Source organism: Plodia interpunctella, chromosome 21 (genome assembly GCF_027563975.2).
Source record: "Plodia interpunctella isolate USDA-ARS_2022_Savannah chromosome 21, ilPloInte3.2, whole genome shotgun sequence".
Classification (NCBI taxonomy): Eukaryota; Metazoa; Arthropoda; class Insecta; order Lepidoptera; family Pyralidae; genus Plodia; species Plodia interpunctella.
The window spans coordinates 7,515,120-7,803,477 of record NC_071314.1 but is presented as its reverse complement, the minus strand read 5'-3'; the positions used below and the strand labels follow the sequence as shown (position 1 = coordinate 7,803,477).

The following is a 288,358-nucleotide window of genomic DNA, read 5'->3' as shown; positions in this document are numbered from 1 at the left end:
ACCCTAGCGGATGTCAACCTTGGGAATGTTATTGTTCCCTATCAGCTGCCTAATGCTATGTCCCTTAGTCGCTTCGTACGACATCCATGAGAGGATATATATGGTTCATGAGTGGTTCTAAGTATTCTTGAGCGGAAACAAGTCGAATGAACGCAATCAAACGACGAAGTTTATCTAGGTACTTAGGGTGGGTGCATTTAAGAACATTAACAATATGACTGGCGCTTTTATTATTAAACTTTATTGTCCCACCGCTGCGCTGGGCAAAGGTTTCCCCAATATTTCTTCCAAATTTATCCTCCAACCTCTTTGGTGCTAATTCGCTAAAAAACTTTTGTTCGAGCACGTAGCACGTATCTTTGGCCGATACATTTTACTGGCTAAAATTATCTTCGCGTCATGTAAATAATATATTGATTTCTGCGCACATCGGTATAACTTAGAAGAGTGGTATAGAGAGTAGTAGTATAGTACTTTTCTTTCCTTTTTCAGACGCCCTACCCCCTGGGCAGCCATGGCGGGATCTCCAACGTGCTGCAAGCCAGCGAGACCCAGTACTTGCCGTGGCAGCGGTGGACGTGAGCGGACATCACCACCAAAATACCTTGAAGTGTTACCTTTATGAACCGTTACCAGAAAAATATTGTCACAGCACGAATATACAAAGTTGTAAGAAACTAAGGCTGTCATATAGAATAGGTTTCATTGTACAAAATATAGGGTACCTACTCGGAATTGCTCATCCATGACACTGAAAAAAATTGATTTTAGATTACTATCTATTAAAGTAAGATCCGCTGATCGCATATTTGTATAGAAAATGTAGATGTTTGTTTTTCTGATAAAAATGACCCTTATAGTTGGAAACTTCGAAAAAGTCCAAGCCCCTTGCATATTCATTAAACACATTACACATACGACGTTCAATTAAATCATTTTGACGTTATCGGGTTACCATAGCAGGAAAAAATAAAATCTTCCTATCTTACAATATCTATAAATATCTACATAATTTGTACCTGTTGCAGTATTTTTAGTTAGTTTTAAAATGTAGCTAAATCACAATTCTGAATGTGCAATGTTTAACTGAGGCACTAGTGTCTATCGTACAAATTAGTATTTATTAGTATCTTTAATACTCTATTTTGATATTTAGTTTGAATGGGAGGACACTATTTTGAGGAAGAATTTAGGATATTAATAAAGCTAATAGTTCACTTTGTGTAAGTTTTAGAATAAACATCTTTTTTCCGTTCCTTTAATTATACATAGTTTGGTTACTATACCAAGTATTATATAATCTGTTGTTTTAACCATTTCAGACCAACCGACACACCTGACAATACCCGCCATCTTTTATACATAGGTTTATGGTTTTTAAAACTATAGGGCTTCGCCTAAAAACTTGCCAGTTTACAAAATAACTAATTTTCCCTTGTTACTCACATTGACATACTATTCGTTCTATTGTGCCATTCCCTTGTTTAGAAATGTTTTGTTATTATTAATTTCAATATTCACACGATTCTAAAAAAACATAACAGCAATATTGTTTTTAATTTTTATATTTCTCTAACCTGCACTGTTTTTCATAAAATGTATAAAAACCATCTTTTTTACGTTTGACAGCTCATCAGATAAATCCTTTGTTTATGCAATATTTGAACGAAAGATTATGAAATTTCACTTTGTTTTCAACAGCTATTGTAGATATGATAGCAATACCTACAATAGCGGTTATATGCTTACCCTGTTATTCACAAAGTTAAAGCGTATGTACGTCTTAGCTAAAGGATGTTTTGTCTCTTTCTGTAAATATCTAATGTTATAAAGTGCGATAGTAACAAAACATCATCATCAGCCTTCCGTTATCCCACTTTTCTGTGGTCGGTAGGTCAGTCTCCACTTCTCCCTGTCTGATGACCGATCCGTTACTTCTTCTTTACCCACATCCTGCTTTAACGAACTTCGTCCACCTCTTCTTCGGCTCCCCTACTTCTTTTCCCAATCAATTTAAAATCCGTAACTCTTCTTACAATATAGTGACAAAATATTTTAGCTTTAACTTTTTTATGAATAACGGCATAAGTCTTTTTATCTGAAAGCAAGTTAAACCATAGTTTCTCAAATTAACTTTCAAACTAACCTTGCCTATTAAGTTTTAAGTTCGCTATATTTTTAAGATGTTGAGAATCATATTACGGCTACATGTGTGCCCGGAAACTAGAATAAGTTTACGGTTTATTTATAAATAAAACTAGTTTGAATACCTTGACAACTTTTATTTCCCGGCATAAATATGGTAAAACATTTTCGTCATACAAAAGTTATTCCCTTAACATATAATAATGAAAATAGCTATCTAAATCTAGGCAAAAAATAATATATGTCTATCGCGTTTTGCTGCCTAGCGCCTGTCCTACGTGAGCTGCGAAACGCTTCGTGACGCGACGCGACGCTGAGCTTGTATGAATCAGGCGCAGAACACACCCTCAAAAAGGTTGTAATCACAGCCACAGAAAATAATTTAAATTCAAGGGTGTATTTCCTTTGCGCAAACACGTTAAAAATTTCATAAGGGACGCGCAAGACAGGACGCCCTAGAGGCAGTCTAATGACATAGGTCTGTTCAACACATTGATTGACACAAGAAAATAATGAATAGGCCCCGCCACGAAAAGCTAAGGTGTTTCACAATAATTGGATAAAATAAAAAATACGAAATAAAACTTTTCTAAATTAAGTATTTTTAAAAACATATATCTCCACGGTCGGGTAATTAAATGTGCAAAATAAAATTAAATAAAATTACGTATATCTAAAAGATCAAAACCATATGATCGAATTTAGTAAACTAGTACTTTGTTGATGTACTTCATTAATCTTTTCGTGACGGGGCTTTTGAACAAATGCATTTAGATCATAAATAATACAAAAAACAACAGCATATGATAATCAAAGATCGGATAAGCTGTTGATTATTTATCTAAAGCAAAGGTGTTGCCTTGCACGGAGCCAAGTAATACGATAATGAAAAAGTAACAGCTTAAAAACTCAGCACATACATTAATGATAATTCGGTGTATACCTTTTAAGCTACTTACATACATAATATAATTATAATAAAATATTTTACTTTGACGCTTCGAAAATAACTCACGTTGTGGGTTTCGAATAAAATTTCATATTTCAAAAATTACTGACACACAATGGCCCAAATACTACAATGCACCATACATTTTTAATTATGCCAAAAAATATTAAAGACCCTATTAATACATGTGAGTCATCAAAATTTAGGTTTGCGTTTATCCCAAAATATCAATGAATTTACGGACGTAGTTTAAACTCAAATTATTCCAATTCATAGTTTATCGTGTTCTCTCGCTCTCGCGTGCAATGACCCTGGCATAGGCAAAAAATAAATAAAAAAAATTATCAATGAAAATAGACTTTGTGTGAACCGCTGTACTGAACCTACCTTGACTATGAAGCGAAGACTACGAACTCAGGTGGCACACTCCAAGTATTATAACCAATGATTACTGATTTTTTGGATTTCGATTTTTATGCACATATTATCAGTAATAGGTACTGATAGCCCCATTTATTTTATGGAATAATTAAAAATTTACGGTGTATAATACCTTTCGTCAATCTAGATTTAATTTAAGCTAAAAAATTTGTCGAAAATTCACTACATATTACATTGTCGACAATGATAAATTAAATATTCTACAGACTTAAAAAAGTTCATTTATATGGATCTCTTTTTAGCATTAACTTATATACCTACATATATATATAGCAAGTACATCGATTAATGTCATTTTGCTATAAAAATAAGTAATGATCAACAGCTACAAAATACTATATCAATGACAGTATATTCATAATTGTTGTACTGCATGTATTATGTCGGATCTGACGCGTATTTGTGCTCTTCGCAAAATGAACACACATTTTTTGCATGTGCGTTGCGCAAAATGTTAACATCTTTAGTGTCATATTTTAGCTAAATACGTATTAAGGAAATATCATACCGTCTCTATCGCACCACCGCCAACTCTCTATTGCATATGAACCAACAATTAAATAGGAGCGTATGAAATTTTCATTACATTTTACTCAATTGTGGCGTAGTAATCTCACGCGAGGGTTAAGGTTAATAAGATATATTTTTTAAAGTTTTTTTTTTTTACATTTTGCAAAACGCATTGTTGCGAAATCCTTATTGGCGATAATTCAGCACTAGATACATGAAGCCTAAGTAATGTCTGCCCTCGCCTGCTATATGATTTTCATAGGTTATATGTCTAATGACGTAAATTGTTAAATCCCAACTAGACATGAGACTAAACATTATTACTATATTATTATTAGGATGGTTTTTGTTATACAATGAATCTAAATTTAATATTATCTAAATGTAAATTTTTAAATGTTCGGTTACATCACATTGATAATATGTATTGATAAAAAATATATTTTTTTAAATAATCACTGGGTATTGCCAAATTTGTATTAATCAATGTCTCCATGTTAGGCAATATAGTTTAAACTTTTGCGTAATATTTTATAAATAATAATTAACCTACTATATTCAGACAAATATTCAGTCATTCGTTTATTTTCATTCACCGGTTCTTATATAGTGCGTAATCTAAGACATAACTACTTCTCACACTATAAAAAAATTTTGTTGACTCATTTTTGTGTTGATTTAGACATCCAATTGAAGATTCTTACGAGAGATAGCTTAGTGTGGGTCTGCAATTCACATCACACTATCGATCTCAGCTAACCAATCACATCGTAGTGTGGTTGTCGTCGCGTCACAATACTGCGATTGGTTATCTGTCTCACTACTGGCATGATAGGGATCAACACTGTTCAAATGAGTTTCTTTCGGCATTTCTTCTCAGCAGTGGTCGTTCCGAAATTCCAGTACTTTGTAGCATGTGAGAAATTACTATTTAAATTAAAAATTGACGTGAAAAAGTGCCTGAGAAGGTATAAATTCTGAATAAATTATTAAATTTTGAATTTGAACTTCGATAATGAGATGTGATCATGCTGATCGCTCTGTCGGTGGTCTCAGGTCCCCCATAGTGCTGGATGTGAGGCAGTAGGGACATGACAACAGGTCGCATATTGGTCGAACGCCGTCTGAATAGCAATTCCGACTCGATTAAAAAAAGTGAGATGTGAATTGCAGATCCACATTAAGCGCTAAATTAATTAAATATCCATCTCAATAATCACTTCGAACGGCTCTGAACTTCCGAAGTTGCTAAAGCAAAATTACATATTGCTTTTGTCCACTCTTTGACGCGTAGACAGAACTATACACTATAACTATATTTGCTTGCCATAATGCACAAAAGTACTTATTTGCTTGTCTCGAGTCCTACAAATAACAAAATAGATAAGTATTATCTTATAGTAAACTTACGTTAATGACGATTTCACAAACAAACCTACTCGGTTGGACTTCATGGTCTCGACAGCTGTGGTTACGAGCACTGTGCCCAGCGCGGCTGCTATTTACATCTAACCATCGAGTCGATTCGAAGTGAGAGACAGCGAACCAATCACATCGCGCCATTGTGCAACGAAATGTAATTGGTTCACTGCGTCTCATTTTGAATCGACTCGATAGTGAGAAGTGAAACACAAACCCGCACTAAGACCTCTGAAACTGTTTACTTTGACCGTAAATACTATTATAAAGTTTTGTAATACTTAACATCTATACAACATATTTCAGCCCAAATATTATAAATATTTTATATATCGCTATTATTTTGATAAGTGCAAAAACTTGTACGCCATTCGTTTCCATATTAGTTTCATTTATTATTTACACACACACTACATCCTAAGAGAGATGCCACATTGCTCGAAAATGCTCCATTATTTTCTATTGGTTTTGACACTGAAGTAAGTCGACAGTCCAATATACAATGTTTACGTCCTGCGTTGATCCGTCAACGAACGCAACCGAGCATGGCTCTCCTAATATGATACAATTGTTGCCATCAAACCAAATCAAAACAAAACAGATACTTTTTATCAAGTGTCAATAACAAAATTATATGAGGCATGACATCACAAGAGACGTCAAAAAGCGTTTTAATTACACTTTAATGAGAACAAACACATATCTACCAAATGTTACTATAAATAAACTTGACCAATGAAAGTGACGTTTGATTATAGTGATTCATTATGTGAATTTATACATTTCATTTTATACACAAGCAACTATCCTATATCCTGACGCCATCTAGTGAGAGCTTCGCGCAATATTCCCTACGCGCCATCGAACACTTAAATCTTATATCTAAATTTTGTTGTCGATCGAGTGAATTGATTACAAGACGTATTATTAAAGTTCGCATTTATAAAATTATACCAACATTGATTAAGCACCGAATTTTTGTTTGATAAGATGTTAGCATTCCATAGCTTAAAGGTCCCTTGCTTATTATCGCTATAACATATTATACCTAAACTCTCTTTAGAAATTAATAATTTAGCTATGTTAAATTTAAGTTTCAAGATATCTAATAATGTGGTTTCAAGTTACTTCTATCACATGTTACAATTTAATACAGCTTTTTTCGCCGTTTTGTATCAATCAATCAATCAATCAATCAATCAATCAATCAATCAATCAATCAATCAATCAATCAATCAATCAATCAATCAATCAATCAATCATTGTATTTATTTATGAACGTTGTTTAGAGAAATTCTATATTTTATATAAAATAACTTAAGGGATATTATTAAGTATCATCCACAAATTATGCCACACTTAAAGAGGGAGAGAATCAAGAGTAACATTGATAAGAAGCTAGGATGGGTCTTAAAGTTCGTGACGTCACATTTTAAATAAAATAAAAACTAGTTGAAAATATGTGATGTCACACTCTGAGTCTCACAAATATGACCAGCTGTGAGGAGTGAAAAAGTAATACAATTCGTGTGACGTAATTTAAAGATGGCCTTTTAGGGCCCAGGCCCATTGCTCCATTACGCTCCGTTGCGTCGACGCAGAGCATTGTCGCTTTATAGTTTCACATATGTTTTCACATTGACGTGCGTTGTCATTCGTCAGTCGTCGACGTTAAGCAACGGAGGATGACGGAGAGCAATGAGACTGGATTCTTAGTGCAAATTACACTCTAGACTAGACAGCTTCGTACACGCGTATGTACTATGAGGACTAAAGGTCATAGCACACTTCTACCGCTCCACTCCTATACGGCAAGATGACGTTCATTGAAAAGTGAGCTTTAATTCGTCTCTTTTAGACATACTTTACATTGACAACATATAAGCGGCTTGTTAGCTGTCAAAGAGTTGACAGCTAACAAGCCGCTTATACATTAACAAGATGAGAGCATCTTGTTAATGTAAATTATGTCTTAAAAGGACGATGTAAAGCTCACATTTCAATGAAGGTCATATTGCCGGAGCGTAATTTTACTAATATCTTAAACGGACTTCGTGTTAAGACGCTACAAAACATACATATTTTCACATATATAAAATATATTACTGCTTTATATTTTCTATGAAATAATTCAACTTAACGCATTTTCGTACTCTACATAAAGCTCATAATTTACATAATTCACAGATCATAGATAAATAGATAATAATCTAGACATAGATAAACAAAATTAGTTATAGCATATTGTTATAGAGTTAAAAAGAGATAGAAATACATTCGTTGGCCTACAGTGCACACGGCTTTAACTTGATCCGCTTTGAATATAACGTTCTATTTTTAAAACATTTTATTGAAGCGGTGCCGGCGTCGCTGCTGTTGACAAGACAGATGATGGGAAAAAATATATTTCAAATTGAATTTTGTCAGTTTCCATCATGAAGATCATACTGCAGCCCGCACTCCTAAGAACCTTTTGATGAAAGATTTCAAGAAGACAAATCGCTGTGGTTTGATCGCAATATACATTTCCCCGCGCAAGATGGAACGATTGGGCAACAGATGAAAGAGATAGCCATATATGTACTTTACGTCAAAAAGTTATTTGTTCTGTTTAGTAGTATTTAGTTAATTAGGTTTTAAGTAACATCTATGTTCATTGTATATACAAATTCTGAATACTATTTTCACGTACAAAGGCGACATCTAGTCGAAACCGTGCGCAACTTAAAGTCCATGACAAGAAAAACTTCCCGCATAGGTGACGCCACAGTCGCTGATAACAACAACATGGCCGATATATTATTTATAGTTCCACAAATCGCCACGGGACTCATTGTTCTATGCCACAGGTAGCCGAACAAATATCACTATTAACTTAGTAAATATAGATCAAATTACTTATATCCTAATTGATGCAAGTTTTATCACTTATTGAAGACCTAAGTATGTACTTACAAGCTAAGTTTTTTTTTTATCAAAGCAGTTTTTTTTATTAATAATTATGAGAATACTACGGTCCAATATGTACGTCATGGACCAAGTACTTAATAGGGCACTTTTAAAAATACCCACGTAGTTTTAGTTACAATCTAATAAATAATAGAAAATAATTGTGGTCGCTATCTTGTTCTTGTGAGTGTTCAGCCAGTCTTGACCATTACATTTGGTATTGCAACAAAAAAATACACAAAAATATAAGTTCGTTTAATTTCTCTACTCTTTATAGGGAGACTGTATGTCCATAATGAGATAATAACTATAATATAATTATCCGGGTATTGTTATAATATTTATGAGTCAAAGTCGGCTTATAGAGGCGCTCAGCCTGTGGGCCGTTACAAAACCAGATTTGAAAATCGGTTGAATCATTTTTAGTAATCGTAAAAGTAGTAGTGAAGTCAGGTAGGTTGAGGAGCAAAGCGACGAGCTAACAAGAACCGATACAAAACTACCAATAACATTTATACATAATTTCGAGACAATAAATTAATAAGTTGTTAATTCTTTTTTTCTTTCCTGATGTAATTTGTGGGCATTGAGAAAATATCCCTATTTGTTACTCGGTCCATAACATACACAAGGATATTCAAAAGACTTACTAATGTGGAAAATATCGTTCGTTCATCCCAATCACATTACATTTTTACATTATGACTATTTACGGGAAGTGTTAAAGTATATACATCACTAATAAGACCATGCTTCTAAATAAAAAGAATCTAATAACACATGATAACATCAAAACTTGGTAGTTATATCGCCAGTGAACTGTAGCAGCCATACGTACAACATTCACTCGCAACCTAACGCCTTTTGTCACAGCTCCACGTTGTTGAGATTCGACCCCGAGTGTGTTGGGAGATCATCTTTGACCACTAGAGTCCCTATAGGCACCACCGCTTCGTCCCTCTCCCGAAGCTTCCTCATCTCGTGTCGTAGTTTCTCCAAAACTGCATAGTTGGGTTCGTTGTGACGGGCCTTGTCTTGTAAAAGAGTGATCTGCTGCTCTTCCAGCTTCTTCTCTTTGCAGCTCTTTACAGAGCGGGAGCCGTAAAGGCGGAGCAAGGAGCCCCAGGAGCGCACGTGCGGGTGGAGAGCCTACAATTTTGTTTAAATTTTTTATCCCGGATGAAATTACGCTTTTTAAGTACCAGGATTGCATAATATATAAAGAGATAATATGAGCAAACTGGGAACAGAAACTATGACATCTTAGGTTCATCAAAATGTCGATACAAAAATATTAATGATGGCATCAAAGTACCAGACCTATAAAATGATGAGAATAAGCTTAGAGAAACATATCAATCACTCTTTGTTTCAATTAAGGACTGTTCAAGTACCAGGACACCATGATATATAAAGAGGCTACTGCATTACAAACGAAGTTACCTGCAGTATGGCCTGCGAAGCGCGTTGTTTGGCAGTCTTCTTGTTCTTGCACACCACAGTGGCCGTATGCTTCCCCACTTTCATCGTCAGCTCGATGTTCTGGAACTCGAGCTTCTTCATCTGTCACAAAATAAAAGGTACATTAAATAAAGACAATTTGGAAATATTTTATACTTATTCGAAATATTCGTAATCCAATGGACTAGATGGAAAGATTTTGTGTTCTAACGTCACGAAAGACATACGAAACTTTTCAAAGTTAAGTAGTTGTCATAAGGAAAAAGGCGTGTCATTATCATACGTGCCACGTGTTCGACAATTAAGGATGCCGAACACCGGGCGAAGTGAAGGAAATAAGTAGGAGATCGGATTTTAGGCTGTATTTTTAAATATCAACAGTTATAAAATGGTTTGGTGAAGATTATTTTTAAATATCAGTCGTTGAAAAACGATTTGGTCGAGGATATACTTTCCAGTGTACTTTATCGTTTGTAAACAACGTGAGATGAGAGGAGATGAGAGAAGAGAGGAGAAAGAGCGACCTCGGTGTGTATGTGTCGGTCGCCGGCGCCGAAGTTCCTGAGCAGACACGTGCGGAGGATGGCGTGCGGCGAGGGCTCACACGTCGCTGCGCAGAACTCCGTGATGCGCGGGTCCTCTATGCCCACGCAGTCGAAGAACTGGGGACAACAATACATAACAATCACTATTATATGTGGTCGTCCAATTTAAAATGGACCTTATGGCGGCTAGGACCTTGTTTTGTATTCGAACAACGGCAATAAAGACCTAAGTGCTAGCCGCCCTAAGGTCCACTTTGGTTTGGACGACCTCATATGTAATGGATTGTAAGTAATAATAAAGTACCAGGACCACAAAAATACCAAAGAGACTTACCGGGAAATCCGAATCAGACGCTTGTTCACCCGTATTGGTATTCTGGAATTACATCAGCATCCAAACGAAGCACCAGGATAACATAACGTATAAAAAGACATGAGGATTCTGGATCGGACGCTTGTTCAGCTTCTATGAGATATTTCGAAGGGGCATCAGCATCCAATTCACTCTTCATCTCAAGTATGAGTATGTGTATGGAGTCCCGGCCAGCGGCGGATTTGGCCTGCCACTTGCTGGAGCCCCAGGGCTCCAATCAACCCCTGACACTATATAGCAAAGACACACATAAAATACCAGGATAACACAACGTGTAAGAAGACTCACAGAGAAGTCCGGATCAGACGCTTGTTCAGCCGCTTTGAGGTCTTTCGGCGGGGCATCAGCGTCCAATTCGTTCCTCATCTCGGGTATGAGTATGTGTATGGAGGCGCGGGCGGCGGCCGACTTGGCCTGGCGCTTGCTGGAGCCCTGCCCCACCCCGTACTGCATGCCCCCGATGTATACCGTCGCTTGATACGGCGTCGACGCGTTTTCTGTTGAAGCAGAATAAGGGCCTGTTACACCGCTTGCCGATATTTTATTAGAAAGTTGTTAAACTGACCCTAAGAACGGTTTATTTTTCATTACAGCTAAAGTAGATGGATTTACGTCTGTTATTTATCCAATTTCTGTCCAAACATTCGGGCGCAGACCCATCTATGAGTGAGGGTAATTTTTATGCGTTTCTTTCAGTTTATTAGAATATATTTAGTAATAAATTTTCTTTCCTATTGCAGAGTAATTGCGCTCGTTCTTTTTCATCAAAAGCCAACAAACCAGCCAGTTGAATTGCTGGCAGGGTCGCCATGTGTACACAACGATACGAAGAGCCTTAAATTTTTAACAATTGCTTAATACGACTTATACTATCAATTCCACCACAAACTCACCGAGCTGCTTGAACTCGTACACGGGTTGTTTCTGCAGCGCGCGGCGCACGTACTCGTGGAACACGGACAAGTAGCTACGACCGTTCATGTTCATCACGCAGTCGCGCTTCGTCGCTTTACCTGCGGGTATGCACAATGTTTTTGATATCGTGCTGAGGTATTAATTTTTTAGGAATTCAAATCGCAATAAAAAGGCGACAACTTAATGGGTAGTTGCTATCAAGTCAAATCAGATACTTTTATCCATGTGTCAAAAAAAAAACATATATTATGAATAAATGAATATATGATGAATACATAACAAATACAGTGTTCACAGCAAGCAGTTACCATTTTCCTGTCCGTTGGCGGGCTGTGCCGGGATGGTGATGAGTTTGGTGCCCTCGGGCAGCGCGGGGAACTGCAGCGCCTTGCGGGCCTTCGTGTACTTACGCCGGTCTGCCCAACGCCTTAAAACAATAGCTATAAGTGAGCGAATATATGAATGACTTGCTGCGCTCCGGGGCTTCGCTCCCGTGGGACTCTCGGGATAAAAAGTACCTTATGTGATGAGGTTATATTCCATCCGTGTACCAAATTTGTACAATCCGTCCAGTAGATTTTAAAACTACTGGACGGATTGATAACAAACATACATACATCTTCACAAACTTTCATGCATGTATTAGTAGGATATTGAATCATATTCATTACACGTGAGTTTGTTTACCAATTTGACTCAAGTAGTTTTCATAGATCACCACTTGCTGCCGGTAAACGAAAACATCAAGAAGAAACCTGCGCGCTAACTACTCGCCACTTCGTAAGTCATAACGCCTTTAGGCGACTTGAATAAGATCCGACACCAGTCATAATGTAAAAGTGTTTGTTGGTTCTTTTACAAAATAACTGTATTGATATAATTTTAGGTGTTGATATAGTTTTGGCTGGAAAGTGATAAATAACATTAATAAAAGTAGATTTTCATTAATCATATTACTTACTTGAAATGCATAATATTAACGGTTTTAAATTTGAACAGCTTCTTGCAATAATCATTCACCAGCTCATGAGACAAATGCTGCGTCTTCCAACTAGTGTTGACAGTTTCCACTCTTGGAGGAGGCATCACAATCCCACCAGGCAGAACCACCGGTTGTCTGTTCAACGGTATCTCTTCTTCATTCTCGGTGACTTCTTTTACCCCTTCTTTTTCTTCATCTCCATTCATTTCTGCATCAGCGGGAACTTCTTGTATTTCACTGTCACAATTGTGTGTCTCGTCTACATTTTTACTTTGATTTTCACCCAAACTTTCATCGTCTTTCAAAGCTGCTTTATGTTTATGACTAAAAGGACACTTCGCATTTTCTTTCCTTTTTGCATTCACCGGACTATCATTGTTTTCGTTATTGCTTACTTCTTTTTCTGTATTCTTTTTGGCTTTCTCATTGTTCTTAATGTTATTCACCCATGTGCCGTTTTTTATTTGCTCCTCTATTTTCTTGTCTATTTCTTTTTGCTTCGCCTCTTCTTCTAATGCTTTTCTGTAGGCTAAACAGGGGATCGCACTGATTGGTATGTCATGTCTCTGCAAAAATAACAACTTTAGTAAATATTTATCTTCCCTTATTAATCCAATGTGACTTAACATTGACAGTTGCTTCCGGTGAAGGCAACAAATCGATTTAGATGAAATTTAGTACACGTGTATTTACGTCGCGAACAACTGGAGTTTTGGGCTTTAGACATCAGAGCCGAGAATAAACTGGAGACAAACGAGGGTGAGGGAGAAAAAAGACAGTGATCCTGGAGGCACCTCTCAGTCTACAATATTGTTACTCGATCCGCCTTGACATACCCAGGATATGTCCTGGCGGCTTGGCGTGTAGTGCGCACCATCCTCCAGTGTATATCATCTGTAACGTGGCAGGAGTGTACTGGTGAGTGCCCTACCCTGGTGTTGCCCTTGCCCAAGCTGTAGGGCTTCGCGAGCGTGCAGACGCGGGTGCTGCGGTGCATGTACACCGGCATGCCGCTGTAGTGGCGCACCATCATCCAGTCGAGCGGGAGGACTTCGAAGTGGTTTATACCCTTTTCTGTGACAGACAAATAGGAAAAATATCTTCTATTATAATTTCTTTAATAATCGCAATTGCATTTGATAGATAGAACTAGACGGAAAGATGGAAGGTGGAGTAAATCGATAACTAAGCTACTGCTTGGTTATAGATTACTAGGGTACATAATGGAAACGAAACACGGAATGTGGAACATTCGGCATCCCGATGGCACAGGATAGAAAAGGTTAAGGAGTCTCTCTAAATTCACGTTTTTTTTTACTAATTCCCTGTAAATAAAGAACTTTAACATTACCTTCAAGAACGATCTTTTGTCTAGTCACATAGGGCTTCTCCTTGGGCTTGGGCGCTCCCTTGAAGTTCTCAGGCAGGTCTTCCTCCAACATCTTCTCTATCTCTTCCTCGGGGAGGCCTTCTGACTTGCCTGTAATTAGTTATTTATTTAAAATTTATTGCACAACTTAATTTCGTTAGTTTCACTGGCAGTTTCGACGGAAATTGTTTTTACTTTGTGGTAAATATGTGTATTCTCCCCTAGAAAACTATTAACTTATTATTTAAATAGATATAATATAGAAACTTGTATACTAAGTTTCTTGTGGAATAACTGATGATGGATTCTTTTGTATACTTAATATGTTTTTTATCCTTATCCTTGAAAACAAAAATTCCAATTATAATAACAGATTGCATTACCATCAGAACTGTCGGAGTCTTCGTCATTGCTGTCCTCATCGTTGGAGCGGACCTCGTCGAGCACCTGGAACTCCCGTAGCCGTTCCAGCTCATCCCGGCTGACATAGTTGGTGTATTTGTTCTCGCTCACCGAAAACTCTGTGTCTGTCATGTCCTTAGAGAAATCCACATCTGTATCTCTTTCTACACACTGCTTCTTTGTCGGTGGTTCTACAGCTTCACTCATTTTGAACTAACTACCTAAAAATATTTATTGGTTTAACATGCTCGGGACTCTTTGATAAATTACCAAATTATTTTGAACTGAGAAAACTGAAACCTAAGGTAGCTCTACTTGTATGATTAAATTATTTTTCACATTCAATACTAAACTAGAAATACAAATCAAAAATCCCATTCCTATCAAAATTATTTTTCAATTAAGTAAATGAAAATGTGTTTGTATGGTACTGCATGGCTCAAAATAAATATTTATTATTTTAAGTATCATAAGATTATCTACTAATGCATTTTTGAAGATAATAATTCTATTCTATCTTATTGACAATGACAGTTCAAACAAAATGGGAAATGTGAACAGACCATTTCATACATATTAAATGTTGAATTATAGCTTGATTGAATTTATTCTCGATCCAAGGTTTTTTACTATTATAGCAGCTCCCAGCTTGATAAACATTTTCATAAATTTATAAGTCAATGTGATATAGATTTTTTTTTATAAATATGTTAAATTTATTTCAATGTAAGTACCTTTTTTTTAAATTTACTAATACTGTATTTTCACTGATTAACAACAACTGTTCTGTAAAATTAGAATCTGATGGAAAATATGATGATACATAAAAATGATTGAATTTGGTGAATATTATGAATTTTATTAGAACACAGAATACAATCTAAAAGCACTATGTAAGTATTTCATAAGAAATAAAATAAGTAAATGCACAAATTTGATTTAAGCACAAGTTAAATGCAACAAAAAATACTTAAAATACAGACTATTTACAGAGAAAGTGTATGCAATCAACAGAACTCATAAACTTCTGCATATACCTACTACATTTAAATTGAATATGAAACTTAATTCAGTCCTGAATAGTATGGTGTTTACCTTGCAGGCTCACCACAAACTAAACCCAAAAGCCGGAGAAAGATCGTCCACAAATAGCGATAGCACTAAAATTCCAATGCTTTACAACAGTTGGATTTTATCCATCGCTCGCTGTAGACTTTCGTTAGGCGAGTCACCGCATTTTAGAAGCACAATATACCCGCGAGGAAAGCGCAGAGTTGCCAAAGGCTAGAAACTCTGACAATAGTAATACAGAGTCTAGTCTTTAACGAAACTGCTGTAACACACGAGAGGATACGTCTGAAGTGTTGCACGGTCAGTCCAATGCTGAGTCTGGAAAGATAACTCGTAAATTTCACTTACATCATGGTCTAACTTTCTCAAATTCCATTCGAAAATATGAAATAAAATTTGCAATATAATGTTTAACGATATCGATAAGCAATCAACGTCGTTTCCGAACGTAAGAGAAGACATAAAACCATGTTGCAAGCACGAAGTCGGCAATTTATCGAGGTTACTTACGTGACCTATTTGGGTTGGGATGATGCGTTTGATCAATACTAAAATTGAACCACTTTACTAGATTCACAGCAAATTTACAATTTCTAATTAGTTACGAGTGCTTATCATCTATTTTAAAATTATAAGTTTATGAAAATACAAGATCTGCATTCCTGAGAACTTAAAATAAATCGAAATCTCAAAAAAATTCACACATAAATCTATTCACAAAACGGTGAACTTCCAGCCAGGCTAGGCCAGCGCCACCAGCCATGATGTGACAGATATGACATGTAGCCGATTTGACATTGACGACTAATGTAATAAATGCGGGTTTTAAAATTTCCTGGCAAATAAATCGAACTCCACATACCAACCATACGTCGTTTCATTCATCTAAATGCTCCTGTGATAGAGTACCCGGGTTACAGGTATATTTTACTTATTTTACTCCTACCTACCTTCTCCTAAGACTAATAATACACCCAATAACGAATTCGTACCTACTTCATCCAGTCAAGTATTTGGGTGATCGGTTTACAAACATGCATTCCTGCTTTTGAGACATAAATTAACCCACTATAGAACAAAGGAATATCGGCCTACGTAAGGACATAGACGCAGTGCTACATAACTATCTATCTGGTCAAGTGTCTAGTGGTGGGTCTGAGTCTAGTCTACAGATATAAGGTGAATAAATAACACAAGAATATTATATGAATAATATATTTATTTAAGTAAGCCAATACAATAAATTAAAACAAAAAACAAAGAAACGTCTGGACTGGATGTCTATAGGTTTCTCAAACTCACTAATAATGTATGGGAAAGAGAAGGCAATGTACAATCAGTCTCACATATACATGGAATTAGTAAGTACTCGAAGTACTTACTAAATCCATGCACATATGAGAAAGAAAATTTAAAAAGTTCAGTTTTCGAAGTATTTTAACAGAGATAATTTGCTGATAAGATAACTGTGTGATAGATCTTCAACCTTGAAAACAGAACTATTGTGCAAACAATATGAAAAGGAAACAAGATGAATTTTGTACAAAAGATGACTAACTTTAACATATGCCTAATTAATTTACTATATTTTAGTAATCCATCGTCAAAATCTAGCCATTACTTACATCTAAATGACATTATCACAGCAATTTTCAGCATTTACAAGAGAAATAATGCCTTCATTAACAAAACTATTTATATGTAGCTATCAGGTCCCACCACTGGGCAAAGACCTGCCCATTCTGTTTCCAATCACTTCTATTATTAAACTATTATTATTATAGTAAAATATTAAATAATTATTACGAACATGCCTCAAGCTCAAACTCAAGATTCAAGTCTATTTACAAACAAAATAACATCGATATAGTATTATACATACCCTATATCGATTAAAAAAAGATTTACATAATTTTTTTTCGGAAGATTTAGAAGATTGTGTATTTGAAAAGTTCTACATATTATTACATTCGCCAGTGTCTGTGGTCTAGCTGGAGCTATGAGAAAGAGAGAGAGACTATAAATAACAAATGGGTTTTGGAGGATCGCGATATGAAACAAACCAAATGAGATAGAACGTTTCCCTAAAACTTCCCGGCCCCGATGAGAGACAATTTTTTTATATTAGCGCTCTCTCCTTTTTTCTCATGTTCTAGATTAAACCTATAAAATTTTAGTTTTAGCTGTTTATAATAATAAATAAATCGACAATCGGCGCATTTATTTTCCACGATACCCGCAGACGCCTAGCGGCGCTTCCTCCTGGGCTGTGGCGGCGGCGCCACGCTGACGGCGGCGGAGACGAGCTCAGCCGCAGACGCCTAGCGGCGCTTCCTCCTGGGCTGTGGCGGCGGCGCCACGCTGACGGCGGCGGAGACGAGCTCAGCCGCAGACGCCTAGCGGCGCTTCCTCCTGGGCTGTGGCGGCGGCGCCACGCTGACGGCGGCGGAGACGAGCTCAGCCGCAGACGCCTAGCGGCGCTTCCTCCTGGGCTGGGGCGGCGGCGCCACGCTGACGGCGGCGGAGACGAGCTCAGCCGCAGACGCCTAGCGGCGCTTCCTCCTGGGCTGGGGCGGCGGCGCCACGCTGACGGCGGCGGAGACGAGCTCAGCCGCAGACGCCTAGCGGCGCTTCCTCCTGGGCTGGGGCGGCGGCGCCACGCTGACGGCGGCGGAGACGAGCTCAGCCGCAGACGCCTAGCGGCGCTTCCTCCTGGGCTGGGGCGGCGGCGCCACGCTGACGGCGGCGGAGACGAGCTCAGCCGCAGACGCCTAGCGGCGCTTCCTCCTGGGCTGGGGCGGCGGCGCCACGCTGACGGCGGCGGAGACGAGCTCAGCCGCAGACGCCTAGCGGCGCTTCCTCCTGGGCTGGGGCGGCGGCGCCACGCTGACGGCGGCGGAGACGAGCTCAGCCGCAGACGCGCCCGCGCGGCCCTGCTCCAGCTGTCCGCGCGCCTCCACGAAGAACATCACGTCACGGAGCTGCTCCTTCAGCTCTGCCACCTGGTGGGATTCAGACTTCAGATTCCGAAACAGAGAACTCCCTTCGCTGACTACTAAGGATCTCGAAGGCATGATAGGGACCAACACTGTTCTGTGATCGTTCCAAATTACTAGTAGTTTGTAGCTTTTTGAGAAATTCTATATCAATTAAAATTTTATGTGAAATAGTGCTATGGAGGTCTAATAAGTCTAAATAATTTGCTTCCACTTTTACTTGTTTTTGGAGACCATGGAAAGTGGAGAAAGGAAAGCTGACTCCGGACTGGTTTCAGTCTCATGAAACAACTCAAACGCTCAAATGAAACCGAGAGAGTCCCTTCGCTACTGATATTATACTCTGGATAAGTCAAACTGTTGGGCAAATTCAATGTGTCGGCGGCATGGGATTGATAAAATAACATCTGTTAGTTTCTGTCAGCCTGGTACACGGTACAGTACAGCAACACTCACCTCTTTGTCTGCCGCCTGTTCCCGGGCCTTGGCCCTGGTCTGCCACTCGGCCTGGCTGCTGGCCAGCGCTCGAGCTAGGCTCCGCTCCGAGGACAACTCTCCTTGCAGCGTTGATAGCCTGGTACAATACAATGGCATGACATACATTTAGGAACTGTTTGACAACTTGCTGATATGGTATCTGATAGCGTCGCGGAGTCACAGCCCCGAAAGTAACCGGGAACATCTCATCTCTCAGAACAGGCAGCGATAAAATTTGTTTTCATCGAGTGTTAGCAGATTAATCTGGCAATAGGACATTTTATCAAAGTCAGTGGTGAAACAGGCTATGAAAATGTACAAATTTAACGTCGAAGTCAAAAACGTCGGTAAAAAAAATAAAAACAAAACAATTTTACACAAAGAACTAGTCGGCCATCTTACTTGTGCGAGAGCGTCGTCATCTTCCGCTCGAGCGCCTTGTTGTCGCGACTCAGCTCCGCCATCTCGCTCCGCAGTGTAGCGTTGTCCTGCTCAGCCGCGGCCGCGCGCGAACTCAGCTCAGCCACTTCTTTAGAGTGAGCCAGCGTTATACTGTGTACGAAAATATCAATCTATGTACATCATAGGTAGAAATTTTGATGTCGCCGATAGTTTCATAGGATAGCTGAAGTTATACTATTGCCCAAGGTCAATGGAACAAGTAAGACAACTGTCTCTCTGTTGTCTTACTTGTTCAGTAAGACAACTAAAAAACTTAGTTCAAATAAAAAAAAACCTCACAGCCGAGACTTATGCATGAAAGGAAGAGAAAGAGAAGTACTCCCAAACAAACCTGGCGATCTTCTCCTCGTAGAAGGCGCGCTGGCTGTCCAACTGCGCGGTCAGGATGTACGTGAACTCGAGCTGGGCGGAGTCCAGTTTGTCCCCACAAGGCTCGGCCGCGGCGCCCTCGGAAGCCACTATCTTGCCATCCGCCTTGTTTTGGACCAGGCGGTGGACGAAGTTGTCACCTGATGGATCACCAGAGTGCTCTTAGCCATGTTTTATGAAAATCTTTTAAGCTGTTCAAAAGTTGTAGCGAAATGAATATTGAAAGTCGGAGGTTTTTTAATTTGTCAGACAAATTAAATAAACTTATCAAAACTTTCAATACGTCCAGGTCCAGAGGTCCAGTGTAAAGGTCAGAAATATATTGCCCAATCTTCACTTCACATTACTTCAATTCGTGAGTGTTATTAATTTGTGATTTTTTGACGAAAGTTAGGTCAAAACCAGTGATGTCGAGAAATCATGTGTTAGAAATTCCGGAATATTTCTTAAAGAAATTCTGGAAATTTCTTCGATATTTTCCAGAATGTCCCCTGAGCATGTTGCCACGTTATATAGTCTTATCTATCTAGCTAGTATTCCAAAATGGAGTATTCACCAGCATAGTCCCAGACGCGATTGGAGCCCAGCTGTAACGCGTACGTGTGGTTTGATGCCAGGAAGTGTTTGGCAGCGTGACCGTTCTCATATCTGAAACAATTTTTTTACACAATTATCTTAGAAGATACTTTTATACCAGCGTCGGTGACGTGTAGTCAGTAAGAAGCCTTATAAGGCGAATTACTGACTACACGTCACCGACATCTCATCATCAACATCTGTCCGGGCGTAGGAGATGATTAAGGGATACATTGCCTTGACAACTGGTAGGCATCAATAGCATTAACAGAGGTTTCACGTCAGGCATTTAATAAATGCAAAATACATTTGAAATCCTTCAATTGATATGTCACAAGATATATTTAGCGAAACTTTTTTAACCCTCAAAAAAAGCCGCCTCACTTTATCATATTTTAGTGAATATATTCTTGAGTACATTCTTTAAGATAATAAATATCTTTAAACCGAAGATGTCCTCGTGTACCTGCCGCAGCCGACGTGGCCGCAGATGAGACATATCCACAGAGAGCCAGACTCCACTCCGTCCGGGAGCCCCTCGGCCACTCCGCTCAGCGGCTGGTTATCGCGGGGTTCCGACCCGTCCTCATCTGTTACAACACAGCTCGTCATTAATAAAAAAAATATAGATAACTCTCTCTCTCTCTCTTTCTCTCTCGTTTGAGCCTTTGTCCCGATTTCCACAGCAGCCATTGAGCGTCGGAGCTCAGGGTCTGCTTTCCTACCCTGTCCTCTCCACTTCCCACGGTCGTCGGCATCCCTAGTCAGTCAGACCAGTTTGCCAATGGCAAAAAAATAATATTTGTAGCGAAACAATTCCCATGCAAGCCAGAGCGGCGGGCTCGAAGACTTTCTCGCCCGCACAACACTTCTCGCTCGCACACTACCTGTGACGTTGATGATGCAGAGGACCAACGTGACCCGAGCGCCTTGATGACCGCCGATCGGTGGATATATAAGCGGAACAACGGCCAGCGAGATGCATTCGACAGCTAGCGGTCTAGCTTGAGAGAACGGCCCATGCCGACCTCAAGTGAAACCGATAAAAGGAGTACAGAGTGAAACGGCCTGTGCTGACCACTCTCAACTCATCTTGTATGTTTCTACTTAGCTAGGGTGTCGCGGCTACCATAAGTCACTATTGTTTTGTAAGTTTTACTGAATAAACCTATACAGTCAACTTGCTATCTCATTCCCACCTTACATGTTCCATTTATGTTTTCTCTCTCATCTAAGCGTCTTCCTGGTTTCTTCCTCAGCCGTTGCTTCGAGTGTTACATGCTGCATTGAGGTTATCTGATACTTTATCAGCAAGTTGCGAAGAAGGCCCGCATGATCATTATTATTGGTTAGCTATTTTGTCTGCGCCTCTCAGTGCATTCTACGATCTGTTACAATATGTGATAATTTGTTGGTGGCTGCACGTGTTTAATCCTGTTAATCTTATTGTTGCCTAAAAAGTCCTAGTTAACCGGATAAATAAAATAAAAACAAAATGATGTCCCAACCTTGCTGTAGATCGCACTGCGCGCAGCGCGCCTGCGCGGCGGGCTCGGGCACCTGCGCGGCGCGGCACACGGGGCAGCGCGCGGCGCGCCAGCGCACCAGGCACGCCGCGTGGAACGAGTGCGCGCACTGCACGCTCAGCACGCCCGCCACACTCTCGTCCATGCGCTCTACACACACAACACTCCCATATACAAGGTGTTACAGCACCAGGCACGCCGCGTGGAACGAGTGCGCGCACTGCACGCTCAGCACGCCCGCCACACTCTCGTCCATGCGCTCTACACACACAACACTCCCATATACAAGGTGTTACAGCACCAGGCACGCCGCGTGGAACGAGTGCGCGCACTGCACGCTCAGCACGCCCGCCACACTCTCGTCCATGCGCTCTACACACACAACACTCCCATATACAAGGTGTTACAGCACCAGGCACGCCGCGTGGAACGAGTGCGCGCACTGCACGCTCAGCACGCCCGCCACACTCTCGTCCATGCGCTCTACACACACAACACTCCCATATACAAGGTGTTACAGCACCAGGCACGCCGCGTGGAACGAGTGCGCGCACTGCACGCTCAGCACGCCCGCCACACTCTCGTCCATGCGCTCTACACACACAACACTCCCATATACAAGGTGTTACAGCACCAGGCACGCCGCGTGGAACGAGTGCGCGCACTGCACGCTCAGCACGCCCGCCACACTCTCGTCCATGCGCTCTACACACACAACACTCCCATATACAAGGTGTTACAGCACCAGGCACGCCGCGTGGAACGAGTGCGCGCACTGCACGCTCAGCACGCCCGCCACACTCTCGTCCATGCGCTCTACACACACAACACTCCCATATACAAGGTGTTACAGCACCAGGCACGCCGCGTGGAACGAGTGCGCGCACTGCACGCTCAGCACGCCCGCCACACTCTCGTCCATGCGCTCTACACACACAACACTCCCATATACAAGGTGTTACAGCACCAGGCACGCCGCGTGGAACGAGTGCGCGCACTGCACGCTCAGCACGCCCGCCACACTCTCGTCCATGCGCTCTACACACACAACACTCCCATATACAAGGTGTTACAGCACCAGGCACGCCGCGTGGAACGAGTGCGCGCACTGCACGCTCAGCACGCCCGCCACACTCTCGTCCATGCGCTCTACACACACAACACTCCCATATACAAGGTGTTACAGCACCAGGCACGCCGCGTGGAACGAGTGCGCGCACTGCACGCTCAGCACGCCCGCCACACTCTCGTCCATGCGCTCTACACACACAACACTCCCATATACAAGGTGTTACAGCACCAGGCACGCCGCGTGGAACGAGTGCGCGCACTGCACGCTCAGCACGCCCGCCACACTCTCGTCCATGCGCTCTACACACACAACACTCCCATATACAAGGTGTTACAGCACCAGGCACGCCGCGTGGAACGAGTGCGCGCACTGCACGCTCAGCACGCCCGCCACACTCTCGTCCATGCGCTCTACACACACAACACTCCCATATACAAGGTGTTACAGCACCAGGCACGCCGCGTGGAACGAGTGCGCGCACTGCACGCTCAGCACGCCCGCCACACTCTCGTCCATGCGCTCTACACACACAACACTCCCATATACAAGGTATTACAGCACACGTTCACACACAACACTCAAGCAAAATTTCAAGAAGATTGGTTGAGAGTTTAGATTAGTGACAAACAAACTTAATTTTTTGCATTTATAATACTAGTTACGATACTATATGCATAATTAAAATTTGACATGAAAGAAGTGCATATGAAAATGTTATTCCTGAATAAATTGACTTTGAATTGCCTCACCACATAAAAAACCTAAAATACACAAAAAAATATTTCTTTTTACGAGGGCTGCTATTTAAAAATTGGGAACTGGCCACTACATAAATAATATTTAATAAAAAGTAATTACTACATTTGAAAATGGAACTCTTTGACTGAAAGAAGCAAATATAAGGAAAACCTATAAGAATTCTACAAATTGTACCTAACTCTTTTCACGCGTGTTTAATTTTCTATTTAATCCAGCCTATATGTATATAAAAGGATAGAAAGTTACCGAGGCATACAGGGCAGGTGGGCAGCTCGGTGTGGCCGGGGGGCGGAGCGCCGTCGCGCGCCCACTCCACGCGCGACACCCACGCCATGTGGCACACCGCGTTGGGCTCCAAGCTGCTGTACGGAACTCCGTCGAACACTTCGTAAAACTCGCGAGCAGCCTTGCATGTCCGGAATCTATAAACAAACTACCAATAATACCGCAAGCCTGGTTGTCTGCTTGAGCTCCGGTCCGATTGTTCCGTAGTCCGTCGACGGATCAAAATGAGGAGTATCTAGGCACTTTAATTAAAAAAAAAACAACGGAGCACAACATAGCGGAAACGCGTTATGTCAACGCAACTGGAGGAATGGCGCCCGGTGTTAAATATTTGTTTCAAAATTACATAAGTAGAAAGAGTAGGCAATGGAGTTATAGCAAAGAAAAAACAAACAGGAGACGCCTTATTGCTATACGACGTTACAATTGAGTGCGGCAGACAAGTGGAACAGCAATACTGCCATGGCGCCGCCCTTTCTGAACGAGAATGAATAGCCACTCCTTTACATGACATAGTATGTAGTTGACTAAATTTAGACTGTGGTACTTACGTAAGTAGAGCCATGTAGTGGTCGGGCGAGCCGTCTCTCAGCACCCTCACGTGGGCTATATCCTGTTGGCAGGCCGCTGCGAATGCTAACAAGTCTGATGCTCCCAGTGCACCTGGCACTGCTAGCAGGCATAGTGTCTTTGCCTCTTCTGCTGCTTCTTTCAGTTCACTACCAAAAATGTTATGTCTTTAAACATTTCTGAATTAATGAAATGGTAATAGACTTCACAAGTGTTGTTTAAAAACTGATTATTTGAAACTGTTAAGAAATTCAAAAGGCAGACAAAGTGTCACAAGAAAATATAACAGTCATATCATAAGTAAGAAGCCAATAATACTAGCCTTTTGTAAAATATATTAAAAACTCAATAGAGTACATGAAAAAATGACAGTACATACTTTTCTTTATACAAGTGCAGTACACCCTTGGTGACTTCAATTAATGGGTTTCCACAGAAGAAACTAATAGTTTCGTCGTCTTCAGAAATGCTGCTCTCTGGTGGGGACCGACGCGAGCTTGTGGGCAGGATGCCAGAGGTGTTCTGACCAGTTAGTACACTAGCATATGTCTCTACTGTTATAGTCTTTGCTTCACGGGCCCCGCGGTCTCTCTTCTTCTGTTCCTTTGCAGCTTCTAATTAAAAGACAATACTGTTTTAAAACAAGTAATCAATAGTAGAAATAAAAACATCGTATTGGCATGTCTTGTAAAAATAAGTTTTGTTTTCTATACTAGTTATTTCTTTCTTTCTTTAGATTCTACATTATTGTTTAAATTTTAATTGCAAAGTTATATGATTTTTTTTTAATTTAAACAACGCATCACATACTGCATTTTATCGACTCCATTAAGAATCACTTGTAAAATTTATGAGGATGTGGATTTAGAAAAAATGACTGTATATGTATAAATGATTTTGTATGAGGTTCAGAAGTTTCATCTACCCACCTGGCGCCTTTGGATTGTCACCCATTTCAGGTAGATCTTCGTCAATCTCAACTCTCAAAACGCACAAAGACACAGACATTTAACTTTACAAAGCAAGCAAACTACAACACCACTACACTATAAATTGCAAACATAGCAAGAGTTTGCCTTGAATACAAGTACAGAAATTGTTGCGAAACCAAATAGGTACGATATGTTTGGCACACACAAAAGGTTATTGACAGTGATTATTCCAAAAGTTCATAAAAACAAACAATATTGGAAAAATCGTAAATTCACTAAAATACCGAAGATTGAAAATTCACAAAACACGATTGATTTGAGCATGAATAATGAGATGGTGATATATGAACTACTTTAGTAAAAGAGAGATAAAAACTACTGGTATAGTCTTTCAAATCTTGTCAGCTTGTTATGTATGGATGACATGACGTCTTGACAATACATGACAGCTGATTTTGGTCATGTTCATTACTGTTATATTTAAGGTTTTATTACAAACTAGCACTTCATCAATGTAACACAAAAAATAAAGTTTTTTATATTGAATAAAATTACAAATAGCCAAATATCACAGAGGCTACTCTGTGATATTTGGCTATTTGTAATTAAAACGCTAGTTTTAACCAAGTTTATTTTTATTTACTCCAGCAGCGGAAGTGTTGCTGTCAGCTGTAACATTCGTTTGGATTTGCAAATCGTTCATGTTTACTTGTATTGTTTTTTAAATATCTTATTTCTTTTTGAAAATAAAAGAAAAGTAGATAAGTTTACAGTTTCTCTTTATATTATGTAAATTGTATACATATGTAAATGTTATTCTTATAATTATAATTTGGTCGTATTATGAGAATATTTTTTTATATACAACAAAATCGAACGTGTAATAAAAAAAAGTAAACTTCAAAATGGCTACAAATCATAATACGACGTGAACTGTCAGCTGTGTAGTAATTTTTGTTTCTTTGTGTTTATTAATCTTAAAAATGCTATGATTTCTACATTATCGTGAATATGGGTGCAAAAGACTCAAAACCTTGTTTTATATCGTATGAAGATGCAGAGAAACGAGGTACGCGAGTGTATAAAATGTTTAGTGCGTTGTTAGATTACGAGTATCTATCAGCTTATTGTGTCGTTTTATTTGCAGTGTCTGAGGGTGAGTTGAGACGTATCCGCGAGGCGTTCAAAAGATGTGCTGGTGCGAACGGCACGGCCTTGAGCTTGGACGCATTCGTCCACGAAGTGTTATGCGATGGAGTTCCGTATGAGGTAGCCGATTGGCTTTACCAGGCCTGTGGCGGCACCAAACGAGGAATCAATTTTCGAGACTTGCTGCGCGGAATCGTAGTCCTAACTAAAGGCAGCCTTGAAGAGAAAATCAAGTAAGATTCTGCTCAATCACCTAATTTACGACAATTATTGAACCACTTTTATATTATAGTTATTTTGCAGGTTTTTGTGGACTCTGTATGTAAACAACCAGAGTGATAATGGCACGTACATATACAAGAGGGATTTTGCCCGAGCCCTGCATCTGGAGAACACATCGTTGCCAGTAACTGGGGCTCAGAGGAGTGCAGAGATACTCCTGGGCCTCTTTGGATCTGGAGAGAAAGTGACTTTTGAGCAATTTCGCTCTTGGTTGCTCATACACAAGGATGCCACAGTGCTGTCGAAATGGCTGTTGGCGGAGAGAGGGCATGTCACACAGGAGTTGGAGACTCCCACTTTCTATCAAAGCTTGGCGGGAGTTACTCATCTGGAGGAGAGGGTAAGTGATATTTTTAATATTGTTTCAATTTTAATAAATGAATTTAAGCTAACAATGAGCGAAGTGACTTTATAAAGTGAATTGACTATAGAACAACTTATAAAAAAAAGCTTATATCAATCAGTTTGGAAAATTATCTTGAATCAAAATAAAGACTTAGGTAATTAATAAACTAAAAAATATTGTTTAAAAAAGCCTTACTACATAGAAATACTTATATATTTTATCATTACTTACACACACATAGTTCAAAAACCATATCATAAAAAAAGGAGTTCTGCATATTTCTCATACAAATTGCTAAGAAATTACAACTGTATGCAGTGGGCTAACATTACAAGCATCAAGTTAACATGTGCCAAATAGATTAGATATACATTTGTATCAGATCAGGTCACTAGATTGGCATATTAGAGTATCATTTGATAAGCCGATGATATGCAATGTATTTAAATACAAACTTATCATTCTAGGCTGTTTTATTTCTAAAAGCAATAAATTATTTGAATAACATAGTTTATAGTTTTGTCACTCAAATTTCAAACAAATTTATAATCATTTCAATCATTCTATGATACTGATTAAAAGAATAAAGCAAATGACATTTTAAGAGAACATTGAACTGAAAACTATATAGGTAATTACTTAAAAGTACATACTTTTGTTTGACACCAAGGTCAGATTTGCAGCTTATGTTAAAATGTGAATAATTATCAAGACTAAAAAGGTAGTTGTTGAAATATCTTTTGAATACTTAAGTGTATCTTCGTATTTATTACCTAAATGATAGGAAGGAAAGAAAATATTTTTATTCAGCAAAAAAATTACATAAACTTATGACTAACTATGCAACTAAAAATTAATAATACAGTAAGTATAATTGTCGAAAAGGCGGCCAACTCAGCGTGTTGCTGTGGCAGAAACCATAGGGCTGATTTTCAGCTGGCACCATGAGAGGTATGGTGGCTTGAGAATAAAATGAAAGGTATATCTATACCTTGATGACTATGTAAAAGATGACTATCAAGTCATCTTTATAATTTTTATTTTTGGTTTATGAGTCTGGGGATTTTTTAATATCTAATTTAATTTTTCGAATAGACTTACAAACAACATGAAAAATAAAGTATTTTTTTGCTGATCTAATAATCGAACCCTTCATAGGCGAGTCCGATCGTACTTGGCCGCTTTTTCAATACACTTGGAGACGACAACTGTTACGTCAAATAAAACACTTGTTTTGTAAAGTTACAAGCAAGTGTTCTGAAAAAATCGAGTACATAGTTTATTCATATGAAATTTTTGTCACATCGACACAAATAGACATTAGACAACAGACACTATATGAATCAAGATCTGCTAGTGTCCAGTCTCAGCTTCGCTCGGGTAAATCATAATAAATTTGAATATCTAAACCATCCCCAGGAATGACACTGTGACTGTCAACAATCCGCCTGGTAGTTTTTGAGATATTCGCGTTCATACAGACAGACAGACGGGACAGGGGGACCATTCCATTTTATAATATGTAAGGATACAATTAATGATAACTCCGGTCAACGACCTGTCTCTCAAAGGTTAAGGGATGTGATGTGTGTCACCTTATTCACAATCTTGTACTCACAATTATTATCTTGTGTTGAAGCCAGGTTACGTAATTCAATACTGACATGAGTTCTGCATGTTTCCTTTCGTCCCTACAATGTGATACAGATACCTACATTCATTATCACGTCATCATCCCTTTCGGGTTAGACAACGCTAAGAAGATCACATAAAAATAGAAAAATAAAGCTTAGCGTAGACATTACCTATTTATATAATATTTTTTCGTAATTCAGACAAAAGCCATTTCTTTTTGGTGTCAAAAGTGGCATACCCTTGGCCAGGATAGACATTGCTAAATTTTGTCCATGGTATTTCCGTTCATTCTTTCTACCGCGACCTTAAGAATATTTGAAGAACTTGCCTTTACCACAGAATGCATCATAATAAGTGTTTTACGCTTTGACTGTACCTGTGAAGATGCGACGCAAATACCGTGCGTCATAAACAAAACTCTGTAAACGGTTTGGTTTTTTATATGACTAAATTTTTTTTTTTACTTGTCGTGTGTACTGTCTACGTATAATCCTGAATCACTTTTAACTGATACATCGGAAAAGTATCAAAGATAACACTGCCCAAACAAATTAGCAACCATCCTTACATATTATGAAACAAAGTCCTCTGCCGCGTCTGTCTGTCTGTGTGTTTATAGCAAACTCAAAAACTACTGCACGTATTTTCATGCGGTTTTCACCAAGAGATAGTGTGTTTCCTAAGGAAGCCGGGGCGGGCCGCTAGTATACATATATTTATGTGATATTAATGTGATATTGTTGTGTGGAAGTGTTTGGATGGATGGAGAATGCCATAGGCAACATTCTGCCACGGGCGGAGACGGTCGCAAAATCTAGTATTATCTAAATGAAAAGTTATTTGGTCAATGTAACATAATTCTATGTTTCACTAATAAATATTCTTGTTCTGTCCCATATAATTTCGAAATGGCAAATAAAATGCTTCTTATCCTAGGAAGGAATTTCTTCCAGTCAACCGAATATCTGAACAGACAAGTTATTACAAAATTATTAACAAACACCCCCTTTTCTCAAAATGGGCGTTAAATAGCTAACATTGTAGTGAATTTGGGATCATGTAAATCTCTCTATCGTGGCCATAAGTGTGCCTGATTGCGACATATTTGATAAGTTGAATTATAGACGCGATGCGGCGACACAACAATAACATTATAATATTCGTCAAGTGGGCAGCGACTAGGTATATTTATTAAAATACAATTAGAAATGTTTAATTATGCACAGTCAATAGCTGGTCCAGTAATGGGTATTACTCTTCTTTTTCAACCATTGTCCACTGTTGGGTGGGTAGGTCGCACAGTCGCACACGACATTCCTTTCGGTCATAATTCCTTTTGGTCTTTTCTTCATGTTCTATTCTCTATGCGACGGTTTTGCGAATTTGGAATGAATAACTTGTGTACTGTTTACTATACTTCTTGATCGTAAACCGAAACAAACCAACCTTTTAACCCTGCGATCCTGGAGATAATAAAAACAATTGAACAACAATAGGATCGCGTCAGATCGAGTCGTGCGAGAATTGATAAGTTAAGATCATAAAGAATGTACCTACCTTGTAATATACTTAGTATAAAAGGATAAAAATCGGGGATTACCCTTGAGTGTGTATTGCACCTTTCATTGGGCTTTGCCATATAGCATTTTAGTTTAACACTATTTTTCCTATTACGACGGTCCCAAGAGCTTGAGTTTGTAGATCAAACTGTATTATCCGAATACTAGTGAAGCCCCGGGGCGTTAAATATTCGAGTTGTAATGCACCCCATGTGCTATTCCAGGATATATTCTATAGGTGTACAAAATTTCATCGTAATCTACCCTGTAGATTTTGCGAGATTAACTAACATCCTTATATATATAAGGATGTGTGTGTGGATTCTTTGTATAAGAGTTGTTTGTATTCCTATACAAACAAAGAACTAAAAATCAGTGGGCTAGTTTCGCGATGAGTATTATTTTATAAAAATCGATCCACTGTTCACTAGTGTGCAAGCGATTTCTTGCAAAATGCTGATGGTAGTCGTAAAATAACTTTTACTGTACTTACTTATTACGTATACTTGACATAACTGTCAGATGCCTTTAGGAGATACTGTAAGAAAAAGGTATTGCCAAGTAAGCTTGCGTCTGCATTTTAATATCATTCCACGAAGTGGCAACAAGGAAAAACTCCAAGAGTAAGATATTTTCCAAAATGTACAGCATTTTATTTTCCTTTGAGCGGTGGTCGACTAGTAGTTAAGACACCAGTCTGTGATCAAAAAGTCCCAGGTTCAAATCTGACTCATATCATAGTAGGTAGACTTTAGTTTACTAGTGTGTATGCGACTACTTGCCACTGACTGAGTAGCGGTAGACAGTCGTGAAAGTCGTGTCAAATGTCTTTTGGCGACTTGAAAATCTGACAGCAATAATGACGAGATATTTTCCTCTTACTATTCGCTAGATTTGCAGAACTATACATTTTTACATAAACAAAGGCATAAACACACATACGAATTAGGATTCACAGACACGTTTTCCATATGCCACATTTGCAAGATAACGTGTTGTAAAAAACATTATGTATTATGGTGATCCTGTAACAACAATCGGATGATATAATTTTTCATGATCTTTTGTTAAAGTTAACTAAATTGAAGTGGTGATGAATTTGTCATGATAAATGCAACTTTATTAATTTTTTTACAAAATAAAAATAATTTTTGACGCAAGCTTTTATTGTTGTCAGAGAGTTGTCTTGTTTCATTCAAGGCGTGACAAAAAGTCAGGTCCGCCCAATTTGGGAGACGATCTTGGGTGCACCATCAAGTCGTGCATATTATAATAATGCATTGTCATCCAAACTAAACGTAGGTGCGTATATTACAACGTTACAGCTCAATCGGTTGATTACAAACAGACATTAGGTAGTCAAGTTAGCTTCATACTACATTTCATGTTAAATAAATAACAGCAATAATATTTTCAATATTGTCACTTCAAAAACTGTAAATAACAGCCATTTAATTAGTAAATTCTTTCACAGGACATCATAGAGCTAGAGAAGTTCTTCTGGTCACTTCGCAACAACGCCCCCACGGGTCAACTAGACGACGAAAGTCTGGGGCCTCTTCTGTCACCACCATTGCCCAAATCAGCTGTGGCTGGGTTCTTCTTGGCTTTTGATGAAAACCGAGATGACCATATAGACTTCAAGGAATTATGTTGTGGGCTGAGTGCAGCCTGCCGTGGGCCAAGGATAGAGAGATTGAAATGTAAGTACTAGGCTAGCATAATTCTCAAGGAGGACGCGACAGCTACGGCTGAGTTCTGCTTGGCTTTTAATGAAAACTGGGACATACACTCGATGCATTTTGCGGAGAGGTAAAAATGTAAGTTCTAGGCTAGCATATATCTCAAGGAGGGCGCGACATGGAATATCTCATTGCGCAGATCAGCTACTGGCTGGGTTCTGCCTGGCTTTTGATGAAAATTGGGATGACCACATAGATTCAATGCAATTTGCGGAGAGATTAAAATGTAATAGTACTAGGCTAACATATTTATCACGGAGGACGCGACACGGAATATTCCAGTCCTCAGGGCTTCTTCACGTCCGTTATCCAGGGTAACCTACTTGTGGTTATTTTCTGGCTTCTGATAAGAACCATCTAACCTCATCCCAAGGACAGACAGATTGAATTTAAATACTATGTATAAATACACAATGATGCGAACGGTCGCCGACGATTTTTTGAGGTATTTGACAGATAAACTGACAAAAAAAAAACCTGGAAATAATATAGAAATTCTAGCATACTAAATGTCATCGGTAGTATAATGAAACATACTATAATCGCAAATCATTGTAATCTGGACAGGAAGTAAGAAAATAGATCAATTGCGCGTATAATAATGTGTTTAGCACAACATCATAATTTTTCACACGGCGCGCGTCTGTTATCGCTATTACATGAGCTGGCTGGAAAGAAGCGAATTTTGACAGAAGTTCATAGTAGACTAACAACTCTAGAGTACACAAAATGGTTTGTTTATATTTGACATACTATTTGTCTGGCGATTTTCTCGGTAGTTCGGAAATGTTGGGTTTTTTAGATCCTTTTTGTAGAGTACAGAAGTAAACGTATTGGAAAAAATGTAGTTTGAGAAAACGGATCAACATTCGCAATAAACCACACGGAAACCTAGACTCATCGTTCCAGAGGTCTATAGGGATTCCTAAATATCACGACATTATCTTAGGTTGATTTTCTTTACGAAGTTATTATAAATGAGCAAGTGCTAAGTAGTGTAGGTTGGTTTGCAATCTGCAGTATGTGAACCAAAGCCCAAATATTTACATTATGTCAATATTTTTTATAATCTTTACACATTCGTAGTAGCCATAGAGATTTTTTTTTCTAACACTAGTTATTATTTGTTACTTGCGGCCCGTCCCGGCTTCGCTCGGTTAAAACCATAATTTATTTGGATTATGCCTCAGGATTATAACTTTAAGTTTATCTCGTTCATAAAGATAGACGCGACAGAGAACGATATATATTCAACATGATCATCATTTCAGCCCTTTTCCGCCCACAGCTGAACATAGGCTTCCTCTTCGCGTACGCCACCCTCTGTTCTGTGCCCCTCTCATCCATGTACCACGTGTGACTTTCATTATACGTCCGCCGATCTTATTGCAGATCGTCCGACTCTTCTTTCACCTGTCCTAGGCCAGCACTCAGTGGATAGTAAAAGCCATTTAGTCAAATATACATTAATACTTTCGCATAAAATAAAATAAAATATAAAATAAAGTATCACTTCGTTCTATTGGAATTTGGGGATAAAAAGAACACTATGCGTTATTCCAGATTATATTCTATCAGTGTACCAAATTTCATAACAGTCGGTCCAATAGATTTTGCGTAAAAGAGTAACAAATATACATATACGAGCACATCCTCACAAACTTTCGTATTTACAATATTAGTAAGATGAGCGTCATTTTGGCGTAACACAGTAAATTTATATCACTATACATATAATGTTTTGTTGTTGACATAAGAGCTCATATAGTTGCATTTAAATTGCGCCACCGAGCACTTGACCGATTTTCACATAAAGATAACAACAATCTATGCACTTTCTACTGCGTCCTTACACCGTATTTATCGTTTATCGACACAACTCTATCAAATTCAAGGACACAAATAACGTAATTGTTATTGTGACATGTGTCGTTCTGATAAACGCGTGTCTTTTGTTATTATGTTATGATGGAGAATTGTAAGGGAAATGTGGATTTGGTGTTGTTTCTACTGGGTGACTTTTTATATATTGGCAATATTTTGTCTACATGCTCGGTCCATGATTCTGAACAACTTTTAGTATGGGAATAACTCCGAAATCGCGAAAAAACAATCAGCTGTTCTATACAAAATTAAATACCTAACTTGTGGAAAATGTGTATGGATCAGCTGATTTTTTTTCAGTACCATTTTTAACCACGAAAAGTTTTTTCAGTACCATCGACTGAGCATGTAGATAAAATAATGCCAATGTATATATAAGAAATCACCCTGTATATTCAGTGAGTATCTACGTGGCTAATAGGCAGTGCCGTTTAGAGCCTTATCTAGCCGAACACTAGCGCCACCGGCTAATTTTTTTCAAGTTTTTTTTTTATTTTTCTTGTATGTTTATTTCCTCACACGTCTAGGATCATTATTTGAGGAAGAAATTGATAGTTATGATGATGGCGCTCGAGTGCATCTAGATACGGCCTTAAAGTTTAATAGCTCCTACCACTATCGCCAAATTCGAACAGATGCCGCCGCAAATTTACGTACATTGCGTGTATTGTACGTGGTCTTCTTATTGCGAACCGTCTAGGCGCATCAAAGTTTGATTAAAATGTTGATTCTTTTTTAATATATCTTAATAAAGTTTGATTAAAATGTTGATTCTTTTTTAATATCTCTTAATAAAGTTTGATTAAAATGTTGATTCTTTTTTAATATCTCTTAATAAAGAAATGACTCGCCAGTCGTTAGTGTTCCTAACATCGGTAGCTTCCTTATAAGTCACTCAGGTAAAAACCGTCATTCACACATCGTAAAGAGTATTATGTGTATTACGTATATATATTTTTACTATTTGCTTACTGTCGGTTAAAACTTATTGTTATTTAAATGTGTTCCATCCATGTATATGATTCACTGGTTTTATTATCTATAATTTGAGGAGAGCCACCACACTCGCTCAAGTTATGTGAACTATGTATGAGCCCCCACCCACGTCGATAAAGAAATAAATCTTTTTTCCCGTTCACTCTTGACGGTGGTCTTGATTATGGGTTCATACTATAGCTACATGTCCTTGCACCGCCGCCGCCGATTTTTTAAATAAATAAATCACAAAGTTCTATTCCGCGTCTGTCTGTTTGTCTGTCAGTTCACAATAAACTCAAAAATTACTTCGCGGGTTTTCATGCGGTTTTCACCCATAGTTAGTGTGGTTCCTGGGAAAGGTTTAGGTGTATAATTTATTATGTTTTTACTCGAGCGAAGCCGGGACGAGCCGCTAGTATAAATATATTAGGACAAATCACACAGATTGAGCTAACCCCAAAGTAAGTTCGAGACTTGTGTTATGGGATACTGACTCAACGATACTATATTTTATAACAAATACATATATAGATAAACATCCAAGAACATGCCGGGCCAATCAGAAAAAGATCATTTTCCATCATGACATGGTCATGGGGATTTGACTGGGGATCGACCCTGGGACATCTCGGCTCAGAGGCAAGCACGCAAGCACTTTACCACTTCGCCACCGAGGTCGTCAAGATTGAAATATTTAGCGCTGTAATACACGACGCACTAGGAATTTATTACCATCTTTGAGATAAGCTATCGCGTGCTAATCGCCCGATAAATTTAATTGTTTATACCTATGCGTGTTTACAAAGATTGTATGTGACATCTGTTATTGATTAGTTGCATCTTAACTTTTACATTCAATTTCTCTCGACTCAATTGACGTCTTTGATAAAAGTCAGTTTGTTACTTCTACACTTACGCTTTGAAAGTCAACATTAGACTTCCCTACAAGTACATTTTCATCCAAAGTAGAAAAAGAATTCGTAATTCACCCTTTCAATTCTTTTTCCATTGTTTGATGAAGATCATTACAGATTATGAAGATTGGTTCAAATTTCGACGACCTCGGTGGCTCAGTGGTAAAGTGCTTGCCTCTGAACCGAGAGGTCCCGGGTTCGACCCCCGGTCGGGTCATGATGGAAAATGATCTTTTTCTGATTGGCCCGGGTCTTGGATGTTTATCTATATATGTTCATAAAATATATTATCGTTGAGTTAGTATCCCATAACACAAGTCTAGAACTTACTTTGGGGCTAGCTCAATCTGTGTAATTTATCCTAATATATTTATTAATTTGGCAAAATTAATATTGTCCTTATTTTTAATGTTGCTAAAATGCTGTGCTGTCCGCTGATTGGTTGTTAATATAGAGTACCAAGTACCTCTGTCTACAGAGGGCGCTAACAAAGAAAGGAATAATAAAGTGTAAGAATTTTCCGTGACGTGAACTGGCGGGTCGAAGGACGCATGCGATCAGACGTAATGCCATTCGTTCTTGACCCAGATAAAATGTTATTGAAAACCCAAGTCACGGGCTACCGGCCGAGTTTCATTACCCTTAGTTATAGCTACCTTGTCTTCCTTTGGCTAATACCATTATTTGGTTCCTATTGATATTAAAATTTAAGTTTGTTTCAAATTACGCCAAAACGATTAAACAGACTACGATGAAATTTGGTTAGACTTCGACTAAAATATGTGGTACTATTCTACCTGAGCTGTGCCAATATGATAGTTTACTACTAGGTAAATAAGGTGCATTAACTATCAATTACGCTACGCTTTAGCGTAATTGATTAACATATTTGTTATTTTCTATTGCTGAATAGACATTGACTAAATTATACGGCCCAAGATAAATACCTTCCAGATTTTTCCTGTGATATCATTTTCTGACCACCTGAGCCTGAATCATCACATTTGATTATAACGTGCAATGTAATTAACTCTATTATCACTTGATATGATACCGAACCGACTCGTGATAAAACTCATCGTTTAATAGTAAAGCAAAAATTCTAGAATTTGCATATTTTCTACAACAAACCTATTTATATTCTTCATCATCAATATCAATTTCAGCCTCATATATTTATATTTGTTATCTCATATATTTGTTAAACCAGATTATGAGGCGTGTGGTTCCGCCCTAGAATAGGACCACTCCATGTCTTGTACAGGTAACTAAGGGATAAGCCCTCACATCTGATAGACAACAACATAACTATGTAAGCGGCAGCCGATCGTAAAAAAGGCATATCGTATCTTTTGGTCCAAGTCACACAAAATTTTGTTTGTTTTTTTTAATAGCCTGTTTATGTGTCCCACTGCTGGGCAAAGGCCTCCCGTTTCAGCTTCCACAACTCTCGATTCAATGCGGTTTCGCGCCATTCTGGCAAGAGTCGATGGATGTCTCATTCTCGTCCTGCCTCTCCGCCGCCGGCCCTCTGGTTCCAGCACAATGTTTGCCTTTGCCCGTACATAGATATATATTTATTTTTTGATTATATATATGTATGATAAGAAACAGTAGGACTCTCTGACACAAGCATTTGCTTACTAGAGGGTCCTTGCAATGTATGTATATTTAACACTTATGAATAGAATGTATGCAAATATTTTATTTGCAGTCTGTTTTAAAATCTTCGACCTGGACCGGGACGGCGTGTTAAACAAGAAGGAACTCATAGACATGGTCGGGATCCTGTGCACCGTCGCGAACGAGTCCCTGAAGCAGCAGGGCTCCAGGGCTTCGACCCCGGACGGGGACTCCGACGGGGAGAAGGGCTTCGACCCCGAGGTCATCCTGGGGCACTTGAAGGAGAAGCTTATCTCTGTCAGCAGGGATGGGAAGCCGGTGTTTCAGCTGGGACCTGGGTCGGAGCAGGAAGACATCGTTATTATTAAACAGGTTCGATCTTCCTCTACTTGATTTCCCACTCAATTTTATATCCTGTGCCAATATTATTTCACATTGCAACAAACTGCAGAAAACTGAATTCGTGCCATAGCGATAACAAAGGGTTGAGATTGGTTTTCATAACCTGGTTTTACTCGACTTCCCAACTATAAACAGCACGAAATATAATGTTTGTTTGCGTATATGGGTTAATTGTTGTATCACTTATCAAACTATCCCTAACAGGACCAACCTCAAACGGAAACCATAATTGCGTCAGACACAGCCCTGGCCCTAGAAGATTTCCTGATCTGGAGCGTGGAAGCAGCTGATGCTCTGGTGACGCCGTTCTTAGACCTGGTGTTCGAAGTGTGCCACATCGTACTAGGGCTACGGCCGCAGTGCAGACATCGGGAGAGAGACATCGGTGAGTCCTGAAACGCGCTAGCGAGATTTTCTCGACAGTATATATAGGTCAAAGAAGTGATGGTGATGCTTTTCAAGCTGGTGTTTGAATAAGTCTAGTATCAGTTTTCAATTCAGAAACAAACAATAAAACTTAAAGATATAATAAAAACTTTTTCTTTGTAAAAAAAATGAGATTAGACGCCGATAGTTTTAATTTGGCTGAAAATCACGATTCCATAAAGGGTTTTCTCAGCTCACAAATGTTTTTTTCCACAATAGATAGGGCTTGCGAATGTCGCAATTTATACATAATTTTTAGCAGAACTCCGCCATTGAGACTTCAGTAATTATAATCAAAATAATTATATATTGTTAGAACAAACATATCATTGAAGGTGTTCTAAATTAAACATGTTTGATTTGCGCTTTGTGTTAATTCCACGATGCTGATTGTGTGTGTTACGTCAGTCGGTGAGATAATAGCGGTTGAGTTATGGCTTGTTAATTTATGGAAATTACATTCCGACTTAGACGGAAATGTATGCGTTGTTACTTTTACTTGTAGCAGGCCCTGAATAAGGAATCGATGTGGAACAAATAATGTTTCTAATGGATATAAATAAAATAATAAAATAAAAAGCCTTTTATTTCTGCCATTACAAGATATAAGGTAGGCATGAAAATAACATCAAATCAAATTCAATAAAAAAAAAAGCAAACAAAGTCAGTTGATGTATGGATATACATGGTGTTTTTGCAAATAAAATATCTTTTATCTTTAACTTTTTCCGTCACTCCCGCCTGGGCCGGGCAGTATGGGCAAACCCAAAAATTATTGTCTTGATGTTGTCGCGGAGGATATGCGTTCCGATGGTCAGACTATTAAGGATGCCAAGAACCGTGCGAAGTGGAGAAGAAAAAATAGGAAAACAGACGCTTTACGGCTGAAGAAGTGACCGTGAAAACGCTCAGATGAGTGAGTGTAGATAGATACAATAATATCCATTGTTATATCCTATTAATATTATAAATGCAAAAGTTTGTGATGATGTATGTTTGTTACTCTATCACGCAAAATTTATTAGACCGATTGTTATGAAATTTGGTACACGGATAGAATATAACCTGGAATAACACATAGGGTACTTTTTATCCCGAAATTCCCACGGGAGCGAAGCCCCGGAGCACAGCTAGTAATAAATAAATCATTGTAAAAAAAAGGAGTGTACCCAATTATGTCATCTTACTATACCTGTTTTGATTGGTTTATTTATTTGCAGTCCTCGGCTGGCTGCGTCGCGAGGTCCAACGCGGGTACTCCGTGGGCCAGTTCTGGTACCTGGTGGGGGCCGAGTGGTGGGGCAACTGGCTGGCCTACACCGCGGCCGGCTCCGAGGCCTGCTGCCGAAGCCAGCCGCGGCTGGACGAGGCCATCGTCTGCGATGAGAGCTTCACGAGCAACTCCACAGGTAAATACATACATTTGTTTATATATCATAACGTCAAAGTGGGCCAGTCTGGCATCTGGTAGGGCAACTGACTGGGCCACGCCGCTGTCGCTCCGAAGCCTGCTGCGACTAGATGTGGTGGCTATTATCTGTGATGATGGCTTCACTAGTGACTCCATGGGTGAGTCCTGAAACGCGCCATAGAGATTTTCTCGTCAGGATATATAAGTCACAGACCATAGAGCCATAGCGTATGGACATGAACATAGCGGCGTCACAGCCCCTAATGAACACGACCGGAAATATGTGAAAATGCGAGAAAGAGACAGTTCTTCGTATAGTACTATTTCTCACGACATTAATGTAATGTCTGTCGATGATACTTTTTTCATACTTTTCACATTCAGCGGTGTCAGTGACTGAGTCGATGGGATCGCTGCTGTGGCGGGACACGGGGTCGGTGGGGTCGGCCAGCAGCAGCGGCGTCAGCAGCGCGCACCACCAGCGCCACAACCACCCGGGGCCTGTCGACAACAAGCGGCTGCTGGCGCCGGACACCGCGCAGGTAAACCGTCGCTAAATAAAAAACAATCTGTCAAAATCTGACACCAGTGTTAGTATTTCATTCGAAAATTAGAATTACACCATGAATCCATTTTCTCGTATTCTTTCTTTTTTCCCAGACCAGCATGGATACGCGATATGTAAATATCGTGAGAAAATTTGACGACCTCGGTGGCGCAGTGGTAAAGTTCTTGTCTCTGAACCGAGAGGTCCCGGGTTCGGTCCTCGGTCGGGTCATGATGGAAAATGATCTTTTTCTGATTGGCCCGGGTCTTGGATGTTTATCTATATATGTATTTGTTATAAAATATAGAATCGTTGAGTTAGTATCCCATAACACAAGTCTGGAACTTACTTTGGGGCTATCTCAATCTGTGTGATTTGTCCTAAGATATTAAAAAAAAATTACCGTGTTTATCATAAAATAAACGCAACATCAGTGAAAACGACACGATTTACTTTCTACTACGATACGAACAATCAACAATATATATATAATCAACAATAGAGCGTTTCCTACAATAAAATGCTATTTTTATAATAATTACGTAACAACTTGTATTATTTCATACCAATTACTTGAACGTTATTTAATATCTACTCATTCTCATGAAATAAAATGTATTTACTATAACAATGCGATATGAACTTTTTACATATGCCGTAGGTACATATACTTTTAAAAAATACATTTAACTGACATGTTCGAAATACGATTTTGGCCTCATAGACGTGTCGAATGCAACATGGTTTCTCTGATTACTATAAAAGAAAAAACAAAAAAAAATACATTTTTTCCCACCCAAATGTCATTTTTATATAATAACTTTTTTAAATTAGAAATCAAAAGTTCGCTTTATGCGAATGAATATTTTTAGCAAAAGCTAATTCGTTCGTCTGTTTGTCGGTCAGGTCCGCACGCTGACGGGCGAGGGCGGGCACCTGCGGCGCGACGTGCCGCTGTCGCAGAGCCTGGACTTCGAGCTGCTCCCCGACGCGCTGTGGCGCGCTGCGGCCAACTGGTACGGCGGCCCCGACCCGCTGCCCAGACAGGTCAGTCAGTACACACACTTGAGCTGCTACCCGACGCGCTGTGGCGCGCTGCGGCCAACTGGTACGGCGGCCCCGACCCGCTGCCCAGACAGGTCAGTCAGTACACACACTTGAGCTGCTCCCCGACGCGCTGTGGCGCGCTGCGGCCAACTGGTACGGCGGCCCCGACCCGCTGCCCAGACAGGTCAGTCAGTACACACACTTGAGCTGCTACCCGACGCGCTGTGGCGCGCTGCGGCCAACTGGTACGGCGGCCCCGACCCGCTGCCCAGACAGGTCAGTCAGTACACACACTTGAGCTGCTACCCGACGCGCTGTGGCGCGCTGCGGCCAACTGGTACGGCGGCCCCGACCCGCTGCCCAGACAGGTCAGTCAGTACACACACTTGAGCTGCTACCCGACGCGCTGTGGCGCGCTGCGGCCAACTGGTACGGCGGCCCCGACCCGCTGCCCAGACAGGTCAGTCAGTACACACACTTGAGCTGCTCCCCGACGCGCTGTGGCGCGCTGCGGCCAACTGGTACGGCGGCCCCGACCCGCTGCCCAGACAGGTCAGTCAGTACACACACTTGAGCTGCTCCCCGACGCGCTGTGGCGCGCTGCGGCCAACTGGTACGGCGGCCCCGACCCGCTGCCCAGACAGGTCAGTCAGTACACACACTTGAGCTGCTCCCCGACGCGCTGTGGCGCGCTGCGGCCAACTGGTACGGCGGCCCCGACCCGCTGCCCAGACAGGTCAGTCAGTACACACACTTGAGCTGCTCCCCGACGCGCTGTGGCGCGCTGCGGCCAACTGGTACGGCGGCCCCGACCCGCTGCCCAGACAGGTCAGTCAGTACACACACTTGAGCTGCTCCCCGACGCGCTGTGGCGCGCTGCGGCCAACTGGTACGGCGGCCCCGACCCGCTGCCCAGACAGGTCAGTCAGTACACACACTTGAGCTGCTCCCCGACGCGCTGTGGCGCGCTGCGGCCAACTGGTACGGCGGCCCCGACCCGCTGCCCAGACAGGTCAGTCAGTACACACACTTGAGCTGCTACCCGACGCGCTGTGGCGCGCTGCGGCCAACTGGTACGGCGGCCCCGACCCGCTGCCCAGACAGGTCAGTCAGTACACACACTTGAGCTGCTACCCGACGCGCTGTGGCGCGCTGCGGCCAACTGGTACGGCGGCCCCGACCCGCTGCCCAGACAGGTCAGTCAGTACACACACTTGAGCTGCTACCCGACGCGCTGTGGCGCGCTGCGGCCAACTGGTACGGCGGCCCCGACCCGCTGCCCAGACAGGTCAGTCAGTACACACACTTGAGCTGCTACCCGACGCGCTGTGGCGCGCTGCGGCCAACTGGTACGGCGGCCCCGACCCGCTGCCCAGACAGGTCAGTCAGTACACACACTTGAGCTGCTACCCGACGCGCTGTGGCGCGCTGCGGCCAACTGGTACGGCGGCCCCGACCCGCTGCCCAGACAGGTCAGTCAGTACACACACTTGAGCTGCTACCCGACGCGCTGTGGCGCGCTGCGGCCAACTGGTACGGCGGCCCCGACCCGCTGGCCAGACAGGTCAGTCAGTACACACACTTGAGCTGCTACCCGACGCGCTGTGGCGCGCTGCGGCCAACTGGTACGGCGGCCCCGACCCGCTGGCCAGACAGGTCAGTCAGTACACACACTTGAGCTGCTACCAGAGTACTCTCAGTACTTATTTATACTGTAGACACAAAAAACTATTAACTCCCATTCGCGTAAAAAAGAAAGATATGTGCTTATTACAACGAGCAACGAGACAGAGCGCTACCTCTCCCTCATTACGTGCCCAGCCCAATCTGCACTTCGTATGAGATTAGCCTGATTGGGCCGGGAAGTTGTATGTAAATCTTCAATCTCATTTGGTCACACTCGTCCGTTGCACACACCCATTATCTGAGCAAACCAGTGCTGACTTGATGTCATCAAGGGTGACAGTGACCTGACAACTAATAATACCGAACACTATGAAAAGTTGAAAAGAAAATGTAAGAAATCGGACCCTGAGATTCGTGACTTTATAGCTAAAGAATTAACTCAGACTTAATAGAACATTGTTATACACTTTCTTTCTAATTTTACTTGATCATCAATCAAAATTTCCACGCATGAAAATCATACTTATATTAAAGTCGATAATATTAACTTCTAGGTGATTCGTCCGCCAAATTCAGACGTGGAGTTGGAATTGTATCCATTGCAGTTGAAAATATATAGACATGTGTCCAATACACAGAGTGAGTATATAAAAGAAACAAAACTCTTGTAGCTGATATATATATATATATATTCTTTATTTAAACTTCTTAAATTACTGTTTTAATTATTTGTAAATATCAATGTGGTACAAAGGGCGGACTTAATACTGTTTTTAGCATGTATTTATGTACCAGTCAACCTTTGTGAAAAACTGAAAGATTATTTTGATATAGTAGCTCGATATATAACGTAGCTATTTCCTTAGGTATATAGTTCGACTTCGGTGGTGCAGTGGTAAAGTGCTTGCCTCTGAACCCAGAGGTCCCGGGTTCAATCCCCGGTCGGGTCATGATAGAAAATGATATTTTTCTGATTGGTCGAGTCTTGGATGTTTATCTGTATATGTATTTGTTATAAAATATAGTATCGTTGAGTCAGTATCCCATAACACAAGTCTAGAACTTATTTTGGGGCTAGCTCAATCTGTGTGATTTGTCAGTATTAATTAATTTATTATTTATTTATTTATAGTGTTTCATAATTGTGTTTGTTTTTTTAATTCATATTTATTCATTGTTAATACTTAGAGAACTAATAAACCGAACGGCGACCCAAACATTTCACTGACTACGTCCTCACATGGCGACCCTGTCAGTGTCGCTGCGTCGTCGGCATTGGGTTAACCCACCGTCTATATACCCTACTTATTCATTATGATTACAAATACGCAAGTTTTTATAACATACCTACCTATATATTAACGGGAACGTTTCAACGACATTGCAGTCGCCGTGGTAAGCTATATTGATATAAGAAAAGGTTGCGCCAAGTCCTGCTAATATATATGTAGTTAGATATTAAAATCAATCAATCAAAATACGCAAAATTAAAAAAAAAGTTTCATAGGATCTGAACGACAGTCGGTTCAGTGGACCTTGGGTAGAATATGACGTGGCTTATCACAAGCACATTTGATGAAATGTCAACAAGAGCATTCTGCGCAGGGGCTCCCACAGTGGCGGGTGTGGCGGGTGTGGGGGGCGCGGGGGGCGCGGGGGCGCCGCTGTACAGCAGCGTGGCGCGCGCGCCCGCCGCGCCCGACACACAGCTGGCCTACACCGCCGCCTTCTCCCGCCTCGCCACCGTCAGGCAGGTCTGTAACACTTTTTTTTTACATAAATGAATGACATCCCTACTATTGGGTAAACCAGCTCCAACCCTCAACCTCTAGTTTTATATATAAGCTTGATTAGAAGACCGCCGGACGTGACTGACGGCGCAAATTCAGGGCCAACTACGATAGGCTGCTATTTATGTATCCGGAACTGGCCAATAATTCTAGAATATTTAAAAAGTAATTACAACATTTGAAAATAGAACTCTTCGGCTAGAGAATAAATATTTTTCATGTCCCTGTCATTTGTTTTTTTCAATTGGCGCCAATTTTGAAAATAGCTTGTCTTCATTGCCATGGATTTAACTCGTGAACATTTTCGCGCGATGATTTATTATGATTTTCGGCGTGGATTAACTCAAAAACAGTGCATCGAACAACTGATTTTAACTTTTGGAGATGAAGCACCATCGAAAACCACTGTGTATTATTGGTTTAAGGAATTTCAACGTGGACGGTCTATGCTCACGGATGAAATTAAGGAGGGTCGTCCTAAATCGGTAGTGGTACAACAAAATATTGATGCTGTGCGACAATTAGTAATGCAAGATCGTCATGTTACATACCGCGAGATAGAGGCGTCTCTGGGCATTAGTATGACGAGTATACACGCGATATTACACGAACATTTAATTGTTAAAAAAATTTGTTCGCGTTGGATTCCGCACAACTTGAGCGTAGATCAAAAACAGGGTCGTGTCGACTGGTGTAAGAAAATGATAAAAAAATACAACCGTGGCACGTCAAAAGCTGTTTATAATATCTACACAGGTGACGAAACCTGGATCTATGCTTATGACCCTGAAACTAAACAGCAGTCAACGGTGTGGGTCTTTCAAGATGAACCGAATCCAACAAAAGTTGTTCGTGCGAGAAGCACTTTAAAGCAAATGGTCGCTTGTTTTTTTGGTATCAACGGACATGTAGCTACAGTGCCACTAGAGAATAGTAGGACGGTTAATTCTGAATGGTACACCACCATTTGTTTGCCAGAAGTCTTTGAAAAAATACGAAAGAACAACCCACAACGCAGAATCATACTTCATCACGACAATGCTAGCTGCCACAAGTCGGCTGAAACAAATAATTTTTTGGAGGGTCAAAAGATTGAATTGACGGGTCATCCGCCGTACAGCCCCGACCTGGCACCCAATGATTTTTATTTATTTCCAAACATTAAAAATAAATTACGTGGTCAACGTTTTTCGAGCCGCGAAGAGGCCGTTGATGCGTTCAAAACACACGTTTTGGACATACCTCAATCAGAATGGAAAAAGTGCTTTGAAAATTGGTTTCATCGTATGCAGAAGTGCATAGATCATCGCGGAGAATACTTCGAGAAACAATAAAACCATATGTAATAATATATGTTTGTTTAATTTTGTTATTCCGGATACATAAATAGCAGCCCTCGTATATATTTTTCTCCTCCATAGCCGTTTTGTCTGTCTTATGATGATATGATTTTAATTTATGTTACTCGCCTAGTTATAAAAAAGAAACGTTTTTATGCGCAGTAGCGACACCTACTTTGTAAAGTGCTATTGCCATTTGACATTGGACATGTAATTTGGTATCAACTACATTAATACCAAATTTTAAAAAATCGCCCAATCGTTTAGACATGAAGAAGTATCAAATATACTCGCAAACTTTTGCCTTTATAATATTAGTGGGAAGTGGGATAATAATTGGCATGTTGATCATACAGGGTTACTGGTATCTAACGCATAACCTTCCAAAGAAGGTTAAGATAAGGTACATAGAGACTGACATCTTTTGTTCTACGACTTTTGTCTAAACGTAATAAATACAACAATTTTCCTTTTTTTAGTTTTAATGTTATTTATATAAAACGTTACTTCTAAAAATTCAAATTCAAAATTTAAATCATTTATTCAGAAATTAGACCTTCACAGGTCAATTTTTATATTTATAGTTATTTCTCACAAGCTACAAACTACTGGCATCTATGTTCGATTCCGCTACATAACGCTACTGTACTGTCTCGTGTTGCTTGGCTATTGCATAGAGTTAACATGTGTAGATTCGCAAATTTGATTGTATTTTTTTTATATGAAAAAAAAAAGATCGAGTCACGAAAAGTCGTAGAATAAAAGATGCTTGTTTTGAAGTACCCAAGTAGTCTTTAGGAGGTTTTGCGTTTGATACCAGTAACCCTGTATAATTAGAGTGTGTCTTGCAGGTTTGCGAGTTCCTGTGCGCGGCGCTGGGCCTGGCCCGCGAGGACATGCGGCTGTGGGTGATGGGCGCCAGCCCGGAGCTGCTGGAGGACGAGCGGCCGACGCTGCAGGCGCTGCAGCTGCTCAGCCACAGCCGGCTGCTGCTCGAGGTGCGCAACGCCGACCTCACCTGGCCCGAGGAGATCACCGCGCTCAGGTACACTAGTTTTTACCCACAACTTCGTTTGTGAGTAAAAATCCGTTTCCCATGGGATTTTCAGGAAATCCCTTCTTATAGTGCTCCCCTACACTGTCCTAAGAACCTACACACCAAATTTCAGCTTTCTACGTCCAGTAGTTTCGGCTGTGCTTTGTCTGTCAGTCAGTCAGTTACGCAAGAGTTTTATATATATAGATAGATTGAAGATTACAGCGAAACCTATAAGAATTATATAAATTGTACATAACCCTCTTCACGCGACTCAACCCGCACTTGGTTTTTAATCAGTTAATATCTTAGGATGTTAAATTGTAAGTTTTGATGATCAGTTTGGAGGGCGGCGGGTCTCGCGCGAGCGAGCGCCGCGAGACGCTGACCACGGCCGACATGCCGGGGGCCACGGGGCTCCACAACCTCGGCAACACGTGCTTCATGAACGCTGCGCTGCAAGCCGTGAGTCTCATATTTAATGCTAGCTGTTGCCCGCACTCCCGCGATTGTCTACGTTTAAACTAGAATCGTTGTCTACCTGTTCAAACTCAAATCATTTATTCAGAGTGCCTGAGTGACAGAGAAAAAGTGCTTTCACAGGCACTTTTTCACGTCAACTTTTATATTAAATAGTTATTTCTCACGAGCTACAAACTACTGGCATTTCGGAACGACCACTGCTGAGAAGAAATGCTGAAAGAAACTCATTTGAACAGTGTTGGTCCCAATTATGCCAGAAGAGCTTACCATTATTGTTTTTTTCAATTTTTTTTTTCTAATAATATATCAAAGTATATATTGTACATAGTCATAAAGTATATGAAAACAGGTTATGATTGTGATCCGAGTGCTGATTAAAAAATATATATATATCGATGTGAAACACAATACACATACACACAACACACTATCTGGGAACGCGCACGGGCATTGGTAAATAATCAATGGTAGGTCACATAATAAAATCTGTAATCTGTAATAAGTAGACTTGACTTTACCTTCAGCTTTACCTGAAGATTACTATTTAAGGAGAATCGCAAAGATTCATCGAGACTTGGCCAATTTTTTTACATGTTAAAAAAAATATATGAAGGATAAAAAAATGAATAAAACATCTAATGATAAAATTTCTCAACTAGTGGGAATCGAACTCAGTCTGCGCAGCGCTTTTACCACTGAGCTATTGAGGCCGATAACTTCGGCGTCACAGCTAAGACTTATGAGCACCTTGGAAATGCAGAGGGTGTGGGGTTCGATTTGAGTCCACAATTTTTTCATCTAAATAAAATTTAAAATTTACCAAAAAGCATGTGTTATATGTGTAAAACAATATAAAGGGAGTTGAACTATCAATTGTTTACCTCAGTTGTGGAACACTAGTGTTCTACGGCGATACTTCAATAGCGGTATGCATCTTTACGAAGTGAACACGACCAACCCGCTCGGCACTAAGGGGGCGCTAGCCTTGCGATTCGGCGAACTGTGCAAAGAGGTATGTAATTCTATTAAATTTAACTTGAAATGTTAATGTAACATGTAATTTTAAATGGCATTCATATTGGATCACTAGCGTGTTAAGATTTTCGATCAATAATTACGTGATGATGTTAGAGAGAGATAGATGGGTTTGTCTGGTTATCCTCGGGTGTCAAGGGCGTAGGGGTGTGAAAGATATCGGGATGATTTGAATGATTTTCAGCAAGCTGCAACTAGTAGAGGGAGCACAACAGGAGACTAGAATAAGAAAAGTCAACTACAAAGTATTTAAATTATATTGTTTCGTTTGTAAATTGGCTGGTTGCCATATGTCAGTAGGTGCAGGCTTGTATGACAGTGGGTACAAGTGACGTCACAATGGCTTTCATTATACTTTAATGTGAACAAAATAATAGTATGTATAAAATAGTTCGAGCAATGCACAAACACACTAGGCAGTATAAACCGATCGTCGACTAGGTGTGGTCGCTGGGCGCGCGGTCGGTGGCGCCGCTGCGCATGCGCTGGTGCGTATCGCGTCACGCGCGCGCGCTGGCGGGCGGCGGACAGCACGACGCGCAGGAGCTGCTGGCCTGGCTGCTGGACGCGCTGCACGAGGACCTCAACCGCGCCGGCGCCGCGCACCGCCTCCACGCGCCCGACTCCGCCGGCAGGCCCGACCAGGTCATCCTATCTTTGTTATTCAATTTGGTACACGATTAGAATATGACCTGAAATTACACATAGGGTACTTTTATCCCGAAATTCCAACGGGAGCGAAGCCCCGGGACACAGCTAGTTATTAATAGAAAGGTCAAAACATACTCTAAGCTAAAATATATTTTGTTTCTTTCTGTCAATATTAATAAAATAAATATTAATAACAGGATAATTATTTTCTATCCGTCTTTAAAATAATTAATCTGTACTGTGGTAATTTAAATTTTATGAATGATTTTGGAAATTATTATTTCCTCAAGACGCTTGACGGATGACAGCGCGGCCGCAGCGGTCGACACGCTCTGCGAACCACCGATTAATCAGACAACTTGCGGAGGCGGAGTCTAGTAATGAACATAGTTTTATATATAAAAACATTTGAAGTTTTTTATATACTAGATGTTGCCCGGGGCTTCGCTGTCGTGGGAATTTTGAGATAAAATAAAGCCTATAGCAATCTTGGATAATGTACCTTTCTAATAGAGAAATAATTTTTGAAATCGGTTCGGTAGTTTCGGAGATTATCCGCCTCAAACATACAAAGCTCATAAACGCTTACCTCTTTATAATAATTTATTCTTTATTTCGCTGTAAGACGGCCGAAAATAAATAAATAAACCTCACCAGGTGGTAGCCGCTGAGGCCTGGGAACAATACACAGCGAGGAACCAGTCGATTATTACTGATTTGTTCTACGGCCAGCTAAAGTCCAAAGTGAGATGTGACACGTGCGGACACGAGTCTGTGCGGTTCGACGCGTTCAACATGCTCAGCTTGCCGCTGCCGATGGAGTGTTACGTGCGGTTTGAAGTCAGAGGTAGCTATATATATATATGAATGAATGATTTGTTAAGACATTTGCTCAAATATCATCATGACGGAATACTACACTGGAGGTCCCGAATTCGAACCACGGTCAGGTCAATATGAAAAAGATCATTTTTCATCTTGACCTGACCGTGGTTCAAATTGACCTGGGTCTTTGATGTTTATATATATATATATTATTGAGTTAGTGGTTTTTCGTTGTTGACAATACCAAGTTGTATTAATTTTTTGTTGAAAGTGTGTTCTTTCTTCTTGAGAATATATATCTTAAGAGAACTAATTTAATAATTATTAAATGTAATACTAGGATTAGCTATTATTATTGGAATAGAATACCAAAAATATAGAAAGACTATAATAAAAACTTAATCTTGTTACAGTAATGCTTCTGGACGGATCCGTTCCGGTGAAATACGGCGTGCGAGTCAACTCGGAGGGCACTTATCTAGAACTGAAGAAGAAGCTTAGCGAACTGTGCGGACTGCCGGAAGAGTCGTGAGTAGCTAGTAGTTTGTAGCTTTGACAGAAACATTATAATTTAAGTTGACGTGCAAATATGTCCTGGGCCTAATTTCGAAATAGATGCTTTGACTTTAACTTTGTCCAATTGAATATATATCAGGACAAATTACACAAATTGAGCTAGCCCCAAAGTAAGTTCGAGACTTGTGTTATGGGATACTAACTCAACGACTATACATTATAACAAATACATATATAGATAAACATCCAAGACCCGGGCCAATCAGAAAAAGATCATTTTCCATCATAACCCGACCGGGGATCGAACCCGACACCTCTCGGTTCAGGGGCAAGCACTTTACCACTGCGCCGCCGAGGTCGTCAATAAAAAAAATTCGGCGTGAAAAATAACACTATCTAATCAAATGTTGTATGTGGCATAATTTGTAATCTATTACCTATTTTTTTTATTTTTTGCCAATAAATAAAACAAATAGTAAAAATGTCTTTGTGGCGCTAGTGTGCGGGAGAATCTGTTACATTCTTTTCTCGGTGTACAGTCGAGGCCAGATAAACCAAACCCATTTATAATAGTGCATAACTTAAAGTTTATCTGCTTCCGACTGTATAGTCAACAGCACATTGACCTATCCAATATCATTGCAAACTCGTCGCTATCAGTGGCGTGGCGTGAAAAAAAAATAAAGGTAAAGCCGGACCAAAAACACGGATAACGCGTAAATTTCTCATATCCGTACTACGACCTATGTGAAGACAAAAAACAATAAAAGCAAACAAACCTTTACAGAAACACTACGCACAATACACTCTTGGCAAGTAAAATTTCACTATTTTCGATTTTTTAGGTTTCACAATCAAACACAACACAAATCACAACAAATAAATTAGCATAAAATATCCTGTGCATTGCAAATGCGCGCGTTAACTAATGAGTGTGACTGATTTTGACAGGACGCTAGGCAGAATCGCTCTGATTGGCTAATAGTTGCCAAGCCAATCAAATCCTTAATAAAAGATTGGGAGGCGACTTGAGATCGGGTTATAGGTCGCCGTATATCGACGATTGGTTCTATGTAGTGGTATTAAGCATGTGTGTGTGAATTTCATTCATCCTAATTCTTAAAATTCCCAAAAACATAGGCGTGACCGAGGCGCGATAGCAAAATCTTGTGTGCGTTTGCGCGATTTCAAATGCATTGCGTATTTAGTATTACGATATTAAAGAATGTCTTTAGAAAGCGCGCAATGTATAATGGCTCACGATAAAATTGTCGTTTTATGGGCTCGTTTTTAATATTACTAAGGTAGGTAATGCCATCGTTCGTCGGCTTACATACCTATAGTAACTAGTAAGGATTTTTCTAAGAGCAGACCGCGGGCGTAAGCTATTATTGTTAATAATAAATATATATATATTAGAATCTCTCAAGGTAAGCCGGCAGGAATCGTGTTGTACGGAGGCTTCGCCACTGGTCGCTATTACTGCGTCACAGAGGTTCATGCGGTTGATGATGGTAACTTGATGTGCCGTGTCTGTGGAGCGAGAGTAGCACATGGTTCCGACACAAATCGGCATCGCGTGGTTTTAGTGGGTTCGAGTCCCGCTTACCTGTCCGGCTTCCCGTGGCCGAATGGACGACGGTCTTTCCACACGTTAAAAAGGGCAACTGATAGAGAAAAAATACTTCTTTTTCTTCCGAACGCACATGAAAGGAAACGAGTCTGCGCGCTACAGTAACTTAATATGATGTTGACTGTACAAAACGAAGCGGTGGTGGTGTAATGGTTAAGCCTGTGTATCAAAAGGTCTCAGGTTCGTATCCTACTCGTGCCATATGAGTTTGTATACCAATCTGACTCATATATTGTTGTCATAGACCACCACTCGCTTCCGGTGAAGGAAAACATCGTGAGGAAACCTGCACACTGGTTGACAGTTTAATTCTCCAGTGCGTATGTGACTACCTGCCACTAGATGGGGGTAAGTCGTAAAAGTCATGACAGATGCCTTTAGGCGACTATAATAAAATCTGGCAATAGCAGCAATCTGTTAGCAATAGCAGTTAGTGCACACTCGATATGATGTTCGTTTGCAAGGATGCTGCTGGTGGAGCTGTCGGGCGCGACGCTGGGCCGCGTGCTGGAGGACGGCGCGCGGGTGGCGGGCGCGGGCGCCGCCGACCTCTGCGTGTACGAGACTCCGCCGCGCGACGCCCACCGCGCGGACGCGGACGCGGACGCGGCCGCGGACGAACACGCGCACAACGGTGAATATTGCTGGGCTAGCTCGTGTCTGCAGCTTGGTTGACCTTGAGTTGTCAAGACGAGGGTTTAAGCTAGATATTTCGTTTATAACCCTTTTTTCGTGAAATTGTACATTGTTATCCTTCGTCTTATAAAACAAAGTGACATGTCCTCAAAAACTACTCCACGTATTTTCACCCATAGGGTGATTCGACCGCTGCGGCCGCGCTGTCATTACGATCCGTCAATTTTCTTGAGGATGGAATCATTTCCAAAATCAATCATTCATAAAAACTAATGCTTGTCTTTGTTAAAATTTTAAAAATTATAATGACATTATCGGCCGCTACGATCGAAACGCTCTGCGATACCACCCAATAGATATTCCTGTGAAATGTTTATATGTGTTTACCAGAGCGAAGCCGGGAGAGGCTAGTCATACAGATAAATGAATACAGTGTTGTGTGTAGGCTGGTGTGGGCCGGAGCCGGACGAGGAGGTGAGTGCGCCCCGCGCCGCCAATACTTCCTCACTCTGCATGCCCGCACTCTTCTGCTTCAAGGTTAGCTACGCCACACACACATCTCACACACTTCACCACTCGTCCATACTGTTAGGTCCGGTTAACAAAATACTGTTTTATTAATTAGAACTCAATTTGTCTCCTATCAGCTCCGTTGAAGCTAATTTTCGTAACCATATGCGATATAATACTTTATTGCAACATTTAGTACCAATATTATAACTGGATATTTAATAATAAATAAAAGCAAAGACGGACTTATAGCCAATTTCCAATAAAATGTTGAAAGGAAAGAGAAATATTTTTTTTATCGTACTTGTCCGTAACCAGTTTTGAACGAGGATTCATTCAGAATCGGTTTGGATCGAATATATATATTTTGAAATAGTATAAAAATAACTCGCAATTTTAGACGATGATGCAATATTCAAGGAAAAGGGAATTATAACTAATATGTAAAACAGTAATCGACTATTTAGTCGATTACTGTTTTACAATACAGTATTATACATAAAACTAACATAATTTAAAACATTTTACAACGGTGTTTTTACTAACGTGTGTTGTAAATATGTATAAAATATAGTGTTGTCCCAGAAGAAATGTGTTTCAGGTATTTTAGTCCGTAGCTAGACGTGTTAATAGGTAGAAGTAGACAGCATCCAACTAGAGAGCTTTAGAATCGTAATGATCGCCCCAGCAGTCTGAGGCAGGTGATGTTAATCTTTTAACATACCTATAGATAGTGGCTTTCACATGTCGTTTCAAAAAGATTTTTTCTAGATACTAGCCTTTTCCCTTCCATTATAAGTTGCCACGTTTTTGTTATCTTCCAGTTATAAGTAACAGTTCTGGGCGAATAATGTATTTAGCTGTGTTTTAACTTTGAAAATCGCTTTGTACTACGTCTCACGTTTACGTCCAGCAAAAGGTTTGTGTAAATCAGGACACAGCTAGTGTTCCGCTGTTTCGCAGGAATTTTGGAATTCTAGATGGCCTTTATGTGGCTATTATATACTTCTGTATATAAATTTCCGTACATCTAGAGATATAGATAAATAGGATCCGTGGTTCGGAACATTATCGCACTTAAACTTATAAATTATTTAGCTTTTTTTATAAGAACAGGTTTCAATAGGTTCATAGATTCAATCGTATAGCTAGCTAGCATCGTGTCGCTGTGCTATGTCGCCTGTCTATTATATGTCGTAATATTCCATGACGTGTGTATTATATATGTTTTTGTTGGATTTGCTTCTCTATTTTATAGCTAGCTCTTCCTCTGCTGGAGTAATTGTATTCATGTCATATATGTATGCTAGAAAAGTATGCAAATGAATTAAAAATATACATTTTTTTAACTAAACAATAAGTTGCGACATGGCTATAATGTGAGCAGTTTTTATTTAAATTATAATAAGAAGAAATATATACTTTGAAAATATGTATTTAGGATTAATTTATATGACACAAATGTAATAAAATACAGCTGTTTCATAGACTATTTCTATCACTTTATTAATAAAAATGTTAATTAGGCGCGGAATAGTCATTGGCTCGGTTCAATGTCAAAAAAGAGATGGACAAAATAAATAAGAACTATTCCAAATGTGATCAGAGTATAACATTTTTGTTAATACTCCTACTTCATTTTATATACTTCAGTTTATACGTTCATTTTTAGCATAAGACAGATGCAGAGGTATGAGGAAGTATTGTTTGAATAGTTGAATTAATAGTAAACGGAATAGTGTAGTTGAGTACAGACCGGTTGTGATTGTCAATCTCATTTCTCTTGTGTCTTTTCTATCTTTACATTTTATTTTTTGCCTGTTTTCTGTGAGTGTTGTTTCAAATATTTCTAAATTAATTATCAATTGTTTGATGTCTGTTTCAAATTAGATAATCTAAGTCAATTACAATTTTAAAGTTGTATTAGCATCTTAAATTTTTATTGTGCGTGTGTGTGCTATATTCTTCCGCCAAAAGTCGCGATATTGAGCGAATTTTGCGACGTGGAATCCCTTTATTTACGATATAATATAATTAGTACATCTTAATTCAATAGAGATATCTTCACGCCAGACTGCAGCACTAGAATAAATATCGGATTTTTACATTTGACAGTGTCAAATGTCCTATGCACATTGGTAACGGATGGTTTGCAATGGTGCCGCCATCTGCTTTGTGTAATCTCTATTATTCATAAAATCTTTGACATTTTTATACGGCAATGTACAAAAAAAGACAAGAAAGATTATTTACTATTATTTATATGTTTAATCTTAATACTAGACAAAGGAATTGTCAAAGTCCCAATCTACATATTAATCGATCGTCAATTTCAGCGGTCGCGATCGGAAATTCTTATGTCGCAGAGTCCGCCCACCGCCTTCTACGCGCAGTACACGGACAACCCGGGCAAAAGTCAGACGTTACCCAAAGACCTTCGGCGGACTGTCAGCAACTCGCCTACTCTTAGTGTCAAGTCTCTGAACGTGAAGCCGACCAGCCCAGGGCTGAAAGTCAAGTTTGGCTCGTCCCCGTCCAATATGTGCAGGATGAACGAAGAAACTGCTCTCGGCCCTACCAACGGCAAGATTCAGTACTTGGTGGCGGTACATAGGTATTTTTCCAGTATTTTTTAACGAATTGCAACTTTGTTATAGTTTAACATTAAGGTTGCGGTTAGCGGAGATGTGGTCATTAGAAAAAATATAAAAACTGCTTTTCTTATTAGACTTTCTTTCGTGTTTACGAATTCTGTATATAAACATCCTAAAAACGTGTCTGTGATTTAATACTACATGGATTAAAGTCGCCAGAAGCTTTTCAGAACAACAAAAACTTTTTCAGGAAGCAATGCCGCGCGGACGCCTACTTTCTGCCGTCACAAAGATGTAAGCCAGCATTATTCGGAGTACCAATATTGGTGCCACTGCGGGAAGGCATGAGCGGAAGAGAAATATATGCTTTAGTTTGGACGCAGGTAATTATTTATTTTCAATTATTCTCGTCTTCGGAAGTAGTAAGTTAATATTAATTTGTATTTGATTTTGTGTATATTTTAGGTAGCGAGGTTGCTAAGCGCCAGGCCGCCGTCTCACGATCAGTCAAACCATGCAACAGATTGGTGAGTACGATCTATTGTATGTTATGAGTGCATGTTTCTTTTGCTTGGGATATTTACGATAAAAACTAACATGGTTACAACAAGAAAATTGAAGGAAATCGAATATTTTTATGAGGCACCATTTTTCAAATACAAATTCAAATCATTTATTCAGAAATTAGACCTTCATATATAGTTGTTGTAATTTGCACTTGTAAGAAATTGCTATATTAAATAGCAATTTCTCACAAGCTGCAAACTACTTTATTGTTACATTGACGTTTTTACTTTCAATCTTCTTCTTGTAGACTGTGAGAGACCATTATCCAACCCGTTAATTTCTGCATATTTTCCATACTTTGGCATCTCACGAGGGCAATGGTGATGATGACGATTGTTCCAGTGACGACAGCCTGGGCTACGAGTTCCCATTCACGCTGCGACTGGTGAGCGCAGCGGGCGGCGGCGCGTGGTGCGGCGCGTGCGGCTGGCCCGCGCTCTGCCGCGGCTGCGCTCTGCCGACCTCGGCCGAGTCGCTCGTCACCAGCGGTGAGTTTACTTTAGACGATGACGACATATTCGCCAGTCATTTTTTTCGTAACGTCGACAGTAAGAAGGCTTACTGTCATATACCGATTGGCATGAATCAACCCTAGAAAATTCTTGTAATTATATCCTTTGACTTGATTCTGTTACTGAAGCTGCCATTTTGTTTATGTAATGCTGGAAAATAAATTCTAGAGATTCATGGTCTCCATATTTAGAGGTTTGGACTTTGTATTTATTTTTGTCGACGATATGCTAATTTCTTCAAGAGCGAAGGCAAAAATCTCAAACAGTTGAAAATCGTATTCCGATGAAATAAGATCTGAATATTGAGATAAGAATCTCGAATATTAGAAGTTTTAATCAAGAGGCTGTATAATTTTATGTACCAGGCCCCACTTCGCGCGTTCGGAAAAGGCCAAGCGTGATCAAAGCTGAAGAAACCTTAGTTCGACCAGACTCGCCCATAGACGCCGCGTGCGAGTCTCCCGCGGCCCGGGTTAAGCTGCAGCGGCAGGCCAGCACCCGCCACCAGGCTTACCACGAGGTCAGTTTATACATGCACTAGCTGTACATCGCGCCTTCACTCTGGATTCACATGGATGTAGCTATCGTACGCAGAAATAATTCAAAAATTGCTAAGATTAATGTTAAATTTTATATTAGTATTTGTTATTCCAGGTTGTATTTTACGTTTATACAAAAATTATCGACATCTAAATTCATTCAAATATTCTCACAAGTTTTCACTTTTATAATAGACAAGATTAACCCGGCGTTAAAATTTCGGAACTGTTTTTGACACATGTTTTTACCAACAGGAGCACACAGAGAACGGAGAATTGAAATACCTAGATCTGAGTGCGATACGCAACTGGCGCAAGGTGATGGTGGCCATCGACTGGGATCCCACCGCGTTGCATCTCAGATACCAGTCCACCAGGGAGAAGGTAGGACGATATGTTCTTTGTGACATTTTATACTTTTTTAAGTGCCTAGTTATTTGGAATCTGGTTCAGGAAAAGACAATTCTGAGGATTGTTTTTGTTCGGTATAACCGAACACCTATGACGGCGGCCGATTGGTCGACGCTCTATTACTCAATTTTACTTACTTTTAGTGCACATTTGCAACTCCACGGAGCGGGTGAATTCTTTTAATTGTTTCGTGTAAATAAAGTGAAGTGCTTTACACCGGCCTTTACTCTCAACATTAACATCCAACAACACCTCACTCCCCGGACAGTTTGTTTATCATTTTGTATGAATATCGTGCCATAGTCTTTAATAGCCTAATACTTACTGTATATCCACTTGATATAATGATGACGGCACACACAGTCGTGGCGCGCGCACGCGTCGCTGCCGCAGAGCGCGGCGGCAGAGGCGGCGCGCGCGCTGGCGCTGGCGCAGTGTCTGCGCGCGTTCACGAGCTCCGAGCGTCTCGACGCGCGCTACGCGTGCGCGCGCTGCCGCAGCGCGCAGCCCGCCACCAAGAAGCTGCAGATCTGGCGGCTGCCGGCTGTATTGGTGCTGTCTCTATTTTTTTATTTGTTAAAACGATACATTTATAAAATTACATTATAATTAAATTTAATCTAATTGGACAGTCTATTCAGGCAAACACAGCATGCATTAATATAAACCGAAATAGTGACTCCGACAAATACTTATATGAACAACAACAAGACAAAACCTTTAAATAAAACAAAACTTGGTTGAGAAACATTTGCGGAAAATTCTTTTTGTTACTGTTATTATTAAAGATATGTCTATATACGGCCTTACAGACTGCGTCTGCGCCGAGTTGCTGCGAAAATTCGGCTCTGAATTTACCACCTGACTGATGTCAATTCTTTGAGATTGCTATAGTTGCCTTTCAGCTACCAAGATGCCTTGGATTGAAAAATCTCTGTATACCGAATCCACCAAAGTCTGACAAACTGTTCATAGATTGTGTGTATTAAAATATAATATTAAAAAAATATATACGACAATAAAACTCATCCGTTCCCTATTCTAATTTCGTATTTTTATTACAGCAAAATTATTTTTGTTTGTTTCAAATAACTTCCTTGCGCTCAGCAGAATACAAATAAACTAGAAAGAAAATTTAATTTCAATCCTGATTTGGATTTTCTCAAATGGGTTCTCATTTGTCTAATTCACATTTCAGATAATCCATCTGAAACGTTTTCAATACGTGAACAACAAATGGATCAAATCGCAGAAAGTCGTAAACTTTCCATTCACGGACTTCGATCCTACGGACTACCTCGCCTCAGTGCCCCAGGAAACCATACTCAGGCACATGGAGATCAACAACATCTCCAGGAGGCGGGAGTCCATTATGGACATAAATGATCATATATCTGAGAGTGACAGTGATGAGGAAGGCGTGAACGAAGCGCCGGTGACGGCGAGGAAGGTGAATCCAAAGGTATGATGTTTCAACGTTTTTCCGTTCACAGTCCGTTTTTCTTCATTGCTGATTTAATTTCGTTGTTGATGTTAAATTCTAATTCTAAGTTTTTACGGTACTCTGAATAGTTACTGTGAAATTATAAATAAATAATCGTGTTGGAATTCTTTAATTTGTCTTGTGGTGTACAAGTTCTCGTTCGTGTTCCTTTGAGCAAAAGAAAAACAAAATGTGCCAGCTGCTACTTCATAAGTCAATCAGGGTAAAGGAATCTTAAAAGCTCAAAAGAAATATTTAATCTCAATTAGATCAATAAGCCCGCCATACAACTACGTGACCTTCAAATCTCGTTATTCCGGGTCCTGTTTGCTTCCAAAGAGGATTACGTGATACTGTAAAAATTCTTCTTTTAAAACATAATAAAAAATCGTTTCTTTTAGATTTGGGTAGGTATCATTCTCAAATCTAGAAAAAAAAACACAAGAAACTGTTGTATGTTGCTATCAAGTGTCAAATGTCATCGGATGAATAAACAATGTGCTAATGACGGCTGTTTATTTCATTGGTTTCAATGTTAACTACTTCTTTTTCTCTTTAGGCGCGATTTGTCCAATTCACCTAATTCGCGATTGGTCCAATTCACGCAACGTTATTCCATTGGATCAATCGCGAATTGGATCAACCGCGAATTGGAATTTTTTGGGAACTGTTGACCAATCGCGCTTAAAGGTTTTCATTGATTGAATGTAAACGTCTCATCAGACTGAGAGGCGGAAACGTGAGTCCATGGAAGTCCGCGCGCGGGAGCGCCTGGAGTCCACGTCGCTGGCCGCCGCGCCCGTCACCGCCGACAACCTGCAGGACCACCACCAGCATCGCCTGCTGCCCGGCTACGACCCGCTGCAGCTGCAGTACAGGCTCTGTGCGGTCGTGGTCAGTACTATACGATACAAACATTATTTATTGCACAAATTAATTAATGTATAATCACACATAGCATGACATCACATAGCGTAAGCAATTTCTCCCATTGTGCCTAATATTAGACTCGATAATAATTAAATGTTTATATTAGAGATGCGTCCAAATTTGATTTTAATAAAAAATAATCTGAAATGGATACATAGTTGATAAAAGTATTGCGGTGTCAGTCGCACAGCGGACAGATGAGCGGGGGACACTACGTGGCGTACGCGCGGAACCCGTGCGGCGCCTGGCTGTGCTACAACGACAGCTCGTGCCGGGAGCTCAGCGTGGCGCCCGGCGCGCCGCCGCCCGTGGACCCCGCCGCCGCCTATCTGCTGTTCTACGAGCGCCGGGGGCTCGACGGCGACCGCTATCTGCCCGACGTGGCCGGGAAGGCGCCGCTGAGGGAGGCCGACGAGGACCCGGACGATAATGATCTTAAAAAGATGTGTGTTGTTATGTAATCGGTTGGGGTTTGTCTGCGATGGCAAAATAATGTAATTAAAAATCCGTTCTGACAGACTGTAGATTGGAGGCGTTCCTGTGAGAATAGTAATAAATTGTAAATCTATTTGTTAACACATAACTGATGAAACAAACAAAATTTCACTATTTAATGTTGAATCGAGCAGCTTTCTATTGTCAATTCAATAGTATTTCCACAATATAAAATGAATTTAATTAAAAAATGTTCCAATCGAATATGGTCTTGTCACAAAGATTGATTATAAATAGTTCTAATGTGTTTTATTATAAATATAAAATAACTCATTAGCTAACAACAGACAGACTCTGCCGCTATTTAAATGTAGATAATTTGTTTTTTATTAATTTAATTCTTATATTTTATTGAACTTTGTTGCTATGCATTCCCGTGTAATGTATATGTTATTATATCATTTGTAGGTTATTATTAATTGATTTAAATCCATTTTAAATCATGTTTTATAGCGATGTTTGTATCTTAATCACTGGGACACTTCGGCGTAACAGATCTCACAAAATAAAATAACCGACATTGTAAAACATGCTATTTATTAATAAATAAAATCAATATTGCAATATAAAAAATTATATAATTTATTATATCTTATACATTACAAATCGAAATATACTAAATGCAAATGTCACTTTGACAGTGACAGTTATTTTTTTGCCCTGGCAACTAAAATGTCGGTGTCCCAGTACTAGGGTCTTGCGGGGCAATAACACCTGGAAATGTTGGTTATACGAATTTGCAGGGCTGTTGGTGGACGCTAGGATAGGAATCACTATTAGGGGGAACCAGTGCGATGGCTGCGATTCTTTAAACGTCATTTTATTACTTTTTAATAAAAAAAATATTTGTTGTCTTTGATCTTTATTTTCGCAGAATATTGTAAAAATGTTTTATGTTAGAAAAGCAAATAATCTAATAACTGTAATGGAAGAAAAATAAGTATAATAAATAATATGTCTAAGTACGACACAGTTGTACTGCATTTTTAATACTATGTACTGACAATTATCGTTACTCAAATACCTAATAATGCATTTGAGTATATTAGACTGCTAATATAATTTGTCACATCTTGAAGTTAGTTTTTTTGTTTCAATAAATCATATATTGTGATGTAACAACACATTTTATAATATCGCTTATTTATACAAAAGTCGATCGCACGCCTTGATTCGTATCGAGACTGATGTGATGTAATATAACTGTATTGTGCTATATATTTACTCATTGATCTATTTTGTATTTAACTATAGTTATAGCAGCGATGCCCAGGATACTTTGCGCCGACAGAACGGGCTATTTTTAGTGAATTTACGTTAAATTTGCTCAAAAGGACGCGAAATATCCTCGGCTTCCGTTAATATATTCTTGTAAGCTGCACTGCGCAGAGTTAGATAATTATATGTTATCCAAATAAGTAGAATTTAACAACGATATTTTAGAGCATCGGCTCGATGTGAATAAATGTGAATGGAGTCCACGCGTTTAGCATTCCCGTAAAGTATATATTCGTCTCAATTTGGATGATGCTGTTAGTAAAGTGAATGACATCCATAAGAATATAATAAAAATATTTTTTGTTAATACCACAAAAATAATGTATGTGATTTGTTTGTGTTGTCGTAACAGTATAACAATAACAAATAACTTGAAATATATATTACGTATACTTTTCGGCGTTATGAAGCTGATTATTTAATTAGATATATTTATTCACTCATATCTGTGTCACTCTCTTTATTATCGGTATATCTCTAATCGGGAGATCACGCCACACATCGCGAATGGACTGGCACTATCGATACTGATCGTGCAGCGGGCACAATGACGCAATGCTTGATCTTAGTGAGAACTTGTGTAAGTATTAGAGCATAATGTTAGGTGATATGTTGCTGATATTATATACCCACACAACGCTTTGATGCATCTATATTTATTAGACTTCAAAATTGAAGTACTCGCTTCAGAATTGAAGTTCTCACTTCAATATTGAAGTTGAACACCTTGGTGTGGTAAGGTGGAAGGCAGGAAGATGTATCCACATCATATATTTAGTGTGTATGTATATTTTTTTACGTTGTAACCATGGATGTGTCGTGCCATCGATTTTATCTTCTATACCCTATGCCAAAGCTATGTTGAAATGAAATTCTAAATCGTTATTCTTTTGTGGTACCATAAAGCAATTAATTTAAAAATTTGAGTGCGGACGCGGATATATGATTTCATTCCACTCATGGTACCGCCACTTCTTTCGCTATCCTACCGTTGTTAGGCCAAGCCGAGTGATAATATTTTCATTATGTTAGACTTCAATTTAATTTCTAATTGTTATTCCACGTTAAGTATTGAATATCCCTGTGCAATAAATTTTTATATGTATACTTTGTTTTATTATATCTCACTAGCCACGGGAACATTATTAAGTCAAGTCAGATGCCTTTAGGCCGCTTGAAGAACATCTGACACACACTCAATATGATGATGATTATGTACCTATATGCGAAATTTCATAAAGATTTAGTAGATAAAGCGTGAAGAGGTAACAAACTTACTTTCGCATATATAATATTCGTCACGAGTGTGTTATTGCTAACAATGGTGTCAGATTAAAGTCAAGGCACCTGACATGACTTTTACTACTTACCGCCATCTAGTGGCAGGTAGTCGCATACACACTAGTGAACTAAACTGTCCGTCAGTGTGCAAGTTTCCTCACGATGTTTTCCTTCACCGGAAGCAAATGGTGGTCTATGAAAACTATGAGTAAGATTGATATACAAACTCATATAGCACGAGTAGGATACGAACCTGAGACCTTTCAATCATTACCACCACCGCTTTCATATATAATATTAATTGGGATTAGTCGACTGTTACACTATAAACTGGTTTTACAATGAAACAAAAATGTGGACTTTTTGAATGTTTATTATTAGATTTACACTGTCATTTACAATAAATTTCCATGTAGTTGGTAGGACATAAATCAATATTGCATAACACTAAGGCTAATTGCATCAGTATTTTTGTGGATAAATTAACAAAATATATGCAATATTACAAATTCAAAATAAAATAACGCTAATATCTTACTGGGCACGCACTTGATCCACAACGCTATGCCGCACTACGTCGGAGATGTCGGAAGATGGAATGTCTCAGTAGGCATAGACCAGGTCCCGAGTTACAAGTGCTTACCTTAACCTAGCACAACTTTAGATCTACCGTTTGTCCTGTAAAAATCGTAAGAGAAGTAGCGCTACAGCAATTTTCAGAAACATGCGAAATTAAAAAAAATAAATTAAAATATACAAAATCTCTATCACAATACTCGTAAGTAATTAAAGCAATTCAAATGTGAATACTTCAAACTTTGTAATACGAACAAGCGGGAGCCACTCCGGCCTCCACGATGCAAATCATTTGTTCAAACGGTACTACACAGTAGTCACAATTTACACAAAATTTTCGCAATAAATACAAGTAGTACGCTCAATACGATAGATACATAAAGACCAACAGGGTGACGCCACTATCACTTAGCTAAATATTGCAAGTAACTACATTATACCACCCTAATAAGTAATGTTATCGTTAAAATATATCAATCAATGATCTGATACACGAGGCGCGGAAGACTCGTCCGGTTTGTGCGACCAGATTCATCAGACAATACCTAGTGTACATCAATCAAATTAAATTATCATTTCATTAAACATTTCCGCTATGGTGCCCGAATCTCAACAGAGTAAATACATTAATTTTACACACGGTATAAAATACTTAGAAAATTTACAATTCCCACCTTAGAAGAGCAGCATCGAGTGACAGATTGCGAGAAGCGAGACTGCACGAGATCATCGGTGAACGTTAAGAAAATACATCCTTAAGAACATACAGTTAAAATGCAATACCAAAGTACTTTTCTTAAACATTATTTTTTTTTTCGTAGTTGAAAACAAATATATCAAAAGAAGTACATATTTAAAATGTATATTACTCATAGATAATTTGACACGATACATAAACAAAAATGTCGCGACTGACCGGGAACTGACAATTTGCTGACGCGGCTGGGCGGAGCCTGGCCGTGGTCATTGAGGGCTGGCTCGATATCATACTATAGTTATTTTTTTTATATTTAAATAGAATGTTAACAGTATTACGACACGTCCTGATCCTCCACGTCTTGTGCTTGCTCTTTCTGTTCGGCTTCACCTGCAAGTGCACAAACATTATTCACCAAACGTTATTCTATAAACAGCTTTATTACAAAATGAGGACCTCTGAACTAATGCTTCTACATTTGGATGTAGTCACAGTAAGCGACGGTGTGTGGTGGAATATTGATGGTAATTTAGCAAATAAACAATTTCTACCTAATCTATGTTCTCTGCGTCTTCACGTTTGCTTTAGACGATGGCATTTTTATGAGATCGCTTCGAGTAAACTTGCATCATCATCTGAAGAAGCAGAGAAATCACCTTTTGTGATGAAGACTAGACTGGCAAGTGTAGTTACTGATCCTACCAATATGATAAATTTTGGACTCAATGGTACTAGACGGATTCCGAAGAAAATTGGTATACGGTGAGCAGGTAGAATATAACCGAAATAGAAGATGGGTTTATTTTTTAACCTGAAATTACCAAGGGAGAGAGAACTTTATGCCGTCTTTGAAATGACTCTACTATTACTTGACTTTGTAGCCTAATGGTCTGACCACATGCAGGCCAGACAGCTCGTCTGTAGCACTTCTTCACGGTGATCTGCCTTGGGTAATGCATTTTGAATCAGACCAAATCAAGAAAAACTTCTCAATCGACTTCAATCTGCTGCCAAGTTTGCTTGGTTCGACCAATCTTGTGCTGTTTATTGAAGCCCTTATCTGGGTATATGAGTAAGGTTACCTAAACGTATGGCCGAATCCACCTCAATAGGGTAGATGAAAAGGTCAGAAAATTATAATATGTATAAGTACTAAATAAAATAATATAAACATTTAGGATCATTGTGATAATTCATAATGCCACTGGATAATGATCCATATGAATAAGAATATGAAGAAGAAGATTTAAAGTTACTTGAAAAGTACATTTAAAAAAATAACAAAATCTCAACCATCATAAAATCAAAAAACATTTAAAAACTTAATAATTCAACAGCATAAACGCAATAATTAAGGAACCTGTCGAACAGCTTATTTTGCTAAGATTTACTCGTTCATGATGTCACGCTTGAGTATCAATTAGAATGGATAGTTTGGACAAGTCCAAAAAAGTGTGATTTCATTTTTGTCATATCTTTGAAAGTATTGTCATCATCACAATATTTTTCACTGGTGTTTCCAATAATATAAGGGCCTTCGAATAGCCACCGAAATATAAATTAGTCATTCATAGTCATCTACCCTATTGACAAGTGTTGTTCAGGCCTAGTGCCTGAATCGGTGTCGTAGGAGGTGTACGTACCGGACTCTGTGTCGCCCTGCATGTCGGAGGTCCAGAGGGTGAGGTTGTCCCTCAGCAGCTGCATGATGAGGGTGGAGTCCTTGTAGCTCTCCTCGGAGAGTGTGTCGAGCTCAGCGATCGCGTCGTCGAAGGCCGCCTTGGCCAGTCGGCACGCGCGGTCCGGGCTGTTCAGGATTTCGTAGTAAAATACCTGCAAGCGCAAACACACGACGTACATCAATGTAAGGCTTGATCAACTGTACAAACCTATAAACCCATAGACCTTAGTTTCGCAAATCTTGGCTCTGTCTATACCCGGTATATCTGTGTGAAAAGCTGTGCTGATATACATTTTTAGGGGATTTTCTTGACGTCCCAAGCCACACACGTCATCAAAGTTTCGTAAAACACCTATATGATTTTTTCAGCAGTCACGAGTTATTTAACATATTATATGTTACATATTTCTAGCTAGATTTTGAATACAGACGACAAACCGTTGGAGCATTGACCTTTTTTGAGGTTAAATTAAGAGATGGGTCATACGTAAATACGTTTAGACACACATTAGTCGCGAACTACGACACTAAAGGAATCACTTATTATAAATAAGTTCAGAATGAGCAATTTCCGAAGTCCATAATCCGCTCATTAGAACAAAAATAGTAACAAAAAAAAGAAAAAATGCGATAGCGACGCTAATGTTAAATAGGGCCTGATAGAGGAACTTATTTGGTCATTTTATAAATCTGAGCGTCAAAGGCCACAGTCTTGTTTCAAATTATAACAATGAACATTTGAGCGTCGAGGCCGAGGCCGGCCAGTGATGTGCAACGACGTAAAAACCCTTATCTCAATGTTTGCCCTAAGTCACAGCTGACCAAACAGAAACACAAGTGATCAGCGCTTCACCCAACACAACTCTACAGTAACAATTTTTTTATGAAACTCAATTATTAGATATCGAGTAACAACATTAAATAAATAGCTAAATATATAAAAACTATTATTTAAAATAAAACTGAATATTTTAGTTTTGTACAGTAATCAATTTTAAGTTATTATTTTTCTAGTTGTTATTAAGAAGCCTATCAAATTTTAGCAAGATCATTTGTTTTTCAATGCCACTTTGTTTAGAAATGTTATCATTAACATAAATAAAACGTTTTCATCATATTTGGCTAGTTGCACATTCTTGGCCTAAACAATCATCTTTTTCCTAATTGGATGACTCAATTTTTGTCATTTAGCATCGCAATTTGACTGTTATTTAGTTTTCATGGATGTAAATTACATGTTAATTAACATCTATGTATTCGGGAGAATATTACGGTATAATAATTTTATTTTTCTACTTCTACTATGAAAATAACCCATTACATAATAGAATTGATTTGCGCGTCTGACGTAACAAACAGCAACGGGTCACTATGCTGGATGTCGTCGTGTTCAATGTTAGATAAGATAGTACTGTTGCTTCTTTCATGATCGCTAGATACGGTGCTTTACATGTCATATCGATCCTAACAGAGGGAGAATAGTTACAGAATGTAGAAAAAATTGCTTCGAAATAGTACAAAGTGATTAGATTTTTAAGAAAAGATCTATCATTCGTCTTTTCAAAGACAGCAACGATAGCAAGTTCCTTGTATCCCATAACACAATCTGAGAACTGATACAAATTCGTTATTTACCTATATTCAATTTGATAAAATTAAAATATATATTACATTTACATGTATTTATTTATTATTGCTATTTTATACTATTGAATCTTAATCTAAATTCCATCAATAAGACCTCCAAATAAGTAAAAGTGGACTTAAAAGAGTTTCACACCTCTTGGCTTCGTCTACACCTGAAAGGATATCCCTTATGTCCATATGGACGTTATCTGTACTGTATTTGATCTGTGCATTTTAAACACAACACAAGCAACACCTTACACCGTAATTTTGACGGATATTTGGGTGAGATATTTTGTATATAATCACCTAAAGAAGACTGTATCCATCAAGCTTTACGATTGTTTGCATACTTAGCAAACCAATTAGACAATGTGACGTAACGTACAAACGAACATCGGGTCATAATGGCGGTTGTAGCTCATTGATAAGACAATCGCGGGGCGAGATAGCGACCATCTCGAGTTATCATCACGTCATTGCATCGGATTTTGGAGGGCCCTTCAAGGTTCGCCGAGATTCCTTCGATTGAAATTTAACAACACGCCTTCGGTTTCACATTTACTAAGTTTTTATTACTACACTATCTTCTTATTTGATAGTAAATATCAAAAAAGAACATTTAATAAAAGATCGCGACGAATAAAGAACCTCCTTCTATTTTTTGAAGTCGGTTAATAAAAAAACGAGGTAAATTTATGTACATAATATGGATATTTTAAAGATCACAAAGATCATTTTAAAATATACGCAGCGTATATTATAACGTGCTAATTAAACAACTTCAGCTTGTGCTAGTTTCTTTAATGCCACAAGAAATACAGCTGCATATACCCTGCGACCTTAACCTGGTCAAACAAACGTCCTAGTTTAAATTTGTAGCGCGGTATCTAGGAAAGCGGTGCGGCATGAGCCGCCGCTAGCTGGTGCCGCGTCACACTGTCGCGTCGCTGCAGACGTGCGGCCCGCATGGACTGGACAGGCGCACTGATCGACGACGCATCATATAGTTCAACCAGCTTCTGTTACCTAGCTCAGTTACAATTTACACTGTATGAAAAACTGTCTCCACCACTATCTCTGAAAGAAACGTAACTACTATTGGTTGTAACTGTGTCAACTATTACAGCTAAGTGATGCAGAAACCGGTTTAACTATGCATATTAGTCTCATCTGAGCGTTTTCCATTTCTCTCCTCGGTCAAAAAGCCCATGGTCCCGTTAGACTCGAGCTGGATAGAGAAGTGTACTGACTGAGAAGTTGAGGGCGAGTCCGAGGCGGATGGGGTGCGTGGGGGGCAGCTCGGTCATGGCGATGTCGGAGGCGGCCTTGTACGCGACCAGCGAGTTCTCCGCCGCCTCCTTGCGGTCGTTGCCCGTCGCGAACTCCGCCAGGTACCGGTGGTAGTCACCCTGCAACAACAGTAAACTCAATTAAACAATATAATAAGTAGCATCTACGTACTGATGTTCCATTTATAATTTCACCATGCATTTTGTTTCAAGAGTACATGTAAGTGTTCATATGAACAATTGTAAATAAATAAATCACATCTGACGACGGGCGACATACATCGGACACATCCTAAAAGGTCGACGTCGCAGACCAAGAAAGCGATGGCGTGAACATCTTAATGTTTCCCATGGAAAGACCTTGACTGTTGCTATAGAAAAAGGTTTAAAGGCCTAAACTAGACCTTATAAAGGGGCTACCCATTAGAAGGTCTAGTTTAGGCCTTTACTTATCTATTTTAGACGCAAAGGCCATTCATAGATTTCCATAAAGTCCTGTTATTGTCTACATTTGGAGTATCCTATGTAGCAGGAAAGCGAGAGGAACATTAAAACAAATTATAAAAATATACACGGATGCAGAACATAATTCATTACCAAGAAAAAAACTAATTTAATACGACAATAAAACACGCAAATAATAGTGGACGCTGAATGCATTTCATTCCTGTTGCGTAGACTAAAAATGTTAGAAAAATTTGATAACTGTTAATTAATTAAAAACTCATTACGAGGTTTTAAAGCTAAAGATAATAATTATGTATCCCGTCTATTTCCCGATGGGATATCGGAATTTTTCATTCCTAGTAAAACATGCACTAAAATCTTTCACTTCACCATAATATCGCATTTAACCTTACTCTTTCAATAACTGAGAGACCTACCAAATAACGACTCCTTACTAAGCGTATGTAAATAAGATCATTAGCAGACTGACAAACTGTCTGACTTTCAACCGGGTGGCAGGTCACCGATCGTAACGATTGACCTTTGACCTTAACGCTGAAACCCGTTTCGTTACCGAGGGCTTCAGCAAACAGGCGCGGCGCACCGTACACGAGTGATTGAAATGGGTACCGTATTGTGTTACATAGATCCAGAATTGATGAGGAATCAAATGCCTCCTTTGCAGATGTTCCGCAAAGTTTATTTTTTACTTGAAACCGATAAAAGATAGTGTAAATGATAAATTTTTATTTTAATGACTATACGAAGGCCTTTATATTATTAGAAACACGACTGAAAATGCTATAATAATGACAATTCTTTCGAACATATGAATCACACATTTTTTGACTCGTCCAAACAATCCATACTAAATGATACTCTAACGTGACATCACGATCGAGTACATCTTAGCGAAAAAAGCTGTTTGTTCGACGGGTCCTTTAATTATTGCGGTTATGCTGACGACTCAGACTGGACTGGATCACAATGATCTTAAATATATATCTATTTTATCTAGAGCATACATATTTTTTTACAATTTTCTGATCTATACCCTTCTGAAACGTCCACATTGAATATATTTCATGGTCATGAGATAAGTGGTCGTGTAGCGATATTTCCGATAGACCCTTTTGCAAACACTACTTATAATGGAAAAAGGTAAAGCAGAAGAAAAATAGCTAATATACATAAGCGAGCAAAACCGCGGTCAATAGTTATTATTGAAGTGTTGAATAACATAAACTAAACACAATAGTTTAGACTTCAGTAGATGGTCTACATGAATGAGAGACGCTAAGAGGGGTCCAACAAGCCATTTAACACTTTACCGTACAAGACACCCTGCAGCTTTTGTTGAGTCTATCGAAAAATAAATAGCACTCGGAAGTCGGCAGGGATAATAGTCCCTTGGTTAAAGAGTGAAATTAAGGCATTATGAAACCATACTAAGTATCATACATAGTTTCAAATCAGAATTAATACCAGCCAGTGCGAAAGACAAAAATTTACCAACGAGTAGAAAATAATCTCGTAATGGACTTCTAGGGGTTGACCTAGAATATGATATCAAGCTTACCCGTTTATAACACGGCAACGCAAATACCGGTCGATAAATGCAAGGTCTTTATAACACCAGGTAAGGTCCGGCCTATAGACACCTGTCACCTTTTGCATGCGATAAGTCCTCTTCAAGTGAAGCATCGGTATATCTAAATACAGTTTTCTCTCTCCACTACAAGAATAGTATTTGCAAATCTAAAAATGTCCTATCAAGTCAACGTTTTGTTGCCACAGTCTCTTAAATACACCTAGGTAGACGGAGACAACACGAGAGGACGAGTTTTCATAAAATTATAGTATTCGTGGGTAATAGACGATCTGATTTGCCAGACAGAGACAGACACGAATGAAATCTTTCATTTCTTCTCAATCTTTTCCTGCAACCCTTTCTATCATCTGGCGAATCGGACCATCGAGTATAAAACTTTAGTGGGTGTACCTTCATCTTGTAGTAGAACACTTTGGACTCGCCGGTCTGCGAGCTGGGTATGAGATGTTTGTCGAGCACGCTGAGGATGTCGGAGCAGATGTCCCGGAGCTCCTTCTCCACCTGACTGCGGTACGCTCGGATCATGTTCAGTTTGTCTTCCGCGCCCTGGAACATAAACATACATTGTTACGTACACGACAGACATTGTTTTACCATCATAGCAGGGTTGTGGGGACTGAGGCGCCGCACATAATGCATTGTGAGTAGGTCAGCAGTTTGCTCCATTTTAAAACCCAGTAAGGATTATTCATTTTTTTAATGGTTTACTTTACTGGGTTTTATGTTGGTGTCGCCGCACCACTTATCGTAAAAGAGGTGTTTTGTTTGTCTAAAATGTGCCCAGCAAGGCATAAGACCATATATCGTTTGCTGCATCTATAACACAAGCTTAGATGATAAAAGAACAAAGTAACCAAAATTTTTTGCAATATCTTGCTTCTCATATTCACTACAGGGACACAACGTTGAGCAAATAAGAGTTGAATCAAATAAAAAAAATTGACATGACAATTTTGGAATTTAATTAAAAACAACAGGGCAGCATGCAAGCGGTGGTTGTTTAATATGCAAATTGACGGCGTATCCCACCAAAAGGGCGATCGGGCGCAAAACAAATATCGGGCTAAACGAACGCGGGCTGCCAGGTAATGCCAGTATTCGCTTCGTTGTGTGCACGCGCTTTATTTTAACCTTTACGCTGACGTCGGATTGACCCACAAGCGTTTTCGTGTCCATCTCGCCAGAGTGGTATATTTACGATCAAACACTGCTTCATTTCACTGTTGGTGAGGACGACAACTGATGGAGTCTGCCGGCTACAGGCTTAACGCAACTTAGATTGACTTTGGATTTATCTCATACATATCAAATTCTGCGAAGTAGTTCGATATAGCTCCTCCGTAATACGTAGATTACGTTGTCTTATACAAATTTCGTCTAACAACTAGGTGCAAAAAAGGTTGTTCGTGACCTTAGTTTACCAAGAGCGAAAAGGGGCCATAATCTAATCATATAGAAAAATGATTTGCAAAATCAGTTTAATGTACATTAGCGGGTTTCAATATATATTTCTTCAGCTTTATCAAATTAATATAACTTATTAGGACAAGTTTTTTTTAGGACAAGTTTCGACCATCAAAAAACCTAATAATATAATGACGGTGACCTATGAAAAAAACAGTGACATAATATAACCAATAGGTTCGCGCTCGGTGACGCCGGCAACCCGTGACGCAGTCTTTGTCAGCGGGCATTACGTACGTACGAGACGATCAATAACGACGGAATAAAATGCTCACATTCCGCGACGAACTATTGCGAATGGGAATTTGCTGGGAATATATCTCGACGATGGGCGAGGGAAATGTTACAATAAGTTATGGGATTAGTCAAGAAAGTTGTTGCGCCTGATTCATCCGTAATTGCCACCGAGAAGAGCGCGTTGCTCTTAAATTAGTAAAAGATTTAATCGAGTTTGTACGAGACAGGAATTTGGAGATTCCATACAAAGTCAGAATTACTCTCTCTCGCTCTCATGTTGAGCGTTTTCCGGTTCTCTTAACTCAGCTGTAAAACGAACGAAAGTCGAATGTCTAATCGAATTTCATGGTAAGGAAATTTCTTATCGTTTCTTCGGTCCGGTTTGGAAAGAGGATCGATAAAACATTACAGTTTACAGTTTTGGAAACTTGCCATTTCGGAACAATTTTCCATTTCATTAACTTTAGGAGCTACTCTCTCAGGAAGAACGACTCTGTCTTACAGACTTATATCATGGCTTGGTCACTTCCTTTCATTAGTCGTTTGGTAATAACAATTAAATAGGAATAGAATGGCACACAATATTTATAGTGATGTGCGTATAGTTTTTGCGTTCAGGCCAAATAGTCAAATTCTGGACTAAGTTTCACTTACTCATATTACGAGTCAGAAAGCGGTGATTCGCTAATTCCATCCTCACAACAAAGTAACTGAGTCATGTATTTATGAATCACCCGTATCCTCGCAAGTCGCTCGTGTGTCTCAAGTGGAGAAGTTTCGTAATAACCACACCAAGGCAGCTGTACGTACAGGGCTAAGCTTTACGGATGTTTCCTAGGTCAAAATTTAATTGCAACGTACTTTGTCATTATTTAATACGGCCTTAGAAAACAGTGGTTATGGAGTAGGGCAAAAGCAACAAGTTATGCATACTCAGCTTCCTTCGCGATTTACGACAGTCAGAAGATGATTTTTATACAGTTTAAAAGTAATAAAACTTGGATTTGCTCAAAACAAAGTCTGCCATTAAGCATACACTGAATTGGTAGCTAAATAACCCCGGAAACAATTTGCGCATTTTCTTCGCAAATCCAAGTTTTATGACTTTCAATATTCAAATATGTTATGAAATAAACGATCTTGTATTGTATTTAATGAAACCCTATATATTATGAATCTCCCTTCTTCGTCGAGTCAACCATTCTAAATGCAACAGTCAACCTTTTTTTTTATTTTAATAGTCATTTTTAGGCTGACACCGATAAGTTTCAGTATTAGTTTCAGTATTCGCGTAAATATAATTTGGTAGTGTAGCCACATCAATGACGAACGTTTGTTCGTTTCAATATCGATCGCGCACTTTAAAAATGCAAATGACAACTCATTGAGTTAACCCTGTACGTGATTTTCCTCGTCTGCACCGAGCGACAATCCGGAACTTGGAATATGCGAAGTGAAATATTTTATGTCCGTCTTTAATTACTTATAATTTACAGGTTATTATGATCAATAATTTTAAAACGCCGCTCTCGATTTTAAGTAATTAGCGACAATAATATAGACGGAACGCTTGCTACGATAAATAATTATATTATGAACAAATGGCAAACTAATTTTGCACGCTTGCTTGTGTGCACTTTCTAATAAGTGGCCACGCGTCCGGATGACGTGTTACGTTTGTGATTGGGTTAAATATGGTGATTGAGCGGTCATCTGTGACCTCTCAATCGGGAACTTGGAAGCCTTAAGCGGCAGCTGTTGAAATCCCCAAAAATGTGTTAAGAAGATAATTATTAACTATTGCGAAAATTTACTCAATCATTGATCAATCATGACGTTTGTTACACTCGTCAGATGTTTGTAGCGATTTACTAATTGTATTTTATGTAAAAAGTTTAAGCAAATAAAATACCTGGAAAGCACATAGGATACGTTTTTCCCAGGGGTAAGAAGCCCGGGGCTTTTGTAGTTTAATAATTAAATGGTGCTATGTCCTGGGAACAGGACGACAATGGCTAGACGCTTTCACTCATCAGCGGTCAACGACACCGACCGCAACCAGAGGTGTCATATTACAGCACTTCTGAATTCTTTGTGAAAGTCTCGCTTTTTAACACACCGTTTTTTGTCTAGTACGGTGAATTTTATACTAAATGATCTTTAGTTCTGGGTTACTGGTGCATCATTTTACGGTACAGCGAAAGAGATTGTATTACCCTTTACAAACTATGAAACTTGTGCGCAGAGAAAATTCGAAGGGCCATATCGTCATGCTATTCGCAACGCACACTATCACAAGTTTTGATTATAAATGTCTGTATCGTCTATGTCTTGAGATTATTTTTACATGAAAGCAGAGGAAATGTTGGTTTTAGTATAGTGATAGAGTTTCGAGTAGATTTCCACGATACGCAAAAGAAAAATAATAATGAGAATCTTGAATATTTTTAAGATTCCGTAGGCATTTTCCGTTGAATCATAAAATTTGACAATACGTAAGGGCTTACAAGATAAAGGAAAAATCCGAGGGTCATAAATATATAAGTAATTAACTACATAAAACAGCAAATTTTACGGAACCTCGAACCACGAGATTGGCTCGCACTTGACCGATTTTTCTTTATTTGAGTAGTCGATTCACTTAGCCTTCTGTGGCCAAACTTGAGGATACTTCGCATTGACCGTCTCGATAACCTCCATGCCAATCACAGCGGAACAATTAGTGCTTAGAATTTAATTCCGGTAATTAACACTTTATAATTGTGTCAAACTTAACGCTTTTCATTTGTCGACTAAAAATATTGTGATAATTTAATTGGTACAATAAACGATTGTATTTTCTTATTAAGCCCTCCAGACTAATAGAGTCACATAAACCTACTAAATACGCCGACTATTACCGCGGCATGCAATCAAACTTGACATACGGCGACTGTACGCTTGAAAATCATAAATTTCATTTATGATTATTCCTAGAATTTATAGTTAATAAACAGTGCATTAAACTGTGTTAATTTTACTCTAAAATAGTAACATTATATAACATAGTAATCAGGAACTTCAAGTAGATCAAGTAGGCACACTTTCGTACAAAGAATTTCACGAAATTCTTCTTTCCACGGAAAGAACATAAAAATGAAAATTTAACGTACAATTATGTAATTGTACGTTATATTTTCATTTTTATATTTAAATATTTAATTATATTTCATACCTGTTGGATGTCAAACAGGTATGCCAATTTTCTGGCATGATTACAATTGGCCCAGACAGACTAACAAAACATAGACCGAATAGTCTGCCTACTTCGCTTGATTGGTTATTAACATGAGATCAGATAAGTTTCTATGAAGTATCGTGCATATTTGCAAGGTTTCTTTCCGATGGACAACTAGATGTCGGAATGATTTAGTTAGGATCTGAAAACCAACGCACGCGCTTAAAATTACTTTATGAACTTCCTGAAGATTCCAGTTTCATTCACCACATGGAATGGAGTCTAAGACCTAAGAAAAAAATTTGTGAGTATACTATAGTAATCATCATTAAAAGCTCAATATCAAGTACAATCAGCAAAGACCAAGTTCATTGATAAATCACAGCAGCTATATAGTTCCACGTTAACTAATTAGACTAGACTATACTGTAAATGTCTTATAGGAGACCTCAAGGAAATCTAACATCAATGTTAGAAACAGAACATATGTAGAAGTAGATTGACTTGTAAAATACAATTAATATAATTAGAAAAATAGAATAAAATTAATTCCTCTTCGTTAGTTACATTTTAACGAGTGGGTTTGGATGCCCACGCGCCGATCAGCTAGTAATGTCCAAGTACACTGCCGTTACTATCACTACCGTTACAAGCATTAGGATGCGGTCGGCATTTATGCGTTCACCGTACTACCATGACCTTGAGACATGCAAATTACTTCCAATTCTACGTCCCAGGTCCCATCGGCGCATAATGTTTGCGCTGAAAAATATATGACGCAACATATTCATACATTTCTAGTAAATGTATGAATTTATGATGTATAATTATTTGAGGTCAGGAAGTGTAAAACTTAAACCAGACAACAGTAATCAAGTTTCTTAAGATTAGATTACACGACGAGCAAATAACTTATTCTATCCCTACTCTAGCGTTCCACCAATGCCTGACCACAGGGTGTAGCCAGCCATTTGTTGGATTACTAGCCAGAGTGGGTGCAGAATGCGTACTATTCGTTTGCTAGGTGCAAAGTCACCTTTACACATCCACTACTAAATAAGCGAAGTAGACCTTCACATGCACCAGGGCTAATCAAATTAATCATCGTCGAGTCACCAGTGCAACATGATTTATCTACGATAACCCAAGCTGCAAAAGGCGTCCCAGTGTCACAGACAATGAGGCGAACGTGTGTAAACGGCTAAATTGATAATTGTGTCTCTCTATGCAGTGGGCATGTATGTAATTGGCATATCTAGTAAGTGCACGAATCGGATCATTGATCAATCCTCATTGCAGAAAAACGCGCTAGTTTTATATTTCTTACTATCCTTTGACAGCGGCTTCGCTGGAATAAATTTTGCCCGTCTCTGATTGTAGTTAGCACTACGAAGAAAAACATAGGGTGGGTGGAAAATTCATGCGGACGAAGCGTCTAGTAAAATCTAGTTGCTACCAGCCTGTTAATGCGAATACGAAAGCAGCAAATTCTTAACCTCAAATAAAAAGGTCAACTACTTTTCCTAGTAGAACACAAGTCAACACCCCATGTAGATTTTCATCGAAATGGCCACTTCATCGCACGGGACACGCGACAGAAACAAGTACAATAAAAACTTTTTTGATTGCGTTTTTGCCACGACAACACAGCCATCGCCCGAATTGCTCACTAATGAGATGATAGTGGGTGACTCATTTATTGTACCCTCTCTCCATTTCACGCCGGATTACCTCCGGCAAATACATCGCCGCTGCGTGCTTGTGAAAACCAATCATGGAAAGCACTGAAACTATTTTGATGACGTATAAAGTTTTTTTATGGTGTAGCAACGCGCAAGGTAGGTATTTTGAATATAATTTTTATTCTACTTTCATGTGCTATTGCTAACACTGGTGTCAGATTATATTCAAATCGGCTATGGATTAAATTCTATTAATTCAATTGACGAAAATAGATTAACAAATGACGTCATTCGATTTTCTACGTTCATATAAAGCGAGTCCATATCGTGACACTGCTGCGTTAAAGTGAACGAACTTTACTGCACAAAGTGAAAACTGAGGAAAAACTAAGAGAAAGCAAAGCTTCATTCAATACGTAAAACTGATTGAAAAGTACCGATAGTCTCGTTCACAGGTCTCGATCTACTGCAACAGTACACTTGACTAGTGTACATAATTGTGTGACAAATATCGACTGCAACATTGATTTTGCAACAAAATTATTTTTATGCATGCTAAATGCTTGGGTAAAGCACGAGCGTCATTTATCAAACAAATACTTGACGCGTCTTGTTGAGCTAAATAACGTCAGCCTCAGGATTCCAGTGAACTAATGACACCATACATGACCACGCCCAATATAAAAAGCACTTAGCCTAGAAAATAAATAGCTTTTTGTGAAAATCTGTATTTTCAGAGCAAAAGATTTTATGGGACATGAAAGTAACGTCATGAAAAATTTTCAGGTTTTTATAGCATAGTGATAGTAAGCAAACACCGCGGACCATGGACACCAGCAGCCCGCTACAACTATTCACTATCAACGAGAAAGCGTATTCTTCTTTCTTCTTGTTACTTTTACATTTACCTGGAATGTAATGTGTGCTATCAATATTACCCGCAACTGTACTGGTACAATACGGGGCAAATATCGAGATCAATATTTGTTCAGTTGCGGGAATGGGACCTGTCAATCTAATGTTCCCGGACTGAAAGCGGGACACCTCTTTTACTATAACACAATTATTGAGATCGCTACATTTATGTCTATCTGTTTTGCATAAACCTTTGGGTCCAAAATTAATTTCAATTCCATAGCGTGAGATGTTGGAAGTTGACTGTGATGTGCATACATCGAATACACTTTGCGAATTATGCCCGGGGACGGATAAAACCGTATATACTAGTGTAAACCCAACTCCGATGGAGCAATACCGGGTTTTACATACAAAGGACATAACATATGTCAGTCTACTTCTTATGTCAATTGTATGTAATACAATTGTCGAAATTTGATGAATGTTATCTTTTAAATACTTTAATATGACCATTGCGTCATATCATCTGTAAATAATGTCTACGTTCCAAGGTGCACACAATATTTCCGATTTGATGAATAAATAGACTAAACAAATATCAATAAATTTATTTATTTTCAAAAATCAATAAATTTATTTGGATCTTGTAATAAGTAATATATCGTATGATGATCATTATCACTGTTTCAAAATCAAAAAGCACCGATCTAATATTATGATACAAGTTGTGAAACGAAAATTCTATTGGGGTATGTTGAAAATTAATATGAAAAAATTAATCTAAAGATTAATGTAAGACATGTTAATATAAGCCAGTTGATTTTAGACGACTTGAATAATATCTAACACCAGTGTAAGCAATTAACACACTCGACAAGACAGAAGTTGAAGGCTGACACCCGGGTAGATTAGAATATAACCTGAAATATCATAGGTACATTTCATGCCAAAATTCCCGCGAGAGCGTAGACCCGGGACGCGGCTAGTTATAAATGTACATTTAGTTGTGCTGCCGTTGTAGAAGAGTTTGATTAGACAAAATAATTTAACATTTCACACGCTTTCACTTTGCATTTAAATTGAGATGTTTTTACCACAAATAAGAACCGTTGTAGAAATTTTCGCATGCTTCTTTATGATAATGGCATCTTTGACAACCTGATCTTTTTATTTTTAAGAAATAAATGGACAACACTAAGCATGTATAAAGGGTAGAATAGACACAAACAGAAACGGGTAGCTACCACACACCCAGAACAACAGACAGTTATTTGTAAATTTGCCTGCTTTGGAGCAAGACCTCCAGATAGCGAACAAGCGTGGTGACCACTACGCCACGGAGGTCGTCAATCTGATCTGCTCAGCACTTATGTTTGAAGAAATAATATTGAATACAAAACAACAATTCCACAGCAATCTGTGATAAAATCTAGCCAACTGGAAATAACTTACTAATTCTATTAGATTTAATCGGTCGGTTAACTAGCTTTTATTTCGTTTCACCTAACCTGTCATGTGTGTGTGTCAAATTTTGCAAGGTACATTTCGCGTAGTTCCGCTTGGTCTAAGAACTATGAACGTCACTTCAGTTCCCATGAGAATGCATTAGATATGGGCTCCCAACGACAGAACTCCATAACGGTTGCATGTGCACGATTTTATCATCAGACGGTAAATTAAATCTTGGCATTGTTTAAGAAACGTCAAATTTGTTGACACAAAATTATAACATTGAAGGTAATTAATTCCACTTCTTTTTCCTACGTATACGGGTTCGCCACAGTATGTTAGCTCTGTCCCTTGCCATTTCACTCAAGACAAGACTCCCCTTCTTTTGAAACTATTGAAACTTTCTCTGACGCAATCTTCTTTAGTTTTCATCTATTCCTGATCTGATACTTTTTTAGATTTCATTATTACCTATTCGTAATATGGACTTAGATCTCCCGCTAAACTACAGGAATAATAGTTGCAGTGACCCAGAATAGTTTCGCTATCTGGCAACCTTGCCCCGGTCGCTTGAAAAAGTGACCCTCGAATTATCGACCGTATTGTGAGATGGGAGGTGTCGCGTTTGAAAAATTACTTTAACTAATTTCATAATATCATGAATCTTACTAATATTATAAATGCGAAAGTGTGTGTATGTTCGTATGTTTGTTCATAGTTCTTTATTGCTTTCAATTACTCTTTCACGCAGAATCTACTCGACCAATTGTTATGAAATTTGGTACACGGGTAGAATATAACCTGAAATAACACATAGGGTACTTTTTATACAGAAATTTCCACGGGAGCGAAGCCCTGGGGCGCAGCTAGTAATTTCATAATTCAATGTGGGACAAACAAAGACCTGTTCCTTTTGTTTGCACAACATTTGGTTGACTGGAAGACACCCCTTCATGGCAAAGTCTGCCATTGTACTTTCTTGTTATATGTACCTTTAACATGTATTTCTTGTACAATAAATATTAAAAACAATATGGAAGTCATTTAAATATTGCAATGTTATTATTAGTTCAAGTTCAGTCTGCTTGAATGATTTGTAAAACCACTCTGACGTACGTAACGCATATGTAGCTACGAAGCTATACAATATTATGCAAGCTGATACGATGTCAAAGCAAATTGATCCTTACGTACGAGTGCCGAATGTAGGTAAGCAAGCTATAATGCACCTACAATGAGTCCATATAGAATAAAATATGAAACCCTTATAAATTTACTTTTGATTCCCATTATCACCTATGTGGGAAGAGTCGTCGCCAGGCAAGTGGGCGGTCATGAAACTTTAGTGGCTTTAATGTTGAATTGTAATAAAATACGCAAATGATACCACAATAATGAAGATTTGTTTATTTGTTTGCATTTTTTTAGTCAAACGACCTGAACATCACTGTGTCAGTAAACATTAGCTTTACAACTGATTTAGAACCTACTATCCAGCACAAAAAATACCTAGTCAAGTCATTCGAACAAAAAACTGGGAATCGAACCTAGGACCTCCAAATAGCCACGAACCCACGGAGGTCGTCAAATAAAGCTGAAAACTTTGTCTGAAAATGCAATGCAATTCTGTAGTCCAATTTGAAAAATCTTTCACAAGCAATATAGGCTATCCTCCAGGCTCCAGAATCCTTAAATTGCCACAGGAGCGGAAATCCGGGGTGGTACTACCAATAAATACAAAAAGGTACATACTTTTGTTTCTTCCTTCTGTTCTATAGAGGATATGATCCGCCAGGAGGCCCGGCGCGCCCCTATCACGTTCTTGTACGCGACGGAGAGCAGGTTGCGCTCCTCCACCGTCAGCTCGTTGTCGGACACGTTGCGCGAAGCCACGTTCTTCATGGCCTCCACCATTTCTGGAAAAAAACAAACTATCTTTTAATACCTGTGTTATTTATTGCTAATGTCCGGCTATGACGCTCCAACTTGAGTCTTCATGGAATGGCCAAGTCTAAAGCTTAGTTATGAGTCCACCTTGGCAGATATTAGGCTTTATTTTAACAAATGGGTGCTAATCTGACAACTAAATATGTTGATGACTGTGTGAAGTGGAGATAAACAGTAAAATGTAAAACCTGGCCTCTGATGGTTGATGTCGCTGAGGAAGCATTTTAATTGTAAATTCAGGAACATGATCATATTTTTGCCACAACTCATTCACTGGTGAATATATGACATAGATTTCCACATCAACTGGTTAAAGAATCTGTGTCTTGTTTATCAGAACAATGAGATCTGTATCCCTGCTAATATTATAAATGCAAAAGTAAGTTTGTTTGTTACCACTTCATGCTCATCTGCTGGACCAATTGTTATAACACATAGGGTACTTTTTATCCCGAAATTCCCACAGGAGGGAAGCCCCAAGACGCAGCCAGTACTCTATAATTGTATTACAATGTCTATGGATGGGTTGATTAAACTGTCTTAAAACTTTTGAAAAAGTACCTATTGATGGTGGATTTGGTAAAGCACAGAAACCTTGCGAAACTTACATAACCTACATTTAGGAGATATCTACATTTTGGGATTACAACTTCTTGCTCCGACAGACTATACAAGACCACTCAACCTGTACCCGCCACAACTTGGTCATATATTTAATCCAATAATGCCAGAAAAAATATTATATTTAAACAAGTACTGGAGTGGCTACTGCTAGTAAGTACCATGCAAACATGATTGGCAAAATTAATCAGTGGAATCATCTGTCTTACTGAGAATTACTCAATAATTCAGGAAATAAGTAAGTACTGAAGATACTGAAAAGGCAAACAATAGCAAGTTTTTATATTGCCAACATCAAATGTATAACATGTGGGGGAACAATATGGTGAAATATGTAAATCATAAATGTTTTTATCTAAACTCACTCAATAAACAAGAAATTACATTCATTAAAACCAGGCCAGCCAAAATTAAGCCAAATGACATGTAAATTCTAGATGTTGCTACTACATTCCATTTTTCTAGGTCAGTGGACAGGAGAAATTATAAGATACAATTTCAACTGCATTCCAGCACAGGTGTCTGTCCAAACTGCAATTAAACTCACATGGCAGAAAACAGGTGCATGCTATTCCAAAAGATCACCCCTTCAGTAATTTTTATGACAAGAGGGGAGTTTAGATGACTCATAATTGATTTTTCTTTGATGATTATGACAAGGACAGGGCAGGGTTGCTTCACTCAAGTTCACTGATAATTTCCTAAGAATTCCATATCCTACCATTACGAGGTCGTTGAACCGTACGTCAGATCAATGTGAAGGATATCTATCGAGCAATAAGTCACAGAAAGAGAGCAAACGCCTAGATAGTGACAGTGATCACAATGAGGGCATTATCTCAAAGATGAATGTGATAACACGGATATTTCACAGGTAGGATGTGAACGGTTTTAAATGTGAACAATAGGTGAAACCGCACAGGTGTCGACTAGCAATTCATGCTTCTTATTCAACCTGGAACATCCGGCGAGCCTTGTAATGTCTGAACAGAATGACATGTATCAGCAGACTGTGACATCGATCGCTATTCCATATCCAAGAAACGGGATAATAGGGAAACTATTTTAAACACCATTTCTCAGTCTATTCTACACCCAACATGTACAATTTACCGCCTGGAAAAGAAATGTTACTGAGTTACAGGGCTTTCAGAAGTGTCTGTACGAAGCTTTCTTAGTTTTATCTGTAGAAAAAACGTAAAGGGCATCCCACCGGCGGATGACGCATCGATCGCTGACCAAGCCTAACGATTGCCATTGATTCCTAACATTTCAAAAATACTAAGAAATGAATGCATTAGACACGTTTTATTCCCTAAACGATACCGTGAGGGTATTAACTACATGCTTCAGTACAGAATTTTCCCAGACTATCACTAAATCGTCTTTCAACTGTCGGCAAAAATAGGATAGAATTTTCGCCCTAATGCTAATGTTATAGCAAAAATATACACTTACCATCATAGCGCTCAGCCTGCTCGGCTAGCTTTGCTTTATACACATTATCTTCCCTTTCCGACATTGTGGATGACAAATGATTTTTCACTAACTAAAACCGAATCGCCAGGTCACTAATTCACCAAGATGGCCGCGCCCGCCAACCGAATCCGAATTCGATCTTCAACTAAACTCCGCCCATGACGTCATAGAAATGGCAACTTCCGTTAATTATATATTTGTTGCCATATACAAGATTTTACTACTTTTTTACCCGACTGCAAAAGAAGGGTATTGTTTTTCGCGCGAATCTTGTATTTATGTATCATTCTTTATTACAAATATCACCAAACCACTAAACGGATTTACATAATTAAGATATAGTTACATTCGTCTTAGCTCCCTAGTGTTCTTAGATAGGTGACGTTTATTGTAATGTTCTTATATGTGCCAAGAACATTTTGATCCAAGAAAAAGGTATGCGTAATATACACGTAGAGAAAGGGAAGGGAACCACGGAATAAAAAAAGCAATGGAAGTTTGATTTAATACAAATTTATGCAGCAAAGTGTAAAGTTAACTGTACAAGAGAGTGAAGCATATTCGCGGTTAAAAGAAATTGTAATGTTCTTTCCGATCTAATATCTTTTGTCGCTCACCGTGTATATAGTACACGGTTTCACTACTACTATTTCTTTATGCGTGGAGGCATCGTGCATGATCATGAATATAGATTCATGTCATGATCATGCATATTAAATAACCTAGGTATTATATTGGCAACATTAGTAAAAAGAAAGCTTTCTACTACACTAGTGATGTAAATAGAAAACGGAAAACGATTGTTCTTCCGAAGGAATAGGGATGTTACGCAAAGCTCGGCACAGATGGCAATACAGACAACTAGGGTTAACAACAGTTAGGTTTAAGTCCATTATAAAACACAATACCTTTATTATAATTATTGAGCACCATTAATATCACATTGCATTATTTGTGAAATTGGGATATGTATGTATATTATTTTCGACCACCACTTCTTCAACATAATGAATTTTTTAACCACTTCCACCCAAAAACTATTCAAATCCAAAACATAAACACAAAAAACCGTCTATAGGGTTAACTTCGTATACGCCGGCACAGATTTTTAGCTTCACGTTTAGCAGCTCTTACTCGCCTTTGAGTACACTTTGAAGACTTCAGTTTTAGACCATGACAAAACTGAAGGACGGTTAACTGGTCCTGAAAATAATAACACCATTTTAGGTTATATTCTGCATTATTTGGTCAACTGTGGTAACAAACTAATAAACTTGATTTTAACTGAAAGCTTTACCTGTATGAAGTCCATTTTTTCATAAGTCGTTAGGTGTAAAGTGACCCGATCATATTTTTGACCATTTACTGGCTCGAAAATTTTGCAGCGTGTGGCGTCAACGGCATATTTAAAAAAATTAAATCGCTAGCGTAATTGTCGTTTTCAGGGATTCCTTTACAAGCTCTATGTATCGAACAAAAAGTAATACAGAAGAAAAACGCTATCAAAGCTAGAAAGAAGAAATTTTAATTGTAAGGTATATAAGAATTTTCTGTGTTCTAGTTTTTATTGTGTTTTGTCATTTGTTTAATATTTTAAATGCAAATATTGAATGATCCATGACGTTTATTATATAAAATTTATTGCTTTTTACTTTCGATGGACACACTAATGTGAAATATTGTAAAGTGCGATAGTGACAATTTTTTTTAGTTTAAGGTAGGTACATATGCTTTAACTTGTATAAAGAGAAACTTTTATTTATTTTGATTAATATTCAATTTCTGGGCAACACTAGTTTTGTGTCAAACAGTCAAACTAATAACTGTCAAAAGTCCAGATAAGCGGCCATCTTCCAAATATCGGTGTTTCTGTTTTGTCAGATCTTTGTTTAATTTTCGTAATTTTCCTATTATTTTGAACTTTTGCTCATGATATGTGTTATTAATATATAATTTGATTTATGTTGTATCAATAATGTTCCCCTAAACCTTCTTGTTCACGTGAAAAACATAGTTTCTCATTGCTCTTATTAGACAGACTTCATTTGTTAAAAAAGTGTTGTGTTTTCCTATTTACAGCTGCTATTTTTAGTTTAACTGCTTAAACAGTTTTGAAAATGTCTAACGTTAGCTATGATTTGGATACGTCGGGTGGGCTTATGCCAGTAAGTTATTTTCACAAACTTTTCCTAGAGCGCAAGTCTGCCGCGTTGGTTTACTATGGCGCCATTTTATACATGCCTGGAACTGCTTATGAAACATTTTTTGCATATAGATGAGGTTTTTTCGATCGTCTGTCTTTGTTTCAGCTTATCCGAGCATTGATTAAGCCTCCTGATGAGGAAGTAAATGTCCAAAAACCGAAGAAACCTCAGCATCCTTACTATAAGAGGCCTGGCAAAGGACACAATCATGACTCTTGCGACGCGTGTGGCGAGGGAGGCGATCTCATCTGTTGTGATCGATGCCCTGCTAGTTTCCACCTTGGATGCTAGTAAGTTAACTCATAAAAACATGTAATTTTGATTGCAGCAGATTTAATTGGTTTTTGAAATTATTAAAATTGTATAGAATATAAACATATTAAGAAATTTAACCCATGTTTGAGACATAATAATCATGTTAAAACTATGTATGATAAAGTTTATAGTAATTCTGAAATGCCAGTACTTAGTACCTTTTTGAGAAATGATTTATTTATTTATTGAGTAACAGACAGGCAGCTTCAGCAACTGATGTGTCTATATCAAGCAGCATTTAAAGTTTCTAGATATTTCACTATAAAAAGTCACATCACTGATATCAATTAATAACTTTATTTTGATTCAGATTTTATACAACAGAGACACATTGTTGATTTCTGTCCACTTATGAAGTCTGTTTTTAAAAGAGTTTATTGATGGTGCAGAAACAATTTCCTCTGGTAATCTATTCCAATTATGGACCGGTTGCTGACGAAGTGGTGTGCGAGAGATCATGCAGTGGTGTCTCCTTGATGATTTGGAATTGTCATTCTGGTTCCTATTATATATTGAGCTAAAATTATGCAAATTGTAGTTTCCATTCAAAATCGTATAAGTCTCAATAAGATCACCACAAAGGTGTCTTTCTTCAAGGGTAGTGAGGCGCAGGACACTAAGTCTCTCTTCATACGACTTGTGACGGAGAGCATGAGGAATTTTAGTTGCTCTCCTTTGGACACTTTCCAAGAGATTGATGTCTTTCTGGAAGTAAGGGCTCCATATCTGGAAGGGCGCATATATGTTTTAAAAATTTTTTTGAAGGTTTCAATTGTTAGGTACTGAAAAGATCTTCGAATAATAATATATATAAAAGCATTTGCTCTCTTTGCTATTGCGGAGATGTGATCTTCCCACTTTAAGTTAGACATAATATGCAGCCCAAGGTCTTTTTGGTGGTGCACTGCTTCCAGGGTCTTTCCATCAATATTGTATGAGTTTTTTGGGTTGTTATTGCCTAGGTGTAGAACATTGCATTTGGATATATTTAGTGTTATCACCCAGTCTATGGTCCATTCCTGAATATGATTCAAATCCTCCTGGATTTGGCCACCATCAATCATTGGATCCGCAATGAACTTTAAATTACTAATATTAACTATCACTATATACTACATTAAAATTGAAATAATTTTTTTTTCAGTTTTAATCATAACACAGTTATGGCAAATAATTTCAAACTTTTAGTGACCCTCCTCTTGACGAAGACGACATTCCATCGGGGTTGTGGTTGTGCCGGGAGTGCCATGCATCTGACGAGAAGGCATCGAGTTCTCGCAGCAGCCGAGCTCAGACCCCCACTGATTGCAAGTCCGATTCAGAAAAGAAAACTAGGTACAGAATCATTTAGAAAGTTGCTGTGTCCCTAAAAAGGACCCTATGTGCTATTCCACTATTATATTCTACACATGTACAAAAATCGAAACCTTTTACTGTGTCCAATAATTGGATTTTTCTCTCATCTGAACATTTTCCTCACCTGTCGGAGCCCGAGGTCCACTAATTTAATATTATCCAGTATTAGCTCCTGATGAATGGATCCCTCAAAAATGTTTTTCTTGTCACATGTTGCAACAAGAAAAATGTTTTTTGTTTGAAGCCCTTTTTCATCACCAGGTCACTCCGCAACCGCGTCAACTCGAAGCGCAGCAAGAGCCGGGACGAGGAAGAGCAGAAGGAGCCGGAGAAGGAGCCGACGCCTATGGAGGTGCTGGTACGCGCCGCCAAGATCATGAACCCGAGGCAGTTCGACCTGCCCGAGGACATGAAGTTCAAGGTCATGTTCCCGGGCACCGAGAAAGGTGGGTTTGAATTCCGAGTGACATTATTTTTTTAAATCTTACAATATTTAATTTTTTTCTGTATAAGTTCTGGAAATGTATTAATATCAGATGTGTATGTAATACGTCATATTCATACCAGTATAAGCAATTAAAGAATATCGATGAAAGGTATCTTCGTTGAAATAAAAAAAGGGGCGAAAATAGTTTGAATAAAAAAAACAATATTTTGGACAATTGATCACTCGCACTCGAGTGGTCAACAGAGAAGGAAGATTAATCAATTTTGTGTTCTAATACATAGAAAAAATTTATTTTTTTTATAAATTTTCCGTCGAGTCACAACCTTACCAGAGTTGAAACTAGGCAGTATAACGTTGAACAGAGGCCAGCAAGAACGGCAACCCGTCGCTGGTGACGGTGGACGCGTGGGGCTGCGTGCCGCTGCCGGCGCGCAGCTGCCACGTGTGCGAGGGCAGCTGCAAGGCCGCGCCGCTGCTGCAGTGCGACTACTGCCCGCTGCTGTTCCACCAGGTTGTTTCATTATTCATTCACTACCCTTTGCTCGCGGCTTCGTCCGCGTGATTTTCACTTCAGTGCAATATTTAGACTCTGAACTAATCTGGTTTCCCAAAAAATTGTAAGTCATGTCAGATGCCTTTAGGCGACTTGAATAAAATCTGTCACCAATGTTAGCAATAACACACTCGATAAGATGATATATAGTAACAAATCACACAGATTAAGTTAGCCCCAAAGTAAGTTCGAAACTTGTGTTATGGGATACTAACTCAACGATACAATATTGTATAATATATACATAAATAGATAAACATCCAAGACCCAGGTCAATCTGAAAAATACAATTTTCCATGTCATCAGTTTCCATTTGACCTGACCGGGGATCGAACCCGGGACCTCCAGCGTAGCAGTTCGGCGTGATGACCATTAGGCCACGGAGGTCGTCTCAAATGATGATTTGTTATTATTTCCTACTCCTGCGCAAGCGCCAGACTGGAGATCGGTCCTCTCATTCTGGGATCATCACCCAATTCCTAGTTTATTTACACATAAGCTTACGTACCATGTTTACATATCGGCAGGATTGCCTGGACCCGCCGCTGACAGCATTACCGACCGGGAGATGGATGTGCCCCAATCACGTCGAACAATACATCGTAAGTACACCACACACCAACCATCACTGGTCATTATAAATTCAAATCATGTATTGCTTCCACGTACAAATAGGTTCATTTGAAAAATTAAACATTTAATGCATGCATGCGTCCATTGTACTTGGCTGTAAACAATGCAATTTTGCCAAATAAGGTAATCTATACTATTATTATAAAGAGGTAAGCGATTGTGAGTTTTTATGTTTGAGGCGGATGATCATCGAAACTACCGAACCGATTTAAAAAACTCTTTCACCATTTAAAAGGTACATTATCCAAGATTGTTACAGGCTATATTTTATCTCAAAATTCCCACGGGAGCGAAGCCCCGGGCAACGTCTAGTCAATAATATAAAGTACAAATTTTTAAACTCAGGACTGGAAGCTGGTGAACTCGATATCGGCCACCGAGCGAGTGGCTCTGTGGGACAAGTTCTCCGGACCGGTGGACCCTCACACCATCAAGCTGGACTTCATCCGCCGCGCTAAGAACAAGGCTCCTTGCTTCAGGTTGGCATGAAAGAAAGAAAGAAGAGAAAACGTTTATTGAATCTTTGATTTTTTTTCGTTTGTTACGAATAAACTACTGGGCCGATTTTGATGAGATTAGGCACAGAGATAGACGAAACATCCAGGAGTAACATAGGTTTTAGCCGAGCAACGCCGGGGCGGGCCGTTGGTGACTCATATATAGAGTTCGATATATCAATATCAATATAAAATATCAACGTAGACACTGTCAAACAGGGAGAAGATACCAGTGGAGGAGCGGGCGAGAGTTCGAGTCCCGGAAATGGTGAAGCATCACTACGAAAACCCACCGCCCTTGATGCCTTCGAGGAGAGAACACGTGCGATGCTCCAATGGTGAGTATTATCGGTAAAACAGACCTCCATTCAAGGAGAGAACACGTGCGATGCTCCAATCTTATTTTATAATTTTGAAGATTCGGTAGATTATTTGCTTTTGAACCCTTAGTCGAAAAACCGAACAACACTTCACACTTGCTCATGTTGGTTAAATATGTTATGTCGGTAAAACAGCGTATGTCGATAAAATATATTTTATTTGATTTATATTTTGGGATATGTAGACCAAACAGAAACACAACGTATTGATGAACGAATTTGACATACATGACCCAAAAAAAAAACCAAATTTATTCGAATCCAGTGCTAAAACGTCTGAAGATGGACCCGGAATACGACGCGGCGGACGAAGAAGACGAGCTCGCGCCTAAACACCAAATCTGCATGAACCTGTCGTGTCCCCAATACTTCGGGGGCACGTGCCCCCACCAGGAGGACAGGAAGGCGAAGAATACACTGAGAGGTGTCAGCGATGAGGACGCCAATGATGATCTGAACGCTATTTCCTCTGCGAAGGTAGGTTTCACCAAGGATAGAATTGGCTTTTCAACAAACGTACTTAATTTCCTACTTGTTTTATTTATACTGTTGTATTGTTTGTTTTGTTTTATGTGTATTCATTATACGCGAGGTTAAGGCAGACGGGTGGGGGTAAGCGGTGAACCAATAGTTCAATGAAATTCCAGGTTTCTTCTCTCAGTGGTAATTTGTAATTGCTAGTAGATTGTTTAACTTGGAATATATTGTGAAAAAGTGCCTATGGGGAGGTCTTTCTGAATCAATTCTTTTGGAATATTGTTAGTAGGATTCGAAGGGAATGAGCTAGAAACTTGAGATTCTTCTTGAAACTTGTCACTTTTTGATCTCAATTCTACCAATAAGCCCGCCATACAGCAACGTGGCCTTTTAGTTTCGCTCTACTCCGTAAGGGATACAGACGAGAGAAGAATAGAATATAGATGGAATAAAATTCGAAATTTTTGTCAACTGATATCTAACTTCAAATGTGGTTTCCAGGTGGAAACTCGAACGGACGACTCGAGCGACCTTTCAGACTCTGACTTCGAATACCTGACGGCGTCCATCAAGCGGCACAGGGCTCAGAACAGAGCCAAGCTGTCGCTGCTGGCGGGAGAGGACACCGAGAGTCTGCTGCAGGCGGTGGATGAGCAGCTGCACAAGCTGGATCAGCGGCTCGTCAAGCTGTTGGCTTGGCAGCGACTGCAGCAGGTGACGTGTGTTTTTTAGCAGTTTTAGCTGCTGCATAGACGGCTGTGACGCTTGGAAGCCCGTGTGCTCGAGACGACGACGACACTTAGATCCACTTGAATGCGAACATAGATATTTTATGGAATTTGCTCGGATATTGTTTTAGAATTGAATGTTTAATATGGAATTGTCTCTTCAGTAATCTATCCGAAAGAAGAGGACGTATTTTAAAATTCTTTCTTTTTCTGTATGTATTTGAAGTATAAAATAAAACATCGTAATCTCTGCACTTTCAATAACGAAATGTTTGAAAAAAATCTGCGACAGACTTGAAAGAAATAAATATATTGGGACTGTTCGTGATCGAACAAGGAGAAAAGAAAAACTCTTGAGAATTTTACTGTTATATTGTAAAATAATTACAAATTAGATATTCAAATGGGGGGAGGGCTATATGGGTAGCAACACGAGCGTGCCGTGACTGACATTGTAAAAGACAAGAAGAGGAGGCACGTCGGGTGACGACGCAATATAAGCGCACGGACTATGATCCGGGGAGACTGCTTGGCTGCGATTGGGCGTTGTGGGCATCGTGCGATATTCTCGTCTCATCATTGGTTGTCGCGGCGTCGAGACAGGGACAAATCACACAGATCGAGCTAGCCCCAACTCAACGGTACTATATTATTAGATAAACATCGAGTGTTGCGCAGGTGCTGGTGGGCGAGCGGTGCTACGGGCCGTGGCAGAGCGGCGCGCTGAGCGCGTGCGCGGCGGCGCGCGTGCGCGCGAGCCTGGAGCGCGCGCGGCTCGACAAGCTCGGGCTGCGGCGCGTGCGCCTGCCCTCCGAGCTGCTGGGCCGCGCCGACCGCGACCGCATCGCCCTCTCCGGTCTGTGCTGTCTTTGTGTCATAGATAACGTTAACAGTGTTTCGTCAAAATCGGTTCAACGGTTCAAATGTTGTGAATTCTAATTCAAAATTATTTATTCAATTTAGCATGACATACGTCACTTATTAACGTCAAAAAATTACTTAAACTAAGTCTACTGTCGACTTCCAAAGCGCAGGTGAAGAAGAAGCGGCGCAACAAACAAACTTCACCGCAGCCTTTTCTCCAAGGACGTCAATTAACAAATATAAATCTTATACATATGTTAAAAATTAGGAGAACGAATTTACATCATTATTAAAAATGTCAAAATTTGAATGAATAAATAGAAATAAACGTTGTATTTCCAATAAAATTAATGAAAGTTATCACACAAAAATATATATATCAGTGGCGTAGCGTGAAAAAAATAGAGGTAAAGCCGGACCAAAAACACGGATAACGCGTAAATTTCTCATATCCGTACTACGACTTATGTGAAGACATAAACAATAAAAGCAAACAAACCTTTACAGAAACACTACGCACAATACACTCTTGGCAAATAAAATTTCACTATTTTCGATTTTTTAGGTTTCACAATCAAACACAACACAAATCACAACAAATAAATTAGCATAAAAAAATCCTGTGCAATGCAAATGCGCGCGTTAACTAATGAGTGTGACTGATTTTGACAGGACGCTAGGCAGAATCGCTCTGATTGGCTAATAGTTGCCAAGCCAATCAAATCCTTAATACCTGCTACAAAAAGATTGGGAGGCGACTTGAGATCGGGTTATAGGTCGCCGTATATCGACGATTGGTTCTATGTAGTGGTATTAAGCATGTGTGTGTGAATTTCATTCATCCTAATTATTAAAATTCCCAAAAACATAGGCGGGTTGTCGTGACCGAGGCGCGATAGTAAGATCTTATGTGTGCGTTTGCGCGATTTCAAATGCATTGCGTATTTAGTATTACGATATTAAAGAATGTCTTTAGAAAGCGCGCAATGTATAATGGCTCACGATAAAATTGTCGTTTTATATGGGTTCGTTTTTAATATTACTAAGATAGGTAATGCGATCGTTCGTCGGCTTACATACCTATAGTAACTAGTAAGGATTTTTCTAAGAGTAGACCGCGGGCGTAAGCTATTATTGTTAATAATAAAAAAAATATATATTAGAATCTGTCAAGGTAAGCCGGCAGGAATCGTGGTGTATGGAGGCTTCGCCACTGATATATATATATATATATATATATATATATATATATATATAATATATATATATAAAGTTAAATGTACAAAACGTAGCCTGTAGCTAAATGTATATTGAAAGTCGGGGTTTTTTTAATTTGTCTAACAAATGAACTTGTGATGACTATTCGAAGGTCCTTATATTGATAGATAGGAATTCACGCAAAATCGACCAGACGGATTGTTATGAAATTTGGTACACGGGTGGAATATAACCAGGAATAACACATGGGGTACTTTTTATCCCAAAAGTCGCACGGGAGCGAAGCCCCTGGGCGCAGCTATTGTAACGTGAACGCCTTCCTGGGCAATATTATTGAAGTTGTTTACATTGCATTCTCAATTTTGCTATAGCTGATAAATCATCAACTAGAGTTAGGTTTCTTCGCGAGTCGATATCGACCTCGATAGCTCAGTAAAAGCATTGTCCCAGAAAGGCGTAGATTCGATTCCGAAGCATGTGTGGCACATATGTACAACAAATAATTTGAAAGGACTTATACTTATTTAAATGGATTTGTTATACATGCCACACATACTTTTTAACTTATTTTTGAAAATAATGAGATGTAAAAATTCTTGAATCTAGCGGGATAGCTCATTGGTTAAGAGCATTGTCCCGAATAGACAGGGGCGCGGACGCAGAATTTTTTCATCTTGTTATTATTTTCAAATATAAGTATTAATTATTATTTATTTGTCTATATTTTTTTCCAGTATGGGGCCAGCCCCCCCCCCAGCCGGAGTCCCCCCCGCGCGCGGACCAGCGTCTGCAGCCCCCCCTCGACGTGCCCGCCAAAGCTACACTCTGTGAAGTGCTGCGCCCGGCCAAGTGAGTATACGTCTCATGTCACAGCACACAGGTCTCTGTTCGATTTGTTGATTATTGATAAACTAGATGGCGCTTTACATTTTTAGATCGCGAAGTTGTTTGGTTATACCTGAGGTTATATATAAGGTTAAAATTTATTCTGAAAGATAGCTCTTGATTATAGTACAAACCCTATATATTTAGTTTTATTTCTTGGGGGGTCCTCATAGTAGGCGGGAATAGTTTCTCTCATCTAAACGTTTTCCCGGTCTCTTCTCAGCCATTGAACGTCGGAGCCCAGGGTCCGCTTTCCTACTTTTTCGTCTCCATTTCGCACGCTGGTCTGACAACTGGACGCTGCCAGTTGTCAGACCATTGTCACGCATATCATCCTTGACGACATCAAGCCAGCACTTCTTGGGTTTGCCTTCAGCCAGGGTCGGGCGGCAGCGGCATAACCAGACATTTGTTCCCTACGTAATTTCTCAGATTACGCAAGACGTGGCCGTACCAGCGCAGTGTAGAAGTAGCAATGCAGTAGCAGTCAGGATCCCTTTTTTTCCGCATAATTTTTGTATCCTAATTTAATTTAACGTAACGAGTTAAGCATATATTTTTTTGACATATAGAGATATAGACAATAATATTTTGACATAATTGTGTTTTGGCATACCTTTTCAATAAGTATAATTATAGTTTAGTGTATTTTACCATAATTTTGATTTGCATAAAGTTATAGTGTAGCATAAGCCGCTAATATGCTTTAAAATATTATGCTTAAAAATTGTTACACTTATGGTAGGTATGCGTAAAAAATTTGTGCCTAAAATATTATGCCAAATTAATATTGTGCGTATCTCATATTATGATAAATAAAAGTATGCCATGTTAAATTATGACATAAAATTGTATGCATACATACATGTCATGTCAATTTATATATAGGAATCAATTATTATGTATGTGTTAAGTCGTTAGTATATATGTAGGTCGAGTCACAACATACCCATTGTGTCGCAATTTGTGTGTAGCCAATAAACTTTATTTATTTCACGTCCGATTTGGCCTTAGTATGAATGGAACTTGGGACCTTTTGATCACCGGTGGACGGTGCTAACAACTGGATCATTTCCTTCTCTGTGATTTTAAGTATGCACCCTAAACAAAAGTTCTCACCCGCTGTTGAATACTACTTTCTTGAGTTATCATCTGGGAAGGATTTCGATCAGCAGTTAGGCTAGAACAGCCTAGCCAGCCTGCAGAGTTGAGACCATCCAACGCCTGCCGGTCTTCATTTTAATTAATTAACTTACATTTTAACTAAAATCGCCGATATCAATCAAGCGTCCTCCTGAACCCATTTGTGTAAAACATAGGTATAAAAAATTGTAACCTACCTTTTTCTTATTACTTTGTGAAATAAAATTACTTTTTATCCAACAATTGTTTAATATCTTACCTAAATTAACTTTTTACATGACGATACGTGGTTATTCATGATATATAAACATAATAGGAGCGGCCTAGGCGACAGTTTGGGTCCGCCGATCCCCATGCGGCTGTCGATGCTGAGCATCGGCACGGACAGCGGCTGCGACGTGCGGCTGTCGTCCCCCACCTGCCAGGCGCTGTCCCGCCGCCACGCTGTCATCTTCATGGACGAGGTGCGTGTGTAGTGTGTGTGTCGTGTAGCGGCGGTTAAGTCACTCACAATGATCGGTCATTGAATTGCGAGTCCAGAAATGTATTATCTTGAGCTTATTTGTTTTTGGCATGATAAGCCGCGATTGTATTTGACACTTTTTCTTTGTCTGAGTTTAGCAATAGTGTGGACCTGGCTGCTCCACACTGTCGCCGAGTTCAGATACACGCCGTAATCCGGAAAAGTTTGGTAAACTGTTCGACGACAGTGTGGAGCCGGCATGGCGTTAAAAATCCCAAATCCGTAATGGGTATGTATGCATGGATCATGTCCAATACTCCTTAAGAAAGGCCAGTGTCCCAGCAGTGGGGATGTTTTTTTAAACATCCCATTCAACCATATGGTTGATTATGATATTTTATCATTTTCTTACGAATATATTAATATTCAAGGTGACGCGCCACTTTGAACTGATTAACTACTCGGAGTGGGGCTCCTGCGTCAACGGCGTATTGTACGCGTGCGACGCGACCCCTCACACTGAAGACGGCGGCGGCGCGGCGGCGGAGAGTGCGGCGGAGCGGGCAGAGGCGGACGAGGCGGAGGCGCGGGCGCAGGCGGTCAGGGATATCGTCAGCAATGGGAATAGGTATTATACTACTTTTATTATTATTGCAACGCGAGAAGATTCGTGACAGCCATGTTTATTTTTCTTTAGCCACATTTATACCCAGCCCTGTCGGGCAGGGAATTGAACTCCCAGTGGGCAGCACCAGTATGTAAATAGGTCACTCGCGCTGTCACTGCCGCTGCCCGGCGCACACAGGAGTGGAGTAATGAAAAAATAATTACATTTTTAGAATTTTATGAAATTGAGCAGGTAATATGGGACGACTTAATATTGATCAGACATAATGTTGTAGAACCAGCAATTCATTCAACAAATTCATGTAATTTTTGCGAGAGAAGAGAAGAAAATAAGAATATGAAAGCTGAGTGTAAATGCTCACTCGTGTCGTTATTATTACGGGGCTATTGTGGCACAGGCAGCCGTGCTGCTGTGACGTCAGCGGGGGCTCCGCGCGGGGGTCGGGCGTCACAGTGTACAGTGACCGGCGAAACATCTAATTTTGCTTATTCGAAATTGCCGACGGATGCCCCACGCCGCGTGTTGATGTTAGACGCCATCGGATGACTTATATTCCAGACTATAGTTCCACACTTGAGTATATAAATGCTATGATTTGTAGGTTTATTTTCGTATATTGGCCTATTTATCCTATTAATATTATAAATACGAAAGTTTCTGAGGATGTATGTGTGTATGTTTGTTGCTTTTTGACGCAAAATCTACTGGCCCGATTATTATCAAATTCGATATACGGGTAGAATATTACTTGGAATAGTATTAATAAATGCGAAAGTTCGTAAAATGTAATGCACCGGGTACGGAGGGTAGAATATAACCTGTAATAACACAGGGCTGGGTCCAGACGCACGGACAAGAGTGCGCGGCTGCGCTGCGGCTGCGCGACGCCGCGCGCGCGCGCGTGGGAGGGCGCGGCGCTGGTGCCGCACGCGGCGCTGCTGCAGTTCGGGTGTCTGCGCTTCGTGTTCAGCCGCGCGCCGCCGCTGCTCGAGGCCGGGGAACTCTAGAATGGGTTTCGTGACCGTCTTGTTACCGTATTTTGTAATCGTCATTTTGTCGGCTGCGAGCGCTAGTGTATTGTAGATACGTGTTAAAGTTGTGCGGTATCATTAAGATTTATTGTACACAATTAGTATGCGATGTCAGAGGTCGCGGTCAGGGGGCACCCTCAACTCAGGGGCCCAGGGCACTGCACTGTATAACTACGCCACTATTTAATTCAGAATGTTCAGTTTGAGGCGAGTGTATTCGCATTTCTTATACCATTACGATCTGTCAAGAAAGTGGTGAAAATAAGGACGCTGTCTCCTGTTAGCTGTAACACTGGATGTTTATCGACCAATCTTGGCCATTATATTTAGTATTGCAATGGTAAAAAAAAATCACTTTCTTGACAGCTAGACTGTACATAATATGTCGCGTCTCCTCTAATATCATTGTAGAGACCTATAAGTACTTACCACAAAATATTAGATAATATACATCTAACCATATAATAATAGTTGATACAATATTACAGATGCCCGAAAATCTGTCTTGTATAGATAGATAAATTATGTTATGAATAGCGATCGTTGTTAATCATTTAATCTATTTGGAATGTACAACAATAATGCCGGCTCAACACTACCGCGGACCAGTTCGCCGAACTTGGCGGATTCAGTATACATTGCTGGTTTTTCATTGCGGTAAATATACTCATACAAACTACGCGATGCATTAGCGTCGGCTGGTGTGCAAGGTGTGTAGCTGGCATATAAAGTGTTAACATATCTATAGAAAGTAATCATTCATATATATTATGAATGTGAAAGTGTGTTTGTAATTCTATCGTGTCAAAACGGAGCATTGAGGTCAATGAGAGCTGGAGAGTGACATAGGATACTTTTTGTCGCGAGCGGTGCCGCGTGCAACATCTAGTAATAACATAACGTTTCCGTAGTCAAAGTACCTACAACTCGGTCGAGTTAACTGCGCACCGCGCTGGAATGCGTCGCCACGGCCGTCGGGTACGCAGTTAACTCGGCCGGGTTGTAAATTATTAGATTGTACATTTCACTGCCATTTAATGTAACGTTTTAAAAGTCAGAATATTGAAATTTTCTTATGATAGACAAATATATAAGTAAATACCTATTGTAATTGACACGTTGTAGTGTAAATAAAAGTATAACTTACGTTTTATGTTTCATTTTGCCAATCATTGGCGATACCCTTAGTACGAAAATTAATGTGTGTGATCTCGTTTTTTTTTTCTTTTTGTGGATCTATGGAAATCGTACTGCTTTAGGAGCTGCGGACAACAGCTATTAAAAAATAAAACAAAAAATTAACAACATATTTTTAATCTAAATGGTCATTGTCCCCGTCATCTTCTTCTTCAAAATCTCTAATTTTAACATCTGCTTCTTCGCCATATTGAATGATATTGTCTATGGTGATCAGAATGTTGTCTATGCTCTCTTCGTCCTTTATGTTCAGGGGATAAAACCGCACCAGGCTGAAGTTTTCTATGACCTCGCCGATTGCTTTTGTTAGCTTCGCATATTTCTCGTGCCATTTGGAATGTGCGTTTCTCATGTCTGCCAGAAGAATGTGAGGATCTGGATCTAGATAACTGAGAAATAAGGTTTTTAATAAAATTTATTGAGATGAAAAAATTCTGAATACGACCGGGAATCGAACCTACGATATACTCCTCCATGTGGGGGTGGGGCAGTGCTTATCGACATCCAGTGAGGATATGGAGTCATGGAGGAACATTTCAAAATGATTTCTGACACAGCAGATTTGATTTGGGTCAAAAATCATAGTCTATAGTCTATCTCTAAACTATAGTTTAGACTCTATACTCACTTGTCTAGCTGATTCCGAGCTGATTTACTGAGCAGATCCATCTTCGTGAGGATATTGACATGTGGGAGCTCCAAATTTACCATCACACTGAGGGCTGCCATTGTGCCTGCAAATTTAACATGGCGGTGAGACAGACTTTAGTGACGATGCATCTGGGGCCAGTCCAAATTCTCGGCCTCGTATGAGATGACTAAGGGATAAAAGTCTTGACAGCGGATAACATTTTCATTATTGAACTTAGGCGGCTGGTCGCCTCGTCTTCTAATTTAACATCTCATCAGAGCCTTGATAAGTTATAAATATTTACTCTCCTATCTGGTGAGATAGGAGAGTTGACTATCGGTGGATAGTTCTGGAGAAATTGTTGATTGAAATGAATATGACAATTCAGATATTTCTATTGGGGTTGAAATATTGGTGAGGAAACACTGGTTGACTGTTATGCTCATTATTGTGTAAAAGTCATGTCCTGACATGTATGGCTGATTTTGTTTTATTCAAGTTACCTGTAACTTGAATAAAACAAAACCAGCCATACAACCACTCTTACAACAATACAACGAAAAAGTAAAAAAGAAATACCTGATAGGAACTTAGCCCCATCAACCATAAACTGTGAATCGACCATGAACACTACACAAATCCTGAAGTTCCACCTCTGCAGGACATCCACCAGCTTCCTCATCACCGGCAGGTGTGTGTACAGCTCAATCTGTCCCGGGCAATCGAAGAGAATGTAGTCATCGTCAACGTCTCCGAGCTGATCCTCCAGCCAATCACAATTTTCTAAGAGGGTCCTGGAAGTAGATATGTACTCATTTGTGGCGTTATTCAAGCCAGTGCAATCCAATCCAATTTTAACTACAAATTATTGTACAGAATTTTTTTTATTCAATGCTCAACAGCTAAAGAAGAAAATGGGAAAACACTTGAAAGAGTAGTATAAATAAGATATATTAAATAAAAATGTGCTGGTGACGTTAGGTATTACTTTATATCTACTGGATGGATTTGTTGACATTTGGTTAATAGTAACTTAGATAAGCACATGGGTACTTTACAAATTTCCACAACAGCAAAGTGAAGCAGTTAAGTGTTTACATAAAGACATAATCAAGATATTTTTAACTAAGTCAATAATAAAGAAATGAATACCTACTAATAATAATAATGTGACAGTTGTGTCCACAGCAAACATTTTACTTATTACTTAATTCGATTTTAATAGGTGTGGGTGGCGATTGGTGCATATAGCATAGCCCAACTATAGCCACAATATCCACAATAAACTTACTCGATACAAAATACTAGTCCGCCATTTGGTCCAAACTGCAATTCCTCATCTTCCATAGCGTCATCCAAATGTATCAGTTCCCGAATGTCTACGAGTGGTTCATAGTCAAAGTGCTCTGCTGCAGGGTCAAGGTTGACCACCTCTATGATGCGCTTCGAGTCGTTTGCGTGTTTCACCATTGTTGAGCAATACGTAGACTGAAAACAACATTTTTTTTTTTTGTTTATTGATGCTTCACAGATTTCACTAACACTTAATGCTGCATGTTTACAAGTTGTTGTTGTAGACTGTAGGATTACCTTGCCACTACCTGCAGGTCCTACGATAAGTTGTGCGTACCGCATTTTGAGGATAAATATGGAAAATTGCAAACACTTAAATTTAGGTTATAATATTCAGTTCATTAGATTTTGACTTTTTATCTTATGGTACATATTAACAACTTATTTATGACAATTTTTAAACAGTTGATTGACGTTATTACTTTATAATTAGTTATATATTATTGAATTTGAAGTAACAAACAAAATAAAACACTCGCTTGCTCCGTGACTTCGAGATTTGTTTTGATTTTTGCATGTTTGATATTTTGACATTAACGAATCCTTTCAAGTTGACATTTGAAATGTCTTCTTTTTTATCCGACTTCGACGAAACGGGTGCAAAAAGGAAACCATCGTAAAATCAATGTGAAGTCTACTGGCTGGTACAAATGTTCCATTTAAATATGAGACTATAAAAATAAATTTGAACGTTCAGTCTCCCTGCAGTTCAAGTTTGACTGTTGAAATTGTGAGTTATTTTGAAAACTGTTTGCTTCGCTATATTATTTTATTTTACTGTGTTTGTTTACTAAAGTATAAACCATGCCACCGGTCGGCATAGATTTGGGTACAACGTACTCTTGTGTAGGCGTCTTCCAACATGGAAATGTGGATATAATAGCTAATGAGATGGGTAATAGAACCACGCCATCCTACGTCGCATTCACTGACGCCGAACGGCTTATAGGAGACGCGGCAAAGAACCAAGTGGCTATGAATCCACGTAACACAATCTTTGATGCTAAACGCTTGATTGGAAGAAAATTTGATGATCCTAAAATACAACAAGACCTGAAACATTGGCCCTTCAAGGTGGTAAATGACGAAGGAAAGCCGAAAATAGAAGTTGAATTCAAGGGCCAGAAAAAGCGGTTTGCTCCTGAAGAAATAAGTAGCATGGTCCTGTCCAAAATGAAGGATGTAGCTGAAAGTTATCTTGGTGGTACGGTCAAGGACGCTGTCATAACTGTTCCAGCTTATTTTAATGACTCCCAGAGACAAGCGACGAAAGATGCTGGAACAATTGCTGGTCTGAATGTTCTTCGTATTATTAATGAGCCCACGGCAGCTGCTTTAGCTTACGGTCTTGACAAAGATCTGAAGGGAGAACGAAACGTTTTAATTTTTGATCTCGGTGGTGGTACATTTGACGTTTCGATTCTCACAATAGACGAGGGATCTCTGTTTGAAGTAAAAGCTACAGCTGGGGATACGCATCTTGGTGGAGAAGATTTTGACAATAGAGTTGTAAATTTTCTCGCAGACGAATTCAAAAGAAAGCATAAGAAAGACCTAAGGAATAATCCCAAGTCATTGCGTAGACTCCGCACGGCTGCTGAAAGAGCAAAGCGCACATTATCGGCAAGCACCGAGGCTTCCATTGAAATAGATGCTTTGTTTGAAGGAATAGACTTCTTTTCACGTCTTTCTAGAGCTAGATTTGAAGAGCTCAATGTTGACCTTTTCAGGGTAACACTAGAGCCTGTGGAAAAGGCCTTAAAAGATGCAAAGTTTGACAAATCTTCTATTCACGACATCGTATTAGTTGGTGGGTCCACGCGAATCCCTCAAATTCAAAATTTGCTGCAGAACTTCTTTAATGGAAAGAAGCTTAATTTATCTATAAATCCGGATGAAGCTGTCGCTTACGGAGCAGCTGTGCAAGCGGCTATTCTTAGCGGTAATCGTCACTCGAGGATACAAGACGTTCTATTGGTAGACGTTACTCCGTTGTCACTCGGCATAGAGACCGCAGGAGGAGTAATGACTAACATAGTACAACGCAACGCGAAGATACCATGTAAACACTCACAGACATTTACTACTTACTCCGATAACCAACCAGCAGTCACAATTCAAGTGTACGAAGGCGAAAGAGCTATGACCAGAGATAATAATTTATTGGGAACGTTTGATTTGACTGGAATTCCGCCCGCTCCTCGCGGCGTCCCACAGATTGACGTGACTTTTGATCTTGACGCAAATGGTATTCTTAACGTTTCTGCTAAAGAAAACAGTACAGGGAAAAGCAAGAATATAGTAATAAAGAATGACAAGGGTAGACTTTCGAAAGCTGAGATAGATCGCATGTTGTCCGACGCTGACAAGTATAAAGATGAGGATGAGAAGCAGAAGGCTAAAATAGCAGCGCGTAATAAGTTGGAATCTTATGCTTTTAGCGTTAAACAAGCTGTTGATGGGTCTAACGGAAAGCTAAGTCAAGTAGAATGTTCCAATTTGCGTCGTAAGTGCGACGAAGTCTTGAAATGGCTTGAGACTAACACACCGGCAGGAGTCGATGAGTACGAACACAAGTATAGAGAGTTGAATGGTGTTTGTGCTCCAGTTATGACTAAACTACACACTGGAACTGGCGGTGGAAAAGGAGGTTCAGACGGACCAGTCATTGAGGAGGTGGATTGATTTTCTTTTATTTTTAATTTAATTCTATTGGGCTTGATTATTCGTTTTAACATGAATTCTCGTATCTGAACGGTGTATTTATTATTCTCATGAATCCGAAGCGAACAATTCTAAATGCATGCAACAGCAGGCATTCATTTGACTGCCATTGTGCATTTTGAATTTTTCGCCATACTTTTTAATACCCATGATTTAATTTGCAAGTCATATTTGGTTATAAATTTCCTGTTCATTTGTCTCCCTCCTGAACATACCCTGCCAACACATGCGTGAGCGAGAAAGCCAAAGCCCAATCTCGCGTCGCTGCACGCGTCTATACCACCTATGAAAAAAAAAAAAATTGTCGCTGGTAACTTCGTTAGGCGCGTGTTGAGAAGAACTTTCCATTGTTACAGGTAGAAGCTTTTCTGAAACTGTTACTCGTAGTTTTTCTGCGCGTTTACTGATCTACCTACTACTAGCACTAGCCTTTGCCTGCGACTTCAACCGCGTTTTTTCAATTAATTAATATTTCAAACGAAAATTTGTTTATTTAACTAGGATATAATGAAAAGAGAGTAATGAAAGGTATTTTTGAAATAAAATTGAATAGTAGGACAGGGTCGACCAGGGTGAGAGAGATATTAATTAGAAACAACTGAATTAACCGAAGAACATGAGTGTTGAGAAAGCAACAGAGACGTACCTAGGATCATACTTAGTGTAATTCCCTAGTCTTCTGCCTACCTTTATGGGAAAAAGGCGTGATAATATGCATAAATGTATGAAAAAATATATGTTTCTTTTTTAATTTCTCTTTTAATAATTTTCCTTAAAATATTTTTTTTTTCCTCTATTTTCACTCAACACAACTTGAAATAAATATGAGGTGATTTGACTTCCGGGTCAACTATCGGATATGCTAAGCAATCCTCGATTGTCTCTGCGCCCCCGCATCCCGCGCGCCCTCTTTCAGTAAAATTTTCATGTCGGTGCGCGAATTTTGAGCAGCGGTGTTACACGCCTCTCACAATTGTTGAAACTGTGATAGTGTTCATAAAATCTTTCGAATTAGTGTCTTGACGTGCCATCCGGTTAATAAATACAACCCAGTGCCTTTGAATTCGCTCATGGTAGAAGATTCCCGAAGGCGTCCGAGCACCACGCGCGCGGAGCCCGCGGCGCGAGAAGCTGAGCGGTGTTTGCCAGGTAAGTCCTGAGACTTCTCACCATAAAATTTTGTTCTTACAACCTTGTTTTCAAGTTCTGTTCGTTGGATTCCAATTAGATTCATATTTTTCCAGTTTTCCATTTGCATTGCAATAATTATGGCCGACAAAGATTTGATCGAAAGAGAAATCATTTTATGCCAAGCAAAAGTTTTCAATGGCTTGTATTGCGCTATTTTAGGCAATAGGTATTCATTCTTTAAAGCAGAATGATATAAAATAAAATATAAATATAAATATAAATATATTAGGACAAATCACACAGATTGAGCTAGCCCCGAAGTAAGTTCGAGACTTGTGTTATGGGATACTAACTCAACGATACTATATTTTATAACATATACATATATAGATACCCGGGCCAATCTGAAAAAGATCATTTTCCATCATGACCCGACCGGGGATCGAACCCGGGACCTCTCGGTTCAGTGGCAAGAACTTTACCACTGCGCCACCGAGGTCGTCGCTGATGATGAAGCCAAGCGCATGAGTCGATCGTTCATCGATATCTAACGCCAGTAGTCGGCCAAAACTTTTACTGTCATTCTCGGGCGAAACAACGAATTGGCCGGATTTTGCGTTCCGTTTAAATCTCTTATTTACAATGATTCTTACAGGGATGCGAAGTTTCGATAACTTCTCACTTTAAAACATGAACCATTACTATTACTGATGAGAATAATTATCGCATTGCTTGGAGAACTCTCGTTTCTCGATACGAATGTCATACATCACGTTCAATTTTTTGGATTTTTTGAATGTTTTTCCGGAATATAGGATAGAGATTTTGATTTAATGCAATTTTTCGTTGAACAATGAATTTTCTTTGAAACGTAAACGTTTTCATATACCTTAATTTCTCGACCGAAAACTTTCGGTAGTGGGATGACATTAAGCTGGCGCCAAATTTTCGAGTTCAAAACCGCGACCACGCCATGGAGCGCCATCTACCGGCAACCCCAACACCAGCCACAGTGGCGCCTGCGCCCGCCGACCGCTAGTAGCTATGTCTCGTCGGGCAAGGCAAGCAATTCTCAGCCTTCTGCTAATGGCAATAAGACAAAAAAATGTTTGTATTGTAACGCTCGTCACGTAATAATAAAATGTTTGGATTTGTTTTAACATAACGCGTCGCGTGATGCATGCAAAAAATAAAGACTTTTCTTCGAATTGTTTATTAACGTCATGACATTGAACTTTATTTTATCAACTGCCCATGGTGTCGTCTCTTACGCCGGCTCCACACTGTCGTCTCTTACGCCGGCTCCACACTGTCGTCTCTTACGCCGGCTCCACACTGTCGTCTCTTACGCCGGCTCCACACTGTCGTCTCTTACGCCGGCTCCACACTGTCGTCTCTTACGCCGGCTCCACACTGTCGTCTCTTACGCCGGCTCCACACTGTCGTCTCTTACGCCGGCTCCACACTGTCGTCTCTTACGCCGGCTCCACACTGTCGTCTCTTACGCCGGCTCCACACTGTCGTCTCTTACGCCGGCTCCACACTGTCGTCTCTTACGCCGGCTCCACACTGTCGTCTCTTACGCCGGCTCCACACTGTCGTCTCTTACGCCGGCTCCACACTGTCGTCTCTTACGCCGGCTCCACACTGTCGTCTCTTACGCCGGCTCCACACTGTCGTCTCTTACGCCGGCTCCACACTGTCGTCTCTTACGCCGGCTCCACACTGTCGTCTCTTACGCCGGCTCCACACTGTCGTCTCTTACGCCGGCTCCACACTGTCGTCTCTTACGCCGGCTCCACACTGTCGTCTCTTACGCCGGCTCCACACTGTCGTCGAACAGTTTGCCAAACTGTGGTGGATTCGGTGTACATTGCCGATTTTTCATTGCGGTAAATCAAATCACTCATACTAACTACGCAATGTAGTATTCGCGTCGGAATGTGTCTGAGTTCGGCGACAGTGTGGAGTTTGCATTATATGATGTGATTTTTTTCGTCTGTCCAGGCTCTATGTGAAGCTGTCACTGAACACGTCAATGATAGGCTGGTTAAGGTTACAGATTTGGGTTTAGATACCTATGTAGGTACTCATACACACAGTCTGTCAAGAAAGTGGATTTTTGACCAACTATTGCTATTGCAATGCTAAATATGAGTAGGACGTATGTATAATTACTGCTTAATCAGCCCGGCATAAAACATTTGTGCCTGTCGTAGCTTTTTTAAATGAAAAAAAAAAAGATTTCTGCTGGAGTAACGTTGTTCTAGCAAGAAAATTTTAAACTAATAATTGGAGAGAGAAATATTGTTCATGGTTCATTGGATTGGTTGAAAAATAGTCATCATGCCGACTGCTGCACCGGGGGCCCCTTGTTCGAGGTTAAGGTGGAAAATTAACTATTTCAGATTGACCTGGGTCTTGGATGTTTATCTATATAGATATGTATATTAGGTAAATAAAATATAGTATCGTTCAGTCAATATCAGTGGTTTTTCCATACATATTATTTATTAACTACCCAGTGTGATCATCCAACAGCGCCTTCATTGCATTTCTTCAATTAACAGACTGCAGGAGAGACTCATATGTGAGTCTGAAAGTCTGAAACGGTTCTCCGACAATCGCCGATAGGATGTCTCCTCTATTCTGTCGGCGAATCGTTCGTAGATGTAGGTTCTGTCGTTCAAACGCCCGATGTCGAAACATTCTGTCGACGAAATGTTCGTAGACGAAGCAATTGTCCGAGAACCGATTCCGACTCTGTATATGTATCTATATGATGTGAAAAAGTGCCTGTGAAGGCCTAATTTCTAAATAAATTATTTGATCTTGATTTATAGGTATGTATAGTGTAGTAAAACAAACATTGATTAGCAATTTGTTTATTTTTAATTTAATAACTTTAGAAATTGTTCGGAAAGAAGACAATGTTTCAGCGTTTTTATTATTATGATATGAACAATAATAATTATCGCTATAATATTTAATACTATTCATTATATTGAGATAACATACCGTAATCATCTATGGCTACACCCTTATATACATCCCTACCGCTGTCAACGGAACAAAATGGCGGATAGGACTAATATCTAAATGCCTCGAATATTTCAGAATTTATGAAGCAAAAATTAAATGCGTAACTTTTTAAATTAATTTCAGTCTCATGACAATTAATTAGTGACATCTGACAACATCACAACCTCTACTTATTGGTCAAATTAAACATCGAACACTTTCTCAGTTTGACGTTCATGTAAGTAACATAGTTCCGTCCCTTTTCACGAAATCATTCTCACGGAAAGCGGTAGCATGGTCTTGTGTTTTTTCTGACTACCATAAAAATCACTACTTCTATTCCTCATTATTAATATCACTCTAATGTATAAACCTATCACAAACGTACTGCTATTAATAGTTTCTCACACTACGATCCCCTGATCAGAATTACAATCATATAGCTGTTATCGAACCGTTCCGCGTCCGTTTGAATTATAAGTAACTAGTTCTATATTTAAATTGTGTGTTCTATTCTTAGTTTAAAATTTTAAATAAGTTTAGGGTCTCTGGCTGCAGTGTCATGCCATGTCATTCGCTGTCTTCGTCATGTCCTTGCACATTCAGAATTGAAATCTATATTTCCATAGGCTAGCATTACAGTCATACAAAGTTTTACTCCCGGCTCTCGTGAGAGACGTCTGAAATTACTCACACTCATGGTATGTAACTTCCTTCCCATAATATTTTCTAAATTTGACAACCAGTAAGTTCTTACCCAAAGCCTGCGCAATAACTGAGCAGTATAAAGCCATTCTTATGTGAAGGCTGTAGGCATTCTCGTATTATTATATGAAATGGCGAACCTTCAATTGTTGTGCGCAGGTTAAAGTAACTGAGTAACTGAGGCTAACTTTAACGTTGACCAATCTCACTCAGTACTTTTCCTATAGACACAATCCACGTTTAATGTCGATAGTCAGTAGATTCGTACAGAAATGGTCGCGGAAAAGGAAGCCGTAAAGTTCACTGGACAGTTTTCGATGTAACACGCCTATTGGACCAGTGTCTCGCATCCTAATGTCCTGATTATATTTGGCCGTGGAGATATCGACTTTAGTTCTTCATCTATTAGATTAGTTCATGTAATAAGTAGTAATTAACTAAAAAACTTGTAAAAACGTGAAACATGATTGAAGCTGAATTAAATGGGTACATTTTAGTTTCCTTTCTAGTTTTAATTATTTAGATTTTAAAAATGTTATCTAATATTCGAGGCATCCAGCTGAACCAACAAATATAGGCATATTTAACATATATATCGATAATCCATATACATAATCTTTTCAAGCTTTAAAATCAATCGATTCTGTTTAAAAAAAAGAAGTTAAAAATAATTTTTTTTAAGATCCAGAACGAAAATGTCGTTAACTGTCAAACAGCCTAAATTTTATTGAACTATTATAAGCTATACTTAAGTCTATCTTAGTTTTATATATAACATCGATATGTATGTAGTTGGTATCCCTAAGACTGTAAGTATAGAAAGATCCATGTATTGAAAGTTTTAAAATCTGCTCCGTTGAATTCCAAAAAATGGGCTCTAAATCTATAAGATACTTTCGTAATTTCCGATACATTTTAGATTGACGATAATTTTGAATAATCATGTTTGTATTTACCCTCTCAAGAAGTACGCTCTGGGTTTACTATTCGACTACTTATTCCTCTATGTAATAGTCCCAAACGTGGCATTTATCTTAAATATTTACATTAATAATTGTTCATAATTATATACACGATGCAAGGAGTACGGTTCCTTTAAATGTACAATTTTCACTTAAATATATCCTAAGAAATAAAGGAAAAAAAGATAAATAGAAAAATAAAAAAACAAAAAAGATATTAAAAGCAAATTTATTGCTAAAATAAAATAAAACTATAACCACAAGCAATACATCATTTGCTTAATCGTACCTTCCATTTGTTGCTATTTTTGTACGTCGTCTAGAAATGTAAAAAAAAAGAGGCTTTTAAAAGAAATATAACGGAATTTTAAGTTGGAAGTTAAACATAAGCGACATCACAAGCTTGAGCTACCCCGACACGTATAAAATAGTTATAGAAAACATACAATAGTATAAAATAAACATTCATAATTTAAGTGTAAAACTTATAACCCAATTATAATAATATTTTAAACCTCTCCGGTTCATATAAACATAATAATACTTTTCAACTGGGGCCAGTATGTCATTGCTTAAATTTACATATGATTGCACTTTAAACTTTCATTAACAATTAAATGAACTTCTATCACTAAGATACCAGCAACGAATACTTACAGTACAGTCTACTCTAACTATGTACAGTCGGCGCGCGCAACGCGACGCATTTTTGGTATATTTATTTACAATCGAATAGAAAGCCGTAACTTAAAAATACTCAGATATTTGTACCAATCAGGGTACGATACGACCACTAAATAAAAAAAAAAATTAAAGCAAAATGCATATTTTTGTATCGTAAGGTTTTCTCGTCCGGGCGGACGTATGCCTGGCATATCACGAAGGGTTTATGTACAAAGTCTTTGGCCTTACAATAGAATTAACAAACACGTCTAACTACACATAGTATTTGCACTGAACTAAGCCGTCGTCCGGGCCTACAATAAATAAACGTCTTTCACGCGCTCACTTCAATACTCCCACCTGTCGTCCTCTGTTTCCGTTTTGATTTTGTCTTCAGGGAGCACGTCTTCAGGCGTGTGCGACGCTCGGGGCGTGTGAGGGGTGTGAGGCGTGTGAGGGGTGAGGGGCGTGTGCGGCGGGGGGGTGGCCGCGGGGGAGCCGTCGCGCGCCACCGCCGCCGGCTCCACGCGCACCGTCTCCTCGGCCTCCCGCCTGTAGTCGTCACTCCTCATGACACAGACCCCGTTGATGATGACCTCGTCGGGGTTCCTGGGCTTCTCGTCCTGCCAGTCGGGGTTGACCCACTGCGGCGCGGCGGGCTTCCGGCGGTTGGAGCGGCCGCCGGCCGGGGTCGACGCCGCTTTGGGCTCAGTCTTAGATTCCCCGTCGTCCAGCGAGTCTTCCGACCCGAGGTTGCTTTCCACGTCGTCGTCCTCGAAGTCGTCGCCGTCAGGCTCTCGCTTTAAAGGCATCGACAGGTCCAAACCTCCGCTCTGGTCCTTCCCTCTTTCATCGGGAGGGACTAACCCGCGCCCTATCAACGCGGCGAGGTTGGTATTCGCTGCGAAGTACGGAGGATACGGTAACGGGACTCCTGCGAGACCCATTCTTTCCTTCTGGAGTTCGAGCAGCCTCTGGTTCAGCAGTAATCTGAACTGAACCGGTTCGAAGGGCGCTGTAGATTGATCTCTCGCCGGTGGTTCCGCGGGAAGACCATGTGGCGCTTGCTGTTTTAGTCGCATGCGATGGTTGTGGAACCAGTTGGTGATTGTTCTCGTCGACAGACCTAGTTCTCCTGCTAGGAATTCTATCGTAGGCATGTTGGGGTAGGGATCGAGCGCAAACGCGAGTCTTAATGCCTCTTTCTGTTCTTCAGAAAACAGCACCCTTTGTTTCTTCGCTGAAGGAACACCAGATGTCGGTCCTGGAGAACTCGAGTGGTAGAACTCCGACGTGTCGTTGGATGACGTGTCTGAGGAGTTGTCCTGTCCTGGTCCGCTTGACCGTCGTCTTTTGTTAGCTTCACGCCTCTCGTTCTTGAGCGCTTGAAGACGGTCAATATTGTGAGCGTCACTCAACCACAACTGCATCCTGATGAACGGCTCTCGGCCTTTGATGCTGAGCATGTGCCAGGGTTTCGGTTTCGATAGCAACTCACTGACAGATCCCTGGGACAATCCGAGGACCGCTTCGCCAAAGATTTTCTGACCAATGTTGTTCGCGAGGAGGGCTTCCTTGATTTTCGTCGTGATCGTCTGGGTATCGAGGTCCTGGGTCAGGGCGGCCATTTCGTAGACGCTGGGGGACATGTGTTGGTGCAGGTTGCGCATCACTTGATGTTGGTGCGGGGGTGTGGGGGGCGGCGGTTTACGTTCCTTGTTGTTGTTGTCGTGGTGCTGCGAGGGGAGGGTGACGGCGTGGTGCGGGGGGAAGCCGGGCGGCGTCAGCAGCAGCGGGGCGGGCGCGAGGTGCGCCAGGTGCGGCGCGCCCAGCAGCTGCTCCTGCTGCATCTTGCTGAGCAGCGAACTGGCGTCCGACAGCATCTTCTGCGCCGGCGGCATCGGCTTGCTCATGTTGGGCGGACACGCTGCGGACAAAGACAAATATTGTTATTACGTTGACAAAGTTATAATATTTTAGTCATAGGTTGTTGGAAATTTTGACAAACAAGAGTCAAATCTTTTCTACTTTACTAGCACTTTAAAAGTACAGATTAAATTTTGATATCAACTTTGAATGATCATATCGTGATTGTAAGAAACGAACATTTTTTATTTCAGACATAAACAGTCCATATCGAGATTTATGTCGAAGTCAGTATGCTTCGTATACATCTCTGCATCCTATGTTTTAATCATTATATATATTTTTAAAAGAAATATATACGTGTTTCAAAATACTTACGAGGCGCTCCGCTATAGTTCCCGGTCCTCATCAGTTTTTCAGGTGCGATTTTGTACTGCGACGCGACCAGCTTGTGCACAGCGTTGTCGTCCTCCAGGAACATCTTCATGCGGATAAAGGGCTCCCGGCCCTTCTGCGTCAGCATGTGCCAGGGCTTCGGCCGCGCCAGCAGGTCGCTCACCGACCCTTGTGACAACCCCAACACAGACTCCCCGAACAACCTCTGACTGATCGAATACTGACTCAACGCTTCCTTCACTCTCCGCACGATATCCTCCGTGTTCAAATTGTTGAATAGATCGAACTGCTGTTGCGTTATCGGAGGAAGCACCGCCTTCATCGAGCGCTGTGGCGGCGCGTGGTGCGGCGGGTTGGTCGGCTGAGAGATCAGACTGTTCGTTATCGACGCCATCCTTTGCAAGGGACTCGCCGCAGCCGAACTACTGAAGTCATCATTAGGCGTTATCGCTGGCGGCAATATCGCATTCCCTAACGGACTCGATGCTGAGGATCCAGTCGACTGCTGCCCCGGTTCCAACTTCGGCCTGACTAATGAAAACGCACTGCCCGCGTGCCTTATAGCCTCTTCCGCGTCTATTGGCCTATCCTTATCACTATCAGTCATTCCATTCATTTTGGCGTTTTTGTCTTTAGGCAGAGAGAGATCCTGGACGGCGCCGGAGCCGTTCATGTGTTGGTTCTGCGCTTGCTGCATGGCTTGCTGCTGCAGCGCGAGGAGGTTGGGGAAGGGCGGCATCCCGGGGAGGTGTTGCAGGTTGGGGAGGTTGCCGCCGGGCTGGATCTTGGCCAGCTCGCGGTGGTAGGCCTCCAGTGCCATGCGGATGTCCTCGGGCGGCCGCTCCATGTGCGGGGGCATACCGCCGCTGAAAAAAGGGGGGAACATGCTACATTTTAGTTCAAGATTTGCTGTCCTCGTGCATATTATAGATTAATTGTCTACTATGAACTAGTGCTTATCTAAGTACAAGAAGTTGTCAGATAAAAATGACACAAAACATTTCCATCATCTTTGAACGGATTTCACGTGACATTTTACGTGAAAATGTACATCATCCCATTACTCTATCCAATTTTAATTATCTATATCAGGAAATAAATAAAATATATTATGATAAATCATACAGATTGAGCTAGCCCCGAAGTGAGTTCGAGACTTGTGTTATGGGATACTAACTCAACAGTACTATATTTTATAACACATATATATATATATATATATATATAGATAAACATCCAAGACCCAGTGGCAAGAACTTTAACCACTGCGCCACCGAGGTCGTCAAATAACAAAATATTTGAATCCATCTCACAAACCCTCATAATAAAATAATTTTACAAAAGTAATAATTACCCAGGGAAGCCGTCGCGACTGTGCCGCATATCCTCCACCCGCCTGGTCATGATCTTCGCGAGCTCCTCCTGGTAGATCCGAACCACCTTCTCCTGAGGAATGTCGTCATTCTCGTACTTCTTCAGTCTTCTGTTCTGGCTCGAGTCCTGGAAACAGATACGTCATTTGTTTCAAAAATGATCTTCATAGAAAATTGCTACGGAGTGTATTACCAACGCTAAGTTACGCACAAATGTCGTTTGACAGGACAAAAAATATCAGAGGAGCAGCTATTTTTCCCGTGAGATTTGAACCCACTAAGCACTGGCTGTCTGTTGGAGTTTTATTTTTCAGTACATCGTATAGCCATTTACTGTTCGAAAATAATTCACGTGGCAATTCCAAACATGGCACGATTAAACCTATTCTACATTTAATTTCAAAATTTTGAAGTATTTACCTTAGAATATGGAGACGGGCACTGTGTTCTAGGTGAACTGGAATCTTCATTGCTCCTCGAGTCATCATTATTTGGTTGCGAAGGCTTCATGAGATGTGACGCCTCGTTCAGAATGTGGGCCAGTCGCTCGTCGCCCTCGCTATCGGGCCGCCCGAATCCTGGGCCCAACGTGCCGTCTTTTGTACCGACTGGAGACAAACATTGAGAGTTAGATCAGGTTGTAAGAGAAGGTTGGGAAACATGTCAAAAAAGGAAGTTTAGATCTCATTACAATATAGCACTTTTAAATAAAAAATATGTAAATCGGTTAATATGTAATATGTTATCGGTCTTTTGATGATTTTTCCTAAAATACCTTCGTTACTCAAGTCTTAAAACAGTCTTAACTGACAGTCTTATAGAATAATCTTGTTCGGTATTTAAAAAATGTATTTTTTTCACTCCCGGCCTATTTAGAGTATCGTATAAAACTATGAATTAAAAAGCTGGCCGAAAACAGATTATGCATAATTGAACAGAATCCATCAATGACAGAACCTTCAATTTCAACAGAAAATAATGCTGACTATAAAACGATAATTAAGAAAAATGCTAAGTCATATATTAGAGACACATGAGTGATTCTTTTCGCTAATTCGGAAAAGTCATGTATTGTGAATGAAGTACTAGTGTTTTCACTTAGTACCCCAGCGGAAACCATAAACTCAAATCTCCTATTTAGAAACCACATAAACGTTTCAAGTCAAAATGTCCAACTATAATTTCGTAACAGTATTTAAACGTTGGTTTTAATTGCGGCAAAATGGCTGCAAGTATAGCGAGCGAATCATGCGCACGCGCTTGCCAAGTAATAAATAAGACAGTTATATTTGGCACAATTGAAATTAGGCGGATCATTAAAACGCTACAGTGCAATGAATAGCATTATAAGATATAATCACTGAATGGGACCACTCGTCGCCTAAGCGTATAATCCTAAAACGCCGCACGCGCATCCATAAACAAGTAGAGTTACGCGCGAAAACCGACGGCCATCTTGTGGTCATTCATCCTGTCAACATATTGTCTTTGGTCTCACAATGAACACTGTTTAGATGCTGATATATGCACGACATTAGTTTAATTAAGACCGGTAATTAGGAGTGTTAAGGATAAATGCGGTTATAATACAGGGATCTGCTCAGGCGGCGGCTCGACGCCATTATAATATCAAAGAAGTGTTTCAACATCGCTTAAGCATAAAATGCACTTCTATACAGTTAGTGTCTCTTTACATTGAAGAAGAAAGCTTTGAAGGTATCTTTCATGTTCGGACGGCCTGAATAAACACACACACATCTTCGTTTGAAAATTATTTCCAAGATTTTTAAATGTCTCTTTTTATTTTTATTTTTTGCAATTAATTGCATTGCATTTATTAGAGAATATAGAAAGATTAAGAAATGATTAGATATTTTTACTGAAACAACTGTCTAGGAATCAATTTATATATGTCCAAAATGTACAGTTTGCCCTCATTCAGCCGTAAAGCCTGCGTGTCTGGAACTCGTATCAGTGACATAATAACAAACATCATAAGCCAATAATCGTTATCACATGATTTGCTATCAACGATTTCAAGGAAATTTGAATATTAAGCTTTATACAAACACCTCGACAGCTGATGTCCTCGTTGTGTCATGTTATCATAAAAACAATGATTGTGTCAGAGACCATACATCGTTAAAAAATACATTTCTGTTTTGCGAAAAGTGACTCGAAAGATTTCCTCGAAGTTTGGTGATATCTCATTGATGCGGTCGCGTCGAGGAAAGCGAGAAGCATTATAATTTTATAAGGATCCACAAACGCTTTATCGCCTCCTTAATGTTATTTTAAAACCGACAATATGTTCACTAATTTCTTCGGGAGCATTCGCGATCGTCGCTTATTTTAGATTCGGGGAACAGGCCAACTTAAACCTTGATTAATTGACTGTAAAAAGCATAATGCGTCGGCCATATTAGTTGTTTTTCGAATTCTCGCTTTTATTGCCGTTCAAAGTGATTTACTTTTAAAAATTTCGAATGTTAAGAAAATAAATACCGGCCAGTTACATGCTTTTTACCATAGAGTGAAATAAAGGAAGATATACACGATAGTTGGTGGAAAAGAAAATGAAAATTGCAACTTTCACTAACCAAGGCTTACATAAGGAGTTCGAAAGACCATTTGTTCCCACGTTCCAGTTGCAAGTCGGTGTGACATGCAAACAATGTCCTTCTGTACTTTACCATTTGTATTTTTTTTTTGAAACCGCCATTCACAGACGTAACGACTTATGACTAAGGCGACGTGATCTAAATAAATTTAAAAAATGGCTTGATTATATCGTATGATCATAATGTTTTCAAGTTCAAGCCCATAATAACAGCAGACAATAAGTCCACATACGTGATTTGGTTGTATAATTGCGTTGTTTACTTTTTAATGTCTTGTTAAATTGCCACTTTGTTTCGGCCATCTTAATTTTATGTCGATTTTATAAACGTGACTGTAACTTTCATGAATTTCCGTCGGAAAAAATACGTTCGTTGTGTTTTGTTAAAAACCACTTTTAGATTTTTAGTCATATTACTTATTAACAATACCAAGTTTTGACAAAACATATGTGGAAAAATCGAACTAGTCAAGACACTGCAATTTCGAGAGATCTTTATCTTCTTGATCGATCACCGTCTGCGCGGGCCCTTATATCGCTAGACATTAGCATGTACCGCGTGTCCCGTGGACCACCATAACCAATTATTTAGTTTATTCCAAATTCATTCTTTGACATACGAAACGTCAATAAATTTCAACTCACGCCGCTATTCAATGCCTTTGATCTTGCGGAGATTTTGTTATTCTGTGTGTAACACGCGGCCAATTACCTACATCTACGTGCTCAAAATGTTGTCACAAAAACTAGGTTTACTCTGCAACAGCGTCTTAACATGCGCCATTTTGTTTTTAGTAACGTCAAATTCATCGACATGGCCGCCGGCCGATAGTGTACGAAATTATTTGCCCTCGTAATTGTCGTACAATCTTTACATCAAGAAGGTCCTTAGCTGACTCATATTCTTATCTCAGCTGTTGTTGACTGTTAAAGCGATATGATCACTCTTTATTACACCCATTACGATGTGCATTTTTGATGGATAGTTAAAAAATACCGCTTGACCAATTAATGTCGTCCGGTCACGGAACTTTTGTATTTATCGAACTCAGTTTGATTATAAGAGGGAGAGGGGGTGAAATTGTAAACTCGAGTAACACAATCCATGGATAATAATATAAAAAAGAAAATTATTTGTTTATGCGACATTATATCGCGTGCGTGCACGCGAAAACTATTTCTTTGTAGCCGTTATTGATTGCTATTGCCGTATGAATATTCAAAGCCTTTGGAAAGTAAAGGGGGTGGTGCCCTAAATTATCGTGTCATTGTGACATAGTAAAAAAATTACCATTCGCCAGCAACGTTCTAGCTAGTATGTAGAATTGGAGCGGGGAATGTGTATCCGGGATTGTAAATCAAGGTGGCGTGGGTAGTCGAAAGAAAGGGGTGAGAAGTGCGCGCTCCATACGTCATTGTGTAGATCGATGGTCATTTGCATCGCAGCCGTCCTCAGCGGCGGACGTCAGCGCCGCTCGAAAGTGTTGCTCAAAGAAAAAAACAACATTTGAATTGTTAATGTTGTGCAAAAGAAATAGTTGCATAAACTGGCATCGGAGTTAAAATTAGGTGCCGACGTGTAACAATGAGGCCGCACTTGGAGCGCGTCCCGTACTAATTTATCACATAGATTTTCTCATAGTTAACGTTTAATTTAGTGGGATGTAAAAATAATTTTCAACTGGCTCGCATGCAGGAAGGCCTCGTTGAAATTTGAGCTTCGACCTAATTACAATTTCAAATGGGCAGCGATAAAATTTTCCAATACGGAGTTTTTTTAAAAAGGCAATAATTAAAAGAATTAAATGAGGTTAGATTTGCATTTGCTTATTTATTGACGTTGATTATGTGGTAGTTTTTTTGGTTATGATGGAAAAAGCGGGAAGTTCGTTATAGGTTTGTTTGGAGGAGAAAAAAAACGCGCTTTCTTTTGTTCGACAGTTCGACATTGCGTGCGTTGAGGCTATGGCATCGCGTGCGGCGATCGGCTATCGACGGTCACGCTGATGACACCATATCGTAGAATACAGACTGCTTATACGCTCTTGAATTGAACATCAGTCTGGTAATTTGTTTTCAAGATAAAGGGAAGATAGGTGTACTTAATGAATAAGTTGCAAAGAAACTGTATATAATTTAACTTTGTCCCAAAATAAGCACCATACTTAAATTGTAAAAAAAAATAATGGTTGTTAAGTATATGTTTTGCGCAAGTGCTATTACATAAAATTGCTTTCTTGAGTTGAGTCTTGTCCCTTTGTGAGCCCATATAGATTGTCATAGAGAGGTAATAACACCATTGTTTTGGTAGCCTTTCACTTGTGTGATGTAAGCGTTGTGACAGTTTAGCCGGTCGGAAGCAACGGCTCGTGTTTTAACAATATTTCGAAACATAAAAGTATACGTAATTACGAATAGTTTAAATAGGATTTTTCACGCATTCGTGCTTTTTTCGTTATAACAAAGTATTGAATCAGATTGATACGTATATTTTGTATAGAATAATATACATTGAGTTCTTAAAATTCGCAGAATGTAAGTTTGATAAACAACAAACAACAAAACAATCGGTTAAAAATAGTCCAAACAAGCATTTCGCTGTGACTAAAGTCAAAATCCCCTGTGGAAAGGTAAAAACGTTAAGAGCACTCGTCGACAGAGTCGCTAGTTGCTAACTAGATTCAATAATCAATTTTGCTAGCGCCGCAGAGACCGCCATATCGTAGTGCGGCAACTCCATTTTTGTCTATGAAATGCAAACCAGTCGATGGCTAGATCAGCAAGTCTGTGGATTTGGACGCAAAGATTTTTGGGTGTGATAACGGTAACTGTCAAGTTCTAAATTTAAAAATGTACAAATAAATGTAACTCTGAAATGCCAGTTATTAATTTACTTATATGCCTGGCCGAAAAAGAAATACCTAGTCGTATTTTCAAAAAATAAAAAAGATATAAGGGACACTAATGAAGATACTATTTTATTTATCGATGTAAGACGGTTGCATCACTAGTGTCGGCCCCCGTATCGGCCCGCGGGAGCTTATCCGAATAACTTTTAACGATAGCATAGCAAAGTTTTTTAACGAAATAACCGAATTTCCGTTAACTGCGCTCCGTGTCTGTAACGCAGTTAGTCTCACCTGATCGTCTGGCGAAGTTTTATCTACGTGTAGCTAATTGATTTAGGTATCGCCCTTAGGTGTCAGATTTTTATTTGTGGAAAGCATTTTTCGAAAATTTACTTCATGTCTCATACGAACGTAGAATCGGTGTAACTTGTAGATTATTAAACAACATTAATTTGGAAAACATGTAGATTTTTTTATAGTTAGATCGGTTAGATCAAAAGGGCTGCATGTTCGAGAAAAATATAATGAGCGGTTACGCTACTGTGTCAAAGGTACCATTTTTCATTGGCCAGGCGTGCAGGAGCATTGATTTCTGCCGGCTTTATTGATTGTGATGGCGATTGATTGCCGGCAAGCACGCGAGCTGAACCGAACACACGCCCGGTCTGTGCTACTGTTCGCATAAAATTAAAAAAAAAACCGGTAATATTGTTATGTCCATGTTTTACGACGTATGCATTGATAGATTTTGATTGTTTGAAAATATCACATGTATTATCAATTAGATTGTCTCAATCGGAATTTACGATGTTGAATAAACAATTTTTTAATACTTCAAGATTAAAGTTTTAATAAAAATGCACTTAGTTTGAATCCAATGAAATTGAGATATAAACTAATCGGGAAAATATCTGTCGTTAAGTACCTACTAAGTTACGCGCTTTTATTAGGATGTTCAGCACTAACCGGTTTTGACATGCCAATGATCAGTACTACAATTAGTACAAATGACTGCACGAGCGAGATAAAATTCTAATCACGATTCATTGTGCTCCCCCTGGTATGATTTTCAAGGATTTTCAAATATGAAATATTTGAATATTTGAAGCAGACATCAAGACAGCATGCCGTCTTGTGATTGGTCCCATGTCCCATGACGCAGACTATTCAATTGTCAAATTCAGGTGACAATGTTGTGTCACAATTTTTTTCCATCTATCTGGATTTATCGTTCAAAAAAAGATAAAAAATCGTAGGTAAAAAAATTAGAAACACCTTGTTAATAAACGTGGTTTACGTGGATACCGAATCCTGATTCTCGGGCAAACAAGTCTTTCATAGCTACGCATTAATCCTTACTAATTATGCAAGACAGGGAGCAAAGATGTAAAATGGTCGTCCACAAATCGTGTCCAAACTGACAGGTCGAACAACCCATCTTGTGGGACAGATCTGTGATATATATGTCGGTTTCGCCAAGGAAACGCACGCAGTTAATTACAGCGAATAATATGTCAGGATGCATTTAATATCCTATTAAACAGATTGTGAAAGAAAATGGCGGCGTGCGGAATGCGCGTGGAATTTGCGCGAGCATCTATTTCGACGTTTCTAAAGAAATTACAATGTTTCTCAAATTACGATGTCATAAACTCATCAATGATGGATAAATCTTTCTATTTTTGAATTTTGTCGCTTTCGTTTTGGCGCGAATCCGCACAATGTCAGTTTAGGCAGCTTTACGCGAAAATCGAAGGAGTGAATTTGCGTGGGCGATGACACTTGTTTATGGCCACGCAGTTGAAACGCGGCATTATTAAAATAATTACCTTTGCCTCGGCCGTCAGTGTAACGAGAATGCCCTTCTTTATCGTATTTTTTGGTCGTTTGTTTATGGTTGATAATAAAAAAATGGAAAGATTTGTTTTTGGCAGTTCGACCTTCACTTGTCACTCAACTGTAGAACAGTTATTTGGACATGTCATAAACAAAGAATGATTTTATTTTAACGCACGATTTTTTATATAATTATTTTTTATTATTTTAACGTCACGACGCCAAATAAAATATTGCCAATGAGTGTATACCGCATGGGAAACGTTAATTGTCTTAACAATTAACGTTTAAAATAACACGTTAATTATCTCGATCGCCGCCGTTGTAACGTTTCGTTTCGCGGGAACAATAAATTCTTGCATACATCTAAATATAATGGGTGCAGCCGATGATGTGTTAAGTGCAGGGTTGCCCGAATAAAAAAAGTTAAATTGACTAATTTCATCTCACTTTAAAATATTACGCCAACCTAACCTTATATCATTTTTGGACCGATAAAAAGATGAAAATCATATTTGCATTACGTATGTCGTTAATGGAAGTAAAAACTTCTCATATAAATCATAGTAAATAATCTTAATAAAAAAAAAATTGTCCAACAAACCTATTAGCGAATCTGCATAATGTGTTTAAGGACGTAATGACCTCAATAATAGTTAACTAAATATAGGCAACATAATAATGTAGTGATGTTAATAGGCAATAACTATAAATTGTATTTACACATGCAAGCCCTAGGTCGTTCAGAGAACACAGTACTTATCTAATAATAAAGTAGGATCACTGAGCGTGTCCACGCATCGCACAACTACGCAAATTAATTAATTGTTTTATTTTTGGACCGTTTACAATTTTGCATTTGAAATTATGCACTGACCTTATTATTAAAGGCCAAATTGTTATCATCTATTTAAAACCAAAGAATCATAGAATAATTCCACTGTCCTTTTTTGAAATTTAGAATTTTTCCGCTTTAAAAGTTGCCAGTATTAGATAGATTAAAAATAAAGCATTTTATGTATTCTGACGTGAAAATGATTATATCTCAAATCATAGGACGAGAAAATGTTGAACTACAACTTAGAGTAACAACTTCCTTAACGGCGTTTTGATTGAAAAACAAGTTGAACAGAAAATGCAACACTATAGCTACCACAGATTAAATTCCGTCAATAAAAGTAAAGGAAAATAGTCGGGACGAGCGAACGACAGCGTTTAGTCGCGCTCGTCAGCCGTTTGCGCGTTCAGTCGTGACAATTACTAAAGTATTATCTTGCACACTCGTTTACGTATAAAATCATAAAGTATATAATGAGACGTGGTATTATAAAGATAAATATGCCTGTAAAGGGGACTGATTGCTTCGTCGGAAGGCTTCAAAGCCGCCGCGGGACGACTGGCATTCCTGGCAAAATTATTTTCTTGACCCTACGCTAGAGTTTTGCGCTACTCGACAAAAGATGGCGTTACATGTACATTGTTGCTCGCATTCCGAAGTTTTTCGCTGCGCCCTTGCGGAGTTATTTTCAATGTAAACGCTCTTAAAGGGCCATTTAGTTTTTCAAAGATGCTTTCTAAGTGGCCGTCTCGGGTGATTTTTTGTGGGGAATGTCCTGTGTAATAATGCTTTGCGGTAATTAAATCGTAAATTAAATGTGTGTCCTTGCTGTAGTTAATTTTCATATGTTTTGAGTTCCAAATTTAAATAGTAATTCAAATGGCTTCACCAATAATTAGGAACTACATTAGAATACATTTTGTTCCTACGTGAACTCAACGATAGATGGCTCTGTGGTGTCTGGAAATGATTTACTCCAGTTTTTTTTTCAATTCAAATCGAGAACACAGATTGAGTACCTAATAAGAATATTCTAAAGTCGAATCCAACTTTAATCTAATGTACCTAGGTATTTATTAATTTAGATTTTTCACTATGATTTTTTTCTTCCAGCCAAGTACAGATTAATATACTTAATTACATTGTTTTTAAAATCCTATTATAATTTTAAATATCGAATAGTGGCCATCCAAGCGTGAGATCCTGTTTTAATTTACAGCACCAATCGAATCGTTCACACCGCAAACTTTTGATAAAGTTATATTCGGGTCTTTCGATGCCCGGAGGCTGTATCGAGTAATTATTATGTGATTATCGGTCGCTCGCCAGATTTTCGTGTTTGTTCTCAACTTTATGATTTATGAGATATTGACCCGCGTTTCATGTGTTGAAAGTACCCTAATGAAGGTTTGGCACTTTTGGGATTACATTTTCGGATAGGTGTTAAAAAGATGATTAACAAACTGGCCACATACGCTACAGAAAAAAAAAATGTTTTAACTTATTTGTTTTAGAATTGATTTATAAAAAGACAAATCCATTCCAAACTATAAATTTAAATCTGGCGTTCTATTTTCAATCTAGAATTCCATGTGTTAAATTTGAAGACTTTGCACGTCCATTCGAAATTCAAATCAATTCGGAAGTTGGACGTCCAAGACGCTAACTTCTCTCCATTTGCGTTCGATGTCCATCGTCCGAGTGTATTAGTGCGCGGTTAATACACTTCTGAACTTCATTTAAAACGCTTGTGACAGTTCCCAAGAGTTTCCGAACCTGCTTTACTTTGATAACATATAATGTTAAGTTATAGATAAAGCATGTTATAAAGTTTCTTAAGGGTCGTCTAAAAATTAGTTTAGTAATCATTCTTCGAACGTTCTAATCCGACCAAAGAAACATTTTTACACATAAATCTCAGTCTGGCTAATAAAACGTCAGCAGAAATGACACGTAACAAGGATCTGCTGGAGTTACATATGCAAATGTCTACGTGAACAGGATAAACGAAAATTAGTTGCAAAATGCATTCTAATAACAAATCCGAGTGTTGAAAAGCACAATTGAATATTAAAATTTGCTTAGCATTAAACTAAGAGCACTACAAGGGGAGTTTAGAGTAAAGGAGCATCGAGGACGCTTAACTTCGGGCATAAAGCCTTCGGGTGTCCTGCGCCGGCCGATAGTGGCCATAGAAAATAGATTTTCACGCTACGCTTCAACCGCTTTGAGAGGCGAACTTTGCCCAAATATTGCCGCGTACGAGTTCAACATTTTCGGATAATTCGTTCCATGTTCCTATTTCAAACGCAAAGTTTTAGTATTTCGAATGGCCAGTTTGTTTTAAAAGTAATTCTGTTTTCGAATTTGTGTGTATACAAAATAATTTGAATTTTAGAATGAAATTTTATATCGAATGAAGTGTCTACGACGTCAAAAATAGTCGGAAAATCTTTTTCAAGCCCTGGTTTCCTTGAAATAAGGTCTAATATCGAAGAGTGTCGATATTTCAAGTGCACGGAACACTTTATTTAGACATTTCGTCACTGAACCGTGCTGTAGTAATAAGAGCAATAATTACAACCACCGTAACTACAGTTAATTGGACTGAAGGATTAAGTGAATAAATAATATGCGGTTAACTTACACCGACGCTTGGGTCGCAAAAACGAGCACTCTTCTACTTGATGTACGTATGTTCATCTTTAATTTTATTGTGTTTAGTCACGATCTGTTGATCCAAATATAAAATCATGTTCGTTTAATATAATTCTGCAACCTGCAATTACTTAGGCTACAGATAGTTGTACTGTTTCTTATAATACAAACATGATAAATATGAATGGATCGTCTAGAAAAAAGATAGAAATTAATTTGAAATTATGATCAGATGGCTGTTCTTTTTTTAAATGCTTTTGGCGCTAAACGTCACTTCTTTCTTTCACCGTGTCCGTCATAGAAGTGGTCAGCTGAAGACCAAGGATAACCACAGCAAAACTTTATTTAAAATATATACTTATTCAACCACTAATGGTGGCTAATGTGACAGAATAATTGTATTGATTTCAGTTCATTGTTTCTTTTTACATACCTATACATACTGAACTTTTATATCACATCACAACTGGTGAGAATTTACTCATTTGTCCGCACAAAGCCTGAATAAAAAATAAACAAACGTCAATTGGAATTCTTTTCACGTTTAAATTGCGAGTTAGTAGGTAGGTAAGTTTTGCATTCGCCGGCACTAGCAACATTTGTTCTCACAATAATGATCACACGGCCATTTCTGTTTTAGAGTTCCATCCCCGATATGGTTTGAAATTGGAATGACATTATCTATGGATTTTTTTTTCTGTTTATAGGCAAAGATCGTTAAGTTAGACGGCAGATCCTGTGCATTTTTACTCATAATGTTGTTTGATTGTCTGCAACAAACTGGACTTGTCATTTGCGAATCTCCTTATGCGTGACGTGTGAACGTCGAACGCCATAACAATCGTTTCGCAACGAACGGACAGGACTGTATGCATTATGTATATATATCGTGGGAACTGGGAAATCGTGGAAATGTATGCTATAACAACATGGCTAAATGACACGTTGGGTATTGTATGGGAGTCGAGCTTAGGACACACTTGAGTTGCTGTCACAGTAACTGCCAAGCTCGCGTGCAATCATGGAAAATAATTCACAATTTTCTTTACATAAGAACCCATTCATGATAGATAATGTAATAAATATATTATTACAGTCTAAAAAAAATATTTATTTTTAATAAATGAAATAGCGTTTGCGGCCAGTTCGTTAAACAATTGGATAGTAAAATAAATAATTCCAAATTCAAAAAGCTGTCAATTCTTCGGTTGCATGCTGTAATTGTGTCCACTTTGGGACAAAAAATGTGTCTTAATATCGTGCGTGTTCCGACATCGTGAAACTTTGACGAATATATGCCATGAGTTGTCGTCATTATTTTTTATTCATGATTTTGATACCATTGCCTAGTAGCACCTTGCGGGGCACGTTTTCGTAGTCTATCTAAAAGTGTTTATTTAAAAGGTTATAACTTTGCGTGACTTTCGTTAGAGTATTCTCTGAAGAAGTTAAGAAAATGTTAAGATACTTTGACTGATAAATGTTTTGTTTTAGTGAAATGATGAATAAGTGAATTTATAGTTGTCGCGTGTCAAAAGCGTCAGTCTGTGGCTATTACTTTTATGAGTATTTTTTGCGTTTTTGTGTGTAATGTGACCATTTACTTGGTTGTATTTTATGCGTCTGCGTTTTTGCGCGGTCATTTAATATCATCGTGTCACATAGACGATTAAACTTTAGAAATGTTTATACACAGAACCTAAACATTTTTGTCTTCGTCGGTTCTAGAGTTACATCAAAAACTATTCTGGTGAAGCGAACAATGCTACTAGCTCCACCCTGACCTGAGATTAAATCTTTAAAATAATAAATAGAAAATGTAGGACACACATAACATAGAATTTTCTCGATTGCGAAATATTGATTAACGACATAAAATTACCCGGTTTACAAAGCGACCATAGAGCATACATTCCCACGGTGGATGTGTTTGATTATCGGTTATAACTGGCAATCATTACTGAAGCCATTTGTGACGGATGTTGAACGCTGTGCCGTGGCTGCATCGATTCGCGATAGTAGCTGGTTCTTTTTTTGAAATTATATTTTTCATTCGATATTCAAAGTTGCGTTCGTGGACAGTACGCAGTATTTATTCCTTGATTATTTAAAATAATGTATCAAGCTTAGGCTAGAATTTAGATTACAATAAGTTGTTTTTTGTAAACATAAAAAGCATGCCTTGACGAAACTTCCTATTGCGCCAATTCGTTCTGAACCACAATAGACCACAATTCATATGCACCGAAAAGCAAATTCAAAACTCTAATCGCACACCGAAACAGAATAAGAAAAACGGAACCCTTTCGTATTATCTGAAATTCAATCTATTTGAGCTCATCCCTATCGATGGGACAAAGGCTAATACGAGGCAGCCATTGTCTCCGTAGATTTATACTTTGTCCTGCATTGTCATTAATGTGTACACCGCTTCACAATGAGAGCGTACTTTTTAATTCTTCCGAATTCTGCCTGCGAACGCATTACGTATACGGCCTTTATGCCAAATTTCGTAGAAATAGATGGCGTGGTAGTTCCAGCGCGTTCTCTATTTAAAACGAATTCATATTTCTTTAGGTTTGTCTGTGATTAAGTTTACATACAGCCTTTTCGTTGCCATGGAAATCGATCTCAAATACCTATTTGAAGATCTAAAAACACTATTAAATTTAATGAAGTAAAAGAATTTGTGTTTATTTTTAGTTTTAAGAGGGCTACATTGGTTTTGTATGAAAAATAAGCGACAAGCAAGATCTACCTATCTAACTATGTAGCGTGTAATTGCAATGAAGGCTTGGTAACATAAAGTGCCCGAATTGCATTTTAATGATGTGACAGCAAGCATTGTGTGGGTCGTCGCTAGGTGCGTGTCCGCTTCCCATTGTTCCGTCTGTTTGTTTGTTTCTTTCTCATCAACCTCGATAAATTAGTGCGGAATTGTCGGTACAAATTAGTTTTTCAACACTCCGTCTATGAACGTTCAGAAACATTATTGATATTATAAGAAGTAAAGAGAAATTGATGGATTTTCTAGCCTGTGTAATAGAAAACAAAGTAAAAGAACAAAAAACTGAAACGATAAATTGAAAACGAGGAGCGCGCATGAACATGTCCCCCACTACTCGCGCTCCCCACTTACCCCCCCTTAGGACACAGGATAACACATCCTTCCCGACGGGAACTAGGATAAGTGCGGGATTCGGAAACGGGGCGAGGAAAAGGAAAAACAAAATAAACAACAAAAAATAAATTAAGCGAACAATCATTACTGAACGATCGAGTAAAGCGTTTAAGTGCTAAAACAAGTTGTGTTTGTAACGTTGAATGGCCCAAAAGTAAACATCTCTAATATCTCAGCATTCTTCCCGTGATTGATGAGCCCTATTGTCAGGTGAGGACCGATAACGGGCAGCAAACCGTTCGGAAGATTGAGCTAAAGGGGCGGAATTGATGGATTCGTGCCGAGCCCAGAGCCATGACGTGATAGCAATAACAAGCAATTTAGAATTTGGAATAACAACTGACAATTAAAAAAAAAAAACACTATTTTTAAATTTTGGGCTCCGGTTTCGTAATTAGAAGTAAATAAAAACTTCGTTGTTGTCTATTCCTAACCAGTCGGCAAACGATTCCTTTTTTAATTAAACGAGCTTGGGACAGGACGTTCTGGTTAGAGACAAACAAGCAACTGTGTGTACCTTTCTTTGGAATGAGCGACTTGAGGAGCATCACGGCGGCCTCGTCGCACGCCCACGCGTGCATCTTCCTGTACGAGTCCCTGCCCTTCTCCGTCAGCTTGTCCCAGGGCTTCGGCTTCGACAGCAGCTCCGAGACCGTCCCTTGAGACAACCCAAGGACGTACTTCGCGAATAGCCTCTGCCCAATATTGTGGACTGACAACAGTTCCCGCACTCTTCGGCTTATATGCAGCGTGTCCAAATTCGTGTTCGCATATTTGTCCATATTGTATCTGAGCATTTCTTGGAGCCTCGCTTCCATTGGATCTCCTTTTGGGATCAAGGAGTCTCCGAGTCGTCCTACTAGAGCGCCAGGCGGCAGCGGACCCATGTCCTCTGCGAAGCGGTAGGGGCGATGCTCCTCGAACCTGAAGGGGCTCGGGGGCGGCAGCGGCAGCGGCGTGGGTCCGTTGTTGTTGTGATGGGTCGTGTTGTTGTTGAGCGGAGGCGGCGTGCTCGGCCACTCTTCAGGACCTGTAGTGAGAGTGACGGTTACGCGGGAACACGAGGGTCACGGGATCAGGGAGGGGGGTGTAGTGGTTCACGCACGCCCGTAAGCGTCGCAACTCGCAACGTCATCCGCATATGTAATTCGCGGCTTCTCTCAAGTCGGCATGCCCCGAATTCTAAGGCCTAAGGTTGGAACGATTACGCGCGTCCGTGAGCGGCATGGCTGAGGAGTGGGGCTGGAGTCCTCGCACCCCGCGAGTGGACAGAAGCGAACACGTACTAGCTACGGACATCACAACGTATGCAGAGCTTACATCTTATGAGGATTGCTTTTACTTGAGCAGCTTTAGTCTACTGTCACAAATACAGTCTCCAATGTCTTGATGACAAAATTATCATTAAGTATGCTTTAGTCTTTAATGTTTGAACCGTCTCCGGGAAATATAAAAAAGACTTAATCAAGAAAAAACATTTTTTTTGTTTAGCACATTTGATCACTTGAAGTGACGAACATCCACCCATTATAGGGAACAATCCTAATGAAATACAACTAAATTCTAAGTGACTTATGGTTAAATTCAGTCTGTGACGGAGACAGCTGGTCAAGCAATATCAACCATGTCGTACCTGTATCTCTGCGCTCGGCGCTCTGCTCTCGCTCCGTGGATCTTCTCTCTTGCGCAGGCGCAGGAGGCGAGCGGAGGGGCTCAGGTTTGCGCTCGAGGGATCTCTCGCCGGAACCCAGGTCTAGGGACCTGAGCATGCTGGAACAAGGGGAAACCAGGTTTAATATTTTAAATGTTTTTAGGGGTAGAAGCGCCAGATAAAATAAGATATGTGATTGGAAAAATAATGGTTAAAAGAAGAAGAGTAAAGTTGATAGAAAGAAGTAAAAAAAAAATACCTACATGAAGTATAAAATTTAAAGAGTCTTTTGATATCCAATGCCTTTAAGAAAATTATCTTCAAAGCTTCATTTTCCCCATAAATTCCTTATAGAAATCACACCTTCCTACTACAATTTTACGATTTTCCCCTCAAATTACCGATCAGATAACACCAGCAATAGACCGATAGACCGTAAGCTTCCGATGAAAATGTGACATAATCAAGGGGTCATACCATAATAAATTGAACAAGTGAATTGATTAAAACCATTCCAGGTGAATTAATTAAGTATTTTAATTAATAGGATATCCCCCTTATTGGCAATATTCCTTTCATAAATTTATTGAGATTGAACCCTTTGAGCGGGTCCGTGCTGTTACGAGATAAGCCCAGCACTAATAATGACTCGAAGGTCTACTTTATGTAAGAACCCGTGATTTTATTAACCTACTAAAATTAACAGGCAGGTAAAATTAGCGACCAATTAATACTTTGACTTTGCTCATCTGGATATTTCCAGATGCACTATTGTGCATGATATAAAAAGAAACATTTTTGAACATGGAACACTTAATTATTAAACTTTTATTTCTCTTTTTATTAACGGTTGCATTGTCTATGGATTTCGAAATTAGGTTTAAAAAACGAAATCGTTACTTTTTAAAGATCAAAGCGTACCTTCGGTAATTAATAATTGTGCAGCCTTTTGTTTTTATAAAAAAAATGCAAAGCAAAAACATCCCGCAACCCGGCAAAAACTTACTTCATTATTCAAAGTAATTTACCCTCGAACACGTAAATAGTAAACTGTTAATTAACACCTCGATCTTATGAATATGTATCCCAACGACCGTATTGATTCATAGCGTCACAATAGTGACTAACGATCAGCAATAATTAAACTATTTGACAACACCAGACGATTTGCACAACCAATCGACAAACTTAACCTAAAACTTGAACTAAACATCAAACTATTCGCTCGACTAGTTGCAATATCGATCGAAAGATTTTCACACCTCAACAATAGGGTTGCATCTTAATTACAATTTAATATATCGCCAATTAAATCCTTTATCGGGACGATACGGCCAAATCAGGGAGCTGTAGTTACAGGCGCACCTGTGTACAAGGTACGTCGTTCGGAAATTGGCCGGGTAATGTCGGGTAGCACAATATTGTTAAACTAGAAGCATTTTGCATGAGTTGTGTTGGTCTCTAGGCAATACTTAGCAGGTGAGGACAAAGTTGTCTCGATTTCTACGTAATTTTAGTTGAAAACAGCTAAAATCTTCAAGTATTTATTGCTCAACTCTGGTGTTTCAGTTTTACAAGATTCTTGTAGTTCGGCAACTGAAAGAATACTAAAAAAAAGAAACTAAAATGTTGCATTACAGCGCATGGACCAGTATGGTAGTCCAGTTTGGTAATTCTGCTTTAGCATTTGGTCATTCTTAGAACTATTTAAATAAATATCCAAAGTCAAAATATCTAAGCCCTGCAGTAGACGAATATAGGCCGAAAATTATGATGAAGAATCATGAATACATATTTTTACGCCTGTTTCCTATGGGATATATATAGGATAGGCATTTCTTGATTCTGACAAATCCCACTTGCTTGTAAGAAGCCTATTACATGCTCTCCTCTTGTGGGAGATATTAGAAGCACCCATTAGGAGAACCGGAAAGAAGAATATCGTCAATATAGATGTCACTATTGGTTTGGCATTGTATAATTAAGTAAAATTTCTTCGCTAATTAAGTGACAATAATGTTCCTGATACATTGTATGATCATCTTGAGTTATAACGAAGTACAAGCTATGCCTGTGACATCGTTATGTTAACTGGGTGGAAAGTGGGTGAGGTGATAGCTTAGTTTTAATAGCTCGGTTACGGCCAAGCGTGGAGACGCTTCCAACTTTTTTATTGCGCGATCGGCACAGGACGGGCGAGTGCGAGTTGTGCGTGTTCGATTTTTAATTTGAATTGGCCAGTTGCATTTGTTCTTTTCAGCCAGTTGTTTTTTTTAATTTTCTTGTACTTGTATTTATTGGACTATCTTCGGTTAGTCGTTACTGGATAGTGATACATTAAGTGATATGAAAGCATATTTATTTCAGTACCATTTCGTTTGTAACCACACCATTATATATTATATTATAATTACCAATATATTTTAAGTAAAGGAACAGTTGCATTGAATCTTTTATTTATATTACAGAAAAATAAACAGAGAAACATTAAAGCGAAATTATGTGTGGTTTTCAAAAGTATTTTTAAAGAATGTCGCATTTACCTCTCCACGTATTCCCTGTGCTCGCGGAAGCTTAAAAGCTTCTTTGTCTTGCCCAAAAGCCTTCAGTTAAGGCAGTATAACACACTGAATATTTGATGCACCAAACTCTACCGCACACCCAGGTTATCAGTTAACTTTAACTTTTATAAGATATTTACGAATATATCGTAAAGTGGGTTACAACTTTACACCAAGTTTCCGCATGACGCTAAGTGACGGCTTCTTAAAAATGTAAATTTAAAAAGATCTCCAGTCAACGATGGGGCTCCTTTTCGCATTGGCATTCCCGTTGCTGACGAATATATTACATTGAAGATATGAGACATGTATTTATGACTATGAGACATGTATTTTCTTACAATATGTATTCAATTAAATCTGTTTCTGCTTATTTTAAACGTGGCACAAAGTACATACAATTGTTATCACGTTTATACACGAAAAAGTGATATAGTATAAGATAAACGAAAAGAAAATTTGTCGGATTGAATGATTCAAAATCCCTTGATACCCGTAAACCTTCCTCGTTTGTTATTCCACAATAAAATTTATTGATTAATAAAGTCTCTTTTATCTGCGGACTTGGAGCAACTCAACAGGAATTCGTAATTTATTAATCAATATCGAAACATCCCGGGTTCCCCTAGTCTTAACTAGAAATATGTCTTTGAAATCTGCTAAAGGGTGAAATTTGCACCCCCCCCCCCCCCAGTCATAGAATGCTCTTCATTAATCAAAAATACGGCACAGATTATGTTTCGAATTTAGAATCGAAAGAGTTCTTTACGCTTTTTTAATTTTACGACCGTTGGTTTATATGTTTCGGTGGAATTCGAGTTTCAAATCGAGCGTTGACGTAACAATCGAACATTATCAGTCAAATCATCGGCCGCCGATAACGCGGCTCCGCCCAGCGCCGGACGAGTGACCAATCGATTGGTCAATACGATACACGCCTTTCGAACCGCGTCACTGACGTTAAATTTCGAACGCCGATACACATCATTGGTCATGTTCGAGTATTGACAGTTCACTCGAAGCTCAAACACCGTGAAGAACACCCACGCGTTCCAGTTTTCGAAACTCGAATCTATTGGTCAATAGGTCACACGCCTTTCCGAAGCATTTACGCTTCGACAAACATTCAAATTCCGAACTCCAAAGAGTGAGCCGACTCACGTTATTGGCTGCAAGTTTTAATTTTTTTCTTAAATCGCTCATGGTCATGTTTTAAAAGCGGCCAGTATTGACACGTCTCCTAGTTTTCGGAATTTTTGGTCTTATTCAAACGTTTGAACGAGGAAAGCAACATTGTGTCAACAGATTGTAAAAAGCTTAGGACCAGAGTTCTTTTATGGCATGAAAAAACGTCGGGGAGCGTAAATTAGTTGATAATTTGTGTGTGACAGTGTGAGGCTAAACTTTCGTTAAATGTAAGACAAACACGCCTAAGCAAATGGGGACAGGTGTCCATGATAGGCCCTCGTATTGATATATAGGAGGCAAACATAGTTTTCCAGCCATATAATATAGACGACTGTTGTTTGTCCCTCGAGAAATATGTAAATCTTGTGTGTTTAAAAGCTAATTAAACACGAGATAAACTTGATTCTTTATTTGGCTTTTTTAATTTTGACTTAACGTGTCAACATCGTAAGTTGGAAAGTTAAACCCACGTTTCGTGTTGCACGTTGATAATGAATCGTTTAAAATGCACTGTTTATATTCCGACTTTCGTAATAATTTAATACCAAATGTCTACATTTCCACCTGTCTTTGTTCAATTTATCCCAAAAGCGAGAACATTTCGTTTCTGATAACATTCTGTCTAGGATACAGGCGCTTATTCTATTCTCCATTTGAAATAATCATTTGCGGAAATAACTGGCCACTAAGAATTTTGAAATTTTGAATCATGTTCGATGTTCAACATATAAATATTTTAAATTGCCATTACATTTTAGAATAAGAATTATTGTTTTGATTTCACCTAGAGAATTTTTTATCTCCAAAATACCAAACCGGACTATTGACATGGCATGAATAAGTTGATCTTCAACTAAAGCCCCATCAAAAGGGGCTGATCATGGGAACGTGCAACTGTTCGCGTGCGGGAAATAATTGAAATATGAGATTTTTCTATTGTTCCGTTTATATTTCTATTTCCTATCGCCGTGCCGTGTAAGCCGATAATATTTCTTGGCTTTCTCTTATTTACGTGTAGGGCGCCGCTATTGGGGATTAACGCGATTTTCCTAATATCGTAGCAACTGGGGACTATACAGAATTTTAGTTCAAGCTTTTTTTCGAGCAATTTATTTATGTTATATGCCAGAACTCAGCACAAAACAAACGTACTTTGCTGAACCCACATTACTGGGAAAAAGTTAATACATAATAAGCACCTTAGTAATATATCTCAAATTCTGAGTTCGTGTTCAATTTCTTCCGATCAATGGAGATCAAATTCCTGTAATACATTAAACTCTGATAAACAGAGCCACCTGGAGGTTTATTGCTTATTTATTCCTCTCCAGGGCCGGATTAAGTAATAGCAGTCGAAGATTAAAGCTTAATAGCAGGATAGATTGATTTCTAGACGATGCCGAACCGCGCCTAATTCCGCCTCTGTGCGATTTATGTTTGAGTTTAGAATTGGGATTCGAATTCTTGTTCAAAATTTAAAGCTATCACTATTTATGGCCGAAAGAGTTTGACGTTAAGTTACGTTATACATATTTTTTTATTAATAAAAATATTTATTAAATAATCTCGCTAACAGAATGCAGACAGAAAAAACATTCTTTAACTTTAAAAAAATCATGGACAATTAGTAAAGATTAAACTGTCACCTGTTTAACAAATTAACCTGTATTATATCATATATATCCGGCGATCGATCGATCAAAAAGCTTCAGTTTATGTCGCCGCCTCTGATCTCTCTTTGATGAGATCAAAAGGGCCGCATTTTGTTAAAAATAACACGTAAACTTTTCTACGACAGTTATGTCCAGTTGGTATTAATAGTTTTCGGTTAAAATCCTATGGGAAGCCCGCTTCAGGACCATAGAGTAATGAATGAAGATATAGAAGTGCCTAAGACGAGTCGAGCGGTGAAAGATTGGTTGTGGTTGGGTTCCATATTTGAAATGGCAAAAACGGGACCCATTAAGATTATTTAACCCATTAAGATCTTAAAATAAAATAAATAAATTTAACTATTATTTCTCATCTCTTTGATGAGGAAGAACATAAGAATGATCTTATGTTCTTCCTTATCATAGAGCTTCGGAGCCCAAGGTTCCTGTTTCTTCTTCGTCACGGTCATATTTGATTATCTGATCATTGATACACTCATCGTCCTTGACAACATCAAGTTAACATTTAACGGATTTGCCCCTTCTGACAGGCCGGGTGGGAGCGGCACAGCCAGACATTTGTTCCCTACCTAATGTTCTTATTTACTTAGGATTCTTAGAAACAATAATTTACCGTACCAATTAACACAACCGTGCACCATTCACACGGAAATCGATAGCATTTAATACGATAAACGATTTATTTATATTTCTCAGCGACAGGAAACTTAAAAAAAAATGTCGGGGGCAATCGCCCAATAGTTCAAACACGTTGGTGGGCGCTAAATTCCTTGTACAAACATTTAGCGACTACCCGCGACCGACTCCGATACCTTTGACTCGGCGGGAAATAAAAAAAATATGTGGGAAATCCATGTATTTGGTTCCATGCGCTTTAGTTTCTGTTACGCTCAATTCTCACGCAATCGAAGTTCTTATATTATGAAATGTCTCCATTCTTTTTCGAACGATTTAAACAAATTCACAATCGACAAAGTTCTACCCTGTTTATTCATAAAAAGTTAAAGCATACTCGTACAGCTAAAAAGTATGTTTTGTTTCTTTCTGTCAATTTCAAATATTATAAAGTGCCCGGTATATTAACACTATTGTAACGATCAGTTATATATCCACACTATATTAAAATACGTTAAAATACTGGCCACTAAAATTCTGAGCCTATTTAAAAAATACGACTGTCATTTTTATTCATGATCAATATTATTAAGGAAACAATATTGTTGTGGTTTTGGTTGGAATTTGTATCTTACTAGCTGCCGATCCCGGCTTCGCTCGGTTAGAAACACATTATACACCTAAACCTTCAGGAATCACACTATCTATTGGTGAAAACCGTATGAAAATCCGTGTAATAGTTTTTGTGTTTATCGCGAACAGACAGACGCGGCAAAGGACTTTTGTTTTATGATATGTAAGGGTACAGTTTAGCATTTCTTAGACACTCTCCATGCTTTATTTAAAATCCCGGCAATAGTCTACACATATGATTATGAATCACGATAATGAAAACACAAGGCGCCACTTTATCAGTCAAAGGTAGGGTCGACAAACAGAAAGAACTGATTACGAGACTATAAACATTGTCTCACCTGATTAGCCGGCCTGTTTCATTGGGAAATAGTCTTTGTTTAATTTATTAACAATCCCAGCTCATGTAAATAATTACAAGTCAGATAAAATCAAGGAATTTTGTCCACGGCGCCGTCCGTCTACCGGGGATCCGCCATCCGAGAAAGAATCCCCATATGTAAACTGATACTAATACTGTGTCTGGTTCCACCCTAGAACACCACTCCATATCCTTTCGTGGAAGGCGTAAGATGCGATTAAGGGACACACAGCTGATAGGTAACCACTAAATGGCGGAGTAGGTAATCGTAAAAGTCATGTCACATGCCTTTAGGCGACTTGAATAAAATCTGACATTGTTAACAATAACACACTCGATATGATGATGAGTTGAAAAAAGAGTTTGTAGCTTGTGAGAAATTATTATTTAATATAAAAATTGACGTGAAAAAGTGCCTGTGAAGGTCTAATTTCTGAATAAATGATTTGATTTGAAGAATTTTGACTTTTGAACACTGCTCATTTTTTGATTATTGATCTAGAAGTTTAACATTCTTTAAAAGAACCATAAAAATAAAGCCGTAACGTAATAAAGACGCCGAAAAGACATATATCCTTTGAACGTGTTTTGCCAGATGTTCGAGTAAGTTAATTACCATTTTTATTTGTTACCACTTCCACTGATTGAGTCGTCAGCCTTTTGTGTAGCGGCGGTGGTCCAGCGGTTAGGACCGCCGTGATTTAAATAGGTTCGAATCTTAATCGAACTACCTATATGAGTTTGTTAACCAATCTGTCTCATGTTGTTTTAATAGTCTGTTTCTGGTGAAGGAAAACATTTTGCATTAGTGTGTTTACTTGCCATTAGATGGCACTGTTCGCAAAAGCCATGCCAGTGCTTGAATAAATTCTGACACCAGTGTTAGCAGTAACACACTTAATGAATGAAAAATTATTTATTCAAGTAACCATAGTGATTAATAAAGAGTCGTGGAAATCGCAATTTTATCCAAGGTCCTGTCCACCCTGTAACGAAAGGACGTGACGCTGATATTCCCGATTGCGACATCGACTCTCACGGCAACAGGAAGAGATCCGTCAACATTCCTGATAACGGGTATCAATCACGCATAGTGTTACGTAACTTTGCTATATGAAGTTGGGAAAATCCACAAAAAATACACACAGTGTCACGTCTTTATTTCTAACGGGCTAGACAGAGTCGAGAGTCGCGAAGCTCAAAGGCTACGATGAGCTGGACAGTGGGCTTATTTGTGGAATTGAGATTCTGAGCCCCAACGTCTATATGAGAAAAATCTTAAAATCAAAGAGAGCATTCAGAAATAAGACATAAGACCTTCACAGGAACTTTTTCACGCCATTAATTTCACCAATTGATAGTCGTTTCCCTTGATCATGTTTTGCAATCTGCGCAAGAGAAGCAGTTGACACATTCTATCTTATTCTATCAAACCAGCACATCTTATGAAGAATAAAAACTTTTTGTATAAACATACATATCTAGTAAACTATTCTATTGAACTCTCTCTGTGTGTGTGTGTGTGTGTGTGTGTGTGTCAGGACACATAAACATTACAAAAGCTTAAGGCAACACGTGTTAATAAACTTGATAAGCTGATAGCCGGTCGTTGACATGAGATTACATGTTAGAAAACCGAGCCTTGAGCTTGAAGGGTAGAATACATCGTTAAATGTTTAGCCAGAGTTGTACAAGTCTCGCTTTCATCAGATACTGACCGACTGTGGGACCATTATCAAAACTATTAGCCATTATTGTTTATAGTCTGTGCAAAAAAGAAAGAATTGACATAATTACAGTATTTTTTTTTTGCTGGAGTTTCTATATGGCCTTCGAATAGTTATCGGGACAAAAATTTGTCAACTAGCTTAGGTATTTTGTTTGACTTGATTAAGGTATCTCATCATACAGGGTGATTTTTTATACATTGGCATTGTTTTATCTACATGCTCAGTTGATGGTACAGTAAAAAACTTTACGTATGTAAGCAACCTTGAAATCGCGAAAAAAAAATCAGCTGATAAAAAAATCAGCCATATATTTTCCACAAGTTAGGTATTTAATTTTGTATAGAACAGCTGATTTTTTTCGCGATTTCGGAGTTACTTCCAATACTTAAAAGTTGTTCAGAATCATGGACCGAGCATGTAGACAAAATATTGCCAATGTATAAAAAGTCACCCTGTATATCTATATACCATACTACATACCATACTATTCTTATAAAGAGGTAAGCACTTGTCAGTTTGTGGCATGTTTGAGGCGGGTAATCTCCGAAACTACCGAATCGATTTCAAAAATTCTTTCACCATTAGAAAGGTACCTTATCCAGGATTGCTATAGGCTATATTTTATCTCAAAATTCCCACGGGAGCGAAGCCCCGGGCAACATTTAGTAGTATGTATTGTACTGTGTTGATGGTTTAACAATACTCACCTGATTTCTCTCTTGATGTCATCGTAATCCCTCTGGTTGTCGAGCCTCGCTTCAAGTCTCGCTATGTGCTTCTTCTTCTCGTCTAGTCTTTCCTCGAGCCGCTGCAGTTTCTGCGCGTGCGCCTCTTGCAGCGCGTTCAGCGACGCTTGCAGCCGACGCACCTCGTCTACCAGTTGGGCGATCTGAGAAAATAAAAGAATTAAATTTTTAAACGTGTTTTCTTGACTATTTCTATACATGAGTTGTTCAAATAAATCATTCATTCATACATTTTTAAACATGTATTGACTTCTCGCGTCTATATTTCGGTATATAGTTTAAATTGTTTATATAGGATAGGGTACTATGAGCTTGACATGTCTGGTTCTCAGATAAAAACCGGGGAAAAAACGTGTTTGTTTTTATTTATGTGTGTAGTTTTGGTGGCAAGATTGAATATTCTTTGTATATTCTTTTTTTTTGGTATATTGAAGGTATAGGTGACTGTTCAGTTCATTAGTGTATATTATATATGCTAATTCTGCCGCTAGATGGCGGTGGACGTAAAAGTTATGTCATGTCTTTAGGCTTTGAACAATTTGAAATAAATCTGACAAAAGTTCATGAACACGCTCGATAAAAAAAAAGAAAATCGAGATTTTCGTTTCAAGTTCTCAGATATCATGAACTGACATAGTTTTTCTTGTCTGTATGATCCCTTTTAACTTTTTTAGGTGTAATTGAAATTAATATCAAATTTTAAAAATTACATTTTCAAACAAAAATCTCACTTTTGGGTGATTTCTTGACCGTATAAGTTTAGACTTGTGCGTGCATATTAGTTAATTTTAACCCATCGAACAGCAAATCACTTGTAATGACACAGTAAGATCCGTGTACAACCACTGATATGAGGTTGAACACGTGACCTTCGATAACAATTGTTTGATGCGCGCTGAGACGTGAAGATTCGAATCGGGACGGAACTCACGCGCAGCCAATGACGACTTGAGGCTGTGATTGTTACTCTAGTGGCGAGCTACGGTTCCGCTCAAGTGAGTAACTTCAGGGTAAAGTCATGAATAAAAATTTCACTATAACTGAAATTAGACAATATTCTATGAGTCAAAAACAATAATTTACATGGGACATGTATGACGTTACTTCAGAGTGGAAATACGATCCTGAAATGTTAATCAAATTCTATTAAATACGAGAGATTGGATGTTTATTACCTGCTCACACACGCGATATACCTACTGAACAGTTTTCAGTGAAATTTTAATAATGGGTAAAATATAATCTGTAAAAACATTTTTTTATTGCAAATTTCTTAGAAAACTTTAAGACACTTTTGTTGATAAAAAAGTGACGTAACCAAAAGACGAAAAAGGAAAAACCGTGCAAGAAGTTCCCTAACAGTGTTTTTATGACATAATATCTTTACAACATACAAAATCCTTATCAAAAAATTATGATTTTATATCTATAACCTTAATTATTATCGTCATTTAAAAGATAAGGCGGGAAATCCGTTCGAAACAATACTAATTTTATTGTGATGTGATGATGAAATGGAAAACAGGCTACGCACACAACACTTGATTAGTTTGTAGTAGAATTAATAAAATATGTTTTATCTGTGTTTGCGTTCACATTATTTTAGTTCACTGCAGATGTATTTAGAAAAAAAAAAGATGTGACAGTGACAGCCGGCTGTCAACGCAATGACATTCGATATTTTTTAAAAATATGTTGTAAACATGGAATTCTTAAGAAATAGTAAATCGAAGGTAGGTTGTTGGCTTCCCGAATTTCACAGCAACTTCATTTAAACGTACATATAAATTTATATGATCTAGAATTATTAGAATTACGTTGTCACGAAATACAAAATGGCGTTGTTGACAGTCCTATTCTATTAAAATGTATAGTGTACAAGTCCAAGTATTTTTTTTTTTCAGTAATTCAGTGTAAACATGAAAAACCACAACTAAATTATAGCAAAAACCACATCGGCCTTCATAATGTTTTTATATTCGTTACTCGACAAACAAAAGAATAAGAACGAACTATATTGTTTAAAAAACTCACCACTAATGATTGATCGTCGATTCAATTCAAAATTATTTCACCTAAAACTTGTCATTCGAAAATAAACTTAAGGTTGTGTTAACAAAGATTAATTTTGACTAATTGTATTTTATTTACCGACTGATTAGTTATTTTCAAATAAATATAGCACGAATTGTTTCCAACTTAAAGTTCAATTTGCCTTGACATCGATCAACGTAATGACGTCAATATATTTGAAGGCTTTGATGACAAATTCTATTAGATTTTTTATAACTGCAATAAGCAAAGGTATTTTGTTGTTATCTGCATTAAAAGTTGTAAAAATAATATCCTTGGAGATAAAATATATTTATTAATTACATGAGTAATTATATTTACTAGTATAAAACTTCAATCGCATTATGTACTTAAGAATAATTAATTAATTACGTATATATATATATGTCTTTTAATTATGTTCATTAGTACTTTATACTCGATGAGATTTTATATTGTAATGAATGGCAAAATATCATCGACGTAGTGTAACAATAGTTTGCACATTACATCGTACCAACTTGCCTACGCTTTGTAGTCTAACAGCGAGGAAGAACTTTTGTGTAAATGTGTGATAAATAATAACATATGGTCTAATTTCATTTGGAATAACACTAAACTGATATAATTGTATATTAATTTAAAAACTCATGTTTTTTATAACCTTGACTGAGTCAAATTTAATTTAATCTAATGTTTAAGTCGTCACTGTATCTCAATTCCATCAATAAGCCATTTATTCCGATAAGCTTAGTATTCCGAGACTCGCGCCTCTTGTCTCTGTCTATCCCGTTAAGCAAAAAGACGATGTTGTATAAAATGTTTGTTAACCATAGTGAACAACTAATTCGGAGGTACAAGAATTAGCGACACAAATTCGGCAGGCAACGCCGCGGGTTAATTGTTGTCTTAATTCGGCAGGCTGACCGTTATAAAGCCGCGCTAAGTCTTAAGCGGCAGCGGATTATGATAGATAGATAGATAGATCATTTATTCCTTAGAACATGGTGATAGAGAGTTTTTAAAAGGGTAAGGTATATCATATTCTGCCTATTAGGCGTAGGAGATATAGTATATACGTATAGCGGTGATCTAATATTTACATAAAGTATATAATTATGTACAAGTATTACATTTGTAGTCATTTTTGAACTCCCGACGACAGAAAGGTAAAAGTTATTAGTTGTAACGTGTCTGTGTATCAGTATGTGTGTCCGTGGCATTGTAGTTATATATATATATATAATTGACCGAGGTCTATAAATCGACTTGGGGCAAAAATAATTTTTGTATGTATGTAAGTGTTTGTAACGCGATAACTTTCGAACCGTTGGTCTGGTTTTGATGAAATTTAAAACGTGTGTAGAATCTGTGAAGAGAATTTTAAAGTTCGTGGGGCATCAAAATCGGTTAAGTCGTTTTTTAAATATTCACTATTTTGTAAAAAAAATAGTGGGCTCGCGAGGTCTACGTTCGCGGCGAACAACTAGTATTCAATAGTGTTTAATAGCGATTTTCACGTAAAACCCGTAATGTCACGATTGACTTACGATTAGCATGACACGAGCGCGTAAATTTTCATGCAATTTCTTCAATTGTGAATTGCTTCTATACATCCAATCCATAGCAAAAACTTTACTGTAGCAGGTGTAAATCACTCCATTTCTTTCTAGAAATCAAAACAATTATTGCACCTGGCACTTCATCACGGGTTTTTCCGAAGTTTGATGTAAAACATCGAGCTTTGAGGCTATTCATTGTGTAGAACATCGTTGAGACGTCGGTACAAGCCGGCTGCGACTCGCAGGTTCCGTACTTAATATTAATTGGGCGACTCTTTTAATGTGACATCAGAGTGTCTGACATCACTTGTCCAGTCTAACGACCACGCTTGGTCAAATTGACTTCACTGTTGCTATTACATATTTTAGTCCCATTTCATGAAATCAACCAATTGCAGAAAAATAAATAAAGAACTTTCAATTCAAGAATTGTGTTACTATACCTACGTCATATTAGTCATGTAATGATTTTCTCAACTAAACTCATCTTCGGAGTGGAAAGTGAATGAAAGAGTTGTATGCGACTACTTTGTTTTCATTCTTTGGTTTTTCACATTATACTCGCAACCCTAAAATACAATTTTACGGTGGGCACTTAAAATATACGAGGCAGAACGCATAGCTCTGCCTCGTATGCGAGGCATTTTAATGATCCCATGCAATTACTTTGTATGGTATTATCGATTACTTATCTTTAGTATATTAAAGTGTTTGCTAATGCAAAAGGAGAATCTTTTAGATAAATCAAATATGATATATATAATACAATACAATTTTGTACTATATTTATTTTGCCTTTGCCTGTCTCATTTGAAAAACTTATTAAATTTCCAATGAAAAAAAAATAATATTCTGTTTTCAAATATAAACAAATTATAAATTACAAATACACAACAATTATAAATACTTGTGCAAAATACGTGAAGATACTGGCGACAAAAAAATGTGTCAGTGTTGATTCCGCTCGTCGCTTGTGTCCTACAACACGCAAAGGCGGTTCATCTAAAGGGTTGAAGGGCAACCCTCAACAATTAGGTACAATCATTACTATGTACCATTATGTTTCGACCGCCAACCGTCACAGTTCAGGCTTTTTATTGAAGTCTACCCGCATTTTTAGTTTAATTGCACCTTTTTGGAGCCTTTCGGAGCCTTCACAAGCCCGCGACACGGTGATTATGTGTGTCCCTCTTATTTTAAGGATCATTTGGTGATTGTGCTAAAAGAGATGAGATTTAGGCCAACAGGGAGAATGGAGTAGTGTTTACTAACTTTTTATGTTTTTAACACACTTAAGGTCGGTTCAAAAGGAGTCGAGGGCCTCGATCGCCACGCAATCGACGTCCATCTCATGAAATATATAAAAAAATAGGATGTTTTGAAAAACAAAAAACACAAAGTACAGAAATCGATCGATTGATGTGTTGAATTGATTGTGATTTTTGTAAAAAAAAAAATATGAACTTCGAATGCGTGAGAATAGAACCCCAGCTAAAGGTGACTCTGATTCTATGGAATTATACGCATATGCGCACGCGTACGCGACGTAACCAGTGTGTGAAGTGTATCATTATGGCAATTTTTCGCGATCTTTGAATACGCCTATCTATGAACCGCCGATTCAGGCCTTTATTGTGAGAAACAAACCTATTTTCACGAAAATACATTTCGAAGTCTTATTGACACAAAATAATGTTAACAAAAAAAGTTAAAAGTGTGTGTGTTATCAGACAAAACTGCAGTTTTCCCCCGAAGCAACCTAGTTATTCACGTTTCACCTCAAAAACAACTTTTCATTCGTACTAGATAATAATTTTTCCATACATTTACATTCTTTCCGAAGTGGGGAATGTTTCGCATTGTGTATTCTTGTTCTTCGCCGTAAATTCTTGTCTTTCGCCATAAATCCTTGCCTCCGGCATCTATGGGTCGATGGAACAGCGAAATGATTTAATATTTTTATAAACACTTAACGGCTACTGACGTAATAACAATTAAAGTCACCATTATGTACTCTGATTTAGAAAAATGACTTCCCTTAAAAACTTGCAGAGATTTTTTTTTAAATTTCAGACATCAGAAATTTCTCGGTTATTATTTGAAAAAAAAAAAAACTCGAGAGTTTCTGAGAATGTTTCCTGAGCTTTTGTTAATTTTTATGTTATTTAATCTTCACAAAATACAATATGTGACTTAACGCTAAGAGATTTTATGTCTTCTCCGAAAATTTCAATAACGGTTAATCTCCATCTCTAAACACATATACGGACAAAAATCCTACAACGTCAAAGATAACTAGACATGCACATACAGACATACAGATACAGTAGACAATATAGCTCAACAGTACATCCAAGACATACACGAGCGAGCACCAATACCAGCCAATCTTCATGGACATCGGAGTTTATCGCAATAACTTCCACTTTTTCTTTTTTTATCTTTCTCTTTTTTACGGATCAGTGTCCGGTCTGTGTTGTTTCTGCCCCTTAGGGCTTAAAGCATGATTAGAGCTACGCTATACGAGGCTATTGTCGCTATAAAAGTTGTTCATAACAATTTTTTTACACGGTTTTGTATTATTAATCGCAATTTACTAAGACGATTTACGAATGAATTGTGCTAAATTATTAGACAGGTGATATTTCACTTACCAAAGTATAAAAATATAATCTCACGCTCTCATTAGATTTGCTGAAGTTTTTTTGTTTGAGTGTTTAAAAAGTAAGAAATATATAGATGACAATCTATCTAGATATATAAAAAACACGTAGAAAGCTGAAATTTCGTGTGTAGGTTCCTAGGACAGTGTAGGGGAGCAATAAGAATTTCTTGAAATTCCCACGGGAAACGGATTTTTACTCACATACGAAGTTGTGGGCAAAAGCTAGTTATGTAATAAGAAAATAAATTCCTAACAGAACTTGTAAAGAAATTTTCTGGAAAATCTAAGCGTGACAATGGTACCAAAGCATTACTATTGCATTCAAACATACCTACTTTTGTAGACTTTCAATAAAATACTCAGCCATTTTTGTTTGGACACCCGTTTTGCCATTCTTTGAGCATAGACAAAACAGGGTTACCAACTTAAGAGATGCAATCTATTTTCAAACGTCAAAAAGACTTTTAAAAAGCACTCGACAATGGAACTCGAATACACGTCAATGCCGAAGTACAATTTCCCAACTAATAAAACAACAAAAGAAAACCAATTCGCTTCTGACAATGCAGCGTCACAAATTCGTGCAGGACTCAATCACAAAAGAAGTGATGAAAGACAAGTGACTGGATAAATACGCCATTTTGGTAGAAAGAGGAAGCAATGTCGGCTATCTGTCAAACTGGTCAAACATGAGGTCGCCGGCCGAATTGGCGGGACACCGTTATTAACCGACGAATTTTAAGCGGCCATCGGAAAGCGAGAAAACTCACAACGGGGACTCATCTCTGAATGCGACTATGAAATCCGAGCAATACCAACCGGACGGAACAAAAAGACGTTTGGAAATCTACGCGCCGAACTCCGAATTTTCCTTTTGCGATCTATCGTGAGTCGACTGCCTAGTTTGACGCGGCATTTCATTTTGCCCCAAAAATGATAAATGACGTGAATGATTGAACAGTCGGACACGAGTTTCTGTGCAGTTTCGAAAAAGAGATTTCTACTATCCGTTTTTCGTTTTACCGCGAGCATTACGCCGGCTTTCATCTGTCTATCGAAATGGAAATGGCAACTTCATTGGCCGTTTTAACGAGTTGTAGTCACAATTGTGGCAATTCATAAATATTCACGTAAATAGCTTTTACAGAACGCGAGTTTGACTGACTACCGAGTCAATCAAGTGTCCGAATCGAACGACCAGCATGCAAATTATAAAAATTAACGGTTCTACGAACGAATCCGTGTCTAGACGAATGTTTCTATTAATTCCGCGGCATAAGGTTCAAATTGAACATTTTAGTTTTGACGTTTCGTTTTGAGTTGACGTTGACATGTGGCAAAAACTGGCGGGTACCTGTCTATGCACTTTTGCATTCTAATAAACACTGAACGATTGATCAACGAAAATAGATTTAACTTATTAATATATATTCATATAATCATGATTGCAAAATATTTTTATGTATTTAGCGAACACGCAAGTATCTATAAATAACAGTGATTGATCATCCTTGTCACTAATGATTCTCTTTAATGTTCGTTCCATTGAATATTAACGTCAAAAGCAATAATGTCACAGATTTTCCTCAGAATTTTCGTGTTCATAAAAAGTATAACTTCATAAACCATCGTATACACGTATCGGCGGTGTTAGTCGTCGATTCAGGACGAGTTAGGGTTAGACGTACACAACGGGAATGCGCTGTTTTAGTTCCGACTACGGAATGAAGCAATTATAAGTTCTGGGAGCTCATTTATTGCCTGTCTATCGCTTGTAGTTATAAAATCCGAATGGAAAACTAAGTTCAGCTTGTTGCGGTTATAACTTTGCATTATGAAGGTGTGTGCCGATAGTTTTGATTTTAAACAGCGCAGTGACAGCGGGGTCGTGTTAGAACTTCGTTTGGGTTACCAATTATTTGATCAATGGCTTGTGAATTGCTTTTGTTTGGGTTGCTTTGTTACTAACTTTTCGCTGACTGTATTTATATAACGGTAATACGAGCGTAATATGTGCTATAGACTTAATTATTGTGTAAGTGATAGATTGTAATCGATTTAAGGCTCTAAATGTATTAAATCAACGATAACACAACACTATTATTGTCTATGGCACGTGACGTTTACGTCACGTTAAAAAGCGCACCGACAACAAAACATGTTTAAAAAAGAAACTCTAAATTCAAATTCACAACAATAGTGGTGCAGTCATGGTGCAACACGCCACGAATATAACAAGCAATTACTTTAAAGACGTCATTGAGGATTAAGGAAAAATGGCGGCTGAACAAAATTCTTTCACGTTACTTCGGCCCATATATCACGTAGTCTGTAGATATCTATGCTAGATTATTTTGAGTAACGGCGCGCGATGCGGTGGGCTGGTTGAAAAAAGGCGGGAAAAAGTGCAATTCGTGCTAAATAAAATATTCTGGCGCAATTAAAAGCTATCGCTCGGTAATATTTTTGTCTAGCCTTGTTTGCGAATGCATTGTCTATGATTTGTTATAAAGTTGTTGGATTTTTTTTTTGCGAATGCAATTTTATAGTTAATAATACGGGCGTAAATTATGACCACAGTGTTGTTTATGTTGCACGGTCACGACGACTGAAAGTGAACTATTTCTTTATTTTAAAACGTCACTTGAATGATCACTTTTCCGTTTGATGCGAAAGATTCTCTTTTTGTATGATTATCTTAGGTCTAATTTTCTTCAACGCTTTGTAAATATTACTGAATTTCAACGACTGAAACAAGTAATCGATAAACGTATTTATGTTTTATTTTAGTTGTCTGTTTAGTATATATAATAATAAAACATGCTACAAAGTACAACATAACCCCCAAAGTGGCATGAACAGCACATTAAAAGTCAGAACGAAGGCCTTGTAAATTAGTTTTCTGTATTGGCCATTATTAACCGCTAGAACAGCTGATTGTGCGAGCTTGCACCGAAAATGCAATTTGGATTATTTTAATTTTGCTTCGATGTTTTTGGCGCGCTCTTTTTTCGATGCACTGCGGTGCTTTTTTGTTTAATGGTGAAAATAAATTTCAATAATCATATTAAGTACTTACGCGAATTACGAATTTTATTTGGTAAATAAGATTTGGTATTCTTGAATTATAGATACAGTAATCTAATCATATAGAAATCTATTTTTATCAAATTACAAAGACTGAATAAAGTTAACAATCCCACAAAACAAGCCGATAATAAAAGTCCGTTAACAAAGGCCACTTCATTTTTGACAAGCGACAAAGGGTTTCGAAAAGTCTAGAATATTTCGGCTCATTTTGAGCGGGAAAAAATGCGTAAACAATCCGCCAACTTTGACAACTCGTCAAAGAGGATCGATGGGTGAAAAAGGATAGAAATGAAACGATTGCAGCAATGACTTTGACTGCTGGGTCGTTTGTAATAAACATATTTCGCTGGAACTTTTGTTGAGACTTCGTTTTTTTTTTTTTTTTTTAACTTTTTGTAGGCTTGATGTTTGTGTTGGGCTTAAATATGTGATTGAAATGTTAATATATTTTCTATTTATGTGTATTAACACTGAATTATGTGGATCAGTATTATGTAGTCGTATATCGTGCAATAGCTGGCTATATCACGCTTCAGTAGTTTACCCACATCATCACTCACACACATTGCAGATAAGTCACAAGACGTGACAAGTCAAAAATATCTCACACTGTTGGAAAGACAAGATGTGACACGTCAAATATATTTCAAATTTGGAATCATTCCCGATTGGACCCGCTGAACGTTCCGGATATTCCACGGAAACGTGCCGGAGATTGACGGAGTTACGATATGATCCGCGGACGGGATCTGAATAAGTTTCCATTTACCCCAGTTTCGTAATAGGACAGCTTTGAATCGAGAATGCACGAATTCTATTGTCTTTGGATGTCTATGGAATCGAATGATTTTGATTAAGGAACCTTTTGATTTCCCACGAAAGTATAAAAACAGCGCATAGCCAATATTTATTTTTATGGTAATAAAAAGGCACATACTATATTTGGCATTCAAATTATATTGCTTTACAAAATGCGAATAATATTATAATACAAATATTGTTACTCAGAATGCGTTTCGTAGGTACGTAAAGAGACAAATTCGATATTAGTCATTAGTCGTCGAGTTTTCTAATTAGACTAAGCATACAAACGAAATAAAGCATTAAGGAGTTGAACAAATAAAATGGAAGGAGGGGAAGGGTGAAGATACGTGGGCGCTGGATGAGACCAAGCAGACAATGCTCGCTGTGTCCTGCTAAATAATGAATATTTGGTCAGTGTTAGTCGAATTGATAGACTACGGTCTGACAGCTAGGGTTGTAATACCATGCGAAGTAGAAAAATGTAAAATAGTAAAGCGGACCCTGGGCTCCGACGCTCTGTGGCCACGGAAGTAACCGGCTAAACGCTTACATGAGAGAGAGTCGATTGATATAATGTTTCCGTAATTACGTTTCGATACGATTAGGTACCTCTTGTACATGCAATAATTATAATTTTTAACATAAATTAACATTTCATTAAAGCTATGTAGATATGTGTGTAAAAAAATAAAGAAATTACTTTTCTCAAAAGAATTTTACTAAAACTACAAAATGTCATTTTAATTTTTTTAATAATTATTTTCGAACACACTCATCTTGTCACTTCCAGTGCACACAACAGCCTATATCTGTGTGGGCCCCTATGCAAGCTTCGTAAGCAAATAATATGACAAGATAAAGAGAATGGAAAACGATATTCGCTTCTATGAACGTCTTTCAAATAAAACCTACACTCCTTTTGCAATTAAAACAAAGTTTGTTTCACTGTGTACTTATATTTTTAATTTCAAAATAGCTACAGTCTTTAAATTGAAAAAAGAACTAGGAATTTTCTTCTCTGTGTCATATTAACGGTTCACGTGATCAAATCATAACAGAGGAAATAAGTACGGGCCCTATTATAGTTTCTCGTAACAGATCGCTCGTCACCTACGCTACACGCCATTGTATTCGAAGGACGTACACTGGCGATCATTACCATTGTTGGCAATAATGTGCACATAATTGCACGCCAGTGTGGAGTGTACTGATTATGGCTCGTCAATGTCTTAGTCGATTGTCGCTCGATTTTAAATTGATCTGCACAACACTAATATACCATAATGCTTTATGTTTTTTTTTATTACCGGCCTCTGTATTTAAACTGGATAAATTGAATTTGGAATTTGCCGACAATTAAAGAATTGCGCGCGTATGTCGTAGAATGACCGCAGAAATATGATCCAGTTAATATCATAGAGTTATTTCTATGTTCTTTTAGTGTTTTTTGCGGGAATTTCTGCGGCGGGTAATTAAATATAAAATTGTCATTAATTACGACATCTCTTAAGTGGGTTAGCGATTTCTAGAAATAATTCCTTTTCAAGAGAGAGGTAGGCGCGTGCAATGAAACGTAGCTATTAATGTAATTATTATAATTTTACAAGACAGAAACAAATGCCAAATACAGAGTGTTAAGAGCTGCTAGTTTCAGATCACACCTACTATGTATTCCTATGATTATTGTTGACCAAGAAGAAATATTTGATATATTTTAATATCCCTACTGTATTGTACAGTCGTTTGTAATATTTGCATATTACAAGCTTGTAATATAAATACTCTATATTTTGGCTTATAAATCATAAGGGATAGGTACTTTGCCTACGTTTGTATTAACTGTGTTTTTTTAAATATAATGTAAACAAAAAAAACATATTAATAAGCAAACCAGCAACACTTTAGTTTCACATAATTATCGCGACATTTTATGAGATAAACTTCGCTGTCGCTTCTGCGAAAATATAGTCTATGATTCACCACAGAAAATTATAGACAGGTTTTCTGCAAAGAACACCGACTTTGGAGCATTTTGCGATAATTAGTCGCATATGCTTTAATAGTGCGTAAATGTACGAAAATAGTAGGTGTGATTATACTAATTCCGAGAAGGCATGTCTCCTTAGCCCTGCTTTGCTTGATCTCTATGAAATATGGTTTAAATACCTTAAAAGGGTTTTTATGATGTGCTATGTGCGGACTAATTGCACGTTAGTATGTTTAATTATATATATGAAGCTTTAATTTGATGTGCAGCGTTTCATACTCTTCGTTTATAATAAAATCAAGTTACAATACCAATATTTAATTGAATTCGATTGATTTAATTAATTGTAAACGTGCATGCGCCATAAAGTTGAGGTTATGAGAACATTTAATCGATCGGAATAAAAAAATAGAAAATATCCATTCGGATATTTAAAATAATGAGTATTTCATCGAGTAAAGTATTAAAATCTTCAACAAGCAATAGGATTAGTTGAGTAACCACAGATTAAGCTTTTGTAAACCTTTAACCAAAAACACGACGCCATCTTGTAAATCCACATTCGCATTTCAATAAGTAAACGTCACCATTTTAAACTTGGTATCTTCTGTCTCCATCCATATGTACTTAATTACGACAAATACAATGACATCGATGTAAGTGGAGTGGTGGGGAGACGGGGGGAGATAGAATCGTGTGTTTTCGAATTAATTCGCTCGTGAAATCGTCTCCGAAGATAAGAATGGCGAAGACTAATTGAATCTACAATTGCGTCGTCTGATTTCATTAGAGCTGATAAATTGACGGGTTTCGGATGTGTGTCGCTGACGGATTCTGCGTGTTCCGGAGAAATGTTTATATAATAATATATTTTTCGTCTGTGTTAAGTATTTGAAATTGTAACTAGAAGACCACATATAGCCATATATCTAGAGCCATCAGGAAGTAAAAGATTTAGAAATTGATGTTATAGACAAGGGCTGTCTTTAAATTGTATTTTTTTCTAGAAGAACATAGAACAAATGACAGTTATTTTTTTCTTATCAGCGAGTGAATGTAAATAAAAGATGTAGAGGTATTTATTTTTTCTGAAATGCTGAAATTGAGTCATTAGTGCGGCGACACAAAATAAACATTATAATGTTTGAATACTAAACTTTATGCACATAACACCAATACATGAGATCTAACAAACAATACGGAATACAAAGATTAAGAATACGCTGAGAATATTCATGAATCTTCGGGAAGTTTTCAAAACAACGCTACGGGGGCGAAGCGAGAATTGTTTCAAAATAATGGTATTTATATGCTACATTGGTTTCAGGGGAAATCACTCTCAGAATTGTCCATAACGTCAGACAGCGCACAACGGAACGCCGTTTGCTTTTACAGCGTACATAGAAATGTGATTCCCGAATTCGATATTACTTAAGCCGTATTGAAATAGGGGTGGTTCGAAGATTTGGTAGAATATTAAACACGTTTATTAGTTTGTCCTCCAACGTATTTGGTAGTCAAAACGGAGTAGTTTTCGATGGAAACTTGGAAAGTGTGTTAACGAGTTCACCCCCCGAATGTAGTCGATTTCGCTAATGGGAATCGCGTTTAGATTGTGTCGGTTCCAAACTTTCTATTGAAACTTATGAATCCGAAGATCATCGCTGAGAACTTCCACGACTTTGCGTATTCAATAAAATGTTTTGATCCGATTTCAAATTGAAACATTTACGTGTGTTATTGCACAAAATGATCATTCCGAACAGTAGTAATAAGACGATTGTCGCAATGCAGACACAAATGTAAATCAAAGTGATGATCAGTTCACAAGAGCAAAAACTGACTTTGATCAAGATCAAAAAGTTCAAACACACCAAAAACCATGATTCAAATTTTCAAAGACAAAAACATCAAACTGGAACATGAAAGTCGCAATCAATAGCCTCATCGGGAAAAATCGCGAAACGTCAAGGATCTGTGATCTTGACTAGCAGATAACTAGAGGCAGTACAAAGGCCTCTATCGGAAGGAAAACGAAAGGGTAATACGGGCAGAAGATGCGCATCGTCACACACGGCCTAATCACGACCCCCGGAGGGTCCCACCCCCGCGACCACCCCAACTTTTGCATATTGCCTAAATAGCCCAACCTCCCCTTATTTTTGCCTCGTTCTTTACGTCTTTGCGGTCGAACACGCGCTTATTCAAAGCATTCTCGCCCCTATGTGTTTGTTTTAAGGCCGGGGTGGTGTGTTTCGCGATGTTTATGCCGTGACGTTTGAGGGATGCTCCGAGTCTTAATTGTACGACCTCGGTTTCGTATCGATTTTTTAATGTGTCTCTTATTTCGTGTGTGATGTGATCGCAATTAATATTTTATGATATTTGTTTACAATATCGAGATTAGACTCTTGTTCTTTACTCTCACTTACGACATAACTTATTTGTGTATGTCTTCTTTAAAAATAGAATCCATTTTTATGATTGTGTTGTAATGAAACCGTTACCTACTATATATTATGAGCTATGCGATAACATTGAGCATGCCACATTCCCATATTACGTGTGTGACTGTGAATGGGAAACCTAACTACCTGTTGATAAAGGTATTCATACGGTGCATGGTGATAAACAATGTGTGCAGTCAAATGATCGAGCTAGTCAGGATTTACTGGGCTTTTAATAAAAAAAATAGTGAATGCCTATCAAATATTTTGCAACATTTAGTTTTAATTCTGTACTAAAACAACGAAATCTTCGTAAATGTTCCTCTAGAAGTTCACCACCAATAAACATTATCATTGACCCAAATTCCATTCAAATAAATTCGAACAATCCCTATCGAATATGTTCAATTGATTTATCGAATTGAAATTGGAATAAATTAAATAAAATCAAAACAAACCATAGAGAATTAAAAAGGGATACAATAGACAACTCTATTTTGAAATTTGGAACGCAATCAAAACATAGAGTGTGGAACCGATCGGGTATAGTCGATAAGTCGTAATCGAGGGGAGAAAAAAAATAGGGTTTTTTTATTATCGCTTATTGATCAATTGCTCACGCCTCGGCATTGAGGATTATTGATAGATTGATATTAATGCCTCTGGTTCCGTGGGGTGACGGGTTTTTTCTATATGAAATTCGTTGACGGTACCACAATCAGTTATTGTTCGTAATTCTTCTTCACACAATGGCCAATCGATATTTTTTTTTATTGCGACGTTTGTTTGCGTATTTTTTTTATTTACATGTTTGAGCGGACTGTTTATTGAATGTTTGATTTGCTTTGATTTTTGAGGGTGCGTTTTAGTATCGTTTTGTGTAACATTTGTGGATTTCTAAATGCCATTGTGTTCAAACACAATTGTTGATCTGTTTTGATGGAATAGATATTATTTTGATTCAAATAATCCATGTTCTTTTTATCATAGTGTTTTAAATTGGGATATCGAGTTATTGTTATCTAGATTTGTATTTAGTAATATTGGCCTATTTTTATAGAGTTAAGGTGTGTTTTTAGACAACCTATTTGCGAACTTAATTACAGTTAGGTATAAATTCATAATTAGATCAAAGAAGTATTAAATATGAAGCTTATAAGCGAAACTTCAATCCATAGACATTGTGCTCTCCGTATTCAAGCTCACACTTCAATATGCGAAATTGACACCGCAATATTACAAACAGAAATAAGATTGCCTCAAGCCACCCCCGGCATGGGGGGTACTTTATTATATCCGAACGTCTTCACGATTGAAACCAATTGTTAATTGAGCTATATCTATGAAAATTGCGTCTGCAAGATTCTTATCGGCGTTCGCCGTTAAATTTATTGTCACAATGGCGGATTTTCGGTTTATGAGTAACGGAACGTGATTTCCTTTGCGTTCCTTCGATTATATTGCTACTAATCTTTTCAATAAAACCAGCCAGATACTTCCTTATATTTGACGATTTGAAAAAAGAACAAATTGTCTATGCCGGTTATGTGTTTGTGAAAAGCCACGCTAAAACTATTAGATTTGTGTTTGCGAAGACAATTATGAATAAATACGATATTGGGATGCGGCCCGACAATAGTTAGACAAATGAATAAATCCAAATGGAAATTTCCCTATTCCTGAACAATAGTTAGATTTTAGAGGCTGTATCTCGTACAGACAGATTGATTGGGCCTTCGCAACCGCTGCCAAGTGTGGATTAGGCTGTAGCTATATAACAAAAACGTACGTTTATTTTTCCAACAAAGTAATGCCGTAGACAATTAAGAAACAGCTTTTTATTACCAATGACATTGAGACATAACGCGCTTGAAAGTTGTTTTTCTCATCAGCAACACTAATCAAGTATTTATAAGACATGTCACGTTCCATTACAAAGGCGTTTAGTGGCCACAATCATCGTCTTATCTGACTATTGTTTGCGTTTTTCCCTCTTCATCTATAGGGGTATCAGCGATCTCAAGTTTCGACATAAATCGTGGTGTTGCGTTCACATAAATTTCGGTTCTCTCTCCATATTTTGCTACCTGTACCGTTTGTTACGATTTTATTATGAAAATGAATGGCAGGAGGTGCGGTGGGGTGTGGGGGGGGGGGGTTCGCAAGTAGACGATCAAAAGGGTTCCTAATTCGAACAGCGGTACACTATAGCAACTATGAGTTTTATGGGACGAATCTTTTATGGGATAATCAAATTTTGGAATATTAATGCTTTCTATTCACGTTTGGGGATTGATTTCATGAGATGGTTTTGTAATATTAGTTTCATTTTCAAAGTTATCACTTTTGCATTAATGTGTTCATATAAAAATCAATTACTGAATTTAATATTTATGTCTTAATTACAGAAGGCAATTATTAATTAGCAACAAATATCACATAACATACGCCCTTACCAATATACAAACCGACATCGTTACTCCACTCGTCTATATTTTAATTGAATACAAATTCTGCTTTTGTCACTTTATTTTTGATATTCTCCTTCTTCGGAATTAATTTGTGGATTGTATCGGAATAATGTTCATATATTGTCGAGTTTCGCTTTGTTAACGCTTTTCATTATTTAGTTTGTCGTTCCGAGGGAATTAATTGGAATTTTCATTGTTGAACACACGTGTGATACGAACACATGATGTGGCATTGAAGAAAATTATTATTGAGATGTGGAACGGTAGCAACAAGACGCGGCAAAACGTTCTATCGATTTGAAAAAGTCTGTTGTCATTATCGTAACAATTTAAAAAAGGAATCATCGGAGACGATGACATTCTAAACACAAAAAACTTGGTAGTTACTTATTCTCTTTTCAAATTCATCTTGCTTCGTTCGGAAAGCAAAGACCACAATTCCGCACGTACATATATTATGTGTATACATTAAATGTAATCGTCGAAACCTGTGAAAATATGTAAATTGATCCTTGGAGATGCCGGACCGACGGACTGAGTGAAATTTGAATATAAACTTCCCACCAGAACCGTATAAGCGTCATTTATTTCGTCCGCTCATAAAATATAATGATTTTTGACGTAGCTCTCGGCTATATTAATTTTGTGGGTACTGTTGTACGTATATCAGTACCATCAAATATCGGGGTGATAGACGCCTTCTAATTAAAATTCGTTGGTAGGTTTCTTTAAGACCACATTCTAAAATAAAATTAATGAAGTTGTAAAATTATAGAAAGATGTCGTAGACTTCGAAATGCAAAAAGTAAAACTTTATGTTTCATTGAAAATATCATCTAATTGAGCTGGACGTAATTGATTCTGCTATTACGTACCCAAAAGTAGAACGAAATCATAGAATGGAAGATAACAGATAAATTAAATAATTTAAAAGTATTGACAAATCCGTCTGCAAACCATTGTCTCTAAACAATTGTATAATTTGCCAAACTTTTAAAAGGAAAAACACTGCAAAATGAACGCCACTCGTCTGAAAAAGAGATCGGGAATATTTACATAAAAAACAAATAAAACCGACCGAGACGGGATGCGCGCATAAAATTAAAATCGATTAGATATTCTACCCTTCGAATTAAATATCATTGCCCTATCTCACACAGACGTGTATTCTCAGATCTAGATTAAACGAGGAGGGTTCGAAAAACAAAATGCAAAAACAAGTACAATCGAGATTCAAGAACGTCCCTAATTTTTCGAAATTCAAATTTGCAGCTAAATCATCTTTTTAAAAGTTTCGCAAAAACAAACATTCTTCCGAACCATAGAGAACAGATATTTAAAAAAACAGCACGATACCAATGGGGTGTAACTTAAAATATCGGGCCGTGCTTATTTGCATACTAACTAAAATAATTTATTATTTTTTTCTCAGAGGGGCGACTATGTGGGGTCCTATTGTATACAATAGAAATAACTAGAATCTGAGTGTTATTGGCCCGATCGTTACAGCTTCGTGCCTCCGAAAACATTTATACCACACCGTGTTTGAAGTGTAATATTCTAGGAATGATATACAGATCCAGACGATAAACTAGTTTAGAACAAATATCAAATTAAACATACACGGAAATGCAATATTCGACGGCGGAACGAGATGCTTAAAAGTTGGAATCAGAGCTTTGGATATCGGGGTACGGTTGGCAAAAGGACGAGCGGTCGCATCCTTACAAAATATCGTATGATTGCTGCGAACAAAGCGAACTTCGCCCAAACTCGATGCGCGGAAAAAGTTTCCCGACTGCGCTCTGTTTCGTCGTGTCGCTTATTGTCAATCGCAATGCCGATGTTTATGATTTCCGAACTGCCTTTCATTCTAATTTCAAATTTGACGTTCGAAATTTCAATTGAATTTCGAAGCAATAGCGAACTTTTTTAAACCCAACAAAATGTAGTCGAATCTAAAACTAAATTTAAAAATAGAAGTGGCTCGCGAAGCTATCCACAAAGAAAAAAAAAACATTAAAACGAACTAAATAGAAATATACAAGTGTTTATGTTGACGCTGCAACATTTAGACGGCGGATTCGAACGAAATTATCGTTGGAATCAAAGGGAATATTTTAAATATCTATACATTTTCATGTTGGGCTAGGCCCTGGGCAGACAGCGCACACCACCGCCGCAAGATTTATACACTTACCCGTTTCATACACGATACTGTTTAAATTCTACGATTCACTGATGCATTATATACGTTTTATTCTTTTTTCGGTCTGGCCGCACCTTTGTTTTGCGTGTTCAATATTGATGAGTGTTCATAATATCGTGGTTTTAATTTAAATTTTTCTTTTCTATGTTTGTTTGTGGGAAACACACACAGATGGACAGTTGGACAGTACATTCCACGGCTTCTGGTAAACGGAGATACAAATATTTGTGTTTGTTTTGTATCCAAGTGTTATATTGACTCTGTCTTTACAAGGAAATCTTCATAGAACGTTTTTAAAAAGCGAATCGGAAACCATAGAGTCACACATTTTTTCTTGTTACACCAAAGCAAGGATATTAAAATCTATAAAGCCAGGTCGTAAATGTTATCGTAAAAACTTGCATGATTAGTTAGTTTGTCGCGTTTTTGCGCTGGAGCGTAATGGCTGACGAACAAAGGGTTACATTGGTATGCAAATGAGCTGCACAATAGATCGGCACCGACAATCTTAGATCGACAATAATCCTTAGAAATAATAATGATAGGGAGTTCCAATTCAAATTATACGCTTGGTTATAAAAAGTTACGGCCTCAATTTCCTATTTACTATTACTATTAAAAGAATTTCTTTCGGGAAATTTATCGTTAAATTTTTTAAATATCAAGAGGTTGACTTCTTCTATTTTCCGGAATTTTGGAATATATTGACTTAACTTGGTTGTTTTCAATAACAACTAAGCAAATGTAATAACGTTTTCGTGTCAAATATTTAGCACTTTCATCACTCATGAAGCTAGTGTAGTATAAACCAACGGAGGGAGATGCATCGGCCGAAAGATAGCAGGAAAAGGGGTTGATTTGATTGAATATCTGTTATTAAGAACCCTCCCGAACGCACACGCAGACATTAAATAATATACACATTAAGTTTATAAATATGCATGAGTTAGATGCTTCTGTGTGTGTGTTAGGTTCAATACACTCGTACACAATGATATTTAAAATATCAAACGCATCAGTTCGGTTCGGAATTCGAATTCAAAAGTGTATCGGTCTGTAGCCAAAGAGATGGGGTGAAATTATTAATTTTGCGGCGCAAACTTTTGTTTTGCACATTCCGTTTCGCGGTTTTAAAAATTAGATTACAGAACTGGCTGGAAAAATCGGAAAAAAAAGTAAATGAAAATTTAAACGTTGTTTTGTTTGTCGCTCTGGCTTCCAGTAATTTGACACACATTCACGTTCCGGAGTACGTTCATTATGAATCCTGATTTTCGCGATTGCTTGATGGTTCAGAATAATTAATGGGGGCGATATTCCACGACGTGAGGCTTCCTTTCATAAAACTCCAGTCTTATTGTTTTGGGAGCGAACAATTTATTTTTTGTTTGCCAACTCCTGAATTAATTTACTTTCCGTTATGTTAGCTATCATACGCAGATATTTAATGATTTCGCCTCTGATTATTTCCATTACCATTTGTTCCATGAATTTGTATGAAATTTGAGAAGTTTTTGAATTTTGATTGAATTTCTTATTAGTGTTCGGATATGTACCTACGTTCTGTTGTTATTTTATTAACATTTGAATTACAGGCAGTTAATAACGCAATTAAAAATAAAAACAACAAGTCGAGTTAATTTTTCTAAATGATTTGAAATCGAGCTAGTGACAATTGTGAATTTCGAACAGTGTCATAGACGCGAATATGACACGATTATTTTTACACCTTGAGACGGCGGACATGTTGGATTTGATTCACGACATCATACAGCTGTCGTGATATGATTAACGACAAAATTGTGCACAACGTCTATTTTTGACGCGAAGCGAAACGTGACGTAGATGGCGCTACTATGTTAGAATGTCACTCAATTTATTAATTTTATATTTGGAATGTCATTTTGCTAGTACGGTACCAATTGGTTGGCATCTACTTTTTAGTGTCAAGTGTTCCCAACAAACTAATATAATAATATAGGCGAAGTTTGTTTATTTGTTACCTCTTCACGCTTTAACTATGCAACAAATATTCTTAATTTTTTCGAAACATATAGTTTGAAGTACGGAGAGTACGGACATAGGGCAACCTTCATCCCGGAAAAATGACTGCTCCCTTGGGAAATCCACGCGGGCGGAGCCGCGGACAAAAGCTAGTTCTAAATAACCTGCACATGTATTTGTATGAAAGCATTTTATTAGCACCATAAAAATAAAACTGTGGTACAAAATGAAAGATATGAATATTCGTTACATGTCGTGTTGTCCCGCGGATGAAGCCGGATAACGCAAGCTTAAATCACAGGAGCAAGCGATTTGAACTTAAACTACGAAATGGTTGAAATTACTTGAAATATATGAAAACTATTTATTTGACAGTTAATTCATAATTGGCACTACAAAAAACATTTTTCTAAAAATATAGTTTACTAGAACCCAATTGATTCCCGCTCAGCGCGATTTATCACACTGTAGAAATAGGCCTAAAAATATACTATTGATCTTGAAAAATGTTCTCATTTTCTCATATTGTCCTCATAATTTTGGTTCTCGACAAGTCGGATGATCGGTCTCCTCAATCTCTCGGACCATATTACTCAGTGACTAGACGTTGCCCGGGGCTTCGCTCCCGTGGGAATTGTGAGATAAAATATAGCCTGTAGCAATCTTGGATAATGTACCTTTCAAATGGTGAAAGAATTTTGGAAATCGATTCGGTAGTTTCGGAGATCACCCGCCTCAAACATACAAACTCACAAACGCTTACCTCTTTATAATAATAGTATAGATAAGTGATATGAAATAAACAAAACAAAATAAAATATTTATACGTATTTACTTTTAATAATTATTATTTATGAAATCAGGACTCGCTTTCGCATAAACTTCGCGCCACCACCGAAGGGTCTTTTTAACCCGGGTTGTTCACCTTGTATCGAAAGGGTTAATTTCTCTATACGAAAGGGTTATTACAGACAGACCGATATGACTGTTCGATCGTTTGAGGCATGGCAAGGGTTTTTTATTATTAGGGTTTAGTAATGTTTAGATAATGTCACTTTTTTCGATTTAGGGGATTATTTTCTTTTTTTTTTAATATTGCGTAAGTTTAGATAGATATGAGCTGTAAGTCTACTTGTTTACAACTGTTTACGTCACAGAGATGTAACAATTAAGGAATGCTAGTTTTGTCTATGCAGGTAAAAAAAAAATAATAATTAAAATATAAAATTACCTTTTAATTTTATCAATTAAAAGGAATTAATTTCTGTTCCAAAAAAGAAAAAGCTTGCTAATACTGATTATCGAAAACTTTTGCGATGATTTATGAAATATATTATTTTTTGCTTTATTAAGTGTAAGGGCGACAGACAAACAGTACAGTACAAAGTATTTACATTTCAAAATCACTAATTTGTAAAAACACTTGAGTGTAGAGACGGCCAAAGATAAAATATTTGGAAATTTAATTTTCGAATTAGAAATTCTCGGTTAAATTACCTGGGAAAATTTCTATAGAACTACAAATATCGTTATTAGACATTTTTAAACTTTAAAGTGTAGATTAATTCAATTTTTTTTCTAATTACATAAAGCCAAGTTATATACCCCTGGGCGTAATATTAATTGTTATATATTATTCAGATCTAATGCCGAAGCTGTGTAAGGGTGTGATCTCCTGGGGACATCGGAAGATGGGGTTCAAAAATCACGATTGTACCCCATAGGGTACAGTGTGTTCGCCGCCTTATAGGGGGCGAGGGTGGCAAGTCAGGGGTCACTTGTGGATGTTTGCGTAATGTATCGATTTGGTTTGATTGGTATTTTTTTTATTAGTTTTTGTTAATTTTATTAAATCATTCCGTACTCTCATCTGAGCGTTTTCACGGTTTCTTCCTCAGAAATTATATTTATTATATATATAATTATAATATAGCGTCGGAGCCCAAGGTCCGCTTTCCTACTTTTTCGTCTCCACTTCGCACGGTCGTCGGCATCCAGTTGTCAGAAAACAATCCGTACTAGTCCGTACTATAGTTATAATTTTGAAAATGTGTTTGTTTGTCTCTCTTTCACGTCAAAACGGAGGTGATTGTTGTTGTGGATATATTTGGACAGCTGGAGAGTGACTCCTTATATTTCTTAAAGCCTTACTAATCTTGCTTCTGCACTTATATTTTTTAAACGTGGTCACCCATCATCAAAATGTTGCTTAACTTATATTACCGAGGGGTTTCTATATACACATAAGATTTATGAGTAAATAATAGGGGTGGACAAACCCAATCGATTGATCAAGTCCAAGGGTGAGATGTGCGAAAGGGGTAGATTAAAATATTGCAAAGGGTGGCTGTGATACCATCTGATGTATATAGTCTGTTGATGGCCGCCTTCTGATTTTGAATATTATTTTTTTTCATCACCTTGACATATTCCTGGCAATTTTGAAATAAATTACAGTCAAATGTAACACGCATTCTTTATTTGAATTTTTCGTTTAATTGGCTAGTAGTAGCTTCTAATGCCTTCTAATTTTGAATATAATTTTTTTGAAGTGAAAACTTCTTTAGCGGAACACCGCTAAAGAAGTTTTCACTTCAAAACATCACCAACAGGTGATGGGAAAAAATGTTAAACTGACGTCAGGACACGTGACCATCGAAAATTCGTAAGACGTCAAAAATACACGACGCTAACATTCAAGTTTTCGCTTCTGCCGGCACTCCCGGAGTGCATCCCGTAACTCAAAGCAATGCAACTCTCCATAACTCTGCATCTGTGTATGAAAATAGAACCTAGGTCAATCTTGCAAACCGCTAAAATTTAAATGTAATGGCAACATTGCACTTATTTCGATACTTTGTAATGAAGAAAATCAACAGATTTTTACAGATTAGTACAGATTTTAGACACGAAGCTTCCAATCGATTTTTTTTGAAATCTATATATTTATCAAACGTAATGAACAATCCGTAACTGGTATAAATACAAAGTCGTAGATAACAATCTTTAATTGCACAGCAAAAGCGAGAAACGCGAAAATTTGAGTGCAAAACAGTTCATGTCAACTACCGCGGGCCCAGTCACGCGAACGGTTACCGTTTTAGCAAGCTTGTTAAGTTACAGGCAATGCAAACACTTTATTATTACATTAAATGAAAAAAAAACATAATATTTTAAATGTTGTTTTGTTTTTTAAGGATCTAATCCTATTTAGATCTAATTAGGTCAATATTAATAGGATAATATTACGTATATATATTTTTTTTATAAATAAATATATATATTAGGACAAATCACACAGATTGAGCTAGCCCCAAAGTAAGTTCGAGACTTGTGTTACGGGATACTAACTCAACGATACTATATTTTATAATAAATACATATATAGATAAACATCCAAGATCCGGGCCAATCAGAAAAAGATCATTTTCCATCATGACCCGACCGGGGATCGAACCCGGGACCTCTCGGTTCAGAGGCAAGCACTTTACCACTGCGCCATCGAGGTCGTCAAATATTATATTCTTGGTAATGACCAAGAATATACCCAATATAACTACATAATATACACGAGTACAACATAATTTTGTCTTAATCTTACAAATCAAATACTATTTGACAGACTTTGAGAACTGTCATTGTCAATGTCAAAATACGCTGTTTACATCTAGTTCTGAAGCGGTGGTGGTGTAATGGTTAAGACGCCTGCTTGTGGATCCAGGTTCGAATCCTACTCGTATACCAATCTGACACATGTATAGTAGTTTTCATCGGCCACCATTTGCTTCCGACGAAGGAAAACATCGTGAGGAAACCTGCACACTGGTCGATTATATAACTTGTGTGTGAAATGGAGAAGGCAATGGCAAACTACTCCATTACTAATGCCAAGAAATTTGTTGGGTGTGTTAATTCCACGCAATGACCACGATCCTCAGCCATGAGGAATAAGATTATGAAGAAGACATGTAGTTCTAGTGCTGTACTCTAGCGTGGTAAAACAGACATTCAGTTACGCAAGTGTTGCCTCCTTAAAACCGTTAATATTTAGCGCAGGAGGGTTAGTGTTGCCGTGTCGTACCTCGAAAAAGTTAAATGTTATCACGGCGCCTGCTAAATAATCTTTCGCATGTCCATAGATAATAAAACTGCATTGTTTTGGTGCAAGTTCGGTAACGGATCGCCGATATTTTGGAGATAGCGAATTTGAACTCGATTCTAAACTGTTTTAACTCGATTTAGTACTTTGTATGGAAAATACTAGCGTAAATTTAGGATAAACTTACTGTCAAGTTTTTTTTTTTTTAAAAGGACAAGGTATATTAAATTTAAATCGAATACTTTAGTTATAATGCAATATTAAATATTAATTGATTTATTATTTATATTATACAATATGCTATAAAAAAAATACTACAAAATCAAAATTATTAAATTCGTAACACAACGACGATCAATCTAACGTAATTACACGAAACAACTTATGTATGCGAAATAAATATTAATGACATAGAACTAACCCTTCTCCCACCCCTTATGGAATCAGAGAATTTTACTAATAAATGTGTGTGATTAATCAAAAGTGCGGGTAGATGTAGCACCCGTGTCGAGGACGTGCTAAAAATTACCATGTGGTTACATATCCAAAATCGAGTACATATAGAAGTTTTAACAGCGTCGTGCGTTTTAGCGTTTGAATATCGAACATTTTTAAAATGTAAAAACTTCAAAATAAATCTATGAAAAAAAAAAACAATGTTACAGATTATATACAGTTCTATTCGATTGATCAAACCATATATTAGATAGTACGTTATAAAAACTTTCCACGAGTTGCAAACACCGTTTATTTATTTTTGAGTACGTAGACATTTTATTATACACGTATCAGTACTTATGATTCTGTTTTTAACATTGATTTAATACTCATAAATATGTAAGTATATTACATACTTTTTGTCTATGCAAATTGTAACAGTCATCAAAAATCAATGAGGCGTCCCGAGACGAGATGTGTCTAAAGACACGCATAAATCATCCCCTATTACACAATGGGCACCTATACAAACACCCCACACGTTAATTAATTAAAATTATTAATGACAAAGCAAAATAATGCGAAATCGATATGTCTTGGCGATGTGAATACGAAAAACTCAACTCGACTGACTGAACGGGTTATTAATTTTGTCTCGTATTGCTAGCAAATAATTATTCGTTTTTGTTTTTAATGGCGGGAATATGCAGATCAGGGTTTTACGTTTTCTTTTATTGACAGTTTATGGTTTGGAAACTTTTGATCGGATACTTGAGTTAATGGACGCGGAAGAAACGGTATTTTTGAACCATTGTCGAAAATATAATTTGGAAAAATATCATAACCGTTATTCAAAAACGCGCTCGTTCCATGTCATCTTTCTTTTTTATTGAGATCTATGATGTCATTCCGGCTGGCATTATTCGATTTTCAAGTCGTGATTAATAAAGTTTTATTTTTTAATTGTAGAATCAATCTGTGGGCGGCTATTAAGTAGATGACAACCGTAAAGGATTACCAGCCAGTATTGCCGCGGTATTTATCGGTAAACAACTGACAGTCGATAAAGGTTTTTAAAAATGGACGCTTTTAATCGTCACGCGATTCGAATAATCGTTTGACGTTTCGAGATTACCAGTATTAAAGGCCAGTATTTAAAACAATTCGATGGTATTGACAAATTTCGACCATTAATTGTTTGATTGCGCTGTGCTAAGTGGGTTCGATAATCTGTGGTTTAATGCAACGATTGTCATTGTATCTCGATGACAGCTGGCCGTATGGAAGTTATCTAAATGTGAATAGCATTGGAATCTAAGTACTTATATGCCAACGACGTTGAAGCTCAGCTTACCTGTAATAAAAAAGAAATACATATTTCAATTAAATCGTTAAAAGTCGTTTATTTTTTCAAAACTACATGCTTAATAGAAAACAAAGTGGACTACGTGTCTGTCTGTTTCTAAGCTTTCTTCTTTTAAATCACACAACAGATTTCGATGCAGTTTTCACAGTTATTTAGAAAAAATATTCTCGAAGGTTTGTAGACCACATGCGAAGCCGGGCCATCGTTAGTTCATTATATTTACGTAGGACAGACATAGTATGACATGGTAACTTTCATTCCAAAAAAGCTACTGTTTCCGTTAGAATTTCATTCGGAAGAAACGGCGAGAAATCTATTAACTAAAATTCCAATTCCAATGTCATCAGTTAATAAGAATTAATGTTTAAATTTTATTGGACATTACAAAGTCACGTCCAATATTTTTTTTTTCGATTAGTTGTGATAGAATATCGGTGGATTGCGCGTCGTTTATTTTATCAGAAGCATTAAATTTAGATAATATTTGACCTTATTGATTTATCATTCGTTCAGATGATCTTACGACCTTGGATTGTCATTTAAGGTATTTCGAGAATATTTTAGGAATCCAGCATATTCATAATCGAGATCACTCGATGATACACGAATGTGATAAATTTGAAAATTAAATAAATAAATATATTGGGACAAATCACACAGATTGAGCTAGCCCCAAAGTAAGTTCGAGACTTGTGTTATGGGATACTAACTCAACGATACAATATTTTATAACAAATACATATATAGATAAACATCCAAGACCCAGACCAATCAGAAAAAGATCATTTTCCATCATGACCCGACATGAATTATATCATACTTGATCACAATCATATGTAGTATATGTGTTTCTTTGACAATGTAAGTACACATGATACATACATACATATACTAGCCTCCCCTGGGGCTTCGCTCCGGTGAGAGTTTCGGGATAAAAGGAACCCTATGTGTTATTCCAGGTTATATTCTACCCGTGTACCAAATTTCATAACAAACCGTCCAGTAGATTTTGCGTGAAAGAGTAACAAACATACATACACACAAACTTTCGCATTTATAATATTAGTAGTAATATTAAGCCCTTCAACATGAATGCCCTTCAATTCTTTGAACTATCACTTTATAGATTTTTATTTACTAAATAGATTGTTTATTTTTACATATTATAAAAAGAAGTTCCTCTGTTGCGTCTGTTTGTATGAACGCAATAAGCTCAAAAACTACCAGTCGGATTTTTGTACAGTCTTCACCAATAGATAGTGTGATTCCCAAGGTAGATTTAGGGGTATTATTTACTATGGTTTTAACCGAGCGGAGCCGGGCTGTCAGCATCAAAATAAGTTCGATCGGTTTAACATTAAAAGTTCTTATGGAATCCCTTTAAGAAATGTACAAGTCGCATCGGGAATTAATTGTATTATTGTGGGGATGAGGGAGCAGACGATCGGAAAGAACGAGAATCAGGGTTTCCACATCTCAGAAAATAAAATTTCGAGGTAGAGAGATTAAAATGTTTATAATTTAAGCCTATGTATTTGCTGCTTTGTTTATGATGTAATTTTTAATGTTATTTCGTAAGTTTCGGTAGAATTGTTTTGTAAAAAACTATTATGAAATCCATAGGAAAATATAGATAATGGCTGTCCTATTCACTATTTGTCTTTCTGTCTGCCACGCTTTTACTGCTAAACCACTGTGTTGGGATTAAACTTGGAATAGATTTATACAATGACAAATAAAGGCAGCCGCGGACGAAGCTGCGGGAAACAGCTAAAATACATGACAAAAGTAATTAAAAAATATGCTAATTAACGAACCCTTGATCTCAATGCAAGTTGCATTTAAAACTATATTCAAATTAAAATTAATAAAGAGAATAGAAACAAAAAAGGACACCCCCTTCCGCGCGTCGTAAATCAGAAGTCCCTACAGACTGAAAGGGGCGAGAGGGGCAAAGACAGGGGTGGGGAGGGGTCCATTTTCCGCAACATTCGTCTTAGCATTAGTACAAGAAGCTCGTTTTACGTACAGTAAATACCACATCAACATGTAAAAACTCATTGCAGATTCGCCGTTATTGCAATAGCACTAGAGTCCATGCAGCATAATTTGACATGGTTGATTGTGATGGAGAGTAGAAAATTGACTGTATTCGTTTTTAAACAATGTAGTTACGATATAAGAATATTGTTGGATGTAAAGTCTTGTCGTCGCCTGTACTTTATCGAATAAAAAATCGATTAAATATTGTTTTCCCATTAGAATCGTGAAGATAAACATTTTACTTAATAAAGATTTATTTACATTCTTTTAAAATCCTAATCACAATGGAATCGTAATGAAAATTTAAAATAAAAAAAAGAATACATTTGTTCGAATTCTTTTCCAACCCTTTACCAGCCAGTTACATTATTCGATAACTCAAATTCCGACTTTAAAACAAAGAAATAAGGCAATTAATCGCAAGACTTATTTTAAAATTGGAATCACACTTTAAGCAAAGGCGTCAGGTGCCAAAAGTCTTAAATAAATAATCGAAGGGTATTTAAAACAATCCTCTCTCAATTTATTGCAGGGGACTGCAGCCCGAATTAAGGCCCTTTAGGGCTGATAAGTATCTGATAAGATATATTGAAGCTTCTGATAAAGATTCTATTTCAAACTGATTTTAATTAACAATAAGTCCGAATAATTTTCAAATGCTTGTAACATAACAATAACAATGCGTCCAGTAGATTTTACGTGAAACTCATACACACATACATCCTCACACACTTTCGCATTTATAACATTAGTGGGATTATAATAAATCTAAAGAATTGTCATTGTATGTATAAAAACTTAAATGATAGAATGTAAAGTAATTATTTCTTTGATATGAGCATTTTCCCTGTTACTTCTTCAGAGTTTAGCGTCGGAGCTCAGGGTTCGTTTTCCTATTATTTTTTTCTTCACTTCTGTATGTAATTTAGTTAAATTTTTTAAACCCTATATCTTGATAATCGTCTGTATTCCTTTTGCATACTCGGTGCAGCTACCGAAATAAATAAGAAAAAAAAACAATAAAAAGAATGTATTACGTCAAATTCGAATTTCGAACCAATGGTAATCCAGCCGATACATCAAAGCAAATGGCTTACTAGATTGCTAAGCGAGTACATCTATCAATGGTTGTTTCGGCCATCCATCCTATCTCAGGCTAATTTCGAATGTCATAAATTGTAGCATTAATTCAACGACAATGCATTAGGAGACAATATCCTTCGGGAACTATTCCGATAGATTGGTTAGCAGGCTCGTAATTAACGATGTGAACAACAAACGAAAATCGTCGCAATTTTGTTACTATTAAGTCTTAATTTCCTGTGTACTTAATTTGAATTACAACGTTTTCGAATTGAATTCTCGCTTCGAGACGTTCAATGCAATGTCAATCTTATTGATTGATGGATTGAGTTGATTTTTGTAGTTTAAATCGTGACAAGACATTAGGTAAATTGGTTAATGTCTTCTAAGAGGATAGTATTGTATTGATGTTTTGTTTTCGTATTGTATTCGTTGGAGGGAAATTGAATACAAATACTACGAATGCTATTCTGATTGGTGAAAATTAGTTTATGTTGCCAGTTTATTTTCGCTTTGGCAAATTTTGATAGTCAATTTTTTAAGAAAATATTTGTTTTGTTTTTTTTTTTTTTTCTATCTTGCCAGCGTTTTCAAGTCTTCGTATTAAGTAAGTTTTATTTAAGTGTAAATATGTCAAGACAGTTCCAGATCTGCTAGAAATACTAAACAAATATTTTTATTTTATTTTCCACTAATATCATTATTTACAATACATTTTTGAGGATTTCCTTTACACAAAATACACACAAGCTGTGCTAATTTTGTAAGTAATTAATAAAAGCGTTAATTGTCCTGTGGTATACAACACTGTTAAAATAGAAAAATATATAACTTTAAACAATTGTTTTCGTAGACATAAAGTATTAGACAATCAAATTACAAGTACACTTAACGTTTATCATGAAAATGATCTAATATGTATTGTACAACAGAAAATTTCAGTATAAACCTGGTCGCCGCGGTTCAGTACACATCAAAGTCGTACGCTGGCGTGGATAATAGGTTCGATTCCGAGGGAAGCAATCTTCTGTAATTCGCAGATTTTTTACAATCATCCATATACAATGGCAGTCTATCATGCATGCTGTTTGATGGAAGACGAAAGTCATTTTTTTCTGGTTGAATCATTCACATTAATTTCCGTCCACCATTTTTTCATACATTTCTTGTTTTGTCACATTTATTAAATAACATATTATAAAAGAAAGTCCTCTAACGTATCTGTTTGTTCGCGATGAACTCAAAAACTTGGATTTTCATGCGGTTTTCACCAATAGATAGTGTGATCCTGAGGAAGGTTTAGGGGTATAATTTATTATGTTTTTACCCGAGCGAAGCCGGTACGTGTACGGCCGCTAGTGACAAGATAATGTATTAATATTAAAAATTGCTAGGTGCCTTAATAAATAAAATTTTACAGAAAAACGAAGACGTCACAAACTTGGTCAGAATGTCTACAAAAATTAATTAGTGTAAAGTCCACTTCGAGCCGGACCCGGCCCTACTGCTAGCTGCATTCCCGCGTGGAACTGCTAAGGAGAGCCTCTGAGCCAGGAAGCGCTTCTATCGCTAGATCACTCGTAAAGTCAACGACCTAATTCTCAAATGACAATACAAACCTATGAAGAATCCGCGTCAAAATTATCACAAACACAAATCACTGCCACAAGCATCCGAGCAAACAGATAGACACAGTTTAACCCGACATAATCAGTTGTGCACAAAAATGATTATAATTTGTGTAAAAATTATCGATCTGTCAACACAGTTGTGCCCAAAGTGCAATAACTTTGCGCGCCACTGCGATTATGATTATCAAAACAATGAGATATGATATTTGTAGTGAGATTTTGAATATGTAAAGTGCTCGCAAAGTTTTCGAATCTGTTTACATAAATATATTTTTTTAATAATGATGCCTTCATTTGCTTTATTAAAAACTGTCAGTATTATATGTAATTAAATTTTAAATTACGAACGTTTCGAACTCTATTCAAATTGAGCGTATCGAAAATAAGACGAATTATGTCAGAAATAAAATCGATTCCAATAAAAAAAGACATCGAAAGGAACAAGAATAAAATGCTCTGCTATACTCGCGAGTTTAACATAAGCATGTGGTATAAAACACCACAGTCAATCTAAATAGAACCAAAAACTATACGATTCTATAGTTCCTTATCTAGAACGATATTGGAGCAAAACTTTGAAAAACACTGGACTCGTAAAAATTTATCTCATTTGCCAAAAATACAACAGGAACTGTGCTGACCCGCGATAAGACTGGCCATTGACTCGATTCCGTTAATCGATAAACATATCGATTGTTAAATTTTTGTTATTTATCTTCAATTTCAACTAATTTGTGTCGGTGCTGCGTTACATCATTGCCTTTCATTGCTTACTTTAATGTCATCAAAGTATTGTGTCATGATTATTATTAATTTAGATTCTTTTTTTCCCTGAGGGGAGATTTTTTGTTTTTATTTTGCTTACTTGATGGAAGGTAAAGCGAAACGTGAAAAAATACCCTTTTTTATATATTGAATGTTAAAATCATCCGGTGACAAACTTTTTAAAACAAAAAAAAATTGTCAACAGAAATATGAATATGCAACTATTCAATGAAAGTATCGGATCAAAACAGTTATTTCAATAACAAAGGGCCGAAATGCGCGAATATTAAAAAGCGAACGTTTGTAGCCGTGTCAAAAAATTAATATTAACGATATCTCAAAAACAATGAAGTGGAGAAAAAAGATATAATTTATGCAAGACATTTCTTTTGACGCCATTGTCCGATGGTGGGGCGCGAAAATATTCAATTAAATTGAATATATTTCTTTTCGCGGGAAACCCTGAATGAGTTGGTAATTTTTAATATTTCTGATTGGCTATCTAAATTCTGGCAACAATGACTGTGTAATAATTTATGATTTTATTCGCGAGTTTAAATTTGGAATGGAAGTCAGCATTATTGGTGTAAAATTACATATTTTTTACACCATGTTTCATAGGTAGGTACTTGAGACAGTTCTTTATTTAAATCTTGTTGAATTTTGCTTTTTTTTTTCTAAAATTATTAAGTTTAAATTCCGCCTTGCCAGATGTCACATGAAATTGAATGACGAGGTAATAATAATAAAAAAAAACTACCAATAAGCCATTAAAAATAAAAAGCATAGCATCAATAGATCTTCGATTAAAAGCAGCTGGACACGAGACCAGATTCGCTCAAAAAATACATTGAAAAGTAAGCCTTATGAATATAGAAATATAGTTGATTTTTCAAAATCAATGCTTAGTATAGAATTCGCGGGCGATTGTAAAATTCGATGAATGGTGTTTTATTGAACTGGATATAACCGGTTAAACCGGGTTTGACCCCACAACACGTGGTCATTCTTTGTCATTGAAAGTATTAAAATGATCGGTTTTTTTTTGTCCCGCTGCGTATTGTAAGTATTGGTGATTTATTTTGTGTCGTATTAAGATCAGGGTATAGAACGAGGACATATTGTTTGTAAAAACGGAAACTGAATTATATTTAGGTACATATATGGGATATTTACTGTAAAAAGTGAGAGAGATTTAAAACCAATTTTTTTTGTGGAAGTCATTGGTCTATGTCCAGCAGTGGGCTTCTGAGACGGTGATGACGATTTTGCGAAATTATTATGACAAAAAATACAAGCGGTTCCTAACGAGCAATTAATAAAACTGTAACTTTGTTAATTCGATAAATATTATCGATATTAAAAACTGTTAAATTACAAAACAAAATTGGAAAAAATAGATATTTATCTATAACCACTCGACACGACTAGCACAAACCGCGATACCAAACCCTACCGCCACGAATTCCTAATGACCGAATTAACAACACCTATTGTTTAGCCTGGTTTTTATATCGGAATATTAATAACCATCCAAAAAGAGGGTGCGAAGAAAAATGTTCCGTCTAGGGGGACCGAATTGATTGATTTTTACATTAATTTCAATAAAGACAATGGGAGAGTGGCCCCGACAGTTGTAATTGCATTTTCGTCAGGAGATGCAGTTGGCAACAATGAGGTGAAGTTAAATTTTATAGATTCCATTTGCATTGTATAAGTATTTCTAGGATTTTGATTGAATTCTGAATTATATATAATTAATGTTCCTTCAGTTTTGAAACTTATACAAAGCACAGACACACATACATTGCCTATAAAGCATTCAGATACATACATCGCGGTTTAAAGTTTACGTTTAATTTAAATCTCTGTTGAAAAGTATCCGAATTTCTAAATAGAAATAAAACGACTACAAAATCTACTCAACAAATTTACATAAAAATAAATATATATCCCAGTACAAGCTAGAAATTTTGCAAACAAGTTCTTTATATAACGTAAATGTTCGCTGGATTTTTTAAAAGTCTATCCACAAGACAGTATGATAGGTGTAAGTTTTATGAAAAAATTAAACAAAATACTCTTTACTGCGGGCGGAATGGTTGACTACAGATAATTTTATAAGTGATCAAAGAACTTAATAGAACCGAGACGTAAACAAATCGATGAGACAAAGCGTCAATATTTCGAAATTATCAAAACAAAACCAATAAGGAACAGAACCTATTTATTATACGTCGCTGACGAAATTCGTCGATTACTCGGAACCATCGAACAATACCCCCTTAATGGGTACATGAACAAACAGATAGGGTACTATTCTCGATAATATGTCACAAATCATCTTCTATTCCACACAAAGTTATAATGAATTGACATATTCAGCACACGTGCTACGCGACATACTCGCTGAGACAGTTGCGATCGAACGCTTTTGTCAAATCTAAAGTGCGCCTTGAGGTATACCAGAAAAGATTCGAAATCCTTTGTTATTGTATCACAAATTGTTTCTTATAGTTCAGGTATTGTTGTCGAAGAAGGGGGAGTTTCAAGTGTTTAATAAGTGGTGTAATCTCGAACTATTGAAATTAATGATTGCTTTTAAGCACTACCTGTACAGCCAACTGTTCACGTTAATCTAGTAGACCTCTATGCAACGGGAATAGCAGCGAATTTACCATGAATATGTGCTGCTCACTGTACGAGTTGCAAATGAGAACATGTGTTCTTGAATTATCATAAAACGGCTAATGGAAATAAGAATTTACTTTGTATCTCCAATATTTCATTACAGTGATATGTAGGCAATAATGTAATCATTATTTTGCGAAATCGTTACATGTTATAATATACCTATCGAGATAGCAACATTTTGCTCAAACTGTATCTTTTATTATAGATTTATTGCTTGTGAGCCATCAAAGATTTCATGTTCAATAAGGATCACAATAAGGATCTTTCAGCATCTCACATTAGCGTTACAAATACCTTTGATCTTTACACATTTTCAAATAATTGTATAGACACACGTGTTTATATACCACTAGTGTCACCTCACAGGTTCGCTTGGGTAAAAACCATAACAAATTATACAATTAAACCTTAGGAATCCCACTATCTATTGGTGAAAACCGCGGACAAAATTCCCTCAGTTAGCTTTTGAGTTTATCGTGTTCATACAAATAGAAAGACGCGATAGGGGGACATTTTTAATAATATGCAAGGATTAATACAATATATACTGTTATTATTATAAACGTTCGTGAGTTTGTATGTTTGAGGCGGGTAATATCCGAACCAATTTCAAAAGTTTTTTCACCAATAGAAAGGTACATTATCCAAGATAGCTATAGGCTATATTTTATCTCAAAATTCCCACGGGAGCGAAGCCCCGGACAACATCTAGTTACAAATATTCCAGCAAAGCACACGATGCCAAATCAAATATTAATTAATGTCGTGGTATCAGAAACTAATCGTGGCGTATTGTAATTGCAAATTAATATTGATGGCAGTTCAGATCGAAGTCATTACGACCGCATACATAAAACATAAGGCATTGATCGTCGTGTCTCGTGACACATCTTCTTATGATCACGTCGATATTACATAATAACAGTAGATATAGGAATCGATAATAGAGAATCTGATTGGAAATTGTTGATTTGTGGTTAGCTTGCTATTATGTTGTGTTTTACTGTGATTTGACATTTAATTTGGTATATACGCTAAATATTTCACAAATTTCATGTTTATGACATCATTTTTATTATTATGTGTGTATATTTTGGGAACGAGAAATTTAACGTTTTCCACGTGTCTCTATTATCGGTATTTTCTCACGATTCCTTGTCATAAGCTTTTAAAAGTTTTTTTTTTTAAACCTATGTGAACCCGGGTCGTTCATATCTGTAATAATATTTTTTACAAATAAAGAGGATTTTATTAATTTAAATGTATTTTTTAATAATACTGAAGGTTCAATGGCATGAGTATTTATAGAAATAACTAAATATACTTAAGTTTAATTGCAACTGCTTTGTCCATGTCCATCATTTCACAATAATTCTGCTCTGAACATATATACCCCGAGCAAACACGACGAGCTTATTTAAACAATATAATAATTACATACACACAGCATAATCCCATTGTACTGAGAAACAGTAATAAATTAAAAACAAATAATGTAATTTTATTGAAGAAAATGTAACTCACAAAAGAAATGTATTGTTACAACACATTAAGGATTCCATTAAAAGTTTTATTAAACTCACAACACATGTCTCCGACGTTTTACGAATAAGATTCAATTTGGTTTGTAACCAAATATCAGCAGTTTTCCTCACCGATATGACAACTCAAAGACGTCCCGAAATATACAGTAGAAGCAGATGGGTCATATTAAATACAAACACTTCCATACGAAACAAAGATTGGGTTTTCAGATGAAACAAAAAATATCGCTCTCTCGGCTTCTAACTCGGGTGGATTTACAACGTAAACGTTTGAATACGCAGATGTATCACCGAAAATATCGAATGTTTTTCAGATATGTGTCACACTTGCACGCACTACAGTGAATCAGTTATGTAAACTGTTAATGACTAGACAATGAGTAAGGAGCCGTGATATCATTAGAAATTAATTTAATCGACTTGAGAATAGTCGAAACTGTTATCAATGTTAGCACGTCGCTCATCAAATATAATAAAAGAGCATACAGTAAGCTTAATAATCCCAGTGACGTCAAACTGGAGAATCTCGCTGGCGAAACAAAAGTTTGAAAATAAGCAAGCCTTTGAAGATAAATAATTTATCGCCCCACTAAAACCTGCATAAGAAAGAAATGTTGATAAACATCGAACATTAAATATGTAACTGTTGATGATCGTAAAAGATGGAAGCCAGACGTAGTACATATCACTTCGTCGGAAGCGTAACTTTTATTAGTTTCGTACTTACGGTGTAATTTAAAAAGAATTCCACGGATAATTTGCATGGGAGCACATTCGTTTGATCCGGTATCTGGCCTCGACTGGTCTGATTCTTTCTCTACGCATCGAATGAATTGATATACGACGTAGTTTCTTCAAAACCGCATACGATTTTATCTGCGTTGGTCCGGCGCTAATAGAATCAACAGGTGTGCCCCGGGGTGGTCTAATCGGACCGATTCTTTTTATTTACATTTCACGAATTTATCGCATACGTTGACGTCTCGAGGCGGCCGCTTGATTCATGTGCTTACGTTGTCGCTTTTTAATACTGATTTACAATAAAAACAGAACTGTTTCACCGGCGATTGATGTGAGTTATGATTAATGTTGCGTCTTTGATGTTCCCTGCTATGAATCTATCAAGTCGCTTCTGAATATCGACGCGGTATAAATAAACCGGAGCGAATTCGTCGTTTCAGTTAATTATGAGGTTATTAAGGAAACATCGAGCCTGTTGGACTAGAGATGTCGATCGCCGGCGGCCATTATTGACGTTACATCATTGAGTCACGAGAGCGTTGTCACGGTACCCACAAATTACGTTTTTTCATGCCGTCTAAAATTGGACTAATCAGCATTGAGTACAAAGAAGCATATCGCTTTCATCATCGACACGATGATGTTTACTTCGGATCTTCCGAGAAGCGGGGCCCAGCATTCAATACTTGGAAATAAATATGTGAGTTTGACATTTGCTTTCATGTGTTCTCCCTCGCGTGTTTCGGCTGTAATTACGGCGTCTCACGCTCGCCTTATTGCCGAGCACTTAGAGTGCACTCTTGTCCTGTTTCTCCTAGCATAGCTTCGCTAGATTTTTTTGTTATTAAATTATCGTGCGTGCCGATTTCTGACAAGATGATAGGTTGTGTTTGATGGCCCATCTGATTGCTTCTCTTGTCGACATTTCTGATTCGAGCCTTTCTCTTTGATTGACTGCACTTAGAAATCAGAGCTCGAAAGGTTATTCTAACGCTGATGACCCGGTATAACTTTCAATCACAATTATCATTCGACTTCTGTCATGTTCACAATTGATTTAACTGGGAGCTATAAATTGTTCTATATATCCGGATGAATTGGTGTAAACTATTGCGAGAGGAGCAATATATTCGTCCCTAACTCCATTACTGCATCCGATCCCAATATACCATCGATAAATGTCAATATAGTTTAAAATAGTTCATATTGCATGCCGCCATCATTAGTCAGGCCCGTTCAAAGATAATTCACTGTCGAACGCGTCCCTTTACGACGTCCAGCTTTAATAAGAGAAATGTGTTCACCAAAAATAACAAAATTAAAATAAATCGAACGACAGACAGACGTCATAAACTAATTTCGAGTGTTTTCGTTTTGGTATGAACAAAAATAGCAGCATCACTCTTTCATGTCCCGTCGCGAGTGACATTAAAGAATTTACAGTTTAGGCCAGCGCCATCTATGAGTGCAAGATGAAACGTTTTTATTGCCTAAAAAGAAAGGTGTTTATGATTTATGTTAGTTATTATTGCTTTTGAAAATTAAATACTCCGCTCCCGTTTCGATAGTGACTATGTTTCGGGATTTTATGCCCTTTTTTATGATGTATCTCGTGTTACAGGGTAACTATTGTGAAGTTTTGTTTTGTTTGATTTCAAAGTAAGCTATCAAAATATTTAATGTTAGTTTTAATGTAGCTTAAGCAGTATCAGATATGACTTAAAGTTTATTTGATGTTAAAATTAAAAACGAAGAAAGGGTAAAAGAAATCTCAATTGCAACCTGACAGATTGACATTACAAACTCAACAAACCGAGATTGAGGAAAAAAAACCTAAGTCTTAGAAAGTTAAATGAAAACCGAGATCCAATCAGAACCAATTTTGGGAACCTAATCAGAAAAGTTGTTACAAAAATCATTCATCGAACGTCGTCAAAAAGAAATAACATTCAAATTCAACCCTTTTCTTTAACTCAATTAAAACTGAGTAAGAAAAAAAGGCTCCGTTGAGTTAATAAATTTCCATAGACAAAATATTTTTCTTAAAAAACATCGATAAAGAATCACTACGTCGCGTCGGTTCTGTTGTCTATTGTTTAATGTGATCGGGCGGGACAATCGGATCTTTTGTCAACTTTCCCCCTTTTTGTTCATCAAAAAGGGTAATTTGTATGGTTTTCAAAAGTTTCTTCTTTTGATGTCGATTGTGATCGACTTGAAAACTTTACTGTTTTTTAAATAAGATGTTTTAATTGTTATGACCTGAAAACATTTCGTCAAACAAATCGAAAATAAATTACCTAAAAAGTGTTATGTTTGTTGTTGCTAATTTTAAAATAAGAATTATTACTTTTTCTTTCTTTTTTTCACGTAACACTACTTCATATACTGCTAATTCTTTATGATAATGCAAATAATGCAATAAAATATTTTTAATAAATTGTTAATTATTCTTTGATTAAAAAAAAATGTTTTAATATAGTTTAGACTTTAATCTCTATAAAACTGAACAGTTCTTGCATGACATTTTATTTAAAGGTCAATGACATAAAATCTAAATCACTTGAGCAGAGGATATTCGCGTGGGTTCCTAGTTACGATAAACTACTGAATTGCTCCAAACGCCTCGTCATGCGACGGCCCGGTTAGTGTAATTGAAAATATCGATAATATTGATTGATCGATACACGCCCGTCACTAAATAGCTACGGGTGCTATAAGTTTGACTTGACAAACAATTTACTCTATATATTTTTTCCAAAATTATTTATATCTTTCTTACACACACAAAAAAACAAAAAAAAAACTGCGTACAATTTTAAAATTTTATTTATATCGTGTACCTACGAGTATTACGTAATTCGTGTGAAGACTTATAGTCATTTTGATACAATTATTTTTTTAAATAATTAGGGAATAATTAATTTTTAAAAATAATAATAATTTAACTGCAGGCTTTATAATTGTAGTTGATTAAATAAAACCAAAAATAGTTACATTCACGAGAAATTGAATACTAACGAAAACAGAGTAAAAAAAAATAAAATGACGTGCTCTCAAATTCGGGGCTTCAATAGCTAATGATACTGGCAGAATGAATGCATTCACAAGACCTACTTGTTACCATTCGTTCTTTGACTTCGTTCATTCACTATTTGATGCACTGCGCCACTTCAAATACTCGTTTTTTTAACTCCTCTTTGTGAAGTTTCGGTTCACTGTGCATGGTATAAATTTATTTTGTTTTTTTTTTTTTTGCATAATTTGCACGGACAAAGATATTAGTTGCTATAATCCTTACATTTCCTAAAATCCAAACTCATTAATAAAAATGAAGATTAAATTAAAAATTTATTAATTAATCTAAATTATATTATCTAATATTGTAAATGCAAAGAGTAGATGTTTGTTAACTTATTGAATTTTATTGACGACCTCGGTGGCGCAGTGGTAAGATTCTTGCCACTGAATCGAGAGGTCCCGGGTTCGATCCCCGGTCGGGTCATGATGGAAAATGATCTTTTTCTGATTGACCCGGGTCTTGGATTTTTATCTATGTATTTATTTATTATAAAATATAGTATCGTTGAGTTAGTATCCCATAACACAAGTCTCAAACTTACCTTGGGGCTAGCTCAATCTGTGCGATTTTATTTATTTATTTATATTTATTTACTGTACGAATCATCATGAAATTTCTCAATCATATAGTTAGGTATATAGTTAGCACGAGAAGCACATAGAATATTTTTAATTCCTTCACTTCAAGGAAAATTTACACGTACACAGCTATGAACTGGAATATTGACTACCTTTTGCCTGTGGCTTCGCATGCATTAATCTATTCCCACGTGAAATATACTTTTTCCCGGAATTAAAAGTCTATAAAACGTATGTATATATGCTTATGTCCGTCTCCGTAGTCTTAACTACATGTGTAAGAAATTTTAAGAAGATTAGTTGAGTAGTTAGAGCGTGAAGAGGTATCAAACAAACTTATTTTCGATTTTGTATTAGTTGGGATTTGATTCACAGAAAAAGTATATGAAGTTTCTTTATATTATTTTTAACCGATGTCAACATAAATTGTGACGTATTACTAATTGAATACAGACAGACAGACAGACGTACTGATACCTTGCCAATGCTAATTAGAAATGACATTGCCATTTTGAAACTTCGGTAGTTATTCAAATATAGGTAGGGTCGGATCTTGGGAATATATTTACGAAATTTTAAAATGAATAGACTTTGCCCGCGGTTTCGCCCGCGTGATTTTCCCACGGGAACATTTATTTCTCAAATTTCTAGGTATTCTATGTCCTTCTTAATAATTTAAACTGCATTTATGCAAAATTTGAAGAAGACTTTTTGAGTAGATAAAGCGTGAAGAGGTAACAAACAAACTTACTTTCGCATTCACAATATCACAGGATAGTTAGGATATTTATAGAATTGAAATGATAGATATGAGTTCAATTTACTGTTTTGATAATGTGTCCAAATCGTTCCATTCTAAACGACTTATTCAAATTCAAATTCAAATCATTTATTCAGAAATTAGACCTTCACAGGCACTTTTTCTCGTCAATTTTTATATTTATATATTTATAGTTATTTCTCACAAGCTACAAACTACTTGTCATAAAGAAGTATTATGGTGTAGAACAGTAGGTGTGTCCTTGCAACTGGCTGCATTGCATTCAATTGCTGGTGTTTCATTGCACTAAATAAAAGCACTCATCAATCGTGTCAATTTGGTAAAAAAATTTTGTGTTATGATCAGATAGAAGTGTTAACTAAAAAGTCTGTTTAAAATTTCTTAAATGTGATTGGTATGTTTTTATAAATGTGACATGTTTTTGTTTATATTTTTAACTAAAAGCTTGTAATGTGTTTATGTACCGTATGTTAATAAGGAGCAGGTCTGCCTGGCACAGGCATTTTTGGCCTAATAAGCATCCCTCACACTTATTTTGTTAAAACACATTTGGACTAATATAATAAACTAATGAAACAAAGCTTTTTACTTTACTCATACTGACTACGCAATGTCCACGCATTCGCGTAGGATTGTCCACCACCGTGGACCACCATGGACCACCATCACGGCCTCATTACACCCATTATCATCTAATTTCTAGGCAACAGTATTTATTTAGTGCAAGGATTACCGTTCGTTTGGTACCGATCAATCATTCCATTGAATGTATCCTGTTTCCCCGCACTAGTGATGTGTCGGGCGATCGGCTGTAGATATTACTGAATATCGATTCTCGTGTTGGAAGTAAATTTTTTTTTTTATCATGCTGTCAGAATCTTGTTCAAATTGACATGGATTTTGGGTGTTTCTATGTATGTAAGCGTTATAAAATATAGTATAGTTGATTTAATATGCTACAATACAAGTACATGAAGGGATTATCTGTGTAATTTGTCCCTTAAATCTATCTATGACCTTTTTTGGAAATCTGTTACATCAAGTGTGTGTGTCTGTATTGCAAGCGTTGCAGACCTTTTTTTTTAAAATACCTATGTAGGAATTTCCCGATTCTATAAAACTTTATTCTATACATGTATCAATTTGATTTTTATCGAAATCAATCCAGTTAATATTTCATGATAATCAATCACGAAACATTAAAACTTCCGCATTTGATTTGTGTAAAGTTTGCGTATGTGCTTCGTGTAGTGAAGATGCACTATTTGTCGATAGTGGGCATCACTAACAACTGTCAAATCCAATTGAACGGTACGCGCAAGTAATTGATTTATTGATAGTACGTTACATTCGATACGGTGGCACAAGGCTGCATCCTTTACTGCGATTATACGTTATGGAGAACACAGAGCGGACATTCCATGTTTGTCTATATATTTATGTTATAGAATATAGTATCGTTGAGTTGGTATCCCATAACACAAGTAACGAACTTACTTTGGTGCTAACTCAATCTGTGTGATTTGTCCCTATATATGTATTACAGAACTAGATGTTGCCCGGGGCTTCGCTCTCGTGGGAATTTTGAGATAAAATATAGTCTATAGCAATCTTGGATAATACCTTTCTAATGGTGAAAGAATTTTTGAAATCTGTTCGGTAGTTTGGGACCGCCTCAAGCATACAAAACGCCTCTTTATAATAGTAGTATAGATATAATTATATTTTAAATTTTTGTATAATATATACATATTATTACTATCATGGCTATTCCCCTGGATCGTAGGCAGAGAACAAAGGTAGAAGGTTTATCATTAGACTTATAAATTTTAAAGTAAATCTATAAATTTCCAATTGATACGATCCTTTAAAATCTCTCGCTTCATTTTCACTCAGCATTCAGTCATGAATGCTCAATGCTAGCAAATCCATTTTTACATAGAACCTTACAATAATTTTCATTTTTTTCAGAATTTACATTAGACAGAAAAGTGGATTTTGGGTTCTGACACTCAACGGCTGAAAAAGACACGATCAGAGGTCGAAGTGCGGGTTTGCATTTCACATCTCACTATCGAATCGATTCGAAGTGAGACGCAGCAAACCAATCATATTGCGGTGTGATTGTCGTCGCGTCACAACGGCGCACTGTGATTGGTTAGCTGCGTCTCACTGCGAATCGACTCGATGTGATCGTAAGATGTAAATAGTAAAGTTCCACTACACATATAGATGATAGAGCGGTAACTTTTACGACTACCTACATAAGTTATACCTGTGTATATAATTTTTTAGACTTGTACGGCGTTGATTGGTGAATTTTCTATTCTGTATCCTTCATATTTACGGTTTCAGTTAACTGGGTGACCTCACTGGATGATGGTTTATTTTTATATCTGCGATATGGGGTATTGGTTGGTTGGAGACGGGAAGTGGACGGGTTAAGATGTTCCTTCTTGTGCAGTCTTTGGAGTAATTTGCCTTCAATAGCATGGACCATGAGATATTTGTCAATATATACATGACTAGATGTCGCCCGCGTGAATTAAATATTAAAATCTCGGTCATTCTTTTATCACGTATTCTATAAGACTGGTAAACATATATGATTCAAATTCGTATTTTTTCTCATCTTTAATTCCTTTTCCTGTTTCCCGCTGCGTGTTTCGTCCCGCAACTTGTCCAATCCCGCTTCCCGCTTCCTTCCCTGTAGGGATCGTACCGTTTCCTACATATTGTCCCATCACGTTTTCCGCAATGTGTCTCGTCCCGTTTCCCACTACTTGCCTTGCCCATTAACCACTACGTGTCTCCGTCCCATTTCCGTCGGTCAGTCAGTCACTCAGTAACGGAAGAGTTTTAGATATGTTTCATCATACATTTTTGTCTACTGAATAGCAGTCTTTGTAGTGAAAATCTTGATGTCTCCTACACTTTTGATTAATAATTATTAGCAAATATATCTGTTTACAGCTAACCTATATTCTTATTTGATTCCATTATCGTAAAGTTGTTAGGACGATCCAAAACCGAAGTACATCTTGAATCAAATGAAATTATAAGGTTAAACGAAGAGCGAAAATAATAGTCTAAAAATCATATATTATAAAATACTAACACTGCGCCCCGGGGCTTCGCTCCCGTGGAAATTTCGGGATAAAAAGTACCCTATGTGTTATTCCAGATTATCTTCTAACCATGTACCAAATTTGGTAACAATCGGTCTAGTAGATAATGCATAAAGAGGTAAAAAACGAACAAATTTACTTTCGCATTCATAATATCAGTTGGGATTGGGATAAACTGTGCAACACCTACCTCTTTCTCCTTCGCAGCGAGCTCATTCTCCAAAGGGTTGGCCTGTCCCACTGGGCTGCTTCTCGTGCTATCACTGCCCCTCCCCGTCGCAGCCATCTCCATCTTCTCTACTTCCTCATCAATCTCCAGTCTCTTCTCTTCTTTGATATCAGGACTGAATAAATCGGGTATTCGTGTCTCTGTGGCTTGATCTCGAGTTTGGTCTATGTGGGAGCCATTGGTTTTAGGAGGCACGGTCGCTTGCAAGGGTGTAGGGCTTGTGGTTGCCAGTTGCTCTTTGAGGGTAGTTACTTCTTTTTCGGCCAGTGTGGCTCTCTGTGGACAAAGAGAGGGTATCTTGAATGTATGCTGGTTTAATGTTTCAAATATGATTAGGAAAGTTTTAAGCTTAATTTAGATCAATGTCTCGGTGGTTGAATTCTGATTCTGATCTCAAATTCTATAAAACCGTGACCTGCTTGACAAATATTTACATAAAAGTGACTTTTTCAATATTTACTAAACTTGAACGAATATGGCTGAAACAAGGAAGTCTTCAAAGATCCAAACGAGATAAAACAAAAAGGGATATAGCAATCGACATGATTCACAGAACTAACTCGTTTTCGGAGAAACCCGGTGCGTGACAGACTGACAGCCTTGTTCAAAATCGCATCAATGGTTACATACTCATCTTATTGCAATTTGAAGGAGGAGTTATTGTATCACGGTCACAGAATAACAAAACAGACAATTTGTAATTTACTCGTGTTCAAAATTTAGTTCAAAAACAATTTTTCGAATTTTGTTTTTGAATTCATTGATAAAAATGCAAATCAAAAGAAAGCACTTTCTTAGTTCTAGTACATGGAATACATTTTATCTAAATGAATGATAATATCTCACATTTGAACCTACTTAGAATTATCTATATCTACAGCGGACAAGTAAACAACAATGAAAAGGGAATACGGTGCAAATTAAACCATCACTACAGCGTAAACGTTCACATTGTTCATTGAACTTAAGTCCATTCCAGCCTTCCCAACATCATTTAGATCTTCAGATAATGCAACAAATAAATCTAGCGTATGTCAGACATATCTCACACAAGATCAGACACAGGCATCGATAGATAAAGCATTAATTACAAAAAAATCTAGACCATTAATCCGAATATCAGCGATTTTCATCGGGAAACTGTGCGTACGGCCGTGCGTGATGTGAAATGTTACATTGTGTTAAAAGAATGGATGGTTTCGCATTCGATAAAGGCATATAATGTAATTAAATCTAATGATGCACACATATTGATAAGATTATATGTTTGAAACCTGCAAATGATGTTACAGGATCAAAACTAAATTAGAAAAAATATCATCGAAAATTATGTCGATTTGAATTTTGCAAATTTTTCGAAGTTAACATTTAGCTCGAACGCGATGCAAATAATATGCTTTCTATACTCATATCGGTAACTAATAAATGCTTTCATCAGAAAGGCCCCAAATTTCGGTTGGCAGTAAAAGCCTTGGTGGTAAGCAATCTGTCCGTCCGTCTGTGAGATCATATCTGCTCAACGGCCATGTCGTTCCGCGTGCTCGAACAGCTACCGAGGTATTTTTTGCTTTCTTTAAACTAATGAGTCATTAGTGAATTCGTAGGAAGTACCCCTCATCTAGTTCGTAGATACGATAAATATAGACTATCAGGTGGACGGCGACAGGGGAAATCGGGTCATTACTTTTGGCAAAAAATAATTATTCCGAAGATTCGATTGAATTAGAAGATACCACAGATGAGCAGCTATACCAAGACGGCAGAAGGGCCAAACCCAAGAAATGCTGGCTTGATGTCGTCAAGGATGATATGCGTGACAATGGTCTGACAACTCGAGATGCCGACGACCGTGCGAAGTGGAGACGAAAATGTAGGTATGCGGTCCTTGGGCTCCGAAGTTTAACGCCTGAGAAAGAAACCGGGATAACGCTCAGATGAGAGACATAATTTTAAAGATACACTAAATCAAAAATTTCATATTTAACTAGGTGATATACTTTACAGTCTAGTCTTTTGTGATAATTTTGAAATTAAATCCTATATTTTATTCTAGTTTCAATAGTCTACCTAACCCGATTAAATTTTAATATTTCGCGGTTCATTAACACTGCACACACATTCATACTTTATCATTCATAGTATTACAAGGAAGAACGGTTATAACAAGCTCAGTATCGCCAATACAAAGACTAATTAAATGAAAATACAGAAATACCATCAATACACATATTAACAGCAATTGAGGCGACACCACATCCGCCGACGAGATCTACTGATACTCCTGAATGAGTGAATGAAACAGGAAACACCACAAAGAGTTTTTCATACATCAATGACCGCAAGAACAATAAAAAAACTATGGGAACTGATAATTAGATTACAACAGTTAATGAAATATTGTTCGGACGCCTGCAAAATCGATGCTTCCGCTGGAACACAACCATGGTCGTTTGCATACTAATTATTGTTGTATTTTTTACGCAAATACAAAGATCAATTAGCTTTATTAGATATGAGTCCAATACTCTAGCTAATAAAATACATTTCAAAAAAACTTTTTTTTACTGAGAAATAAATGAAATATATAAACTTTTAGTCAATTTTTGAATCAAAGATGAATCTTTTTTCGGTGGTATACGTAAAGACATTCAAAATATCATGAAATCGACCTGTTTCACGAATTAAATTTTGCCAATCGATAACCAAAAAAGTATCGTTCCAAACAATTTACACGAAACAGGAATCAAAGCGCAAACAAATCGAACTCGATTAGTCGAAGACAATGGCGTTCGGGACAATGCCATCGGGCCTTCAATCCTGCTTTCGTACGAATTAATCAATCAATTGTTTTATTTAATAAATTCGGACCCGTCACAAGTTTGACAATTCCAAAATTTTGTTAGAATATTGGCACGGATTTGATTGTCAGCCGGAGTTATTGAATTTTTGCGATTGCTTTGTTTCTAGGGAATTCAAATGTTTGACTTAATAATCTGAAAAATAATTATGTTTATTTATTCATATATGTAATTATATGTATATATGTAATGTAATAAATAAATAAATAAATAAATACAAATTAAGAGGAATTAACTCTAATCAGTCAATAAAATCGAATTTGAGCATGTTTTATTTGTGTGAGGACTATTAACTAAACGTACAAAATTAAAACAAAACTTGTTTCCATAGGGTTTTTTTACTTTGTTCATTTTAAATGTTATCCGTAACACTTGTCATGGTTAAAGAGTCGAGTCCACTAAACTATATTCCGCTACGTAAAGAGCGTTAAGAATCATTGAATCATTAGAATACCGCTATCATAATTGACTGTGCTTCGTGAGAGCACAATCACCAAATTCAACTTAATCTATTGCACAAACTAGAGTTTCCAAGATGGCTCCGATAGATAAACAGTCTTTGTTTCCAAAGTTACTGAACGAATCAACTAATGTTTTAATTGCTACCTGATTTCGTATCTTTCGAAATATCAAGGGAACGCGGTATGGATTTCTCATTGTGTACAGCAATAGATTCTAGATCAGCGTCAATCTTTATGTTTGGATGTTAATGTTGGTTTTGTTTTTTTTATTTAATTATTATTCTCAATGTAATTTGCTGAAGATTAGGTCGGTGGTGCTTGATCTTTGATAGTGTCAAGCATCATTTAGAATCCCTAAAATGGTCCATCCATTTTAGGGAAGACATGATTTGATTTGTTCCCGTTTTCGGAAACTATCGACACGGAAATTGCGATTAGCAGTTAGCATTTTTACTATATAACTATACTATTGAACTCCTCCGTGCTTGGTACCAGCTTCATTTGCAGAAGTTGTAATCCACCAATCAGAATTGGGATAGTATTCTTTAGTTATAAGTGCTTCAGCAGTGGGCACTTCAAAATGGCTGTTAAATGTTTATTTTTCTGCGCGCTGTTACCTGTCGTTGTTTGAATCAACAATTAATCAATGTCACCACAGTTTATCTTTTCAAATCTAGCACAATTTTCCTACTTTCAATTGACATTGTAACTTTTTCTCACATTACAAACTATAATAATCTCTAAAACTGTGTCTCGACTACTATTATCATTGTAATTATAAAGAGATTTTGGGCAATATAACCGAACTTCGGTCATATATAATGTTTCATGTTATTTTTATGCGTCTGTTCACACAATTTCACGCGGCGGTTTCGTGATTTCGATTCTTTTCTTTTTTGTTTTTTTGTTTAATTGAATGAGGCTGATGATTTTTAATGAACATTCTACTTTCTAGTTGTAAACATTTAATTATTCGGTATGTACTTTTGAACATTTAATTTGCAACAGTTTCATACACCTCTGTATACAGTTATTTATAATTTAGTGTGCTTTGATTCATTATCGTGTTTATTGTATAGTACCTAAATAACAATTACTTTTCGTATGTTATCATTATTATCTACAGCCCTGCTTCACCCACTGTTGGGTGTAGGCCTCCTTCCGTCTACGACGACCATCTCTGTCCTGGGCCATCCTTATCCAGTTATTGCCAGCAATAAATAAAAAATAGTCTTTGCGCCGGCTCTTCGATCATTTGATCATGATCTGGCGATAGTTCCTTTCATGCGAACACAAAGTGTAATAGAATTCTTGTGGCTGAGATCACTACTTCTACGATTCTTATAGTGTTCATTCATGAAATCGGCCACTAATATTCCAACTACTTAATATCTATTAAGAAAGCCGTAGGTGGCAAGGGTAAAGATTTGTCATCTCCTTACGTAATGCGTGATTTGTGCCATAGACTCAATTGAGCGTGATTGATCGCTGTCTTTATTGTCTATGAGTCATAAAATGGGCTACGTTTTATCTGTGACTGAATATTTCTTAAGTGATTCTCAATTTTCAATAACATCTCGGAAGATATAACTTCAGTTTTTGGTCAGTCTTCAATTAAATATGTAATTTGCCTTTACAGAATTTATATCCTACTAATGATGAGCCTATACTGTGTATGTGTATTTGTCTTGTCCTCCAAAACAAAAAACAGACAATACCCCAGACGTACAAAAATATCGAGCGAAACCCTTTTTCCGTTTATGATTTACTCGTACCGTCGCAAAATATTTAGAAAACGGATATTGAACTTTCTACACAATTTTCTTTCGTTTCACACAATTTTCTTTCGTCTCACACAATTTTCTTTCGTCTCCCTCATCGAGTGTGTTTAAATTTTCTTTCTCCTTTCTTATCAAGTGTGTTATTGCTAGTACTGGTGTCAGATTTTAATCAAATTGTCTAGATATGACTAACGACTACCTACCGACATCTTGTGACATATAATCGCATACATACTAATGAACTAAACTATCAAACAGTACGCACAATATTATATCGAGAACAATAAATACTCGATATTTCATTCCAGGTGCTATCAAATTTTATCGGAATTCAACTATTATATTTTGCGTGAATGAGTAACAAACACACTGACACACATTTAAAAGTTCGTAGGAAGGATTGTTACATTTAAAATTAAGAAGAATCGTTCAGAAAGTCCAGTAGTCTGACTATTAAATGTCTCGAATACTGTGCGAAGTGTAGAAGAAATAGAAAAGCCGCTCAGATGTTTCATGAACTAAGGAAGAAGCCGGTAATGCGTTTAAATAAGACAGAAAGAGAGATAATATTCAAATAGAAATATCTTCTTTTCTTGGAGTACTTCTGTTTCCTAACGATTTTGATCGGTAACGCAACCCCCGAAGAAAAATTAACGCATCCTGAAGGGCGGGCATTACGCCCGACCACTAATTAATGGAAAAGGATTAAATTCGTGTGGAATTGAAATAAAATAAATATGATAAGGGACGGGTCTCCTTGGCCCGCGTTTTGTTTTCGCTAGGGCTGCTGTCAATAAGTACATACAGTTCATTGCGTTTTGTTTTTTCTTTTTTTTTGCGTTTTGTTTTTGATGTAATTATTTTCTGTCTACAAAAATTGGGTGTATTGAAATAATAATCCCTACATATTGTTTTCTGTTAGACAAACGTGCGCCACTGGGGTCTGTTTAGAAAATAACATGATAATGTACATACGACATTAGATCCGATCTGGAGTATTTCGAGCTGAATATCAACCGTCAGATTTTAACAAATAAAAACAAAACTACAAAATACTTATCACAGTATTTCTACTTCCGTTATCTATATCAAAAAATAATTGTCTATTTGTCTACACGTCCGTCCGTCTGTGTCTTTGAAAATTTTGGCAGCGGCCCATGTGAAATCATACATTGAGTCATACACTAGAAATTGAGAACATAAAATGGAAAAAATAATATAGAGAATTTGATATCTATGGTTGCAGATAAATATAATTTTAACACAATATCTGGCTATATTGTTTCTGGTCTAGGGAACATAGTGGGATTAGGTTATAAGTAATTAATTTCCATAATGTACCTTTCAATAAAACATTACATGTACAAATTAAAAAAAAAAAAGAAAATTTTGAGACAGTAAAAATCCATAACGTATGCTATCTGATAAAAATAATAAAAAACTTCTTTGATATTCACACGGATAAATTATTTCCTAAATTAAAAAAAAAACACAAAGAACATAATAATCGTTTCCAAATTTAAACGCGGAAGTTATATTCCGCGCTTTGATTATTCACAAAAAAAAAAAAACAGCGGAATTAAAATTTGAATTTCTTTGGAAAGACTTCGATAGTCTGCAAGCAGCTCTTAATCTCTCCATGTCAGTTTTAATTTGCTTCCAGTTTCGAATTACTGGCTGTTTTCTTTTTCTTCTGGAACACGGTCCTCATGAATTATATTGATGGAAAATGTCTTGTTGAAGAAACGCTCCCGTAAATAGAATCGAGATTTTATTTTTATAATTTAATTTTGAAGTGAAATCTTCTTTAGCGGCGTTGTGCACTTTTTGTGATGGGTAAAAAATGTTAAACTCGCGTCAGGACACGTGGCCCCGATCGAAAATTCGTAAAATGTCAAAAGTGTGCATAACGTTAATATTCAAGTTTTCACTTCTGTGAAAACTTGAATATTATTTTTCTTGAATATGAGGTAGTACCTCATAATTAATAAAGTACGGCACAAACAAACATACAAATTTTGCGAAGCATAAAACTACAGGTACGGACCCACAGACCCAATCGGAACTAAATAATTCAATTGTTTAATTACGAAAAGTTCGATTGATGAACATGCTCGGTCTCTTTCTAAAATATATCTTCCTTTGTCTGTATATTGAAATAGGTCACCATTTTCATACACCAGAACAATTACTGTTGGACCGCTCATGAAAATATCAATTTTTTGCCTTTTTTACTACAGGAACGGGATGTACTTACTATTAGCAGTAAGACACTAGTTTTTTTTCACGAGTTCTAATAGATACACATACGTAACAGGTCATTTGCTAAAGTACTCAGTCACTAAGTTCACGAGCAATTATAAACAGAATAGATAGACAGACACGTAGCAAAAGAGCTAATCATTATTAGATATTGAATTTTCGTAACTTTGACTCATCCGGTTCTAATTTACTAATGAATCCGAGGGGGTGCCATTAGCCTCCCCCTTCTCCCCCCAAGGAGGGGGGAAAAGGGGTAAGATCGCGGGAATTTTGTGTCTTTTATATATGTATGGTAATCGGATTGGCGATTCCACATTTGGGCTCGGGGTAATTCGCGCGTTCGAATTTCGAACGTGACGTTTAATTTTGATAATTGGTTTGTTAGTTGTTTTGTAGATGTAGGTGTGTCTAGTTCTTTATTTAAACGTGTGTGGTCTGTTTTGTTTCGAGAATTTGCTATTTTTTGGTCATTACCGTTTGATGCCTTTGATGTAAAATTTTTTAGACATTTCAGGGATTTTTTTAATTATTGCCAGATTCTTCTGCGGTTAGTTTCATGCATAAAAGAGCTTTAATATTGTCGGAGTTTGTGTTAAATGGCTAGATTTCAAGGAATTTAATGGACTTCAGTTAAGTAAATATTTTTCATGGCAATTTTAATAATATATTTGATTATATAAATTGGAAAATCCAAATTTGTAAAGTTGAAATATATTAGGAAAATTCCCACAAAACTGAACAAAACCAAATGACACAAACTCCGAACATTCTATTTCAAAACATTTATACGGAACCCCTAATCAAAAACTACGATCATAACTCGAAGTGAGCACCATATGTCGCTTGCAATCATAAACAAATATTGAGTTAGTCAACTTCGAGTCAATAAAACGGAATCGGTGTTCCGCACCTGAACTATAGATTAGGAATTTGACGTAGAATGTATTTGCAGTGAATGTAAGTACCTAAATTTGACAGTCTCTGTGAGACCGGTGATTGGAGACTCGACAAAAAATTAATTATAATTTGATGATCAACACTGATGTCAATCGACAGTTATGACACTCTGATAAATTATAATTCTAAAACAGTAAAACATACAAAAACTATTTACAAAAATATTCGTGTTTAAGTTTATTCTAAAATAAATTAAAATGTTAAAATAATAACATAGGTTTTACTTGTTTTCAAGGTAGACTAACGTTCAGCTTAATATTTATTATCTAGCGCAATTTATTTAAAATTTTTTAAACTAAAAAATAAACATTCAATAGTATTTTTTTTTGCATTTAAACGCGCAACCATTTGCTGTAACGGGACATAATTGTATAAACAAACGAATATCTTCGTCCCGTTGCTTCAAGATTATGAGAATATAGGTACCTAAGTATCCTCTGTTGAAATGCTGTTTACAACATTATTCTATGTCGGAGTCTGAATAAAGTTTGGGAGTCGCGTATAGTCGGTACGATCAAGTCTGCGGGACAATCATTCGTTTGTTACAAAACTTCCTCTCTGTTTTACTTGTTTATATTAGGCTTTTAGTAACATATTAATTAGTTATGTTCGGTTTTGTCCGATTTTCTGTTTGTTTTAATTTACTATTAGCTAGTTAGCTTTATCACGGGGCACAGATAATTAATGTAATCATAATTTTAGTTATTGATGACCTCGGTGGCGCAGTGGTTAAAGTTCTTTCCACTGAACTGAGAGGTCCCGGATTCGATCCCCGGTCTGGTCATGATGGAAAATGATCTTTTTCTGATTGGCCCGGTTCTTGGATGTTTATCTATATATGTATATGTTATAAAATATAGTATCGTTGAATTAGTATCTCATAACACAAGTCTCGAACTTACTTTGGGGCTAGCTCAATCTGTGTGATTTGTCCTTATATATTTATTTATTTATTTCTTGGCGTGTCGATGGCAAATTTATAGGCTATATTGGATACGAAATGTAATATTATAAAGTAACTAATGACTATGTAGGAATGAAACAATCATATGTAAAACCAAAATTTAAAAAATGACAAAAAAATACTGTTTTCTTTATTACCTGAAGTCAAGTTTGTTAGGTAGCAAACAACGGTGCTCTTCTGATACCTCACTATTCTATGACAAAGCGTTCATTATCGGTTAGTTTCCACAATTTAACAGCAACATTGTCCTCTAAATAAGACTTGTATCAGAGATCTAAGATTTCACGTAAGTCTGTAGACTAGCGTTTCACAAAATGTCCAACCTCAGCCTTTGGCTCAAAAGGGCTAATGTTGGACGTTTTGGACCGTCGCCCATTTTACCCCGTACCACAGACACGGAGAACAATGCGTGTGAACAGATAAAAATCAAATGAATTGCTTTAAATGCCTAATGCTTATTATAAGGTCGGCTTCACATGGAGAAAGCTATTGGGCTTACAGTAATTAGTCAAAAATGATGCATTTCAAAGATAGGATTATTCGACTGACCACTAGAGCTACACGTATACCAGGAGGTCCTAAGAACTACTTAACTGATCTCCATGAAATTTGGTACACAGGTATAATCATAGCATAGATAACGTATAATACCAAAATTCCTACAAAAGCGAAATCCCGAGGCACAGCTACAAAATATCACCCAGAACACGTGTACATATCAAATTGCCAATAAAACGTCACATTTAATTACCTTTACAACACTTACTGCTGTTCAATAACGTTTTTGTCGAATAAAGGCTTTATTGGCGATATTAGGCGCCTTTTATCTCCCTTGTAACGCTGCTATATAGAGTACAGGGTGGTCGATGCAGAAGGGAGTGATTTATATATATTATTTGAACGTATATTTTTTAAATGACATTCCATTTTTGAATCGCGAGAGCAAAGACATTTGCGTTTGCAAATATATTCCTGTCAGTTTTGTCAGGAATATAATTAAAAAAATATGGAAATAGAAATTCGAATTATAAATTCGAAAAGCGAATGTTTGATATGCTAATTTGTAAATAGTTTTAGGATTTTTTTGAATATTTTAATATAGTTGTAAAGTGCATGTACAATCTATGATGAACAAATGAATAGAATAAAAAACACATATGAGCACATACATGTGCATTAATATGTAAGTAGATCTATAACTTCTTCAAGTAAAAAAAGTCGAGAACATCAAATCAATAGTAATTAAATCACATGCAGACAGGACATGGCGCAATTAGGCAGATAATAAATTATTATAGTCGATTGGACCGTCTAAGAACAATTAATCTTTGACATGGGGGAGGTTTCGCTTTTATCTTAACAGACAGACCGAATCGTGTCACTTGTATGTTATTAGATATAGAAAGGAGTAATGTGTCTGGTTGTATGACATGTGAATTGTAGGTGACATTTGACTCAGACGAGGGGCGAATCAGGAAATTTTATTCTTAGAAACAGATGTCTTATTTTTATATTTACACATAAATGTGCCATATATACAAAATATATAAAACAGTAGGTATATGAAATAATTATTAATAAAATAATACCGCTTAAAAATCTAGGCAGGTGATATAAAACTTGAAAATAATCATTCGAATTTCAAATCACATTTATAAATTGACCGGTGTGAACATAAAGATTTATTGATACGCTCATTCGCTGTCAGCATTAGTGATGCAGCGCACATCGATTGATTGATTCGTCGATTTGAACGCAAACGATCCGATTGATCGGCAAGTGTCGAAACACCGAGTGAATCATCGGATTCCTTCAACTTTGGAACGGTGCCATCTTTGTTTCATATTCTTTTAGCGATTTGTTATGCGTATAGAGTTGCCGTGTTGATAGGTTATTAAAAACTTGAGAAATAGTGAGGGAAAGTTTGTTTCTATAGTCGAAAAGTTATATATTTTGAGATTATTTTTATTGGCTATTGTCAACGTCCGGATTATATTTGACGATGCGAGCATTTCGTCAGAGAATGAAACAAATAAGTGTATTGGGTTAACGGTAGCCATTAAAACGATTCAAACAATAATGTTGATGCAATATTTGTTTGGACTGAAAAGTTTTTAATTGACGTGACTGAATACGATGCCTTTATATAACCAATTGGCAACTTTATCGAACTGAGTCAACAGCAAACGTAATTATATAAGTTTAAAGAGTCTATCAGTTTGTGAGCAAAATCAAAAGTAGGAAGGGGCTGATCGGGGAGCACCTGGATGGAGGGACGAAATAATTAAAAGGCGAACAGAAAACCGACAGAAACTTAATTCCGATGCCTATTTGTAGCTCATCGAGTTGCTCGGAGTTGCAAAGAGTTGGAAACTCCGCTGTCTTTGCGGAAATATTTGCCCGCGCGGGCTTTTAGTTGGCAACATTAATTTATAATCACTCGTAATTGGTAATTGGCGCTGTATTTATTGAAAATATAAAATAAAATTGTTTTATTTATACGTCATGTTCTTGTTAGAATATGTTTAAAGCGTACATTTCTCAAAATATTTAGGAAAGATATTGAATGCTTTGTATTTGTACTAGATACACACATAAATGTATTGCAGTCTTATTTTGTAAAATTATTTACGGAATGTAGCCTATATCGTAAAACGAAGGCGACAGACAAACAGAACTTTCTAATTAGTCAATTAAAAGATAGATGGTGGCATGGAACAAGACATTTACGATACAAATACAAAATTCAACGGTACTAATCCCAGGTGTGGTTGCTAGCTTTAGCTCTTAATAACTTCGTTAGATTCGTCGAAAGCACGAAATCAAAGAGCATCATTCTAAAAAGGTAGTCGAGTTAATTTAGCACATCACTAGTTGCGCGGGATGAAAAGCACTTGTCATCGATTCGCACCTCATTTAGCCCGCGATTCGATTCTAATTGGAATCGGATTCCTGTTCGCGTCGTCTCTAAAAGAGGTTAATCACGTGAGCAATTGTTGGTAATTAAGCACTTAAATGGAACAACGTTTTATTTCTCAATTATTTTGGTATAATTTTTTCTTAGTATTAGACGTTTGAGATGAGTCTGTTGTCTCATTATTCTGATGCGATTTTGCGAAAGACTGAAATGGGTAAATGAGAAGGAGATATAACGCGTGTCGGTGGTCTGATGTCACTTGTTCTAACAGACACTTGTTTTTATTTTGTTTCGAGAGTTGAAAATACATTATCAGATTACAGATTTCAGAAAATTATAAAAGGTGAATTTATTTACAAAAAGGTGGAATAACCTATGTAGTATATATAATTCATAAATATAATTTGACTGCCGCAGAACTATTTGGGAAGCTGCCAAGTTCTTACGAGGACAACTCAATCCCCGATGGACTACAGATAAATCGCCATCTCTTAACATCCTAAACCTAAATTTGACATGAGCAAACCTCAACGAGAAAGTATTGCACTATTGGCTTAATAAAATTATTAATTCTTATGATCTAGTCCGTCCCTAACATCCTTATCCCTGTAAACAGTAATTTGCCGCTTCTATCTATATGTTCGCTATAAATTAAAAAACTACTCCACGGATTTTCATGCGGATTTCACCAATACATAGTGTGATTCTTGAAGTTGGTTTAGGTGTATAATTTATTATGTTTTTCCCGAGCGAAGTCAGAGACACTAGTTACTGATAATTTAGACATTATTAAATCTTTTTTTTTTTCATTTTAAACCATAGGACTTAGTAGGAATTATCCGGGCTGTCACTCCGCTTATTCTACCAATTAATCGTTCAAAGACAAACGCAAGATAACTAGATCAATATACTTTAATATTATTATTTTGTTTACGAGGCAAAAGGGCAAAGGGTCCCGAAATTAACGGGGATCGATCGGATTAAAAGTGAAGTTGGGATTTTAACGAAATTGAATTAATCGAGAAAGGATGCCGCGCGCATCGATACCGAGTTGGCGAACTTTTAAACGATTTAAGAGTTTCCCATCACTACAACTTGGTAATGAAATGTATTACCAAGTTTCGCGACAGGCTGTGATTTTTTTGTGTATTATTGTTTATTAAATTTGTCTTCTTTCAATTTCATGTTTCATGTATTTATTTGAATTGTTATTGTGTAATATAATAGATACATAATTAAGTCACCGTGATTTTTAATTTTTAAATTACCGAATATTATTAGAATCATTATCATTGTTTATATAAATAACTATTTATTTTTATTCATTGCTTTTGATGTTTTACATAACTTTTTTATCAACACTCGATCATAATCATAACATGTTTTTGTATACTTTTTGAACATGTACTTTTTACTATTAGAAAACAAAATATGTAAGAAACAATAATGGCAAGCCCTTCTGGCACGATAGGGACCAACACTGTTCATATGAGTTTCTTTCGGCATTTCTTCCGATATGCTTTTTATAAAGCTACTATTATTATTATTATTATAATATAACATTTGACATGAAAAACTGCCTGTGAAGATCTAATATAAAAATGATTTGATTCAATCTATTTATTTAAAACTACAATAAGAAATAATGTCATTAAAATAATAATAATAATTCATAACGAGTCTAGGAGAAAAAGCTGTACTATCTAAACATTCTATACACATTAAATTGATCAACACATAACGACGTCATCCACATAATACCGACCCTACTCAGTGGTCACTTCGACAGAGCCTACCCAACCCCCCCCCCTCTCCTAATTTGCAACCCACTTTTTACGCCAATGTTTTTCTATAGGACCCCCTGTATAAGTATACGAATAAGTGATGGGCATATCTAAACATCGCCCTTATCGGAAGGGCTTTTTCCTAAAGGATTAATACGCGACATGGAACCTTTTTGAGCGACAACCTGCGAGTGACTTGGCCAATTTTAGTTTTAAAGGGCTTTGGAGGCCCACATTTGGAGGCAATTTACGTTTTAGTTTAATGAATCTTTTTTTTTTTTTTTTTGAGTTTTTTTTTTTGAGACAAACCATTCATAATTTGCCATATAATATTCATAAATGGTGGAAATGTATGTCGCTAGCAATCTTATTTTCAAAGTTTTATTAGATCAAGGGAACTGTGTTACTATAGGTGATTATAATATATATATATACGATATATGTATATATATATATATATTATAATCAGCACTCGGATCACAATCATAACCTGTTTTGATATACCTTTTGACTATGTACATTATGTACTTTTATATATTATTAGAAAGAAAAAAAAAACATTGTAAGAAACAATAATGGTAAGCCGATCTGGCATGATAGGGACCAACACTGTTCAAATGAGTTTCTTTCGGCATTTCTTCTCAGCAGTGGTCGTTCCGAAATGCCAGTAATTTGTAGCTTGTGAGAAATAACTATAAATATTGACGAGAAAAAGTGCCTGTGAAGGTCTAATTTCTGAATAAATGATTTGAATTTGAATTTGAATTTGAATTTAGGGATAACAAATTGAGAATAACTATGAAATCATGACAAGACATGAACACTTACAAAATAATCCAGATTTCTATCTTTTCGAGGAAAGGCTTCTGACATTTCTTTTACGATAGTACTTATAGTGTCGAGTAGTCGCGTACACACTAATGAACTTAAACTGTCAACCAGTGTGCAATTTCCTCACGATATTTTCCTGAACCAGAAATCTATATAATATAAAACTCTTGCGTTACTGAGTGACCGACTGACAGATAACGCACAGCCGATACTACTGAGCGTAGAAAGCACTAATTTGGTGTGTACGCTCATAGGACAGTGTAGGGGAGCACTAAGAAGGGATTTCCCGAAATTCCCGCGTGAAACTGATTTTTACTCACACACGAAGTTGTGGGCAAAAGTAAATTCATATGATAGAAAATAATTACATTCAAAATATTTAACATACAGAAATAAAAAACAATTACGCCCAAATTTTAATTTGGTTACTTGAGTCGTACACTTTTTTCACTCATATTTATTCCCGTGGCTTGGGGTGTGAGGGGTGACCACCCCGGCGGGGGGTGGAGATAACGCGGGAGACATAGACCGTAGGAGCTTGCTAATTCATCATAAGTTAAAGGGTTTTTACGTCCAGCCCGATACGCTTTGTGCTCGCAAAAAGGTCGATAGCTGCTCTGATATCGAGGGAAATCGCCTCAAAGGACCTATTAATACACTTAAATTTCCGTAGGTTTTTTAAATTATCCCTAAAACTCGATAAAAGCTCGTAGACGCACGTAATTTTACTTTGATACTTCAGAAATTTCTATTAATTTTACTTAGTCGTCCGTTAGGGACATCGTTGTTTAATTACTAGTTAATTTTAATTAATTTTCCGCGATGAAATGTACCCTATGTCCTTCTCCATACTTCAAACTACATGTATGCAAAATTTCAAGAAGATTAGTTGAGTGGATAGAGCGTGAAGAGGTGACAAACAAACAACCGTACTTTCGCATTTATAATTATTATTAGTTTGGATTACGATTCGATTATTATTTTTTTTATTAAAATAATGAGACATCGAAGTCATTTTTGGGATAAAAATTGTTGGGATAAAAATTTTTATCCCAAAACGACTTTGATAACGCCACCATCGATTTACCGTCTTTTTCTAGTTTTACGTAGCAAAGGGCCTTAATAAACCTTACACGTTCTGTCGCATTAGATAAAGACAGGAAAGGGAACAATGTATGAATTAGATAATTAATTGATGAAAAAGGGTTCGTAGGGTTTCGTTAGAAGTTTTTCTCGGGCCGAAGGCGGATTTTAAAATGGGGCAAATTGATTTAGCAGGGACGTGTGCTTAACTTTCCCATTCGGTAATCACAGGGGTGAGTCGCTAATAAAGTTATTTATCGACCAGGTTAAACCTGGAATTTATCCTTCCAAAAATTGGTATTTATTAATTAAAGTATATCATTTAATATTACAAGTATATATACATTGAGAGCCTGATTTTTCCCTTTCTTGAAGGTATCAAGGTTAAAAATGGAATTTTGAAATAATTATTTAAATATTTTTGATAATAATCATGAGATGAAAAAATTCTGGAATCGAGCGGGGATTGAACCCGCGCCCCTGTCTATCCGGGACCGTGCTCTTGACCACTGTGCTATCGAGACCATAGCAGTTCAATTCCCGCTCGATTCCAGATTTTTTTCATCTCATTATTATTTTCAAAAATAAGTTGAAATCATGTGTGACATGTATATAACAAAATCCATTTAAATATGTATATTTTGATAATATATAATGAATAATTTCACATCAATAATAAATTTAATTTCACAATAATTATTTGATTTTGATTTCGAGATCTCGATTTTATCTTTTTCTTGTAAAATCGATATATTTCTGAATAGTCACGGTTTTTTTTAACACACGTATTAAGTTGTCTTAAAATGTTCAGTAACTCGCATAACTTCTTCCGTTCAGATTCATTATTTACGCCAGTATTTTCAGCCATTAATTAATTTAAAACCTATGTTTTTCAATAAATTACTGGCTGAAAATACTGAGGTTTATTTTCTTTTATTCGCTAGCAAAATCACTCGAATAGAACCTACCTCGTAACCGCACGTGCTCGCATGCGACAAAAGAAAAACACACATCTTTCGTGTCGCTAATTCGTGTCTCTCTTAATTACGGGACGTGAGGACGCCACAGAGCTCACAATGTTTAGACCTATCACATTGTACATTTAATTTTTTTATAAAATAGCGATAAGACTTTTTTCGTTTTAACGCATAGCTAAGCTCATAAAAAATCGGATAAATAAAATAATTGTACAGTCAACACTACATCAAGTTACCCAGCATTAACTTCTATGGCGCTGCAATAGCGGCGAGTTTGCAATGAATATAGGTACAATGTTCCATACCTTTCGGCTGCCTACTAAACCAATGCTACATAACCATTAGATTTTTTTTTACGATTGACAAAGAAATATTTGGAACAAGATTACAAAACATAATTTTCGTTTTTTTTTTTCATTTTAATTTTTGCCCAAATAATGTTATGTGACGTAACGCAGAGAAGTTTTAAAGAAAAAAAGTTTTCTTAAAAAAACTTGGTATTGTAACATTTTTTGCCACAGAAAAACAATAGGTACCTAAATTACAAAGAAATAATGTAAGTTTTTAAAATAGCACTTTATAAAAGTTTTTTTTTTAGTATGACGTAGCCGTTTCTTGCATAACTCTATTCTGTTCTACATTATAGATTCTCTTTTCATTAGGACCGTCTCAAGTTAGAAACAGGGTTAAAACTGAACTAAGTTTATTTATAAACTCTACATGTATCCAAACAGTATTAAAAATGAAATCGCGGTGTGGAATATTTTTTTAAATAAATTATTTCTTTTTGACACTTTAAATCTATGCTTCAAATTAACAATTAAAGTAATAAAATGCAATTTTTAAATCTAAATTACGTGCACTCACCTCATGATAATAACTCCTAATTTTCATAATTTCAACATACAATTTCATTAATTTGTCACTGAATAGTCCATTCATATGCACAGTTTATATCTTAGTCAATAACACAGATATTTGTAACACTAAACCTGAAAAAAATCGAAAAATTAATATAACACATGCAATTAAAAAATCTTTGAAAAAAAAAACAACGAATTAAAAAAAAAATCAAAGATTATTTAATTTGAAGTAATAATTAATAATTCGATTTTCAAATATCCTGTTTACTGGCTGGATTGATAAAAAAGAATGCAAGAAATATCTCGTATTCCAATTTCGAAGTTTGTAAACAGTCAGAAATGGCCGCGCCCGTGACGCTGTCACATCGAAAGCGCGCGGGCAACTGACGAGCACAGATAAAACTAGCATCACATCGCTTATCGCCCATTAGCATATGAGCTCCCAAACGTTCCCATACGTCTCAAAAATCTTCTCATTTGCATCGCAAGAAAACGTATGCAAATATCCGATGCGATCCTCCATTGTCGTTCGACATTTAAAATCGGAATCGGCGATCAATCGGTAAAACAGGTTTAATAACCATTGAGAACTTTTTATTTTTTTAAAGATGGGATTAGGGGGTTCAGATGCCACAACCCTAGTACAGATGGGTCCTGCATCATTGTGTGTTCGGAAATGGGTTCTTTACAATGCATGCGCGCGCATTAATATCAGTTAGATATTTTTTGATTTCTTTGTAGTTGACGTAATCAGAGTTATGAAAGATGCTGAGGAGCATTGTGACGTGAATTGCTAATATGTTTTTCTATAAATACATTAGAAAGATTAATCTTTGCATTTTGATAGCAAAGAAGTATTTTTTTTAATATTTATATTTTATTGTTTCCTGCAGATTTTTTTTGAGTAACACAATCATTTTAAATTTAGCTACAATTGGTATAAAATAGATACTAATGAATTTCCTGTATTTTAATAAGGCAGCATATAAATTAAAAAGGGTACATAATAATTATTGAAATCAATCACGCAGTCGTGAGAAATTGGAATAATTTTAAAAATTACTATTTATTCGCGCATACTAAATATCTAAACTGGTTCAAGAATAATTATAAAATGTATTTATCGTGTACCTATTACCATATGCAAATCGATAAGGGTATAAATCATAGAACAATATTGGGGTCACAATTTATGTGAGTTCGATGTTTAAAAAATAAAAACTGGTTTTTTTATTGCTCCATATTTTTATCTGTAGGGGTGACAGTCGATAGATCCGATCGATTATTTGCATATTAAGAAGCTGGTCGGTGAGAAAGTACGGGGTCACGATTTCTTGAACCCGTTTGATTTATTATTTTTACGCTTGATTGAATTTCTCGTTCCAAACTTGATTTTTGTTACGGCTTTTTGTTCGATATTTAAATTTGTCACCAATTTCTTAAATAATAATTATCTATGTTCGTGCACTCGTGTGACCTGTGACATTATAGAAAAAAGTTGAGTTCTTGAATTCTTGAATCTTATTTTTTTTTCAATCAATATTTAACTTGAAATCTGTAGAGTTACAATAACAAAAATTAAGTAAGATTAAAAGTCCCTAGTACAAAAATAATTATAATTCAAAATTACTTGACAAAGTCTCTATAATTTCTGCATGTTCCCAGTCGTGTTCGGGGTTGTGAAGCCACGAAGCCCGGGGTCAGCGTAAAAAAAACCTTGAAATGTTGAAGATTCGGAAGTGACATTACAACCGGCCGCCTGTCTAACGTCAACCGTCCTTGGGAATGCTGTTGTTGCCTATCAGCTGCCTAGGCTGTATGTCCCGTAGTCGCCTCGTACGACATCCACAGAAGGATATGGAGTGGTCCTATACTAGGGCGGAACCACACGCCGCCAAATTACTTGACGAAGTATTTATATTTAATTAAATAAAATATCCATACTTTTTGCCGGCGGCCATGTTGTCTGATATTCGACATTATTAACACATCCAATATAGGTGTGTGTACAAGTAGATAAAAATATTTGTCCGCGAGAGACAGGATACCCGTAGTTAGCGATTTCCGGCGAAAAATAAAGCAAATTAAACAATGATTCATTCAACATTATATATAAAAATGTATGCATATGTTGATGATATTATAGCATATGAATAGCACTAAAACTATGGTATATCTCGAAGTTCAATTCCCAATCCCCATTTTAAAGTTATCGCCTTTTTGACAGTCGACAAAAAAGTTTAACCTCTTCAAGACCTCGCATAATAACAGTTTGTATAGTTCAATAACAGCTGTCATAATAGTCGTTAATTAGTTGCTTTTTTAGTACACAAAAGTATAATTGCGCTAGAAAGTCGAATTTAATTGAACAAAAGAAACGATTCCGCCGTTACCGTTATCTAACCACCTATAAAATTATAATTTTAATGCGATTGAATATAGAAATTACAATAAAACTTCTCCAAAATTACATTGTAATAATAATATAATAATACAATATAAGCACAATCTCTCACAATACGATGCGTTGACTTCGAAAGAATTTGAAAAATGAACTGTTTTAGTGAATATACATTTTTAATTAATTATCTTTATTAGTGAATAAATGAAGAGATCCAATCCGTATATCTAAACGCGTACGGTTTAATTTCGCTTGCGTATTTTTGGGCTACTTTTTATGAGAAAATATATATTGTTTTGGCCAATGAATGCTGGCGATCATTGTACAGATTAGTGCAATTTGAATTTAGAATTATCTAAAGTAATTGTGAGCCGTAAACAATAATTCAACTTACTGTCCGAATTATTGTTAGGGTAGGTACCGTAATTTTGCTTCTAATTAAATGGTTGTATACAAAATGCTTTTCTGAGTACCAATATCTAGTGCGCTGTGCTAGAGATTTCTTTGCCGTTTGAATTTTATAGATAGTAACGTAATCTAGCTAGACTCTATAAAGTACATATGTGTAGGTACAGTCGACAGCACATCAGCCTACCCAAAATCATTTCGAATTCGCCGCTATTACCGCGAAATAAAGGGCCGTGTTACATATTTCAAGAGTATTTTTAAAATTTTTGCCCTTATTTCGTTTTTTATAAGCTATGTGTCATGCCAGTTACAAAGCGATGTTGGTTTTGTCCGATTTCTCACAAAAATATATACGGATCCAAATAAGATTTAATACTCTCTACTTGATACTTTTTCGAAAACATCGGCATTATTGGACGAAAAAGTACATTGAACCTGTTTCGGTACACTTAGCACGATGTTTAATTAATATAAATAAATTATAACGTTTTATAACTCATACTCATTATCAGATTGGGCTTCTACCAAATTTTATGTTTTATCTACCGTGACTATTATATTTGGACGCATAATGTTGTTCGTACGGTCCGGTTGCTTTTGTGATATGACTCGGCTATGGGAACACAGAAAGTCGGATTTGTACAGTTACATTTAATTGCTTAGTGAACATGGTTTTTAGAATTTTAATATTTTCAAGATCTACTTATTGTTCAGACATGGTTCATACATCATCCATATACATGAACATAGGTAGATAGAGAAATGATTATTAGTAAGTGAATATAAATTAATAGTAATAACGCTAAAATAATCTTAAAGCCTGAGTAGTTGATGAGTTGAATTAATTTCTACAGATATAAAGCAGTTTCAAAATATTTGCAGCAAAATACAGCTGTTTGTACATACACATATTTATGCATAAGATCTACAATATCGATACTAAGTTTTATGGTTCACCCACTAGAATTATTGAAATTTACTACTTTTGAGATTCCCTCAGCTCACATCTACTTGCATATTCAAAGTTTCACTCCGCAAGCCATATGGAAATCACCAAAAAGCTCATAAATATACCAATAATGTATGATCGACATTCCTTAAAGGAGGGTAGAAAGGAACTGATGAGCTTAACTGCTCAATCTACGCATTAGATTGCCCTTTCCGAACCAAACCTCATTACTTTCCGAAATGTAACCTCTATGGAGGCCATAAATATCGGAACAGCGCGCATATTTCAAAACAAAAAAAAAAATAACACATAAAATTTCTTTGCCCCGCTCCTCTAATGTCGCGGCGTGTTTCCATTGTCTGTAATAAGTGTGTCCTTTTAAATGACGATGGGAGAGTAGAGTCTACTAATTTGGAGTTATGTCAGCAGTAATATCATTTCAAAATTTTGGAAATTAGAAGTGTTATTTTATGATGTGTGCATCTTAATAATAATTTTATATGCAAGAAATATAATGATTGATATAATAAAGTGAACATTGCAAAAATTATCTTATAAGAATTTATTGTACCTTATTTTTATTTAATGTAATTTTATGAACCCACAATTTAAAAAGATTTAAAATTCTGCTTAGTAAAGTTTTACGCCAAAATCACTACGATGTCCGTATTTAAAAGAAAATGATCAAGAATAGGAACAAGAAACACACACAACACCCTTCTAAATTCCAAAACCGTAACACAATGGAAACGCACAGAGTGCGTCCCGGCATAGATTCCTGCATTACTTTAGTATGCAAATGTTCGCGATAGCGGGACACAGTAAGAGCAATTTAAATTATTTTTTATGGCGCTCAAGTGTATTGAGAACGCAACCTTCGGGATTTAACGCATCGGTATTGCCTCCAGATATTATGTTCGTAAATTTTGAATGAACTTCCATTTTTGAAATTTAAACAAGATACTTTATTATTGTGACAAGTTTCGGTTATGTCAGTTTTATTGCAGCCAGGAATCATGGTCTTTTTCATAAATATATATTTTTTCTTTTTAACATATTACTATATGGAATAATCATGAAGAGGAATTGGAATATTCAGAAGGGTAGTAAATGTATACCACTTTAAAGGATCTTTACAAATTACTCGAAAAATCCAATTTGATTTCTAGTTAGATTCACTTGCACTGAGTGTATGGTAATCTATACACTCATGTCTATACATGAGTGCATAGAAAACACCATGATTCCTGGCTGCAATAAAACTGACATAACCGAAACTTGTCACAATAAAAAAGTAATTTGTTTAAATTTCAAAAATGGAAGTTCATTCAAAATTTACGAAATATTACCTTAATGGTAATACTTTGTCAAACATTCAAAATAGTACCACTGAGATAAAACACAGAGGAAACTTGAAATTCCTCGGAAAATCGCCGTAAAACTGTGAAGAAAGTAGTAAATCGCTGTATACCCTGTTTAATCCAGAAAACATTTACGAAATGCACGTAGCAAGGCGAAATCTGATTAGCTTCGATGATATATCGCTGAGACTCGCCGCTTTAGTGCCTTAATTTGAATATTAGACGCGTTATTGAAAAGAAAACTTTCTGAACGGCCCTCCGCAAGCTTTTAATGGTTATTGCCTGCCTCCGCTGTCTTATTTCCGAACGCTTCGGAAAAATATTCAGAAATTATTCGGTTCAGGTGTTTTCCAACGATATACCATGAAAAATTGGCTCTTTAAACGGTTACCCATTTATTGCTTAGAAATATCTTAATCTCATATTAGAAAATGATATCCAATATTAACAGAATAAGCATAATATTAATTGCAACGTAAATATGATTCAAAATTGTAATACGATCGATACTCTCATTGTCTATTGACATTTCTATGTTTATCATTAATTCAATATTTAGAACATGTTCTTAATTCGGACGCGCGATTCGAATATCGAACGGAAGCGGAAACGGTACTGATTCTAATTTCAAACGAAATATCGCAACGTTTCTATTGATAAAATTTTGTGACTGTTATTATATTGAACGGAAATTTACGATTACAATATGTAACAATATCTAATGCAAATGTTTGTGCTAAGGCATGATCCACATGGCTGCTTTTATTCTTTTTAAGGTAATGGAGAAATTAACGGCCAGTGGTATCGTAACGCCAATAAAGATGAAATAGATAAAATCAAGGATGTTATTTCCGTCTTAGACAATGAGATTATGAATAATAAATTTAATCATAGGTTGTTTCTCCCTCGGTTTACGCGCTCGCCGACGCCTTTACAATAAAATGTTGCATTTTAAAATAGAATCGTGATAATGCGTTACATTACAGACGCCAATAACAACGCAGTGTAACACCAATTTAACTTTTTACATAGGGACGTGTCAGCGGTATTGTGCGTCTATTTTGGCGGGAAACTCATAAAGTATGATTACCTTAATGTCGCCCGATTCGTTTTTGGGCCCCCGTTACTTTTCATATCGGGGTTCGGCTTTGGAAGTGATATCATGAGGCAAATAAATCACATTTCATTCGCATGAATGTATATGAAATGTTACGATTTCAAAAGTAATTTGATTATTACTTAGGTATCTACAAATAAGTCTTTTGGTGAAGTTTAATGGTGTTGTCGAAAATTATTGAAGCCAATGAACTTCGAAGTTCGATATTCAAATCGAAGACAACTAGTGACGCGACATCTCAAACTTACAATCGAGAATCTCGCATTTATAATCGATCGATTATGCCGAGACAAGGTGACGCGGCGCAGGGAGGTCCGACGGAAGGATTACAAGCCACATTAGCATACGTAATTTGTGAGCACATCTGTCCGTACAGTACACGTGGGCGACTCTCGCTTTCTTATTGTTCAAATATATCATTTCGCTCCTTTGTTTGCTCGAATCGCGTTTTGATTTGAGATAACTTGTGAGTAACACGGAAGTCATATCGTACAATTCGACTTGAGATTGTGTTTCTTGATATTTTTGTCGTCGGAATTGAAATGACGATGTCGTCATTTTCGTACGTTGCATACGAACTGCTGTGATAAAGTTCCATAATACATTTTAAGTACATTGTGTATTCAATTCGCTTTTTGAATCACAATCACAAATCAATTTCGTTCGATTCGAAAATCAAAAATTCAAATCGTTCGAGACAAAGCGACATGTCGCCTAATGAGCCAATAACTTGCAAGACAATGGCCGGGTGTGGGCGTTCCGAATTCGAAATTATCACAAAAGAATATTAATGCAACACTTATTCAAATACACGATCCATATTCAAAAATTATCTTGTCGTTTAATTTGAATGGTGACGGCGACAAACTTTTTTCTACTGTTCTATTTTTGAATTATCGGGGGCATTGTGATAGGTTTTTTTTTAGGTATAGAAACGTTCCCCTCGCTTGTCAAAGAAGTGTATGCGTTTTAATTGTACAGCCGTATTCAAATTTGGTAGGTCTTTTTTTAATCATTTAATAATTTTTGTTTATGATTCCTGTATGCCGCATACAGTCTTTATTACCGTTTCCTGTGCTGTCAACACTAATGAATGTGACGTCTGTGACGTAGGACATGTGCGCGCGTGTTTGCGGCTACACGGAGAGAACTTCATACAGTTTTTCTGTATTGTTTATAAAAAACACGGCATTGAATCCTGATAGCATGACATCAAAAATATTACAAGGATACTGAAATTAAAATTCTTTGATGGCATTTAATAACACAAAAAAGGGAAGCGTAATCACGACTGAAATTCGTCTCGATCGAGGAACTCAAATTAGACGAATGGCGGTCGGAAGATTCTTTGTCTTCGGGGCCTAATGAGTTTTTAAGTCGATTATAGCAATTTTTCATAGAAAAACGCCTTTAGTGATGTATCGGTGGAATCAATCACTGTACGGCTTAAATTGTTCTTTGTGCGGCTATCGGATCGTAGGCGAGGTCGGACAAATGAGTCGATAGAGAGGCACAGACTTCTTTATCTGGGGGTTTTGTTTCGTTTCCCGCGGTCGATTGTGTTGGGCGATTTACAAAATGTCATATTGATGACGAGGGCCTGATAGCCCATATGGAACACATTACATTATACACGCTGCGAGGTAAGCGATGCGTTCTTTCGGTCGGATGCCCGTTGGTCGGGTCTTCTAATATTTTGGTGTTAGTTAGTTAATTATAAATTAATCACAAAACAATTTTAATTGCCGTAAAATGGGGTACAGAAATTGATACTTAATCTATTTTTGATAAAAATGCTTCTGAAACTAGAAAAAGTAAATGCCCAGTAAAAGTTTGATGTGTGACGTGTTTAAGTACCAATTTTGGCTTTAAATACATAGATTAGTTATTGTGTATCTTGCAGTACATTTTTAAGTGCGATGCCATCAAATCAGTACAAATTCGCTAAGCATAGGAAATGACTCATCCTTCACATACGACATGGCCTAATACTTAAGTGCTTAATGGGTTGATGATTGATACTGCGCCCTTTTTCAGTCATTGGGTCAAACGATTAACAAAATGTCATATTGACGGACACTGACGACGATCCGTGCCAATCCGTTTTTAAAAAGTAATGAAATCGGCACAGGTAGCCGAAATTGCTGTCCGAAATAAACTGTTAAAAGCCAAATGCGCGGAACTGTCCGTCACATTCTGTATTCAAACGGGCACTGGCTGAATAGCCGTATTGTTTTAAAATCCGAACGCATAATGAACGGCCGTTCCTTTTTCAAAATCGTTAATCGAGCTCTTTCACTTCATTTGCCTTCCGATCGTTTATTTTTTTTTCATTGTTTTATTTTTAATTTCCAACTGGAATTGCATTGATTTTATTTGCCTATGGATTTATTTGAATTTAGAATGGTGTAATTCAATACGAATTAACGGAACGCCACTTGCTTTGTTCGTTATTCGAAAATAAATGAGAAAGGAAATATAAATTTACCTCAAAAAGACACCACATCTTCTGTTCTTGTTAACGTACCTGAAATGAAATGTTAAAAATTAGAAGAAATACCTAGGTATTTATCAAATATATATATATAACATTGTTAGTCGTACTAGAGGGGGTGCATTATGCAGACAGTCTATATGAACCCAGCTCATTACAGTAACTATACTGAGAAAAATGTCTCCACCAATAATAAGTCGTTATCACAACATCAGGATTGAAGGAAACTCAGTAAAAAGTCACTCCTTATTTTTCCACATAAGACATGGGCGTGTCTGGACTGGGAACGCCTAGTTCGGCAAACCTTCTCCCTTATCGAATAGAGCTGTTTTTCCAATAACGATATCGACCTTCGATCGGTTCCAAACGCCCTCACTATCTTACAAGATATCGAGTACGCCTTCTTAAAAATCCACTGAACCCAATAATAAACTCTATAACTAAAGACTTAAGACCGTATTCCGATCGCGCGGCGACATCGTAAAACATATTGATGTGATATCGGTTTTCCATTAACCGCTGCATTGGAAACTCGACTTTAGTCCGCACGTGTAAGGTTCGTATTCGTGTGTGGCCGACGGAAGGAATGTATTGACGTGTTATCGGAGATGTTTGCGTCCTTTTCTTTCTAGTGCTTTTCCTGTATGCGCGTCTCTTTCGTCGGCGCAGGTCGTGAGATGACTGGGTCGGTCTTTGTTGGATGTCTGCGCATTTTTTCTTATCAAATAACGCTAATAAAATGTTCAACGCTTTGTATTAGCACGCTTCACTGGTTATGGGCGCCTGGTACTTCGACTCGATGAACTGTCTTAGTATTGATTGATTTGTTTACTTAATCTATATATATGTATAAGTATGAAGTACATAGAAGAGTTAAGACACTCTACAAACAGTGATGCAATAGATAATAATGTAGAGTCTTTATTAATTTGTGGTAGAGTTAATTAACTCTTGTAAAATAAATTTATTTTTATAATTTTTTTTTTTTTTTATAAAGTAATTTTTCATATTTGTATCGGATTCACTTCGGCATGAATTTCTTATAGCTTATAGTAGAGAATTTCTTTATGAAAATATGAGTAACACGCCCGCGGTGTTACCCGCGTGATTATTTTAAAAATACTTACGTTTTATGCACTGTAGCGCCATCTACTTTATAAAGCGCCATTGACTAACTCTACGGGAATCGCGTAATTTCAGTTTAAAAACATATATGTATAGGTAACACCACGTGTTAATCCACGGTATGAGCTATCACATTGCCAAATTTCACAAAAATTGGCTCAGTCATTTGAGCGTGAAACTGTAACAAACATACTCACATACTTTGGCCTTCATAATATTAGTGGGACAGTGAAAATGTTAGATTTTGTTTAAAATTTATGTTACATGGGTATAAATTCTAAACAGAGTCTAAGATTTTGTTAATAGAGCATTTTTCACAAAAATTACATGTCAAATTCGAAAAGACTGTAGTTATGGCTCAAACAGATAAGGAATGTCGTTATTAGGATATTATGCATACTAATAATACTAACAGTATTATATAAAGAGAAAATATTTTTTTCTTTTTTCTTTGTAAAATGAATAAACTCAAAAACTACTTCTTCATAGTCGTATTCCTCATGGTTGAGGGTCGTGATTATTACGTGGAATGAAACACACACAACAACTTTCTTGGCATTATTAATGGATTAGTTTCCCATTGCCTTCTCCATTTCACACACAGGTTAATAATATAATCAACCAGTGTGCAGGTTTCCTCACGATGTTTTCCTTCATCGGAAGCAAGTGGTGGTCGATGAAAACTACTATACATCAGTCACATTGGTATACAAACTCATGTGGCACGAGTAGGATTCGAACCTGGGACCTTTCGATCCACAGGCGGGCGTCTTAACCATTATACCACCGCTTCTATCCTTAAAAAATTACTAGTCTGTTATTTTATTAAAATTTGCCACGCAGATAAACGGAATCTTCAGGAGTAACGTAGGCTACATTATAATTACAGTACAGTCAACAGCCTACCCAAATTCATTGCATACTCGCCGCTATTACCGCGCCATAGAGGTTCATGTAAGGTAACTCGATGTGCTGTTGACTGTACATATATACAAAATGCATAAGATGAACACTTTGGTCGAACTTTGACATTCGTTAACGTGCGTCTTACAAGCCGATACTAATTTGAATTTAGAACGGTTTTCATTTATTTTTATTCGAATTTAGAATCACATCGACCCGATAGGCATAAGTCAAAACGCAGTAACTCACAAGACATAATTTTCTGAGACATTTATAACGTTATTATATTTTCAGTGAATATTTGTTTTAGCCGTTAATGTGTTATTTGGAATCTACTAGGAATAACTTTTCGAAACATAAATATGATACATGTGGCGTCTCAATCGTTAGTTTTGTTTGATTTTTTTGGTCCGTCGGGATATTTATGTTATGATTGTAAGGATAAATCTGGCTGTAATGCAGTAATTAGTTACACGGTATTAATGGGGTTTGTTTGTATGAGAATATGTTTTATTACATATTTTATGGGCGTCGTTAACATTGAGGGATTAAAATTATCTTCGTGCGACACAAGTTCCCACTATTGGGCAACAAATGTTTTGGAATTCGGCTGTCATGTGATATCGACTGCAATAGCTAAATCTAAATAGATATTGGAGCCGAAGTCGAACATATGCAACAGTTGTGGATAAACTTTTCTTTGATCAGAATACGAGTAATTTTGAAGAAGAAATCGTTCACTTTAATCGTCTTCATTGCCGATTTGGATTCAGACAAACCATTAATAAGCAATATCCTCTTGGCACAGATACACAAACAAATAGACGTCGAACCAAATGTGTGTATACCTCATTTTGTCCTATCATTACGCGCATTGCCATTTTATCCCAATCCCAACAAATATTATAAATGCGAAAGTAAGTTTGTTTGTTTGTTACCTCTTCATGCATTATCTACTGGACCGTTTCTTATGAAATTTGTTACACAAGTAGAAAATAAACTGGAATAATACATAGGGTACCTTTTTATCCCGAAATTCGCAATTATCTTATTCGCAACTATCTTATTAATTCTCTGACAATAATTATTTATGTTTTGTTTTTACTGATGCAGACATAAAATTCGTAATGTTTAAGGCATCATTCGCAATTTAAAAAAAATAATTGTCATTTTATATTATAAGTAAGTACCTATATTTCAATAATGTTCGGTTGGTTCGAGATAAATATTATATATTCGTTCATACAATGTCTTTGAGTTATCTATTTATTTATTTAGTCCATGTTGTATCCTTTCACAAACAAAATGCACGTGTTCCACAAAAACGTACGAATATAGACTTTATATGTCACGTTTTAAAGCTCAATTTGCTGTGCGTGTTTCCTGTTGCAATGAATCTTTTGTACGGATCGATGGTCGAGATCAATATACGATTCGTTACAGGGATTAATTCGCTGATGTTATGATGTTTGCTTTATCATAAGAGGTTTATTAACTACTGAGCATCTTTGTTAAGTGATTTTTTTTGTTTCTAAAAAAAGTTTTTATTTATTTATATATTTATAGATGTTCCTGTTAATTAATGAGCTGAGAATTAGAATGCATTATCCAGCACACTAAGAGCCAGATAATTGTATAACACAATTTAAAAATAATTTATACATTCTCATATGTTTTTGACAACATATGAAATAGATATAAAATTACGTTGACCAAGTTTAGCAACTATGTTTGGGTTGAACCAACAGTTAAACTAACCGATAGTAAAACTATTGACCGTAATTAAGGCGATGGCCCGTGACAGGATACAATGGTAATCCCTGGATTATCCCGATAGAACACCTCTTGACTCTTGACCGGGTCACTCCTTAACTATTAACCAATTTTGGAAGACCTTCAGTAGTTGACTGTATAATTGCATGTCAAACATGTTCGCTTTGTCTTAATGCAGTGACTTAAAAAAAAAAGAAAAAAAACTTGGTCATATTAGCATTTTGGCCTGGTACCCGTGTCGCGGTAACCGCTGTTTTATACTTTCATTAGTATTTATTTAAATCTAGGCTTTTTTCAGAATATTATTCATCTGCCTTGTCTATAGGCCAGGCTAGTAATTTCTTTACATATATAATTATCGTTGTTTTTATATTTAATTTTTACATAGACACGAAAAAAAAATGTTATAACGTAGATATACACAAAAACCATATGATCACGTTTTAGTGACACGTAGAAATTACGTTATAATAAAAAAAAACCGGGTATAATAAAAAATACAATTCACAGAGTGACGATACGTTTTACGCGTGCCGTGCATGAGTGAAATAATTTGTATGAAAAGCAAATTATGTTAACTCGAACCAAGAGGTCAGCTTGTGTTGGTCGTGCACTAGATCAAACCGGTTTTCAGCGGCTTTGGCCGGACTTTTCTCGCCGACGGAACCCTTTCTCTTGTCTATTATTCAATGTGACCCTGCTCTGATCGTAGGGTTACATGTCAAATGGCATTTCTCTCTATTCATGGTTTGACACTTTCGGTTTTTATTATTATTTTTATTAAAACAATAGTTTCTCCAATCAATCACTGAAATGTCTCACTAAAAATATTTTTTGATAATCAAACAGGTATCTACTTACAAATAAAAAAAAAATTCCCGCCATAAACACAAGGACATGTCATTTTGTTTAATAAATTACTATCGACATTTGATATCAAAAAATAATACCATTAACTCAATACACGAAATTAATAGAAAGTTCGTTACTTAATTAACATACAAAAAACTTCGTTACCAGACAGGTGTCATACCACCCTTCATTAATATTATCTTTAATCTCTCAATAATCTAAATATTCAAAAACATGTGAACCGGCCCTACGGTCCCTTGGGGCGAAGATCGAAGGGGCGCGGGTCAGCCCCAAACCGATACTATGAAGTATTTATTGAGCTGCGGCTGACCAAAAGTATTACATTGTTTAGTTACTCCATTTTGACGTCGGCCGCCGAACGGAAATCTCTTCCTCAAGTAATAAGGTCCATTTTTGCGTGTCAATTGTACACTCCTCTTGTTTGTAAAATACGGTAATTTTGTAATTGCTTGTTTATGTCTGTTTCTCTTCAATTGTTCTATTGTTTGATTTGTCCTTATCGATTCTCGTTTACACAATATTAATTATAATAATGAAAAAATATCCTTCAGGAATTTCTTAAGGCTCGACTGAAAGGTTTATTTCCGTTAATATTTCTAATTTATTTGTAATATAAATATTAATAGCGGTAATAATTTTGCACGTTGCTATACAAGTTGTGGAGTCTTGGAGGAGGATTTTAAATGTATCAAAGAGTATTTACGTTCAACGCCATCTATATCAATCAGGACCAAACTTGTTAACCTCAATAGCAGCCGAAAGCTTTAAGTTCTTTAATTAGATAATGGCTGATTTTTTAAAATATAAAATTGAGTAGTTTGCTGTGTCGCCGTGTGTGTGTATTAGTTGTAAATTGTGTGACAAATAAGACAGATTCTTTGTCTACTATTTTTTTTTTAATTTTTAAAAATTTCTAACCCAATCTTTGTTTTTCAATCATCACCACTGACTCAATAGTATTAAGTATCTGCTAATGGGCGTAATCGAAGAGTTTGAAAACAACAGGTGCCCGGAATCAAACCGGCGACAGTAACGGGACACATCTGCTGAGCTATCGGCGATTTATTTTGGTCACCGATATAGTATTGCTCTTAGATATTTTTTTTGGTTCACAGATTATTTTTCGGTTCCGCGATTCGTTTCTAGTTATTTTAATGGGACACTGGACTTCCTGACTTCGGTATATAGCTAGAATAGAACTTGGAATATAGTATAGATATAGAATACATGTTACTACTAAATTTCCACGAGAATTAAGCGTTTAGTTTTCTTCATAAATTGAAATTTAAACAACACGCCTCTTTTCCTTGGACGGTTAAAACACTAAATAAGTTGGGTATTTGCTTGCGGTCAGACAGACGTCCGATCAACTGCGGTCTGCTAATGGCTGTTTGATCGGAGTTCGGGAACCAGAGTCGTAATTATTTGATGGACAATTTCGCTAATCTTTGTTTTCCTGATTTATATTAACACTTAAAATTGCACAACCCATTGTTTTCATTAAGTGTAACGGTGTAAATGCGATGTCAAAATGGTTTTGAATTGCTACTAAAAATATTAAGCACGTGTAACTTACATATAATGATGACAACCATTGCAAATATAAGACTAGTTGCAAACAATAAATACATACCAACCAAATAAAAAGAAAACAGCTATGCTCCAATGCTATAAAAAGGAAATTATTCAAAACGAATAATAAAAAAGTATGAAATAGAAAATATGAACACTTTAAGAGGAATCAATGGGCCGTGGGGTTGAGAATAGACGTATCTTTCCCGGTATGGGGCTCATCCGATTTCCGAACGGCACCGATAGCGGAAGCGGCGCCCCCTACCGGAAGTGCGTTGAGCGGGAAAATAGGCGGAAGTTTCGCGCCGGAGAAAAAATTCGGAAAAGAATCCCTCTGACAAATTTGCATTCGAAAGGGCACTTTTGTGTGTTTTGCTCGGCGATCGGTTGTAAATTTGTCAGATTGTCAATTCACCGCAAACGCTTCTCTCCGTCACTTTTGTTATGTTAATATTTGTTTCTTGAAATATTGCGATTTTGGGGTTACACCTTTTTTTCACTGGGGCCTTTTAATAAGGAAAACATTTTGAATTTGGAGCGTACGTTCTTAAAGAAATCGGATTCCAAATTCAAAATCGAGGAGTGCGTAATTAGACAGGTGATTCGCTAATTCGTATAAAGAATCCGAGCCGTGAAGCGATCGAGTCGAGCCGGGAGCTGTGGGAACGTCACGTAGATTAATCGGCATTCGAGCAAAAAGTGGCCAGTGTGCTCGATTGTACATGCTTAAAGATTTAACTTTTTATAGCAAACGGAAACAAGTTAATGTGGACTTTATTTAGAAACTATAAGGTCGTCTTTGCAGTGTCACTGAAACACTAATCAGGCAGTCATTTGTAATTATTGAAAATCGTGTAGCGGTTAAACTATTTGTTGAATATGGCCTCCCATAAAATAACAGCTGTGATTTATCCATTTCGATTCACTCATACAAGCACGTTTTTAAATACTAAGTACTATTAGGTACTAAATCTGCAATAAGTATAGGACAGGAGCTTTCCCTCATAGATTTCCACATACATATACTTACTTAGCAACCGGCTTTAGACTTTCACAATAAGTAGGTATATTTACTTACGGTGGAATATGGAGAATTTCGAAATTTTCATAGTAACAAAACTTATCGGTTTACAGCGTACTTAATTTGTTTTTATCTACAATTTTAAATTGCAATCGATTATTTCTTTCACTATAACAACTAAGTAAAAGTTATGTGTCTAGCTCTGTTTTTTTTTTCTTGCGACTGTCAAAGTTCAGAAAATCAATGATGACAATTTTTAATATCAATCAAATATTGTACCGATTTTCGTCAAATACGTACCTAAAATGATTTTGCTTCTTTAACATTACATTTCGTTTCCATGCAATTGGCAAAATTGTGTACTCCCACTACTCAAGGCCGAAAAAAAAATGACAATAAAATAATGCATTGGATGTAGTGACATTGACAACCTCCGTCAGCAACACATGCGTCGGTGCATCGCAATATGCACGAAGCGGCCCTGACCTCGCTCAGGGTTGCCACACACCACAGCACATAATAATGTAACGCGCGCGAAGTTGGCTGCGAATTTCTCGTCTTGGAGCTAAGGCCATGGTTATTATTACGACGAATTTGCTATATAGTACATTAAATGATGGATTAATTATGTGATTTACGCTGGAAAAGTAAATGACTCGTGTCATTTTGACTACTTCTGGTTTAGTACTTTTACTGACATAATTCAATTCGAACTTATTTTATTTTTAAATTCAAAACATGCTGCGTTGTCTAGCTAGTGTCTTCATCATTAAAGCATTTAAAAATGATCGTTTACCGTTTCTGGGCTCGACCATCCCTAGTTTCAAAGCCGAAGGAAGTGGGGACATTTGATCGATCATCTCGAACTGTTACAATCGAGGCACACTTCTGTCATATTGTGCAATATCCCGTCCAAAGATAGCTATATTATTTACTATGAACCAAATATTAAAACAAAACAGCATGGCAACCTACAAAATTAAAGTCATTAAAAAGTAAAAATTAATGGCATTCGACTAATTCAGAATGTGTTCGAAAATCAAAAGTGATTCACAAATTATATCTTTAGCAGTCAGGATATAGATAAACATGTTTAATCCTCAACATTTAAAACACGTTCTTTATGACAGTCTTATTTTTAAATAAATCTTGTAAATTAATAGCCGGCCAATGCGACTCTGAAATAAATTCGATTGAAAATCGAATGCTGTTCGGAATTCGAAGGAGCCGGTGTCGTCGGCTCGGCGGCCTCTTCAAAAAGCCGCCCGAGCGTAATTTTGACAATTAAAACGCTGGCCATCGCGCACATTGTCTCTTCGAGACCGCGTGTCCTTGGCAGGAATTTCAAATTCGGAACCTTCTCTTTTTAAAATTCGCGACCGGTTTGATTTGTTCCCGCGCGGCTTTCCGCTCCTTGTTTATGGTACTTGAATTTTTTTAATAACAGCAGAAGATGTCAGCGGTAAATTTTTACGATCCTGTTTTCATCATATTTTTTCCGTTTTTAATATTCTATCGTTTAGTTTTAAACTATCATAAATTAGATCTATCGCTCGTAATATCGTATGTTTTAATGTTCGAATTTTTGGTTCAGTACGTGGCGAGTGCTGGTCCCGAATAAGTCAAGATTTTATTGATCATAAAATTTTAGGATCGCTTTGGTAGGTGACTCTATTTTGTTAAACGATCGATTTTAAGAGGCTAGTATTGGACTCGTTATGGCTTTAACGACTTGAGAAAAAAAAGATTCTAATTAAAAGATAACAATCTGTGAGTTCGTTTGGTTCATGCTGGACGTTATTCTGAATTCTGATGAATCGAGTGAGTAGAATATTTTATCGAGTAAACAAAATTCAGTTTTAATTTTTGACATGCAATATTTTCAGTTCAGCAGATTCTTGATCGGCGGCCAAGAACATTCGGGTGACGAGAGATTTAGGAAATTTTCGTACACAATTGCGATTATTTTCATTCTACATTAATAATAAAATACTTTCATCTGATCATTAGGTTGTAAGGACACATGTATTAATGATCCTTAAACGTATTTGCAAGACAGAAAGTCCCTTAAATAGGTACTAAATAAATTAACCGACTTGGATCTCATAACTTACGATAGAAAACCTGAGCTGCGAGTCTTGATTTTTTTACAGCATGTTTTTCATGACATAAACCTTTGACTTTACCACATTGCACTCTCTTACACACAATCATGTTACAAATATCAATCCCTTTTCATCAAATCCCATAGATTTCACACATGAAGATGTAACACATCAATGAACTTAGTCGATATTGACGTTGTCGGTTGCTTGGACTGAATCGACTTGAATCGAGTTCAATTGGCTAACGATTGATTATTCAATCAAAGCTGATTGATCGGCATTATCTGATAATAGGCGAACAATTGACATGCACAGTCGAATACGATTGCGAGATCACGATTCTTGGACATGCGCAGTTGAGTTTTATTCTACGAACTAAATAGACAAACGTTGCAAGCAACAGTGTACAATATCGATAATCTATTGGTTTAATCATAAAATAGTAATCGATACGATTATCGATAGAATGAATTAATGAAATGTTTATTCACTTGAAACATAGTGCATACACCAAGGCACTAGCGACAGACTAACCTTTCATCAATAGTTTTGCAAACTAAGTATAACTATTCGATTCAATCGATAATCTTATTCAATATTATGACTGGTTTTGTCAAAAATGTTTATGAGGTTAAGTTTGATTGTTGGTATTGCCGATGTCACGTGACGACATGAAACTGCAGTACTTCTTAATTTGTTCGCCTCGGCTTACACTAGCAGATTATAGGTAAAAATATTTTTTGTCCAATTTTATCGTTAATTGTTAATTGATGTTTATTTTTGGCGTGAAACAAAGGCCATAAAAATAAATAAAACTCGTAACATTGCTGTAAGTATTGCAAATAAAAAAGTTGGTTCGTTTCGATTGCAATGTGGGTGGCAGCTGTACGAATTGATGGAAATGGACAGGATACAATATTACGACTTCAATGGTTATACAAAAATATAGATACCTACAAAAATATAGGTTTTCATATTCAAAATAACAAAAAAGTCTCTAAAATAAAAAAAGTATTCTAAAATGTTAAAACACTGGCCACTTACAACAGACACGCAAATCAAAAAGTGATTGAATTTAATCATAAAAAGAACCTCGTTTAAATTTGGAACACATCCCTTGCGGGAATCAATAAGGCACGTTCAATAAAATTTTTGCGCGCGTAAATCGTTTGGCGAGGGCGCGGGAACAAAGATGTCTCACTCAAGGCGGAGACATCCTACGTGATCTGTTTGCGAAAAAATACCTTAAGCACCTCTTTACCTGTGCGGGACCCTCGGAGGGGCCCGGGTTTTCTTTTGAACTTGTAAACATCGGCTTAAGATGTTGTCAGCAAATCGGTGCGGTACCGAACTTCGATTGCCCCTCTTTTGTCTCTGGTTGTCCGTTTTCCTTCCGACATTTTCAACAAGAGATCCATTGATCAGTTGTTTAAAAATTTCAATTTTAAAATTGGAACGTTTCCTTTTTGAATATTGCGCATTTTATTCCATTTACAAAAACAACATTTTCGTTACAAAACTTAATGCTTTATACTACAGGTATGTTTGTAATTATGGAAAAAAAGTAATTTCGTTTGGTGTCATTAACGGTCGGATAATTTTATAATTTGCGTGAAAATGCCGCAAAGCGTTACTCTTTTACACGCGTGTGCCTGCTCAAAAGAAACTGTCGTGTTGTTTTTAATGTATGCATTGCAAATTATAAGTTAAATATGATACGCATTGTCTCTTAATTGTTAAACGAAAACAGTAGTTATGTACGTAATTTTAGGGTTTAAAATATTAACGTAGTTATTCCTTGTTCGGTTAATAGTCGTTTTAACTCGCATAGAATGTAAATTTTCAACTTGTGCGATACAAAAATGGCCCATTAGTGCTTTTACTCGAATTCCCACTTTTTGAATTCACGAAGTGCTTTGATAGCATTTTTCGTCAAAATGTAAAGCAATAAAATTATGAAAAGTAATTATGAAATATCTTAATTAAGTCCGGATTATATTATTTAATTTAGTGTTTCGTTTTATGTCTACGGGATTTTTAATTGCTTCTATTCGATCTAGACGCTCATTAATTATTTTCCACATTAATTATAATTATTATTGTATTTTTACTTAACCTATCGGATTAAAAAAAAATTAAACTTTAACTATATATATAACTTGCTGCATCACGCAGGTGCGTTCCCGTAGGAATTTTGGGACTAACAGAATCTTATATTTAAGATTTCACTCTATCCTTGTATCAAATATCTTTGAGTTCAGTCTACAAAGTTAAAAAAAACTGGGAACAAACATATTTATGTTTGGTCCCAGTTTTTTTTTACCAGAAAGTCGAAGCTGGTGTTGCGTCGTACTGTTTGATTATGAGTTTAATATGTGGTATACACATTTCTGATTGAAGGAAAAATCGAAGCAAGAAAAGGAAAAGGAAAGCCAAGAAGGGCATTCCTAGATGAGATAAAAGAGAAGTGTAGGTGAAATCGATGGCTGAGGACAGAATGAGATGGAAAATGCTCCACCGACAAGAACAAACTTCTTAAATTAATTGATGATTGAAACATTTCTTCTCACATGTATAAAATAAAATAAAAATAAAACATATTTGTCTTCACATTGTCTTTAATTCGTGTCGTATATAAATTATTAAGAAAACTATATAAAATTATTTATTTCCGATCACTGAATACCGCGATTGGTGGTCTCGTCCAGAATCAATACAAATATTGAGCCTTGTATCGACGTTTAGCGGTTTTTTGTCGGTAACCTGATACGTGTGAAGTGCAGAGTGCCACAATATCGACAGTCGATGCTAATCAACTTTACAATAGCGCAACACTACACACGCAGGCTGCGGTCAAAAATCACTGCAACGATAGAATATTTTTGTCATTTTAAAGATTGTTTTAAAAATAATGAATCCTTCCAACTATTATGAGTAAATTCAAATTCTAATCATTTATTCAGAAATTAGACCTTCACAGGCACTTTTTCTCGTCAATTTTTATATTTATAGTTATTTCTCACAAACTACTGTAATATTGTGTTTTACATTTTACTTCTTATTCAAGGTCTTTCAAAAGTTTGCTTCAAACGGACATGAATCGAATCTGAGCCTTTAGTTACGTGTTTTTTATAAATTTTTCTGATCAACGTTACACATTCGTTAAAGTTTTATTTATGTTCCACTGCTTGGCAAAAATCTCCTGTATATTCTTCCACGTATTTTGTTTCACTTTTCTCACTCTAAGTCTATTATACGTAGTAAAAATCTCGAGTTTTTGTCGATATTGTTTCCCTAAAAATAAAACAGCGCACCCTGTGGGGCAGATCACACAGTGACTCAATAAAAAGTGTTGGTTTCCCTCCCAACTATTATCCCTTCTTTGATGTTTTACTATCCCGACAGGAGTGGCTAAATTGAGTGAACGAGATTCGGGACTTTTGCTTTGTCACATCCGCTTTTAAAAACTTCGACAAAGTTTCGAGTTATTTTATAAATTAGCAAGCGTTAACACCATGCTAACGAAAAAGATTTCAAAACACGAATGTGGGAGCGAAAATGCAATTGATACAAATTACCTGGCCACCATTGGAGCGTCAAAAAAATAAATTGGTGAAAACAAAAAAAAAAACATAGACAATACCGGCACACGTCTCCCGGCCGAGACGCGGGCAATGGAAACAAATTAATAATTAATTTCTGCGCGGCAAGCACTCGCCCAAGTTGGGGGCATTTGTTCGATCTCGTTTTGTTACAAATTCAAAATTCATCCGGAGAGTTCTAAAGTTAAAAATTGTCTCCTGTTTGTTACTTCTTGTTTTATTTCGATGGCCAGCACTCGATTTGTTTTTTTTTTCGATATGTTTTAAAACAGCCTGTACTTACTCAATTTTAATTTGCTCCTTGGCAGCTTGCTTAATTTACCTGAGAAAACAAAGACAAATTATGTAGGTAAAGTTTGATTTATTTTACTATTGGTTTATATCAAATGCATGATTTCATTTGAATAAAGGATTATTGCATCTTGTAATGCAATGATGCGGGCTTTGCCGTAAAATTGAAGTTTGATGCGTAATATTAATTTTACTTTACGGTCCCTCAATTATTTTACAACTAACATAAACGCTCAGCTCAATTGAGGGTGAGTGATAATGTATTTTAATGTAAGAGCCTACTTACTTTAGTCCTAAGTCCTAAACGACCAGACGTAACTTTATCGAGTACTTTATGGTAAAATGTTTGTTTTCAAATATCTAACTTATTTTGTAAATTTAGATTAAAAAAAAATACATTTCAACAGAATTTAAACATTGTATTTCTAATCTCAATAATGGGATATGACATTTAACATTATTATGACACAAACACTTGTGAAACAATCATAAACATTTCAAATATGAAGATATTAATTCTACTTTTTACTCCTAATGGGCGGCCGTAGTAATCTCGTTAAATATTCCAAATATGAATAACTGTTATTACAATTAACCGTTAAAATCGAACTTTAAGACAATTTCCACCCACCTCAATCTTAAAGAGGCTTAAATCTTTAATTATCGTGACACGATAGTCGCATAGCCAACCGCGGTCCTTATGAACCGATGACATTAATAAAACGATTTTATTCCTCTATAAATAACAATAAAAATAACATAAAATAGTTTACTTGACCGTGATCAATACCAAAAGTTTTATCGCCATTTTACGACTCGCCGATGGGAAGCCGAAAATGCCTAATTTGACTTCATTATGTGTATAGAAAACAATAAAATTATATTTTATTGGTTTACGTTCAAGAACAACTCCTCCCGTGATAATCGTGAGATAAAATGAATGCTCTTTCGAGTTTTATTGTTCCAGTTCTTTTTCGGTGCATTAGAAAATAATGTCAGTGTGCAAAACATAATCATATTTAAAAAAGGAATAAGTAACATATATATAAACAAGGAGGAATTAAAAAAATAACCCCTTTTAAAATTCGAATCGATCCTTTCACACTTCGAACAAACGGTCGCGACGGTTGATTTCCGTTCTTAATTCAAATAGAAGCGTCTTTTCAAATAGTTTTTTTCTCCCATTCAATCGATTTTGAATGAGTTCTAAAGTACGGGTCTCAATCGGTAATTCGAATAAGTTGAATAAGATTCGAATTTCGATTATAGATTCATTTGATAAGTGACCTCGTTTGAAGTAAAGGATATTGCTCATTTTATTGATCGAAAATTGAATGAACTAATCAAATGGATTTTATTTTAATCGGTCCAATTTTGAAGTCGTGGTCGGGTAAATTTAATTATAAATACGGAATGTTGTGACTGTATAATTATTGACTTTTAATTATCTTAGGTTCTGTCGATATTCTCAAATGTTTATAGCTGCGCTGGTCGTTGATGATGTTTTGCAATAACAGCGTTTATTAGCAGAATTAACATTAAATATAATTGGCAACGGAAAATAATTATCGGAAAACTCTTTGCAGTAAATTAAGGAAAAGGGGCGCAGTCGTAAACTAAGTATATTATGTGCGAACAGGTCGAATCGTAAATAGAGAACTGTATCCGATCAGCGTGACTTTCATTAGATTAAAAAAATAAAAATCTATAAAAACTCATAAAGTGCTCATAAACACGAAGGAGGTAATAAAAAACAGTCCGATGTCGTTCTCAGCTGTCGCGCGCTATTTCCGAACGTTCGAAAATCGAACGACATCGAACCAAGGGGATCGCGTCTAGGATTTTAAATTTAGATCGTTCTTTTATTTATTTCTTTCGTTCACTTTCTTTATTTACAGCCAGCGTCATTCGATATTATGAAAGTTTATATTATTCGAACGTTTGTAGAGTATCATTAGGTACGAATGCTTGCCAAGTAAGTGAGTGTCAATGAAACTCGGCACAATGCACTTATATTCTTCAGTCTTCGTCGACCCATAATGAGAATACTCATTTATAAATATAAACTTGACATAAAGTTTGGACAGCCAAACCTATTTCTCATCAACTTTGTTACGAAATATTCTGTTTCCATGTTGTAGGTATAATTTAATAAATTTAAATAACATTTCTTTTGATTGTTAAAAATGAAGTGCGAGACATTTTTGTTGCTAAGACTAGCCAGCATCGTGAAAAATCGTGGGCTATAGGAATGTTAAAAGATATATGGTTGGGTTATAAATTTTTATATCCGCTATTACAATTTATTTCATTTTAATATTGCGGAAAATATTTATAATAATATTTGATAACATTAATTTTATTTAATATGTATTTATTACCTATACTTATATTTTGTTCAACAAAACAATGATAATTTTGCATTATATACGACCATGTCAATGTTTAATTATAATATTATCACATAAATAAGTTATGTTTTATATTTATTTTCAACATACCTATTTAATCACTAATGAATGAATTTATATTTATGACGACCTCGGTGGCGTAGTGGTAAAGTTCTTGCCACTGAACCGAGAGGTCCCGGGTTCGATCCCCGGTCGGGTCATGATGGAAAATGATCTTTTTCTGATTGTCCCGGGTCTTGGATATTTATCTATATATGTATTTGTTATAAAATATAGTATCGTTGAGTTAGTATCCCATAACACAAGTCTCGAACTTACTTTGGGGCTAGCTCAATCTGTGTGATTTGTCCTAATATATATTTATATAAACTCGGAATAGCAATCGTATACGATCGTATTTGAATAAATTAATTCGATGTTCATATTTTAATTTAATTCGATTTTTCTTTTAACAACGATACTACTGGCCAGTAGAAAAAAAAAAGCAAATTGAAGCTTCAGCAAGACCGTATACAATCCGGATTTCCTTGAAGGCGGTTGACAGTGACATTTTAAGTCCCCTTTTCGATATATTTGACAGGTAGGAGCCATGGATTTGTCGATCTGACGTTTGTAATCTCAGTCTTTGAGATGTTCAGCTAGTAATTGGTCAAATGTCGATATGCGCTACGCCAATCAGAAAGTTTATAGAAGCAAAGAGAAAAATAAAGTGTTATCAAAGTCGCTTCCCGCTGTCGTCAGAATTATAAATCAACTAACGACTCGCCCTGGCTTCGAACGAGTGCAATATTATGCTGGTTATATACATACTTTTTAGATGAGAGTTTTTAAATATATAGAATGATTCAACAAGAAAGTTTATATGTATTTAACATGTCGTTAGTTGCTTTATAATTCTGCCGCCATGTGCGGTCGTTCGCAAATTAAATAGCGCACGTCTCCTCGGCTTTCTGTTACAAATTTCCGTCCCTTTTCAACAATGAATTATTTTTAGTTTTAAGCAATGATTTGCTTAACAAACTTCACATGGAGTCCTATAGATAACTGTTATAGTCATTAAAGAAAAAAAAAGAAAAAAGTAAAAGTTTGCGCATTATTCAGTTCCGGTTTTATTTAACATATAAAATAAACCATTGTTGTTGATTAAGAAGCGGTGGTGGTGTAATGGTTAAGACGCCCGCCGTTGAACCGAAAGGTCGAATCTTACTCGTGCCACATGAGTTTGTATATCAATCTGACTCATGTATAGTAGTTTTCATCGGCCACCACTTGCTACCGGTGAAGGAAAACATTGTGCATTGTCATCAGCAAACAACTCCATTAATGGTGCCAAGAAAGTCGGTATGTGTGTTTAATTCCACGTAATGACCACGACCCTCAGCCATGAGGAATACGACCATGAAGAAGAAGATAAAGTATTCTAGATATTCGCAAGTTCGAATAATTTATTTTCTCTTTAGCCACAACGTTATTTAATAATTTTGTCATTAGTTGAAAATTTTTAACGCACTTGCAAAATGTAAACCATAGGGTTTACGACCTTCCTTCGTTAACGTTTAAAAGCATCGATAAATTTTCTATTTCCAATTCTAGTTTCGTAACGATCATTAACTGACATCGTGAAGTAGGGATGTGTGTGATCGATGTTTTTCGGGGGAACATCGATACACCGTTTTTAAATTATGCTTTCTAAAAGTGGAACAGCCCATTGGTTCACTATTTATTTATTATTTTTTATCTATTCCGTCAGATATAGTTACCCAACTATATCTGTTGATATATGATATTTTACGGGCATAAAATTGCAACGCTTTTTTCTTTTTTCTCTATGAGATTAATAAAAAATAATTATGCGGTTCCTGATCGCATTTATGTAGAATACTTTTGTCTTTTAAGATAAATCATAGATATTATGATCATTGTGTTTAGTTTAAGGCAATAAATAATAGGGAAATGTCGATTATTTCCTGAAAGAAGTTTGCATCACTCGTTGTGATAATAAAAGTCGAAAGAACGCATTCCATTTATATTTAAATTTAAATCTGAAAGAGCGACATATTTTTAAAAGTCGAACTCACAACGACCTAATCGCTGTTTTCGATTCCCGCGTCTTGTGAAAGAGTTCGGATTCGAACGCGTTCTAAATTTGAATGTTTTTGATTTTCGAACGGCTGCCGGGACACGTCAATGGCAGTTGAAAAATGGCGCCAAGTTATGAAATCCGTTGTTTTCTTTTTATAAATTGTATTTGATTGTTTTCGTTATTTTTTTTCCTCAACCAAAACTACACGACGTTGAATTCGTATATCTTTGATACGTGATAGCAATTTATCTTTTTTAAATGAAACACAGTTAATTTTTATGTCTCACTGGTACTTAATAATTTTGCTATAATATTAGCAATAAGATAAAATCATACGATCATTTAAGCATTAATAGATTTCAAGGATTATGATATGAATTTATTTACAACTGACAGACAATATAAGTGGTTAGATAAGACCTCAGTTTATATTAGGACTCAGCTCATATTAATGTAAATATACTAACAATATCATAAATTTATAAAATTAATTTTACTGTTAATCAAGGCTCAATGAGGTTATTATATTAAATTTTCTTTTCTTCGAGTGGTGAAAAGGTGAAAATAAATAAATATATTAGGACAAATCACACAGATTGAGCTAGCCTCAAAGCAAGTTCGAGACTTGTGTTATGGGATACTAACTCAACGATACTATATTTTATAACAAATACATATATAGATAAACATCCAAGATCCGGGTCAATCAGAAAAAGATCATTTTCCATCATGACTCGACCGGGGTTCGAACCCGGGACCTCTCGGTTCAGGGGCAAGCACTTCACCACTGCGCCACCGAGGTCGACTTAAACAAGCTATTCCAATCATTCCAGAAAAATCGCTAGCTATTCTAAGCATGTGACGGGTCAGCTTATGAAGTAGTGAGCGCGGGAATTTCAGCGTGATGCGTATCAATGCGAACAATGGGCGATTTTACTTTGTACCGTCAACAGAAGAAGGCAATGAGGATTATTGCACTTACGCAAAAATAAATATTATAAATTGTCATTTTGAGAAAAGGACATATTGAGAAAGGACATTGTAAGAAAAGGACATTTTGCGCCAAGACGCAATCAAACACTACAAATTGTGGTTAGTATATTGCTTTTTTTGCTGCCAAATCAATATTATCTACGGATGACTAAATATAAGTAAACAATACAAAAAGCAGAGCATATTTTTAGATATTTCATACTTGCTTTTGCCTGCGGCTTCGCGCGGTAATTTTCCGGGATGAAAGGTACCCTATGTCTACTTCATACTTCAAACAACATGTATGCAAAATTTCAAGAAGATTCGTTAAGTAATGCATGAAGAGGTAACAAACAAACAAATTTACTTTCGCATTTATTATATTAGTTAGGTTTACGAATTTAATCACTTTTTACAACCACTTGATGTGACAGTTGATTGTAAGAAGCGGTGGTGGTTAAGACGCCCGCCTGTGGATCGAAAGGTCTCAGGTTCAATCTTACTCGTGCCATATGAGTTCGTAAACCAATCTGACTCCTAGTAGTTTTCATCGTTCACCACTTGCTTCCGGTGAAGGAAAACATCGTGAGGAAACCTGTACACTGGTGGACAGTTCAGTTCACTAGTGTGTATGCTGACTACCTGTCAACAGATGGCGGTAAGTAGTCGTAAAAGTCATGTCAGATGCCTTTAGGCGACTTGAAAAAAATCTGATACCAGTGTTAGCAATAACACACTCGATATGATGATGACGAGTTGAATGTTCAGAAATAGTTATCATAAGCTCATGATTTTGCAAACCATAGTATTTTGCAGTTCGATAGCAATCGCTCAAGAAACATGTTCAATGACATTTTACTATTAGGCAACACTGAACAACTTTCAACTCTAATCCTTGCGTTGTAGGGCTCAAATTCACTTGGCAGCACCTGTGTAAACTTAGTAAGATCCAGACAATCCTCAATGCAAGTTAAACTTAAGGTTTAAGTAAATATGAAGTTATCGTCGGATACAGCAATAATGTTTCAGTGTGTTACGTCGATTTTGTAAGTCGATGAAGCACGTTTGAGCAACCCGAAGATTTACCTATTGTTAATTTGATAGTTCCAAAGTTTCCTAATAAATAATTTTGCGTAATGAATTAGTAAATGTCGTGAAAACATTACCGTATGTATTTAACGCTGTAGATAAAGCCGAAAATTTCCATAATATTATTCAAATATACCTAAGTAAATTATGTTTTTTAGCACTAGATAGGTTTTCATGGTTTGACATGGAACACAGCATTAAAAGGCAAAATAAGTTGTAAACTTTTTAATTTTTATTTGAGCTGTCAATGTCAAAATTTGATATATTTTTTTCTTTATTAATAATCGGTTTGCGTAGGGCACTCCAAAAATTGTTCAGCTTTTGATAACCGGAGTTGACTTGTTAATTGTAATTAAAATGTTTTTTTTTTTCCTTATGTACTTTATTAAAAATATATATATGTTCAAGTACTTACAAATTACACGTGGTAAAACGTGTTTTTAATTAAGTATTGATACAGAGATCACAATCGAACGATAAATTTAATCATGCAGATGTTTAGATGTTATTATCGGCATCTGGCAGGCATGTGCTTCGAACTTGCCAAATTTCGATTGGCATACCAATAAACATTTAGGAAAAACCTTACAAGAATATACGTAACTCTATTGTTGAAATTGAATTTTACGAAACTTGGCTACCATGTTTAACCGTGCGTGCGATGCGTTCACATTTTAAATTACGAATTAGAAGAATACTATCGAAATTTAAAAATACCAACAAACATGTTTTTTGTTTCATACTAATTTAATTTATTTCATGCCAGATACAAAATGTTATGACTATTGATATACTTTTAAGGCCACTTTTATGAATAAAAATGAATGAACGGATCTAATGAATGAGAACATATAATGAAAGTTATTTACCGGAACGATTTTAATGGAAAGATCGGTAGTGAGTGTCGGCCATTATAATGTAATTGAAGATCTCTTGAGTATCGATTAGTCATAATTACCGATATATCGATTCATCGCGTGTCGTTCAATATTCTTTTACCAGTCCGCTAATGGGGTAGAACAAGATGATTCTACGACTATATTCATTAAAATTTGTATAAGAAATGGAAAAGGTTATATAAATTTATGAGTTTTATATTGTGAGAATCATTTTTATCGAAAGAGCTCACCCAGACAGGCGATATTTTTTATTAACATGCAAGTAGGTATTATAATAATTATTTATATTATTATATTCAAGCCTATTGACTTCGTAATTTCTGGTTAATACGTTCCATGTACAATTACAACTATGGTTTTACTACTACACAACAATTTTCTTTGCAGAATAGATTTTGAGATTTGTTTTTAATGAAAATCTTTGATTTTACATTTGATAGTAAGTAGCGAAAATTGTCTTTAATCATAGTTATATTTTACACCCTTACATTGCAGATTCAACAGGTATAAAACCAGTATAAACTAGATCCGATATTAGCCAATCACAATCCAAGCTATTAGCCGAACACGTCGATTATGTTAATTTGAATGTCAATAATACACAAGGGAAATAGTTTGACGTAGTATGGCTTGAATTTTAAAATGTCTAATTTTTGTAATGTGGCTTTATAACAATCTCGTTCAATCTGAATGATTTTTTATGTAGAATTAAGCTAAGCTATTAAAAAAATTGATCGAAAGAAATGTTTTACATGAATAAAAGTGAAAAGGCCGATTGAAAAACATAATATTCATTGTCCAAAACCAAAAAGGGAACGCTAACATTCAAATTAAGATTTCAAATTCGAAATTCAAAGTAGCGATTACTGGCCATTTACAGCCAGTTACTGGGAATACCAGCCCTGAACATGTTAAAGGCCTACTTCACATTAGTTGCGGACAAATCGTCTTCAAACGTCCGATTATGGCCTATGAATTTAATACGTTCACTAATGACGAAACTTGAACTTGTTCTTTGTTCCACACAGTTGGGGTTCCGCATGTATTGTTAAACTTTAAACATATCAATTTTATCAGACTTAATCACTTTTAGTGCCAACGAAGCCAGCCTGGCTGACATTTATCAGTGATATTTACTACCGATAGTATTTTATTTAAAAAAATTAAAAGACACTTGTGGATCGTTCCCACATGACATCACAATGTAGATTTGCTAAAATGAACTATAATGACTTGAATTAGAGGCGAAATTGGCGTGTAATACAAGGGATTACGCTCAAGACCCTGTGTTCATGTCTCGAGGCACTCTCCTATACCTAATAACCATCAATGATCGGGCCGATTGTGAAAAATATCATTAAAAAACCATCAGCGCACTGATGATTTGACTGTCTGTACAGATGATTCGTGATGCCGGCCATCAACCGCAATCGATTCTTTATTTTTTTATTATTATTAAATTATCGAGCCGTGGAAGTCATTCATTTATGCTTGATTCGCTCTGTTTTGGTACTTAATATACTGCTACACAAATTTCACAATGATTATTTTAACATGGTATTGTTTTATTATTTTTAACAACATCTAGACCTTATTGTCATGGAAGAGAGACTGAATTCGGATGTGTATTTATTAATTAACATATTGATCGACTAGAAACTTAACCGATGATCGAGCTAACGAATCGATAGATCCCGCCCACCGATAGTATAGGGGGAGGGGCGCAAATCGAATTAGCGAGGCCGATGAATCGATTAACCTCGAATATCGGCAAAAAACACGATTAGCCCCGAAATCATCGACAGCCGAAAAAAGGTAACAACCGACGGTTAATGGCGTGTTTTTGTTCGAAATTCGAAGATTTGAATTCGTAATTTCCAACCGCAAGACGTTCGAATCATTTGTCAGTGACAATTTTTTGGTTGCAATCGATTTTTAAATACAGGTTAAGTTTTTTGGATTCGGCCGGCGGCAGCGTCCAGCTTTTGGGCTAAGTGTTGGAGTTTTTGCAAATTATTTCTTATGTCGAAAATATGTTGGTACTTAAGATGGTAAAAAGTGAAGTATCGCTCAGGATATTTCGTCTATGTCCTGGCGTTACTATCTCCGACCCAGAACTGACGCAGGCATGGGAAAGCCGCACCGTTTTTTGCTCGAAGGGACACATTCTTCTGGACATCAAGGCTGTGGGAACAGATGGCATTCCTCGCGAACTCGTAGGGAAATGCGCTCTTTTTACGATCCAATACGATACGATCGACCGATTCGAGTCGATTAATTACGTCTCGAAATTCGAATGGTTGTGGTGACGTTGCCAACCCCAATTAACGTCCAACTTTTGCCGCGTTCCAAATTTGATTTTTTAAAACCTTTCTAGAAACGATTTTTAAAACAAATTTATTTATAGACAAAATTGAAGCTCGTTTGTTTATTTTCGAAACTTTTTTAATTGATAATAATTTTTTAGTTATCTTCCAGCTTTAGTTTCTGTCAGTTATAATTAATCTTAAACTATAATCTTAAACTTTCACTAAGTTTTATTAAAGCTACTATACTACTTTATTAAAGCTATACCATAAAATACCATAAAATATTTATGCAATAAAATCTGAATTGATGAATTCGCAAATTAAATCAATAAAATGAACATTGTTAGGTTATAAAACAAAATTGCGAAAACCCAATCGATATCGGGGTATAATCGATACGAAGTAGCATTAAAACAATAAAGTGGATTTTTATAGATGTTAATTGTTACTTTAAGATGGCGGTTAAATATAGTTTTAAAGACGACTCTGGATGGGTGGCTAATGGCCAATGGCACATTTATGACGATCAGTTGATGGCAAAAGATTGTATGTTTGTATGTATTTATTATGGTTTATGTCTCAAGAACGGCGATTGATTACTTAGGGGATAGAACTGTAATTGAAAACATAATTTTCTCAGGGTCTTCACATTCGTAAGAATACGAAGAAGCTTCGCTCCTTTATAAAAGGTTATTGCCGGCATGTAGAAGAAACTCGGATAGTGTGAAATTATAAAAAATAAAAAAAGTAATCACATTTAATTTTCGAACACCGAAAATATATCCATAAAATTTTGACAACAAAAATAACTGGCTGTTCTTTTTTTTTCTTTTTGCAATAGTACAGAAGATTAGCGGCCAGTATTTTTGATCACTATTTATATAACTCCTTTGGATAATTAGAAACAGACGGGTTACGAGCTGTCAAATTAGTTTGCGGTGGACGTTAGGCTTCTTTGCTTCTAACAAAACAACGGATCGTGCATGGTAGCCCTTACGTCCATTTTATATTTTTACGTCCACTCATAGGTTATTATGTTTATTGCTGAATACAAGGATAATACGTACCGTATAACTAGGGTTTTAGATTAGGACGTAAAATTGGATAGATTTCAAGTATTATTATTATTAAATAATATAAAGATGTATAATTATTTCAGATAATATATCGTTTGGAACCCATTTTGGTCTACTGAACTGAAGTTTCGATAATTTTGTTATCGAAACTATCGATGATTTTTCCTATTATTTTTTTTTTAAGATTCCAAGTCGTGAAGAAATAGCTAGATATTATTTCAGAATTATAAAATACAATTCATTTCTTTTCGTTGTCTTGTTGAAGTTTCAACGTTCTCTGGCTCTTGCAGAATGCGAATATTATCTCATAACATACCGTGCCAATTGATTTTCTTTTTATCAGTATTTTTACGTACATATGTACTTAATTATCGGGTATTGTCTGTTCCCAGGTCTGTAAGCTATGCAAATGAAGCCACTATTTAAACAAGCCTAATCGATAGAATTCAAGACACGATGCATGTAAATTTTCAATGTAAATATTCTAAATCAATGTTGTTACAATGCTATCTGGATGTATTATGTGTGTATCTGGCCATCGCGTTCGGTTCTCGAATGAATATTTATTTTTGTAAAACAGTATTACGACCATTGTTCATAATTTGTCGTCTTGTATCGCTGAATAAATCCGAATGCTACTGGCTGGCAGTCATTTAACGTTGAAATTTAGAATCAATTTTGTTTTCATCGATTTGAATTTAGAATTTAGATTTTTAAATTGGCATAGCAATATTGTTTTTTTATTAGGTATATAGAGATGGGCATCGATGGATTCTTATTTTTAGCAACAGACAGACGATAATTATTTACAAAACAATTAATCACGTAAGCTATAAAAAGATGCAAAGATCATTGTCACTTTGCGGAGCGGCGAAACACAAACAAAAACGATTCACGCTCAGCCAAGGTTGATTTTTTACTAAGTAAATTTTACATCTACATAGTAATTTGCGATTTGAAACAAAATTCGAATCGTGTCGCCGCCATATTGACTTCTACGTGTCTGTCATTAGGAATTGTTAAGACGTGAATACACTTTTCAACCAAGTGTTTAAATCTTAAACTATAAATAGTTTTGTTTGTTTGTTTGTTTCTAATTATAGAAAATCAGAAGGTGTAAACACAAAAAAATTACGGACTTTCATATGTTGTTCAGTTCAATGATAGTGCGTTAATTACCTAAGGAGCGATTGCTCGATAACTCGATACAATCGATTTTGCTCACGTACAAGTATAATTGACATATCACAGGTGAGTGAAGTCAAAGATCGGATCATTATGTGGGATCACGCTTGGCATGTCGACTTCCTTTTCTCTTTATTTACAGCTGTCAATAGACCACGGAATTTGTATACAATCTTACATGCTTCGTTGATATGATTTAGTTTATATTTGTAAATAATTTTGTACTTTTTCTGTACGAATGTGTATGTACAAGAAAATTGATATCACTTTAGTACACAATTAGTTGGTATTGGTATCGCTGGAATTTCCAAGTCAGAATAGCGTTATTTAGAATTGTAAGAAACTATGTCCCAAACGAAGCTATATTAATTAGATCGTAAGTTTGTCTTGTCCTTTATTTCACTTCATCAATTCCGTAATTATAATTTCTATACTTAATGGCTATTTTTGTTTTAGATTATTTCTTTGTTTTGATGAAATCTCTATTTTAAGGCATCTGACATGACTTGTACGACTACCTACGTAAGTAATCGTGTTCACACTAGTAAACTTAAACTGTCAACCAGTGCGCAGGTTTCTTTTTATTAAACTATTATACAGGAGTTATTTTGATAATTAAAGGAGTTATTTTGATTATTAACAAAATATTAATTAAGCCGGAAGAATTAAGATAAAATGAAAGAATATATAAAGAATAATAAAATAAAATAGAAGAAATAAAATGTACGAAAATGTATTGAATATACTAATATTCGAAATTCAAAATTAATCTTACCGATAACAGCCCAACACTAACAAAACATTATCATGCCGAACAATCTTTAAATAATTGCGATTGTACAATCAAATCGACTAATCGAGAACTCGATCCCGACCGGGCACAGGTTAATTGCACACATAATGCGAAACTATTAATTGATTTTGTCCCTCTATTGTTTAAAGGTTATCTTTATTGTCATTGGTAATGTGGGTTCGGTTACGAGTAGTTGTCATAACTGTTTTGTGGTGGCGCTAGTGTGCACTGACAACTGAGACATACAATACAAGGTGGAATTTCTTAAACTCTTTACTTACTTGATCTTAGACATAGAAACCGTATACCTGTGTCGCCACAGACACTAAAACAATATAGATTATTAAAACAATATTGATATTACACGTACATACAAGCATAATGCTAAAGGAATTAGTGTGCTGCAGCAAGGCAAAAAGGCACTTTCTGCACATCAGTACGAAAACACTGATTTTCATTTATTGCCGTCAATGTAGGTAATCTTGATAAATAATAGATCAATTCCTGTACTTTTAGTTGAAAGAAAAACAGAAACAAAATAGCTTTAGTTATCTTATCGAATAGTGCTCGATTATCTGTTTTCTACCGACATTTATAAAGAAAATTAATTTGAATTGGCTTGATGTTGACAAGAAGAAAATATTCTTTGCCAATTATCTGACGTAGTGTGAAGTGGAGGAGAAAAAAAATATGAAAATGGACCTGGGATTCTGTAGCTGTATGGCCGCGGAAGCATCCGAGAATGCACTCATATAAACACAAAACATCAAATTGATGTCACACATCAAAAATCAAACTTTGACACCTCCAGTGTTTATTCGTACTTCACGAACAGGTGTCTTTAAGTTGTATTATATGGAAATACATACAGACAGCTGTTCGTATCCAAATCGATTGTGTCTTGGCACGTGGTTAGTTTAAGAATAGCCTCGTAAACAGAGATGCATGTAGAAATAGGGATGGATGGTGATAGACGTGTATCAAAGCATGTCGGCGTAACAAGTGGGCATGTTTCCCGTGGAATTTGAACCTACGACTTCGCTGTTAGAGGCCATAGGTACATCTGTACATAAGTGTAGATGTAACATTAGAAAAATTTGGTGTTTTATATAACAAAACAAATGAATTGACTTTTTGAACAAAAACACAAAAACAGATGTACAACACATCCAGAAGCACGAACAATATATGGAAATAAATTTACTCTTTGGGAATCGAACACACGACCAAGACCTTTTATAGTGCTAATTACACATTACACATCACTACTGTGCAGTATTCTGCGCTAGAAGTGCATTAATATCAGAAAAACGTACCTGTTGCCAGAACTGCGCGAGTAGATATATCCTCTCTTTCTTGAAGAGCCAGTCCATTGAGTGCATAGCTTGCACCTCCGCCTCTGGAGCGGCGGGCAGACTAGCTGCGCCCGTTGGGTGCATTCGGGTTTCTCACCGACTCATGTCAAAATCCGTCAATATCTCAAACGTCAATGTCAACGTTAACTTCGCACCACGCGCCGTACGCACCACATTCTAAATCCAAATTCGGATTCAAAACATCGAGTTCGAATTTCGAATTGTTCTTTTCGTCGCGTGCCAGTCTTTAGTGTTTCTTTCGCCCTCTGAAAAAGAAAAAGACGGTTGAATCGATTCGTATTGTTGTGCAGACAATCGACTCGTTCCGTGTCTAAACTAATTTGGTTACATTCGGTTCTGATGTTCGATAGCGGTGGAAATTGACAGCTCCGTGGAAACTTGCCACTGAATATTTTTCTACGATTTTTGTAATGCGATTTATGGTCTTATTACGTGTGGGGAAAAACTTTGGAGTGTGGATTTGTATATGTATTATCGTAAGTTGTATCCGTTTTTTTTTTTGCTATTTTCATCACTTATCAAGAGTTTACATGGAAATATGTGTCATAATAAAGCTATTTAATTATATTCTGGACAAAAAAATACAGTTTTTTTTTCTCTATATTCTTTGTTAACTTTAAATGGGAATTTCCCAAAAACATAAATAATTCAACCCCTATTTTAATTCCCTTACAACAACGTGTCGTCCGTCACACGCGAAACTTTAGTATTGATACGTTTTCGTACCGCCCAATAATAAAACATTTCTTATTGCGTTCTTATCGTAGCGTAGTCATCTTGTAATTTTTGGGGGCTTGATATCCATATTTTAGTTTAAGCTGCAAGAGGAAAGGTATTTTATTTATTTACTAGATGTTGCCCGGGGCTTCGCTCCCGTGGGAATTTTGAGAGAATATGTAGCCTATAGCAATCTTGGTTATTGTACCATTCTAATGGTGAAAGAAGTTTTGAAATTGGTTCAGTAGTTTCGGAGATTACCCGCCTCAAACATACAAACTCACAAAGTCACAAACTCACAAACGCTTACCTCTTTATAATAATAGTATAGAAGTATAGATTCAAACTTTATTACAGCAAATACAATTTGTTAAAGTATAAAGCATATTTTATTTTGTGAGGATTTAAAAAAAATCGCTAGAATCCATTTTGACAGGGGATTTTCTTCTCTAATAAAGTTAGATAATGAAATTAGTGCTTAGATAGAGTTATTATCCGATCAATCATCAAATTGTGTATCAAACGAACACACAATTTAAAGAAACTGTAGTAAATAAAATATTATTTATTTATTGTTTCGAAAAAAAGTTTTTTTTTTTTCAATCAATCCTTGTAAATATTTTTTGAAGGATTGACTTCTCGCGCTATATATTTCGGTATATAGTTCAAATATATATATATATATATATATATAGGATAGAGTACGATGAGCTTGACATGTCTGGTTCTCAGATAAAAACCTCTAAATTAATATAGAAGTGAAAAAAAATCATGAATAGGTTAATGTAACACACAATAAAATACTTCCATGATTAACTTTTCTTTTCAATTTTATCGTAACCAAATAAATCACAAACAAACCTAAAACCTGATTCCGAATGCGCATTACAAAGCAACACACAGTAAATCGTTCGCGTATCTTCAAAACGTAGCTAAAGGCAGTAAACCACCGAAGTACAGCAGCGAAACAGTTAAAAACTAAGTTATCGCCACCTAAACAAAGAGCAGTAACCGCGACTTGTAAATTTTACACGTTTGGCCCAAGTGGAGCGAGACAGCGTTTTGTTGTTTCATTTAATCTTTATTAATTTGTGAATACGTGACAAGAGGGGATCGGCTGGAGTTTGAGCTGAATAGAGAGCATTGTATTATATTGTAAGTAATACTATAAAATCTGTGATTTCGATAATTGGAAAGGTTGTAAATCACCCGAAGCTCCCTGGTTGAAAAGGAAAAGAATACGTTTAATTTCACTAAAAGTTATTCTTTAGTAGAAGAGTGACCTGCCAGATATCAAATTACAAATATCTATTATATACGACTACATTGAATACCAACGTATGGAATTCGAGCGAGAATTTATTTTTTGCTATTATCGCTGTACTACATATTAAGAGCTTTATATTGATACATGCAGGCTGTCGACAACAGCGGAACTGTAACATGACGGAATTTAAATTATTAATTTTTTCCCCGTTCGCTCTACTTTGTATTTATGACTCCAATACTACAATGCTGTTTGCTTGAATTCTAACTTGACGTAATAATTACGCTCATCCAAACACCCACTTGATTGTTTATTTTTCCGTTCGTTGCTGCCTATTCTCGCCCAAATTCAGCTGGATTTTTCTCATTCGCTACCGCCCCTGTCTTTAGCCTCATTGGAAGGCATTGGAAGGTGGCGGCCGGTGGGGTTCGCCCGTGAATTACTGGCGTGTCAATCAATAAACATGATAAGTGCGGCTGTGCCGTGCGCCGATATGCAAACAGGATTACCCCGGACACGAACTAGGATCGATTTGTTATCGATATGGTCAGCTTTGACCCGATTTTTTCGGCTGAAATTCGGTTTGAAAGTTTTTTTATACATTCCTAGGCAGGCAAACATGTGACCCATGTGATGGTAAGTGGCTACCACAGCCCATGGACTTGTATGGTCCATAGGCTGTGGCCCACCAGTATCGGTCAGGGAATAATTGGAGAATATAGGCTAGGAGGTACGCTTTTATGATTACATTGAGTTCAAAATAACAATCGATTTATTTTCTATCGATTCTATTTTTATTAGAAAGTAATGATAAATCTTCCATTACATTTTATTACTAAATCCGATATTAGATTAGACGATATTATACGAGAAGTCAATAAAACATAGACACAAAGAAACGATGTCATAAGTTAAATCGATCATACCGATTCGAGTCACGAAAATAACAAGCCTTCTTGCAGCTCAATGACTCATTCCAACAAAAACACGGACAACACAAATTATTCCCACTTCACAGTTTGATATTAGTTAATATTCATTAGTAGGGGGTGGCCAGATGTGATAGATAAGCGAGGTCTTATTAACGCAACAGTAGCTTCAATAACGCTAGTATTTGTGTGATGTTAGTTAACAGAACGTTACACAGTGTCATTATGTGCTTACTTTTTAATTATAAAAAAAAAATGTCTGTATGTAGCAACTATCTTTGCCGTAATTACTCTTGGCTGTTAAATACGAGGTGCCTTTGCCTCATTTCCGCATTCAAAATCGATTCCACAAAATTCTCGAAACAATTCAAAAATCGAACGTTTCAGGGTTACTCGCATAGGTAATTAATGTGCCGCTACTTACTGGTTGTATTCAAGAAATGTTGGCTTTATTCCTGAGGTAATAAAGATAGTTTTGTCTCGATAGTTTCTCCATCAATCGGCATTATTAAGTTTGTTATCGTATCGATAGTGATCTGTGCGGAAGCGGTCGCGTGCCAGGTCGCTCTATTAACGTTCTTAACAACTTTATTTTTCGGCAATTCGAAATTCGAATATGTTCCACAATATAAAATATAAATTGTTGAAATTACCTGAGAATTAGAATTGTAAATTTGTCGTGTCGTTAAGTGGTTTGTGTCGTGCCCTGTCTATCGAGTAGAAAGCTCGTAATTGAAATTATTTCTAAGGACAGACCGAGTGAATTATATGCAGTTGTTGTGAACGTCGAGACTCGAACAAAGAATTAAACCGAAATCATTTTATAGACGGTCTGAACGACATTATTCAGTCGCGGTGCCCGAATGACGTAGGATTAGGTGGATGTTCGTTGATTTATTAACACGAGATTTATCGATAAACGTTTCAGTCATAAAGTTGATGAAAAAAAGCTGACAGGTGCCACACAATAACCGCCCCGACACAGCCGCAAACATTTTTATCATAGTCGTAAATAAAGAAACTGTAAGATTACCCTCACACGCGTAAACTTTTTAAACACACCCAAGGAATAATCCACTGCAAATATAAAGTTTACAATTGTAAACATTGCATGTATGTCTTATTGTAAGTGTGGAAAGCATATTTTCGTGACGTATTCGATTTCCGAACACGCAAACGTCGTGTTGTCGCGAAACAAAAGCCGATAGTCGAACAGCAGTAAAATCTATCGTGCATCGAGAAAGAGGTTCGTGACAGGAAAGTTTGCTAGTTCCCTTTCAATCGATGCCTTTTAGTTCGGCATGCCTTTTTACTACTTACACTCTAACCCAATTATTTATACCCATGCAACTTGAAACAGACGGAGCAATAGACAAACTTTTTTCGTCTTGAATTTTGAACGAGCAAAACCGTTCGCCAACCGATGCCGCGGACTAGTCAGAAAAGTAATTGAACGAAGAAAAAGAAAAACTAATTCAAATTGGAATCTGAACCGCGAGCATTCGAATATCGTTTGAAGCGTTCCATTTTTGAATTCCTTCCCTGGTGCATTTCTTCCTTCTTTTGTTGCCATAGACTCGTTATCGACACGGACTTTGTGCCAGATATTAGTCATATTCCGATTGCCTTTTTAGTCGATTTCGAAATCTGTTTTAGGTTCCTCGTTTGCCCTTTGAACTGCGCTCGACATCGTGGATTCGATTATTTCATTGCCATTCTTTGATTGATGTATTTTTGTTTGCCATTTTCCGTTTGTTTATTGAACGGGAGTGCTTTTGTTAAGAGGCTTTTATCGATTTTTATATCGAGCGATTAATCGTTTTTTTATTGGTGCTCAATTTGGGGGATAGATAAGATCGTTTATTGAAGTTTTGTTGGGTAAAGTAAATTGTCAATTTTAATTTTCGTGATCGAGTGAGTTGGTTATAACGTCGAGTTATCACGATAGTTCGATTCGATTGATCAGCAACATCGCGTGTCCTCCATGTTTTATTTATCGTATGGCAGGTGCGGTCTTAAACATCTTGTGAAATAATTTTGTAGTCGATAAAAGATGTTTTCGTTTGAAGGTATTATGGCTGGACATAAAATATTGTTTTGCTTATACTGTCATTTCTGCTTCTTGAATTATTGTTTTTAAATCTTGACTTGAATTAATAAATTTGGATCAATTTATTAAATGCCAAGAATATGTTACATTAAAGAGAAAACTTAAATATCAAAGAATATTTCCGAAAATTCGTTTACGATTTAAAATCAATGTTTTATCTGAAGTCTCGATAGTTATTCAAAATTCGAACGTTTGTAATTTTGTTTTTAAGAAACTATTATTTCACGAAAAAAAGATGGCATAAAACATATTTCCAATAATTGTACTAAATTCTAAATTCAAATAAATACTAAATTCAAAAATATTATCAATCAACCAATGTTGAGTTTATTTTATGGAAAAACATCTGACGTATTCGTGTATTCGTGAAATGAATCCGTTCAGCGCGCCAATTCAAACGGCACCGGTTTTGTACAGTCTGTTGTCCGGAAACACGGAAAGTTTTCATAAATTTCTATGTGTAGAAACGAGGGATATATTAGTATAGATAAATCTGTGTGTCTAGCTGTAAAACTAGGTGTAGACGCAGAATTAGTATCAATTATAGCGTAGAACATACATACATGCTCGAATAAACTGGAAATGACTATGTCATGATGTGAAAAAAGTACAATCGCAGACAAAACGTATTCACTGCACATTTTTTTACAATATACTCTTTAATTAAATAATAATATTTTTTTAATTTTCTTTATTAAATAAATATAAAAATATATTAGAACAAATCACACAGATTGAGCTAGTCCCAAAGTAAGTTCGAGACTTGTGTTATGGGATACTAATTCAACGATACTATATTTTATAACAAATACATATATAGATAAACATCCAAGACCCGGGCTAATCAGAAAAAGATCATTTTCCATCATGACCCGACCGGGGTTCGAACCCTTTCGGTTCAGAGGCAAGCACTTTACCACTTGGATACTTGGATATGGATACTTTACTAAAAGTTTTAAATGATTTTTTTTTTAAATTAATCTAAGCGTATAATCACCATCGCAGCTGACTGTACATATCGTTGCACGCGATTCCGTATCGCATTACCCAGTGAAGTGTACCAGTTCGCTCGTTAATATTATTATGATCGATTGACTTCAGAAACACTCGTCTTTTACTCGAGTTTATGATCTGATCATCGAGATACGACGTCGAGGTGAAATGTATAGAAGCGACATTTGCTAAAAAACAATCCTTACATATTATAACAAGTTTATATGTTAGACAAATTAAAAAACCCCGACTTTCAATATTCATTTCGCTACAGCTTTTGAACGGCTAAACCGATTTTCATGAAACATAGCTAAGGACCTTAGCTAAGGACACTTGGGAAAAAAAAACAGAAAAAATCTCAACGAAAATCGGTTCATCGGTTTGGGAGCTGCGATGCCACAGACAGACACGTTAAACTTGTAACACCCCTCTTTTTGCGTCGGGGGTTAAAAAGAAATCCTCGCGTCTTGTCTGTATGTATGAACGCGATAAACTCAAAAACTACCCGACGGGTTTTAGTACGGTTTTCATAATTAGATAGTGTGGTTCCTGAGGAAGGTTTAGGTGTCTAATTTATTATGGCTTTAACCGAGCAAAGCCGGGATGGACCGCTAGTCTTAGAATTAAGAAAATAATTATTTTTTTCATTCTCGCTAAGTGAAATATAGCTGTTTTTGTAAAGCAAAAATGTAGCTGTTTTTTTCGTTTCTGAAATACAATTATGTTTTGTACTGTCATTGAATTTTACAGGCCAGCTGTTTTTATTTTTATTTGTAACAGTCTAATAAATATTTATCTATCTGTCTAAGCATGGAAAGACCATGTTGACAATTTATATTATTAATTATACAAATTCTACAAATAAATACACATATTTTTAAATAACTCATTAAATATCTTTAGGTTGTTCGAGACGCTATCCTTTTCCGGTGTCTAATTTAACGACTACCGCCATCTAGCGGCCGTATTATACAAAAGAGAAATGAACTGTCAGCAGGTTTCCTCAATATGCTTTCCTTCATCGAAAGTTGATAATGGATATTAAAATATTTTCAGGCACCAATTGTTTTTTTTTTTATATTTTGCAACTTATATATTTATATAAATAAGTAATAAATATATTAGTTACGGGATACTAACTCAACGACAATACATTTTATAACAAATACATACATAGATACTTAAACATTTAAAATATGAACATAGAATTAATTTATTCAAATACGATCGTATACGATTGCTATTCCGAGTTTATATAAATAATATATTAGGACAAATCACACAGATTGAGCTAGCCCCAAAGTAAGTTCGAGACTTGTGTTATGGGATACTAACTCAACGATACTATATTTTATAACAAATACATATATAGATCCAGGCCAATCAGAAAAAGATCATTTTCCATCATGACCCGACCGGGGATCGAACCCGGGACCTCTTGGTTCACTTTACCACTGCGCCACCGAGGTCGTCAAATATATAAATTTGTTCTATTGCTAATTAACTCAATGTAAACACATAAATCGTTGGAAAAACGTGTGAGAGGCGATGCTAAATGTAATATAAAACATTAGTTATTGTTATTTTGTATTTAAAACAGTCGGTTACGGTTTAACATTATGCGAAATATACCTATTTTATCTTTTAAAATAAGCTTTATTTTTTGCACAACATAAATGTGTAAAAAAACTGTTTATCGGTCGAATTTTTTTTTAAATTCTAAGTTTTAATTTCACCTCTAAGCCAGTTCCAGATATATATTGCTTAGAGTCGCGCGACTCATCTATCTACCACGAAAATATACTATACTTATCTATCATTATCCTCTCTTCATAGTCGTATTCCTCATGGCTGAGGCTCGTGGTCATTACGTGGAATGAAACACACACTAACAACTTTCTTGGCATTATTAATGGAGTGGTTTGTCATTGCCTTCTCCATTTCACACACAAGTTAATAATCAACCAGTGTGCAGGTTTCCTCACGATGTTTTCCTTCACCGGAAGCAAGTGGTGGTCGATGAAAACTGCTATATATGAGTCAGATTGGTACTCATGTGGCACGAGTAAGATTCGAACCAAAGACCTTTCGATCCACAGGCGGGCGTCTTAACCATTACACCACCACCGCTTCCTCCTTCTTCCTTATCCTTACATATCATAAAACAATATCCTCTGCCGCGTGTGTCTGTTCGCGATAAACTTAAAAACGGCACGGATTTTCATGCGGTTTCCACCAATAGATACTGTAACTTCCGTAAGACTATATAATGTATGTTTCTACCCGAGCGAAGCCGCGACGGGCCGCTTGTATCTCTATAAAAATATGTGTTTCAAAAAAGTCTCTTCAGATATCATCATGTCGATAAACGAATATAAAAAACATATTGCTGTAATTATGTTCTTTGGGAGTGTTAAATGTGTCTTTAATATGCTATTTCTGGACTATGTGTGAAAAGAAATAATTACTTAAAAGCTTAAAAAACACCGGACAAGTGCAAATCGAACTTATGTAATTATGGTTCCGTACTAATTTGTATTTTTAGAGGCGTAATGTTTATTTCTGCAACATGTGAACATAAATTAATAGTTTTCAGAACTATTTCTTTGTCTGTTTGGTAAATTCTCAAAATTGTATGATTCTAAGTCTAATGGGAAGTATATTATGTATGGGGATTGTGATTTTATTATTGATTTCATTTTAAAATTGCAAAATGTTGGTCATATATGATTGTGTTGGCTTACAAGTTTAATTTTGAAAACATGATTCCGGATTCTACGCGTTCCTGAGAAAAATGTTCTAGACTGACAACGGAGTGGTATAAGGTTTTTTCTTTTGAGGTACGGAACCCTAAAACATAGACGATAAAAAATGTCAAAGCGGTGAGAGGATTAACAGGTTATTATAACAACTATGTTGCTAAGCAGGTTAGCGATAATTTTGCAATTGACTTTTTTCAATTATTAAAGGTGTTAAAATATTAGTTAATATTGTTTTCATATAAATTAGATTAAAACAAACTGAGCAATGGTGGAGGATATAAGTTTATCTAATGTACAAATACTGTATCACGTTTTTAACCTTTACGGGTTGGACAGAGTTGAGAGTTGCTAAACTCGAAGCCCACGTTTAGTTGTCTGATCTAAAATCGATTAATTCTTCGAATTTAAATTTTTAAATTTAATTATTAAATATTTAAATTTAATTATTAAATATTTAAATTTAATTATTAAATATTTTAATTAAATTATAAATATTTGAATTTAAATATTAAAATTTGGCGATTCGGCTGTGATTTTGCGACCGTCTGCCGTCGACTGTTTTCAAATGCTGTTGTTGTCTATCAGTTATCAGGCCTGCTCTTATCCCTTAGTCGCCTTGTACAACATCCACGGCAGGATATAGAATGGGCAATGTCTACAGACATTGCCCATACATAGAGGATATTACAGAAAAATAAATATGGGGTTCTTTATTGGACTAATAGTAGAATAAGGACAGCGGGCGAAGCCGCGGGCAAAGGCTAGTAAATATTAGAAAATTCTATTCACACTGTCACGTTAATCACAATTATATCTCAAAATAGTTAATATTATTAATCATTCATAACTTCCGACCATAGTATCAGTAATTCAGTTTAACTTATCGAAGACACATGACAAGATATGTTTCCATTGGAATTCTTGTAGGGGAAGAAAACGAAATACGACATTTGGTCTGTCCCCTAGTAGGGTGACCACGAGTTGGGACATTTATGGACATTTTGAAATTAATATCGAGATGAAAAATTCTGGTATCGAGCGGGATGAATCTTTATTTTTTTTATAAATGAACAATATGTTTAAGAAGACGTATTTTTATATATACAAAATAAGTTTTATCAAGACTTATTGTTATATTTAGGTACTTCGTAAGGAATAAAAACAAACTTGTGATATAAATAAATCGTTGTAAATTATTAAGACCTCGGTGGCAGTAGTAAAGTCCTTGCCTTTGAACAGAGAGGTCCCGGGTTCGATCCCCGGTCGGGTCATTATGGAAAAAGATCTTTTTCTCATTGGCCCGGGTCTTGGATATTTATCTATATATGTATTTGTTTTAAAATGTAGTATCGTGTAGTATGGGGCTAGCTCAATCTGTGTGATTTGTCCTAATATATTTATTTATTTATATTCATCACTAGGTAATATAAAAAGTGTTAATTTTAGTCTACTTCGTAAGGGATAAAAGACATGTGATGTAAATTAATAGAAAAATAAATTATACAGGCCCCTTACATAGTGATAATTATCATTCATAATTTAAATTATTACACACAAACGTATGTGGTATTATATTTCCATAAAATAAGGATATAAAAATCGACTCAAGATTGATATGTGAATAACGCTGTCATGCAATTTAATGTCTATAATCCGCAATTTGTATTATTTCTGTCTTGTATTCACAAAAAAATGTAATGGATGACACTTTGGCAGCGGCGTTTTAGTTCATACACGTCAATGTCACAGTTATAATCAAGTATTACAATTATCACACCTCGCCTACACCTGCTTTTGGTCGTATAATAATCGCATTAATGCTAAAACTAGTATTTATTGGCAATTTTTATATGGCAACATTGTAATATTGCATTTTGTGAGGTGTTAATTTGATATCATAAAAAATAATGTGTTTATTGTTTGATTTATTTGCTATTAATAATATCAAGCTGGTCGGGACATTTCCAGTAAACTATTAGGTTTAGTGTAATTCTCATATACTTATGTATTTTATTTTACATAACGATCATATGCAATTTATTTTACATATAATGATGCTTTATCGTTCAGTGTTCCCTTGAGATTGTAATGACTATTTGTACCTTTTAATACCAACTTTACGGCATATTTTAAATCATACAAAATACAAAAATCTACTCTTACTTTTAAAAAGTACCTACTATAAAAATTTATCAGGAAATTAATTAAAAAAAAAAAACATAGATTTGAATAAGGAATTCCGAAAATAAATACACCAAATTAAAAAGAACGATTGCAGTTTGAAAAAAGAATACCACAAAGCTACGATTTTGGTAGTTTTATGTCCCAAATTTGCCTATCAACATGGCCATCCGTCATTCCCCGGGCGGGACTGTATTTCGGGACTCCGGGATCGTCCGGGTCGTCGATGGGAATGACTTATTGACAGTCACAATTATTCACATGCGCTATTCGTTTTCATGCTCCCTGTAAGCTTTTGTTGAGTGGTTTTTACGTCATTAGTTGTTTAGTGTTGTAGGTTGGTGGTGGTAAGTGATTAAGACTGTGTGGAATATAACCTGGATAAACACATAGGGTCTTTTTTGTCCTTAGTTTCCCACGGGAGCGAAGCCCCAGGGCGCAGCTAGTAATACATAAATTCGAAAATAATTTAAAACTTTGTTGTACACACCCAGCTATTTTCAGTCGGACTATTGCGATACGATTTATATGACGCGTCATTATTTGATAGGACAAATTTATGACTCCTATTTCTGTGGTTGAACCGCCGCTGAAAAAAGGGAGTGATAGATTTGACAGGTCTTTGGCTGTGCCTCCGTAACTCCTCGACTGCAGCTGAGAATTTGTTCTCAGCTACTTGTACTCTATCTATGCTATTATTATATTTGTGAGTTTGTATGTTGGAGGCGGATAATCTCCGAAACGATTTCAAAAATTCTTTCACAATCAGATAGGTACATTATCCAAGATTATCAAAATTCCCACGGGAGCGAAGCCCCGGGCAACATATAGTTATGTTATAAAATAATGGCTACGCGCCGGGACTTCGCTCCCGGAATTTCGGGATGAAAATACGTTACATAATAATGAAAATGTGTTATATAATCTCTATGTGTTATTCCAGGATATATTCTACCCGTGTACCAAAATTCATAATGATCGGTCCAGTAGATTTTGCGTGAAAGAGTAAAAAACAAACATACACACATCCTTACCAACCTTCGCATTTATAATATTTGTAGGATAGCATTGTTGAGTTAGTATCCCATAACACAAGTCTCGAACTTACTTTGGTGATAACTCAATCTGTGTGATTCGTCCCTATATATTTATTTATTATTTACTAGCGGCCCGCACCGGCTTCGCTCGGGTAAAAACATAATAAATTATACACCCAAACCTTCCTCAGGAATAACACTGTCTATTAGTGAAATCCGCATGAAAATCCGTGCAGTCGTTTTTGAGTTTATCGCGAACAAACAGACAGACGCGGCAAAGCACATTGTTTTATAATATATGTAAGGATAAGGATAACTTTGAAGTTGGTAAACTTTGTTTTAAGTAAATTTTTTATGTCAATAAGTGATATGAATAAAGTGTTTTGAATTGAATATATAAATAAATATAAATATATTAGGACAAATCACACAGATTGAGCTAGCCCCAAAGTAAGTTCGAGACTTGTGTTATGGGATACTAACTCAACGATACTATATTTTATAGCAAATACATATATCGATAAACATCCAAGACCCGGATTAATCAGAAAAAGATCATTTTCCATCATGACTCGACCGGGGATCGAACCCGGGACCTCTCGGTTCAGTGGCAAGAACTTTACCACTGTGCCACTGTGAGGTCGTCAATATTTATTTAACACGATGAATATTACAAGACACTATTACATATATTCTTCTTCATAGTCGTATTCCTCATAGCTGAGGTTCGCGGTCATTACGTGGAATGAAACACACACAACAACTTTCTTGGCATTAGTAATGGAGTGGTTTGCCATTTCCTTCTCCATTTCACACACGAGTTAATGATCAACCAGTGTGCAGGTTTCCTCACGACGTTTTCCTTCGTCGGAAGCAAGTGGTGGTCGATGAAAATAAATATACATGAGTCAGATTGGTATACAAACTTATGTGGCACGAGTAGGATTCGAACCTGGGACCTTATGATCCACAGGCGGGCGTCATAATCATTACACCACCACCAGTCAAATTTTTAATGATGTTATAACAGAATAAGCCAGTGTATTCGATAATCTTGACACGGAGCCAACAGTGAAATGTCATTACAGATCATACCCGGGCTATATTAAATTCTGGCTATTTGTCATGCACACCTTGGTTGTGTAGATATAGATTTTCATTCAAACGAGTCGTGTATTCAGGGCTACTGGTATCTAACGCATAACCTTCCAAAGGCGCATAAGGTACATAGAGACTGACATCTTTTGTTCTACGACTTTTGTCTAAATGTAATAAATACGTTTTTTTTTCCGTTTTTTTTTTTTTAGTTTTAATGTCGTTTCTATAAAACGTTAACTCTGTGTTCGATTCCGCTAATAACGCTACTGTACTGACTCGTGTTGCTCGGCTATTACATAGAGTTAAGATGTGTAGAATCGCAAATTAGATTGTATTTTTTTTATATGAAAAAAAAAAAAAAACTACGAATCACGAAAAGTCGTAGAATAAAAGTTGCTTGTTTTGATGTACCCAAGTAGTGTTTAGGAGGTTTTGCGTTTGATACCTGTAACTCTGTTTGATACCTGTAATTTCGTCCGAAAAATGTTTCGGGTGCGATTCTCATAGAAGACTATCACCCCCTATTTTCGGTCTATGGGGGTTGAAATTTGAAAAAATAAGATTGTCTACTCTTGATTCTTGTCTTTAAGTGTATACATACAAAACTTCATCTAAATCAGTTGAGTGGTTTAGCTTTGAAAGCGGCTGACAGACAGACATGAGAATTTTGTTTTTTAGGACATAAATCCTAGGTTTGATGGGTTACCACATGTTTATCCCTTACTAGTGCCCCGTCCCGACTTCGCTCGGGTAAGACCATAAGAATGAATGCACTTAAAACTTTCTCAGGAATCACAATATCTATTAGTGAAAACCGTCTGGTAGTTTTGAAGTTCATCGCGTTTATACAGACAGACAGACACGCGACAGGGGACCTGTTTTGGGAGCATGGACATAGCTTATAGTTGTCAAATATTTGAATTCCAAAATGGATGCATGACATATCGAACTAATATGACAATATTTTATCAAAACTTGCTATAAATATAATCGATAATTTAACGTCACACTTCGCGTGCAATATTCACGATCATCACGTTTTGCTCAAATATACTTGTGCACAATAAACCTAACGTTGCAAGCGATATCTATACATTGCTCAGTTTGGTCACGCGTCACGACATAGTTCGCACACAAAGCAAGCAATGTACAGTGACATCATCCACGTGATGTCCACCATTCACGCGTGTAACTGTACACCTCTAATTGATCAGGGTAGCCGATGCAGCCAATTGTTTACCTTGAGTATTGACTGAAATATGGGCCAAGTCAGAAGCGAGAGCGAGCACAGAAATCATCTAATGTATATTATTATAAAGAGGTAAGTGTTTAAGAGTTTGTATGAATGAGGCGGGTATAATCTTTGAAACTACTGAACCGATTTCAAAAAGTCTTTCACCATTGGAACGGTAAATTATCCAAGACGGCTATATTTTATCTCAAAATTCCCACGATATCTAGTAAATATTATGAAATAGCTATTGTCCGCGGCTTCGTCTGCGTTTTATTCTCACGGGAACAATTATTTTTCCGGGATGAAAGTTACCCAGTGTCCTTCTCCATACTTCAAACTATATGTATGCAAAATTTCAAGATTGAGTAGAAATAGCGAAGAGGTAACAAACTTATTTTCGCATTTATAATATTAGTTAGGATTAAACGTAAATTTTCCAAATTAATATTAAAATCTTTATTATTGACTCAATACACAACCTTTGTAAATTATATTTAGTAAAAGATTTAATATTAATCACAAAATATTATAAATGCAAGAACCTGTCACACTTTTAAAGATAAATCGATGGGCAGATTTTGATGAAATTTGAAATATAATAGTTAAAGACCCAAAGATAAACATTTTATCGCGTAGATGAGAGGAACAGGTATTGTTATATTACAAAATACGTTGTAGACGCGTATATGTATACTGCCGCGGTAGACTATAGAGAGAATATTTAATCGATATAGATTTTATATCACGCGGGAAAATACTCAAATGACAGAGAATGTCTATATGTATCTCGCTTTCTAAATCGCCTTATACAGTAAAATAAGCAACTTAATATAAGGTTTACAAAGTCGTTTAAATCTTATCCCTTGCACCACGCCCGTCTGTTTCCGCGACCACAAACAACATTGCGCTCTAATTATAAATGTCATAAGAATCATATTCGCATACAGAAACCCGTGAGAAACTTCTATACGCTCTTCTAACCGATACTTGATATAGGAAACTAAAATATGTTCATTTATCAATTATTTACGAAGAATTGACAATATTATAAACGTGATTATAATAAAACAAGTTACCCAACTGATAAATCAGTCACGCGATGTTTTTCTAGAAGATATTTGAAACCAACTCAAATCAAAATCAAAATCAAATCATTTATTCAGAAATTAGGCCTTCACAGGCACTTTTTCACGTCATATTCTAAATTAAATGATACAACCAAGGCTACAAACTACTAGCATTTCGGAACGACCACTGCTGAGAAGAAATGCCGAAAGAAACTCATTCAAACAGTGTTGGTCCCTATTATGCCAGAAGGGCTTACCATTTTTTAAATATAAATTTATGTATAATTTTTTATCAGTAATATAACAATGTAAGTACACAATAAAGTACATGGTCAACAGGTATACTGAAACATATTATGATATGTTAAGGTTTTTTTTACGCTTACCCCTCTTCGGCTGCGGGGCTTCGCAACCACTAACGCAACCGAGAACATGAACAAATGTGAGATACATTTTATAAGAAACTTGTGTGACAGTAATGTGACGTCACGGATTTTGGAGTCAAAAAGCATTTCTAATATACTTCAATATTTAAAATACACTACATACATTTTTTACCCACTCGAATAGCGAATTATGAGGCAAAGCAAAACGGAGAAACGACAGGAAATTCACAGTTTTTTTTATATTCATACATTTATTTGTCTTAAAACCGATCGTTCCATTCACAAAATACCCACTTTTAGCCCCAAACCCTAACAACCAAGTGTGAAAAGTGACGTGTTAGTTCACAATCACTCGATTTTAAACCCATCATAGGGAGCATGTGGCAAAATCGCTGCTATCAATGACTGAAAAAAAGAAAAACTATACTCCATCTCTTTTTAACGTGTAACGCGGTCTCCTTCTCGCCGCACATGTGTTTCCCGCCTGTGATCAATGGATATTGTTTTTTTTTTCAATAGTTTTTTTAATCGAGTCGGCATTTGAGTACTGGGAATCGAGTGTTATCGTTTGTTTTATGATCGGATAGGTTTCTTATGAATTTAATCTTGTCTTTGCGAATTACAACTAAGATAGTGAACACGCATGTTTGCATGTTCGTCTTAAACAAATAGATACACATATACTTATAGGCATAAATGCGAAAGTAAGTTTGTTTGTTACCTCTTCACTCTTTATCTACTAAACCAATCTTCTTGAAATTTTGCATACATGTAGTTTGAAGTGTGGAAAAGGACATAGGGTTTTCATCCCGGAAAAATAACTATTCAAGTGGGTAATTTACGCGGGCGAATCCGCGCGCAAAATCTGGTTATTATTATTATATAGTCTAAAAACATTTAACCCTATCTAAATGTATTAATTTAACTGATTTAAAAATGTTCATGTTTTTAAGATCAGTATAAAAAAAACCTGATATTTCTGTTTATTAAAAGTCTTCTTTATCTCCAGATGTTCCCGGTTGCGTACGGGGCCTCCCTCACGCTCCCTACACTTGATGAGTCGAAAAAGTTATTACCTACTCGTGTGGATTCCATGGGAATGCTATTGTCTATTAGCCTAACCTATGTGTCCCTTAGTCGCCTCGCACGACATCCACAGGAGTGCTCCTGTTTAAGATCACACGCGATTCGCACGTAGAGGAACATGTCCTATAGTGGACCGGGGAGCTCACTCAACCAATATAATCATCGTAACATTACACTGGTAAATCATTAAGGTGTGTTCACATAGTATCGCTTCGATTTTATTGAACCTACGTCCGGTCTCCGCTTACAAGACAGATTAGAGCGAAGTATTGGTCATTTCGTGTGTATACAGGGTGTTTACAAATGCTATGTAATTAATGTATGCAACTAGAATGGATGTACGCGTTAATCAGCGCTGCTTGTGACGGATAGCACGCCACAGATAAAATACCGAATATGTACACTAGCGTCACCAGCACATTTTTATATATTTCATTTATATATAATCGAAAACTAAAAAAAGGGTTTACACCAAAATATATCACGCAAAATAAGATTTTTTATTATTTCGATTAAATATATATATTTGGCTGGGATGTAAATTAATATTGCTGGGTATAAAATACATAAAATAAAACTGTAAGTGAGCTATGTCTGTAGGTGTCGTCCTCATAATTTTTTATATATGTATAAGACCTATATTTGTTAATTGACGTCCTTGGAGAAAAGGCTGCGGTGAAGTTTGTTGCGCCGCTTCTTCTTCACCTGCGCTTTGGAAGCCGGCAGTAGACTTAGTTTAAGTAATTTTTTTGACGTCAATAAGTGATGTATATCATCCTAAATTGAATAAAGAATTTTTAATTTGAATTTGAATTTGGTAAAAATGGTATATTTTACTAATGTTGTTAATTTGGTAATGTTAAAGAAAAAGATGCCTCAAAGTGGAGGTGAAGATTAATGTTTTTATGTAACTCATTGATATGTGCTATTCTTAATTTACAAATAAATTAAAAAATAAAATATTTTTTTTCTTTCATTTCACGATTTCATTCAGGACACCCTGTATTTATGATTTTCGATCTCAATGGGAGCACCCTGCGCCGGCGACTCTCACGATTAATCAGCTAACTATACGCATCTTACTATTGTTTTGCTGATCTTACAATGAATGGGCGATAAAAATTGTCGACTGATCAGCACACGTAGCACTGTGTGAGACGAATAAACATATCGGTGACCTAATTACAAGCTTTACAATCAAATCTGACTCACGTGCGGTAATAAATTCATTATCCACTCGCTTCCGCTGTAGGAATTCCTCGTGAGGAAACCTGCATACCTACCTAGCTGACTATTTTCTTTATGGAAATTCTACGAATATACAATTGAAACCGATAAATGGCGGTGGCCGTGTCAATCATGTATCAAGCACTTTGGAAAAATATCTGACACAAGTGTTAACAATATTATTACACTTGATGAAACGAAAAATTTAATACTCGTGTGTATTTTCAATCCAGTTGAAGAACAAAAATGTTATTTTATACAATTTAGATATAGTCCATGAATAAACATAAAAAACATTTATTTCTTCAAGATTCATTCCTAAGATTTTATCGTCGGATAGAAAACAACATTTTTTGTTACAAATTAAGTACAAGATTCTCCTAAAAACTTGCATTTTGCAACAGGAGTAGAAAACAAAAAAAAAACCAACTAATTTAAGCAATATTAAAACGGTAAGAATATTTAGACGTTGCAGCGAAAAGTTAAATTCTGAAACATTACACTCTCTTTTTGTGCGGTTGAGGTGAAATACGTTAACATTGAATCGAACCCCAACTCTACCAGACGTGGCTCGCAATATGTGAACACTATTAAAGTCATTAATAAACATTATTACATTAACATGTGTCGTCGTAATGTCTTAAATTTTATTGAGTCGAGAATCGAACTCAATCCTTTTTTAAAATAGTGTTAAGTATATAAACATTAGTTACATTTGAAGTACATACTTACATGTTGTATTTAATCCACTTAATATTTTTGTGTTTACCTAAAAAACCTATTTCTAAAAAATGTAAATAAATAGTTTTTTTTTAATAAATGAGGTAGTAAATATATAAATTCAACTCCTGAGATTAAAAATTCTGATGCCAATATTTGATTGATGATGAAATAAATGTAAATATTAAATTTAATCCATTTATTTTATTAATAAATGAATAATATGAAGTTATATAGGTGAACTACGTTTTTAAGATACTTAATATATATATTTTAATAAATGATAAAATCAAAATCAAATCATTTATTCAGAAATTAGGTCTTCAGAGGCACTTTTTCACGTCATATTCTAAATTAAATGATGTTTACCAAAGCTACAAACTGCTAGCATTTCGGAACGACCACTGCTGAGAAGAAATGCCGAAAGAAACTCATTCAAACAGTGTTGGTCTCTATTATGCCAGAAGGGCTTACCATTTTTGAAATATAAATTTATGTATAATTTTTTATTAGGTAGTTAGTCATAACAAGTAGTTGAAAAAGGGTTGGACCATTTTTAGGAAGAGTGACTTTTTTCATGATTTACAACTGAATGTATGAAAACAAGCTTCAATAATACAATTTTGCTGACGACTCAGTATTGTATATATATATATATATATATATTTTAATCATAAAATTTCTAGCATTCATTCCAAACTATCATAAATTTAAAATATATCTTTGATAATGTTGACATGGTTAATTTTTTGTGTCTACATAGGTACATACATATTATATACTAATGCAATTTTATTTCAACTAACAATGAAACAGGTTTACAAAACACAAGCGCTTTGGAAGCCGGCAGTAGACTTAGTTTAATTAATTTTTGACGTCAATAAGTGATGTATATCATCCTAAATTGAATAAAGAATTCTGAGTTTGAAAATATACTACAATCATAAAATTTCTAGCATTCATTCCAAACTATCATAAATTTAAAATATATCTTTGATAATTTTGACATGTTGACATGTAATGTTGACATTTTTATTTATTTCTGATTGTCAATACGAAAAGCATTGTAAAATACTATGTACATAATATATACTTACAATGTCAAACACATAACTTTCATGACGAGAATATTATACATTTAATCGATTCTCCATAATCGATATAATTTCGAATATAGGGTAAATCTACCTAAACTGTACTGCTCGATAAGTTTTTCTATAATTATGTGCAAGGTATATTGAAAGGTATAGTAAAGTATCTACACAAACACACACACACACATACACATTTTTATTACATAGAAATAGACTCCCAATTATTGCTAATTTATTAGATCAAGCATTAAATTTTAAAATAATCAAATTTGTAAGGCTTTAAATGTTAAGTACGTACTGAGAAATCGTGAAGTTTGAAAGACTGATTAAAAGTCACAATTCATTCATTTACAGAAATATGTTTTTTGACACACGTAAAACCATTATAACAAACACATAAAACGTTTTGTTAAGTAGGTATCTATCAATTATGATTTGTTTGTTTATTTCATCATAAGTTGATTAAGTAATTGGATATACAGATAAAAAAGGAAACTGGAAAGAAAATGTCTAGTTCTCTTGAAACATGACTCGTGTTTAGGAAGTTCCTAATTAGTGAAATGTTTAGTTGCAAACTCATTAAAGGTCAAGAACCTCTCGTGGCGCCATCTGTTCGGTGGCTGGGGAACTTTTGAATTCCGAGGGAATCTGTGCGACTAATATTTGTCTTATCGTAATTGTCATGCTCGATTCATTATTATATTATTTAGAAGCACACAACGACCCATACATTTGTCTAAAATAATTTTATTTAAATCAAATTTAATAAATTAGCACCACTATAGGATTCTGATGAAGCTTGTAAAATTTTGTCTCGTTAAAAAAATACTTGGTAATGACTTTAAGTCAATACATCTTATAGGTATATATAGATTATCTTTTTTTTTTGTTTTAATTTTGATATACGTATTTATAGATTGCCATTTTGTCAAAACTATTTGATTATTAAATAGAAGTTAAAACATCTCTCAAACTAAATTTCTTTCGACTTCATGAAAGCATTAAACAAATTTTACATAAGTATTATTATTACTATCGCATTTTAATTATATTTACTAAATGGTTAATTTTTTGTGTCTACATAGGTACATACATAATTATATACTAATGCAATTTTATTTCAACTAACAATGAAACAGGTTTATAACACAAGCGCTTCGGAAGCCGGTAGTAGACTTAGTTTAAGTAATTTTTGACGTCAATAAGTGATGTATATCATCCTAAATTGAATAAACAATTTTGAGTTTGAAAATATACTACAACCACCGCACATTATAACTTGCGAAATCAGAATTATATCAAACATACAGCAATATTTTACATACAATTTGTTCTCTCAGAAGCGATGCTTGGTATTTCAGAAATGCACGTCGGGATTAGGGTAAACGCTACACTAATTGGCACTGATCTATCACATGGAACGAACGCACGAACGGAGCAAATCAATCGTGCCCGCACAAGATTCCGCCGCAACTTCTCGGCCGATTCGCCGTTATTAATCGGCTGATTGAATTCCGTTTTTAAAAAATGTTCGATTGTTTATTTTTTTTTTTGTTAGTTTTTATTCGTTCGTAATTAAGTACATTATATTTTTTTTCAGTTGATTTATTTTTACGCAATGATTTATTTTAATTGTGCAAGTTGCAAGTTGAGCAGTGTTTATTGCTAATGTCAATTATGCTTTAAAATATTAATGATATATTTATATCATATATGTTCGAAATAAATATATTCAAATTTTTTATTTCAAATATGCAAATTGAAATAATATGCTGATGATACAGAAGTCACTAAATTCAATTTATGTATATTTAGTACAAAATCTGGGCTAATTAGTTCCTGATACTATATTTCAATAATAGATTGATCAAAAAATACTTTTCTACATTCGTAAGTACGACACAGTAATACTATTGGAGTTTAAAAAAAATCTTATCAGATTTTTATGAGGAACAAAAATCTTGTTATTTCTAATAAGAATTATATGAGAATGAAATTACAATTATATCAGAAAATATTTATATACATTTTCTGACTCAATATTCACTGTTTAGAAAAAAAGTCACACTTCCTTTTCCTAAACCTACGACACAAGACGACACAAAATCACTTACGTTTGTTTTCAGAGAACTGCTGTACAAAAACACTATTTTTTATTAGATATCTATATAGATAACTTTACAAGTCAGATTCACTGAAACCTCATAAAGTCCACGCGATATTCGTTCGTAATTCACTCACAAAGTGTCAAAGTAACATAAATGTTACAAAATCATACACACGTCAGCTACGCCCAAAAATAATCGAGTCCACGCGAAAACAAAACAAAAACATGACACAAAGTACACAAAACAAGTTCACATTAATTATTGGTAAATTAGAATAATTATAAAAAGTGGTGCACAATATAAGAGTTCACTATCCACAATCGATTATCGGATGAGCGGTCCCGATGCGATTAGTAATTATTACGTAAGGTGATCGTTGACGGAGCGCGGCGTGGTCACGGGCGCGCGTCGAAGCCGTGACACACGACTGCAGTGCGATCCTTCGGACGAAACCCCACCAACTCGACGCGCATCTGAGTCTCACTCCTTGGCGCGGCCCCGCCCAGTGGGACGCTACTCGGTAGCTAAGATGACCGTTTCCCTCCTCTTCACACGTGAAAAAAACTACGTTGTCTATCCCGCTCCCTCTCGGCGACAGTGGGGCGCGCCAATAGGATCGGTTCGGATCGAGTCGAGACGATGAATCGAGATGTGTACTTAGGTATCACTGCACAAGTCCTTTTGTTGTAGTCGATAATAGGATGCGCTTTTTTTGCGGCGCGATCGGCGCTTCTTGGACCGGCCAGCGCATTGTTGGCACGTATTTGTTTACTTTTACACAGACACTTGTACTGTTCACAACAAACACGCGTCCTCTTTTGCTGCCACTTGTCAAAACAAAACAAAAAAAAATAAATGTCACACCAAGTTTCTTTAAATTTATCAAATCAAACAGAACATAGACATGTATTTTCGATACATTTATTGGACTTCATAGCCTTAAATGATGCATTTTCAACGAATGACATTGAAAGGTTAAAAATGCACCAAAGAAAACAGCCCTTGAGATGATCGAAAGTGCAGCACTTACGATAGTAAAGGGCAAGACGTAGGGTGATCGTCTCCTCGACAGGGGTGGCTGAACTCGGTAGGGCGAAAATGTAGGTCAGTTTTTGTTTCCCGCCAACGAAATTCGGTTACTGGGTTCGTCCGCGTCTACTCCTGGATAGTGTCAATTAATGGGACATTTACCTTAATATTTATAATTATGACCTTATTAAAAAAATATTTAGGTATAATTAATTTAAATTTTGATTATCTAAAAGGCTTTTAAATACTTTAATATAAGAATAAATCTTAGTTCATCATAAACGAAATATATTTTCGATTTATTATTATGTAAAAAAAATAACCAGCTATCGATTGCAATCATAAAATAATTTAGCATAAATATATGAGTAACAAACATTTAGCAATAACATAGGAAAACATTATTTCAAGTATTTATTATTCGTATGTATTTTTCAAATAAAAACTTGTAAAATCTTCGCACACCGTCGCGTCGGTACTTTACGGTGTGCGATGTGAAAATTTCGGCTTGACACCGCTCCCCGATAGATGGCGTAACGTGTAGCTTTTCACATTTTCACGCGATTTTCCCGAGGAGAACACAACAGTTTCACCTCTTGTATGTAACTATATGAATATGAGTTTAAAGACAACTCAAATGTCTCTCGTTTCTGCATGTTCTCGACTGTGTTCGGTGTTGTGAAGCCGCGAAGCCCCGGGGTCAGCGTAAAACTTTAAAATTTTGAAGATTCGGCTGTGATTTTAGAACAGCTGTCTGCCACATGTCAACTTTACCTTGGGAAAGCTTATATCGCCTAATATGATTATATGATAATTACTTTGATCGACTTTTGAAAAAAACTAGTGAATAAACAAGTCTTAATCGTTTTACTAACAAAAAAAAATTAATTTATTCCAAATGATTATTTGAGTTGACTTTTTGTGGCGTGTGGTTCCGCCCTAGAATAGGACCACTCCATATCCTCATGTAGAGGTTATATTTGAGTTGACTTTTTGTGGCGTGTGGTTCCGCCCTAGAATAGCACCACTCCATATCCTCATATAGAGGTTATATTTGAGTTGACTTTTTGTGGCGTTCCGCCCTAGAATAGGAGCACTCCATATCCTCCCGTGAACGCCTCCCGTACGAGGCGACTAAGGGGCATCTTCACGACAATAGCATTTCCAAGGATGGTTGACGCCAGGAGGCAACAAAAAATTCATCATCGAAAAATTAAGGTTTAATTTTGAAACTGACCCCAGGTTTCGCGGCGCCACGGCACCAAATGCAACCGAATAATAATAAAATATTATATGTACAGTTGGTTGGACTTGCGAAAAATGTTAAAACAATACACATAATTGCAGTTTTTAGAGCAACCAAATGGTGTTTAGTCCGATTGGTTTCCTGCGCTTGCGCCACGAAAGTGCATTAATCTCCCTTGCTCAATGACAGCTATTCTAATATAAAATTTGCCAACAGAAGCCAGTGGCAATTACTAGACATACGGCACAAGTTACGAGCGACAGCGGAATTGATGTTACATATTTTTTTTTTCACATCTTAAACGAAGGAAATCGCGTTTGTGAGCCGTTGCTGTAGCAACCGTTCGCTTTATAAAATAAACTTGTCCTTCTTATTTAATGGCTATGCCCTTGTTAATGGAGTATTGCTGTTAGCTAGTAGCAAAAAAAAAAAAATAAATATATTAGTAAAAAATAGAATTTCTCATTGGATAAAAAATATGAAAAGCAGTTTAAGCTTGTTAACGTTTTATTTTAAAGCTGCTGTACTAATAAATTCTACTAGTTACATTTCAAGAAAACGGTTATGTGACTTAACCGTCATGTAGTTTTGTTATTTTACCTAACTGCTATTAGTAAGACTACAGACCTACAGTTGTAATATCGCACAAATCTAAAACACAGTTGCGCTTCAGCTGGCCGTCTTTAACTCTTGTAGAATTACGTGTTTTTATTTTTATTTACTGCGCTAAAAAACAAAAAGGTTCATAAAAAAAAACACTAAATAAGGTATTAAAATAATTTCTACACTTATTGGAAGTACCAATTATGCACACAGATTTAATAATATTCAATTTAGAATATGACGTGAAAAAGTGCATTTGAAGGCGTTTCGTCATTCGTCTTTGTTTCTCTCTAGCTTATTTAACTAATATATTTATACAACATTCACTTAAAAAAAAAAATACATTTATTGAGTGTTTTGCTAATGTAATAAACATTAGCAAAACACTCAATAAATGTATTTTATTAATAATTAGTAGTCGTAGTGTCCACAACTTAATAGAACTTCGAATTCGTGATATTCTCTAGTATCTGCAACATGTTACGGTTTATAATCTCTATACTTTGTGCCTTGCGCACGCGCAACTCATCCAAAGCGATAATAACTTTCGCACGATCGACTTAGAACAATTATTTTGTCACTATTTAGATTTTAATGGCTGCTAGAATGGAAATCTTAGGGCTTCGTTTGTTTCACGTTTACAAAACTGGGTTGCGCTGTGTTGTATAAGTAGTGTTATGACGACCTCGGTGGCGCAGTTCTTGCCACTGAACCGAGAGGTCCCGGGTTCGATCCCCGGTCGGGTCATGATGGAAAATTATCTTTTCGTGATTGGCCCGAGTCTTGGATGTTTATCTATATATGTATTTGTTATAAAATATGGTATCGTTGAGTTAGTATCCCATAACACAAGTCTCGAACTTACTTTGGGGCTAGCTCAATATGTGTGATTATATATTTTATTTATTTATCTAATCGAAACCTAAATAAAAGGAAAGTAACTAATTTTATTCGTTCGCGTTTCATTATTAATTACATAAACAGTCTGTGGACACGCTGAGTCAGTCGCTCGGTGACCACAGGCCGTTGTAACACGCCCCGAAACGTCCTAAGTATAAAAGGCACGCTTTAAGTAATCGAAACTAAAGTAAACATCATTTGTATTAATCGAGTCCCGTAATTTTTTCTGAACATCATCCGGCCGGAACGCAATTGATCGAATGAACGCTTTTTTTCCTAGTTTTGAACGAATGTAGGTAATGTACTTTTGCTATCATTCGACGCTCTGGGCTACGCGGCGTTATAGTACCGAATGAAACCTAACACGTAAAGAGAAAGAAAGTTGTCAGACCATTGGCGCATGTCATTTTCGACGACATCATGTCAACATATCCCAAAAATCCAGGACTTCAAATAATGGCCGGAAAATTCGTGTAAAAATAATTAACAGTAGTAGTATTTGAACTAGAAACATGCACTGATCATTTTCCATATATGGAATAACATTTTGTCGAAGGTGATGATACTATACGATATAACTAGTATTTTATTTTAAAAGATTCTGTCCCGAAAATCCCGTTAACCATCCCGGAAAGTTTCGGGATATTAAAAGGTCGAAAAAGGTCGTTTTTCTGGATTTATCTACGTTACCTACCAAAGCCTAAAAAATATTGAACAATACAAGAATTACACAATACAAACCCTCAGTCATCCACAGATAAGAATCGTTAAGAATTAAAAAAAAAGTCGTGCAAACACCGTCTTCGATATTAAAAACATCTGGTCTTTCCAAACCCCTTCGATTGCGAGCAAGGGTTAACATTCGATTAGTATGGATATTCTATAATTATATGCTTGTATTTGGATTTTGTAGGTAGTCGTAAAAGCCGTGTCGATCTGACACCAGCGTTAATAATATTTTACGTAGAAATAAATGAGCAACACGCACACGTTTAACTTAACATATTATATAAAGAAGTCTTATCTGTCTGTATGATGGCGATAAACTTAAAAACTACCGCACGGATTTTGGTACGTTTTTCACCAATAGAGAGTGGATTCCTGAGATAAGTTTATGTCTATAATTTATTATGGTTTAACCCGAGCGAAGCCGGGACGGGCGGCTAGTTATTATATACCATTTAATGTAATTAAATGCGCTTAAATATTTTGAATTTGCATTCATATGGGTCTAGTTGCCTGAAATAAATTAATTTTATTTATTTGCTCAATAACACTATGTATAAGCAAGCATATCCACTTTCGTTCCAAATAATTTCATAGTACAGTGTACTGCACATAATACTACCCAGAATTATTGCAAAATAGGTTAACGTGCGGCAATTTATGGGGATAAATCTCGTTCTCATCTGATCTGTCGCGAGCCCAGGGTCCACTTTCCTATATTTTCGTCTCCACTTCGCACGGTCGTCGGCAACCGGTTGTCAGACCATTGTCACGCATGTCATCCTTGACGACCTCAAGCCAGCAAATCTTGGGTTTGCCTTCTACTAGGAGGAAGCTATATATATATATGTTCTATACTTAATAACTGGTACGGTAAAGCTAAATATTTTGTTTCTTTTTTCCTTCTTTAAAATTACTATGCAGTTTCTAGTATATATATATATATATATATATATAACTTCTGGCTAGTGTATTTTCTTGTGACACTTTCCTTTTGCTTGGATTTCACAATTAGCTACTCTTATTTCTATGTTTTTGTTACTTAGCTGTAAGTCTTCTAGCAATAAATAAATAAAATAAATAAATATTTTGTTTCGACGACCTCAGTAGCGCAGTGGTAAAGTTCTTGCCACTGAACCGAGAGGTCCCGGGTTCGATCCCCGGTCGGCTCATGATGGAAAATGATCTATTTCTGATTGGCCCGGGTCTTGGATGTTTATCTATATATGTATTTGTTATAAAATATAGTATCGTTGAGTTAGTATCCCATAACACAAGTCTCGAACTTACTTTGGGGCTAGCTCAATCTGTGTGATTTGTCCTAATATATTATTATTCCCTACGTAATTTACTGGATTGCTCGTAGCGCGATAACTATTTAAAAAAAATCATATCCACATTAACCCTGTCGTCGAACAAATCGAAAAGTGAATGTTACCAAAAAAATGTAACAGAAAAACTTGAAGCGGGGTACAAAAATCCCTTCTTATGCAAATCCAGCGTTTGATTCCAGACGTCGCCTTAATTATTAATTTATTAAATTTTCACGACTGATTTGTTACGTTACGTTATGAAAAAAATCTGTAGAATTAATTGGGAGGCAATGAATGGGTTCTTTTCGCTGTGTTAGTGTAGCTTTCTTTGAATACGATAGAGTTTGCGAACTTAATGTGTAGTACGATAATATACTGTACTCTCCTACTATCATATTATTAATGCGAAAGCTGTGAGAATATCTATGTTTGTTTATCTTTCACGCGAAATCTGTTTGACGGATTGTTATTAACATTGGTACACGGGTAAAATGTAACCAGGAATGACACATAGAGTATTTTTATCCCAAAATGTCCACGGAAGCGAAGCCCCGGGGTGCAGCTAGTGAGATATACATTTAAAGTTTTCTTCCTTTTACTACATCCATTATGATTGGTGTTGTGATGGCGAATTTTGATAAGAATTTGAATAGAATGACGTGCAGTTGTTCATAGCAAAACTTTCTTAGAAAATCCTACATAGACGTACTCACTCAAACAAAATGTGAAATTTTAGATTTGTATGTGCGCGTGCAATTTGTCAATCAATCAATCATTTAATATACAGAATTATATTACATTTCGTACACGTTTATGATAAAACCTGAAATAACATAGGGAATTTTTATACCGACAATCCCAAGAATCCCGAAAACGAAACTCTGTTCAAAAGTCACGCTAACACGTGACATATGCGTGCTCTATAGATATAGAGATAGTTACTCTAAGCATTTCTTTCAATGGAATTCGTTAGCTGAATTCAGTTTTCAGTTACACAAATGGTTCCGTAGATGAATGTATAGAGTTATTGAAGCTTATTTAATGCTTGCGATTCACTCTGGCTAGATGGAGTCTCTGTTCTATTTTCGTATCCTTACATATTATAAAACAAAGTCCTGTGCCGCGTCTGTCTGTCTACCTATTCGCGATAAACTCAAAAACTACTGCACGGATTTTCATGTGGTTTTCACCAATAGATAGTGTGATTCCTAAGGAAGGTTTAGGTTGATAATTTATTGATATTATACTCGAGCGAAGTCGGGACGGGCGGCTTGTAAAGTATATGTAATTAGCTATAGGTGAATACTTCCATACTAATATTATAGTTATAATATTAGTATGGAAGTAGTCATCTATGACAGACAGACAGACTTTTAATACTAATACTAATATTAAAAGTCTGTCTGTCTGCTCCGCTTTCACGGCTATTTTTTCACGATTTTCACGAACGTGATTTTTCATGATTTACACGTGATTTTTCACGAACCCCCCAATGGGGGGGTGAAATTTTATATGAAAATCGTGTCTGTTCCGCATTCGCAGAGATACTCGCATATTTTGTAATACGTTTTTTAATATTACTATGCAGTTAAAGAATTTATTTCTCTTAAGAATACAGATATTCACTTACATAGAAACATATAACAACATAATATTGACAACCTCGGTGGCGCAGTGGTGGTTCTTGCCACTGAACCGAGAGGTTCCGGGTTCGATCCCCGGTCGGGTCATGATGGAAAATGATCTTTTTCTGATTGGCCCGGGTCTTGGATGTATTTATTATAAAATATAGTATCGTTGAGTTAGTATCCCATAACACAAGTCTCGAACTTACTTTGGGGCTAGCACAATCTGTGTGATTTGTCCCAATATAAAAAAAAAAACATAAAGCTACTTAATCATAAACATTTCTTTCTCAACGAGCATACGAGCAACACTATATTTACAAATTATTTACATTTACATACAAAAAAAATATGCAAATTTTATTAATATCGAAATCCGAAATTTCTGTCGAAATTCCGTCCGATCAGCATACCCTCGAATAAAATCAAACAAAATTTCGGCAGTACACATGGACAACGCATGATTAAAATTTTACTGTTGCAGAATTGAAGGTGTTTATTATAAGGTAATAAGTAGGTTTGATTATTATTATTGTAATTTTATTATTTTATTTATTTTTTAGTTTGAAATCGATACACTTAGTGATTTATTTTGGATAGATAGAAAGATAAAACGTTTATTTACTAGTACTGCATACATACAGGCGAGAAATTTGTCAAATATTGTTTAATGATTTCTCCTTATAATAGGATCATACCAAGAAGATTTATGCGATTAATAGGCACGTAATCTTGGCAGCTGATATGCAACGAAAGCATTCCCAAGGAGATTCAAATTCAAATCATTTATTCAGAAATTAGACCTTCACAGGCACTTTTTCTCGTCAATCTTTATATTTATAGTTATTTCTCACAAGCTACAAACTACTGGCATTTCGGAACGACCACTGCTGAGTAGAAATGCCGAAAGAAACTCATTTGAACAGTGTTGGTCCCTATCATCTTTCTTCGCGAATATTTTCGCACGTAGTGACGTCACTTGTTCGTGTCACTTAGTATGGCGCCTTTGGACGAGTCCAAAATTTGTGATTTTATTTTTGTCATATCTTTGAAAGTATTGTCATTATCACAGTATTTTTTTCACTGGTGTTTCTAATGATATAAGAGCCTTCGAATAGTCATCAAAACAAAAATTTGGCAACTAGACTATTCAATGGGAATCGAGAAGAGGACAGAGAATTGGCTCTTTGGAGTCTCTCTCTCCTGGAGAATGCTGTTGTCTATCTATCAAGGCTTTCTATCCCACTACATCGACGAGCGATTAAAGCGATGTAATAGGTAAGACGGTTAGTGAACCGAAAGGTCATAGGTTCGAATACTCGTGCCATATAAGTTTGTGTACCAATCTGACTCATGTATAGTAGTTTTCATCGGCCTCCACTTGCTACCGGTGAAGGAAAACATCGTGAGGAAACCTGCACACTGGATGATCATCAACTTGTGTGTGAAATGGTGAAGGCAATGGCAAACCACTCAATTAATAATGCCAAGAAAGTTGTGTGTGTTCATTCCAGGTAATTACCACGACCCTCAGCCGTGAGGAATATGATTATGAAGAAGAAGAAGAAGCATCGACGAGAGGATTTGAAGGGGTGTTATTCGAATGGCCGTGGGACATATTTCTGTTGATTACACATTCATTAAAACATGTCGTGTGTGTTTGTAAATATTTAATGATTGATCATATTCTTCACCGGTTTCCGTCTTTGATCATTCCACATTCGTTAGCGATTTTAGTCTATTCCATAGACAATAACCTAAATTTTTACAAAACGAATATAAATTCATAGCATTTCAGCTCAGAAGGCGAAGCGGTGGTGGTGTAATGGTTAAGACGCCCGTCTGTTGATCGAAAGGTTCGTATCCTACTCGTGCCACATGAGTTTGTATACCAATCTGACTCATATAGTTTTCATAGACCACCACTTGCTTCCGGTGGAGGTAAACATCGTGAGGAAACCTGCACTCTGGTGGACAGTTTAGTTCACTAGTGTGTATGCGACTACCTGCCACTAGATGGCGGTAAGTAGTCGTAAAAGTCGTGACAGATGTCTTTAGGTCGACTGATCCCCAGTGAATGGGATAAGTGTGAAGAAAAAGAAGAAGATATAAATAAATAATCGTATATTTATTGCTATAATATATTTGTATTGTAGTTACTGCTCGTACTAGAGAATAATTGTTGAAATTTCTTTATTGCATCCTTTAAATGCCAAGTTAAGGAATTCAAGAAAACCTGTATTTATCCATATCACACCGAGAACTTAATGGTCGCTTACAACTTGGACCATACTTTTATATTCAAAAGTAATATTGGGCCGACTTCTATGTCTGTCTGTATGTCTGTCATGTCATTGTGTACGTCACACCGGGATGACGTTGAATGGCTCTGTGGTTTAGCGGTTGACTGTGACGGTCCGGGTTCGAGTTCCGATTGACTTTAAGGTTGAGAATGATATTGAGATTCGAGAGCGTAGTGAGATATGGTTAAGCAACTCTTGCTGTGGTGGGTCTCGGGATGGGTGATCAAAAATATATGATCCTATCTTTGCTTCGGAAGGTTCGATAAACCGCGTGTATTAGCTGTCGCCGCGCCCCGAGATATTGTTTGTTAAGCAACTTTTGCAATGGTCGGTCGTGGGATGGGTGACCAAAAATATATGATCCGTTCCTCGCGTCGGAAGTTTCGTTAATATCCACCGCGTAGGTCTGCTATATGACGAAAATGAAGGTTCGAATGCATGAGTTCTTCACGAGGTTAAGCCGCGTGACGCCACACGTCTAACGCAGTATTGTCAACTCTGTGATGCGTCCACGCTTCAGTGCTTAAAAAACAATGTTAATGATATCAAATTTTATTTGACATCTTAATGCTTAGATTGCACCATTTGTTTTTGTGGAAATTTCGGAAAGAAGTACCTTATACGCTACTCTAGATTATATTCTACCAATGTATTAAATTCCATTGAAATCTGTTTAGTAGAATCGCGATTAAGTAACAAAGATTTTTCGTTCAAACTTTAGCATTAAATTTGTGTTATTTAGTTTTAAACTAGCGACCTCAGTTTCGCACGGGGTCATACACATGTATAAATATTGTGTATTTAATCGAGCGCAGCCGGGACGGACCGCTAGTAGAAAGAATATATTATACACACTTATCTAAATCACATTTACATACCCACTTACTTACGTACCCTAACCACTTCCACAATAAGCTACACTATACATGCAGTGCACTATAAGTTCTTTTTCTTTTTATACCTAACCACGATTTCCCAAAATATCAGAATGTTAAAAAAATAATATAAATATATATTAGGACAAATCACACAGATTGAGCTAGCCCCAAAGTAAGTTCGAGACTTGTGTTACGGGATACTAACTCAACGATACTATATTTTATAACAAATACATATATAGATAAACATCCAAGACTCGGGCCAATCAAGAAAAAGATAATTTTCCATCATGACCCGACCAGGGATCGAACCCGGGACCTCTCGTTCAGTGGCAAGAACTTTAACCACTGCGCCACCGAGGTCGAATGTTCTAGTTTGGGAAATTTGTTTCAATTAAATACCTAGTTTGCCAATGATACTATACTTATCAATTGTTGTACCTAACAAGATCCCAATCGCTCACACCGCTCCAGCAGCAGACCGTCTCCGAGACACAGACCGATGTCGTATAGTTCGACGACGGGCTGTTGCGGATGGTGGATATTGACTGGGATATTTTTTCAATTCAAATTCAAATTTTTTTATTAAATTCAGGATGATATACATCACTTATTGACGTCAAAAAAATTACTTAAACTAAGTCTACTGCCGGCTTCCAAAGCGCAGGTGAAGAAGAAGCGGCGCAACAAACTTCACCGCAGCCTTTTCTCCAAGGACGTCAATTAACAAATATAGGTCTTATACATATATTAAAAATTATGAGGACGAATTTACACCATTATTAAAAATGATGAATGAATAAATAAAATAAAAGTTGTATTTCCATATAAAGCATTGTTTGGCTGAATAAAAAGCTTATTGTTATAGAGAAAATAATATATAAGTATTATATTTGGTTTATTTTAGATAACTAAAACACACAAACGACACATTTCACGAGACACATTAAGATATTGAGAAGATGTTGAGTAATATCTGTCAATGTTTGAGGAAACCACAATACATAAAGATATCATGCTATTGTGCAAATGTACAATTTCGGTAATGCCTGAGGCTGGCGTAAATATCGGCCGACATTTTTTTTAACTCCAATCAGGGGATTATCGCCCCTATGTTATGGGGGGTAAGGTTCAAGGTAGATGTTCGTATAACGTTAGAAGAAATATTCAACCCTTACGAGAAGGCGATGTGCATTTCGATAATAGGGCACAGATTAGCGAGAGATACAGAGACTGCGTTCTATGGAATATTCCTGCTGACCTTCAAATTATCTCTAAATTATCGTAACTAATATTATAAATGCGAAAGTGAGTTTGTTACCTCTTCACGCTTTATTTGCTCATCCAATTTTCTTCAAATTTTACATATACGTAGTTGGAAGTAGGAAGAAGGACATAACGTTTCCCATGGGAAGTTGACGCGGGCGAAGCCGCAGGCAAAAGCTAGTTCTTTTATAAAATTTATGACTCTGGATCTGTTTTAGGTCAATCAAAATATTTGATTGATTTATTAATTGTGCGTTCTTAACGGACTTTCAAGTTTATTTGTTACACAAATTAAAAAACCCCCGACTTTCAATATTCATTTCGCTATAACTTTTGAACGGCTGAACTGATTTTCATGAAACATGGCTAAGAACACTCGGGATAAAAATATCTATTACACAAAAAAAAAACAAACGAAAATCGGTTCATCCGTTTGGGAGCTACGATGCCACAGACAGATACACAGATACATAGACAGACACGTTCAATTTATAACACACCTCTTTTTGCGTCACGGGTTAAAAATCTTGTCTTCGCTTAAGTTTGTATGTATAGCAGCGACTTTAATTACATTTGAACACAAGTCTATATTTTTTTATTATTTTCATATATATCAATTACACGTAATTTTGCAAATAAAAAATATTTTATATTTATCTTTGAAACGTATTCTATGGATAGTAGCTGCAAGATCTGCATATCCCTACTCTGTGCAGGCATCGAGGCGATCAAACATCCGAGATGGTGGCTACCAAATTATTGAACCTCTCGTATGACTGTCGTAAACATGCAATATATATCAGCTTGTAGCGTGTGGGTTCCGTCTTAGAATATGATCTCTCAATATCCGTGTATACATAGTCTAGGCAGGACCAATAAGCATTCCCAAGAAGGTTCCCCCTTAGGTGTTGCAAAATTACAGCCGAATCTTTATTTAAAGATTCATTTTTTACGATGACCCCGGGCTTCGAGACTTCACATCTCTGAATGAAGCTAACACGTAAAGGTGAGAAAGAGATACATAAGCTAGGTACTTATATGACTGACTAGCTGCGCCCCGGGTTTAGGCTCCTGTGGGAATTATATGATAAAAAGTACCCTATGTGTTAACCCAGGTTATATTTTACCTGTGTACCAAATTTCATAAAAATCCGTTCAGTAGATTTTACGTGAAAGAGTAACGAACATAAATTCACATACATTCTCAAAAACTTTGGCATTCATAACTCACTCACTTCCCACTCGCCCAAGAATCGTACCTGAATAATGACCGGACTAATTACAATGTTTTTATAAGTTCCAACCAAAATTACGCGTTATCATTGTACTTTTGTATGGTAGTCAAGAGTGGTCAGTGCTCGAACAACGCGAGAGAGTCGCGCGTCGCTCAGACGACAAAACTCCGTTGGATGTGTGAAACTCTCAAACTCGAGACTGTCTACGTGTCCATGATTTAGCATATCTATTCCAGAAATGCCAAATTCAAATTCAAATTTCTATATTCAACTTAGGATTCTACACATCACTTGTTGACGTCAAAAAAAAACTTAAACTAAGTCTACTGCCGACTTCCAAAGCGCAGGTGAAGAAGAAGCGGCGCAACAAACTTCACCGCAGCCTTTTCTCCAAAGACGTCAATTAACATTAAGAGAACGAATTAATATCTTTATTAAAAATTACAAAATTTAAATAAATATATTATATTAGGACAAATCACACAGATTGAGCTAGCCCCAAAGTAAGTTCGAGACTTGTGTTATGGGATACTAACTCAATGACATTATATATTATAACATATACATATATAGATAAACATCCAAGACATGGGCCAATTAGAAAAAGATCACTTTCCATCATGACCCGACCGGGGATCGAACCCGGGACCTCTCGGTTCAGAGGCAAGAACTTTACCACTGCGCCACCGAGGTCGTCAAATAAAAAATAACTGTTAACATTTTCAATAAAATTGCTGAAAATTGTAAAAAAAAACATTATATAAAAAGTTAATAATAAAAAACTTACGTAATCATATCATAAATTAATTACATATTCACTAGTACGGCCACGTTTTGCGTACTTAAACCGATGTACATGTATTACGTAGACAACAATTCTCTGGAACGACCATATCAGAAGCGATACAATTTTTAATGGATGCTAATTATGATGAAATCTACACAGAATGTTAATATGCCCCCATGTGACAGGTCATCGACCCCATTGTTTCAGCCACAATCGGCCATCATTAATTAATCAATTATTATATCCTTCAAAAAGCTCCCTAGAAAGTGTTTTTCGAAATTAGTTTGAAATAGAGCTATGAATGTACAGAAGCGCTTTTTTATAAAATCTTAGTGAAGAAATAAATTTGAATTTATCATAAACCAGTTATCTTATTTATTAACTGCTATTTACCTAACCTCTCTCTCATCGTCATCTCTGAAATTAATTATTTTGAAATCAGTAAACATTACTCTCCATCTAAAGTAGGTCAAATAAAATATAACAAAGTAATTTTTAAAACGTTATCTACCTACATTATACTTCTTCATAGTAGTACTCCTCATGGCTGAGGGTCGTGGTCATTACGTGGAATGAAACACACACAACAACTTTCTTGGCATTATTAATGGAGTGGTTTGCCATTGCCTTCTCCATTTCACACACAAGTTAATAATAATTAACCAGTGTGCAGGTTTCCTCACGATGTTTTCCTTCACCGGAAGCAAGTGGTGGTCGATGAAAACTACTATATATGAGTCAGATTTGTGTACAAACTCATGTGGCACGAGTAGGATTCGAACCTGGGACCTTTCGATCCACAGGCGGGCGTCATAACCATTACACCACCACTGCTTCTTTATACAATTACACATTATTCCAACCTCCTATAAACTGTATTACAGATTTTACATATTTCAATGCTCATCAGTTAATTAACTAAAAATATAACGAGAGATCTATTTCAAAAAGACTGGTCGAGGCATCTCGAGACAAAAGGACTGGAAGCTTCTTTGGCCAGAGGCACTGCAATACAAATTGGCAATGTGGCAACAGCCATTCGGGCACTTTGTCGTAGGGTATATAATTTGTATATTGCCTTTACAATTATTTTTTGATTTAGTTTATTTTGAGTATTTATTTAAACTGATACGTTGCGTAGGTACACAAAAAATAATAAAATAACAAAAAATGGAAATATTACTATTACTTTACATTTTTTGTTAATTTATTATTTTTTGTGTGAATAATATGTAAATACTTGCATGCATGTCTAAACATTAACAAGTCTACATCAGCAGCGCGTACGCAACAATTAAAATTTGATGATGCGGGCTCTGTGTCCCGACTGCAGCTATATGCATTTGATGCATTGTTTGGAAACAATATGAGACTGTTACATTTCCTTGTTTTTCGGCCACGATGGTACTTGATACTGTTTCAGTTCTAGACGTGGACCTTCGTGGCATAGTTGTCACTATGCCGCGCTATCTGAAGGTCTTGGGTTCGATTTCCAGCGCGGGTAAATATTTGTACGTGAGATCGTAAATGTTTGTCTGCAGTACAGTGCCCGTTTCTGTGTTCATCCGACCAACAATACAAACTTTATGCTTGTGTGGGTCATTTGTTTATTTGTGTTTATATGATATTTATTTAATTTCTTTTTTATTATGTGGTCAAACATCTTGCCTCCTTTTCTCTCTAGCTATTACGGTGCTGCCAGAGACATATACCATGCTTTATGCCCTCTGGCATAAGGCTGCAAGATTTAAGCTATAACGGGTGCTGCCAGAGGGAACTGGTCATCTCGTTTCTCATATATTTTCATGTAAGTTAATTGTGTTTCACATCGATATATATATATATATATATATATATATATATATATATATATATATATATATATATATATATAATAATCAGCACTCGGATCACAATCATAACCTGTTTTGATATACCTTTTGACTATGTGCATTATGTACTTTTATATATTATTAGAAAAAAAAAAACATTGTAAGAAACAATAATGGTAAGCCAATCTGGCATGATAGGGACCAACACTGTTCAAATGAGTTTCTTTCGGCATTTCTTCTCAGCAGTGGTCGTTCCGAAATGCCAGTAGTTTGTAGCTTGTGAGAAATAACTATAAATATAAAAATTGACGAGAAAAAGTGCCTGTGAAGGTCTAATTTCTGAATAAATGATTTGAATTTGAATTTATTATTTTAATTACTGTTCTTCCGTCTTTAAATTTATCTAATACTTCCTTGTCTGTTTTATTATCTGGTCTCGTTATCAAGCCAGCATTTTTTAGATCTCTTCCTGGATCAGGCGAGGAGTCTGTCTTCTTCTTCTTCTTCGAAGAGTCGAATATTTTAATTTCAACATATTTTTTGAATAAAAGTTTCCCATAGCCAGCGCACTATTTGTGCCCTTCATAAGGTCTTCCAAGGTGCACGAGTCTGGGCAATATGGACACTCAAGCATGAGACTCTCCACTTTCTTGTGTGTCTTTGAGTATTTTTAACCCCCGACGCAAAAGACCCCTGTGTTATTAGTTTGACCGCTAAGTATGTCTGTCTGTCTGTTTCTCTGTGTACGTGGCACCGAAGCTCATGAAAGGATGAACCGATTTGGATACGGTTTTTTTTATTTGACATATATATACTGATTATAATATTATTTATTTATTATTATATATATATATATATATTATAATCAGCACTCGGATCACAATCATAACCTGTTTTGATATACCTTTTGACTATGTACTTTTATATATTATTAGAAAAAAACATTGTAAGAAATTTGGCATTTCTTCTCAGCAGTGGTCGTTCCGAAATTCCAGTAGTTTGTAGCTTGTGAGAAATAACTATATATAAAAATAGTAACTATATATAAAAAAAGTGCCTGTGAAGGTCTAATTTCTGAATAAATGATTTGAATTTGACGGGAACCAATGATCACAGAGCTTCATTTAACAATCCAAAACCGATTGAAATCACTAATAAGATACGAGTTGACGTCCCAGGCCAGTTACAACTGACATCATCAGAAGATTACGACACCTCACGTAACAATACACAAACGAGTCTAATCTCCACTTGGCTACCGAATGGGGGTACGACTTAGGCCTGTTTGACAGCGTGTGATTAGCTTACGTCAAAAGATTACTTTGTGGAGTTCCAAGCAAAAGGCTACCACAGGGCAGATTATACTATCCAAGATATTTGAGATTTTGTGAAAAAATGTGGAAAATCGTCATCGACCTCGGTGGCGCAGTGGTAAAGTTCTTGCCACCGAACCGAGAGGTCCCGGGTTCGATCCCCGGTCGGGTCATGATGGAAAATGATCTTTTTCTAATTGGCTCGGGTCTTGGATGTTTATTTATATATGTATTTGTTATAAAATATTGTATCGTTGAGTTAGTATCCTATAACACAAGTCTAGAACTTTGAGGGTAGCTCAATTATTTATTTATTTATATTTAATTGATTTTATTGCAACATACAAAGGGCTACGTTTTCATACAATTAACGTCTCTAAATCGTGTACACAACGTGAGAAAATTGCAATTGTATGTTTAGTAACTAGAACTCTAGCTGTTACAGTTTAAACTTTCAATGTCTGTTTTCCCAACAATTTAATTTTTGCAAGTGTGAATTTTACATTTTTTTCCAATAAATGTGAATAAATTTAAGTTTTTTTTTAATTCCATAATATGATCAACCAGCTATTTAACTATTCAAATACAGCTTTAACTCAATACCACCCAAGAGGTACCTATACGAATGGAACGCCACCTTTAAATCACAGCTTTCTTTAAAACCACGCAAAGGATTTTGAAACAGTTTTCATTGTTGTTTAGACAATAACAACGAAAATTGTCAACAAAAAAGGCGTATTACACTGCGAAACCGAGCTGGGTCGCTAGTAAATATTAATCCCTCTATATCCAAAACCTCAGCACAACTAACAAAAAACGCTTGATCTAAATATAATAAAGACAATTTGAATGAGAAAGGATGACATCTGGGAGGAAGTGATCATACAAAAAAGTATGAGAGGGTGTTTAATTCTGTAAGTTTTTTGTCAATAACACAACACAATTGTCATAGATTTGTGACGAAGTGGGACTATTATCGGCTATCTAGAGCTTTATGGTTATGTATGAGACGACAGACAGACAAATGTCCACCGACTAGACGATACTACATTCTTATAGCAATTTTATTTATATACAGACTAGCGGCCCGCCCCGGCTTCGCTCGAGTGAAACAATAATCTATACTATTATTATAAAGAGGTAAGCGTTTGTGAGTTTGCGACTTTGAGTTTATATGTTTGAGGCGGATAATCTCCGAAAGTACTGAACCGATTTCAAAAATTCTTTCATCACTAGAAAGGTACGTTACCGGAGATTGCTATAGACTATATTTTATCTCAAAATTCCCACGGGAGCGAAGCCCCGGGCAACATTTAGTAAATTATAAATATAAATCTTCCTCAAGAATCCACTCTGTTGAAAAAAAAATGTATAAAAATACGTTGCGAAATTTTAAAAATCTAAGCATATACCTATAGCAATCTTAGACAATGTGCCTATCGATTGGTGAAAGAATTTTTAAAATCGGTTCCGTAGTTTCGGTGATTACCCGCCTCAAACACACAAACTCACAAACGCTTACCTCTTTATAATAATACTAGATGTTGCCCGGGGCTTCGCTCCAGTGGGAATTTTGAGATACAATATAGTCTATAGCAATCTTGGATAATGTACCTTTCTCATGTTGAAAGAATTTTTGAAATCGGTTCGGTAGTTTCAGACATTACCCGCCTCAAACTAACAAACGCTTATCTCTTTATAATAATAGTATAGATTTATGGTAGTTCAACGTCCTAATTATATTTTACAAGGTATTTGTTTCGGCCATACCATCACCCCATAACTCTTCCTTACAATACAATTTAAAAGGCAAAAATCAGTATTTTGTTGTAGTAAGGCCGCCTGCACATTCGCCCACCACTCTCGTTATCAACAATGCACCATATATTACTTGGTTTCCGGTGAGAAATCACATATTTTCCCTCCCTTTCTAGCGTGTAGCGAGACATATCTTCGTCCCTTTCGGCAATCATTCTGACACATCAAGATCATTACCAGGCGATACTGTGATTTGTATTTTTATTTTATCATCATTTGATTTGATTTTTAAAAGAAGTCTTGAGTATTGGACGTAGTATGTGTTAATTGGGCAAGCAAAGCTTAGATAAACTAGTTTTTCTACAGATTTCGTGAGAATTGATTAAGGGAAACGATTATATTTAGTGACCCCGGTGGTCGTGAGTAAATTATATTTAAACTTATCTAAAATTATTAGGGTTACTATTTATTTGTAGAAGTAATTAGGACAATCACTGGCAGATATTATGAATATAAGTAGAATTAAACATTTCGAATCCCTTTTGCCTACATAAATGCAGAAATACCTACATAAAAACTGATCTGCAACATTTGTCCCAGAAAACAATATTAAAAATTATTTCAACAAATAATAAATTGATTCTGACATACCTATTTTAAAATATGCATGAAATGTGACCGTGAAATATCTAGTGACACTGGCATTACAAACCACCGTCTGCGTCTGTTTAGTTAAAAAAAAAAAACAAAACCAAACAAGCGAACAATAAAGGGCGAAAAGAGCTCTCTTCATATGCAAAATAGCAATGGAATTTTGACATAACTATAAAAGATGGATCACATTTTAAAAATGGAATATACCATTCAAATATTTAAACAAAGAGATTGATCCAAATACGTTCGATTTTTGAGTTCAGCTAATAGTGTTCCGTTTTTAAAAAATATTATTAATATCGCAAAGGAATCGCTTGTCAGACAGCCAAACCCTTTGACAATGGTGCAGTCATTAGTCGATTTGAATAATAAAAAAAGTGTAACTAAGAGGGGAGATAGTGGGTTCAACGTTGCATAAGTAATTATAACAATTATTTTTTGATAGATAATAAATTATTTCTGACGGGGCCGCGCTGTGTTCAATGCTTTGGTAATAGAAGACTTTTCGCGCGATGGTCCATTGGTTTTTTTTTTCGAGATCAAATTTATTAAGCGCTTGTTTTAATTTTTTCTTTCATAATTACTCCCGTTATCTTTATATTAAAATTTCGGTAAAATTAGAATGCGGAACAGGCATGATTTTCATACAAACTTTCACCCAATTATTGTCATTTGGGGGTTGAATTTTGGAAAAAAAAAGTAGCCTATGTTCGAAAGGGGATCTTTAACTATATGCATGCCAAATTTCATCAAAATCGGTCCAGCGGTTTAGCCGTGAAACAGACGCACAGACTTTCGCATTTATAATGGTATGGATACATATTAAAACAAATGTTATTAACCATAGACTAACACTGATGCTTTCCGTAACAAATATTTAGTAAAAGTCAGTGTCATTATCGATAACTTTCACTTTTTTTGAAAGTGAATCGATAAAAAAACATGCACCTTGTGCATTTGTTTGTTATTAAAATGCGTTCGGTATCGGTAAATCGAATGTTGGAGCCGTTTTTTGTCTTGAGAATAATTAACCGACGAAGGCAACCGACTGTCGTTAGTAAATATTCTTCAGTCTTCCAAATTAATTGTCTTAATCATTAATTTTGTAAAAATATAGAAATCAGCTGTTTTAAATTAAAACGTGCACGAAAGACTTCATTATGTAAGTATCGTAAAAAAAAATATTTTTTTTATTCATCGTCTTCATAGTCGTATTCCTCATGGCTGAGGGTCGTGGTCATTACGTGCGATGCAACACACACAATATATTTCTTGGCATTATTAATGGAGTGGTTTGCCATTGCCTTCACCATTTCACAGGCGAGTTAATAATCAACCAGTGTGCAGGTTTCCTCACGATTCGAAAACTGCTATAGATGTGCCTGTGGATCGAAAGGTCTCAAGTTTGAGTCCTACTCGTGTCACATGAGTTTGTATACCAATCTGACTCATATATAGTAGTTTTCATAGACCACCACTTGCTTCCGGTGAAGGAAAACATCGTGAGGAAACCTGCACACTGGTGGGACAGTTTCTGTGTGTATTAACACTAGTGTGTATGCGACTACATGTCGGATGCCTTTAGGCGACTTGAATAAAATTAGTGTTAACCAGTGTTAGCAATAACACACTCGATATGATGATGATCTCTGTTCTTCCAAGAAAACACAAATCTCATTAATTAACGATCAATAACACCTGCCAGTAATTACCTGTAATCAGTCGATTACGCGGTAATATCTGTAATTCCGTAATGGCGGCCGCAAAAAGTGTACCGTCACGCGCCGCGATCAAGGTGCAGTTCGATTGGAAGTATCTACAATTTAATTGTTATTGGGTGCTGTGGGCATACTTGTGATCAAAGAAATTGTATACAACAAGCCAACAGATACGACATACGAGGGAAAAAGAAAGAAAAAATTGTTTATTTCCACCATAATAAGGGGGTGGACTGGTGCCTAAACTAGGAAAATCCTGAAACGAAGGGAATCTATCTATAACAATAAAAAAATAAGCCAAAATGTAATATTTATTTATTTATTTAGCTAAATACAACGGTACACAATATGTATCCTTTTAAAGTAAGTATTTAGTAAGAAAAAATAGGCACTTACAAAAATTTAGCATACAGAGTAGGTAGGTATTATACCTAATGAATTTTAAGCATTACAATGCTTTCGTTCGTTCGCGTAACCATTTAAAGTATAACTAACCCAACCTAAAAGCTAACCTATATGTTCTAAAAAGTCAAATGTCAGAAATAGACGCATGTCACTTCTATTTTGTTGTATTATTTCGACTTTGCGTAACTATTTGAAGCATAAATACACATAACCTAAAAGCTGGGTGCCGAACGTAAAAAGTCAAATGTCAGAAAATGACGCATGTCACTTCTATTTGGTTGTATTATTTCGACTTCTTTGATCACTCTGCACGTCGACAGAATATGCGATCAGCAGAATCCACTTTTTATGATTATGATCGAAAAACTTAAAAGTTCGTAGTCATTTCACTTGTATAAATAAGTAATATGTCTGTCTGTTAGCTTTCACAGTTAAAAGTATGGACGGACGTTTTAGACATTATTTCTCTAAAGTTCAACTGCATTAACCATTTCTTGTAACGCTTTACCGGTTTCATTCTTAGCCAAACAGCGTCGAAGCCCAGGGTTCGTTTCCTCCCTTTTCATTATCCACTTCGCATGATCTCTGGCGTCCTTAGTTGACTATTCAGAAGGCGGACCAGGAAAGGACACGCCTAAAAATGAACCTAATGACGTCAAGGACGCTATGTATGCTAATGGTCAGATAACTGACGATGAAGAAGAAATGGAATAAGTGGAAAAATGGAGCCTGGCCTACGCTTAACGATTGAGGAAGAAACAGGAACAATACTCAGACGAGAGATGAAAGAACTTTATAAGACACAGAAAGCAAGTAAACGGTTGGTCACTTGATACGACACGACGCCTTTAAGGAATATCATTGAAGGAAAGGTGTATAGTATCAATATGTGGTCGTGTCGTATCAAGAGGTGAAACAGATGGCAATGGAAAAAAATAAAAATGGATGGAACTCTACCGGCAAGAGCCTAGCCTCTTAAATCCCGATGATGTTGAGGATATTAAAGTACCAGTAAAGTGCAAGATTAAGATGTTTAAACTTTAAAAAATGCTATATCTGTTGACAAAGGGGAAGACTTAACTTCTGTGTGTGGGCAAATGGGCGATGTGGTTTCTTACATGTTACCTCTAATGCAATATCTGGATGCTACCTTGAGTATAAGGGTTATATCCAAAAAGTCCTCAGTATTTATAACCTAAAAACTCGAGCGCAAATCCAACAATAAAATGTGTTTGTGCCCAACTGTTTGAGAAGAAACTGGGCTTGTAATGGACGTAAACCCATCAATGGTTACAACCCAAATACTGTATCGAGCAGAACCGTTTAAGTGATGTCTACAACTGGGATGGGGTGGCAATCTGAAGATAAGCGTAAAACACATCATTTGTCAATGTGCTAATGTAGCGATGGGGTTTGCAGGGATTTAAATCGTTTGCGTGTGTGTGATTTTGTTTGTCTACTTAGTTGTTTAGATTTTGTGTTCTTGCAAACACGATTGCTTTCTGTGTAAATTGTGCCGTATTTTTAAGAATATGTTCTAATAAATTAGTATTTGAGAAACACCTTTTAAGTAGTGGGTATACCTCAAATTTATAATTATAAATTACGATCAAAAATATATGCCGATTTACTTTCAGTACTTTTTAGTAGATAAATCTAATTTATTTCGAAATGTCTTTTAGATTAGATAATGACTTTTAGGTTAGAAACATATATATATATATTACGATAATGTATTATTTTATGAAGTGACTACGAATTTACGGCTTAAATCAAGATCGAACCTATACTATAACCTTACTCCAAAATACATAAATAAATCATTATACGTAAAATGTTAAAATTTGGCCATATGTTGGCTATAGATTTACCTATTAAGAAATATTTCTGTAAGAATAATTAATGAAAATCAATCTAATAACCTACCACAGATTCAGAATACAAAATAACAGTTCCGTGTTCTGTCCACAACAACACCAATACTCGAATGAACCGAACCGATCCATTCGATTTGAAATTCAAATTTGGAAATCCATTAGTGCGACTCGTCATTTTAATGTGACAGTATTGAGTTACTCTAATTGATGGGTGGCTTTTTTTAACGTTCCGATTTTGAAATTTGAATTCGAGTGCGTTCGCTTGTTCCTTTTTTGAAACATCCTATTGATTGTGGCGACGCTTCCTTTGTCGTTTTTTTTTGGAAGTGAAAGTTTACGCTATGGTATTAACGATTTTTTCCGTGCTATTCTATTTACAAATATGAGGAAACTTAAAAAATGTAAATACATTTATGATATTAGTGTTAATGCTATGTACTTTAAAAAATCTCACGTAAGCCTACAAAAGATAAAGTAAGTACATAATGAATATTCTCAAAACCTTAATTTACTTTTCTATAAATGACATTGTTTATTTATCAATATATGTACATGCAAAGCTTTTATTGCAGATTACATGATAAAAACAAGAGTGTTACGTTAGTTTGAAATAAATCTTTTTCATTATTTAACAAATATATCCTTGTGATATATTTGTTTGTTATTCTATCAGGCTGAACTAATTAAAGCAAATTTGGAATAGGATAAGCCTGCGCATTTTTGCATTAAAGTAACAAATTGCAGAAAATACACTCAACGGATCAGTTAGAAAATTAGCATATAACTTATTGCAGCTTACTTTCTTCTAACGGACAAAAAGCTATCGGCTATCGATCGATACAAAGAGAAATTATACAGCAATTATTATCAACTGACTTTACTCCGTTTTACCGGCTCGGTTAAGGTGGAGACGGACTATGTTCCCAGTTGTCTCTCTCTTTCTTATCTGAGCGTTGGTTACTCTACCAGGGCCTGCTTTCCTAACTAATTTCCTTCATTCGCATCTTCAACATCCTTAGATACAAGCTATATGTATCCTATTGTTTTGTTTTGTGTACTCTCTGTCTCATCTGAGCGATGTCCCGGTTGCTTCCTCAGCCGTTGAGTGTCGTCTGTTTCGTTGACCGTAACTTATATTACATACCATAAATATTAGCATACGTGTGAGTATGATTATCATTATCACAACGTATAGTATATAAAACAAAATCGCCCACCGCGTCCGTCTGTTTAAGCATTTTTCTTTCAAACAACGTAACGCGTTTGAATGCAGTTTTCACTGTTATTCTGTCATTTTATTCCCAAACGAATAATCGTTTGGGATCTATGTATAAACATACATAAATGGCCTTGAAGCCGGACCAGGGGGCTTGCCATCATCTCTTAACGCGATCCACTTAGCGACCTAAACCTGATCTGCATCGTAAATTCGTATCTTCGACTTAATTTTTTGTATGATTTCGATTCAGTTTAGGTCTAAATTTGAACTGAGTTGCATTGTAATCGTTCCGTAAAATGATGGTAATCATGCAAGCCACTAGTAAATTTATAAATAATTAAGGATAAAATTTTGAATTTTTTTGAAATTGAATATTGAAATTTTGTAAAATTATTTTATTTTTAATAATTATTAAGCTAATTTTTAAGGTTACAAATGTAATCAATAAGCAAAAAATGGAATGTTGTGCACATCTATAATTGATGTAAACATCAGAAATTAGTTAATAATCATATTTTCTATTAATGATATATGTTTATGTTGTTGATGTGCCTTATAGATAAATTTAAAAAAAAATAATGTAAAAAGCCGCCTCCACCCTCGCCGCCGGCACCCGACGGCCGAGTGGACGAGATTGCCGGCAGCCGGCAGGTGTCTCCCCGCTTCATTACCCAGCGTCACGCGCCGAGGAATTACAAAGACGAGCGTCGAAGCACCGCTATTTAGGTTTTGGTGATTGTAGGGAAAGTGTGTGTTTGGGAGTTGAGAGTAACCACTTCCGGTATAGTATAGTGCGTAACGTTGTGTCGATTATATACGAGCGTTTAATAACGCTAAGCATATGAATCGGTATACGTTGAGTATTGTCTTTAGTTTTTTTGATACTTGTTTGGACAGTCGACAGCACATCAAGCAACCCAAATTAATTGCAAATTCGCCACTATTACTGCGGGATAGGGGAAAGGAATTTGATATTCGGTTGACTGTACTATGTTTATGTAAACATTATGGCTGTACTATATAAATCAAGATTTTATTTAACCCTTCGATCCTGGGGATAAAAACAAACAACAATAGGATCGCGTCAGATCGGGCCGTGCGGGAATCGATAGCTTAATACTAGCCGCAAGTTGCAAAAAGTAGCCTTTGTCGCTAATCAACTACCTCCTCTCTCCTTAAGAATGTTATTGTTGCCGGCATCGGTTACTACACTTAATAAACTTGTAATGTTGAAATTGTATCCATTAGCTTGTAACGCAGCTACGCTTTGTTTGGAATCTCTTTAAATGTATTTCGCCTGCGCGGGCACATTTGGATCTACTGTCATTAAATTTTAAAATTCGAAATCCGTTCGAACACTTTGACGCGTAAACATTACGATCAAGCTAGCGAGGCAACAGGGTGGCCGTGATAAATTTATAAACATTAAATAAAATAATAAGAACAGACCCAATAAGGGTAAGTGCTCCATTTATTGTGAATAATATAATAATACATTTTTAATTTATATTTAATTGTTCTAGGTCTTACCTTGAGTTTTATAATAAACTTACTTTGCTACCTACTGCCTAGTGCCAATTCACTATCCAACCCAAGATAAAACCCGACAAGCTCAGTTGGTTACAGCGTCGTGCTAATAACGCGAAGTACGCGGGCTCGATCCCCTCATGGGCCTAGTGGGCCATGATTTTTATGTTTTTATATTTCGTATAGGCTTCGCGACCTCACAGCTATGAATGTAACCGTGCTCACGCGATGAAAGAGAGAGAGAGAGAGAGATTTTAGATGATGTAACAATTTTTTTAATAGACGAACTAGTGACGGACTTTATAAGATACTTTAAAAAAATATATAGACTAAATCACCTTAAAATTAATAGTTCGAAAAGAACTTGCAATCGTAGCGTGTAATCGATATTGATGATATCGATACTAAATCGAGTCGGTTGTCATCGATCATTAATTCACATTTAACCCGTGTAAATGGATGACAAATGTCGTTTGGACTGTTTATTAATGATTATAAATCTGTCTGTGCGCCGTTTTAAGTTGTAAACTAGAAGAGTATAGCGTACAAGATCATATAGTACTGCTTAATATGATGATTAATAATTTACATAGTAAAAATAAATAATTATTTCTGATACTATAATTTTTATGTGAGGAATCTATATTTACATGATTTAAATCAATTTAGGTTGGGTTAACTTTAACGTTAACTTTAACCTACACAGAAAAAAAAACGTAAAATACGACATTTCATCTAAGCGACACGACAGTGCGCAGGTTCAAGTTAACGTCAAAGTTTAATGGCGTTCTTTGTATCTTTTAAGAAAATTGTAAAAATGAAGATCAATTCTCTTTGAAATCTACTAAAAGAATTACGGTATACCCTATTATTGTGATTCGTTCTATTGTGATTCGAAAATCATTACGCAACCAATAATGACCCGATTCAAAAAGTGCATCAAAACCATAAATCCAAACAGATACTCCCGAAATCAAATCAAATAAATCACAATCATGCAAATAAGCTCTTGAAGGGCCTTGAACCGATGCAAATTCAAATCATGGCCATAAAATCTTTTGACAATACACAAAACGTATTCAAATATGAGAATTCCTAACATACACTACTTACGCCCGGATAGCGTTAGAGTTTTATAATGAGCTATTGAAAAATGACAGTAAAATTC

The 288,358-nt window shown here is 36.7% G+C and overlaps 9 protein-coding genes across 23 annotated transcripts in view; 4 read left to right on the top strand and 5 right to left on the bottom strand.

The window, feature by feature from the left end:
• Positions 1-2,270, top strand: part of Gld (Glucose dehydrogenase) — a 34,401-nt gene extending 32,131 nt beyond the window's left edge. For all 3 annotated transcript variants that reach the window (XM_053761020.1, XM_053761021.1, XM_053761019.1), the window contains exon 13: positions 493-2,270. In XM_053761020.1, the coding sequence (XP_053616995.1) occupies positions 493-582 (90 nt within the window). In that variant the 3' untranslated portion in view covers positions 583-2,270. The remainder of the gene's footprint in view (positions 1-492) is intronic.
• Positions 2,268-16,277, bottom strand: pasha (partner of drosha). Of its 3 annotated transcripts, XM_053761017.1 has the most exons (12): positions 16,042-16,277; positions 15,556-15,849; positions 14,442-14,681; positions 14,041-14,169; positions 13,621-13,763; positions 12,669-13,255; positions 12,016-12,134; positions 11,686-11,805; positions 11,081-11,289; positions 10,399-10,536; positions 9,857-9,976; positions 2,268-9,562 (listed from the first exon to the last, which is right to left on the bottom strand). In XM_053761017.1, exons 3-12 carry the CDS (start codon positions 14,665-14,667, stop codon positions 9,281-9,283), a joined length of 2,073 nt encoding a protein of 690 aa, XP_053616992.1. In that variant the 5' UTR covers positions 14,668-14,681; positions 15,556-15,849; positions 16,042-16,277; the 3' UTR covers positions 2,268-9,280. The 3 variants fall into 3 exon arrangements, with proteins under 3 accessions (XP_053616992.1, XP_053616990.1, XP_053616991.1); XM_053761015.1 differs by lacking the exon at positions 15,556-15,849; XM_053761016.1 differs by lacking the exon at positions 15,556-15,849 and having other exon boundaries at positions 14,442-14,677.
• A 455-nt stretch (positions 16,278-16,732) lies between these two features.
• On the bottom strand, positions 16,733-25,940 carry LOC128679271 (uncharacterized protein). 2 transcript variants are annotated; one of them, XM_053761391.2, is made up of 11 exons: positions 25,553-25,940; positions 25,003-25,237; positions 24,605-24,772; positions 24,015-24,190; positions 21,920-22,087; positions 20,878-21,001; positions 20,392-20,483; positions 19,798-19,975; positions 19,407-19,556; positions 18,984-19,101; positions 16,733-18,533 (listed from the first exon to the last, which is right to left on the bottom strand). In XM_053761391.2, the coding sequence occupies exons 1-11, from the start codon at positions 25,629-25,631 to the stop codon at positions 18,378-18,380; spliced, it is 1,644 nt and encodes a 547-aa protein (XP_053617366.1). In that variant the 5' UTR covers positions 25,632-25,940; the 3' UTR covers positions 16,733-18,377. The 2 variants fall into 2 exon arrangements, 1 of the variants encoding a protein (XP_053617366.1); XR_008405739.1 differs by lacking the exons at positions 16,733-18,533; positions 18,984-19,101; positions 19,407-19,556; positions 19,798-19,975; positions 25,553-25,940 and having other exon boundaries at positions 20,467-20,483; positions 21,920-23,530; positions 25,003-25,143.
• A 512-nt stretch (positions 25,941-26,452) lies between these two features.
• Positions 26,453-63,495, top strand: Usp32 (Ubiquitin specific protease 32). Of its 4 annotated transcripts, none has more exons than XM_053761542.2 (29): positions 26,453-26,624; positions 26,703-26,937; positions 27,008-27,326; positions 32,001-32,229; positions 37,759-38,039; positions 38,274-38,454; positions 39,716-39,904; positions 40,291-40,448; positions 41,360-41,500; positions 43,681-43,765; positions 44,732-44,880; positions 47,108-47,301; positions 47,634-47,757; positions 48,662-48,787; positions 49,252-49,455; positions 50,119-50,308; positions 50,700-50,814; positions 52,900-53,069; positions 53,517-53,545; positions 55,948-56,195; positions 56,426-56,558; positions 56,641-56,702; positions 57,085-57,230; positions 57,620-57,774; positions 58,049-58,177; positions 58,568-58,756; positions 59,403-59,666; positions 60,411-60,581; positions 60,800-63,495. In XM_053761542.2, the coding sequence occupies exons 1-29, from the start codon at positions 26,567-26,569 to the stop codon at positions 61,076-61,078; spliced, it is 4,953 nt and encodes a 1,650-aa protein (XP_053617517.1). In that variant the 5' UTR covers positions 26,453-26,566; the 3' UTR covers positions 61,079-63,495. The 4 variants fall into 4 exon arrangements, with proteins under 4 accessions (XP_053617517.1, XP_053617516.1, XP_053617515.1 ...); XM_053761541.2 differs by having other exon boundaries at positions 55,918-56,195; XM_053761540.2 differs by having other exon boundaries at positions 53,517-53,608.
• A 531-nt stretch (positions 63,496-64,026) lies between these two features.
• 14-3-3epsilon lies at positions 64,027-84,734 on the bottom strand. Its single transcript, XM_053761543.1, has 6 exons — positions 84,536-84,734; positions 82,262-82,425; positions 71,993-72,148; positions 69,505-69,663; positions 66,588-66,777; positions 64,027-65,334 (listed from the first exon to the last, which is right to left on the bottom strand). The coding sequence occupies exons 1-6, from the start codon at positions 84,597-84,599 to the stop codon at positions 65,279-65,281; spliced, it is 789 nt and encodes a 262-aa protein (XP_053617518.1). The 5' UTR covers positions 84,600-84,734; the 3' UTR covers positions 64,027-65,278.
• A 1,645-nt stretch (positions 84,735-86,379) lies between these two features.
• On the top strand, positions 86,380-99,527 carry LOC128679301 (uncharacterized protein). The gene is made up of 15 exons (XM_053761436.2): positions 86,380-86,721; positions 86,866-87,050; positions 88,264-88,410; positions 88,693-88,877; positions 89,242-89,390; positions 89,960-90,034; positions 90,411-90,544; positions 90,782-90,900; positions 91,208-91,419; positions 91,921-92,133; positions 92,826-93,003; positions 94,964-95,078; positions 96,574-96,721; positions 97,152-97,348; positions 98,181-99,527. The coding sequence occupies exons 1-15, from the start codon at positions 86,674-86,676 to the stop codon at positions 98,353-98,355; spliced, it is 2,280 nt and encodes a 759-aa protein (XP_053617411.1). The 5' UTR covers positions 86,380-86,673; the 3' UTR covers positions 98,356-99,527.
• Positions 99,528-99,677: 150 nt separating this feature from the next.
• Positions 99,678-102,092, bottom strand: LOC128679287 (uncharacterized protein). Its single transcript, XM_053761411.1, has 5 exons — positions 101,798-102,092; positions 101,499-101,695; positions 100,787-101,001; positions 100,205-100,310; positions 99,678-99,965 (listed from the first exon to the last, which is right to left on the bottom strand). The coding sequence occupies exons 1-5, from the start codon at positions 101,840-101,842 to the stop codon at positions 99,692-99,694; spliced, it is 837 nt and encodes a 278-aa protein (XP_053617386.1). The 5' UTR covers positions 101,843-102,092; the 3' UTR covers positions 99,678-99,691.
• An 83-nt stretch (positions 102,093-102,175) lies between these two features.
• On the top strand, positions 102,176-104,315 carry LOC128679286 (heat shock protein 68-like). The gene has a single exon (XM_053761410.2). The coding sequence runs from the start codon at positions 102,365-102,367 to the stop codon at positions 104,243-104,245; it is 1,881 nt and encodes a 626-aa protein (XP_053617385.1). The 5' UTR covers positions 102,176-102,364; the 3' UTR covers positions 104,246-104,315.
• Positions 104,316-110,313: 5,998 nt separating this feature from the next.
• Positions 110,314-261,440, bottom strand: ct (cut). Of its 7 annotated transcripts, XM_053761025.2 has the most exons (12): positions 260,983-261,440; positions 238,901-239,205; positions 224,760-224,798; positions 211,497-211,535; positions 184,996-185,310; positions 139,503-139,684; positions 130,017-130,153; positions 128,901-129,413; positions 114,822-115,009; positions 114,383-114,528; positions 113,011-113,915; positions 110,314-112,693 (listed from the first exon to the last, which is right to left on the bottom strand). In XM_053761025.2, exons 4-12 carry the CDS (start codon positions 211,512-211,514, stop codon positions 111,114-111,116), a joined length of 3,984 nt encoding a protein of 1,327 aa, XP_053617000.1. In that variant the 5' UTR covers positions 211,515-211,535; positions 224,760-224,798; positions 238,901-239,205; positions 260,983-261,440; the 3' UTR covers positions 110,314-111,113. The 7 variants fall into 7 exon arrangements, with proteins under 7 accessions (XP_053617000.1, XP_064292709.1, XP_053616997.1 ...); XM_064436639.1 differs by lacking the exon at positions 224,760-224,798; XM_053761022.2 differs by lacking the exons at positions 211,497-211,535; positions 224,760-224,798.
• Positions 261,441-288,358: the final 26,918 nt, after the last annotated feature.

Coding starts and splice junctions, on each gene's coding strand:
- pasha (XM_053761017.1), bottom strand. CDS start 14,667: ATGAGTGAAGCTGTAGAACCACCGACAAAGAAGCAGTGTGTAGAAAGA. Junction 14,170..14,441: donor AGACTCCGACAGTTCTGATG/GTAATGCAATCT, acceptor AACTAATTACAG/GCAAGTCAGAAGGCCTCCCC. Junction 13,256..13,620: donor TGGGCAAGGGCAACACCAGG/GTAGGGCACTCA, acceptor TTATTTTTGCAG/AGACATGACATACCAATCAG.
- ct (XM_053761022.2), bottom strand. CDS start 239,023: ATGCACCCAACGGGCGCAGCTAGTCTGCCCGCCGCTCCAGAGGCGGAG. Junction 130,154..139,502: donor GACATCAAGAGAGAAATCAG/GTGAGTATTGTT, acceptor CCCTTGTTCCAG/CATGCTCAGGTCCCTAGACC. Junction 129,414..130,016: donor CGCCGAGCGCAGAGATACAG/GTACGACATGGT, acceptor CTCTCACTACAG/GTCCTGAAGAGTGGCCGAGC.
- Usp32 (XM_053761539.2), top strand. CDS start 26,567: ATGGGTGCAAAAGACTCAAAACCTTGTTTTATATCGTATGAAGATGCA. Junction 50,815..52,899: donor TGCGGACTGCCGGAAGAGTC/GTGAGTAGCTAG, acceptor TTCGTTTGCAAG/GATGCTGCTGGTGGAGCTGT. Junction 56,703..57,084: donor TCAAACCATGCAACAGATTG/GTGAGTACGATC, acceptor CGATTGTTCCAG/TGACGACAGCCTGGGCTACG.
- LOC128679301 (XM_053761436.2), top strand. CDS start 86,674: ATGTCTAACGTTAGCTATGATTTGGATACGTCGGGTGGGCTTATGCCA. Junction 91,420..91,920: donor ACGCTATTTCCTCTGCGAAG/GTAGGTTTCACC, acceptor TGTGGTTTCCAG/GTGGAAACTCGAACGGACGA. Junction 92,134..92,825: donor CTTGGCAGCGACTGCAGCAG/GTGACGTGTGTT, acceptor AGTGTTGCGCAG/GTGCTGGTGGGCGAGCGGTG.
- LOC128679271 (XM_053761391.2), bottom strand. CDS start 25,631: ATGTCTGTGTCTTTGTGCGTTTTGAGAGTTGAGATTGACGAAGATCTA. Junction 24,773..25,002: donor CTGCACTTGTATAAAGAAAA/GTATGTACTGTC, acceptor CATTTTTGGTAG/TGAACTGAAAGAAGCAGCAG. Junction 24,191..24,604: donor CACTACATGGCTCTACTTAC/GTAAGTACCACA, acceptor GTTTGTTTATAG/ATTCCGGACATGCAAGGCTG.
- LOC128679286 (XM_053761410.2), top strand. CDS start 102,365: ATGCCACCGGTCGGCATAGATTTGGGTACAACGTACTCTTGTGTAGGC.
- LOC128679287 (XM_053761411.1), bottom strand. CDS start 101,842: ATGCGGTACGCACAACTTATCGTAGGACCTGCAGGTAGTGGCAAG. Junction 101,696..101,797: donor GACCTGCAGGTAGTGGCAAG/GTAATCCTACAG, acceptor TGTTGTTTTCAG/TCTACGTATTGCTCAACAAT. Junction 100,311..100,786: donor TGGGGCTAAGTTCCTATCAG/GTATTTCTTTTT, acceptor TTAAATTTGCAG/GCACAATGGCAGCCCTCAGT.
- 14-3-3epsilon (XM_053761543.1), bottom strand. CDS start 84,599: ATGTCGGAAAGGGAAGATAATGTGTATAAAGCAAAGCTAGCCGAGCAG. Junction 82,426..84,535: donor GCAGGCTGAGCGCTATGATG/GTAAGTGTATAT, acceptor GTTTTTTTCCAG/AAATGGTGGAGGCCATGAAG. Junction 72,149..82,261: donor AACAGAAGGAAGAAACAAAA/GTATGTACCTTT, acceptor TTTATGTTCCAG/GGCGCGGAAGACAAACTGAA.